The sequence below is a fragment of the Homo sapiens genome, chromosome 6 (genome assembly GCF_000001405.40).
Source record: "Homo sapiens chromosome 6, GRCh38.p14 Primary Assembly".
Classification (NCBI taxonomy): Eukaryota; Metazoa; Chordata; class Mammalia; order Primates; family Hominidae; genus Homo; species Homo sapiens.
Window position 1 is genome coordinate 142,720,646 of NC_000006.12, and position 243,793 is coordinate 142,964,438.

Genomic DNA, 243,793 nt, shown 5'->3' on the forward strand with positions numbered 1-243,793 from the left:
TATTTAATTTTAGAGCTTGCTTTTATCTCACCATTTTAGTTCAATTTTATTTCTTGAAAATGAGTAACCTTTACTTGATACAAAAATCATAGCCATCAGAGAACCCCTCTCCTATCCCAAACTCCTCTCCTGCATTCTGTGCACCTGTAGAGCAAACCATTGACATTACTCATTTATTTTCTCTGTAGAGTAAACCATCTACATTACTGATATATTTTCTCTGTGTGTTCTTTTAAATGAGCAAATTTGCATTTAGGAGTGTGTGTTTATGTATTTGTATTCTTATTCCTTATTTTTCCATATACAAAATATAACACATTATATATGCTACTTTTTTGTTTTGTTTTTTGCACATAACAATGGAAATGTACATATAAGATGTCTCTTATGCATCCAATTATAGATATCAAATAGGTAAACTGAGCATAGAAATATGGAGTTCAAGGGAAAGATGAGAGCCTTGAGATTTCTTCCTGGCAAGTTTCTCTACTAATTATTGAATAAGACTTCCTTATATTTTTACCCTGCCAATTATCAAAGCCTGCTTCACTTTGGTTTTGTTCAAGTTAACTCCTCTTGAAATTTTTTGTACACTACTTGAAAATAATAACCAAAAGTCTCTAAAGCACATTTTGAAAAGACAGACTTCTCTTTATACTGACGAGTTAGAATTCCATTATTCTCAATTCAATTGACCCCATTTTTAAAAACTCAATTCTCTTTATGTATGACCTTTGAGAACTTTCCGAGTTAACCACAGCTTGCTTAATTTGAGGAGGCCTATAAATGAAATTGTTTCAATTTGGTTTCAACTTCCTTATTTCTTCTAAACATTTCTCTAAAGATCTGGAACATTTTGAATTCTATATTTGCTCCATAAGCAGATTTCCACAAGAGCCAACCTGAAATTGTAGGAAAAGGAGGGTTTCTGTTGTTTCGTCAAATGAAATGATTTCAGTGTAAAATAGACATAAAAAGCAAACAAACAATAACTGTATTTACTGAAGAACTGACATTGAAAACCTGTTACTCGCATTACACAATAAGAGTAACTGATGTTAGTATATTGCACTGTTTTAGAGCAATTCATTGTCGTGGCCTTTCTATTCTTTCAACAGTGTAATACTACTAAGTAGAAAACCTAGATGAGGGGCTGAACAATTGCACATCTGAATAAATCAGAGCTCTTGCCTTCAAAGGGCTTTCTTACAGTTGAGGAGACAACTATATTCACAAGTATTGTTAAACTAAGAGGTATTGTATATCATCATGAAAAGAGCCTTAAATAAGAGGCAATGAGAGTTTAGTAACAGGTGCATTAATTCTGATGGAGGGATTTGATAAAATTCATACAGGACATAAGACTGAATCTGACCCTTTGAAGGCTGAGCAGGACTTTGACAGCAACAAGTGACAATTGGTTTTTTGTTTTTTTTTGTTTTGTTTTGTTTTTATTATTATTATACTTAAAGTTTTAGGGTACATGTGCACAACGTCTGTTGTAACACATGACACAGCAAATGATAGAAACTTTAACTGAGCCAGTTGCAGTGGGAGTGGAGAGGACAGGAAGGTCAAATGTCCAAAAATAGGAGGATTTAGTCAAATGTCATTCACAGTCCCACATTGCACTTTTTTTTTTTTTTTTTTCCCTGAGACAGAGTTTCACTTTTGTTGCCCAGGCTGGAGTGCAATGGTGCGATCTCAGCTCACTGCAACCTCCGCCTCCTGGGATCAAGGAATTCTCCTGCCTCAGCCTCCCTTGTAGCTGGGATTACAGGCACCCATCACCACGCCCAGCTAATTTTTTGTATTTTTAGTAGAGATGGGGTTTCACTCTGTTGGCCAGGCTGGTCTCGAACTCCTAACCTCAGGCGATCCACCCACCTCAGCCTCCCAAAATGCTGGGATTATGGGCATGAGCCTCAGCGCCTGGCTGCACATTTTTTTTTTTAATAACCTAAACCTTGGAGATGCTGAGAAAACAAAGTGAGTTTTGGGGGGATTTATTCTACCTTTCTTACAGAGTTTTCATGAATATCAACAAAAGTGAATGTGAAAAATAGTTTGTTTATTGTGTGGTGTTCCTGTTATTTCTATTAACAAAGGGAACAATAATAATATAGTTATTTAAAGGTGTTATTTTTTCCTTTGTGAAAACCTGGAAGTAAAATTGAAACCAAAGGCCGTAGTGAGTTTTGCTGTAGAAAATAATTCTACCACCAGTTTCAGAGTAAACTGTAGCTCCTGGGATTGAATACATTGGGTTCTACGACTGTACAAAAAGGGCCTCTGAACTCATATTTTAGCAGGAGAACTAGTTTTATTTCCCAGTGAGAAAGGAAACCATTGCAACACAAATAGTTCATTTTTCCCAGGGGTACAGAGTGGGTTCTGGTAATTCGGGGTTTTCAGGAATCTTTATTTTCCTCCTGTTCCTCAAAAAGACATGTGAAGACAAGTCATGGCCCAGAGTCCAATTCTATGACCAGTTTCATCTCTTCCACCCTGCACAGGCTGCACAACCTCCGAGGGACACATTCAGGCATACATTTCCCAAATAACATATTATCATCACCAGTATCATCTGCAAAGCATTTTGATAAATACCTGGTTTTACATGACTGCCCTTGTCAGGGCCTGCTGGTGTAGATAACCACGGACATAGACCTTACTAATTCAGCTCAATGGCTCAGGGCAATATAGGTTTCTGATAAGCAGGGAAAGCAATAATACCTAATATTTATCAAATGCATATTACATATCCGGACTCTCCTATAGCAGAGTCTCATTTTGTCTTATTTAATTTCGGCTTCAAACCACCATTTGAGTAAAGCCTTATTCTTAACCTTATTTTACTGATGAGAAAACTGAAGAAAAGAGTGATTAAATTTCTCATCCAGGCTGGGTGCAGTGGCTCACACCTGTAATCCCAGCACTTTGGGAGGCTGAGGCAGGCAGATCATCTGAGCTCAGGAGTTCGAGACCTGCCTGGCCAACATGATGAAACCCCGTCTCTACTAAAAATACCACAAATTAGCTGGGCATAGTGGCAGGTGCCTGTAATCCCAGCTACTCAGTAAGCTGAGACAGGAAAATCACTTGAACCTGGGAGGTGGAGGTTGCAGTCAGCCAAGACTGCACCATTGCACTCCAAACTGGGGAACAAGAGTGAAACTCCATCTCAAAAAAAAAAAAAAAAGTATCTCATCCAAATTACAGTACTGTGTGGTGGGGCCAGGGATTTTCACCCCAGCAGTGTAGCTTCAGAGTTTATATTTTTAACCACTGAAGTTAATTGCTGCCAACAACGTATTTCATGAATTAAGAATAGGAAGGACTTATAGCTGGTTGGAATCTAAGAAAAGAAACAGAGAATTCCATGTCTGGATATGGGTTAAAGAGATCCTGGCAGCCTCTCAAAGGAGAGAGGAGAGAGCAAAAAAGCCAGGCTTGGGTTTGAATGAAAGCTTTGCCACTTATTAAGATTGTGACTTTTGGGGGATACTTAGCCTCTGCATATCTCTGTTTCTTTATCTATAAAATGAGGATGAATGTAGCACATACAGCAAACAACTGAAGTGAGATTTATAGAACTAATACAAGTGAAGAGTCTATTAGTAGTAATTGGCACATAGACTATGTTTAAATTATTATTATTTTTAGAGAAAGGGTCTAGCTCTATGGCCCCAACTGGATTGCAGTGGCATGATCATAGCTCACTGCAACCTTGAAATCCTGGGCTCAACATATCCTCCTGCCTCAGCCTCCTAAGTAGCTTGGACTACAGACTCACACCACCATGCCTAGCTAATTTTTTCTCTTTTTTGTAGAGATGAGGACTCATTCTGTTGCCCAGATTGTTCTTGAACTCATGGGCTCAAGCAACCCTCCTGCTTTGGCCTCCTGAAGTGCTGAGATTACTGGCATGTGCCATCAAGACAGGCCAAAATTATTATTATTATTATCATTATTTTGAGACAGGGTGTTTTGTTGTCACTCAGGCTGGAGTGCATTGGCACAATCACAGCTCACTTCAGCCTCAGCCTCCTGGGCTCAAGTGATCCTCCTGTCTCAGCCTCCCAAGTAGCTGGGACTACAGGCATGCACCCCTATGCCCAGCTAATTTTTTAATTTGTATTTTTTTTTTAGAGATGGGATCTCACTAGGTTGCCCTGGCTGGTCTTGAACTCCTGGACTCAAGCAATTCTCCTGCCTCAGCCTCCCCGAGTGCTGGGATTATAGACGGAGCCACCACACAAATGAGAATTTGGCTACCAGGCAGCTCCTCTGAAGAACAGCACAGTTTATCCTCATACTATAATGTGTGTTCACAGGTAACAGAACATTCTCTCCTCAGACAGGGACATATTTGGACTGAGGAAGAATTGAGGAGAAGGAGCAGGCGTTTGAGGAATTGAAGGCCCACCCCAGCCAAGACTCCAGCTCTCCACCATAGGATCCTCAGCTATGACATTGAAGTGCCCTCTGAATTGGCTTCCTTCCTTACCCAGGGTTCTGGCTTGCATGGTAGATTCTCATGGTAGATTTAGGCTCCTCCTCAGTCACTTCCTCCTGCAGCAGCCACAGAGCAGTCCTGGGTACCTGCCTCTCACTGGAACACAGGGAGACGTTGTCTCGTCCCAGGCATGCCCTGCTTAGAAGAGAATCTCAGCCTCTTAGAAAATGAAAATAAAGCTGAAGGAAAGTAAGAGTATTAAGGCATCATGAGGGTTCATAACTCAGACCAGAAAATGTCTGAACAGATCTGATTTTAACTCCTTGCTTACCAGATGAGGAAACAAAGAACAAGGAAAATGATTTGCCAAAGATTACTTAAGCAGGGTGCAGCAGAAGAGGGCATTCCTGATGCACCAGATTCCTGGAGCAGCGATAATTGTTTTTCAATCTGTGCTCCTCAGAGCCCCAGGGCTTCTCTGATGTCCTTCTGAGACCTCCAAGAATGAAGGGAGCAGGAAGGCTCCCAGGCATTTCTTCAACCCATGCATCCCCACTTGGAGTGGTTCACATGTGGGGCTTCTGACTGAGACTGATTTTGAAGGAAGGGCTCCAGCACCCAGGGAATGTCTGAGAACCACTGTCTTAGACGTTGCTGCCTCACAGACACTCATCATTAAACAACTTGAAGAGAGTGAACTAGAACATTCTCCGACTTACAGAACCTTTTATTATTACACAGGCCAGGGAAGTCGGGCAATTATACTTCAGGTCATCAGATAAATGTTCAAGTAGACCCAAAGATAAAAGCATTCAAAAACTTCAGGATGTTTCTCTGCAGTTCACATGTTTTACGAATTTTACTATTGTTCAAATTAACGGTAAATAATTTGTCTGAACAGGACAGATATTAATAGAGCAATAAAGATAATATCTTCAACAAATATTTATCGAGTGCCTACTCTGAGTGTCTTGAGCTTTGCCTGTAGCCTGAATAAATGTCTCATTCAAATATGCTACATTTTTCCAATGCAGCCAGGTGATTTTACCACTGATAAAATCCAAATGTAAAATGTTGTTCAATTTTTCAGAACCTTCAGTTATAGTAACATTTTCTCAGCCAGCATTTATATTTTTAGTTGAAAAAGATACATTCTCACCTGTAAAAAAAAAAAAATTAGGGAACTCTGGTTAGACTGCAGGACAAGAATGAACATTAAGTAATACATTCTGCTACTCCATCAACCTAGACAGGGGAAATTATCTGAGTGTTTCTAGGTGATTTCAGGTCCTCAACTCTATTTTGTTTTTTGTGAGACTGGTCATAACTGTATTTCACGTGTTATCACTCAAATTCAACCAAGTCTTCTGTGCAGAAGGCCTCAGAGAATTGAGCTAGTTACATTATCTGGATATTAATTAAAATAGAAATCTTTTGAAGAGAGGTATGATATAATGTTTTTATTTCTCCCCACTACACAAGGACCCTGTGACTCTATGGGATGGCAAAGCCCTATACAGCAATGTGAGCACTTGCTTAACATAACAGAGATCATAAAAGATGAGCAAGCGCAACAGAGCAGATAACCTTGTCATTTGTCATAATTAACAAGAATGTGGAGGGGGTGGTGGGCAGTTTGATAAAACTGGATGGAAACGAAGCTGCCCATTCAGTGTTTACTTGGTGACTGGAGGAAATCACTGGCTGGGCTGGGCTGTAGGGATAGCCTAAGGTAACTAGGACATCACCACACTAACACCTCAGGAATATCAGGAATGTTGGAGAAGCAGTATCTTTTGTGTGGTGCTTCGTACTGCTGGTGATCTCCAACCCACAGTCTCTGCGGGGACCATGAGGCTAGCCGGAGCTTGGGGGAACATCCTCTTGGGAGTGAGAAGGCGGTCTAGAGTGAGAGCCAACATTGTGGCAGGGAAAGCAGTGCCCGTGAGCAAAGGGCAATGCAAGGAGAGGACCAGAGGATGTATAGCCAGGTCAGTGGCCTGGAGGTCATTGAACAGAAGGGAGAGCGTGAAACCCCAGATGACTTGGATGAGAATCCCTTTGTCCTGGGTCTCCCCTGCTGAAACATGGGCAGCTACAACTCTTAAAGGTGTCTCATGGGCTAAACTGCCCATGGAATGAGTCACAAATACAGCTTCTGCAGGAAAAGCTATCTCTTTCCAGTGGACTTTGAATAAATACCCTAGATGTCAGGAAAACTCCTAATACTTTCTCACCCAAGGGCAACAGTGTTCTACTGCTCTTAACCTTCTTGAAACTGTAGGAGAGTTACCTTCCCAGATGACAGGTCCTTCTTTTGTCAAGTTATTTGATCCAACCCTCAGTGAGGCTCCTTCCAGAATTCGTACAGTGTTACGGACTGGATTGCGTCCCCCCGTCCCCTGCAAATTCATATATTGAAGCCCTAACCTCCAATGGGATGGTATTTGAAGACAGAACCTTTGGGATATAATTAAGTTAGATGGGGTCATGAGAATGGGGCCCTCATGATGGAATTAGAGCCCTTATTAAAAAAGGAAGAGAGGCCTGGTGTGGGGGCTCACACTTGTAATCCCAGCACTCTGGGAGGTTGAGATGGATAGATTGCTTGAGCCCAGGACCTTGAGCCCAGCATGGACAACATGGCGAAACTCCATCTCTTCCAAAAAAAAATTACAAAAATTCGCTGGTCATGGTGCCACACACCTGTAGTTCCAGCTACTAGGAAGGCTGAAGTGGGAAGATCAATTGAACCCAGGAGGTCAAGGCTGCAATGAGCCGTGATCATGTCACTGCACTCCAGCCTGAGCAACACAGCAAGACCCTGTCTCCAAGAAAAAAAGAAAAAAAAAAAAGGAGGAAGAGAAATCAGGGAGCAGGTCTCCATCTGAGAACATAGTGAGAAGGTGGCTGGTTGGATGCAAGCCAGTAAGAGGGCCCTCACCACACAGTGAATCTGCCGGCACCTACATCTTAAACTTCCCAGCCTCCAGAACTGTGAGAAATAAATGTCTGTTATTTAGGCTACCCAGGCTACGATATTCTGCTATGTCAGCCCAAGCAAACTAATACATACAGTTACAGCAGTAGTACATACAGGTCAGGTAACTCTTGACAACATGTTGGTGTGCACTACCTTCCCTTTATCTTCTCAGATCCACTGAAAAGTATTTTGCGAATAGATGGAGACATGTGCAGGGCTTTTGAAAGATTCCCACAGCTCTTGGAAATCGATACTCTAAGCACTATTGGGATTTGAGCATGTAAGCTCACGTTAGCTCATTTTTCTGGTTCAACTCTTGCTAGCTAATTTTTCTGGTTCAGGGATTATATAAAAGGATCTTCAAGAACTGAGCAGAAAAGAATCATACCAAACTGGATTAACTGGGGCTCCTCAAGTGAGGGCAAGTCCAGAACACCTGCCAACCATTAAAAATTGTGACCTACTGTCATTGTAACAAATTGCATAAGACCAATTTGGCAGAATTCCAGGCAACACCTCACTTAGGACTGGGACCAGGAAATTGCTAACGACATGCCAAGAAAAAGTGGATCTGAGTTGCAAGGTATAGCCCCCTTCTCCCTGTGTCAGATCCTTATTTGTTTATTCCCATGTGTGTATGACATTTTGGATTTAGAGGTTCACATTTTAATCTGTTTATTAGCATTCCTTCAGAATAAATGTGAAAATCTCTTGCCTCATAAAGTTTTAAACATGTCATTTCCCAGGGTGGGGAGGTGGGGGGCTGGGGGAGTGGGAGAATGAGGAGAGCAGGCAGGGAGCAAAGTTGTAATGGGAAAATGAGTATGAAATCCCATTCCCACAGACTCTGCAGTTTGAAAACAATTGGCTTCAAGCTCTGCGTTGTTTCCTTTCCCTCGACTTCCTCTTCATATCAGTAAACCCCAATCAGGTTTCTCAAGTGATCGAAGGTCAACTTATCAGCATCTGTTCCATGTGGAAAGAATCCCTCTTTACATTTTTTGATGAGTGCATCATAAACCTTAATGTTTCAAAAGCAAAGGAGATCAACAGCCCTGCAGACCCCCTGGGGATTTGGTGATGCGCAACTCATAGCATGAAACATCTGAAATAAATCATATTCGCTGTGTTTCCTATTTATGTAATTCAGGAAGTGCTGTTTGCAAAGAACCCTGTGCTCTCAGAGATAAGGAAGGTTTTCTGCACTGTTCAGAGTTTTTAGATAGACCACTGGAATTTTGCACAAGATACAGAGCCTGCAGTCCTAGGCAGAACAGACAGGAAGCTGTTCTTAAGGTGTCATCAGCCACTGGAATTGTTTGTCAGGACCTGGGAAACTTAGATAGTCGAGATTGCTTTGTGCACCTGATAGAGGCTGCTGTGTGTATGTATAGATAAACTTACATGTAAGTACATACCTAGCCATTGCTGTGAGATTTCACTCATGGAAGCAATATACATAGTAAATGAAGCAGATCAAACTGTGTTTGGTAGGTCTGCATAAGAAAGCAGGGTCAGATTTGACAGCCCAGTGTCTGGTTAGAGGATCAAATGCATCAGTAGATAAATTATTAATCATTTTTCTTTATGTGACTTGAAACACATTCCCACCCTGAAGCAAGGTAGGATGTAAGCAATAAGGTAAAGCATGATGGTAAGAGTTGTGATGTCCGCATTCAGGATGCTTTTATTTTAGAGGACCATTGTGTGGGGATGTGGGAAGGTGTGGGTGTCCGGGGGTTGCCGGTTGGGGAGTGGTGTGGAGTGGAAATATCTACATTATGAAAAGATGACATGAGTAGTCCCAAACAGGGGACAGGCAGAAACATTAAAATGCTTCTGCTATGATGTTCAATGGAAACAAAAGCAGAAAACAGAAGTTAAACACATCAAAAAGCAGGCAACGATGACTTCAGTGCAGAAAGTGTGTTGCTATTAACATGGCTGGCAAAAACATAAATGAATGCAGTTATATTTTTGGTGGACGGTCAGTCTTCTCCCCTCTTATTATCATAGTTACGGTGCACAACTCTTCTAACAGTGGGCAGTGTAGTTCTTGCTTTCTTTGTAATTGCTTTGAAATGTACATCAGAGGTGTTCTGATGTTAGGGAATTATTTAAACCGAAAGAACACCTGGAAAGCAGACTGGTTTTCTTATTCCTAGAGCTTGTTCCTAATTGTAACATCCACATATTTTCTTTGGCCACACAACCTCCTCTTCATGATTTCTGTATCACAAACACTTTTTGTATTTTAATGTTTGACTTTAAAAAGTATTTTCTTAATGATAGACTTTGGGTTTGTGGGGACTTCACTGGTCATGGCAAACACGTGCTTGCTCCCACAGCCTATGGGATCCTACTGAAGAAAGTCATGTTTCTGTTCTTTAAAAAAATGAGATCACCTGCACTGAAAATTCTGCCTATTGAATCATAGCCATTGCTTGGATTGAATTTCTAAGTGTAATATGTGGTTTCTCTCCTTCTCTCACATGTGTCCTGTCCTTACAGTATAATCTATACCTTAAAAACAGAAGTGTAACCATTGCTTATGACTTCCACCTCTGTCAGCCTAGTCCAAGTTTCCATCATGTCTTCCCTGAACAGCTGAATGGCGCCTGATTGGGCTCCCAGCTTCCACGTTTGCACACCCTGGAGAACATTGTCTACAGGGTAGCCAGAAGGATCTTTTAACATCCTGTTATTACTTTGTGAAAGGCAAGAAAGAATCTTGAAATGATGGATTGGAATTGGAGGTACTGATGTGGATTCATGATTTGTAAAATGTGTGTTTGTGTATACATTTGTATCTACATGCATGTAAAATGTGAACACACGCACATTTCCTGGCTCTATCTGCTGAATGAAACTAGGAGACACGCACGGTGACAATGTGACCACACCTAGCACCCAGATCTTGATTTCTGACACCCTTCTCCACTAAAAAGAATTAGGGCTTCTCAATGAAATGATTGTTTCCAGGTCTGGGATACAGATAATACAATAAGATACTGAAAAATCTCTTTACCCGAAAAATTAAAGAAATATCTCCCCATCAAAAATGATAGGGACTTGTCAGAAGGGCACAGGGAACAACTTGAAGGAGCCCTCACTAGAAAATTTGAGAAATTAAATAATTAAGGGCAGTAATTACTAATAAATCATTAAAAAACCGGAATCCATAAGTCCATACCAATAATAGATAATGAAATAAAAAATGATGAGGTTTAGCTGGGCATGGTAGCTCACACCTGTAATCCCAGCATTTAGGGAGGTCGAGGTGAGTGAATCACCTGAGGTCAGGAGTTCGAGACCAGCCCGGCCAACATGGTGAAACCCCCATCTCTACTAAAAATACAGAATTAGCCCGGCATGGTGGCACATGCCTGTAATCCCAGCTACTCAGGAGGCTGGGGCAGTAGAATCACTTGAACCCAGGAGGCAGAGGTTGCAGTGAGCCGAGATCACACCACTACACTCCAGCATGGGCGACAGAATGAGACTCTGTCTCTAATAATAATAATAATAATGATAATGATAATAATAATAATGAGGCTGGGCACGGTGGCTCACGCCTGTAATCCCGCACTTTGGGAGGCCAAGCTGAGAGAATTGCTTGAGCCCAGGAGTCTAAGACAAGCCTGGGCAACATAATGAGTCCTTGTCTTCACAAAAAAGTTAAAAAAAATTTAGCCAGGCATGGTGGCACACGCCTATGATCCCAGCTACACAACAGGATGAACTGGAAGGGTTGCTTGAGTTCAGGAGATAAAGGTTGCAGTGAGCCATGATCATACCACTATACTCCAGCTTGGGCGACAGAGCAAAAATCTGCCTCAGAAAAAAAAAAAAAAAAAGATAATGAAAGGAAATCTCTGGCTATAAATGTGGCAGGAGTATGAATGAAAAATCATCATTTCACAAATGTCTCAGTAAAGACAAATTCAGGTAAGAATCAAGAAATGCTGAATCTAGGAAGTCAAGTGTACTAAGAATCAGGATATTTGTATGATTGCTTATTGGTTGCAAGGAGAAAATAGAGACAGTACTGTGGACAGACCATACAACACTTGAGTGGATGGTTTAAATCAATATCTCCAACGAGGGGAAGATGGACATCGTGTCCCTCCAGATAGGATACCCTGAGAAGGGCAAACGTCAGTTCTATGTTATTTCTTCCAATAACGCATAACCTAAATCTAATTATGAGGAAACATAATGAGGATCACCCTATTGGAAAGGGGTCAGGGAGTGGGTGGGGATAAGAGGGAGGATGCTACATGCTTTGAGACTGTCAATAGTCATAAAAGCATTTTTTAAAAAGCTGAGAAATTGTTCCAGATTAAAAGACATAAAAGATACATGAAAACTAAATGCAATGTATGATTATAGACTGGCTCCTGTACGGAAGAGAAAAAATGCTGTAAAAGGAGTTATTGACTCAACTGATAAAAGTGGAATATGGATGATAGTTTGGATATAAGTACTATATTAATGCTAAATTTTACTGAAGCTGATAACTATTCTGTAGTTATGTAAGGTATATCAGTTAGGATTCTCCAGAAAACTAGAACCAATAGAATGCATGCACATATACAAAGAGATTGATTATAAGGAATTGGCTCATGTGATGATGGAGACTGGCAAGACCCAAGATCTGCAGGGTGAATTAGCAAGCTGGAGACCCAGGAGAGCCAATGGTTTAGTTCTAATCCAACTATGAAGGCTTTAGAACCAGGAGAACTGACAGTGTTATTCCAGTCTGAAAGCCAGCAAGTGCAAGACACAGAAAGAACTGATGTTTTGGTTTGAGTCTGAATTAAAAAAAAAAAAAAAAAGGCTAGCATTTGAACTGACTTTGCCAGTTCAAAGGCCTTCAGGCAGGAAGAAGTCTCTCACATGGTAGAGTGCCAGGGCTTTTGTTCTGATTGGATGTGCCCTGCCCACTTTAGGGAAGGCAATTGCTTTACTCAGTCAACTGATTTAAATGTTAATATCATACAAAAGAATCTTCACAGAAACAGGAATAATGTTTGAAGAAATATCTGGGCACCCTATAACCCAGTCAAGTTGATATAAAATTAACCCTCATATGAGGAAATAGCCTTTTTATTAGGAAACACATATTGAAATGTTTAGAGATTAAGAGCCATGCTGTATGCAACTTGCTCTCAAATGGTGGAGACAAAAATGTTTTAGAGATAAAGATAGTAAATGGTGATGCAAATTGGGCAAAATGTTCACATAAGTGAATCTGAGTAAAGGGTATAGAGCTATTCTTTGTATTCTTCACCTAAGTTTTCTGTAAATGTAAAATTATTTCCAAATAAAAGTTTCTTAAAAAGCCTTTCATTGTCCTGTTAAAAGTACTCCAGCTGCTTCCCATTCACTAAGAATACACCTGACTTTCTTTATTCACCTGCAGCACTGTTGGGGGATCAGCCTCTGCTCACTCCTCATCTCAGCTGATCCTACTCACCTCCCCACATAGAACCTTACTCACCCTGCACACTCTCTGCTCCCAAGATATGCCAAGTTCAAACCTTTACACTTACACTCTCTGCCTCTATGCCTTTCCCCCAAGTCTCCACATGACTGCTCCTTCCCGTTGCTCAGATGTCCTGTCAAAAGTCATGTATTAGTCTGTTCTGTCACTGCTATAAAGAAATACCTGAAACTGGGTAATTTATAAAGACAAGAGGTTTAATTGGCTCCCAGTTCCATGGGCTGTACAGGAAGCATGGCTGGGGAGGCCTCAGGAAACTTTCCATTATGGTGGAAGGGGAAGCAGGCATGTCTTACAGAGGAAGAGAGAGAATGGGGAGGTGCCACACACGTTTAAACAACCAGATCTCATGAGAACTCACTCACTATCACGAGAACACCAAGGGGGGAATCTGCCCTTTTGATCCAATCAACTCCCATCAGGCCCTTCCTCCAACATTAGGGATTACAATTCGACATGATGTTTAGGCAGGGACACAAATCCAAACCATATCACGTCATTTTCCCAGAGAGGGCTCCTGACTACAGAAGCTCATCTTCAATCATGTTTCTCTGTTTCGCTTTCCTCTCTGGTTACCATGTTGGCTCACTCCTTTGCTTGTTTATTATAGTCACTGAGATATAAATTTCAGAAAGGCAGACATCTCATTCATCCTGTTTACTGCTATATCTGTAGTCTCTAAAACATTGGGTGGCATATGGTAAGTCCTGAAGAAATATTTTTAATAAGTGGATAAATGTTTAAGTGCCTAGACCCCTCAACCTTTTGAAACTGAAATATTTAATCCATTAGCTTTTTGCCCTTCTTTACATATAGGCTTTCCCAGTTTGCAGCAAGAATTTTAATGATAAATATTATGATGTTTCAGATAGCATCAAATATAGACTATTATAATAGAGGAGTTTAAAAAGTATTGGTTGAGGCCAGGTGCAGTGGCTCACTCACGCCTGTAATCCCAGCACTTTAGGAGGCCAAAGTGGGCAGATCCCCTGAGGTCAGGAATTTGAGACCAGCCTGGCCAACATGGCGAAACCCCGTCTCTACTAAAAAAACAAAACAAAAACAAAACAAAAATTAGCTGAGTGTGGTGGGATGCACCTGTAATCCCATCTACTTGGGAGGCTGAGGCAAGAGAATCAATTGAACCCGGAGTGACAGTGAGCTGAGATCCCGCCATTGCACTCCATTCCTGGGCAGCAAGAGTGAAACTCCATCTCAGAAAAAAAAAAAAAGTACTGGTTGATAATAATAAACTTTTTTTTTCTAAGTAATTCTGATAGTCTGAAAATTATAGATTGACCTAGTAAATGTGAAAAAGACAATAGACTTAGTAATAATAAGAAAATTCCTTGGGAACAGGTCCTTGCATTCCAAATATCTAGTACACTATCTGGAAAATAGTAAAGCAATCATAAATGTTTAACAAATGTAAGAAATAACCTATCAACAGCCAATAGCTCAGAAGCAAGTCACTCCAGAGAAAGTAAAATAAAGCAAGACGGCTAGTTTTGCACCTTCAAATATTAAAACAGATTCATTCTTTTTAATTAGAAGAAGAACTCATGAGAGTTAGAGGTAAAAATTCCCCAATAAGACAGGAACAACGATGGCAATAACAACAGAATCTGCCTTAGGATAGTTGCCACCTTCTTAACAATTCTTTTTGTTTGTTTGTTTTTTGGGTCGGGGGGGCGGGGGGTTGCACTGCTGGTTCAATTGATGAGTCATACTTCCCAACTAGCCATATGTTGCTACAGAAGGCATTCACTCTCTGCATTCACTAGGGATAAGAGCCAAGTAAATATAATAAATCACTTTTTACCCATCAAAAATAAGAATGAAATGCCATTTGCAGCAAGATTTAATCAGCAGGCGCTTAAGTAATTTTGATGTTGAAAGCTTGCACTCTCCTGTGATGTGATAGGCTCATTCACACCCGGGTACTCCATCATGACATTGCAGCAGTTACACCATGGAAAGGTGCTCTTGCCATTTTTTTTTACAAGCAAAAAAAAAAAATCTGTAATTTCTCAAGTTCAGTGCATTTAGGTAAAACTGCAGTCTCTGGAAGGTCCTTCTCGGATACCACTTCTCGCATGTTTGCCTTCCCTGTATCAGACCCTCTGGAATGCAATACTCTGCCTCCATGGCAAGGACAGTTATTGCTTAAGTATAACTGAGCTATTTTGCAATTAGTATTAAAACTTAAAGTTATCATTGGATCATAGGCTTGTAAATAAATATATAAATGTATCACTTTTGACCTCTTCATGAATCCAAAAACAATTTCACCACTAACATTTCCTAAGCTTAAGGGAAAAGGAATTATCAACCCAGTCTTTTTCTTTGTTTTTTGTTTTTGTTTTTGTTTGTTTTGCCACTCTGCCCAGGCTGGAGTGCTGTGGTGCAATCATGGCTCATTGCAGCCTCGACCTCCCAGACGCAGGTGATTCTCCCACTTCAGCTGCCCTAGTAGCTGGGACTGCAAGCACGTGCCATTATGCCTAGCTGATGTTTTGTTTTTCATTTGGTAGAGATGTGGTTTCACCATGTTACCCCAGGCTGGTCTCAAACTTCTGGGCTCAAGTGGTCCATCCACCTTGGCATCACAAAGTGCTAGGATTACAGGCATGAGCCACCAGGCCCAGCACTTGTTTTTCTTTAATTGCAGTACAATTTGTATAGAGTAAAATTCACCTTTTACATATACAACTCTATGAGTTTTGACAAATGCATAACCAGCACCATAATCAAAATATAGAACAAATTCACCACCCCTCAAAAATTCCCTTATGACCTTTTTTAGTTAAATTCTTCCTCTATCCCCAGCTCGTAACAACCTTTAATCAATCAAATCTTTGTATATGAATATGTTCATTATATTGCACTCTTTTTCCCTAGTAAGTAAGACTTTATTAGAAAGAATTCAGGGATCAAAATGAAATTTCATCTACAGAAAGGGAGAAAAGGCAAGTTAAGAATGATACTCTTACATTTGCTTTCATTATGTTTTGTTTTTAAGTATTTCTCTGTATTATGTTACTGTATTAGTCCATTTTCACACTGCTGATAAAGACATACCCGAGACTGGGCAATTTATAAAAGAAAGAGGCTTATGGACTCACGGTTCCACGTGTCTGGGGAGGCCTCACATTCATGGTGGAAGGCAAGGAGGAGCAAGTCAACATCTTATGTGGCAGGTAGGCAAAGAGAGCTTGTGCAGGGAAACTCCTGTTTTTAAAGCCATCAAATCTTGTAAGACCTATTCACTATCATGAGAACAGCCTGGGAAATATCGACCCTGATAATTCAATCATTTCCCACTGGGTCCCTCCCACAACACATGGAAATTAAGAAAGCTACAAGATGAGATTTGACTGGGGACACAGAGCCAAACCATATCATTTACCAATATGTAGAACTCTTATTTAATAAAAAATTTAAAAAGGATGATGGTATATGTCATAATAGATAGGAAAAAAGTCAGTTCAATTCCCCCCTGGTGAGGAAATGTCATTTCTATAACAGTATCTTAAATATTAATTAGCTTATATTAACCTTCTGAAGTGATTAATAGTTTAATCATTCTCCTAATCAGAGATGTGAAAATGTTCTCAATTTGAATCCTAGCTAATAGCTAGTAACTGCCTAGAGTCCTAGGTTACAAAGAATTCTGAAGCTTAACAGGAAATATTAATAATATGAAACACTGAAGTATTAGAAATGATTACATATTAAGTACATGTTCTTTTATTTTATTTTATTCTATCCTAACAAAAAGCCCAAGAAATTTTCCTAATGTTATCCCTATGCTATGAGAGGGGAAACTGACTTTTAGAGGGATGAAATAACTAACGCAAGTGCAAACAGGTGAGAAATGATGAAGCTGGGATTTGTATGCACAAAGCCAGGCCCAGCTGGATATTTATCAACTTTGCCACATTAAACTAAAGCAATTAGTGACACAGTATCGGGAGGGGGTGATGCAAGTTTTGAATCTGAGCTGAAATCTGAAGCATATGTTAAATACCAAAGGCACAGAGGTTGCAAAGCAAAGAGGAGCTTTTCAGGCAAAAGGCAAAGCAGGTGCAAGGACCCAACCGATAGAAGAACAAGGCACATTAGAGGAACCAAGGTGCCCCCAGAAGCTAAGGAAAAGCAGAACAAGCAGAGACAGGAGAGAGGCCTTTGATCTTTTTCTTAAGGGATTCAGGAAGCTCTTGCATAGCTTGAAGCTGGATAGTGACACAATCAGATATAGGTTTCCCAAAGGCCAGCTGCCTGTTTGGAGGAAGGCTTATTCACAAGGGTAAGTGAGTTGGAGGAAGAGCACTTAGGAAGCCATTGCAAGCAATCCAGCTGAGACATACTGGCTGTATTAGCCATGTCTTGTTCTATATAGCACTATTATATTTTGACATTTGGGGCCTAGCTGACCATAGGACTGCCTATCTCAGAGTTAGTTAATTCCTAGAGATAGCAAATCAAGGACTGAAAACATGTCTTTCACATGCAAACCAACCAATTCGGAGTCCAGGTCACCAGCTGCCTCCTTTATCAAGTTCCTACACTTCAGGCCACTGTCCTCCTGCATTAATCACCCCAGGACCAGACAGCTAGAGACAACCCCTCTGCCCCAGAGTCTGCTAAAACTATCCAAACTAATCAATCCTAAACCTGCTTACCCTGTCTTACCCACTCCTTCACAAAGAAACCGCAATCAAGACTCTTGCCCATACTTTCCGTCACTCCCTCTGCCTCCCAACCTACCCGGGTGCTTCTCTGCATGGGCCCCTGTAATGTGGTATGCCCCCTCCTCTCAGGATTGTCACCATAACAAACTGTTTTCAATGGTAGTCATCTCCTGATGGATTGGCCTCACCGTACCTGAATAATAATGAAACCTACATTTTAAACAGTGGCATACTGGAAGTGAGGGCATTTCTGAGGGATGTTAGGGGGATACAACTGATAGGATGTGGTGACTGGTTGAATATGGGAGAGTGAAGGGAAGTAGGTATCAAGAAGAGTATCTATTCCTAGCCTGTAAGTACAGAAAATAATAGTAAACACTTAGAGCACTCACAAATGTTCTAGGTTCTGTTCTAAGCACTTTATGTACATAACTCATTCAATCCTCCTTGAAATCCTACTTATTATTCCCATTTCACTTAGGTTGAAACAGACACAGGGAAGTTAAGTAGTCTACCAGAACGGAGACTAGCTAACTGTTCATCCATCCATCTTTTTCGCTTCCCAGGAAGGCAGCTGGGCTAATGTCCCAGCTGCCTTGAGGTTGGGTGTGGCCAAGAAACTGAGTTCTGGCTAGCAGAATATGGAAAAAAATGATGAGTGGCCCTTTGGGTCTGGCTCATAAAATCCTCCTATGTGCCATCCTGTGTACTCTGGATTACCATAACTCTGGAAGTCTCTGGTTGAAGATAGTGGAGCCTCTAGGTGGATGGAGTGTGGGTCCCCAAATTAAGGAATAGCAGACTATTTCTGTGAAAAAGTATCAGATAATATATATTGTAGGCTCCGAGGACCAAGAGGCAGAATTGAGGATGTTATGTAGATTCTTTTTTTTGAGACTGAGTCTCACTCTATTGCCCAGATTGCCCAGGCTGGAGTGCATTTGAAAAACATAAGAACATTTTAAGCTCATTAGTCCTACAAAAAACATGTAGCACGTAAAATCCAGCTCACAGGCCTTCATTGACACAGCACTGCCCTGTCATCACTTAAAGGAAAGTCACCTGCTGATCCGGAAAATGTTCCATGAGTGGGTCATAGACTGCTGTGTATCAAGCCGCTGAAGTGTTGGGGTTGTTTGCTCCAGCAGTGAGCATCCGTAACTGCCCCAAGACCACACAGCAAGGAAGTAGCAAAGCTCAGATCTGAATCCATGTAGTCTGGTTCCTGAGCCTCTTCTTGCTGACAATGCACGATGCTCCCTCTTGAGAAAAAAAGACCAACTGTGATTACTGATCTCTAACAAGGGGTTGGGAAGGGGCTGAGGAGGATCACATGCTTCATATTTCCATCCCCATTCTCATCTTGAGTTAAAAGAAAGTGCACAGAGACAAGTGCAAAAGTTCTACTTAAAATAAATGTCCCTTGAAAACTCACTAGATATCCAAATTTAGTAAAAAGGGACTTCATTCAATAGTGTCAAGGATGATGGCCTGGTACTCTTCTTTCAAGGAGTACAGACAACTAGAGGATGAATGTTTTGCATCTTATAAATAACCCCAGTGCCATTTCTTCCAACTCCAACTCTACCTGCCACCTTATCAGGTGTATCACCAAATGTAGAGACCAGTTGATATGGTTTGGCTGTGTCTCCCCCAAATCTCATCTTGAATTGTAGTGCCCATACTTCCCATGTGTCATGGGAGAGACCCAGTGATTGAATTGAATCATGGGGGCAGGTCATTTTTGTGCTATTCTTGTGATAGTGAATACTTTTGATGAGATCTGATGGTTCCCCTACACACACTCTCTTGCCTGCCGCCATATAAAACGTGACTTTGCTCCTCATTCGCCATCCACCATGATTGTGAGGCTCCCCCCAGCCATGCAGAACTGTAAGTCAATTAAACCTCTTTTCTTTATAAATTACTCAGTCTCAGGTATGTCTTTATTAGCAACATGAGAACAGACTAATACACCTGTAAATCTGGAAGCATGCAGCATTCGGAAGGAAGGAGGTAGAATGAAGAGAAGTGTAAGGCCTGGCTCTGGAGTCATCCCATACTTTCCAAGATCTCCATTCTTTAAATATTGATGACACCTTATTTAGAGTAACTAAGGAAACAGCAAAGGATTTGTTCTTGGAATTTTACAGAAACTGAAAGGGGGAGCTAGTACGGATTTTCTGGAGCACGTCCAAGTTCAAAATGTTGGATGGCATATAGTGTACCTAAAAAATGGGCAGGTCTTTCTCTCATAAATTTGGAATGAAAGAAAGTGGCATTCCAAAATACCATTCCTGCTCATTCTTGCCATCTTCCCCGACCCAGCAGCATTTGTTTTTATTGGTGTTTATAGTTACTGGTTGGCCTCAAAATAGATATTTTAATTCGGAGCTCTCACTCATGGTTAAAGAATGTGAAAAGAAGGTTTCTATGGTAATGTTTTCATTTTTAGATTAAGGTGCAGATGATTAATCTCTCCTATCCATCTCATGAAATAGAAGATGATTGATTAATGTGGAAACAGATGGTTAGGAGAGAAAACAGTAAGTATTCATTCTGGAATTTTCCTTACATATTTTGGCTTTTGTCTTTATTATTTTGTTCAGGAATTTAGGACAGAGAGGTTATTTTTATTTACCACATTCATTTATCCTGGACCCAAAGTTATAAAGAGAAACAAATGATATGTATCTCTCTAATTTATCCTATATGCGAATATACCATTATTAGCTGTTGTGGTTTGGAGATACCATCCTAAATTCTAGAAAAGTGATGCATAGGAAAAGTAGTCTTACATAATGCAATCAGAACTAATTGCAGATTAATTTTAAAATGACAATGGATCATACAAGTTGATACATAATACATTAAATATTTTAACTTAAAAAATTCTGAAATGTACATGCATCTTTGTCATCCTTTGGTGGAGAGTGGTGTACCATCTTCCGTTTCAGCTTTGGGCTGTGATTGGAGATCCAGTCAGGTAACATAAATACAATCTAACTATAATACATTGCCAAAATGATAATTTCACCTTGTTTAAAGTGGAATGAGTATTGGAAGACATTCAGTAACAAATTGGAGGCAGAGTCATTTTTAATTTTTAGTTTTTCTAATTGCCCACACATAATTCAATTGCCACTTTCTTAATGACCTTTCCTTATTCTTTCCAAAGCATTTAACTTAACAGCCATAGATAAAAGCACTCTTTTTTGCACTCATATTTTATAGATTCATGTGGAATTTAAATCAAGTAATTATAATAATCCACAAAACTTGCATACATTGGTATGGGATTGAATTCAACTGCACACAATTCAACTGGCAACAGGAAAAGTGCACAGTTGTATAGAGAGCAGTCTGGAGTGTTCAGCTTGGTTTATGAAGGGAATGAAGAAATGCAGTTACTCCTATGAATCTATTTGGTATAGGTCAATTTGAAAATCCTTAAATGTGTATGTCAAGTAATTTTTGCATGTTTGTGCATTTTTCAGATCCTCTATGTCACTACAATTAAATAAACGTGGTCATGGTGAGACTACATGGGCTACGGTAGCGTAGTAGAAATAGGAGTGATCCTGGTGTCTGAGTGACTTTGATTTGAATGCAATCATCTTAGTATTAGCAGCAACACAGTAGTAACAAAAGCAGTTTTGACATCATTATTTTTAAATTGACTTAAATAGTAATAGTCTTAACACATTATAGATATATTTATGTGTCAGCAACTATATTCAAAATGTGCTTATAGAAACTGTCAAATGCTTTGAAATAGTTTCTTAGACATAATACTCAAAATGTTTGATTCTATGATATTGAGGACAAGTTTTCTAGGATTAATAAATAATTCTGCCTAATGAATTTCGATTCATCTTTATTAACTTCTAGCTTCAAATAGATCAGCAGTTCTCAACCAGGGCAGTATCAATCACACACAAACACACCCCAGGGCATTTTGGAAATTCATGGAGGCTTTTGATTGGTGCTATGATGACAGGGTGCTGCCGGCATTTAGTGATTAAGATTCTCCAACACTGGAGTTCCACCAATGAGCAGAACCATTTTGTAAACTTGAATGTTACTCTAAATGGGACACGAAAGTGAAATACTCATTTGGATTTATGTGAGCCTAGAATCAAGCTCTGTTTCATTATAAAGCAAATCTGAAGTGGGGGTATAGATTTTCAAGTCATCTCTGCTACCAGAAGACAAGTGTGCTCCCAAAAATCATTGTACTATGCAAAATTGTGCAATAACAAGCCATAGGGCTTATGGGGAAAACAGGGTTAGGGACACAATACTCCAAAACTTCATCAGTGATATGTTAAAAAAAGATAGGGTGCCAGTAAAAATGGTAGCATAGTTTTACATGCATTAATGGTTAAGAAATACATAAGTACTCCAATAAATGCGGCGCTTAACTTGAAAAACATCTAATATTCGCTACTAGAAGTAGGTGACAGAAGAGCTGCAGTTTGTGACTTACTGTGAAGTGATGGAAGGAAGGTCATCTGAAATTGAACAGAAAGTCCAACTTCACTATGCTGTACACTATGTATATGGGTGGGGTCATAACACTCTTGGTGAAATGAGGTAGCTGGTAGACATTGGAATTGTGTTAGTGTTTATGTTTGTATATTCCTACATGGCTCCTTCAGCTAAGTGCTGTCTTCTGCATTCACCTAGTATTTCTCAATTAAAAAGTCAAGCATAAGCAAATGTGTTATGTTCAAATTGTTCCCTAGTATGTCAACTGTGTTGGAAAAATTTTAAAACAAACATTACAGCAGAATGGACTGGAGACTGAATTTTTTAAAAAATTTTTATAATTTTTTTTTTTTCTTTTTTTAAAATTTTATTATTATTATACTTTAAGTTTTAGGGCACATGTGCACAATGTGCAGGTTTGTTACATATTTCTGGGAGGGCAACCACATGTCAATTGAGAAAATTCACATTTTGTTATTTTTGGAACTTTCCGAGATTTTCTTTCTCATTTCAGAAAATCATGTTCTAATGACAATGCCACTTGTGGCATCTGAGTTCCCAGTATAATACACCGGCAGGTGAATATGTAGCTGTCATAATCACGGTGATCTGCATGGAGGTGCAAGCTCCTAACTTCTTCATTATACTTTCTACTGTAATCTTTAACTATAACACAGTACATTTACCTATTTAATAGATGAATAAAATTTTATTGTAAATTAAGTTTCTGTCATTTCTCCTTTATATATAGTTAGGGTATTATACTGAAATTTTTGAAATTATCCATATAATTTTGAAAATATTATATGGATATTATACATTATATGGATAATTTCAATTATCCATATAATAATTTCAAAATTATATGGATATTTTCCATATAATAGGATGAGTAAACTATACAAAAGAGGCACTATAAAATATGATAGTTGATAAAATTGTGAACCATTGATATAGAGCAATAAAAAAGGAAGGGAATGTAGCCATATTCTTATCAACAAATTCATGGAAGGATTAAATGAGATTATATCTGTCTGGCATATGATCCACTTTAAATAAATTACAGATAGATTTATTATTATTAAGATAGTATCAGAAGAACCACAGTTCCAATTGCTCCCTGGACCTCTCCTTTCAGATGTCCACAGGACCCCCAAAGTCAGGAAGTAAGGAAGAGCTACCAAATCCGTCAGGGCTCTCCCAAACCTCCCTGCCCCCTGCCCTTTAACCATGTTGTGAAAAGGCATCATCTTTAATCTGTTTGTGGCTAGCTAGGAATGGGACGTTAACCATGACGCCCCCTTCTTCTGAGAACCTTGTATCTAATAAACCACCATCTCATATGGTGCACCACCTTCTTGCAGTTCAAGTCTGTCTGCTTTCTTTCATCTTCACCACTGCCGCATTATTGCAGGCCACCATCATGGAAATAGCCGCCTAGCTGAACTCAGTGGCCCCTCCCAACCCCTCATCTATTCTCTCTTTCACCAGCACCATCCAATAGAAATGCAATGTGAGCCACGTATGCAATTGTGAAATTTCTGGTACCAACCTAAAAAAAGAAGCATAGGAAATTAATTTTAACATCATTTTAATTAACCTAATATTTGTAGTGTAGTATCATTTAAACATGTTCTCACTATGAACAATTATGAATAACATATTTGAAACCGTCCTTGTGCTATATCTTCAAAATTGGCATATATTTCACATTTGCAGTGCATATCAATTTGGAGTAACCACGTTCCAAGTGCTCTGTAGCCCCATGTTGCTATGACTCTTGGACAGTGTACCTTAAAGCCCTTTTAGCGGGTAAACCGCAAACCCTGTCCCATCAGTTTCCTACCTAGCACGCTCTAATTCCCAAATAACTGTTGCCCTAATGTCTAAACCTCTAAAAATGATTTCCAAGACCCTGCAGTATCTCATCATTGTTTATCCCGTCGGCTCCACCTCTTGCTATCCCTTTCCTGGCCCTGCACCTCAGAATCTTTACTCCCTCTGTAGAATTTGTTTTGTTCTCTCCAACATGTCCTGCTCTCTCTTGCTGTGGGATTTTTCCAGAGGGCCTCCCCTACCTGTAACACTTTTAATGTTCTGCACTAACCTGATAATCACCTTACGTTCCAGAACACCCTTACTTTTTGTTCAGATTAGGGTTCCCTCCTTATAGTTCAGATTCACTTACCTCAAATCTGGGTTTGCATTGCAGCAATCCCTCTCTCAAATTCCTTTCCATGCTGTCATTGAAATCTCTTGCTCACATGCGGTCTTGCTTACTAAACAGTGCAGCAGGAGCAGTCAGTCAATCAACATGTTTGAATGAATGAAAGAACAAATGATGAATTTCCTTTGAAAGCTTGCAGCTATGGCTGAATGACAATCAATGAAATAATGGAATGGATGATTCTGGAGTCAGACAGACCTGAGTTTGAAACTCAGTTATGTAATCTTGGGCAAGTTATAAAATTTATGTTTCTTTCTCTACAAATATTTGGTGATTTGCGAAATGGAAGTTATAATGCCCATATTACAGGAGCTAAAAGGAGTAAATGAAATAATGTATATATACATAAAATGACACATATTTATTTATCTAAACAGAATGCAGTAAATCTGGACATATCTCTTTTGACATAGGAATGTCTAGTTATACATACCCTAAGATTTAGATTTACATAGAAAGAAGGTGGCTTTACTTCAGAATGGAGATCAAGACACATTCTTGAATGCATCATTAACCTGAAGCATTTGCTGCATGTGATTGGCAGAGGGAGGAGGGATGATAAATAGGGAATATAACATTTTTTCCCATCTGGCTATGTTCCTTGTGTGGACCACTTTCCCTGAAAGAAATCCCATATTGCCGAGTGGTAGGTACACCAAGGTCCTGGCTGAAATGCCTAACACATTTGAATTGTAACCTTCCCTGGGAACGTAAGTTATGTTATTCTTGGGGTAAGGAATTAAAGGAAGCAAAACTGGGGACTTAAATTTATTTAGTATTTAATATAAAAGGAGGTTATCTTTTTGCAATTTAAGTTTATTCTGGAAAATATTAATGAGGCAGTGTTCACATTTGGGGCATTTTAATATTGCTGGCATGATACAATTTGGGGGGATTTGATGCTGTCCTGTGGTACTCAATGTATTATTTCTGTTAAACTAGATTTGACAATGTGACTAGGCATGATACGAGTTGGGAAATATACCACAGTCCATCCCTTGTCAAACAGGCTTCCATATGAATATTAAGTCCTAATGCCCTAAGACACCCATTGTGTGTAACAAATTAACTTTTTTCCTACACACAAGGATGGTGCTAGTTACGTAATCTCCTTAGAAGATTTGAGAAAAATAGTCACTCAAATCATTTTCTGATGGGCTTAATTCTCTCTGGGAAAGGCTGCTTGTTCTAATTTTTGAGCTAAGATGAAGTTGCTTTATTTAATCTCTTTGTCTAGTTTGTTTCAGTTGAATATCACGTGAATTATGATCTCACTGATTCCAAGGGGATAACAGAGAGTCATAGACTATGTTTTGGGGAAAACAGTAGATCCTTGGTGACAGTGGGTTTTCTCCAAAGAGGGCAACATTTGCAGTGTGGTTTTCCATGAGTCTGGCTACTTAGATGGATACGCGGCAGCAAGGAGCAGTTTTCTCCTCAGACCCCTTGCTTCACAGTCAGGATGGCCGCTGGGCTAGAGAAAGGAAACCCCTCTGTTTCTTTCCTTCCTCCACCCTTCACTGTGGGAGAAGAAATGTCAGACTCCTTCCTTCTGCCTTCCATTTACTTAATAACATGTGGTCAGTAGAAAAGCAAGGCAAGGCTTCCAGGAGCCAGGGCGCTCTCTTCATAGACTCCATGTCCTATGCAGAAGCAGTAGGGGAGTCAGGGCCCTTGGGGAGCCCAGCTGCATCTCTCTTTCCTTAGGCCACAAGGGGGCATATGCATTTATACCAAGGCAGAAGTGAGAGACCCCACATGAGTCCTGAGAATGGGATATATTCTCCATCCTTGCTTTTAACAGATTTCTGGCAGGAGGAGGAGGATGCTTGTTTACTTCTTCAAAAAAGCGTGCTTTGGCTGTTATTGCTTGAGTGAGTTCCAGGGTCCAAAACTCAATGGAAACAGAAGCAGTCAATAGGATTGTATCACCAAAATCCTTAACTAGATATTTAGTGATAAGCACTGAACCTAAGTTCTTTGATAGCAGATTTTTGGGTTTGGTGTGGTTTGGTGGTTGTTGTTCATTGGTATAGCTCCAGCACCAAGAAAAGAGCTAGCATGTGATAGAACCTCAATAGCTGTCAAATGATGAGTGCTTATAGAGGTGGGTGGTGCAGCCTGTGCACAGGGGAAGGGTCCAGCCTGCAGAGGTGGCCAGTCAATTCAGGAAGCACTAGACACATGTGAAGTTTAATTTAAATATAATTAAATAAAATTAAAAGTCCAGTTTCTCACTTGCACTGTCCGCATTCCCAGTGCTCCAGTCATGTATAGCTATAGGCTTTTGTATTGGAAGGTGTAGATATGGGACATTTTTCCCATTACAGAAAGTTCTACTGGATGGCACCGCTTTAGAGCCTAACTGCCTCTTCTATTTACTAGCTGGGAAAACTTAAGCAAATTATTTCACTCAGTTTTGTGACTATTAAATGAGGGAATAAATGAAAGCACTTAAAACAGGGCTTGTAGAGAATACTTATCATTATTAGCTACAAGAGATTTTGTATGGGGATGCTGTCCCCATAAATGGCCTGGATCCCTGGACCATGTACAATGTGTGTGTATGTAGTTTTTCCTACATGCTGCAACAATAACCTGTAGGAAATAATAGCCACCGTGCCCAGTGGCATTTTTTAATAGAAAGGTTTTCATTTAAAAATATTTTATTAATATGATTTTTAATAAATTAAGGAAATGTATGATCATTAATCATTTTATTTTAATTTTGCCAAAATAAGATTTTATTCACATCGAACTATATGGATTCTGCTTGTATTTCAACAATGTAACAACACTTGGAATCTACTTGAAGAATAAAACATGCCAGGGGCTGGGCGGGGTGCTCACGCCTGTAATCCCAGCACTTTGGGAGGCCAAGGCAGGCAGATCACTTGAGCCCAGGAGTTCTAGACCAGCCTGGCCAACATGGTGAGATCCCCATCTCTACAAAAGAAATACAAAAAATTAGCTGGGCGTGGTGGCGGGCACCTGTGGTCCCAGCTATTATGGAGGCTGAGGTGGGAGTGTCTCTTTGAGTCAGGGAGGCAGAGGTTGCAGATGGTGCCACTGCACTCCAGCCCAGGAAACAGAGCAAGATGCTGTCTCAAAAAAATAAAAATCCATGGCAGGGATCTACTGCAGAATCTGAAATACATTTATAGGCACTTAGTGAATGGAGAGAAAATCTGTTGATATGATTCATTTTGATAACCAACATGTATTTCTAGTCTTGAAATCCTGGCTTCAAGCAATCCTCCTAGATCAGCCTCCCAAGTAGCTGGAATTACAGGCACAAGTCAATACATCCTGTCAAATGTATATTTCTGAAGGTGGCCTTAGTTGTTGATAAGCAATGGATATGTATGCATAAAATGATCCATCTAGAGAATTCTAGAAAATAGAGTTTGTGTCTTCTTCTTGTTACTCTTTAGGTACTGTTCGGTGCCAAGTAGAATAATTTCCACCACTTTCCCTGTTCTTCAGTACTACTGCATAGCCAAGCTGGTTTATTGTTGCATATAAAGTCTGGGTAAGCATATGTTTCTCTACACTCGGAAATTAATGGGAGCTGATGCTCTGTATAATGTCAAATTGCCCCTGGGAAAAAAAACTGTACTGTGGCAAAGTCGATGCCACCATATTTAGTAATATATTTTAAACTAATAAAGACCATTTCCAGGGCAGAAATAAGCTTTGTTGTTTTTGTATGATTCTGAGCCCATTCAACCCAACAACTTTCACAGTACATTATTGTGATTGTAATCTTGATCTAAGTGAGAAGAGCATAAATAATGAGAAACTGTTCTTTAAGCAAACCTGGACAAAGAGGTGGGAGCTCATTTTTAGCCTTGATTCTGTAATGAACCACCTATTTCTCCTTGAAAACTTCACCTAACTTCTCTAGACTACAGGTTTTGGAAAAGATATTTGTAAATGACAGGTTAATTTAATAACCTCTAATTTATTATTTAATAATGAAGCTACTATTATGCTACTAAGGAAATAGTAACTAATAGTAAATAATTCCACAAATGCAGTTGATTTTTTCTCAGAAAATGATGTTCTAAAAGTTTTGTTTTCTAGAAATTATCTTGGGGAATATATTGAAAATCAAGTTCTCAAAAATATTAAACAATTTTGTATCATTAAGGCTCAGCAGATGAGATGTGCTGTCCTGTGAAGTATACCTTTGCTCGCCCCTATGTTCTTTGTCTACCTTTGGAAACCCTCAAACTTCCTCTTCTACCCCTTTATATACCCTGAGGAATTTCATCCAATTCAGTGCTCTCAGCTATGATGAAAAACAAGAACTGACAAACCAGTCTCCAGCTCTGGCCTCTCTTGTTTGAGGTTGAACTCCTTCAGAACTGCTAAGGAAAGCTCATCTCTTTACCAGCATTCTGTACAAATCCACTCTCTTTTGTGGCTGAATAATGCCACCCTCATTCTATTGTCCAGGTTAAAAACTCATCATCTTTAACTTCTCCATCTCTTTCATCCCAGCACCAAATCAGTCTAGCTATCAGCCATTCCTCTTCATTAAGCAAAACTGTCCCTTCTTTCTCCAGGTCTCCATCATTTGTTTGGATTGTTGCTGCTTTTATTTCCCTTATCTTCGCTGGTGCCACAGTATTTTATTTTTCCCAAAATAATGATAACGACAACAATTAGCAAGGCCACTTTATTGCTTCAATCCTTCCTTGGTTCTCCATTGCTTACAGGGCCAGACCTGTAGGCTGGATTAGGAAATTGGACTTTGATATGTGTTTCTAGCTTAACCATGTACTACCTTGCCACATACCTAGGGTGCCAGCTACATCTTGCTTTTTACACATTAATTGCTTTACACATCTCAGATCAGATCTAATATGCGTTTTCCCACTAATTTTTTATATTGCCCTCTCCTCTAGAATATAAACTCCATTAAGGCAAGGACTTTATCTGTTTTGTGCCATATTGGACACCTAGCACACACAAGAGTACTCCAATGTAGGTGATGAAAAGCTACGTTGAATGAATTAGTCAATTTATTGTTTCAAGGATCTGTTCTAAGGCTACCTCTGTGATGAAGCTTTTCTTCATTCTCAGCAGGATGATTGCTCTCTCCAGGATGATTTCTCTCTCCCTTTATGGTTATAAAACCAAATGTGCAACTATTTTAGCTCAAACATCATATTATCCACATTTACTTACATATATGTCTTTCCTATTTACTTGAGCTCCTTGGTGGCACGGATACTCTTTATTAATTCTAAATGCCCACCACCAGGCTGGGAGCATTAGGTTCACACCTGTAACCCCAGCACTTTGGGAGACTGAGGCAGGCAGATCACTTGAGGCCAGGTGTTTGAGACAAGCCTGGCCAACATGGTGAAACCCTGTCTCTACTAAAAATGCAAAAATTAGCCATGGTGGCATGCACGTGTAGACCCAGCTACTCAGGATGCTGAGATGGGAGAATCACTTGAACCTGGGAGGCGGAGGTTGCAGTGAGCTGAGATAGCACCACTGCACTCCAGCCTGGCCTGCAGTAAGACTCTCAAATAAATAAATAAATAAATAAATAAATAAATAAATAAAAATAAAAATAAATGCCCACTATCGTACCCAGTTCATAGTTGGCACTCAATAACTTTTATGAATGAATGAATGACTGAATAAATGAGTGATGAATTAGGTAGAGGAGGAAACAGAGTAATTTGATTTGGCCTGGGATCACCAACACACACACACACACACACACACACACACACACACGCACGCACACATCAATGAGGAATATGACACACAAATCACCCTACATAATCAAAAGATTCTTCTTGGTAAGAGACAGATATTAGAGTGTCTGTGTTGACCTTTAAATCACCTTTGTAAAACACAGTTTAAAAAGACAGTCTGGCTCATAAAAGCAAATAGGTACATTGTAAATCCACAAATTTGAGATTTTTATAGTGAAAATACTAATAGGTTTTGACTTTTAATGAGCTTCTGCTCTTATTATTAAAAAGATTCTACTCATTCTAATAAAAGAACTGTGATTTGTGGGTATCTTCTGATATATTTTAGTTGATTCTTAGCTTCAGCCACCTTAGCAAAAAGAAAGAAGAGGTTTCCCCAGTGGAATTTCAGATAAGTATGCATACTGCAAGAGAGGCAGAGGAAAAATGATAATTTGCTTTATTCATGAATCTGTTCAGATGCAACGTATGCTGCCCAGGCCCATGCTGAGGTTTGGATAAGTCTATTCCTAGGGCCCACACCTTGGTGACCACTATCTGTTCTAATCAGATAATCTATGGAAGCCAATGACTGTCTTCTCACTTGTTAAAAGCATTCACACTCAGGATGGGCAGAGCCTAGCAATTAAAAGCACAGATGGTATGTTGCTAGTATCAAAATTACTTTAGAAACAAAATTGGGAAATTAAAATGTAAAGCAACACATAAGAACTAGACACCTCAAGCATGTAATTGTATATTTATTTCTCTTTTTAAAGAACACTCCTTAATGTAATTCAATATACAAACTTGGTTTCACAGAATTATAATCCACTATATAGCACAAAGATAACCCAGATTGTATGTGTGCGTGCACACATGTGCGTGCCTGTGCACATGTTGCTGCACCCCTCCCTCTCTTTCACTCTTCTGGACCTACAAATGCTCTTCCCACCTTCAACACTAACCAAAAGCCATTGTGAGTATTACATACAACAGACATCCTCCCACGAGTTCTTTGCCCTTGAAAGATTCTTTTCCCCATTCCCCCTGAGATAGCCAGGAGTGTGACACTCTTCCCCTATGAAAAAGGGTAAGGTGACCTCCCCTAACACAGATGTTAACCCTGTTCCCATGTAAACCGGCTGACAGGAAGAGCTGGGGAGCAGGTCTCCATCTCCTTTTCCCCCTTCCACACCCAACCCTCAGAGTCCAAGTGCGACCCTCTGTGTAGCCTTAGTTCCAGTCACCATCCTGTGTAGCAAGAACTAAGGAGATTGCTAAGCCCAGGTCTTCTCCATGAGCAGCGCACAGCACTGCCTGCCAAGCCACCGGGCCGGCCGATAACCAAGCTCTACACAGTCCCATGTGCTTTGTCACCTTAATTTTTTAAAGACACCTAGCATAGGTCTGTGGCAACCTAGTGTCCAACTGAGTTACATAAAATTGTACCAGTGATGCACTTGTACATATTTACATGGGGTGGAATGTTTTCCCATATTTTTAGATGAGTATATAGATCAACATGTTCACATAAGACCAAATACTTTTAATATTATTTATAACTGATTTATAAAGCTTTGAAAAAACTCACAATAGCACATTGTTTACTTTAATGCTTTACGGTACTATCATTTTAAAATCACAATCAGCACTTAAGTTATAGTCAATCCAGCAAACAAGAGACAAAAAAATATACAAGAGTTAAGAACTGACTGATACATCCTTTATCTTTTTTTAACTAATGCATAAGTGCAGAATAAGATACTCTAGTTTAAATATCTTGTTTACAATGTACATTTTTGTTCTAGTTACGCAACAGTAAATCCCATGCTTCACATAGAAAAGCAATCCACAACATTAAGAAAAAATGTACAATTTATGAAACAAAGTAAATAAATATTAGTATTACAGAATCAGAGCTGTACATAAAAGCTGTTCAGTTTTAATCATATAAAAATATGTTTTAGTGCAACCTCACATATATATTGATGCTGTTTTGCTTTACATCATTTAGATCCAAGTGTCCAAAAAAGGAAAGAAATTACATTTATTACAAAGCAGATACACAAATTCTAAAATATGTACAAATTACTGCTAAAAAATGCTTATAAGAATATAAGCAAAGTAAAGAAAAGGCACAAACATCTGTACAATTTTAAAAGTACCAGACCCAATAGGTTAATTTCAAATTTTGTTTTGGTCAGGCTCATGATGACTTGTTAATTTACCTAATTCTTTTGATATAACAAAAGTATATATAATAGCAAACTACTGTAACTTAGGACAGGCATGCTATAAACTGGATTACCTCCATTTCTAGAAAAACAAAAACAAAAAAATGGGAAAATGTGGAAATGAAAGTCTCCATGCATCATAGATCAATGTAGCTGACTCTTTTCTGATGAAGGATCTTTGCTTTCCTCTGTGCTTGAAGATAATTCCTTGCTGCTGTGAAAGTCCAACTGCTTGTCATCCACACAACTCTTGCTGTAAAACGTGGAGTGAGCTAATGGAGTCTGTGATGTACCAAAATTGTCCTTTTCACCATCATGCAAGTCAGGGTGGGTGGCTGAGGTACAGGGCTGACCTGGCTCAGGTCTACTAAAGTGTCTAATGCTAACATGTGCACTTCCCAGGGGGTTCTGGTGGGGCTCCTGCACCCGCGCTGGCTGATCTGGCCCGAGCAGAGCTGCCTCTTCCGTGGCAATCCGGAGAGAGGCAATGGCTTTTGTACAAGTCTGTATATTTTCCTCCTGTTCCCGCTCTGTTGCGTTTAGGCTGTCTTCCGAAGTGCTCTGTTTCATCAACAGCCGAGGAGAGGAGGGAGTGCTAGGTGGACCAGATGACTGCAAAGCGTGAGGACCTCGCTTCTCATGCTGCTTAGAAAGCACATAGGGGTCCTTGGAGAAGGACTCCCCTGACGCGCCTTTCTTCTCCTCAAAGCCCTCCATTGGCAGGGGCAATGTGGGTGAAGGATGTAAACTGGAAAGGGCTGGCGGCATGGAGTGAACCATCTGGATCCCACCAACGGGCACCATGGGGATAGGGGCTCGCACTTGTTGCTGAGAGTGGAGTGGAAGATGACTGAAGACATAGTCATTAGGACCCTCAGGGAAAAGGCTGGAGCCTGGATGTTCATAAGCACCTTCTTGGTCTCCATAGAGACTGAAGTAAGGAACCTGAGGTAATCCTCTTCTTAAATTCTGCGCAGAGAAACAAAGAGAGCACAAAATTCAGAGCCTGCTACGCTTCATTCTTAGGTCAAGCTGTTGGATTCATTCACTCACCCATTCACACATTCACTACCTAGAGAGGCTTCAATACCTAATTCTTTGATCAAGTTTTCCTATTTCAAGACAAAAGAGATTTCTCTGTTCTCTTTTATAATCCTTGAATAAAGGTGTCGGCCTGTGAAAAGTTGCTTTTGTTTTTAAACAGCAAGGTGATAAAGCAGTCAGGGTGTTTTCCATTGGGTACAGAGACACATTTCAGCTCTGTTTTTTTCACAAGAGATAATGAAAAGAAATTAATGGATAATTGGCAAAAAAAAAAAGTTTACTGAGCAAAAAACACTAATAAACATTAATAATATTTTTTTTAATTCAAAAGGAAATAAAAAGATTACCATCTGTTGCTATACTGGACAGATTTTTAATATTTTTCTTAAGTGTTGATGAGTATATAATTGGAATGACAAGTCTGAAAATTGGCTTTTTTAAAAAGTTTTCCACAGAACAGATGACAAAACAGTGGTGAGGATCCACAAACTGGTTCCTCCAATGTGTAAGACATTGGTCTAAAGGAATGCATTCCTGCTAAGAGATACTCAATGCAGAAGGCCAGCTTCTCCATCCAATAACAAACCAAGTCCATTTAAGTCTTACATCAATAATAATTTTTTAAAGGAAACTATCCATCATAGAAGTAGTTAACATTATTTCAGACAGTTAACAACTTATATTCGACTCTATACTGTGAACCAAAGATGACTGCATCTTAATTCTTTTGTTCATATTATCATTTCCACCTCAATATCTTCTTGGCAATCAATGAATTAAGGATGCTTAAAATGTTCAGCCAGAATTTCAGATTTCATAGTCCTAGTCCTGAAAATGGAGAATTTATTTTCTATACTGTTTCTGTAGTGAAATACAACTTAGATTGTCAGATTATCAGGTTTTAATATTATCATATTTTAATTAATGTGATTCATTCTTTAATGGATTGTCATCTAAAAAGGACTTCATTTATTTTTCTATTTTTTGAGAACCAAAGATAGATAGATAGATATAAACCCATACAGTATGGTAGTAGTCCAGGATAGAGCCAAAGAAACTGTTCTATTTCAAGAGTTTCAGTTCTAAAACTCAAGGTATGCTCTGCAGCATTAAAGATTCATCCAGTTCTATCTAGATTATGATTTCTGCTACTCTCTAAGATGCTTAGCCCTTACCCTTCTCTGTGATATATCATATGCAAGCTGGAAACATGGATTCTCCTGAAAGTGTGAGTGAAACGGTGCAATCATTAACACTATCGTTACCACGACCTCATAAGCTGGGAAAGGTGGGAATTTTACGGTATGAGAATCATTTAAATTCTGCACATAGACAAAATCCCCCTTGTATTTAATCAGGTTTGGAAAAGGCACGTCTCCTTCATCAAACACCAGTTTGGGAGGAAGACCTGTAATGCCTACAGTAACGATCTTTGAAGATAATCAAGTACGTTTTCTTTTAATCACAGCAATCACAGATTCAAAGTTTAAAATAAAACCGAGCTTGGTTATTTTTCTGTTTTACTTCTGGCTGCTATTCCATGACCTCCATTGCATACAACCAGTCAGAATGTGGATCTGTGGGGAAACCAAGGAAGTGGAACAGAAGTCAGAGAGAGAGAGAGATGTCCTATTACGTAAACTGACTTGAGATCCCCAAATCCAGGCTGACAAATGGAGTCATGAATTGTCCTCTAAAACTACAATAATACTCAGCATGTTCTAAATCCAATAAAATCTTATTAGTGCTACTAATGAAAGTTTCAAATTCAGCCCTTCACTGATTTTAACCACAGAGCTACGTGTACAAGTAGAATTTCTACCATGTGGCCACTTCCACTGCTCCAAGCCCCACCAGGCATTTCTACACATCCTCTCTCCTCTCATTCACCCCTTCTTCATCCTCCAAAGAAACTCCCAATAAGTTTTCTCTACTTTGGTTTTTACTCCATTTGCAATCCTATTGTTTTGTAATTTGGGCCTTATAAATGTGGTGGACAAACTTCCATCTTACTTAAATCTCAGTAAGAAAATTTTGTCGTGGAAAAACAAATAGTGAATTCAAATGTAGATTATGTTAAGTGCATATGTATGTATAGACACATATACACATATGTACAAATGTACATACACAGATATCTATATACACATCTATACGCCATGTACCAGATCTATTACCCTACGCATCTCTTCAACAGTATGGCAGTAGGGACCTCTAGATGCAAATGATGAGAGGGAGGTAGAAGAGCAAGAGCCTCCTTGGGGGCAGCAGGGAGCAGAGAAGGAGAAGTGACCCATTTGTGCTCAGTCACTGGCTGGGGCTGCAGGGAGAGCATGGCTTTGGCTTCAAAACAGTCCTGTCCTGAAGGTGCTGACATGCCAGCAGGAGGCTTGTCTGCCCACTACATTCCTTACAGCTGAATGGCACGTTCTTTCAGGAACAAAAATCTGCATGGGCCACCTCCCTGGCTGCCAGAAACAAATTAAAAAACTGTGGTCAAGAGGTTAAGTGACTCGCCCAAGATCACACAGATAACAAGGGATAGGAATGAATGTTGACTGTTTCCCTAGACACAATCTTCATCTACACTACATACTGAGGGCCTGGACACACCTTTGTTTCTCTTCCTGCTACCTATCTACAAAAGCTTTAAAATGGAAAAGGAAATTTATTTATCAAAAAAAAAAAGATAAGGCCACAGCCATAATATTATTTCATCCTCAACCTCGAACCATGCGTAGTAGACCCTCAAAAATTCAGTAGATACTGAATAAATGGATAAAAGATACCTTATCTATCTATCTATCTATCTATCTATCTATCTATCTATCTATCCGTCCATCCATCTGTCTTAAAATTAAAACTAACAGGGGCACTGGAGCACTTCTACCTCCTTCTCATCATTTGTGTCTAGAGCTCCTTACTGCCACACTGTTGAAGAGATGAGTGGGGTAATAGAACTGGTATATAGATGTATATATAGATGTCTGTGTAGGTACATTTGTACATATGTGTATATGTGTGCATACATATATATGCACATACACTTAACACAATCTGCATTTGAATTCATTCATTTCTTCCCAACCTGTGTTGGCTATGATCACCATTACTCCAAACGCAGGCAGAATATGACTGGGCTGTAAGGTCCCTTCACACCACAGTCAGTGTCCTGTGGTGTGAGAAAGCATAAAGTGGGCAGTGCTTGGGACGAACTGTCCCTACATCAGGGAGGATTCCCAGATCTGTTCCCTCATACCATGTGAACAATGCAGCAGGCTATACATCCTCTAAAGAGAATTAAACTGGGTAACAGGCCAAAAGCATCATAAATGATAAAGTTTAATAACACTATGAAATATAACCATGATCAGCCAGGTGCGATGGCTCACACCTGTAATCCCAGCACTTTGGGAGGCCGAGGCAGGCGGATCATGAGGTCAAGAAATCGAGACCATCCTGGCCAACATGGTGAAACCATGTTTCTACTAAAAATACAAAAATTAGCTGGGTGTGGTGGCACGTGCCTATAGGCCCAGCTGCTTGGGAGGCTGAAGCAGAGAATTGCTTGAACCCAGGAGGTGGAGGTTGCAGTAAGCCAAGGTCGTGCCACTGCACTCCAGCCTGGCGACAGAGCGAGACTCCATCTCAAAATAATAATAATACCCATGATCAGATATTTAAAAAAAAATGAAACAAAACAAAAACACATCAAAAAAACTTGTACAAACTCAGTGACTACTAAAACTCATCTCTCTCTAACTTTCTGGGCATGTATCTAAAAATCAGATGAACTCCCTTAGTCCACTCTTCCAATTCCTTTGCCTAACTTGACTGTGGGTTGCTATAAATTTTTACAACCACAGCATGTTTGCGATAAAGGCTTACTTTTTCTGACTGAAGAATCGCATGTTTGCAGTTGACTGAACATGCACCACTGTTTCACAAATGCCACACTCTCAATCCACCTGGCCAATGCTAGAACACAAGCTGCAGGGATGGCAGGGAGAGGCTCATCTAACACACTCTGCCAGCATCACTGCGTGTATACCAGAGAAAGCATGTGTCATCCCAGACTTGGTATCCCATGATCCAGGAGATTTACAGTTCTCTATTCATGCTGCAATGGCATAAACTGCAGAAGATCCCTCTTTCCTACTTTTGCTAAGGCACCAAAACCTGTGGAAATGTATCTCTTTTTCTTATTAGCTTGCTAATTTGTTAGCTTGGTAAACAACATCCCAATTGCTATATATGTTTCTGCAGGAATTGCTTCATCAAGATGAAGTTGGTACCAGACTTGTGAAAAGATGGTGCTGGGGATGGGGACAGGAATGCAGCAGCTTTCCTAAAGTGAAAAAATGACAGGCTGAGCTCAGGATTCAGGGTGGTGGAAGGTGATGAGAGGGAGAAAATTGGCTGCCAGGGCAGTGATAAAACAGAGCTGGGAGCTGGCAGTGTCTCCTCTGGCTGTGAAGGATGGTGCTGATGCACTTGACACAGAGATCCGGAGCAAGGGAGTACAACAAAGAGTAGAAACCAGGAAATCAAAACACATTCAAGGCAGACAGATTCCAAAGGTATCATGCCTCTGTCTATGCTAAGTGCATGCTTTATTCATTTTTTAAAATCCTACACAAACTGAAAGAGACATCACAGTCTACTGAGCCGTGGAATTAGGCAGGACAGGTGCTTTTATATGAATTTGTATTAAACCTACTGCTTAAATGTAATCCATGGTGGTTACTGTTATCTTCACTTATAATGAAGGCATATCATAGAAATCTCTGCACATTCTCACTTAGCTCTCCTGATTTCCCGTTCTCCTTGGGCCCACGCTTCCACTGAGCAAGTGCACTTGATAGTAGTAATGGCAAGAAAAGCAGACAGGCTCATGTCTTTGATTTATAAACATGCCGAGTGTGTCATTCTCTCCTCTCCCTGGCCCTGACCAGTTTCACATGTCCCCTCATGATGGGCAAGGTAGAGTTTATTAAAAAAAGGAGTTTTTGAGGCCAGGCGCAGTGGCTCATGTCTGTAATCCTAGCACTTTGGGAGGCCGAGGCAGGCAGATCACTTGAGTTCAGGAGTTCGAGACCAGCCTGGCCAACATGGTGAAACCCTGCCTCTACCAATAAATACAAAAATTAGCCAGGTGTGGTGATACACGCCTGTAGTCCCAGCTTCTCGGGAGGCTGAGATGGGAGAATCGCTTCAACCTGGGAGGCGGAGGTTGTAGTGAGCCAAAGTCGTGCCACTGCACTCCAGCCTGGGTGAAAGAGTGAGACCCTGTCTCAAAAAAAATAAATAAAATAAAAATTTTAAAAATAAAAGTTTTGGAAAGTCAAGGTTAACAGCTGAATCAGAATCCTTACCTGGTGATGAGTTATATAAGTGATGCCTAAATGTCCCTGTGAGTGTATGTCCATGCAGTCATGGCATTCTAAAGGTTCATCTTTTTTACTTACAAAAAGGCTTCAGCTTACGTCTATCATTAGTTAAGTTTAGAAAGCCTTCAGAAAGGCCTCACCTGTTCCCACTGGGAATGCACTGCTGCTCTGATGCAATACTACACTTTAGGTAATGCCACAGCCATGTTACTGACAATAGCATATGACAAAAATGTCTCCCCGCTATTTTCATTAGCCAGATTCACTCCACCCATGACAGATACCCATGTTCTACTAAACTTCACACCAGTGCATTATCAGGAGGACCAATGTGCTTCCACTTATGTATTAGAAAGAAAAGTGGATTATACTTACAGGAGGCCCCAATACAATTGGCTCTGCTTGCAAATACTGTCCCATGGACAATGGTGGGTTATGGTATAAAGCCCTTCTGGGAGATGGCGCTCTTATTGTGGTCATGTATCTTCTCTCTCTTCTAGGAGAGAGGTCTCTTCTTGCTGTGATATCTTTCCCAGGAGACACTGGCCTCCTTGGAGACAAATGCCTTCTTGGTGAAACATCTCTTTGGGACATCTCTCTTCTCAATGCAGCTTCCTTTCTTGGTGAAAGATGTCTCATGGGTGACAGATCTCTCCTAGGTGATAAATGTCTCCTGGGAGATAAATCTCCTTTGGGTATCAGATACCTCTTTGGTGAATTATCTCGACAGGGTGAAGAATCATATCCTGGAGAGGAATGGTGGCTTGAGGGTGAGAAGTCCCTGGGAGAGGAGCTTGGCTCTGAAGGTAGCATGCACTCCTCATCCATACAACTAGGTATGTCCAATCTGTCTTTGTCTGGTTCTGAGTCCGTACTTTTGCTCTGGAATAGCCTCTGGTATTCTGTCATCTGGGTATCTTCACATGAATCACTGGGTGTCATAAGCTGAGTAACTCGAATACTTGGCAAAGTAACCAAATAGCTGATCAACGAAGAATGTCCCAGGGAACTATCTGAAGGAACCCCGTGGGGTACGGCGCCAACATTCACAGGCAAGGAGGAGAATCTAGGAGGCTGAGGACTGGTGCTTCTTGATCTTGTTTTTGGTGTTAAATCTCCCTGGTCGTCAAAGTCATCTTCATCTTCATCATCATCATCATTATCATCTCCATCCTCACCATCTGATTCCTCAGCATCGGAGAACTGATGATCAGTTGAAATGCTGGACATGCTATGCTTCTCTGCTGCTTTGTGCAAATCTTCCAAATTTTCTGAAACAATTAAACAAAGATAATGGAGATCAAGATCCAAATATCAAGGTTAGGATCTTATTTAAGCCTCATTTCTTTCTAAACGCTTTTCCCAATCCCTAGTGCCCACAGATAGTTATGTCTGAGAACTCCTATAAAATGAGGCACTTACCTGTGTGACCCTGCGTTCATTCTATCTTCTTGTATATCTATTTGTTTTCATCCCCAACTTACAAGAAAGATTCCATAGTAGGACTTTATATCTCAGACATCATCCCACTCACAGAAAACCCTCAACAAATGAGCATGGATAATGTTAATTATGATGCTAGAGGAGAAAGAAAGGCAACAACCTGTCTCTGCAAGCTCAGGTACAAACGTATGTCTAAGTGATGTAACTCAGGAGGTCTGGCCAACCTTAATGATGTTTGTTTGCTAGTTTATTTGTTTTCCTACTGGGTTTCTTCTTAACTTGAATAATAATACATTAAAATGCTTTTCAAATTCCCCAAAAAGCCTCATAAAATCTAATTTGCTATCACAAAGCAAGTGCAATTCTATTCCCTTCATAGAAGGCTCTAAATATAAGTATTTTCAAAGTAAGGCCTTTTTTGCCCTCGGAGTCAAAACTGAAATGCATTTCTTCTCAGTAGATTTCAAGCAATTCAATGTGTCAGTTTTATTTTCTATATTTAGTATTTAATAAAATGAAAAGTGATCACTTTTTAAAAATATCTAAACTTATTTTACTACCTCAGCCACAGAGCTCCACTGTGCATAATGAAGAGGTCTGTCAACTCATTTATGACATACACACCTGCTTCCTCAGTTTCTGTATCATCCACCGATGTCATTGAGACTCCCAATTCCAGGCATTTTTTCATGTGTGCTTTAGATTTCATATGCTTCGTTAGGTTTCCTTGAAAATGTAGCAAAAAAAAGAGAGAAATTAATTGGTTATCAAATTAATAACTGCTGATAGCTGCTCCAAATTCAATGTGAAATGAACTAATTTTATTAAATTCATCATGTAACACAGATTTGTTTCTACCCACTACCCCTTGTTTCAACCTTAAGAAGAATAATCTGGTCTTTGAAGATATCAATCCCTGAGAGCTTTGGCCCAATCTCAGATATTCTTTATTCTAGAAGATATGTGGAAGTCCAGGCTCACATCTTTTCAAGAGTAGGCTCAAAGCAAGACTAGAAATCCCAGGCTTTTCTGCCTGAGAAGGGACCTCATATCTACCCAAATACACCAGCCTCCTGGGACTCCACAGAAACAGGAAACGCAATCTGGCCACACACCTCAGAGATACTTCAGAATGAAATATTCTCAACACACCCACTGGGCCCCTGACCTTCTGTGACTGATCAGGTACAGAGTAACCTCCAAGGATCTTCACCATTCAGAAGAAAAATACATACAAACTAATGTGAGGGCCAACCTTGTCAGTGCTCTGAAAGATCCATACAAATAATTAGCTAACTACTCATAGGGAGCATTATTCCCAGTATTTAGCATCTATCTGTCTGGCATATGTTAGCAAAAGTTATGACAGCAATTCCTAAAATTCTGGAGCAGCAACATTCCCTCTTTACTTATCTTCAGGCTCCTATCACACTAACAAAAAAGAAAGGTTTCATGCTGAATATGTTATAATGATAATGGCATATACAATTATATGTGTATATACATGTGTGGATATAAATTATATATATAATTTGTATAACTGCTTTATGAAATGTGAGAAATTTTGAAAACATTGTTCCAATCCTCGTTGACCCAGGATCTACAGAAGAATGCACACACACACACACACACACACACACACACACACACACACATACATATAAATTATATGCCATATAACTTATCAAAAGAGATTCAGGAACTAATTCAGTTGTAAGGCGCCTTTACATCACTTCAGTGAAAATAGCCATAATGTTATCTGTGCCCTTGACAACGCTTTAGCAATGTACCAACAAATACTTTAAGAGAAGGCTCTGTGAAATCTCCGTGGAAACTCAGCCTGCTAGCACAGTTTATTCCTCTGGTAGGGGTGTTCAGCTTGCTGTTCATGTAATATATGAGCCACAGTTAAAACTGGGACACTGTTGTTTATTATTTTACTCATATTGCTTTATTATTTACTTATTGCTTATATACTTATAAATTTTACATGCTGTTTTGAATAATTCCAAACAGAAATATTTCCAGGCCCCCACTCCTCCTATTTATCAAAACTTATATCTACCATTTTTTAAAGAGCCCAAAAATGTTATAGACATATCAAGAATGCTTAAATCTAGAAAATTAATGAAATGTATCTACAAATTAATAAAAATCATCACTTGTGCCAGAGTGCAAGTACGCTATGGATGTGTATAGGTATAGATGCTAAGCATATCGGGATAGTTTATTTAGATTTTAGTATGTGTTTCTTTCTCCTACATTTTTCTCTCCATTCCAAGGATAGTCAGGCTTTAGACTCCCATCTTCAGAATAGGTCTGTAGCTAGAAATCTGGATCTGAAACAATTCTACCATGGCTTTAGTTTGTTAAAGTCATGAGCTGCAGAAGTAATGTATAAGGACAAGGAGAGGGAAGGAGAGTGGCGGGGGAGGCCCCTGAAGAAGTGGCACAGACAAGGAGAAGGGATTGGTCATGCAAGGGCGTTCCATCTGTGCTCAGACGACAATGTGGGTTTGGACAACAGGCATTTCAGTCGGAGGTGAAAACTGGCAGGGTTTCCCAGGATGTTTTGCTCATTTTAAGATTCTGAGACATTTGCACATTCCCAAAGGGTGACAAGGAAACTCCAATAATGACCAAGAATAAATTATTTCCTTCAGGAGATGATGATTCAGAGGCAGACTTAATTTGATTTTTAAAAATATCTAGAGATGTGTCATTTCTTCATCCAGTTTTTCACACAACTATACCTGCAGCAAACTCATATGCCCAGTGAAGATATGTATCATTCGTAATGACTATTGAATTGCAATATTCCCTGAAACCAAAGTTTTTATTTTCTTATCTCCTAGGGAATCTCTTAGTAAAGTTCTGTATAAAAGGCTTGATTGTGCAGAGGTGAGTGGTATTTAAAAGGCCATATGATTATTTTTTGAGACACAAATGAACACATACTTTTTTCAGCTTCAAATGAGGCAATTCTATTACATAGATCTTTTTAATAAAAGAGAAACAGATATGTTGAGAGGCTACCCATTTACACTTCTAGCAATTTAGGATTTTCAGCTATAAAAGAATATAGGTATACATTTCTCTACCAAAGATAATTTTACTTGGTATTTCTTTTTCTTGAATGAGCAGATTAATCAATATGAAAATTTAAAGTGTTGAGGGGGTGCCTATAGTATCCACTAAACCTAAGGTAAAACACACTTCTGCAAAAGTCGAACAACCTCTAATTCACTACTGTTTGTATTCTGAGACTACCAGACTTATGAACATTTTCATAATATTATAAAAAATAAAAATATAACCGAAGCAACTTCCTTGAGTAAAATATTTTTACATAAATCTACCTGTTAAAAACAGATTTTAAAAAAAAATTTTAAGGCAAGTCCTAGTTTTATAAGACTAACAGTTATGTACTGAGAATCAGAAATTGTCTCTGTGCTGATAAAAACAGGGAACACAAGCTATCAAATTTCTATGCATAATTAATGCAACTGTGGATGAAGGCACCCACCTGGGAGTGTGTGGGTCTCTACATTATTTATAATCTTGAAACTGACCAAGAGCACATGTTTTCTTCCCAGCTGCTGCCTTGCTTCTCTAATACCACTGCATGTGCAGGATTTCAATACTGGTGTAAATATTATCTAGACCACATAACATTTCCAACATGAAGTAATAGCTATCCAGACAATTTGTAGCCACTTCCTTTGGAGACAACTGGCCTGGACCTATGTCTACTGCTCTTAATTAAGTCATAAAAGGAGCCTCACAGTCTCACATACATCCTTTGATCACTTACTTGAGGGAGAAAATATATTTCGTGGAATCATATTTTCACAAACAAACTATCTTTATTGTTGATGAAGGTTAGTTATAAAATAGCACTCAGAAATCTAAGTAGCCATAGAGAAGTATTTTTCCTCTCAAAAAAATCAGACTTGTACCTTTCGTTTTGAAGGCAAAGTTACATAACTTGCATACATAAGGCCGAACATCAGTATGGGTACGGATGTGTTTTTTGAGCATGCTTGGCTTCTTACAGCGAATCCCACATTCTTCACAAATGTACTTTCCCCGGCCACGTCCTCTGACATATACATAATCTTCATTCGATTTGTACCTGTTTTAAAAAGAGGGAATCCAGTGTGTTTTCAAATATTCTTAGCATGCTATATATTAAAGCAAAAGCTAATTATTTGCACGGCAAAGTTTTATGAGGGTCTTTTGCAGACAATTATTCAACTTTACTTCTACGAAGCCTGTGAAATTTATGCAGTAAATGGCTGAAAGAACTAGATAATAGATTTGGCACTGTAAACAAAATGTAATGCTCCATGGAATTCAAAATGGAATTGGCTTCACTATTACATGTGAATTTATAGAGTTGGGAAGTAGATGTTCAAAATGACTTATGTAAACCTCAAAGAGCTGCAGACCTTTGGACTGGATTCTAGTATGGCCTCCAATCAAGGGACATACAAAAAGCATACCAACATGTTCATCATGTATCTTTTGTTAACATTACATCATCTAAGATGTACATGTACAAACATACAACCCTCTAAATTTGCTAAATTAAGTATAACTGATAATAGAATTCTTCATTGCAAGTTCCTACTCTATTTTTACAATCCTGGCACGAGAGTGCCTCAGAAATTTCTAGTTTACACAGGGTGAGCTCAGCTCACCAACTGTTGTCTACAGATTTGATCTGCTCTTCCCAAAGACCATGAATCTGTAATAATGTGGAGTCTAAATTTCAACTAGCTTCTTCAAGGTAGTTACATAATGAAAACTAGAGATTCTATTTTTAATCAAATTTGCATTTGTTTCCAGAAGGGTTTCATAGAGATGTTTGAAAGGATATCTGAGGTCATCTTGCTTAATCAAATCGGCTAGAAAAACAGTCTTAGGTATTTTCTTTGATAATCAAGGGAAGAAATCTACCCAATGCTCAACCATTCCATTTTAGAATACAATAAAACATAATTTGTCATAAGATATAGTAGTAGTATACGGACTAATTCAATGACTGTCATTATCTCTTAAGTCAAAGCTAGGCTAGAATTTTGGGTCTAATGTTATTTTTGGAAAGACGCTCCATTTGGGGAGTTCTTTTCATAACTTCCAAAGGTAAACTGACATGCAAAATGCCCTAATCCACTGTGGATTTAGTTAAAGGCACTAAATTTACAGTTTTTTTACATTCTAAGAGCATTGCAAACTTCCTCATTTTATCCTAGCTAATCCACAAACAGGAATAAAGGCAAGTTTAACTTCAGTCATCCAATCTATTGAAATAATTTTAAGAAAGGAAATCCATCCACATATTTAAACAGCAACTCTGTTACGGATTCACATCTAATCTTAACGTTATCTACTTTTTGGTCAGTACCAATCCAGATGAGAGTTAAGTAGAAACTATTCAAAACTATGAATAATCAATTTTGCATGTCTTCCGTTCCTTTAAATTTCCCCCCTTTTACCAGGAATTTTGACTTCCACTTGTTCTTCAAAATTATTTTGAATTTTATCTTTGTCTTTTGCAATAAAGTAGAAAAAACCCTAAAGATGCAAATGTCTTTCACCTTTAAATTTCACTATTCTCTGCCCCTAACTAGATGAAATTGCTTAAGACATATAGACTAAAACAAATACTTTTGTACAAAGCTAATTTTCTTCAAGGAAGGATACTTCAAGCTTACTATAGCCTGCCATCATAGTGATGGGAAATGCATTTTATCATCAAGCAGTATAATTTTATTTTCAATGTCTTAGCTGATTAACTTGCTTCCAGAATGAAAATACAGTAAAATTCTGTATAAAATATAATGATGTATTAGAGAAACTGGTATAAATAATATATCATACAACAGTTCTACAGGCCCATGAATCTACTTGATAAGGTAATTGATGGATTTTGAAAAACATTCAAAGCTGTGTTTAACTAAATTATTGAATTTATTATTAAACCTATCAGTTAGACAATATACACTTACAATTTTGGTCAGTAATACTTTTTATTTTTTTAGCTATCACTTTGCAATTGCCAAAATAAGAGGAGGTAACACAAGGTTTGGAAAAAACACTTGGTCACCACTGGGCAGAAATTGGGCCACAGATTAAGAAGTAATGGGACACAGCCCATAAAACGGGGCAATTAAAGGAGGAGGAAATGAAATATGGGCACAATCCTTTTGGATCACCAAAACACAGCAATAAAATGTTCACATACGCTTTTTCACTTGTGTCCTTCGTTAGTGGAGATGGGCTCCCCAAAGCATACAGTAATTGTGGAGTTCTCGCTAATCTATTGGTGCAAGTACACTGCTATGAAGGCTGCTGAATGTGAGAGGGTTGATTCAGTCACAGGGACCTCTCAGTCTCTGAGGAGAGATAAAATCTATATTTCTCTCGTTTGTGTTAAAAGATGGGGGATGTCAAAAAAATATCAAGACAAGCTTCATGACTACATACAATTGTGGTTTTAGTGGTGAAAATGCTAGATATCCAAAGAGGGCAAAACCTAAGGGACAACCAAATAGAATAATCCATCTCCAAACCGGTAATGCTAGGTGAGAAATGGATATTTCATCTCACTGAACATTCCACATTTTATAGTCAAACAAGTAACATTATTTCCTCCAAATATAATTGGAATAAAGTCATGCCCATGAAGATATGTAAATAATAGATTTGTTGTAGAGATAAGGCTAATTACATCATAATCTCCAAAATGTGGTTAGCACGCTTCAAAATTTTTAAATTTTAGAAGCATAAGTGTAGGCTTTTCCTTCTATGTGACTGGATGAAAGATACATTTCTATCAAAATCTAAAACAAGACATTACATATGTGTAATTTTTCTTAACTATACAAATAACAAAGTCTTTGAACCTTATTACTTGAGTTTCTATGACTCAGGACTCAAGATTTGAAAAGAAATTCCTAAATACAGAGAAAGTGTCATACACCAGAGAAGACTGAAAAGGCAAGACAACTGAGTGCAATGTGGTACCCTGACTTGGATCCTGGGACAGAAAAGGATATTGATGGAACTGGTGAAATCCCATTAAAGCCTCTAGTTTAGATAATAAGAAAAACAAACAAACAAATTAACTAGTTCTGAAGATTATACATGATTGTGCATGATCTGATTTTTGTAAGCATACAATAAAAATATGTCCGTCAATAAAACAAATACCTATAAAATGATCAAAGAATGAACAAACTTAGATGACATCAAGTGTCCACCAATTTAGTAGATTTCATAATAAATTAGAGGGGTGAAAATTTAAGGAAGAGGCTTGAATGATATCCATTAGGGACATTTTCTTGCAAAGCAAATCCCAAAGGCAAGGGCATGAACTTATGATCTATTACCAGCCAGAGTTCAGAACTGTGAATAGAAAAGGAATTTACTTTCAGCTTTCAACCAGATTAGACAGTACCTTTTCCATGCAGACATTCTGGACCATTTACTCTGACCTATAACTGCACATTTTACATTTGCACTTTGTTTCCTTACCCTCCTTCAAATATTTTAATTCGGATTGGCTCAGTTTGTTTGGATCCAATATCTTTATCTCCATGAATATCTCCTTTCCCTCTTTCCTTTAAGATATTTCCCACTAGTTTCCTTTCTAGTTTGCTGCCAAATAAAAAGGACGCATCAGGTTTCATCTGTAAGACAAGAAGAGAGAATCATTTCACATGCTTTCTCCAAGACACAGGAGCCCCTATGTCCCACTCTTCCATCATCTCTGAAAATGAGCCTAAATTCTGTACTAAAAGGCCAGGAACTAGTTATATAAAATAAGGACCACTAGGGATAAAATCAGATAAGAATGACAGTTTCCACTGAATAAATTCAACATTCTGTTACAGCTATATATAATAAGTACATATATTATATATAAAAATATATAGATACACATATACACTCAGCACTCTGTGCAATGCTAATACTTAAAAGACACATTCTATGTTTTGAAGTAGCAATGAAAACAATCTATATTAATTAAGGAAGTAGTCTCAAAAATTATTGAAGGGAAAATGGTAACTGATAAAAGTGAAAACATATTTTTAAATCCTCTATTTGCCTCCTTATTAATTTAGCAGAAATTTCAAAATTCCCCTTAATATTTTTATAATTTTACATGGAAGGCATTGATGGTTCTTGTAGGAATAAACCAGCCAGCAACTTGGAAAAATAAGTTTTGAAGGAGACAGATGTCTCGTCAATGAGAGTAAGCCCTGCAGCATTTGCAAAGCTCGGTCCTCCTTCTTCGTCTTTCCTTTCAGCCTCCATTCCCTGCTCTATGGCCCACTTCACAATTCCCTGAATTCCTCACATCCAGAGAAAATTAGACCTGCTAGGTCACTCACAAAGGTCAGAAGGAAAATAACCCATGGGAATTAATCCCAGTGGTAGGATTTCATGGCACCCAAATTTTTAAATTTTAAAAGCATAAATGTAGGCTTTTTCTTCTGAAAATGGACCATGCCTGAGACCTCAGAACCAAGTGCAGTCAGTGGCTTCTTCCACTCCTGAGTAAGGCCAGACTTTCTGAAAACGCCCCCACACTGACCTTCATTTTACTTGTATTTTTTTTTTAGGCCTTATATCCTTCACTATGTAGTCTGCTCAGCAATCAAATCCACAATACAAAGTTCTTCCTAAAACAGTATTTGTTACCTGAGTAAACTGCTTCCAAGCACTTGATGATGTAAGCTTGCCGGTTCCAGGCCTATGCATAGCAGCCAGAGTATAAATTTCTGCAGTGATTTTTTGCTTGGACCTCAGAAGAGCCAGCGTGGTCTTGGTGTTCAATCCTGATGGGTTTGGATTACAGGAACTAATGCACCATGAAGCATAAACCGAGGATTTGAAGGTGGCCTGTTGCACATAATTGGGTTTTGTATAATTCAAGAAGCACCAACTCACAGTAGTTGTTGTCCGCAGACTGGGGAACTGAAGAATCTGCTGGAAATCTGCCATGTCCGTGAGAAGAAGAGTTGAGTCTGCCACGTTCCCGCTGGGGGCAGAGGCCATGCGGACCAGCATGCCAACAGGCCGCTTGTGGCCCTTCCCTTCCTCTTCCAGCTGACCATCTCCTGCTGGTAATGAAGAACTCTGTGGGCTCATGCTCATGTCCGATGCCGTCTCATCGATATCTAATTCATCTGAAGATTCTTTGCTTTCAGAAGGCCCACTGGACTTCTGCCCCGGAAGTGGTGCCCGGGAACCGGAAAGCATCTCCTTGCTGGGCAGGAATGGCTCCCTGGAAGACGGGCTAACAGAAGGATAGTCTTGAGATGAGGAGGGCGACAGCGAGGAGAAGGAAGATGACCCTGACTGCAAGCCATCTTTTGGCTCAGAAGCACATCCTTGTCGAACCAGCTGGGGTTTCTGGGGGCGGGAGAGGTCCTTTTTGATGTCTGAGTTGGTCAGCTCCACAGCACTAAGCTCCTCCACAATCTGTCCGTACATCTTTTCTTCTTTGACCCTTTTCTGCTGCTTGGTTTCCATGAAGAGCTCCAAGCTACTGGCTGGAGAAAGCATTCGCTTGCTACCTCCCAGGGTGGCCACGCTGTCAGAGGTGGAAGGTAAACACAAGGGGATGGAGGATTCTAAGCCGAGGGGCAAAGTCTGAGGTGCTTTCCAAATGGGGTACTTCTCCAAGCCCGCATGCTGCCCCAGCACCTGGGCAATGTTGAATCCTATCCCTTGCATGGCTGCGTTGGTGACCAGTGTCCTTTGGGTCATATTCTCATCGACTTTGCATATGACAATGGCAGGGCTATTCTGCCCAAGTATCTGAGAAATGCTTGTGTACATGACACTTCCATAGGATGGTACGTGCGTCTGGATCCGAACAGGAACCACTGTTCCTGGGAGGGACTGCAAAGACCCAGCATTTGCCGAGGCAAAATCTTCTTGAAGAACCTGCTCAGAGGGCGTTTCAGTTGACTTACTGCTCTGGTCTGATGGAAACTTTGGAAGAAGGTTCTTTGGGTGTAGCCCTGATGCTCCTGAATAACATGGGTAGGTCTGCTCTTTCGTGTGTGCATACTCAGCAGGTTTCTTTCCAGTGTGCTCTGCCACATGCTCTAAGGGATAGCTCGAATGGATTTCTGTCTGAAAAGAGGGCTTGCCATAGCTCTTCTGAGGGTGCTGAGCAAAGGGATGTGGGAAATGTGCCTGCCACCAGGGAGGCTGCTGAGCTGGTAAATGAACCATACAAACTGTAGGATACTGAAACTGAAACAAGGCATTCTGGATTGGAGAAAATGGAATTGTCTCTTGATGTGGAAATAAGTGTGGCTGTTCAGGTAAGTGCTTGCTTGTCATATAGGATGTTGGTTGGATCAAGGGATTTCTCAAAGATTCCTGACTGTCCATGTGCATGATCTGTGGCTGGGCCAGGTGCAGTGGCCCCGAGCTCAGCGGGGGACAAGGACCCGCCACCTGCTTCCCTGGGTCCTCTTGCTGAAGAGGAGGCAGCACAGCAGGCGGGCCATGGTGCCACCCGGACCGGAGGCCAGCATGCAGGTGCTCCAGCTGCTCTTGCTTCACGCTCTGATCCATGCCAACCTCGCCCTGGGAGATTTCTGGGGAGCCACTGAAGGAAGCTTGCCGCACCAGAAAGCATTTCTTCCTCTCCCTGGACGGTGATACCGTGGAGGCTGCTGCTCCCGACACAGGAGCATGGGACAGATTCCCATAATCAAATGATTTGCTCCGAACTTCTGGGACTTCCGCTGGGTGAGGACAAGGCATCTGCTCTGATGAGCAGCGTCGCATCTCTTTCTGGTGGTGATGGCCTGGGACAGACAATGAGTATGAACCAGCAGGGACAGTCAGAAACTCTGAATGCTTCCCAAACTCATCCTGCTTAGGAAGTGCAGAAAGCTTACTGGTTTCTTCTCTTTCAAAAGACATGGAGAAACTGGAGCTGTGGGACAAGTTGCTTTCTTGGCTGGGGCTGCGGGAGAGGCCTGTGCCTGTGGATTCAAAGCTGGACTCCCCTGAGGAGTGCTCCATATCTGCAAGTCGCAGACGCTTCTTTTTGGGTGGCAACTTCTCCGCGGGGAGCTGGGAAAGGGTCTCACTTCTCTGGGGCCACTGAAATTCTTCCACAGGCTTCTCTGGCTCTTTGCTCTGGGCTTCCTTCTCCTTCTCAGGTTTATCAGGCTCCTCGGTCACTCGAATCTCAGGAACCTGGATGTTGTGTTGCCGAACTAGCCTGGGCTGTGTGTGATAGGACTGCTGCTGCACCTGCTGAGATGGAGAGGGTTTCCCCCCACTTTCTGCACCATCCCCAGGTGGAGCCCACTCAGGACTCACTGGGGCTTCTGAAATCTCACTGTCACAAGTCTCTGAAGGGGAAGGGGCTTTATCCTGTGTGCAAGCCACAAGTTCGGCTGACTCAGACCTTTCAAATGAATTGGGTCGGCTCAGTGAGTTGGTGTGCTGAATCACAGAAATCACATTTCCAGGAGGTTTCCTGCCCCCTAGGTCTGACATCTTGTCTGAATCAATGGCTGAAGGTGACTCCTCTGACACAAGAGATGGACTTCCAGGCTGCAGTTGGGGCCGACATGGGTCAAAGCGTTCCGTGTGACCATGAGAAAGGTTTTCGTGTCCAGCCATGGCAAATCCACTCCTGACTCCTTCCTGCATCTGCAGTTTGGGGTCATAATCGGAAGCCATGATGCCCACAGGAGTGCTTACAATGCTGCTGCAGATCATGGGCGTGTCCTCTTCATCCCCTACGCTCTTCTCTTTCCGGCGTTTCCTGTTTTCACAGGTAGTTCCAAACATGCTTGGTACTCCCTGCAATGGCACCACGGGATCCATGAAATATTCTCCACCATGCTTTAAAGAACTCAAGCAGGAAATGTCCCTGTAGTTTTGCTTTGGTGTTTCAGAGTCCTCCCACTTCTTATAGGGTTTCCGACAGACATCATAGTCATACCCAACCCTGTCCCCAGGAGACAATTTCTTTTCCTTCAGGGATGAACTGCTGATACCCTTCAACATCCTGCCATGGTGCTCGACTTCCACGTGGCCCTCCTGTACCGAAGGCAGCTCAAATGCCGCTTGTCTTCTTAGCATGCGCTGAGGGGGTATGCCCACGGTCCCTGGATAGAATACATCGTCGGAACCAGTCATCCTTTCATCAAATGAGTGACTTCCTCTCAAAGAAGGAGGAATAGTTAGATTAGTTGCTGAAGAAGTTGGCACTGAGTTGCTTCTAATAAGGGGTGAAGAGTCTACAGGAGCTTCTAAGAGAACCGGGTTGCTGCCTTGGAAGTTTGCTGGATAAAGTTTTCCTTCGTTCCTGATAGATGATGGAATAATCTGGGGTTGTCTGGACTCACTGTTGAACTTAGTGGATTTCAGCATGCTCGTTTGACTGGGGTCGACATCTCCCTTGCTTGGGATCAGCTGTGAAACAGGATCTTCAAACATCTTGACATCTAACCTGGTGTTAACGTGAGGTAATGGTTCCATTATGCCCTTCCTACCCATTGCGGCACGCTCCTGACTTGTGGTTGTAACACTGAGTGCATTTCTCGGACTAAGCCGACAGTATTTTCCAAAGATGATTTCTTCATAAGACTTTGCATTTGTGTTGGGAGGGCTTATTTGCTGCTCAGCACTTTCTGAGCGAGAAAAGTAACCAGAATCAGTGCTTCCTTTACTGTGCGGGCTCAGAAGGTTGAGCGATGGCTCAGAATCTTGTCCTTTTTTCTCTGACAGTCTTAGTGCAAGTTTCTGTTTGACTGTGTGCGAATCATCAGCCTTAGTATTTAAAGATGGATTTGGTAGCATATCAGGGCCAATATACTGAGAGCTTTCATTAGGGAGAGGAATCCCACTTTTAGGGATAATCAAAATCGGCACCTTCATTGGACCTCCCAATGATTCTTCCAATGACCCATGATAGCCGCCTCTGCTGGCAATGTCCAGTGGGATGGGTGGACCAGGACTCATTTTGTCAGAAGCCTCGGCAAATAAAGAACTCTCCTCATCTGTGTCTGTACTCTGTTCACCATCTGAATGTATTTCTGCTTCTACATCAATAAAACCAGCCTCTAGGTCCAATTTAGATACAGCTGACTCTGTGAAAGGTACTAATCCTGCCTTAATTGCATGGGCATGTGACTTCCTGTGCTTGTACAAATTGCTCTTTGTCTTGAAAGAGAAACCACAAGGTATACATGGATATGGCCGCTCCCCAGTATGGGACCTGATGTGTTTTTTCAGTACACTAGGTTTGGCACACGCTCTGCTGCAGTAAGGGCAAATGTACTTGCCAGGCTTTTTGGGTTTGTGCTCTTTCTTGTGAGCCTCTTCTGCCTGTTCAATACTTTTCTGGGAGTATTGGCTATAAGCAGGGTTCAGACTTGAAATCTTTTTTCTAGGATAACCACCACTGTGGCCATGTATAGGAAAAGGAAATAAGTCCTCAGAGGCAACGGATGGCAAAGGGCCAGGGAAAAGCCACGGAGGACCTTCGAGGCTCTGATGTGGCTTGGTGCTGTGCATGACCCCCTGTGGCAATGAGTGCTGAGGGAAAGAGAGTGAGTGTTGGCATGAGTAAGGACTCGGACGATGCGGTGGATATTGCTTCTCTGCGACTTGCTGCACCACTTCACTAGGGGAGGCCAGTTTCCCAGAACCAAACAGTTGTGCTGATGCTGTGTTTCCGATTTGCTCAGGCTCTATTTGTGGTTGCCGCTGTCCTTCATGACTGCCAAAAGTGCTCATCTTAATAACAGCTGATTGTTCCTGTCTCCATCTACCTGATGCTTTATCAGTTTCTCCAGACCTTGAGGTAGCTTTTTGTCCTAGAGCTGTGTCCCCAGTGTCCATTTTGTTACACAAGGTCTTAAGTGCTAGTTCCCCTGAAAGCAGTGCAGACTCATGGAGTGTCTCCAAAGCTGTGCTTCTTAAAGCTTGGTTGCTTCCATGTTCCAGGGTGTCTGCAAACTTGCTGATTGCTCCTTCTCTTTGGAACCTTCCACACGCACACCACAGTCGATGGGCATTAGCTAGTAATGTCCTTGGACCAGGGCTATAACACAGTTCTCTCCATTGTAGAAACGTCCATCCAAAAGCTAAGTGCAAATCTATAAAGATTTCTTATGGCATTTGAAAATTTTCAACTAGGATGAAATTGGGATGATGAATAGTCTAGGAGAAATTTTGCCCATCAACTAGAGCAAAGTTCAATTGCCAGTTTCACTAAGATAAAATGATCTGAAGAAAAAGAAAATACAAAGAGATTGTCATAACAGTTTCAAATAAGAAACCAAAAAAAAAAAAAACCTAACTAACCAACCAGAAATTAGATAAATTTGAAATGTTTTTTACTCCAAGGAATTATTTTTATTGAGATTACATTAATTCCACAATTAAAATATATTAATTTCAAACTCAGCATTAAGTCATGAACATAAGTCTCTTCCATGTTTGAATTTTGGTCACTCTTTTAAATACTTTTTAACTTTAGAAAACCATTTGAAGGAAAATCCTTGATGGATATTATCTACAAAAGTATAAGGTTTTAGAAAGCCCCATTAAAAAAAAATAGAGCTATTCCTAACCAAGTTTTATGACTTGTATGCCAAAGTGTATTACATATCTCTATATAGAGATATGTTTTATAGCTTAATACAAACAATATGTGGCCAGGCATGGTGGCTCACGCCTGTAAACCCAGCATTTGGGGAGGCTGAGGCAGGTGGATCACGAGGTCAAGAGACTGAAACCATCCTGGCCAAAATGGTGAAACCCCGTCTCTACTAAAAATACAAAAATTAGCTGGGTGTGGTGGCATGCACCTGTAGTCCCAGCTACTCGGGAGGCTAAGGGAGGGGAATTGCTTGAACCCGGGAGGCAGAGGTTGCAGTGAGCTGACATCATGTCACTGCACTGCAGCCTGGCGACAGAGCGAGACTCCATCTCAAAAAAAAACCATATATATAGTTACATATTAATATAAAATATAAATATAACATAGTATACATATAAGCATACATATATGATACATGTTTTATAAAATACATAATTCATAAAGTATTATATATTACTATAAAGTATAACTATATTTTACAGCTTAAAATCAGTGATTAATAAAATGACATCAAGGCTATAAGAATTAGATGTCACAGAACTTTGGAAAAGATAAAAGGGTGCATCTAAACAAAACAATTATAAAGTCTTCTTAATATAGAAAACAAAGCATATTTCTAGGACAGTTTAAAAACGAAATGATTACCTGAACAGTTTAGAGTTCTTATGGGCATGATTGTCCTGACGCTTCCTGGATACAAAATAAATGCAGTTAGGGAAAATTGTTCCATTAAACCTTACCATCGATATATACAAATACAAATTCCAATTTCCAGTTCATTATATAAAGGGTTCACAATGCTATGTACCCTAAAACGAAAGCAAGAAACTGCTTCAGAAAGCATTACACCAGAAGAGTAAACCTTACACTGACACTGTGACTCAAAAATAACTCAGAGAAAATATTATAAAAACATCATAGTAATATTTTCTAAGACATAAGATTATTATATATGAAACATCTTAGTTACTTAAATGTAATCAGCCTAGTTCTAATTCCCTAGATATTAAAAGTTGAGATACAGGCGTTTTTTGTTTTGTTTTTTTTGAGATAGAGTCTCACTCTGGTGCCCAGGCTGGAGTACAGTGGTGCAATCACTGCTCACTGCAGCCTCGACCTCCCTGAGCTCAGGCGATCCTCCCACCTCAGGCTCCCAAGTAACTGGGACTAAAGGCATGCACCACTACATCCATCTAATTTTTGTATTTTGTTGTAGAGATGAGCTCTTGCCATATTGCCCAGGCTGGTCTCAAACTCCTGGGCTCAAGCAATCTGCCCATCTTGGCCTCCCAAAGCGTTAGGATTATAGGTGTGAGCCACCTCGCCTGGATGAAAATAGTGGGTTTTTTTTTCTGATAGGTTTGAATGTTTATGTTTAAAAGAATAAATTTCCCTTTTAGGAAATTTACATCATAGCAAAGTGAAGGAGTCCTCTAGATGATGGCGTATGGCTCAGGAAGACTTGACAACTAAGTAATCGTTCAATTTTAAGTGAATACTCAACTTCCTTAGGGGAGTGTTCAATGAGGTACCCAGAGGATTCTGAGAACTTCAATGATAAACTGTATCCACTGTCATAGAACCTCAGATGTTTCCTTGATAGGCAATGTGTCCGTTTATCAAAATAAAAAAGATCATACACATTGACCTAGAAATTCCACTGCTGGAAATATATCCTTACAGGTGTACTTGCACAAGCGCACACCAATATATATGTACAAGAACCGCTTAAATAAATTATGGCTCAATGATAAAACTGAGGCATTTAAAATAAATAAAGTACAGCTATAAGTACCAATATAGAAACTTGTTCAGGGGATAGTAACATTAAATGCAAGAAAAGCTTATTGCACCCTAGTACGAAGACACATTGTTAATCCTATGGGTGAAAAAGAGGAACAGTTGATCAACAGAAAATTCCTGTGAGGATGCCAGGCAGCATTGGCACCAGCCTGACCAACATAGAGAAACCCTGTTTCTACTAAAAATATAAAAAATTAGCCAGGCGTGGTGGTGCATGCCTGTAATCCCAGCTACTTGGGAGGCTGAGGCAGGAGAATTGTTTGGACCCGGGAGGCAGAGGTTGCAGTGAGCCAAGATCGAGCCATTGCATTCCAGCCTGGGCAACAAGAGCAAAACTCCATCTCAAAAAAAAAAAAAAAAAAAAAAAAAAAAAAAAAAAAAAAAGTGGAACCTGGGATTCAGAGGAAGAGGAAAGAAAGGATTTTTACCTTCCATCTCATGACTTTCAGTAAGTTTAATTTTTGTTTATTTTTCTTAACATGAGCATGTTTATCTTTTTAAATAAAACACTAGTTAATAATTTTTTAAAATGCTACCATGCAGATGTACTGCAGATTCCTAAAGCGAAACTCAAATAGTAGTCTTACTTCCATGGGCAATTTTCTCCCTAACATCGAATTTGACTGTGATGATGATGATGACAGAAGTTGCACTTTGAGAGGGGAAAAGCACCCGGAAATTCCCACAGGAACGGTAAGTCTTTTGGGTGAGAAATCAGTAGCCCCCAGATATTTGTAGTAAGACATCTGTACTCAAAGATTCCTTCTGTTAATGGCCATGAAGCCTAAGAGATTTGTAAAGCAGCAGTCAAAATACTAAACAAAGATATTAATCTCAGTTTGCTAAAAAGTTTTGCTATTGGATTTAATTTTTTGCTGTGCAATAATTTTCTTTAGCATCCCTCTGCAGGAAATGAGGCAAAAACGAAACACAAATGATAGTCTCATAATATTCCAATGCAAATTTCCTTGTGTCAATTCCAGGAACCATGCTAACAAGAAGAAGACACAATGTTGAATCTAAATTGGCTGACTGTGTTTAATTAACTAAATATTTAAGGTTCATGTAGACACAACCTCTGCCAGACTTGTAGAGGTAAATAAATACCCTCTAAAATGGAAATATACTACATTTTCAATTCAAGACAAGCATGTATGAATCCTCAATTAGGACTCAGAGCTTGAAGTGAATAATTTCTAAGTTATTTTTCAGATTTAATATTTTATCATGGTATTGATCTATGTATGCAGTTTCATTGTTAATTATAACAATGATAATGACTGTCATTTACTATATATTTACCATGGGCTGATACATACTGTTAAAGAGTTTCATATACATTGTCTTATTTTATCTTCATTATACCTCTATGCTAAGGGTATTATTACACCTATTTTACAGTTGAGAATGATTCTTAGAGAGGTTGGGTTTCAGAATCAAAATTCAGATCTAAATTTGGTGACTTCTAAGTCTGGGAGGACTCACCACTACTCTCCATTAAGTTTTATTACAACTTAAAATAATACATCTTCAATAATATCTTCATCTAAATATTTCCACTTAACTTTAATATATGAAATGTCTCAACTTTTAATGGTTCTGAGAGAATATAAATGAGCTCTGCATGTTTGTAGTACAAAAAATGGCCCCAAAATGCCATTTCCTAGAAATAAAAAAATCCATAATTTAAATAATGTTCAAAATATGTATATTAAGTATTAATGAGAACAGCTTCTTGTAAGACCATAATAAAGTCTCATGCCAGACTGTTTTCTTTTGTTCTTTGAAAATCATTACTTTTATTTTTAGAGGAGGGGGGTCTCACTTTCTTGTCCAGGCTGGACTCAAACTCATGGGCTCAAGGGATCCTCTGGGCCCTGCTTCCCAAGTAGCTCCTAAGCCACTGTGCCCAGCTTGGAAATCATTAGTTTTAAGGAAAATAAGAACCTTACAAGTGAAAATCAGGTATGTATCATTTTCTATCTTTTGGTTGACACAGAATATATAATTTTGCTCAAAACATAAACTTCAGGGGCTGGGCATGGTGGCTCATGCCTGTAATCCTAGCACTTTGAGAGGTGGAGGCAGGTGGATCGCTTGAGCTTAGGAGTTCGAGACCAGCCCAGGCAACATGGCAAAACACCGTCTCTACAAAAAATACAAAAATTAGCTGGGTATGGTGGCGTGTACCTGTAGTCTCAGCTGCTCAGGAGGCTGAGGTGGGAGAATCACCTGAGCCCAGCAGGTCGAGGCTGCAGTGAGCTATGATTGCAGCACTGCACTCCAGCCTGGGGAAAAGAGTGAGACTATCTCAAAACAAACAAACAAACAAAACAAAAAACAGCATAAACTTCAAGTAATAAGTACATACAATTTTATAAAAAACAGGGTTGGAATAATTTATTTCATAAGTTATTCAATAAAATATAATGTTTTCACTTAGCAATGAGGTAATACCTTTATAAATCAGACATTTAATTTTTATGGTATAAAATAATAAAACCATTCTTATACACTAAGGGCATATCATATAGTAAATGCATCAAATAAAATTCAGAAATAATATTTTGCTACCAGAGAATACACCAGAAGTTGAAAAAAAGTGACTTACACAAAATTCAAAACCAGATACCTCATGGTCAGAACAAAACATGTCTAGACCATTAAGTTAATTGTTTAATTTTTAGGAGAAGGAGGATAATCAGAAAAAAAGTCTTATCTATCACTTTATTTTAAAAAATAATTTTGCTAAGTTTAACATAGGATCTTTCTATATTCCAACAGCATTTATTATCCAGAAAGTTTTTAAGATTCAAAACATTAACTCAATTATGCAAATAGCTTCTGTCAAGAAAATCTCTTCCTTTTAAATTTCTAAGACAAGCCTACCCGAGATGCCCCACCATTTTACCAGGAAGCTAGGTGATATCCCACGCCATGCTTTCTCTCCTGGGTTGTGCGGGAAGAGCTTCCATCTTTGTGCCTAAGCTGGAGGTCCCAGCACTACAGGGACCCCTCCTCTGATCCACAATGTCTAGTTTTTCACTTCAGTGAAAGGCTTATTAGGGAACTAGAAATCATGCTTATTTCACATGAACTTTCACATTTGATTTGAAACATGTTTGAGGATGTCTTTTTCTCTCCAACACTATCCTTGGGGAGCCTTTGACTAACTGCTATCCATAAAATCACGTCTCTTCTTGGAGTTTCTGAGACATATAAAGAAAGGTAGGTGGGAGAGAAAGTGAGCGATGGCTTCTTTTAGAATTTATTGATCATATTTATGAACCATTAAAAATATGGACTATTTGTATTTGTCACTTTTCTACAGCTGCTTTATCCTGGAAACTGAAAAGATTCTGCAATGGAAATTGTGTGCATCATAATCTATTACTGAACATGGCATGACTTTCTCTTTAAAAACAAGCAGGATTTGGGAGGGTTTGAAAGTTTCTCTGCTACTCCACTCATGTTATACTGAGGAAAATAAATTCACTTTAAAAACAATAGGGTTTTCAAGATTAGATAATGGCATTTGTCTTGTTTTGTTAGGTGACACTTTTACTAAGCAACTTAACTCTTCCAAATGGCATAAATTCTTGAGCTTACATTTTATTACTAAAATGTATAAAAATGCTTATAGATAACAAAACATTTTTAAAAGTATGTTAGATAAGGAAATCTACATTAAATGAATCATTAAGTCAGGAAAATACTTTCTTTGGACTTCATAACATTATTACAAGTCATTAAATGTACCATTGTATCTACCTGCAATTTTAGTTTAATTTCTGCAACAGAGATCCACTTAGAACTATAAAGATCTATAGTAATATGGTTAATTATAGCTACAGTATTTCTCTATGACTGTGTAGAGTCAATTCATTTTTCAGATTCTCTAATATTTCATTAAAATATATACCAGGTTTCCTAATCAATTGATATATCAAAAAATGCAGTATGAGAGTAATTCTCATATGAAAACAGCGAGTCGTCACTTTATTCACTGAGATTTCCTTTTATGGTAACCAAACCCACACAAAGTCATTTTTGGCACCCACTGCCAACAAAGGAGCGGAATTCCAAATACAGTTTTGCATTCACAGTTAAAATTTTCTCTAGTGGGTTTTAAGTGCTATGAAAGGAGTAAGATAATTTACTGGAGAATAAAACTCAGGGGATATGACTTTGGGTTTCCTGTGGATGCTGCTACAGCCCACAGGAGTCCTCTAGTCAGTAAAGACAGACATTGTCTGGCAGGCTCATCACACTTTTCAGAGGGGGATCATGTTAAAAAAGAGATTACCTCTGCATGGCTATTTCAGTGGTAATGGAACTAAAGGAACTGAAGCGAAAGAAAATGATATTACAGGGAAGAGCAGGCATTCTTCTAGAAGTGTGCCCTCTCCTTTGGCCACTCTTCAGAGTCCCACTCAAATAAGTTTGGCACCCAGTTAAATAATTTCCCCAGACAGGGTCCCAAAGGAAAGACACATAAACAGCCTCCTAGATGGACCTCCTCAGAGGTCTCTTCAGGATAACGGCTGGGTGGGATTGGCAGGAAGACAGGCTTACTCTGCAGAGGAATAAAGACCTACAGTACCCAGGGTTGTCAATCTGGGATCTTTTGCTTAGGAAAACATTATCTCAGAAAAAAACCTTACCTCAGGAAATTAATCATTACTTGAGTGGTGGCAAAAGTCAAGTGAGCATTAAATAATGACATCCTAAATAATGACGGTATACAATGACTGGCAGCAAACACGGCTTCTCCACTTCCAACATTTTAATAATAAAACATTTTTAAAAATGTAAATGGTCACTTGGTCTTTTCTTGAGGATTTGGTGGTATGACACTTCTAAACATTTCGTCTTTTGTTGAGGATTTGTGGTTTGACACTTGTAAACAAAATACGTGTCTTATGGTAATAATTAGTGAATGACATTTTAGAAGGGACATCATTGTATTTGTTATTAAAGTGCCACAGATCAGTTGTAAAATCTTTAAAAAATACATGAACATCTCGGGGCATTGTAGTTGTAACATTGATCCCACGAGTCACTTAGACACTCATTGCCCAACCACCGCTCAGAGCATATATGCTCAGAGAGTATGGGATGAGGGGAAAAAGGAACTACCAAGAAAGAAGGCGTGATGAGTGCCAGAGTCCAGCTGAATAAAGACTTATTTCCACAGGATGATTTTTAAAAAGGTGGCTTCCTGAGAGCCAAATTCATTATAAAGGCTTCTTTTAGTAAAAATTCCCATAACAACCTCAGTTCTCTCCAAAATGAGCAAGTTGTCTATATGGAGAAAACTCTATTATATACAATCCTGCCAAGCAATTCAGAAAACTTTTGGAGAAAAGTAAAAATACTGTGATGATCATCCTCTAATTTGATGTAATTAAAATCTAATTTGATATTTAAAGCCTAATGAGAAACAAACATATTTTTTCACATGGGCTGCAATGCAGGCATCATTGCATATATTTGTAGAGTTTGCCTATTTAGTCAAGATATTTATGACTTATTTTGGCTACAGCATGCTGCTTTTAATATTTTGTCATACCTTTTAAAATAATTTTTTAAATTGTGATTTCACTTTTCTACTGAGATGTTTTCTCATTATACAGCAAAAGTTATTAGGATTCACTAAGTAGAGTCTAACATGAAAATAAACTTTGTCAGAAATAAATTCTGTCGAATAATGCTATTTTAATTATAACAATGATAATTAATTATAATTAAGATTGGTGGGCTGGGTGCAGTGGCTCACGCCTGTAATCCCAGCACTTTGGGAGGCCGAGGTCAAGAGATCGAGACCATCCTGGCCAACATGGTGAAACCCTGTCTCTACTAAAAATACAAAAATTAGCCGGGCATGGTGGCAGGTGCCTGTAGTCCCAGCTACTTGGGAGGCTGAGGCAGAAGAATCACTTGAACTCGGGAGGCAGAGGTTGCAGTGAGCCAAGATTGTGCCACTGCACTCCAGCCTAGCGACAGAGCAAGACTCCGTCACAAAAAAAAAAAAAAAAAAAAAAAAAGACTAGTCTACTATGAAAAACAAAATACAACAAAACAACACTTTTCTCTCTAGATGGAAAATATATTGTTTCCTCCCTCCAGTTTATATATGAGTCCATAGTAGGCCAAAACAGCTTTTCAAGTTTAATGTAACAAGAGAGTAAGAATAAATAAATTTTAGTTATTAACCTGTTATCCTCATATCAAAAAACTGCATCACAACCGTCTTTGATTTCCAAGATGCCAACTCTCCTCACAGGAACTCATGCACAACTTCTGGGAATCTAAAAGATGAATAAGAAGATTTAAAAGATGATGACATCTGTAATGAATTTAATAAGCACGCTCATTCTTCTTCACTCACAGAACCTGCCTTCCTTTAGGAAAGAAAATTTGGAACTGGATCTCTCAAGAAGCTTTTTTTTTTTGCCCCCAGGAAAGAATTTCCTTTCTTTTAACATAGTTTAAATCTTTTGAATAAATACTTGTAATTAAAGGGAATTCCCTGTAACAGTGAAATGCTAGAGTTAAAACTTCAAGTACCAGCACTAGAAATTGTGTCATTGTAGTCCATGATACGGTTCTGCCACAAAGCTGAGATTTCTACAGAACTTCTTTGGGTGTATTAGCAACTAAACCTCGCAGGATGAAGTCTCAGATAACCTTGTTGTAAATTTGTTTCTATAGTTTATTTCAGCAATGTTATACTTTGTGCTAAAATTAAATTCTGAAATAGGAATCCAAACCCAACCAAAGCAAAATTCAGACTTTAAAAGTCTAGTAAGTAATGAAGAAAGGAACTTTTCATATATGGAATTAATATTTATTCAAGTATGATCCAAAGAAATGCATGGAAGATCAAACTACCTAATCTGAATAGATTAATCAACAATCTTAACAGAGTTTATCTCCCAGTATAAAAGACCTACTTAAAAATAATATTATAATACCCATAATCGTATATTTGTTATTTTTTTAAAAAAATCGCCCTTTTGTCCTGACAAGTTATTACAAAACTCCCATAAGAATAACTAAAGCATTAAAACATAACAGTTAAAGTGTGCTTTCCTGCAGTACCACTTCATGTGAACATTCAAAGTGCTTAAAGGAAGTAGTTTGCTTCAGTTTCCCCCTCCTTTCTGCACACCACTGCAGTAGCACTTCAGGACACCCTGTGCACTTGAGACATGAATCATTATAAGCAAGTAGGCCCACTCGGTTCCTCAAAAGACACAAAAGGTGCAAAAATAGCTTCTGCAATTGAAGCAAGAACCACGTCAGTAACCAGATGAATGTGGGTGGTCACATAAGATTCTGGTGCTGCAAAGGGCAAATTATTAAGCAAATGCTAGATTTATTTTCTTTTTTAAACTTTATTCTTCTTGCCTCAAATCAACCGTTTGCTGGCACTCAAAGTGACACCTGACAAGGTCTACTATTCTCAAAATTGAAACTTTCATCAATGCTAAAGAGCATGATTCATTAACATAGAAGGAATAGAGATGATATCCTAAAAAATATACATTTTCTATAAGATAATTAACTATATCTCTATCTATCTATCTATTTTTTTTGAGACGGAGTCTTGCTCAGTCACCCAGGCTGGAGTGCAGTGGCGCGATCTCGGCTCACTGCAAGCTCTGCCTCCCGGGTTCACGCCATTCTCCTGCCTCAGCCTCCCAAGTAGCTGGGACTACAGGCACCCACCACCACGCCCAGCTAATTTTTTTGCATTTTTAGTAGAGATGGGGGTTTCACCATGTTAGCCAGGATGGTCTCGATCTCCTGACCTCGTGATCCACCTGCCTTGGCCTCCCAAAGTGCCGGGATTACAGGCGTGAGCCACCGTGCCCGGCCAACTATATCTATATTTTTAACACACTAAATATCACATCTGTTTTAAAAAATCAAATAAAAGCACTTCAAAAAAAACCCACAAAAACTATAATCTAGGCTAAAGTAAAGCATGGCATTCCTCAAAAAAAAAAAAAAAAAAAAAAAAAAAAAAAAAAAAAGAAGAAGAAGAAATCACTGAGTTATTTTGTACTCCAAGCAAAATGCATCCAAGACATAAATGGGCCAAGGTTCTAAAGATGCAGATATTTATACGGAACCTTAACTTGCAGTAGTCAGTGACTACCTGTGACTGGTAATCTCACAGTCACCAAATTAAGAGGCAAGAAGGTAAAAGAAGAGCTTAATTTTCAGTAGGCCAGCACCAACCTCCCTTCCCTTCCAGAAATCATCATTCCTACCAGCAGTCTCCACAGGCAAAACAGAGCACGTGAGTGCCCCCCAACAAGCTCTGATGGGACAGCATTCCCAGTTCTGACTCCGTTTTTCCAGTCTTACTTTCTAAGATGATGGCTACTGGAAATGGTAAACACTCCTTTCATGACATGCACATGTATTTGAAATTGTAGATTACAGAAGAGCCCCCTTTTTACCCGGTAAGAGGATTCAAAAACTGGTTCTGTTGCATCACTCATGACCTTTTAAATGTTTGGGTTTCTCTTGAAGAAGAGAAAAGCAATGGTAATCATGTTATACTTATCCTTACCTTAAAGAAAGTTCCAGATGAGCATGATTTTAAAGCAAAGATGCAAATAATATTAGCATGAAAGATATGATATCAATTGCAGCGTTTTTGCACAAATCATTTTGTTATAAATTGAAATCAGTAATGGCCTCTACATGGGACTTGGTTATTGTTCTTATTGAAATGGAGATATGGAGATGCCATCTCAGAAATTTATTTTTTGCATTAATTTTAAGTGAGTTTTTGTGTCTTTATTTCTCCATCAAAATAAAAGAAAATCCTTTCATCAAACAGCTCTTGAGAATGTACTATGACAACTCATGCTCTTATTCTCAAGAAATCAACAGTTTACATAGTATGCTATTAAAGAAATGGACTAAAGGAGGAAAGATGATTATTTCTTTAACTTTGCTTTTAGGTTATTAGCTTCATAAGAACTTAACAGGCAATGAAACCTTAATATTTAATAAAACAAACAAGTTTTCAGAAATAGTGCTAATGAATCTTGATAAAAATCCAAAGGTCATTTAAAATTCCTTCCTAAATATGAGGTAAAAATTATATTTCACTTCACCACATACAAGATGGTTTTTCTGTCAACCTGCAGGTTAATGGAAGAGACCCTTGAAAATATTTTCCAATCCTCCATCTCCTATTTGTAATAAACACTTGGAAGATTTGAGTATTACTGTTTCTATCCCAGTGGTTTCTCAGCCTTCCCATTCTTAGAAGAAAAAAAATCCTTGGCATTAGTTACTTGTTGTTGGATGCTTATAGGTTATTACTATTAAGCTAAGCAAGAGTCAAGCTACTGATTCATAGATGACAGATAAGATAGACATTTTAAAAATACCCATTGTTAGTGGGGTTGTCTTTTTCCATTCTCTACTTTTCCAAATTGTTTCAAAACAAGTTACAGTTAATGCTTTAATATGACTCTTACATGAATCTAGCAAGAGGTGAAGGTTTCATTGGCAGAACTCTCAAGTACCTCCCATCACCCTTGTTTTTTCTGAGGTTAAATAAATACACACTATATCACAATTTTAGGAGAAGAGCTGATAAGGTAAACCAGTTACACTTTAGATGAGCATTGTCATAATTAAAAACAATAATTATTGGCTGGATGTAGTGGCTCACACCTGTAATCCCAGCACTTTGGGAGGATTGCTTAAGACCAGGAGGTTGAGACCAGTCTGGGCAACAAAGCAAGACCCTATCTCTATAAAAAAAAATTTAAGCAGGTGTGGTGGTGCACATCTGTAGTCCCAGCTGCTTGGGAGGCTGAGGTAAGAAGATCATTTGAACCCAGGAGTTTGGCGCTGCAGTGAGCTATAATTGCACCAGTCTGGGGGATAGAGTGAGACCCCGTCTCAAAAATAAATAAATAAATAAATAAAAACAACATCAATGAAAATAATTCTTATAAACTCAATGGAAAAATGGCAAATAGAAACTGGAAACAAGATATGATAGTTTTATTTCTCAGTAAAAAGAGTGTTTAAGTATTACATGTTTAAAAGAATGAACACTACTCTTCACTAGAGAAGAGACACTTTACTCTTATAGTAGGGAATAGAAAAGATTCAAAAGTAGTGACTAAAGATGGGAGAAGAGCACTGAAAGAGATATCAATGTTCAAGATATAATCCATCAATTTCACAAGCTTTTTGTAGAGGCATCTTTTCCTCTCTACAAAAAAAAAAAAAAAAAGACTCTAAATGGGCCCATTGTTCCACTCTGGAGTGCGTAAAGTGGCAAAGGAAGAAGAGGCTGCGAAGGACTAGAGAAGGCAGGTACAGGATAGACAACACACATACACACACACACATACATTGACAGGATGATGACTATAAGCTTAGATCTTCAGAAATATTTTTGATATAAAGGTAATGGATGAGGTTGGGGTTGAAATGTAAAAAAGAAAACATATTAAAGGGACATGACTAGGAAAAGAGAAACATAGTAGTTTTGGAACATGGGGCAATTCATTACTGGGACAACAATGTAGAAGGTTTTGAAAAGTCAAGAAGGTGCATGGAAGGAAGGATTCCCACAGAGTTTTCATAATAGGAGGCTGGGGCAAACTGAGTCCAAATTAGCCAGAAACTGCCCATAAAAATGACACCAAAGCTACATATGGTCTATTGCTGATTCTCAGCAGGTAGTGCAGGAGCACAGAAAAGATAGGAAACAAAGCATTGTGTAAATTAAAACTAGTGAAAACAAACAAAAAAAGCAGATACATGTGCATTAGAGATTGTAACTTAGGCCTCTTTAAATAGGATTTCTGATTATTCTATGATACTTTAAGACATTTACTTATACCTAATGTTAAATGACGAGTTAATGGGTGCAGCACACCAATATGGCACATGTATACATATGTAACAAACCTGCACATTGTGCACATGTACCCTAAAACTTAAAGTATAATAAAAAAAAATCCCCCCCTCAAAAAAAAGACATTTACTGAATGCCTACGATATGCCAGAAATGGGCTGTATTTACACAATACAGAAAAAGAAAAGACAAGCATTGCATTTAAGAGCACAGAGCTGGCTGGGTATGGTGGCTCACACCTGTAATCCCAGCACTTTGGGAGGCCCAGGCGGGCAGCTCACTTGAGGTCACGACTTCAAGACCAGCCTAGCCAACATGGTGAAACCCTGTTTCTACTAAAAATACAAAAATTAGCCGGGTGTGGTGGCTGGAACCTGTAATCCCAACTACTCAGGAGGCTGAGGCAGGAAAATCTCTTGAACCCGGGAAGCAGAGGTTGCAGTGAGCCAAGATCACACCACTGCACTCCAGTCTGGGTAACAGAGCAAGACTCCATCTCGAAAAACAACAACAACAAACAAACAAACAAAACAAACAAACAAACGAAGAGCTCAGAGCTTCAGCGGGGAGATATTTGTGAATTAGTTCAACAAATGACATAAATATAAACAGATTACAAAGGAGATTACAAGAGGGAATGGTCACTCCTTTCTGGAAAGTTAGAAAAGGCTTTCTAGATGTAACGACACTGAACTTAATATTTAAATAAAACTATATATGCTAATATACAGAAATGCACAGTTATCAATGTTAGATTTAGAGACAAATACATTTGTCAGATGAAATAAAAATACAAGACTCTACCATTCCGGTTTCTCTATGATTATATATACTTTATTTTGTGTGATGGAATGTTGGTTCATGAGGATGCTTGGGGAATAAGGTGTTCTAGTTAATACAATCTTATGGTTAGGTAAAGACCACAGAGAAAATCATTTTTTGTTAAACATCTGGTGGTAATTTATTTTCAAAAGTACACTAGCTTTTGCCTTGAGTTAATTACAGTCTACTAACCATAATTTAATCTTCCTTTGATGGTTCAGGATCATATAGTGTTCTCCAGTCATTCTGCATCTTGGCTGTGCTCATCTGGTATTGGCCATGCAAACTTCTCCCAACATGTGTCCTTAAAACACACGTCATGTTTTCTAAGATAAGAGCTATAACCTAGGTTTGTTTTCTTGACCCAATTTGACATCACGTAAGTCATATATCTGACTAACTTGATTTTAGGAGCAAATATATGACTACAAACTTCTATTACTATTTAAATGTTTAGCTTATTCTAAATCATATAGGCAGTGTTTAGGGCTATGGAATAATTTAGAAACCATTGAATTTAATCTATCAGGCAACTAACAAATGAAAAAGGTGAGAACCAGAGAAGTCAAAAGACTTGCTTAGGGACCCACAGCTCATTATGATAGTTCTGGTCTACAGCTTAGGTCTTTAAACTGTCAAGTCAATTATTTTCCATTATCCACACTACTTCCTCTTATTCAAAGTTTATTTATCTAACCCTATTTCAGAAATTGATTGAATGAGTAAAGAAGTAAAAAATGAAGAATTAATAATTTTGAAATTCAAATGAGCAAAGATATTTATAATCCATAATCAAAGAAACAGAAAATAACAGTAGTTAAGGATCAATGCTCCACTGAAATGTTTATCAATTTTTATACTAAATAAAAATAAATGCAACAAAAATTTTAATTTTTCCAAAATGAGTAAATGACAGAAAAATTAGAAGATAATCAATTTCCATAAGCAGTGCATTATTTAGTATCCAAAGCAAAAATAATTACTTAATTTACAACCAATTTTCAGTATAAGCTATTTTCTAAGATTTTTATGCTCTTATAACGAAAATTTTTCAGTAAATATTTTAAGTAGAGTTATGAGACCATCTTCCTAAAAGCAAAGATAGCTCTTTCATTGAAAGTCAATGGAGGCAAGCCCCTTGTTCATAATACCAAAATTTCACCTAGGAGACCTGTGAAGACATGGTAACACCAACTCCACAGGCACTACTTCTTCTGCTGCATTGGTTTTGCAAAAGGGCAGAGCCAAGTAGATGTTTTGTATAATTAAAAATCTTTTTTTGCTCTCTCTTTTGTGATACATTTTCCCATTTTTATTTTTTTCCTTCCCTTCCATTTCCTCTATCTTATCCCTTAATATGGTAGGTAAATAACTACTTCTAGCCAAGCCAGCTTAAACATTTACTCTTTAACTAAATATTTGGAGAGACAGGGATAAAAGCAAAAAAGGTGTATTTGACTACCATACTCTAGTGAGAAGTATATATGACACAACAAAGTCATAACTCCAATGTACTGTTTTCTCAAGTTTTATCTTTTACAATGCTTATGTTTACTATTCGGTTGCTGCAGATATACATAAATAAGGTCATGATTCTCCAATTTTCTTTTTACTCCTGGGTATGCCAAGACTAGCATAAAGAAAGGCCGCAGTTAACTTTGAATTAAGTAAACAAAGAGAACAGAGAAATCAAATCATAAAATATGCATTATATTCATAAGTATTCATATAACAGGCTGACCTTGCCTGAAGAAAATCCATCTTTGAGGGAAGATCCTCCTGCATCAGTGGAAATAATACCCAAAGCAATGAAAGCACAGCTGAAAATATGAATTGCATCCCACATTTCATGCTACAAACAATTCTCAGATGTGATGAAAAATAAAATTGTCTTCAGTCTCTCGTAGGTCTACACACAATAAAAATCTCTCAAAAAGAAATCAAGGCAAAGCCTATGACATATCATATAACCTAATCAGACAGACCCTATCTACTTCTAATAACTGAGCTGCTGAAAGAATCAATTCTATTTCCTCTCTTGACAATTTTCCTAGAGAGTGGGGAAATTGGTCTGTGTGCCTGTGTAGAGATATACAACCTCAGGAAACCAAAGAACAAATCTGGACTCACACTGTCCCAGGTTCTATAAGGTACATAGGGTAAGTGGATACTATCTCTCAAGACTTCAGAAATTGACATGAGGTTAGCACACAGCAAATAACCTGAACATCAGTTGTTCTCAGAGATTAGGAACCATATGATCAAAAATGGCTTGAACAACCAGGAAAGACTAGACAGAGGGAAGGGGCTCAAGTGGAAGCCATGATTTGCACAAATGAATTAACTAGATAAAGATTTATTATTAACCTGTGCTACATGGTTATTCAGGTACCTCCTTGACATTTTGACAAACTGTGAATGGCATTCATACTTTTGGTCTCATCTCAGAATATATCATTGCCTACAAAGTTTAAGGCTAAAAAAATTCAAGTTTCAAGCAGGCATTTATAAGATCCTATTGGGCAAATTCTGTCAGGCAATTCCAGAATTCCATCTGCAGGCTCATTCATTCAGTCAAATTACATTTTTTCCAAAGCTCATATATACTAATGTGATGAAATAAAACATTACTAAAATGCAAACTTCATATTTCTTTGAGTTTGAATCCAGATATTACTGCCTCATTTACCAAAAAATCCCCAAATACATATAAATTTAAATCAATTTCAATGACACCAAGTAAGAATTAAAAATAGTGTGCATGTGTAGGATCAAGACAAATGAGAGAACATTCTGCTTTCAAAGAGCTTACTGTCTAATGAGTAAGGAAAACATATGAACAACGAGCTATAAAAGCAATAGAGGCATGAAATGGTGTTGTGAGTATATGAAGACAGGAGATTGCTTAGAAATGCTGCATTTAAGGAACTCTATCTTAGATTTTGAAAGAAGGCTCAGATTTGCAGGCAGAGATGCATTTAATGTGAGGTTATTATCGTGACATAGACAAGAGAAGGGGTATTGGAGAAACAGTCTGTCTGCCTAGAACATTAGGCACACTGAGGTGATGGTGGTGGCAGAAGGTAAAGAACTTTAGTTGGCAGACACAGAGAGACATCAGTGGTTCTGAGAAGACAACTGCCACAGTCACAGAGACACTTTAGAAAGCTATTATATCCCATTTCTTTCCATCCCTTTCGGGCAAACTCTGCAAATGTATAGCCTGAAAAAGAATAAAGATTAAGAAGAAGTTTGTTTTAAGGCAAGGAGACTTGGAGCAAAGGAGGAAAAGATACAAGTAATAAGATAATGGAATAAACTCTTTAAAAAGTGGGATACTATGCAGCCATAAAAAAGAATGAGTTCATGTCCTTTGCAAGGACATGGATGAAGCTGGAAGCCATCATTCTCAGCAAACTAACAGGGGAACAGAAAAACACGGCATGTTCTCACTCATAAGTGGGAGCTGAACAATGAGAACACACGGACACAGGAAGGGGAACATCACACACCGGGGCCTGTCGGGTGGTGGAGGACAAGGGGAGGGAGAGCATTAGGACAAATACCTAAGCATGCGGGGCTTAAAACCTAGATGGCAGGTTGATAGGCGCAGCAAACAACCATGGCACATGCATACCTATGTAACAAACCTGAACATTCTGCACATGTATCCCAGAATTTAAAATAAAATAAAATAAAACTAATAAATAAATAAATGAATATTTCATTAAAGAATGAATAAAAGAAAGTGGGAACCAAAAAGGAACTCAAAAGCATAAATAAGGAATCTGTCAGAAGAAAGCATGAAAATTTTTCTGTTTTAGAATGGAGGGAAGGAAGATATAATGAAGCAAGATAACTTTTCAGATAGAAAAGAAACTGAGGAGTCCCTTCTTAATATCTCAGAAAAGTAGAAGGTGAGGTCTGCTGATGGGAGCAGGGAACTAGCTGTGCTAGAGGGGCTTGATGAGTGGGGAACAGTCAATTTGCCTTAAGTATTAGTACTTGCAGCAGTCTTAGGAAAAACACTACTTCTTATTAGGCCATTTAAAAAGAGTATTTTCCAAACTTTTTTCTGAGTCAATAACCATATCCAAATAATTTAATAATATATCCAAAAGTTTATCTTTTATTCTAAAATAAAACTCTTAAGATGATTAACTATAAGCTATTATGTATGAACAGTAGATTTAAGACTGTTATATTTTTTAAAAACTGTATATATCTCTCATAATTCTACATAACTACCTAGAGTAGAAAATTGTGATACTCATGCTGTGCTTCATTGTATAGAAATTTAGGGAATATTTACTGATGACTTGAATATTTACTTTTTAGCATCATTAGTGACTGAGGTGATTCTTTTCAGTGAATTAACCAATAATTTAACAAAGGAAATTGATGACGATATTCTATGCCACATTTCTTTTCCGATACCATGATTACCAAAATATGTATTGCTTGATACTATGGGCAGAGTAAGGTGTCAATTCTAGTATATTTAGCAATTAAAAAGGAACTCCATGTTTTATAATTTATTAATTTCTTTCTTTCTACCTCCCCCCTCCCACCTCCCATCCTTCCTTCTCTTTCTTTCTTTCTTTCTTTCTTTCTTTCTTTCTTTTTTCTTTCTTTCTTTCTCTCTCTCTCTCTCTCTCTCTCTGTCTGTCTTTCTTTCCTTCTTTCTTTCAGACAGGGTCCAGCTCTGTCACACCCAGGCTAAAGTGCCTCCCTCTGCCTTCTGCCTCAGCCTTTCAAGTAGCTGGGACTATAGGTGCCCACCACCATATCTGGCAAATTTTTGCATTTTTTGTAGCGACAGGGTTTTGCCATGTTGCCCAAGCTGGTCTCAAACTCCCGGGCTTAAGCGATCTGCCTGCCTTGGTCTCCCAAAGTGTTGGGATTACAGGTGTGAGCCACTGTGACTAGCCCTCATGGTTTATAATTTCTAACTGTCTACTTAAAATGAAGTGATATGGGAGAAATTTATCTGGACTCAAAATCAGGAAGAATTTTATTTTTATTTAAAATTAGCTTTATAGACACTACATTTTAAGCCTATTCTATTCCCTCTTTGGGCTGACTGATAGAAAGCTAAGATCTAAATCTGTGGCCATCTTATAGGAAGGATCTAGACATTCTAGGCATGTGTTTTGGTCACTAACATCACTTCTAGCTTCAAGTACTATTTCTACTTTTCTTTCCCATTGTCTCATACTGATAATTAACAATATGTACACAAACAAACACACAGATCTCAATAATGGGGACTATTAAATAAGGCAATAAATGTAACTAGGAACTGTTTCCAAAGTTGAATCTATTTGTATATTTCAATAGTTTGAGCAACACAACTGTGAAGACTAATTAGTTCCAGCTCTGTGAAAAATGACAGAAGCTCTCTGAATATGTGCCTTTTCCTTAGCCTTCAACTGTATTGATTCCAAGAGAAGAAGAGCTTTCGTAAATATAACAGAAAAGGTACATATAACATAACTGGATAGGAGCACTAATTATTTTTGCTTCTCTAAGGAACTGCTTAAGAATAATATGGAAATAATATGGTCAAATTATATTATCTTTGAGCTATGGTCAAATTTCCAGCTACTGTCAAAGCTCAGCAGCAGACAAGGCAAATGCATCTGACATATTCTTGGACATGGATAACTTACACCGGCAGATCCTACACACAAATCCTGTGCAGTGTACTGAAGCGGGTGGATGAAGGTTTTGTCTCTGTTGAACACCCATGGGGTTATAAATTCAGATTTAGAAACATGTACTTTAATAAGTTTTGAAGCCATTTGATCAGAAAGCATTACAAGTCTCAAATTGACCTCTACTTTTAAGGTAAAGCTTCAACTATCCTAAGTGTTACTCCAATTTTAAACAATGAATTAAAGAGCCTGAAAATCATTTTCAGTGTCATTTTGATTAACCAATTATATGTGATCTAATTTGATCTTTCTCCTCAAATAAATGTAAACACTAAAGAGTGTGTGTTTGGAACTCTTAATTTGGGTTTCAGTCAGCATTGAGCAATATCTAATATAAACATATTGGCTTAATTTTTATATTCCTCACACATATAAATAATTTGAAGAATGCAATTTAAACAAGGCAACCAGAAGTTATTTGCCCTGAAAAATTATAATAAATTAAAAAATTGTTTTTAGTTTTGAAAGCAGTTTGCCAAAATCTGCAGGCCTGTGAATGGTCTGAATTCATACAATATTCAGTGACTTCTCATTTATTGATGTTATTTGGAATCTCACTTTCATTCTTTCTCACATATCACTGAAGGGAAAAAATTTGCTTAAGAAAAAAACAACCCACCTAATCAAGAATTCTTCATTAGCACAGATTTTCATCAAAACAAACAAAAGTAGAGAAAAATAAGAAAAAACAAATAATCAAATAAAAACAAAGAAAATTGCAACATAAAGTATTTTAATCATTTTGTCCAATTTCTATCAGACTTGCTCTGGTTTCACTGAGGGCCTTAGATAAGGTGCCAGAACTAATTTTATTGCAGCTTCTGCTCTCTGATTTTAACATAGATGTAAATTATTTGAATAAATATTTATAGATTATAGTGAGTCTTTCAACAGGTAACTAGCAATACAATATAGAGAAGAAAATGTTTTAGTAATGTCTTGTCTATGTATATTATTTTTCAAAACTTATTTCAGTCTCACAATAGCCTTGTAATGGAAGAAGAGCATGAGAAAACGGATGCTCAGAAAGGTTAAGCAATTGTCAAAGAAATTCCTCAAAGATCACACAGCAGTGGGTCACTCCTTGGCCTCCTGCTTCTCAGTGCAAGGCTGTTTCCATTGGCGGTACATGGACATAGGTTTAAGATCCCATCTGCCATGGACAAACCGTGGGTGAATCCCTGTTGGAGCTTGAGTTTCCTCATACATAAGAAGGGGATAATAAAGGTGCTGGCCCATTTCTCCACCACTCTATGGGGGAGCCCACGTGGAGAGGACACATGAAAGTGACCTGTCAATTTTAAATTGCCAAGTAGTAGATATATTGCTGTTGTCATTGATACTAATGAACAAAGCAGTTTTATTGCTGAATAAGGAAACCCAAGCTGAAGAAATGTTAATGTCTAGGCCCTAACTAAAACTTCCTGCTTCACTGAGGGCTCTGAGTACGTCCTATCAGCATAGTAAACAGTCAGAAAGCTTTTATACAGTGACTAAAGTTGACTCTTGAATGCCGCAGGGGTTAGGATGTTGATCTTACCCCTACCCTGGACCGAGCAGTTGAAAATCTGCATATGATTTTTGACTCCTCCAAAACCTAACTACTAATAAACTACTGTTGAACAGAAGCCTTACCGATAACCTAAGCAGTGGATGAACACATATTTTGTATGTTGTCTGTATTATATACTGTATTCCTACAATAATAAGCTAGAAAAAATGTTATTAAGAAAATCATAAGGAAGTGAAAATAAATTTACTGTACTGTACTGTATTTATTGATCCCATTAAGTTTTCATCATCTGTTTACAGGATGAATTATCTGCCTGAAATGGTGGCAACTGCAGCTGTAGACCTCAAACTGCAGTACACATTAAGCAATCCAGCTTTTTCTAATGTCATGACTTTCCTCTGCTTCTGGGGAGCACTTCTAGCATTAGTAATGGCACTTCCTGTGGGTCCCATGGTGTTATTCAAGGTTTAAACTATTGCATTAAACATGATGAAAAATGTGCAAGAACCAGGAGAGATCACTTTTTATTGCGTCTGCACTTTGCTGGCCGACAAACCTCTCACACGGAGATGATTGGCATCACATGGCGTTTTAAGTGGATGCTTGCAACACTTGAGCTCACTGCAGTAGCAACAGGAGGGAACTACAGAATTATTACGGTAGTACAGCAGGTACAACAGTTAGTTTTATGCAGATTTAATACTGCATCTTTACCTGTGTTTACATGTCTCTCATCATGAATGGTGCCATGTATGGTCTATGTGTGTGCAAAAGTTTTGGCAAATTTTAACTTTTTATAATAGATGTATGTATATTTCATGGTAGTAAATGACAAAATAGTGTCTACATATATTTTATACACTCCTAACACACCTAACTTTTTCTTTTTTTGATGTTTCTAGATTTTTTGATATTTCTGATATTTTATTCATTAAATAGAAACCACCTTAACATCAACACAATGCTTACAAGTTCTGGATGAAAAATTAAAAAAAAATTTTTTAGAATTCATTAAACTTCATCTATCCAAGTCACTCCAAATTTATGTGAAATATTTAGTTCTAAATGATTTCACAATACTTTCCTACATGGAACAAATAGTTGTAACTCATCAAAAGTAACAAGTCTGAAATACTTTAGTCAGGGAGACAGTAATTAGGATTTTAAGCTAATAAGGGCATAAATATTTTAGATAGAGAATAGAGACAATATCACCCAAAACTGTAAACAAAGTGCTATTCTTCTTGAATAACAGTTTTCCATTGCATACATATGTGCTTGGGGCGCCCAGATAGTATGGACAAAATACCCCCTTATTCCCAATTTTGCTTTCTGCAGTTTCAGTTACCCTCAGTCAACCATGGTGGGAAAATAGGTGAGAACAGTACAATAACATATTTTGAGAATGAGAGAGAGACCACACTCACACAACTTGTATTACAATATATTGTTATAATTGTCCTTTTTAATTATTAGTTATTGTTGTGGATCTCTTACTGTGTCTAAGTTATAAATTAAACTTTATCATAGGTATGTATGCACAGAAGAAATCATAGTATACATAGGATTCAGTACCCTCTATGGTTTCAGGCATTCAATTGGGGGTCTTGGAATATATCCCCCTTGGATAAGGGAGACCACTGTACACACAGGTCTGGAAAAATCCTCTTTTTTGCCAGAAACTTAGTGATTTTATGTCAAGGAGGAATATTATAAATAATTCTGACTTGGGCTTCTAGGTAACAGTAGCTGGTGCCTGTCAAACATTAAAAGGGATTTTCATCCTGAGAAGCCATAAGGAATTCTCTCTTATGGTGGTGAGGAGAGAAAGTCAGGGATTTCTTTGGTCATTGCTACTACCATGAGTGGAGACAGCCTGATGGCACATCTGATACACAGAGGAGACAGTCAGACACCCCAACAAAAGAAACTAGCTCCTCTTGCAGTGAGCTGAGATCGCGCCACTGCACTCCAGCCTGGGCAACAGAGTGAGACTTCGTCTCAAAAAAAAAAGAAAAGAAAAGAAAAGAAAAGAAACCGGCTCCTCAAGGCTTCACAGATCTCTGGAGCAAGCTTTGGCTGAAAGCACACCACCACTGTATTGTTGCAATTCATGAATCAATAATGTTTCCATTTTTGCTTTAGATAGTTCCTGTCAAGTTCCCTGTTCCTTGCTGTCAATAGTGTCATACAAATGCTATAATTAAAACGCCTTGGTTGAAACAGGTTTGGTTGGCTGGTGCTTCCCCCTTTCTAGATCCACCTGCATGCCCATGAAGATGGCATGAAACCAAGAAATAGCAAGGTTGTACAGTGTTTCGCCTGGGTTGCAGTTTTCTGCCTAACCTACCCTCTCAAAATGAGAAGAGATTATGCTCCTAACTGCTTAGGGACAAGGATGACCTCATGCAGATGGGGTTGATTGATGAAGTACATAGTCTTTCGAGTGAAGACAGAACTGAGTCCCAATTCTAATGCACAATTCACCAGCTATGAGATCTTGGTTATATAACTAATTCTCCTAACATGTTTCTTTATTATGAAATGGGATACTAATAGTTATTATGCCAGCAGGTTGTGAGTATTAAATGAGATAGCACATGCAAATCATTCAGGACAATACCTAGCACTTGTAAAATGTCATAAAATATTGGCATTCTTATTTATATATTAGCAGAGTTAAGTTTCCAGAAGCTATAAATACAGGCAAACATTGCATTTACAAAAGTAGGTACTTGACTTTTATTATTTGAGCTATAGGGGTAACAAGTGACCATAAGTTGAAAATGGTTATTTGATTTTGCATGCATGCAAGCACATGTGAAATATGTGTTTATATCTGTAGATTTTGTCTTAGCACAGGTGAAATACTGAAAACATGAAATATTACTTAAAGCATGAAATGCTGAAAAGGCAAACTGTTCTTAATGTATTTCATAAACAAAACATTACTACATAGAATATAAATGCCAAAATTCCTGCTTTGGAGTTTGTTCTTGTATTATGTCATAATGACTAGCCATTAAATGTAACTCATTTTTTTGGCTTGTCAGTGGGAAACAACATTCTCGTCCTAAGTGCAGCCCGGGAGGAGACAGCGCTATCTATGGTAACACCTAGGCATCCTTAAAAGACAGATAGGAATATGAATCTTGTCCATTTCAGGGACAGCCATTTCTTGCTGAGGGGCTAAACCACTAAGAAAAGAGGAGACAGAGCATCAGGCATTATCTCTTCTTGGAAGAAATGAATATTCATATTACTATTCATTGTCACTAGTCACTATTGAAGTGACTAAAAATTAGTAAATTTCTGGTCATCAGTGGACAGCTGCAACATCAACAAATTATTTGAAAAATCAACACCTGCTGAAAGCATGTTTTCCCCAAAACCTTATTGAAGTCCCAAACATCAGAGTTGTCAACTAACTTCTATAATGCTATCTGAAACTGCAATTAAAGTTCAAGGTGGTAGAATAGCAAACTAGTGACATCAAACAGCAGGGGAGCCTCTGGGCTAAGATGCAGTTAGTCCACAAACATAGTCCCTTTGCAGTCTAGCAGGGAATGATACATCAGCACCAGGTCCATGACAGGAACCCAGCATCGCTGATTAGTTTGAAATTTTCCTTGCTCATTTGTGCATGAAAAGCCATATATCACTTAATGCCAATGACCAAGAGTCTTCTCAAACCAGGGTCAAATTGCTAAAGGCTATTTTTTTCCTAGCATATTGAAAAACCTCATTTTTTCCCAAGAACTTTCCCAGAAATTAGACTAAGCAGCAAATATTTTCCCTTTACTTCAGATTTATTGTCTGGGCTACCACACACCCAGGTGGCAGCAAAAAACACTGAAAATGTCTGCATTTGGCTGGTGTGGAATAAATGGTCTTAATAGCTCACAAATATCTGAGGAATTAAACCTAGGAAGACAGCATCACCACATTGAGCTGCTGAAGTGCATGTCTACTACTTCAATTTTTAGATGACAATATTCAATTAACAACCATGGTATCATATTAGTCATTATTAACACTTACTAAGCACCTCTGCCTCTAGTATGCAAAGTGCAGAATTCAAGTTTAATATGGTGGGACTCTAACTGTCAGATGGCATCTTCACTGGATTTATGCTTCTCTATGAAACAATGGGTTCCTTTCCAAGCTAATCATCTTAAGTTTCTAAGTATTTGGCCTTCATTTTTATATATGCCTAATATGCTCAGAAACAAGAAATGCATGACTAATCACAAGTAAATTTATAAAAGAATACATTTTCTGCTTAGAGTGATAAGTATCTTTTTGATGAGAATGATTTAGTTTTATTGAGAGAGATTAAAATTTAAAACCAGCAACTAAAATCTTAGAAATGCTTCCCTTTAATATTCTCAGGGATGATAAACAGAAAATAAAAAAAGGAGAATTTGAGAGGCTTAGGAGGAGGAATCCCTCAAAATGCATAGAAGATATTTAGATCTATGAAAATAATTCAAAGAACTGGCTCTATTATATAAAACTGGAAAGATCCTTCTGTTCTGATGTTGAGTGTCTCTCCCTAGGCTAATCCAAACGGCTCAGAAAGGTCATGTGCTATAACAGACAATAGCTTTAGAAGATCATAATTTTATCTTTTGTTGCTTTTTGATGTTAATGAGTAAATAATGGCATTTCTTGACAAAGACTAGTTACATAGTGATAACTGGCAGAAACCTCTACATTTTGACCAGAGTGAATACTGTAGGAGTCACCTCACTATATAGTGTGGGGAACATAATGGACTGAGCCTGCACAAGGAAAAGAGGCCAGGGTAGCCCATGTGATGGCTCGGCTTGCCCTGTCTATTCAGTTCTGATGTTCTCTGCAGGTCAGAAGAGAGGACCTTTCCCAGGGACTCACCAGGTATGAGGTCAAGCAGTGGCCAGTGTCAAAAAAAAAAAAAAAAAAAACGAGGGAATACACACAATACCTTCAGTTAAGAGGTACTATGATAGCATGAAAAGAACACTAGATTAAGGCAAATGTCAGCAGACTATAAAATACATTCTCACCAGAAGAATTGCTTGAACCCAGGAGGCGGAGGTTGCAGTGAGCTGAGATGAGATTGTGCCACTGCAGTCCAGCCTGGGAGACAGAGTGAGACTCTGTCTCAAAAAAAAAAAAAAAAAAAAATTCTCACTTGAGAAAGTTAGATAACATTCTCACTTGCAAAAGCTAAATAAGGCCAACGATCACTGAGATAGTGATTGCCAGTAATTACAAGAATCTAAGCGAATTCTCTTTTACTCCAGATCTAGTATTTCCACATCACCTCTCAGTTAGCAGACCAATTCAGCTCTCCTGATTATGTACCCTTGTATAAGTCACTTCCACTTAGTGGGACTTGGTTTCCCATCTATAAAATGGACACAATAATTCCTGCCCTGCTATCTTCCTGGGTTACTGTAAGAACTAAGTGAATCTCCATATGTGAAAACAATATGAAAATGAAAATCACTAGATCATTGTAAGATATGAATTTTAAATCCATGGCCCTTCTCAATCACAGTTTTATAGATGTCCCATCACAGGCCTTCTGTGTCATGACTTAAGTTCCAACATAGTTCATTTGTATTCATCTTTAAATGTAAGTATATCCTTCTCCTTAAAGTTCTCCACAAGTCCTTTTCTGTGAAAACACAAGATAGACATCTACTAATTATTCCATCTCACTGTGCCATATTAATCTGTAGACTGGAGTATGAGGCCCCAGGAGGTTGGGATTCTGTCTGTATTTGTTAATATACTACCAGCTGCTGTAACAAACAAAATCCAAAATGCATAGGGGCTCATTCTCAATAGCAATCTAAAATGTGTGTTCTGATAGATGGGTGGCTCCATACTGGGAGGAATTAAAAAGCCCAAACTCCTTCAAACTTATGGCTTCACCATCTGCAACAAGGATTCAATCTTCTGCCATGATTATGACAAAAGCACAGAAGCATAGAGGGTAAACCAGGAGAGGGTTTGATGAGTCAGGTGATGAAGTTGCACACAGGGACTTCCCCCCACATTCCATTCACTAGAACTCAGCCACATGGCTCATCTCTCTGTAGCAAGGCCTGGGAAATGCAGTCTAACTGTGAGTCCAGTAAGAACAGGACACAGGTTTGGTAAACAGCCAGCCAGTCTCTGCCACCCTCATACTCGAAATTTAAAGGATGCTTTCTAATGTATGAATGAACTGACTAGTACATCTGAGTCTTGGCCATGAAGTAATAAAGGAAAAAAAAAAAGAAAACTACTATACGTAAATCATGTTCACAGCTCTAATTCACTTAATTTCACAAATCACTGTTTGCCCTTCTATTCCTAATATATGCAAACCCAATTTTAAGGATGAAAAATGACATTGCTAAAAGAAAAAAGAAAAGCATCATAAACAAAGCTTAAAGTTTCTAAAAAAGAATCACTCCCTAATAAGGGAATATCATGGAGAGAAGAGAATCATGAACAGATAGAATTTTCCAGCAATACACAAAGAAAAGATAAAAATAATGTGATAGCTTCTACTTGCTGTGCAATTTACTTTGGAATTTTACATTTTTATACTAAGAGGTAAAGTCCTGCCATGTTTCTGTAGCTAAGCTAGACTTTACAACATAAAATTCTGATTTTGATGGTTTAATATCTAAGTTGTTTTAAAATAAATTGAGTTTAAAGACTGACCAAATGTATGAATTAAAAAAAAGATCTTTGGCATTTTTAAGTAAAGTCACTAAGTACAGCAAGAATGAATGCAGGGTCTTTTAAAGGCATCATATAAAACTCTGTAGTATATACTTTTAAATGTCTGCATTTGACCAGGTCAAGATTGCTAGTGTATTTAATTCTTACTAAAAGAAATCTATGAAGTATAAGTTTAAACTTCATTTGGTAACTAAGTGCATATGCCAGCATTTCATCATAACCTAGAAGTTTCAGGTGATGAAATGCTACAGTGAATGCTCCAACCAGGAGGATCTCTTTACTTTAGTGGAATTTGCTTCACCACACAAGCTTTCAAAATAGATTTATTTCTGCTATTTTTTCTGACTATATTTTAAAAGAGAAATGACATAGGTTTCACAGATGCTGGTGAAATAATTACAGTTGCAAAGGCAAGGCATATAATTAGTTGAAGAACAGGGTTAAAAAAAGATTTCACCTACACTACGTGGGTACAAAGACTTAGGGTTAACTGTGAAGCAACTGCTGTCTGCATCTTTCATAGCTATAACCAACACTGAGGCAAAAAATACCCCAACTATATATATATATAGCATACACACACACACACACACACACACACACACAAAACTCAGGACACAAAGAGAAGATATCCTTCCTAAACTCAAAAGCGCACAGATGCTTACACTGAAAATAAAGTCAGTAGTTGCCTTCACTGCATAGGCGTCAGCAAAAATCAGGACAGAGCAAGGACAGGAGAGAGAACAATGAAGAATGATTCCTCCTTTCCTATAATCAAGGGCCACAATTCACTCCCTGAGACACAGAGAGATGACTTCTCTTCTTTGGCACCCAGTGTATGGGAACATCACTCCTTCACACACCCCTGACTCCTGAGGAGTGGGAGGCTGAAAGTACCAGGAAAGGAACCAAATCATCTCATTTTCATATGAACCTGTTGAACTCCTAAGCATTTCAACTTCTAAGCTGAAAGAGCTCTTAAGCATGAATTATCAAAAGCTGTTTATCACCTGTTTTCACAATCTCCTAATTCTAAGAAGTTTCCAAGCAAGTCTACAATGACACAGTGCATCAAACTCTAGTACAAACTTTAATTGCATATGGAAGCACAATGCCAGTGTATTTTATTCAATATGTATAAATTTTAATTGGAAAAATTTTCTCACAGCTTAAACAATCACACCTTAGTGATGAAGAGCTCAAAGGACTTGTGAATAATTATAAATGAATACTATACGTAGTTGTGGCCTGGAGAACTCCACTCAATTTCAGAAAATGTTACACCAGTACTAAAGTAGATTGATTGAGTGTCCCACAAAGACAGCAGGTAAGAGGTGGTTTGGAAGGCAGGTACAATAATAGGGTCACACTCTCCTGATCTGGCTTGACACCATGATAATTTTTAGAACATCAGGATTCATAACTCTAGTCCTTTCAGAGGAAGGCAGGTAATGAAGATGTGTAAAGTGGCTTGCTGAAGACAAGAAAGAGAATTATTAGTGCCCAAAAGCCAACTGAAGACTTAATGGCCTGCCTTTATGTGAATCAAATTGAAAAAAAAATACACATTTGGAGGTCCTGAGTTATGACCCCTGCTTGGAAAAACAAATGCCAGCATACTTCTGTCAACTAACCTAACTAACCTTTGCATAAGGTATTAAGCAACAGTAAAAAGTTAAAAATTGTTCTCTGACACATGTTGGGGTGTAGATACTCTAGCTTATTAGTCAAATAAGGACTCTATAGTCATAATAGATGGTCTGTGGGAGAAGGGCAAAGCTGACATCCTTTTAACAAAATAAGGCAGCCTAATAATGTGCTTGAGATTATAAGGCCATTCCACCTCACCTTGGAGAAAGGCTTAAAAAAAATCCCACAGGAAAAGTGCTAGATAATTATTGTGAATAGACTTTTTAAAGATGAATGGAGAATAGTCATCCTTTCAATTGGATTCCACAGGCCATGGCCACAAATTTTAGCCTTTGCTCCCCAAAATAAACAAACAAACAACAAAAAACACATAATCAACAAGTTCCCTTAACAGTGTGCTGAGTGCCACCCTACATAACGCCAGATTGTGAGGTATATACCCTTCAAGATGAACTAGATGCAAAACATACACCAGGTATAATAAAAGAAGGAGAAGATGGGCTGTAAACAGGGGAGTAATTACATGGGCTGGCAAGGCTAGCAGATGTCTTTAGGGAACTAGAGAGCCAAAGGAGCCAGGAGGGCCTGGTATGTGACCCTGGCCACTTGTACCAGCCAGCCTGTGCACAAGAGGGAACAGCTTGTGCTCCCCATGGAGGGACAGGGAAGCAATTAACTCCAACATTCCCTTCTCAAGGAACCCCCCAGCTCCTCTCTACCCCCTGAAATCCCAGCCAGCCTCAGAGAGTATCATGGTAATAAGCCAGATCCCAACACTGCCCCCCAACAACTGCCCCCTATCCCAACTTGGGAACCTTTTACTTAGAGCTTGCTCTTTCTGTTGGTGGAAGAGGACACAGAGAGACAAAGGAATCCTGCCTTCCTTTGCTCATCTTCAGGGCTTTCCAAGTAGGGCAGAGTTTTACAGAAAAAAAAAAAAATCTACTTTTCTTCAAGGCGAGGACCTTATACAGAAAATAGCATATGGGAACAGTTTCAGGGAAGGTCTGAGAAGACTGCGTGTCTCCTGACCTAGCTCTACCATCTCATCAACTTGCTGAGCTCATATTTAAGCATACAAGAGCTCTTCAGACTGCACATAGATTTTATAATGCCACCTACCAAGGGCCTAATTTGGAGGGCTCTGGTAGAGGCTTATGAAACACCAATATGTAGGGTGCTAAAAGCCTTACCTTTCATTAATTTAACAAATATTTAATGAGCATATACCAAGTGTCAGATGTTTTGCCTGGTGCCAGGTCTACAATGGGGAATCAGACATCATCTCCGTCTGCCCTGCAGAAATTGTGCCTAGAGGACAGCCCTCTCAACACAGGTTAGAACTACTGTTCTCAACCTGGATAGATCTCAATACATCTACACATTAACTAACATCTTCGTCTAAAAAGCAGTATTTTAAAAAATTTCATCATCAATACCAATACCTGTACTGAGTATTACTGTACCTACTGGGTTACTGCCCTGTAGATCTGCCTTAGTCTTATTCACTGTCAGTACTCCCAATATACTCACATTTTGGAGAAATAGGATACAAAATGGCTTATGTTCTCAAGTAGCTTACAATCTCCTTTGAGAAACAAAATATTTACATGAAACCATAAATGATAGAGTGGAAAAGATACTATGGAAAATTCATGCAAATATTCAATAAACAGGCTGCATAAAATTTGGTATCCAGGCTGCTCTGCCTATGGAGTAGCCATTCTTTATTCCTTTACTTCTTAATAAACTTGCTTTCACTTTACTCTAAAAAACCATGTGTTATCCAAATCATAACACTTCTCAGAGCAAAGGGGAGAACTATTAATACTTAATATTGGGAATGTCTCTGGCAATTCAAAACCTAAGATCACTATTTTCACAAATCCCTTTTTTTGGGAGGTGAATTCTCTAATTCAAAAACCATATTCAGTTCCTCATCAAAGAAATATTTATGGAAAATTTACCATATTCAAGGTATAATGGCAGGCTTTTCTAGAGGTAGGCTTTGAGCAGGAGCTCACAGAGATAAATAAGACATAATTCTTATTTATCTATTTATTCTTATCTGTCTGTCTATCTAAGACATTAAAATACCATAAACGCATACCATGTGATGTTCTTATGCTCAGCTTTTTGCATATACATTATCTCATTTAGTCATCAAAACAACCCTAGGAGATAAACAGTATTACTACTATTTTATAGATGAGGCTTCTAGTGGTTAAGTAACTGTCCAGGATCCACGGTCCCTCTGGCTGTAAGGAGCTGGCATTGGAACTAGGTACATCTCATTGCAATACCCAGCTCCTACTCTGTGACAGGTACTGCATGGATTATTCTGAGGAGGAAAACATGTATTTCTTGTTAGAGTAATCAAGGATGACTCAACAGGGGATAAGTGATGTTACATATAGATCTTGAAGGACTGAGTTAGAAGGATTTTAAAAGGCAAAGAGTAGAGGGGATGGCAACCCAGGGAGGTGGAACAATGGACCAATAGCCTGGAGCTGGAAAGACTAAGCATTGAGCAAGGAGGAGTCAACTTGGCCAGTACTTCATAGTTCTGAGTAGAGGACCTAGGAACTGTAAGACTGGAAGACAGGTAAGCTGAAGTCACCTTTCCCTTTGTGTTTAATTTAAGCAAATAGGAAACTCAGTTTGCATGCCCTGAGTACACTCCATAGTGAATTTGCATTGACGCCAACCAGTTCATCCAGGTCAAGATGTCTGGGAGGTAGAGGGCTTCATACAGCTGGCCTGAAGGGGGCATTCTATCATCCAAAGGCATGACAGTGCCAACTCATGGCTGGATGTAGTTCTGGCAAAACTGAAATGATGTAAATCAATCTAATTTTTTTCCATAGAAATAATGTTATAATGAGTGTGATATTTCATATAAATGGCTGGATACCCACGTTCTCATAAAAAGCACCCCAAACGCCTTAAACAGTAGTCCCATAACTTGTATCTGCTGAAGAATAATATCTTCAGTGTGTACATGTAAATTAAATTGGCTGGTGTCATAGTCATAATTTTAATAAGTCGAAACTATCCCAGGAGACAAAACCTTTGCAATATTGGGAGGGACTCTAGGACAAGTCAAAGTGACTCCAAAGAGAGAGGCTATGCACAAGGCCAGGAGGCCACCAGCTGGCAGAAAGCTGCCATAAAGAACAGAAGGACTGGCCAGTGACCCAAAACCTGTGGGGTCAAGTCGTAGGCAAAAGGATTACAAGATCAAGGCCAGCTGTAGAGCATGTCCCTACCTCCAGGCTCTTCCTCATCCACATAAAGTCTCCTAAAGCAATATTTCTAGTCTTACTGCTCTCCTGCTCAAAGCCTTTCAGTGACTCCCCATTTCCTACCCAGTTCCAAACTCCATGTCTATCACTTAGGGCCCTCCAGAATCTGGTTTACTGTCCATCCAGCCTAATCTTCCACTACATCTACTCCAACAAGCTAGGCTGTAGAAAGATGGCTTAGTCATTATTCTCAAGCATAAGAGGCATCTTTATGCCTTTGCTCAGGCCATGAGCTTGGCTTGGCAGACTTTCCTTATGATCTGTATCATGATCTATTAAAACTTACCTAGACATAAGACCCAACTCATATGCCAGCTGTTTCATGAAACTTGATACACAAGAAATGCTCTGTAAATATGTCTGTGGGTGAATGGATGGAAGGAAGGAGGGAGGGAGGGATGAAGGAAGGGACGGATGGAAGAGATAGAGGCAGGGATGGATGGAAGGAGAGATGGAGGGATAGATGGGTGGACAGAGGCAAGGAGGGAGGGAGAGATGAAGAAAGGGATGGAGGGAAGAGAGAGATGTGGGAGGGATGGATGGATGGATAGATGGAGGGATGAATAGACAGAGGGAAGGAGGGAGGGAGGGATGAAGAAAGGGATGGATGGAAGAGAGAGATGGGGGAGGGATGGACGGATGGATAGATGGAGGGATGGACAGATAGAGGGAAGTAGGGAGGGAGGGATAGAGGGATGGAGAGAAGAAAGGAGGGCTAGATGGATAGAAGGATGGATGAATAGAAGGATGGATGGAGGGATGGAGGAAAGGATGGGGGAGGGATGAATGGATGGGGGATAGAGGCAGGGAGGGAGGAAAGTATGGAAGGATGAATGGATGGAGGGAGGAAGGGAATGCTGGATGAAGGGATAAATGGATGGATGGTGGAGGACCTCATAACGAATCTCTCAGCTGGTATAATCATTCTCCTGTCAGTATGCCATAGTACATATTTGTTCCTATTTTAAAACGTTGCATGCTCTCTTCTTCCATTAACATTTGAATACAGCTCTTCTCTTCCTTATTAAATGAAAGGCTCCTGAAGGCTGAATTATATTCATCTTTGTATCCCACACAAATCCGAGTACAAGGTCTTTCACAGAATACGTGCTTAAGATATCACAGTATCAGTAGTATGGTATGCCCAGCAGCAGGCAGAAAACATGCATAATGGAAAGCATAATCCATGTAAGGGATGAATACTAGATATGAATGGCTGTAAATGGACCTACGTCAGCTTTAACTATTCCAGACAAAAGTCAGGTCTCTAATCTGAAGTTACCTTTAGGCAGAGACAGACAAGGTCATCACCTCTTACTCCTCCTTCAGGCCTCAATTCTGGCACCATCTTTTCCCTGAAGCCTGAGAACACTCGCCCTGCCTCACCCATCCTGAGATTCTAAGCCCTCCCTCTCCTCACTCTTGGCACTGGGCACACACCCCTTTAAGATACAGGCTGAGTGTGCTCCTATGTAACTACTGCCCCCGTGTCTCTCTTCAGAGCAGAAGAGTTGGCTTTGCTCATCTCTGTGACCCATTATTCCAGAACAGTATTTGGCACACACTTGGCTCTTAATAAAGACTTCTTTGTAAGTACTTCATTTTAGAAGTACTTAGCTAATATTCTGGGTTTTCTGTTTGTTTGTTTGTTTGTTTGTTTGTTTTGAGATGGGGTCTCACTCTGTCAGCCAGGCTGGAGTGCAGTGGCACGATCTCAGCTCACTGTAACCTCTGCCTCCCTAGTTCAAGTGATTCTCCTGCCTCAGCCTCCCAAGTATCTGGGATTACAGGTGCCCACCACCATGTCCTGCTAATTTTTTGTATTTTTAGTAGAGACGGGGTTTCACCATGTTGGCAGGCTGGTCTTGAACTCCTGACCTCAAGTGATCCACCTGCCACAGCCTCCCAGAGTGCTGAGATTACAGGCATGAGCCACTGTGCCCGGCCCAATATTCTAATTTTTAAACATCTACCAGGTACAATCATCATTGTTAACAAACCCAGGATATGTTGCTAAATCTCTTAGGGTCATAGGACATAGGCTAGGCTTTACAGTCAGGCAGCCCCAGCTGGGAATATCAGCTCTGCTTCTTCTAGGTTTGTTCTCTTGAATAAGTCACTTACCCTCTCTAGGCTGATTTCCTCACATCACATCGTCCATAGGGATAACAACACCTACCCTGCAGAATGTTGTCAGGGCCACAGGTTATGTAAATAAGCACCTAACAGAGCTCCCAGCCATTGGTTGTTGCTCAATAATGATAGCAATTATAATGACTAGACTAAGAGGATAGGTAAAAGTAAATGTTGATATATTTTTTTCAATGACTATACGTATATATTGTTTTTAATTATAGTGTATTTTTACAAAATCAATCTTAAGAATTTAATTCAGTAACCCCATACATAGTCCACATCTTTGGGGCTATAAATTATTTGTCATGCTTTCAGTAAGAAACTCAATCCAACAGGCAAAGGAAACATAATGGAATACATAGATGTCTTGAGTTTATAGAAAAACATGCAAAATATTAGGCTAGGTTCAGTGGCTCATGCCTGTAATCCCAGCACTTTGGGAGGCCAGGGGGGCAAATCACTTGAGGACAGGAGTTTGTGGTCAGTATAGCCAAGATGGTGAAACCCCGTCTCTATTAAAAATACAAAAATTAGCCGGGCATGGTGGTGCATACTTGTAATCCCAGCTACTCATGAGGCTGAGGCAGGAGAATTGCTTGAACCCGGAAGGTGGAGGTTGCAGTGAGCTAAGATCGCGCCACTGCACTACCGCCTGGGCAACAGAGTAAGACTCTGTCTCAAAAAAAAAAAAAAAAAACAAAAAAAGAAAGAAAGAAACAGAAAATGCAATATATGGCACAGGAGGTAAGGCTATAGGATCTGTCTTCAAACTGATTTCTGCTTCATGGTTTTCCAAGGAGAATTGAAAAAAATAATCAGTGGATAGGAAAGAGGATGTTTCCTCAACATTAAATATTCAAAGCAGGTCAATAAGAGCACTACACATCAGGAATTCTTCATCAGTCTCTGTGCCTCCCAAACATTAACTATGTAAGCGGTACATGTGTACACCATATTGAGAAAAACCGATGTGTTTTGGACAGAGTCTCCGAAGAACAAAAATGAGTGTCTAGCTTCCTGTGTAAACCAATGTCATTACATTCAAAGAACAGTACATCAGGAAATTCCCTAGAAAATGTCTGTTTTCATGAGGCACGTGCATGTGTGTGTGTGTGTGTGAGAGAGACAGAGAGAGAGAGAGACAGAGAGAAAGCGCAAACAAGCTGATGGCATTCCACCATGGAATGACCTCAGAGCACTGTAAAGCAAATCATTAAAAATGCAACACATGCAAACTCTTCCACTGCAGATGCAGAGGGATTAGTGAAAGCAGAGTGGTCACTTAAGATCAGTTTAAGAAACCTGGCTGCTTACAAATGGGAGTAAGTAGGTGGATTTTTCCAAACCACCCTATTTACATCTTCTAAACCCTATCATTTTGTGCAATGGCTAAAATTTCATGCATGTCACGAGTGTTTCCCCTCCCCCTACACACAATGTAGCTGCTTTGAAGAATGTCAGATTAGAAACAAGGAGAAAAAAGAGCCATTCTTTTAAAGTCTCAAAAATTCACAACTAAATTTAAATTACACAACTTTCAGTTGAAGTAAGAAAGGCAGAGCCAACAGTCCTTACATCATGGTATGAGAATACTTCCTAACACATTCTCTCCACACGGATTTCACAGACCTCACCCCCCATGTTAAGTGTGTACACTAAGTTAAATCCTTTATGTAGCAATTATCCTAACAGTGCCTTTAATTCTTCAAACTAACGGATATCATATCAATGAGTAAATAAATCCAAAAGAGGTTCTGATTCAACCTCAGATGAACATGGAGTAGCTGAAGCCAGATTTACCCTCCTGCCTGAAAACAGCGATAGAAGTAGACAACATGCATGAAACAATAGCTCTCAAGATGCTGGGAGCCACCTGGCAGGAAGGGACAGTGGTCCCTGAAAGAAGGGAAGCAAATGAGGTGAACTCTACAATTGCCCCAGCAGCTGGCCTGGAGAGAGTGTTCAGGCCATGGCCTAGGAAAGGGTGACCTAGGCAGAGATCAGCAGTCCCCGAGTGGAGGACTTGGAGATGGAAGTCCAGGGAGCCGAAGATGGTTAAAGGTCACAGGGTGAAATACCAGGGAGGACAGCACTACACCGAGCGAAATCCAAAGAGCTGTGAATATTCAGTTGAGTACTGATTGATCAGCACGTGAGGAAACTACCTGCAGCCAGGGAAAAACCACCTGAAAGTATTAGAGGGAACAGTGCCTAGTATTCACAAAGGGCCGCCAGCTCTGTTCCCAACAGCCGGAGGGGAAAATCCCATAATTTATGGGGCATTGGTTAGAGTACTAAGAAAGGTCTTGCCTTGATAGTGGAGAAAAATCCACTCTAGACTAAATGCTGCCCTGGTCCTACCTAACAAAGCTTTTTAAAAAGCAAGACATAAAAAGATCATACTGTTTCTAAGTATCCTATACCATGCCCCATAACAAACCTCCGTAAAATTTTTAGGAATTCAGAAGTTTCTAGTAGCCAATAAGGTAAAATTCTGGCATCTAATCCGAAATTATGAAGTAGAAAGTGGAAAAGTGTGACCTATAAAGAGGAGAAAAATTAACTGATCAGAACCGACCCAGATGATAGAATTAGTAGAAAAGGACAATAAGACAGTTTTTTAAAAACTGCATTCCATATGTTCCAGAAACTAAAGAATGGCTGTGTTAAGTGGAAACAATATGGAAAAGATTAAAAAGACCAAAATTAAACCCCTAGAGAGGAAAAGTTCAAAATTTGATATATATAATACAGTGGATGGCAGATTAGACATTAAGGCAGATAATACATTATTGAAGAAAAGATTAGTGAACTTGAAGACACAGCAATAAAAATGATTCAAAGTGAAACAGACAAAATACTTGGCCCTACTTGAAGTCCACAATTCTGAAATTGTGTCTGAAAGTTAAATGCTACCACTTATTCTGAGGCTCAGACAAAATTCATTGCATCATTCAAGATCAACTGAACACTGTAAAAAAAGTGTTTATTTTTGTTAATAAAATTATGACTTTATAATATTTAATATAATTATTTCACTTTATAATCTTTCTATTGATGGATATATACACTGTTTATAAGATCTGTCACTGCTATGTATACAGCCAAATATACATCAATAATGAAAACCCATAGGCAGGTTATTATTTTTCAGTTACTATAGTCAGAATTATATTAATGCAATCAAAATTGTTATGAGGGCTAATTTCACTTAAAGGGTTATATTCTTTGTTTTTCTGATCTAGTTTCTGACTATCTTTTGTTTCACCTATGTCTCTCTGTTATCTGTGGTTGAATCTTCTGGATTCTGAAAATCATTCACACTTATGATTTTATTAACATATATACATGGATGACATACATATTTAATTGATTTTCCTTAAATTTGCCCCTTCATTGTAGTAAGAGATAGTATATTATTAAATCATTTAAATTCAATCATGTATAAGATATAAGACATTATGTCTGGATGCTCCATCATCAGTTCAGAGTTTTTTTTTTTTTTTTTTTGAGACATGATCTTGCTCTGTCACCCAGGCTAGAGTACAGTGGCACAATTATGGCTCATTGCAGCCTCAACTTTCAAGGACTCAAGCAATCTTCCCACCTCAGCCTCCTGAGTAGCTGGGACTATAGGTACATGCCCCAGAATTTTTTATTTTTTTGTAGAGACAAGGTCTCACTGTATTGCCCGGGCTGGTCTCGACTCCTGGACTCAAAGGATCCTTCTGCCTCAGCCTCCCAAAGTGCTGGGATTACAGGCATGAGCCACCATGCCTGGCCTCAGATGTTTTTTAATATATTTGGCTTCTCTTTACAATCTTTCCTCTATCATTTTATTGACTTTCTAGCAGATCCATGCTGGTCACTGCAAATATAATGATGAATAAGACATAGCCCTCAGAGTCTATGGTCTAGAGCTAGACAGGTGAAAAATAATTTTACACCAGATCTATGGTCAAATATGGACAAAGCACTAGCAAGCAGAAGCAAGGAGATGACTAAGTGTGCTGGTGAGAGGGATATGGGAACACAGTAAGAAAAACTTCATACTGGAGATGATCTTTTATGTCTTGAAACATGTGCAGAAGTTCATCTAATAGAGAAATTGAAATGTGACATCAGAGGCAGAGGAAATAGCAACTGTAAATGCACCAAAGCATAAAGAAACCAGGTATATTCTGGGAATAAATAAATGTTGGTATTACTAATGTATACCCTAAAGCACTGGGAAGTCATCAAAAATTTCTAAGTTTGGGAATGACATGATTAGATTTGTCTTTTAGAGAAACAACTTTGGAACCAGTGTGGAGAATGGTGGGGAGTTGAGTGGAGACTTCGGGCAAGGACATCAGTCAAGAGTTGACTGCAATAGTTCAGGGAGATATGATGAAGAACTGAATTGGGCAGAGGTGGTGGGTTGGAGGAGGCTGATTACAGAGATATTTAAGAAGAAGAATTGACAGAATTTGGGAATCGGTTATATGTGTCAGTGTGATGAGAAGGTGAGAAAGGAGTGAAGGGTGAGTCCAAGGTTCTAGCTTGGATGTCTATAGTGATAGTGGGGCTTTGCATGGAAAGAAGGTAGGACAAACAAGTCTTGAGGGAAAAGTATGATTGTAAACATGTCTAATTTGAAGTTTCTTTGGGCTATTTATGCAGAGATATCTAGTATATAGTGTATAGAAGTAGGAAACTAGAGCTTCTACTACAGAATAGTAGTCAAAGAAATCAAAGTAGATAAAACACTCAGTCTTTGCAAAGTATATGGAGTAACAAGGGAAATGAGAAAGTCTTGCTTAGTTCATTTTGTTCTACTATAACAGAATACCACAGACTGGGTAATTTATAACAAGCAGAAATTTTTTGCTCATGGTTCTGGAAACTAGGAAGTCTAAGATCAAGCCATGGCCTTCTTGCTGCAACAGCCCATGGTGGAAGGGCAAAGACAGACAAGAGACCGCACAAGAGAGGGACAAAGGGGGCTAACTAATCCTTTTATAAGGAGCTCACTCCCAAGATAACAAACCCACTTTCTCAATAACAGCATTAATCCATTCATGAAGGCGTGGCCTAATCACCTCTCCTTAGGTCTCAACACTGTTGCACTGGGGATTAAGTTTCCAATACTTGCTCTTTGGGGGGGACACATTCAAACTACAGCAAAGCCCTCTGACAGAACACCGCACTGCAACATTTAATAAGGCTGATTGGGGGACAGAATCAATGATGGAGACTGAGGAGTAATCGGGCAAGTAGCAGAGAAACCAGGGGCAATTGGAGTCAAGAAATCCAAGGGAGTAGAATATTTCAAGGAGGAGAAAGTTCAAACACAATAGAAAAGTCACATTAAATGAGAAAATTTTAAATGTCTACTGAAATTGCCAATTGATAGATCATTGAGGCCTTTTACATGAATAATTCCAGGGAGACTGAGATGTTAAAACCAGATTCCATTAAAACAAAAGGTAAAGAACTTGACATTTCTAACATAGATTAATCTTTATGAATTTCAAGCTGGGCATGGTGGCTCAGGAAGCCTAGTCAACTTATTACATTAATATTAATAATGATAACTGTGATCCTCTTAAGTGATTATGGAGTACTCATTATCTGTCAGGCATTGTGCTAAGCGTTTCACATGCATGGTCTTGTTTAATTCTAGATAATTTAGATGACTCCACAAGAGTCTTTCTTGAATCACAAATTGCTAGTCTTCTGCACAAAATATCCAACTTGATTATCTGTACTTTAAGAATAAGAACTGCGTCTTATAATTCCCTTCTTTTGTGCCATCTGGTAAAGTTTTGGGGACATAATAGAAACTCAATATCCTTTAAAACTCTTGATAACATACCAAGTTCTTGCTATACACATAACTTTGTATTGGACAATAGAGAGGATTTTTTTTTACACTACCCAATTCTATACAAATTTGGAACCTTATTGGAGACACAAAGCATGCAGGTGAAAATTTAAATTATAGCTCTAAACATCAATTAAGTGCTACTACATTTATAATAGTAGTACATGAGTGCAGTAAAAAAGAGATTGCTATGAGCTAATGTCATGAAACAAATATTTATGCAGCTGGTAGAAGTTAAATTAGGGCTTGAATATTCTGACAGGCAAAGACAAGGCTTTCCAGGAGGTGGAAATGCCTGAGCAAGGGAATGGTCATGCATCTCACGAGAGCCAAGAGTTCACAGCCAATGATTTATTTAGCAAAATCTTCAACCCTACTGTTCTTTGCCCCCAGTTCAGCCCATTTCCAGAATATATTTTTTCCTTCCTTATATTTCCTTAATTCATCTCTTTGTCTACTTCTCATGGTCACGAGCTCTGTTATCCTATCCTATTTCAACTACGACCACCTCCTCATCACTCAACTCACACTATTAGCACCGCTAAGAATCCACAGTTCTACTTCTGAAGTCGCTTTGGATTTCCTAGCACTCTGCACAACAGGACACATAGACTACCAGATACCATCCCCTGCGTCTGGCATTTCTCGTTCTTCACTCTAACTCACTGCTGTTTTCCCCACACAAATGTGCTCCAAGACCTCCTAAAGCAAACTATACATTGTCCTCTTCCAAGCCTCCCCTGGCTCAAAGTCAATCTTAATGCACAAGGCTCTAAATCATAATTTACAGCTTGGAAACCATTAATCCTGTACAGAAGGAACTGAGTTTACTGCCAATGAGTTGTTCAAATACTAAGATAGATTCTGGTTCTATATGAATTTTTATTTAAGTTCCCTATAAAAATGTTTGTAATAGCACCAGAGGGTGTGTGTGTGTGTGTGTGTGTGTGTACATATACATATACACACAAACACGCTATCTCTCTCTCTCAAAGTGGGGAGGAGTGGGTGTTGAAGAATGACAGCTCCTTGAGGACAGGACACACTTTTGTTCAACTCGACTTGAACTGTATTAGCAAGGGCATGAGAGGACTTAAGAAACAATACAAAATAAGGCAGATAGGTATGTTCTTCAAGCTATCCTTTGATCCTGGATTCTAAAGACTAAAATACAAACTAAGGTTGGAGGGCCCAAATTTTCTTCTCTGAGTCTCAGAGATTAGGTCTATATATTTTAGAAATGTAATAGTACCTTCTTAAAAAATTACTTGGTAATTAACCTGACTGAAAGCTCTGGCTAAAATACTGTGGCTCCAGCTTAGAATACTCTATGGTTGTAGCCAATGCTAGAAAAAACACACTTTCAGTTCTAGGCTCTGTTCTCTCACTAAATTTCACTTTGGCTGTATGCTGATCATTTGATCTCATTTGGAGACGACCAGCAGTCACATATACACCATGAAGTGACAATCACAATGCCAAATCTAAGTTATTTCATTTCAAATAAGCATTGGACTATTATTACTAATTTAATAAGCAGGAAATGCCCATGTGTCTTATGTACTATGCTGGACACAACTTGCATGGAGATAAATATAACATTACTAATAAGTACAAGATCCTCAAAGTTCACACTCTGAGATGTAAATAATGAATGACAGCACAATTTTTAAGAGTAAAGAAATTGACAAGGCAACGGAAGAACACCAAGTAGGAAGTGAAGATAAGAATCTGCCTTGAAGAATTGTAAAATGATGCGCAAGAAAGTGACACTTAAAGTAGATCTTGGCTGGGTAGGATGGCTCACACCTGCAATTCCCAACGCTTTGGGAGGCTGAAGCAGGGGGATAGCCTGAGGTCAGGAGTTCAAGACCAGCCTGGCCAACATCTCTACTAAAAATACAAAAATTAGCTGGGCCTGGTGGCACATGCCTGTAATCCCAGCTACCCGGGAGGCTGAGGCAGGAGAATCACTTGAACCTGGGAGGCGGAGGTTGCAGTGAGCCAAGATCACGCCACTGCACTCCAGCCTGGTCAACAGAGTGAGACTCTGTCTCAAAAAAAAAAAAAACAAGTAAAATAAAAATAAACTAAATCTCAAAGGAGGAAGGAAGGGATGTGTATGAAGCATGTATTATTTGCCAGACACAGGTGACAAATTACCTCATTGTTGCCACCATTTTAGACATGGTGAATCTGAGGCAGGACAACTAAAGTCACCTGCTAGAATGCCACACAGCCAGCTTCAAACACAGCTTTGTATGTTTTGTCCAATGTACAAGCTCCCTTCTAAAGGCAAGGAAGCCTTCTTTAGGTGGAAAAGTGAAATAATCTTTATTGCACTTAAAGTTTCCTAAAAATTACCTCTTACGAAATATTTACTTATAATGATTAACAGTTTATGGTTGTAGCTGTAAGTTTCTATCTGCCCATACAACGCTTTTAAAGCCGGGCACGGTGGCTCACGCCTGTAATCCCAGCACTTTGGGAGGCCAAAGCGGGTGGATCACTTGAGGTCAGGAGTTCAAGACTAGCCTGGGCAACATTATGAAGCTTCGTCTCCACAAAAAATTAGCCAGGCGTGGTGGCATATGCCTGTAATCCCAGCTACTTGGGTGGGTGAGGCCTGGGAATCTCTTGAACCCAGGAGGTGGAGGATGCAGTGAGTCAAGATTGCACAACTGCATTCTAGCCTGGGGGACAGAGTAAAACTCTGTCAAAAAAAAAAAGAAAGAGAGAGAGACAAGAAAGAAAGAAAGAAAGAAAGAAAGAAAAGAAAGAAAGAAAAGAAAGAAAGAAAGAAAGAAAGAAAGAAAGAAAGAAAGAAAGAAAGAAAGAAAGAAAAAGAAAAGAAAAAGAAAAGAAAAAAAAAGCTTTTAAAACCCAGTCCATTAAAAAATGCCCAGGAACCAGGCAAGGTGGGTCAAGCCTGTAATCCCAACACTTTGGGCAGCCGAGACAGGAGGACTGCTTAAAGCCAGGAGTTCAAGATCAGCCAGGGAAATATAGCAAGAACCTGTCAGGAAGGAAGGACAGAAGAAAGGAAAGGAGGGAGGGAGGGAGGGAAAGAAGGGAGGCAGGGAAGAAGGGAGAGAGGGAGGGAGGGCGGGAAGGAGGGAAGGAAGGAAGGAAAAAATTAGCTGGGCATGGTGGTGTGCACCTGTAGTCCCAGCCACTTGGGAGGCTGAGGCAGGAGGGTTGCTTGAGCCCAGGATGCAATGAGCTATGATCACTCCACTGCTCTTCAGGCTGGGCAACAGAGTGAGACCCTGTCTCAAATTTTAAAAAAAGAAAAAAGGGGAAAAAAAGAAAAATGCTTGGGGTTCAAGGTCTATGTAAGAGATATGCAAAACTTCAAAAATGTTGCAAAATGTTGTGTCTATGTGCATTTTCCTGGGGAAAAGAGTCAGGAGCTTTTATGAATCTTAAAGGGGTTTATAAACCTCTACCCCAGAAAAGGCTATGAAGCAAGAATCTACAAACTTCTGCTAAGCTTTTTAATGTTTTCCAAAAGGAAAAATACTTTTGTAAATTTAAGTTTCACATACAAGGAAATCCATTTCATATATAACAGGGAAGAAGATTCATATATTCTACTATAAGGTAACAACTTGATAAGGAGACACCGAAGTGACCCTTTCCCATGTTTCTAATAACTATTCAGGATGTTAACAGTGAAAGGACCATTTAGAAAGCTAATTTCCTTTTCATCATGCTTGTTAAGTGTTTACTTTAATTCACATCCTGTGTGACCCTATGGGAAAATTTTTAACTAATACTGGGGAAAATCCCATAGGGTTACACAGGATGTGAACAGGGCCTGTACTGAACTACCTTCAGCTTGAAAAATAAAATTAGATAGGTGAGTTTCACTTTCTGTTTGTCATAAGTTCCACTTTCTGGCTCCCAAAGCTTAGATCCACAGTACATCCATGTCCGTGCAATAAAATCCCAAGATTCTCACTCTCTGTTAAAGGAAGGATTTCGGCGTGTTGTATAGCAAAATCCTTTCAGCAGAAAAATGCAAATCTGTGGTGCTAATCAAGGAGAGGCGGCTGGAGCACTCCCAAATGCTCCTCCATACCTGGGCTCACACACAGTTCAGCTGCCGTTTTCCATTTCCTGTGGGGAACATACATCATACCACTTCCCCTATAGAAAAAAGAAAGCAGCCCGATTTAATTGCTGATGGAAACATTGTCATACTTTCCACTGGCCAAGCTTGAAACTATTACTGATCTAACCTTCATTAATTTTTCCACAACAATTTGCAGAAATGTCAGGAAGCAGCTGTACGAAGACTGATTAATTGTCCTTATCACCACTACTTTACCAGGCTCGCTCTCTCTTCTCTCTCTCTCTCTCTCTCTCTCTGTATCCTCACCACCTCCCCTCCCTCTCTTCCAGTTTAAAAATATAATTGGGATTTTTCTGTTTTGGTTGGTATTGGTGGTGGTATATCATACTCTGAAATATCCAGATCTATTTTTGATGTCTTTCAATGGCCCAAACATTTTCAGATCTGGAGGAGACCCCATGAAGTTTGGGACAGCATCCACGAAGGAAAAGGTTGCTTCCTGCTGATTACTCAGTTATAGCTGTTTAAACAGACGTTCATGAATTCAAGTCTTACAGCAACACTGCATTTATTAGTCAATCACAGACGCTAAAATTCACTTCCGAAATGTGAATTAGAAAATCAAATGCCCTTTTTCTATTTTTTTTTCACTTTCTTTTCTCCCTCATCATTTTCATTTGAGCTATACCATCTGTCCCAGCCTATCAAATAATGTACTGTGCATGCCTGGCAAAAACAAGTGGAACAGTACACCTCATAACCCCATGTAGGCAACCACTGAGCATCTATAAAAGTGGTACATAACAGAATCTGGCCATCTGGGGATAACTAGTTATAGCAAGCTTAGCTTCTCAGCCAGCACTCAGATTTGCAGACTTTTAACTAGTTGGCAAAGCATCAACCAGTGTTCAAGAAGAGAAACACTAACAAACATTTTTTTTTTCAAAACACAAGAATTCAGATATAAATTTTCAAAGGTGTACTTGCCAATGTTGCTGACAAGAAGGCTTCAAAAGCAAAGATCAAGGCACTGTCATGTCCTTGAAATGGAGCCAGAGTCAATCCAAATCTAGCATTTTGCAGCATTACTAAACTTTTTGGGTATGAACATATTTTTCCTTCCCCATATTGCCTGAATATATACAAGCAAGGGATTAAAGCCGAACAGACTTTGAACCAAATGACATAGTACCTTTCAGAGACAGCTCCAGCAGACTGGGAAGAGTTCCTCCTAGGACTACATTTAAAAAAAAAAAAAATCCAAAGGCTCTTCATCCCAGATACACTCATTCGTAGTCTAACCCCGAACCAAAGAAAGACAGATTGGACAACTATGGCTTAAAGCATTAAAGTAATAACTGGACATGTAGCATAGTGGCCCAGATCATGGACCATGGAGCCAGAATACTTGCTTTCAGTCCCATCTCTGCCACTTGCCAGACATACAAATATTCAGGCAAGTTACCTAACCTCTCCGTGCCTCAGTCTTTTCATCCAGAAAATGGGGATACAAATAATATTGTTAACAGAATTATACAGCATTTAAAAATGGCACGAGGAAGTGAACTCTAAATGCTAGCTGTTAACTGTATATTTTTCTGTTGATATTTCAGGTATCTATTAGCCTAATAGTGAGGAGGAAATAATGTGACACGAGTTCCTAAATTAATTTAACAAAGCCCACTGGGTTGGCTGAAAGATTTCCCCTGATAATACTCACATTGCTTGAAACACCACCACCAAAACTAGGTCAAGCAATCAAGGCTAAATATTCTATTGTTTCTGTTGACTATCCCCTAGCTGTCACAGGACAGCATGCCTTGTGATGCCATGGGACATAGAGGCAGGCATGGCTGGAGATGACCACACCTCACCACCACCTCCAGGCCTGGAAAGCAGGGGTGGGGAGAAAGCCACCACAGACCAGCAAAGTGCAAACAAAGACAGAAGCTGGCTTGGACTTCGTCATAATCAAAGTACTCATCAAAGAAGCCAAAGGCACTCATTCCCTTGGCACTAAGACCAGGGTTGAGGTGCCAGGAGGCCACACAGTGCAGGAAAGACGCTACTTTTAATTCCGGCTCCACCATATGACCTTAAGTAACTCTCACACTCTAAAGCCTTAATCTGCAGTAAAACACAGGATTTCGTCTACATCAGACCTTTTGAGTCTTTTGGCTGCCATGACCTCCTTGGCAGTCTGATGAAGCCTGTGGGCTCATTCTTAGCAGAATGTTTTAAACTACACTGGATTACAAAGGAAACCAATTACCATGAATATAGGTATCTCAAAATAACTTTCAAAGCAAACTTGTTGATAGTAATATACATAATTCTTTATTAATAATTAAAAACAAGATATAGTGCAGGTCTAATATTCACCATAATTCGGAGTAGTCATAATCATAAAGACACTTTGAGATATGAATCACAATGGTAATGTGATATGAAACTGTCTGTGATTTCTATTGGTGACAACATCACTGACACTGCTGAAACTACTGTCATTTGTTGCTTACATGAATAATGAAGGAAGTGCTAAACTTCAGTTAGAGATTAATGAAACAGTTTTTTTCTCAACCAAATTTTCTGAATTCTGTCCATTTGTGGTTAAGAGCCCCAGCCTAGGTAAATAATAAATCCCTTTATAATTCCATTATCTCAGATCAATGATTGCATTGTGTCCCTGGCTCCCTCCACAGAGAAGATTCACAAAGAGAAATAAAGCAATTCCTATTCTTTCCAACTGTGTGGAGAAAAACAGATTTACAGGATAGAAGTGTCTTTCCTCATCCCTCTCCAAGTGAGGGAAGGAACACTTATTGACTTGGAAATGAGTTACCCAAACACTATCAAGCCCTACCAGCCTACAGGCAAATACATAAGAAGTGACATTAACACCAATTAACCACAGCTCCTGTTCCAGCCCCACCTGCTCACACAGGACCTCCAGTCCCCTTAAAAAGTCCCAACTAAGTATATCTAGGATTCCAGCAAGGGAGACTTACAAGAGCCCACAGGCAGTCTGACAGCCAGTCACAACACCATCTGCCATGGCTTCTTTCCTGCACCAGCTCCCCCTAGCGTCCTCAGGAAGGAACCCCTCTGCCGCCTCTGCAGATGGCGCCCTCAGTAAGAATCCTAATGCCCAGTTGCCCCCACAGACAGCAGAGTCCATACTTCCAGGAAAGAGGGGTCCTTGTCATGGGTCCCACACTTTAGAAAGCCTGCATATCACAAACAAGCACAAATAAATTCACTGAAAAATCCACAGCACCTTTATCATAGGCATCCAGATGTCCTGTAACCCTAAACCCCGCGACAACGGTTTAAGCCCCGAGGGAAATGCTTCTCTTGCCCAATCTCTTTGCACCAGTCAAAGAGTGACTGAGTTGGAATGCCCTGAAGGTTCGTGGATTGTGACATTGCAGTGTGGAGTTAGACATCATTTCCAAAGCAGAGAAGATTCAAGCAGCATTAATGCTTAGGTAAAAGAAAAGACTTAAGAGTCATTTCTCTCAGATGGTGTGGACGCAACAGATTCTCGCATAACAAGTGTAACCATGCCAAGCATCCCTTTCCTGGTTTCTCTTCGTGCTCTGATCAGTGGTTCTAGAATCGTTAATAATTAGAGCAGCATTTGGAACAATTGCACATGGCACTTGAAGAGTGTTTCGCAATTAAACAATTCTTATTCTTAAATTTGTAAAGATGTAACCTGTATGAAGCATGATGCCAATTCTTTACATTAGCAACTAAAATGGACACTAAAAACAAACTTGTGAATAGTTTTGCTTCTGTAAAAACAGCTGAGGATTTAATTCAATTTCAAAAAAATATTAAAAAGCTTCAGCAGCATTTAAATAATTTTGAATTTTAAATGTTTTATTCATTCATTTTAATATAGATTTATTTACCTTTCAGTTTTAACATGTGATTTTGGATATTTTGTAAGAAAAATCCTTTTTTTAAATAGCTTAATTTAAAACATTTTTATACTTATTCTAATTTACATATATGATGAAAATATACTAATATTTTGTATATGTTGAATACAATTACATTACATGCTTAAATCCTTTAGGTCCCGAGAATTAGTACATGTTGACACCTTAGTATATATAATTGCTTTTTTGGAGTTCAAAAACTTAAAAAGCAGAGATTTTTAAGAAGCAGTAGAAAATCTGAAAAGAGTCAGTCTGTTTAAATTTTAAAGCTGCAAATAATGAAAGTAAGCAGACTTGTCAAGCATGACCCATATAAAATTCACTAACAGGACATTAGAAATTATTTATTTAATAAAGATTTAATTACTGTTCAAAACAATAAAAATGAGCCAGAAAATTATTCTAGTCAAATCCACAACGTGAACTGGTCAGATGAAATCCCTGCAACTTCATGTTCTGTGCAAATAAAGATTTTATCACTGACCAAATGAAGAATCTTTGTGGGCCTCCATTTGAACTCTTGCCCCAGAGGCCCCATAAATACTGGCAGCAATGACCCTCCCCAGCTGTGTGTTCGTAAGGTCCAAATCAAGCTTGGCTTATAACCAATTCTCCTTCAAGACTGTCACCAAAGCAGTTCCATCAGGTTTTTTGCTTCCACTCTTCTTCAGAATCTCACAAAGTTTATGCCTAATACCTCGTAGCCGTGTAACACAATGGCTCAGATCCAGTCCCAGAGGCTAGGGAGGCAACAGTTACACCCTTAATTGACCAACTTGGAAATCTTCTGCCCCATCTCAGCCAGCTACAAAACCATAGCTGAATACCAGTGAGTGATAACACATCTTAGGGGTGAGGGAGGGGTGGTTCTGCAATTTGAAACCAATAAAGTCCATACATTTATAGTTCACACCTCTGGAGCTGGTAGAAGGCATTTCCCTACCCGACACTAAAATTCAGGTCAAGTAGGAGGAAGAATGGCCACAGAGGCCAGAGAGAATGAAGGAAGATTCAGAAAGTGCCTTTTCACATTTTTGCTCATGATCCATTTCTTAAACTTATTGGACAAATCTTGTAGCAAGTTTTTTTCTTCCTAACAATTTACATGAGCACAATGAACATTTTCCATGGAGCCTGCCCTTCACACTTAGAAGCTTAGAGGAAGGATATTTCCTAGACATCTGGATTAAGGGACTGACTCCCACAGTAATCCATATCAGTATTTGTTTAAAGATCTCTATGGGGTCTTGATTTTCATGTTTTAAATAGAGAAATAATTTTAGAGGTTTTGCAGACACATACTAAAGTCCAATTACACACACACACACACACACACACACATCACATACCCCCAAAAGCACGAGGCTGAGTGGTGAAACAGTGAAGGGTTGAGTTGCTTGCCCAAGCTCTGCAAGCTATTCTATGAAATTCAGAGCAAGAACCTCAGTTTCCTGATGTTTCAACCAATGACCTTTCCAGTTAATCACTGAGCCCTCCCACCACAGCTAACCACTCACATTGTTGCCATGATATTGATATTATTCAATTTAGAAATCTCTTATTAAGGTTTTGATAATATTAGAAAATAAAACTTAGAAATCATTAAGCTATCAAGAATCATTCTTATATTTTATACATTATTATAAAAATGTGTAAGGTCAAACATATCTGATTTTAATAGACATTACAGAAATTGTACAGAACATTTCCAAACTTAATTCTCTAAGGCATCTCAGAGAGTGTGACTAAAAATGCTATCGTGAGTTAAAAAGATTTAAAAATGTGTTCTCCAGAAAATGTTAACTAATTGCATCTGTTCTAAAGAATAATTAAAGTGCCAATAATGAATTTAATTAATTAATTTAAGGTGCCAACCTTAAAATAAAATTGTTTTAATTTTTTCAGCAGACTTTCAACATGCTTCAAACATATGCACATAAAAAGGGCATATGTAAAATAAAAATAATAAATGATTATAATTTAATAAATTTAAAATAAAGCAATAAATATCTTCAAATAAATGAATTAATTATCTTCATCCACTAGTTTGCTTCTATATTCTAAGTAAAATCCTAAGTGAACAGATCTTCCACGCTAAACAGACCAATCATGTTTCTTCAGAAAACACAAATATCATATATCTGATTTAGAAATTTATTTTCAATATCTGAAAAGTATCTAAGCTCGTTAAAATAAAATATATCTTATTACATAATTCTTGGTTTAGGAGAAATTTCCGCTATGTGTATGTTTAAATAGCTTAAGAATAAAAACTTACATCAAGACTCTTAAACCAAGCTTGTCCTTTAATAAAGGATAAATTATTACCTGGGAAGGGACATATCACTACACTCAGGTTTACTGTGACCTAAGAGATTGGCTTAGGTCTCCCCAGTCTCAATGGTCCCTCACAATTCCGACCATGATCACTGGTTGAAATATCTTGCTAGTGCTTCCAAAGGTGGAAGATGTCCCCATATTTTGGGGAATTCCCTGAGGATATTTACATGTACAGATGAACAAACATACTAACCCTATCTATCCCAGGTCTTCCCATAGAAAAGGAGAAAATCAGTCTAATAAAACATTTTACCACTTCAATTCTCAAGGAAAAGGAATCCCAATGTTGTAATAGGTAAAGCCTGATAAGAATGCATGGCAATTTTTTCAGAAGCTCTGAGAATTTCTACTACCATGAACCTGACAGCTAGATTGTTGTATTCTAGCAGGCTGAGCACATTTTAGGGTTCTAAATGGCAGGGAATAGCTTTGTGGGGTAGAAACATTAGTATATAATACTCACCTCATAAATGTAATTTCAAACAAGCTGTCTACTCATAAAACAGGAGAGCTGACTTATATTGGCTAGTTTCCTATAAGAAGGATGTATTTTATCTAAAATTTTGCCTGTTTTCTCTGCTCAGCTATATCTGTCAGCTGCCGGCCTGGGATAAAACAGGAATTCAGCAAACGTTTGTGGATTGAGTGATCAAGTGAATGGATGAATGAGTGAATGAATGATTGTAAACACGCTCACTCTCCATACTCATGTACTTTTGTGCCTTTGTGGGGTTTAGGAGCAATTGCTTCTTCTTCCATTCTACTACTCCTGTTAATTTCTCTCTTGTTATTCCTGTTAAATTATAGGATGGTTTGATACAATTTAAAATACCCCTTTGTAATAATATGGGTACCTCTGTGAAAGTTCTTTTATCAAGCCCGGTTGGCTATATAATTGCTTGAAAAAACAAAAACCAACTAAACATAACCATGATATAAATTTCACCCCTTTACATTTTATAATAATAGGCTGTTCATCTTAACAAAGCAATTTCTGAATTTTTCTTTAACAAGCTCTATTATTATTCCTAAAGTTTCAATTATTAATAGTATCCCTATCACCTCCTGCTAGCATATTGCACCCCTGCCCTGTGTTTCCTCAGGCTGGGTGTGACAAAGTACGCCTGCATATGACTGTGTGTTTTGTCTATGTACTGGCACATAAATATCCTTGAGGACAGGAAAAGAACTGGTGTATGTGTCTGTGTGCGCGCACGCACGTGCACGCACTTCCCTGGATTGTTCTCCATGGAAATCTCCCTCCAGATGGGAAAAGAGCCAAGGAGAGCCCGAGGACTTCCCTGACCCTAAGCCAAGGGTGTGGCAAGTGTGCTCACCATTATCAGCTGGTGCCCAAAGGGAAGGAGTGGGAAGGAGGAAGGAGGTAGCAGGGAGGAGGAGGAAAGCTGGTAGTAAGTGTGGAGATCTTTTAATTGCAAGAAAATAATCTGGGAGCCTAACATTTTTGCAGTATTTTAAAGTGTGCAAAGACTTCACAGGACTAGCACATTCTCAAATGACACCTCTAAGACCAACCCAAGCATAAAGATCTTCTGAGGCTTATATAAACTTTGCCCATTAAGGAGAAGTCACAGAAACAGTGCAGGCTTTTCCTCACTGGTGTACTTATGTACTCAAGATAAGTAATAACCTTTAGAATGTTTTCATCCTGTGTTTGCTGTGTTTTCAGCTATATTTCTATACTGAAACCTCTTCAAATTCACACAGCATTCTTAAATTGCCAAATCCATTGGTCCTTTCTTAGATCACAACATTGGTGATGACTTTGCGGCATGATACGCTGAACACTCCCTTAAATATAAAGCTCTAAGCTCAAGATCTGACATACCCTAGGCACTCAATAAGTAAGAGCTACTCTTGTCAGCGAGCTCCTCCTCCCTTAGCTTCCTTGAGACTTGCCTCTGTTAGTTTTCCAGCTACATTTCTGACAGTTAAAGTACTTTGGAATCTTTTATCTGATCTTCAAAGCCCAGACAAAGTGTTTTCCCCCAATAAACTTCCCCACTTTTGCAGTGTCAGAATTAATGCCACTCTCTCGTGTTCTCATAATCTTTGCTCAACTCTCATTATCTCACTAATCATGGCCTGCTTTGGATTTTAGTTGAGCTAATTTTTTTTTTTCAAGACAGAGTCTTGCTCTCGCTTAGGCTGGAGTGCAGTAGAGCGATCTCAGCTCACTACAACCTCCACCTTCTGGGTTCAAGCCATTCTCCTGCCTCAGCCTCCCCAGTAGCTGGGATTTCAGCCATATGCCACCATGCTTGGCTAATTTTTGTATTTAGAGATGGGGTTTCACCATGTTGGTCAGGCTGGTCTCGAACTCCTGACCTCGTGATCCACCCGCCTCGGCCTCCCAAAGTGCTGGGATGACAGGTGTGAGCCACTGCACCTGGCCTGAGAACATATTTTATATCCCCAACTAAATTTTCAGCTACTTGAGAACAGGACCATTCTTATTTCTCTCAATACTGAGCACAATGTCTTGCACATGGCTGGCTTTCCATAAATGTTGGTTGATTTAAAAGTTGACAACAGATATTAAATTGAATCTTTAACTGCTTCCTGTTTCCCACCTTTCATAGCCAATCCCAAGCCAAAGCCTATAGAATATTCATCTACAGTATCTCTCCCAAACCCTCTTTATATTCCTATTATGGTCATCCTAGTTCAGAACTTTACTACCTCTTATGGAGACTATCCCAATAGCTTCCTAATTTGCCTCCCTCCAGGTTTTCCAGTTCTTCTTGGTGATGCCATCTGTGGTGAGCAGATTAATCTTTCAAACTATAACCCAATCATGTGATTCCTTAGCTCAAAAGTGGGTAAAGTTTTTCTAATGCCTACCAAACTGATGTGCTAATTACATTCCAGACGTTCTATACTCTCTAGGTCTCTCGGTTCCTCCCTTCCTCTTCTTTCATGTCTCCTCTTCGCTTACCAATGTTATGTTCCAAACATACCATATGACTTTTCCTTCCATAATCACCCCAACTTTATCCATCCCAACACTTTACGTAGGTGAATATCATTCTCGCCACCTATCAAAACCTTGCACATCCTTAAAGCTGTCCTCAGGAAATACTTCCTGCTCCCCAAGCCCTCTACCCAAGCAAACCCATAAGAAAATTGATACGATTTCTTTCTCTTCACAAAACATTTTATTTATACATCTCTGAGGACCCTAGTACAAGTTTTCTTATATCCAAGTCAGGTATGTACTAGTCCGATTTCTATTTTAGGTAGGGTTTATAAGCAACTTGAAGGCTGAAATGCAGACTTACTCATCATTGTATTCCTCCACAGCACCAAAACACTACATTGCATATGGCAGAAATGCCATAAATATTCATTGAGTTTAAATGAACTAAAGCTTTTAAAAATAGCCAAAAAAGCTCAGGTTCCATGTAAGAAGAATGGGGCTCAAGCCAACTGAGTGTTGGCATCTGTGATGATTGGTGTCCTCAAAATTTCCACTTAAGGATGATGACAGAATCAAGCTCTGCTACAGCCAATGAATAATTTATTTGTGCACAAAACATTCTGTTAATGGAAATCTTTTTATGGCTCAAGATCTAAAATGTATTTACTGCCCTATAGTTATTAAATGTTTGCTTTAATCATTAGGTACACAAGGTAATGACAAATGATAATTACAGTATCATTATATACTCTTAAACTGATTTAATCAAGAGTATCTCTTCTGAAATTCAAAAACTCCTCAGTGGATGGGGATGGGAAAGATTACACTGGAACCAATCAACTCACTGCTACCATCAAATTTAAGAAACTAAGGTTTTCTGTTGTTAGAAATACCACCAATTGAAAAAGTAACTTTAGATACAAATGCCTAGTACTTTTTTTTTAAAGCTCAATTAAAAATCCCCCTGCCTCCCCGAACTAGACTGCCTCAATCAATGAAACACATCAGAGAAAAAGAGAAGTGCATGTGTTTGCGCGTTCCCTAGATGTTCCAGCCTGCCAAAAAATGTTTCTTTGCTGTGCTATTTCAGCAAGTCGTGAGATGGCAATGATCACCCTCCTCAAAAGAAAAAGATAGCTATTTTTCCTGTATGTTTTTATTTTAAGAGGCTGGGAGGCACACTTCTGGCTGCTGAGAGTACTCTGACACATACACATGTTCCTGAGGAGGTGAATTTGTGGGGGAATTTTGGCAGGGTGAAGGTTAAGAAAACCTAAAATCATCCTAAACTCTTGGGAAATATTTAAGGAGCTGAAAAAAAACAGCAAAAAGAGGAAGATGATGAAGTCTTCCAGTGAATTCCTGTTTCCAACTATAAACCCTCATGAAAAACGAAAAGTAAAGTACTATAAAATACATGCTTTTTATCTATATTTATATCAGACTCAACTGGTACACAATCAAATTCATCACACTACTAGACAAACCAGCTTCTCTCTTTACCTCATGTTTTCTATTAAAAGTGATATTCAAACTCCAAAGCTCAAAGCCTGGGGTCATCACTGACCGCTTCCTCCTGCTACCCACCCCCAGAATGCATGCACATCCACACAAGCTCACCCTAGACCCAATCAGGCAGCCCCTATGCTGGTGTCCTGCATACTTTCCTTCATACAGCCAGTGCCTGTCAATCCTTATCACTACCCTCCAACCAGACTCTCACACCGGTCTGATCTCCCACCACACAAAGTAGGCAGGAGACCAGCAAGTACTCTGGGTACAAATGGCAAAGTGCCAAAGGCCAGATCCAGGCCTGATGCCCTTGCGTGCCTGGGATCCAGGGACAATTCTCAGAGGCAGTGAACCGTGGAAGGGTCGAGGGTCCTAAGAAAAACAATTTGAGTGGAACGCAGCCACAAGGGCACCATGATGCAAAACCTGAGAAGTAAGGAGCTGAGGGGGATATGGGAGGAAATCAGAAAGAACTTCCTCAGCCTGGGATTCGAGTCTCCACTGAGGTCTGCGATGCAGTGCCTTCATCTGTGATGTAAGCGTGGGAGGACATACAGGGCACAACATGAGATGACAGCTCTTGTTTGAATTCATGGAAGTGCCTCCTAAGTGGCTTCTATGCTTGCAGTGACTGCTGCCCCCCACCCCACCTCACCCGCCATCCAACAGGGCCCAGCCCGACCCATCTCCCTGAAGCGCAGCTCTGAGTGCAGTGCTCTCCTGCTCAAAGGTTTTCATGGGCTTCCCACGCCCCTTTGTCCTGCAGTCAATGTCAGCTGTGCTTTGCCTTCACACTACACAGGAATCCCTCATAGTCAGAGGCCACATGTAATTTATCTCATTAAATTTTTTCAGAGGTCAATTATTTTTGTTGCCATAGTCAAAACAAGGAGAATGAGACCTCCTGGTCAGGGACTGTAGGGGTTTTTAGGTTTGTTCTGCTGTGTGGGGAAGGGGTTTGTTACTCTTTTACTTTAAGAGCAATTTTTGCACTACAAAATTCATAAATTTGTATTCATGACCTGGCTCTGGATATTTAATAGGTATCAGACTTGCAGATTCATCTCACAAATATAATTAAAATTAAACCTGTGTCCAGGTATCGATTTTCAGTCCCCAAAGTGAATTTTAAAACAGAAACTTGGCCAGGTGCAGTGGCTCACACCTATAATCACAGCATTTTGGGAGGCCAAGGTGGGTGGATCACCTGAGGTCAGGAGTTCAAGACCAGACTGGCCAACATAGTGAAACTCCATCTCTACTAAAAATGCAAAAAATCAGCTGGGCATGGTGGTGGGTGCCTGTATACCAGCTACTAGGGAGGCTGAGGCAGGAGAATCGCTTGAACCCAGGAGGCACAGGTTGCAGTGAGCCGAGATTGTGCCACTGCACTCCATCCTGGGCAACAAGAGTGAAATTCTGTCTCAAAAAAAAAAAAAACAGAAAACAAAAAACAAAAACAAACAAAAAAAACCTCACAAGCAATTATTTTTATTAAACCCAACAAATATTTATTAAATGTCTACTATTTTTTCAATCACCATTTTTAAGAATAAAGAAGACACAAGCAATTTACAGTGCAGGCATATGACAGGAAAACTTCACATAAATTACTTTATTATAAAGTGCAAGTACAAAAATGCATACAAAAAGTGGCATGAGAGAAGTATAAATTGTTAAGGGGTGATGCGGGCAAAGGAGCTCAAACATGAAGAGAAGTAATACTACAATAAAATTATTAACCAGACTCCGACGTCAGTAAAGTGCATTAACCCAAAATGCAAATAATAGATGAGGTAGAAAATGCGATTAAGAAAGCGAATTTTTCTCTTGGCAATTCATGGGTGAGACATCAATGTGATATCAGATTCAAACATAAAATAAAGATCTCTATGTGGGGGATTTTGTCCAATATCCAATTAAAGGATTTATAGTGAAAACTGTAACTGCCAAGGGAACCGGAACTCCAGAGGCCATTCTTGATCCACAAGGGATATTGCTTGGAAATCATGAGATTCTCAGATCAGGGAAGTGATTGGGTAAACTTAACAATTGGTATCATCAGGTTTCAGTTTCCAGAAGGTGATAACTGACAGAGGTCTGGAAAATTTACAGTCCACATCTTTCTACAGCATTTTATTCCTTGGACTACCTCAAGATTCCCTAAAAGTATAAGATTTGACTCTGCCCCCAGATTTTGATACGGCTGGCTTCTATTTCTTTATGTCAGTCATAATAAAAAGAACATAGTGGCCACATCCACAACGCTCCAACATTTGAACACTGCCAGTTAACTAGACTGGTGACTTGGTAGTGACTGACATGTTAGCCAAAAATGGGAGAAACAGAGTTGGATTCTGGTTCTATGACTCACTAGTGCTGTGACTTTAAGCAAATTACTCAACTAAAACCAACCCCCCCACCATGAAGCCTCCGGTCCCTTATACACAAAATAAAGTGTGAGTAATAACTACATAATAGCTATTGCCTCAAATGAGATAATGTACATGGAAGCCATTTGCAGACAGAGAGTAAGTCATTACACAAATATTAATTCATGCCATCATAGAAACAAGGCATATGATCAGTCACTAAGATTCACTGTGTAGGTTTTGCATGGAGAGTGAAAAATGAGAGGCTCCTTCACACAGCCATCCTATACTGCAAACTGAAGGAGACAGGAAGGATAGACAGAAGGAAATACTATGAAATGATATGAAAGAAGCCTTCAGTCAGGGTTTCAGATGGCTGCAGCATGCTTGTGGAACAAAATGGGATTTGCTCATACTACTGGTTTAGTTAATACTTACTGATGGAATGATGAATATGTGAATGAAAACTTATTAAATGCATGAACGAATGAAGGTATAACCAGGTAAAATACTTGAAAAACAAAGCAGGAAGAGTCAAATTGTGAATAAGAAAAAATAAGAAAATAATTTTGGAAAAATGAAGCCATGTAGCTCAAATAAGCTAACAGTACTGGGCTCCACTCACCTAAGCTAGAATAGCAAAACAAAGGGCAGTCTTTGTAAGGAGGCCAGAAGAAATGTAGAGCATACATAAGAGTCCACATTTTCACATCAGTTTGTAAATATTAATACTCAAACATAAATACTGATAGCCTCTTCTGTTATCTCAAAATACAAGGAACCAAACAGAAGACTTGTATGCATCTGAAGAGCTATAAAAATATAAAAGGAAGTCCTGTATAATAGGAAACATTTTGAAGGCCACAATATACTGAAACTTAAAGGTCTACTCTGAATGATCTGTGATAGCAGAAGTTATAGTACACCCGGAGATAACAGATAGCAAATCTAATTTGCAACCTTATCAAATCGTTATAAGACCAGCTAAAAGGTATCCAAATAGAATGAATTAAAAGGGTTTTCTTCCTTTTCATTTTCCTAATTGGTATAAGTAATAATAAGAAAAAACATATAAAGGCATATCAAAGAGAAAGGAGAGATAAACAGATGAAGAAAAGGTTTGGGGAAATCACAAAATATAGCAATTTCCACAGAACACAGAATTATGTATTTTGGACTTCCTAATTTAAAGTAAGACTTCAGTGATGTCTGACTCCAGAAATTACTAACAGTAATAATTGTATAATTATCAGCAAATTAATTACTGCTCTTTAACCCAATATTTTCAAGTTTATGAGAGTCTTAATAATTTTCACCTTCTTTTTTTAGGAAGGAATATCACTTACATAATTCCTAAATAAATATATCCAATGTAGTGACAGCATATAAATCTGATCACCCATGTGTTTAAAAGCCCAGACTCCAGCTAATATCACTTTAAAATGAATAATGTCAAGACCAGTCAAAAACATTCACTGCTTGAAGGAAAATGCCAGGACATGCAAAGCAATATTATTATAAAAAATAATAATAATTTGTATGTACTAACTTTTCAAAAAGTACCATAAAAGGAAGAATATTGTGTGGATGAGAATGTTCCTTTCTTACTTTGCAAACTGTTTTCTATTTACTACCAATTTGTGGTGGGAGGAGTTGGGCACATTTTTAAAATTTATTATTTGTAAAAAAAGTTACATTGAAAAAAAAACCCTCATTTGGGCTAATGCACAGGGCCAGGTTCACTGATAAAGTCACTAAGAGGTTGCTGATTATGTATTCCATATGCATCACGAAAATGCTTACCGATTCCATATGAAGTCCTTCCTTACCAAAAGAAGTATTTGATTTAATTGAGAAAATATACCTAGCTCTTTGAGTAAAGACCATGTTGACAGGCTAAAGAATCAGTCACGTGATAGATGAAATATAATTCTGGTTACATTTAACCAGTGACTGCAATGACTATTACCCCTATTAATCACCATCATCATAACCACTACTGTGAACTCCTAGTACCTGCCAGGTATTTAATCCTCATAGAGCCTTATGAACTAAGCAGCATCCTTATTTAATGCAAAACAATTGTTACAAAGCACAGTGACCCCAATGAGCTGACTCAACCAGAGGAGTCCAGAACTCACAGTGCAATACACAAGGAGGCCATCTGCACTCAATGTCCAGGCCATGTCCATTCTCAGGAGGCACTGATAAAACAGTCGCTTGAACATAATTTAAATTAGGTACCACCAATTTAAATGTCACTTAACACTTAGGATACTTTGGAAATAACTGTAAAAGCCAAACTTGGGAGTAGATGGAAAATTAAATGTTGCAAATAAAGACATTTAAGTTAGTGGTTCAGATTATTAATTTCATCTTCTAACATTTATTATAGCTATTGAAAAAATTAAGGCTTTGCTTTTCACACTTTTAAATATATGTCTTCCTAATGGGTTTTTCATCTAACTGCCTCATATCCCTTTAATTATCCAAAACTTTTTCCAAACAGCACCATGTGCCCATAACAATGAAAATTATTGGTGGCAAATGAAGACTGAACCATGAACCTTACGGGCCAAATGAAAAGGGGTCTCTGGAATGTCCACACTTGATATTTCTACACTCACTGGATGCTCAAAAGCTACACTAGCATATCAAGTTCTTAGGCAGTGGAGATTATTTTAGACAAAGGGAGATTATTTTAGACAAAGCTTAGGGCAGTTGTTGGCACTACATAAACTACAACGCTATCGCTAAAAAACCACCTGACATCATCTTGTCTTAAGATGTTCACAGGTAAAGCAGACACTATTAGTGGGTTTAGTTTAGAAGCTGTCTTCCCAGATGATTAGACACTTTCCTCTCTTGTTCGTTATCAGTCATCAGGTTTTAAAATAGCTCCAGTTTATTTGGAGGAAAATTAAGTAACAAGCTGTACAATTTTAGAATCATGAATAACATTTAGAATTTCAGAAATTCAAATCTTGTGACCTAAATTAGGAATACAATTTTTTTTTCCAATTTTTCTTTACTGTGTAAAGGGTTAATTAAAGTATGAGTTTGCTTGGATTTTTTAAAAAAATTACCAAGCCCTAAAATCAGTATCATATAAATTTCTGATGCCAAAAATCTGTTTGACAGAGCAGGCTTTACTATACTGACATTTTAACAGTAGCCAAAGTCCTGTTCCCACTAAATTCTGTCTTGGCAGCACCAATAATTTGCTAAAAGCCTAAACTCCTCCTGGTAACTAATGTGTTCTCAACCTCAGGAGCTTTCCACAGCAGCACAGTGCAACAAGGAAGCTGAATCCATCAAGTCCTTCCTTAAGATTTCTATTCTTATTACAGAAATCATGATTTCTATAAAATGAGAATGGTTTAAAATACAGAAAGATGCTAATTTACTTCAAATGTTCATTACATCTTAGATGTGAATCTGACAAAATGCAATAAAACTACATATAAAAACCTTATTCAAAGTAAAATCTGATATTTTTACATTACTTCAAGATTATAATAAGCAAATCATCATTAATACATCAAATAAAATAATCTGGTTTCGAACTATAAATGACAACATTTTCTAATCTTCAGCTAAAATCAGACATTTCCAGAAATGCAATAAAGTATGAATATTTTCATTTAGATAATATCCAAAACATCTATCACAGGTTTCAAGAGCCTCAAATAATTACTGTCAAAATTTCACATAAAGCTCATTTAATATTGTGCTTGAGGAATCTTTCCAATAACTTTGAAATCAAACCATATAGAAAGCACTTGGCTTGACTTACCTAGTGGCTGTATGTTAAAGCATCGGTAAAAGAGCATTCCAACCAAATCAATTCACTTAATTTTTCAAGTAGATCTGATTACTATGGTCTTTTAAAAAATTCAAAGGCTCCACCTAATGAGAAAAAAACAAAGAACTACATTTAAACCGGAGCGTGATTATAGGAGCTATACATTAATAACACAAAAATCAAATCCAGAGTATTATGATATTATACTATCTTTTCCTACGTTACTGTGCTACTTAAAGCTATCAAACAACAAAAGCGTCTAGGAATTAAGTTAAATTTTCCAGTTTGGGGTAAAATGAATGTTCAAGCATAGAGAAAACAATAAAAGAATACAACAAAGTGTGAGAACAGAAGAGTTTGTTATTGGCAGGTGGAAATAATGGTTATACAATGTCAGTTAAGACATTAAAATTAGAGATGGGGGAAAATGCAATTTATTGCTTTGGAATTATACTCATTGATTCTTCTAATTTACTTATGCAATGAAAATTTGTAGGTGACAGTTCCTGAAAGCCATTAAGCCCTAGCTACATGCAATCTCTGTTGAGAAATAGAAACTAATATCTAGACAGATCATTTAAACATAAAAATGGTCAAGAAGTCTTGGAGATAATTCACTGGCATGGATTTCCAAATCATTCTGAGAATGTTACACCTTGTCTCCACAGAAAGTGTTTACTCTCCTAAGGACTCACAAATAGCTTAATTATTATTTATAAATAATATTGGTTTATTCCATTCACTTTGCCAGTAGAACCACTTTTCCTGAATTTCAAACATTAAATTACTATCTCAGCTCTAAGAGAAAGTTTGAGAGAAAGCAAGCATTAACTTAACTAGAGAGAGAGCCTAAAATGAATGCTAGAGGGTTGAGCAGAAGAGTGAAATAGAAAATTGGACAGTTTCTAGCTACTCCCAAATTAGGTCTTCCCAAGGTAGACTTAGTATGTTCAAACATACTAATATTTCAAAAAGTCTCTGAACATCAAACACAATCATATTCAAGTGAAAGTTCAAAAACTTATTCCAAAGCCATAAGCACAAGATTTTTTAATTGTGCAATTTGAAATTGGCCATGCACTGCCACTCCCCCAAACCCACTAACCACATTAACAAAATTAATTGATAATCTCAGTATTAAAAAATAAAGGTTGAAACAGATGTTATCCACTAGTATTAGAAGGTAGTTGCTCCAGAAAAGAACAAAACAAAAGATGTTGCTAACAATAGAGAAGACAAATAGCAGTAACTATACATACTAACTAGAAATCCATGTAGTCATGGGAAATATGTTTTCACTTTCAAGAAAACCTGTGTCTAGATTCTAGTCTTACTGCTATTCAAGAAACAATTATTTAGGAAACTCATTTGGACATGGTCTCAAAAGACTTCTTCATTAACAGAGATAAATAATCTTTATTCCAGGGTTCTTGCCATAAACATGACAAGACAAATGTCAAATGGTTTGGTTATTTAAAATTACACTGAATCAACAAACACAATCACCTGAACAATGAACTGCAAAATGATTCAACACACACATTTTTCGCATTTGAATATCTAGAGCGGCGAAAATATTTCTGTACTTTTCCTAACATTTTATGCAAAAGTTACAAAGCCTCTCTCAAATAATATTTGGTAGCTAGCTTCATAATACCACTTCTCAATACTTCCCAGGATGGTTTCGTGCAGAAGCTAGCATAACTTTTCTTTCTGTTAGTCACTTTCCAAGAAAGAGGTAGGGCACTCCCTTCAAGATGCAGGACAAACTTCAAGATTCTTAAAAATCCTTTCTCATTGATTTCTCGATGTACAATGTAAAACTGACTTACGCAAAAGTCTTTTTCAGTCCCTCTTCATTTCTTAGGTAGGGTATTGTTTTCTAAAATTATGTAATTCTTGCCTCGTAAGAGGTCTTCCATTTCCTAAGACAACCAGTCATTAAGCAATATGTTAAAAGGTTTTTCACCTGTATTGCAGCAACTATGCTCTCATTTCTAACTGGTTGTCTAAGTGGTCAGTGACTTCAATCTACTTAGGAATTTTTCAGTGTTCCCATAGAGTACCTAAAAGTGGTAGTAATGGACACCTCATATCAAAGTTCAAAAGCACTAAGTACAAAATATATTAGTCACCCATATGGATGATTCAGCTAAATGACTGTACTGATTAGCCCAGAAGAAGCAGATCTGTTGCCTGTGCAACAGGTAAGCCTCGCGTACAAACCACAATATAATATTTATTTAGAAATGTTCACTTCCTTAAAAATAACCACATATAATGAAAGGAAAATAAACACACGATGGTAAATGGCCTACAATCGCTACACCATACAGCAGTGCAACACCTCAAATAATTTTATAACCTGATGAAAGTCACTGACTCTAAACTTCCTTACTTTTAATTTGTTTGTATTGCCTGCCTTACCAACCTGGGCAGGGGTTGGGGGTTGGGGGAGGGACTCTTAGTGTTTTTTGGCTCTATCAGAAAATCTAAGGACATCTGACCTTTGTATTTCAGTTATATGTTACATGGTCTAAACAATGGAGCAATTTATCATTAGCTAATATTTGATCATGCTTGTCACCAATTGGTTTGTTTCAGTTATTCGCATGTAATAAATCAGATGTACACACAATGCTGGGCTTGAGTGACTTTCTCTAGCTGAGTGGTCTACCGGGAGTAGTACACAGGAACCATGCTCCCTGAGTTCACCAGGACACTCCCTGGGAGCAGTTGAATTGATCATACTGTTGCAATACTGATCACAGTAAATGAGCTTTTTGAGGAGCCCTCTAGAGTAGCAACCACACTCTCGAGTAAGCCTGTGTATCATAATGTCTCTATAGACCTAAATAACTCTTTTAATAGTCATCAAACACTCTCCTTTCATTGACAATGAAACTGAAGCCCAGAAGGTCACTTGCAAAAGGTCATGCAACTAGAAGCAGTTTTCCTGAATACTATTCTACTGTTTTCCCCTTTGCATCGTAGAGCCACTGTGCCTCTCATAGGCAAAAATTCAATCATGGCTAGCAAGAGTTTACTGAACAGCAACTATGTTAAACTTGCTTATCAGCTTAGGATGGGAAGGAAAAGGGGAGAGTAATGAGTTCAGAGTGAGAGAGAACAGACCTCAAATACCACGGTCTCCAGAGTACCCCCTTCATCATGGTTACAATCAACTCGTCTCTTCACAAACCCAGTGGAGAAGTGGCCAATTAAAATAGGGAAATCAAGAATACCTTGACAAGTTATACGCCCAAGACATCTTAACTATTTTGTAGGGTTTCAAAGTGACTCTTGAAAAGCCCTCCCCTTGTGGCTAATTAGTACAGCTATCCTTATTTATTTTTTTTTTTTTAATATTTTTTTATTTATTTTAATATTAAATATTTTAATATTTAATATTTTATTAAAATATTATTATTTTAATATTTTTAATATTATTTTTCCTTATAAACACTTAAAACATTGATGACATTTTTAACCAGAAAAACACCATTTATCCCATTACCCAAACACAATCTTTTCATTTTTAAAAATTTTAATCTATTATTTGTCCCCATGTAAGCATATTTTCACTGAGATGTCCTCATAATGCACATATAATTGTGTATTCTGATTTTTTAATTTAACATTTCGTAAGTATGTTATTTCCATGAAATTCAGTTTTCATTTTTACTAGCCATATGATATTCCATAAAGCTAACATAAAGTCATTTCCTTCATCATTCCTATATGTGGCAACATTTCAAATGTTCTCACTAATTTTCAGTACCACCAATACTGTTTTTTCTTAGAATATTCTCAAAAATAGGATTATCAAATTGAAAGGCAAAAATATGTTTATAATGGACTTCATATTTATGGCCATATTGATTTCAAGAGATTGAAATTATCTACAAAGCCACCAGCAGTAGATGTGCATTCTACTTTCACCAAACTTCCTCACCATTGCATGTAATTAAAATTTCTTTTCAGAGGCTTATTTAATGTAATATGATATTTAAGGGTGTCATTTTTATTTTAATGGTGACCATAATTATTCTCTTATTTAAAAATTATTTTATTGTCTTTCACCTCTAATATAAAATGTATCTACTCACATAATTTGACTACCTTTAGGTCATAGTTCTTCTTATGAACTTAAATGACCCTTTATGTAATATATATTAATTTTTTATACATTTTTTCCTGTAAATTTGTTTTAACCATTTAATATATCAGGCATATATTTAGATCCATAGCATAAGGTATGTATTCAGATAGTTCTGACCAATTCCAAATTATCCATAATACTATTTACTAAGTTTTCCTTCCTCACACATCTTTCTATAAGCTTGCTTTATTATGTTGTATTATAATTTGTCTATTTCTGGGCTCACCCTTTAGTTACATCAATCCACATATTTAAAATGGAACTTTTGTTCAGACTGCCAGTATGATGTGACTGGCATTGTGTTAGGTCGTTTTCATGTGCATAATCACATGAACTTTGTGTGTGTGTGTGTTAGTTTTAATTACTGTTGTTTCGTAGTATGTTCAAATCCATGGTAGAGCTAGAAACTACTCTTCATTTTCTTTTTTCAAATGTTCATCGATATTTTCTTTTCTGCATGAGTATATGTGGGAAATTTTCACCCATTTTTTCAGATTATATTATTTAATTAAGTGTACTGTTTGCCCTCCATATTCAGTCATACTCAGAATATTCCCATTAGCAGTCTGATTAAAATTGAGTTGAATTATATACATATGCATCTTTTCAACATTTTGTTGTCCCATGTTTAAAAAAATTGCATATTATTATGAATCTCTACATATACGACATTTTAACATTTATATTCAATAGACATTTATATTCTGCAAGTCTCCTGATTCTCTGTCTTTCCTCATTTCCATTTCACTTGCTTGGAAATACTTCATTCTTCATGTCCAGCAATTAAATTGTGTGAATTCCTCACAAGGTTCCCTAAATCACTTCCTTTACATGCCGGAAAATGCTGATTAAATAGAAGACAAGTACTTAAAATCCTATCTTAAATAAAATATCTTCATTTCCTTGACCAAAATGAAATTAAAACTGCATGTAAACAATATCACCACCACAAAATAATATCTCATGTAACCATTCTATTCCTTAGAATATTTACATGACAAAGCCCTGAGTTCCTTTAAAACACAGCTGAATGGCTTCAGCTAGCTAGAGCCCTCCTCCTTCCCTTCCACCCACCATTGTCTCTTATTTCTGCTATCTGTGAAACAGTTCTGAGTTCAAAGATAGAGAAAAAGTGCAGAAATACAAATCACTTAAAATTATAAATAAAATATGTTAAACCTAAGTTTGACTGAAAATAGTCTAAATTTTGTTGTGCATGTTAACTAAATCCACGTGTTATCTTCCTTGATTTCACAAAGCTAGGTACTCTCAAGGAATCTTATGGTTTACATAACCGATATGGTACATGAAGAATTCTAGACTCTGTACTGAAAGGGAAGAGAAGGACAAAAAGAAAAAATGGGAAGAAAAAAAAGACCTGAACGTCTGTGTGTAGATAGGCAAATAAGAACTGAAACTGTTTGCCATCCGCACTTTGAAAGTCACACTATGTGTCAAGTTTGTCAAGTCGAGTGAAAGAAGGAGTGATGTGCTTCTCCACTTTCCTGAAGAACCACGTAGAAAATGTGGCAAATATTTAATTTAAGCCTTGTTTCCTGAAAGACTGCAAGATGCCCACAAATTTTCTTTCCCAGAGTTCAAAATAGCAAGCTGAGTGGGTGTAAGCACTTTAAGTGAAAAAAAAAAAGTAACTAAGGAAAAGGAAATCGTACTTTCTGCTTCTTAGTATAAGATTTTTTTTTAAAGGCCATTTAAAGAGATATTAGTGATTAGGATCTGGTGGTTGTCTTGAATCAGAATACAAATACAGTCCTGGTGACCTCAGACAGAGCCCCCTGGCCACATTTAAACATGATTCATTCTGTGTAAAGATGAAACTGACAACATCGTAGTTACAGTAAGAGCAAGCTGTTGTCTGCTACGATCAGATACCTAAATCACAACAGGAAAACACTTGCACGAAGGGAAAGCTGAATGTCTATAGGGCCTCTACCCTTTCCCAAGAGAGGGACCTTCCTCAGCAGTGCTTTATAATATTTTCACATGTAGATGAGTCACCAGGGGAGCTTGTTAAAAATATGGGTTCTGATTCCGAAAGTCTACGTGGAACCCCAAAGTTCCCAGGTGATAAGTTCGCTGGTCTACACTTTGAGAAGCAAGACTGTAGTCTGTAACAATAGTTTCCTAATAGCCAGACACCAGAAATCACAATCAACCAATTAAGAACACTTACTAGTTACCTGTGCCAGTTGTTATAATAAAGTACATAACAGGTGACTGAGCTAATACAGAAAAAAAGTATGTTTTAAAAAAATAAAAGCTAAATGTGTGAAAAAGACTCTAAGGATAATAGGAGTTGAGAACAGGAAGAGTTCTGTGGGGACTAGAGTGGTCGCAAATGGCTTCATAGAGCAAGCTGGACGTGTGCAGCCCCAAGTTAAGGGAAGGGGTGGATGTAGAGAAAGAAAGAGCAGGCCACCACTAAGGGCAATTCTAGAAGGGAGAGCCTAGAGTTCCCACAAGAGAAAGCTACGGTGAGCCTGCTTTGTGGTTATAGATATTATCATTGGAAGCTTTTAATCAGAATTCACTTTGAACCAGGTGAAAGGAAACTCTGGCCTTGTTTAAAATTTGTCGGTTTGGAAATTATAATTCTATTCCAGGACAGGAAAGAATGGGTAGTTTTGCCTTAGTCTTATGCAAATTTTCTCCATTGGCAGCAGCAATAGTGTTATGAATGACATTTTAGGTTTGAGCCTGGGAGCACAAAATTACCATTTTTGTACATATATTTATGCATATGTATGCCTTTGGTTAACATATGTCTTTAATGATTAAGACTTTCAGAGCATTAGAATCATAACTTTTCACTACAATAGATTTAATAATCTTCTGTTACTTCGAGTACTTGAATTTTACTTTTATTATAAAAAGAATTTTTTTCTCCTGTAACATACTTTCGGATGGCACATACCCACACAACACCCTCAACTCCAGCAATATTCTTCCATTCTTCTCTTTCCTCCCACACTGGCTGACAATGGGAAGAAAACATATCCAGAAACAGAATGAAATTATTAATGAATTATACCTTATGTGTTTTTTTTAATCTTAAAAGAGTTTTTCCTACCAACCCACAATACGTTGGGTATTGCACAATGGATTCAACAGAAAAGCAACTGAGGATTCCACAGGTCAATACAAACATAAACATTCAATCTCTAAACTTTTTTTTTTTAATGAAGAGAATTGCAGAGGGATGAGCATACTTGCAAGCTGCAAGAAGGAAGTATTTGAAAGAGAAACCTAATATTTTAGCTCTCCTAAGTCAGGTCAGTAATCTCACTGAGTTCTATTTCCATCTTTTCATCTTGGGAACTATGAAATTCGTCATCTTATTGTAAGCATTAAGAAATGGTACTTGGAAGACTTACAAATCTTATGTTTCACATTAATGTTAAATGCCATGACTATGGTTTAGCCACAGTTACTGTCCGAGGTATGTTTCTCTCCTACCAAACTTCACTATGCTTCCTGTTCTTAGTAAGGAAGTCAGAATTTAGGCAATGAATTACGGCAAAACTGCTATTTCAAAGCATCAAGGCTTGAATGTTAACAAGATACCTGTAACACTGCGATTGGGCCGAACAAGATCCTAGTATTCAGGATGTACCAACAGAGTCACCTTCCCTCCCGTCAATCCAATGCACACACACATGCAAACACTCACTAGTGACAAGAAAAAAAATATTAATATGAGAATGCTAAATTACTGCTACTTATGAATGGTTACAAAAACAATAAACACATATGAATGGTTGCAAAAACAATAAACAAAATGCAAACAGGCACACCCTAGTGAGACCACGAAGTGTGTCTTCTACAAATCTCTTCCCCTTTCTATCCTGGTCCTGTTCAGGTGACCTGGCCTAACCTGGACATGGGGTCTTTGCAGGCTGCACGCTGCATCTACTGCAGAAAAGAGCTGGTAAGATTTTTCATGCTAGGTTGTCAAAAATGTAACGTGTTCTCATTATGAAAACATTTACATTAAGAAAACAGCAAAAACAAACAAAAATCTTGGGACATCATGAAACTTAATACAAACAAATAACTGTTGGTGAAGAGACAGATTTGGGGGAGGGGTTTTGCAAGAATAGAAGCAAGACTTCCTCCTCTGTGGGAAATATTAGTAATCCTATTAAGGCACAGTGCAAGGTGTGTCATAGACACTAGAAGCAGATATGGTTTACTTTCAGTTCTCTGAGGTGATTCTTATTGGAATTGAAGTGGCTCTTCTGAAAACAATTAATCAACAATAAGTTCTCTCTCCCTCCCTCTCTCTCTTTCTCTCTTCAAAGTGTGTGTGTGTATATATACGTATGTCTTTTGACTAATTATTAGGCGTAGTCCCATTTTTTTCTCCTTGGTACCTATCACTATAATCATCTGTGTTTCTGTGTCACCTGCTTTTAGAATTACACATGGATATTACCAGAAGTTACAGAGTTAAATTTGCAACAGCACAGACTTCTAACTACAAGCCTGGGACCATGGTGGAAACAAAGGTTCAGTTAAGGAAGATTTCCCGAGCCAGAATTGATGTCCTCACTAACCAGGCTGCCAGGCTTAAATCAAATGAAGGTCGATGCAATGTCCCCAGAGGAAGCTGTTCAACTCGCCGGGTCGGTTCCCCAGAGCCCTGCCAAGGAGGCTCCTCAGATTGACAGCGCCCTGGCAGAGCTGCTGTCTTCCCCAGGCAGAGAGGCCCTCCCCCGGACAACAAGCTGGGTGCAAACTCGTCTTCCGCAGACACCAAAAGAGAGCACAGCAAAGCTAAGCGACTGGGGACAGCCACTTGTGGCTGAGACAAAGGCAGGCTCCCCCTGCCGCAGGACGATCACTAGGACTGTCAGGCTGTCGAAATGTATATTGCAGACAGGACATCCCTCCTGGCATCCAGTGTGAGCGAAGTCCAGGCCACGGCAACAACAGCCTGGCCTGAGGACAGCCTGCACCACACATCAAAGCCAGAGGCCCTGGGAGGCTGGCCAGCCGCCAAAGACGCCTGAGAGCGGCAGGGGAGTGTGTTGCCTTAGGACAATAGCAAACTGGGACGTGGTAGAGTCTGTAAATTCCAAGCACTGGGGAGGTCTTCTCAGAGATTTTACCCTCTCCTGTCAGGGCTGTGATTTAATTTCCTTTGAAGAAAAAAAAAAAGAAAAAAGAAAAGAATATACATTCCCAAATCTTCTGTCTGCAAAGGCAGACACCACAACGCAAGCTTAATGCACTCTGGTCCTTCCCGGCCAGCGGCCACTGTCTAACACAATACAGCTAAGTGAGATGTGACATTCTCCCGGTCCCCTTAATAGGGCATTAAGTCTAAGGAGTACTTAAGATCATTTAAATGCAAACATCATTGTTCCATTGCTACTAGACTCCCAGATATTTCCCATCAATTCTGTTTAATTAGAGTAGCACCACACGTTAATTATAACCTGACAGTTTTATTGATTTCACAGGGCACATCATACAGTCCCATTTTAGGTACCAAGGACTTAAGGTGAAGCATGAACCTCTCAGTCACAAAGATGACTCAGCCTCTTGGGCTGATGAGGTTCTGATTCTTCTACCAGGAGAGGTTTACCCACTTGCTCAACAGAAATAGTTCAGTAATCATCTTATGTCCTCACTTATTTCACAGCGTTTTGCAAAACAACACATCAAAAACAAACTAAGGAAAAAAAAACCTGTAAGAGTGTAAAAGAAATATCCATCTCCCTCTGTTCTGTGGTCTTAATCTGCAATTCTTAAGGACCAGGATGAGGTGCTGTGAAGGCTACGCAGGTAAAGCTGGCACCAAACAGAAATATGGTGCACTTCTGCCCCTGAAGCGACTGGCCCCACTTTGAGAAGCCATGCTGTAAACATGCTCATTAGAACAGAGAGGACTGGTCAGTTTTCCTTTCAGAGGAAATGAATATGAGTTGAGATCACTCAACTCTAATCCACCCTGTACCTCAGGGTTATACTCCCAGCAGCACATGCTCCACTAAGCCAGCAGTTTGTCATAGCCCAGCGTGTCATCCATAATGGCATGTTGGGGGTGGAATCACTTCCAATTCCTCACTAATCTGGTGCGGGGAATGCCAAGGTACAGAGTTTTACTTGATTGCATAAAACATAGAGCTATTTTCAGCTTCCAAATCATCGTTCTGGCTCTTTCACCAGTCCTAAAGCCATATTACAACCCTTTAAAAACATCTTTTCTATTCGGTTTTCCCTTATTTTAATATAAGCAAACACTTAAAGTAATCCCACTAAGTCTCTGAAATATGAAGCCATGAAATGTTAGAAAAAAAAAAGACGAAAAAGAGTTTAAGAGTTTTACACATATTTGCGATTTAAAATGGTCACTGCTGCTATGGTAGTGGGACTTGAGTTATCTCCAAACTCCTTATAAAAACCCTGGGCAATTAACACTTAGCAGGACTTCGGTGCCTGATGACAAAATCAATTCTGTTATAGTCACACTTCGAAAAATGACTTTGAAGAGTAACAATAAATAATGAAAATTAAACAACTGCTAACTGATATAGGAAGAACTTCAGCTATTTCTGTAATAATTCCACTGGGATTTGTGCTGAACATTATAAAAACAGGATGTTTTGTTTGTTGTTCTTCATAAAAGACTACTGAACCAGTATAAGACTCCAAAATATATGAAGACTACAAATCTACATGAAGTCTACTAATATTAAAAAAAAGCTAAGTGGAATTTTTATTCATGTATTTAACATTTTTGCTCAATGTAAGATGACCTCAGGAAACATGTTTCTTATTTTTATGAAAGCCAAAAGGAAACACAGTTATATAACATAATTCTGCAATGGTTCAGCATCACAGTGCAGAGAACTTAATCCTAAATATAGGACTGTCACAAATCAGTCTTCACTGCTAAGACTTCTTATATTTAACATTAACAACGGATTATCCCATGGTAACCAGATACCTGTTCCATTTAGTTAGAGGCTAATCCTAACAACATAAGGATTCCAATAGCAAACTTTTTTCTAATGTTACCATCAATGAACTGTGATGAAGCTACTGCACCAAGAATGAACTTAATATTAGTGGATTTAGAGATAACTTAAAGTGGTATGATTAGCACACAAATACAGTCTTATCTATGGATGTGGGATGGGGGAAGGTATCACTTCTGTAAATGAAACCATTATTTTTTACTGCTTAAGTAAATGAAAACATTCATATCCTCTTTTCCTGACACACACAGCTGTATTTGGAAGTGTAGAAGAAATAGGGAGGAAGTATGTTTAGGAAAGAATTGCACCTGAATATTTTCCTAAAGGCTGGGCATGGTAGCTCACATCTGTAATCTCAGCACTTTGGGAAGCCAAGGTGGGAAGATTGTCTGAGCCCAGGAGTTCAAGACCAGCCTGAGCAACATAGTGAGACTCTGTCTCTAAAAATAAAAATTAAAAAAAAATTCAACTGGAGCATGGTGCACCTGCAGTCCCAGATACTCAGGTGGCTGAGGTGGGAGGATTGCTTGCATCTGGGAAGTTAAGATTGCAGTGAGCTGTGATTGTGCCACTGCACTCCAGCCTGGGCAACAGATCCAAACACTGTCTCAAAAAAAAAAAAATCTGAAACAAATAGTTGGGCTCTGCTCTGTCCATTCTGATGCTTTTGAAATAGCTGGAAAAGTCACCCAAATAACTGCTGCTGCCATTCCATGAACTGATCTCTATTTAAATCAAGTGAAAGCACCAGTTCAACCCCAAGTCTATGAAAGGAACTAGAGGCTTCTCTTCACTTCTGAGGTCCCAGAGGCTACATCTAATCACTAAGCCTGATTGTTTTATTTTCTGTAACACTCTAAAAAGTATCTTTTTAATATCTAACCACTTATACACTTTTCTACCTGGTGAAATCTATTTTTTCCTATTTCAATATCTATAATTTGCTATTTATGTCATCTGTTAACCTATTCAACAATCATTTACCATGCACCTATCACACACCAGGCACTGGGCTGTATGCAAAGGTACACAAATGTGTTTTATGATCTTAGAGAATACCGGGCTTGGAGGAAGTATGAAAAGTGCTGTAGTACAAATTACCACAGAGTCCATAGGAAAGAGAGGAGGAGTTATTAAGGAAGCTCTGACAGTGGAGACACTTGCAGTGGATCTTCAGTAATCAGTAGACATTTGTGAGGCGGAAAAGAGGAAAACCAAGCTGAAAGGAAATATATTCGGTTTTAGAGCAAACTAAGTTTGAGGTGCCTTAGAAACAACTGGGTAGAAATGTCCAAGTAGACATTTGGATACATAGATGTAGAATCCATGGGAATATGTGAACTGAAAAACTAGTATTGAAGACTATTAGCATCATTAGCAGCTAGAGTGATTCTTTATTTATTTATTTTTTTTTTTTTTTGAGACAAGGTCTTGCTCTATCACCCAGGCTGCAGTGCAGTGGCACGATCAAGGCTCATTGCAGCCTTGACCTCCCAGGCTTAAGCCATCCTCCCACCTCAGCCTCCTGAGCAGCTGGGACCACAGGTGTGTGCTGCCACACCTGGCTAATGTTTTTTGTATTTTTTTGTAGAGACAGGGTTTCACTATGTTGCCCAGGCTGGTCTCAAACTCCTGGGCTCAAGTGATCTGATTGCCTTGGCCTCCCTAAGTGCTGGGACTACAGGTATGAGCCACCACGCCTGGCCTAGAGTGGGTTTCTGTAAAACAGTCTGAAAAGCTACAGAGAGTGGCTTAAGGGTTGAACTTTGGGAAAAGCCTCAAAGACTAGGAAGTGTGCAAAGGGGCTGAGAACAGAGACAGGCCTACTAAGCCACAGCATCACAGAACCAAGTGGCGAAAAAATTAAATGATAAACAGAGTCAGACACAAATCAGGTCAAATAAGTCAAAGACCCAAAAGATGTCACTGAATTTCAAAATTAAGAGGTTATAAATGTTCCTCGTGAAAGCAGGTGGTCGAAACTGTGAAGCAGTTGGGACAGGTAAAGTAGTAGCTAGAAAAGCCATCAGGATTATTGGTTTTATTGTTTGCTTGTTTTCAAGATGGAAGGGATTGGAGCATATTTAAATTTTTCTAGTTGAGAGACCTTTAACAGCTATGGCCCTGAAAAAAAATACAATGTCCTAACAATATTTTACTGGATTAAATTTTGGCCACAGTGGAGAGATAATTATGACTTGATTGTGTTAATATAAAAGTTCAAATTCTCAGCAATTGACTACTAATGATGATATAATGATTTGGGGAGTCTTTAATTGAAGGAATATGCTGCTGTTCTGTCGAATAAATCAATAAGGAATCGCATAACACTGTGGGGAAATCTTGAAAATGAAACTACTAAAAGATAAACTTTGACCATATAATTTTCAAGCTGAACAAAGCTTTAGAGATCATCCACTTAAATCTCTTATTGTGAAACAGATTTAAAATCAATGCAATAATAACAACTTCCACTGAAAAATATCAAAACTAAGTTTAAATTGTGCAAGAAAGAAAATGATTATGACAAAGAGGCTGCCCAAACTACTCTGAGAAACTTTTAAACATTTTATTCAGACATCTAGATGGGAGGGAATTCCTAAGCCTGACAATTATAAGTTATCAGTAAGTCCACCTAGACAATTTCTGAAGAAGCACCCTGAAAGAATTCACTGACTGCTCACGCTCCTAGCACATAATGACTAATTCATCCTGCTCCATCTGGGGTCATACCTCACCGTGGTTCTCACCCTGAACACTGTCGCAGGACAAGAAAACAGTCACTTTGAAAATAGTAAGCAAGAAACCCAACTGAAAAATGTTAGTTTTACAGTCTGGTGGTTTGTGTTGTATGATCATAATGGAAAACCCAGTTTTATTCATGTGATGAAAAATTCAGGAAAAAAAGTGTTTCTTTATAACTTAGGAAATGACTTCTAGATGGTTAGTTTCTGGGAAATATACAAATAATAGAAGCACTTTCATATTCTTTCATAAGTTGAATTTAGAGTTTTCCAACTCCCTTAAGAGGTGAGAAGGAAAAGCAACAACAAGAGGAAGCAACTGTAGCCAGCCTGGAATCAATAAGGCCTAGTAATAGGATTTGGCTCATAGCCAAGAGTGGGGTCCACCTGCTTTCACTGTGGTAAGACTCAGGGTTGAGGCTCTTTTATATACAGACACACAGGTACACCCCAAGCATGATTTAATTTCTCTATAAGATGTAGCAAATAGTTTTGGCAAACTAGACTCTTTAGGCTGCTATGATTTCCACAAAGAGGAATGTTAAAAGTTTGGGCTGACTACTGAAAACCTTAAGGAAATGAAAGATCTAGAAACGGTAATGGAGTTTGAAACAATCATCACAGAGAAAAATAAAAGAAAGCAACATTTACTGAGTATTTTCCCATTTAATCTTTTATGAGGCAGGTACAATTATTACCCTAGCTTACAAAGGACTTGAGGCCCCGAAAGGCTCAGGAACTTGTCTACAGCCTCACTGTAAGTGCTGGAGAGAGTTTTTTAATCCTTTAAGCCTGAGTCTGAACCATCCCTCTTGAAAATAGACATAGTGGCAATGTAAAAAGATACATGGGTTGAAGAAATCTAAATATCCTGCCATGACTGGCACTCAATTTTCAGTTCTAGTCATAATGATTCTGACCTGACAAAAGGATCACCATGCCAAAAGAATGTTTAATGTATTGAACCATTCCTGATTACTCACTATTTGAGCTGGTATGACAGAACCTCACGGTGGAAGAGTTTCAGTGGGGTTCACTCATGTCTTTATACAACAATGATATGCTGCTTTCACACTTAGAACGAAGGTCATTGCTTTAAATTTGGCAAGAAAATCAAAGTCTTTCTTATCCAGCTCAAGAGCATTATTTTACCCAGATCATTGTCCTAATTTACTTTGGCAATAAAAAGTGTTTATTACTATAAAGTAAGGCTAAAATTGATGGGTTTGGGAGACTTTACACACCATGTTCCACTAGGTTAATTTTGGAGGGCATGCCATGCTTTCTATCTTTAAAAAGTATAGTCTATTTCTTCCTTCTTAAAGCCACAGATTTCCCACCAAACTTAAAACTTCAGTCCATTATATTATTTTAAATTTTGTTTTAACTTTATTATTGGGAAATGACTTTATTTAATCTTTCTATCAAGAAGTAGCATTTCGCTTTTTTTAATAAAATGCTCACAATAAACTCTTTTTTTCTCTCATTTATTCAATTATTTATTCAACAAACAATTGTGCATTCCCATAAGCCATGATTCTTGTCTTCATGGAGCTCAGGGGCTAGTGAAGGTCAGACACTGAAAATAGATTGTTACTGTGTGGACCCCATAACAAAAGGCATGCTGAATAATCAATTACATAACAATATTTGAGAAAGGCAGCACTCTTCTAAATTCTTTAAAACTTGGGAGCTAAGTATCCCTCCTATCATGACCTGAAATATAGAGTAATTCTTAAATCCACCACAGATATACTTTATTTCAACAACTCCCAGATGTCTCAGGACACCCTGAACCCAGTTTCAAAACTCATCAGCATAGATGTTTTAGAGATTTCTCCAAAGAAGTCACTGGCCCATCACTATCACATTCTAGTTTAGGTAGACTTAACACTCAATCTAATGAATCAATTTGTGCAGTTTGACAAATTTAGAGTAACAGGGGAAAAATACATAAGATACTCAGAACTGGAAAACCCTCTGAGTATTAGAGTCTTCTGTGTTGTATCTTTCCTAGTCTAAAATGATAAACATTCCTATCTTTGAAAAATTTGATATAAATATTTGTCATTTGATGTAGAAAGTGAGGTATTTTTGTGCTTATCTTTTAATTACTCCAAACTTCTCTTAGTTTAATTGCATACTTGTACAACATATACCTCTTTTCTTACTTTTTCTAGAACCTGCTAAGATTCCAGTTATTTTCTTATTGACTTCCTTCAGTTGGTAGCTAGATCCATAGATTAAGGTATTTTTCTTTTCCTCTCTTGGCAGATTAAGTTCATTTGGCACAGATTTGTACACAAGATCATGTCCAAAAGGAATCCAAGGAAATTACCAGATATCTATTTTTTTTTCCACATCAGAGAAGCAAACCCTAGCTAATCCAGCTTGTCTGCCCTCTGAGCCTGGGGCTTAGTGTGAGAAGTTACACTCCCAGTAGAGAAGGGACTCTAAGCTGGCTACCCAAAGGGTCTCCCTGTGGTTTCGATAAGAATTCACTTGTAACAGGTGCTAGCACCTGTTCTTCCGGCTCCCAGAATAGTTCCTACTTAAAATGAATCATACTCTAACAGTTCACTTTTAAGCTTACTATTTGAAATTTGGAATGTGTTTCCCTCTAAAACCAGTGTCATAAATACTGGTTGGCATGCAAGGCCACCCTTCAAAAGCCTGTATAACCTGATTTAGAATTCGCCTAAGGCAATGTAATAAGAGCAACATAGAACCTACCCACCTTAGATGGCATAGCTTCTTGTCAAATAGTCACACTGAGAAATTGAGTCAATAGGATATGAAACTGCCTTTTCCTACAAGGACCGTAAAAGTCTAGGTGAAACTCTAAGAGGTAAATAACAAAGTAAGAATAGCAAGACACAGATGGGCCAGGGGCATCAGTAGGAAGAATCTCAGTGGCTCTTGTCTTTTGTCAGGGCAGCAGTGGTGGTCCAGGCATTGGTAGCAGCAGAGATGGCAGAAGAATGGAAAAGAAAAGAGGGCAGGGAAAATAAGTGAATCAGAAGCTAGAGCAGCCTTTGAAAAGGGAGTGTCCTAGAATTGAGGGCAAGAGAATTGAGGAAGAGAAGGGAATTCCTACCACAAGGCAACCGGGGAATTCCCTGGTTGGGGTTGCCATTCACTCTGTCACTGACTGGGAATATTCACTGTTTAGTCACATAATGTTCTCAGTCTTTGTTTCTTACTCTGGTTTCTTAAATTCAAGCTCTGTGTTGTTCATAAAAACCCGGTTCAGGCTGGTGGCTGTGCCATCCCCCTCAGATTTATTGTTAGCCTGTGGTAGTTCTCAATTAGGGTGATTCTGCCCCCTTAAGAGACACTAGGCAATGTCTGGGAGTTCTTTCTGGTTGCCAAGACTGGGAGTGGGAAGGGGTATGCTATTGTACCCTGGTGGGTAGAGGCCAGGGATGCTGGTAAGTATTCTACAATGCACAGGATAGTCGCCCACAACAAAGACTTATCTGGCTCCAAATGCCTAACCATGCTGGAGCTAAGAAAACCGGTAACATTGTAACTCTGCTGCAATAACTTTTTGGTACATGTCACTAGGCTCCTGATGTTTAAGCAAGTGATTATAACAAAAATCCTTTAGACTAATTGTATTACTCAAACTTCATCCTAAAGATCGTGCTCAACCAAGAGAAATTCTACAAAAAAACCCATAGTATTCTTCAGAATTACAAAGTGTGACATTTGTTTTTTAATTGAAGATGTCCAATCAAGACAGCCGAACTTTAGGAGGCTGGCAGAAAGGGCACGGGATGAACTTGGTATCACCTGAATGTAACTGAAATTTTCCAGGGAAGGCACTGCACAAACTCCTCTGTGAATGTGAACCCTGCCACCAATGCCACATCCTGCTTCTTAAGCTTTTCCATAAACAGCAGCTGTATTCCTCCCCAAGCATCAAATGACAACCCAGGAACATGCACACGTTCCTGAAATGCTCGCAGCCACCCAGTATTAAAGCAATAATCTCCCCCAGGGAAAAGTCCTACTGGGCCGGATGTAGGAAAAAGAATGAAAGCAGGCACAGCTTTCAGGTCCACTCCACCACAAATGACTCCATGACCCGGGCAAGGAACGTTAAGTAACTTCTTTCTGGTCCTTTTTTTCCTCAACTAAAAGCAGAAAAAGTTTGGCTTAGTCATCTGCAACTTCACTTTCAGTTCTCACCACCATGCTGGTTTTCTTCCCAAAAGGTAAAGAGAAGGGAATTGGCTCCAAAGAAAGTAGGTAAGAGGGAGCTTATGAAACCCGCTTCATTAAGGGTCCCAGTCACATGGAGTGTCTGTGGGCTACAATAGATGAACCACCCACGTGGTAAGTTCACCCACAAGAGCAACTTTTTTGAACACAGGCAAAAGCTGACCCCAAGCTTGATAGGCGAAGTCTCCACTGAGCTCCAGGCCACATGAGAAATGCTGACTGTGAGGATGAAGGACCAATCTTTGTGTGTGCACAGCAGGGAAAGGACTAATCATTCCACACTGGCCTCTTCCGCTACAACCTTCTGTACAAGTAACCGTCATCCCCAGAGCACCATCTTATCATTAGGAAGGACAGAAGAAGAAGAGTACAGTGTGTTTTAAACTGTCTTTGTGTTATAATAAAAATCACAAACAAAAACAAAATGGGCACAAACAGTATGAATTTGAGGAGCCTTTAATTTTAATGGGCAAATACTTAATGTATTAATAACCACGTGGTAGAAACCAAAATTAGTTCTGGGGAACCTCTCAACTATACTGAATTATCTGCTGAGATAGGTTTTGTTCATGGATCTACAATAAGAAAGGAATCTGTTTTCCTGAGTCTCCCCACTGAGTTTTTTATGCAGTGCTTCTGTTCATATGCTTAAGTGAGCCATTTAAAAGGAAGAGTGTCAACGTTGGACTCAGGCTTTACTGGTATGAAAGTGTAAAATTATATTTGTATCCACAGATTTCCAAAATCTCAGTATGCAAACTTATTAAAAATACACTATGGTGGAGGCATATATAAGAAGTGAAAGTATTCTTTCACTTATTTCTTATTACTGCCAGTTCAACATTATCACAAGCTCACAGGGCTATGTTTTCCCAACTGAAACACCAGGATGTTAATGTGTCTGAAATTTGAGACCTTCTGATAAATTATGCTTGTTTGCTGGTTTTGTTGTTTTTTGGTGTGTTTGTTTTCAGTAAAAGCTGGCACTTTATAAAATATCTGTCTTCAGTATTTGACAACGCTTGACAACCATTCTCTCGTTACTTTTTACCACATCCTGGTAAGGGGGAAATGGCAGGTAACTGCATCGCTTTTCACTAAAAAACAGACAGCAAGGGGTTAAAAAAAAAAAGAAAAGGAGAATTTATGTCTCCCAGTTCCACCTACTGCACCACTTTAATATCCAGGATTCTCCCCAAGCCATTCCCAGAGAAAAAAGTGAAAAGAATCTCCTTTGACTTGCTTGGGTCACTGCCCCCAAGACACTGAAGACTCAAAGATACTGAAGACTTCAATGTACAATACATTGGTGGTGAAACTAAAAGTCATATGCAAGGAGTTGACTCCCCTCTCACTGCAAATAATTCTAACATGACCGATGTGCTACAGAAATCAATAGCAGTAATGACTACCTTTTTTGGAACTGCCTCAGCAGTCAGCTGGAGAGGGGGCCTTGCTAAGCCCAGGCACACTGCCTGGATCAAGCACTGAAATCAAGCTTCACAAAAGAGAAGCGTGAGTAATTTACTTATTAAAGAGATAACTGTAAAGTCTGATACAAACAGACAAGCGTAAAGCCTTCAATGCACAAACCAAATGCTTGGCTTGGAGACCATAAAATGCAATCAGCAATGAAATCTAGGTTATATCACTCAACTTTCAAAAGTCTAATGCCCCTTTTTATCCTTAGAAAGATGACACAAAGAAATGACCTGTGAGGGAGACTTCTGGTTAGCAGGGGCTCCCCAAAGACACTGAGCCCACAGCAGGAAGTGGAGGGGAAACCTCAGTGACTGGTCCGAGACCAACCTGGACTTCCGTGTAAGGTACAATGCAGATAAAGGGGATTACTGTACTTCAAGTGGGTTCTGAAGCATTCTACATTATTCAAAAGGACAAAAATCTAGTCAGGTGTTGCCCAAATGGTCTCCTCTGTGATCATTTTTCTCATGTTGTTCAGAAACGTAGTGGTGATAGTGCATTTGTGAGACTCTGTGGCCAGGAAACAACATCTCTGTAACCCCAATTTTAAAATCATGACTTCACTGTCACCAACCAGCGAATGCCAAAAATAAAAAGGTAGAAACATCTAAAACGCTGTTAGAAAGTGAAGCTTGAGTTCATGAGCAAATTAGAAAAAAAAAAAAAGTCATTTGCCATCAGATGTTGTCTGTCAACTTAAAAAAAAATCCAAATAAAAAGAGAATTCAAACAGTTCTTCTACAATAAGCTATTGTATAGCCCCTAGATCTAAGTCATTCACAACTCCCGGAAATAACTGCATATTCGCCAAATGCTCTTATTTTGTATGTTCTCACGGGGTTTCAGGACTTGTGCAAATTGTTTTCCAAGCACCATCCGGCCATAATGACCAGGTTAGAACTGATAATTATGCCTGCCTGTCTATAGGTTTGTCAGCTAAAGAAATCCACAGACGGCTGCATCATGAGCAGAATTCTACTTCGGGTGCAGCTGCGCTGACCACACTGCATTAGAAAAACAACCCTCTTTGCAATAACCAGTTTTGGGCATCACTGGTTAAAAAAGACTAGTTTCCTGTTTTTCTCCAAAACTTCAGAGTGTGGGTATTGCTATTTTTTACCCCACCCACACATTTTTCTTTTTAATTGTTGAAGATTAGGTGCTGTAAACACCTAATCATGAGCATTTCTTTATATTAAAACTCCAGGTTTAATTTTAGGTCGGATTTGTTCTTTCCACACGGGGACTCCCCTTTGTTAAGACTTGTGTGGCTTCTCCTGCGGGCGGGGGGAAGCCACGGGGCTGCGGGCTGCTGTCTAGGAGGGGCTGGGGTCGGGTCTTGGGTCTGGGAACTTATCTATGGCCCAGTGTTGCCCCAGGCAGCTGTCCCCCACCATTGGCTTCCTGATGGCCCAGCTATGCATGGTCCCCGGCAGGGATGCTGCAGCTGACCTAGGGCGACAGGTGGTTGGGGGAAGAGAGGCTGTTCCCCCTAGAAGAGTATCTCAACCCAGGCTTGGGAAACAGCCCTTACTGATGAAGGCTGGGGGACTAACAGTGACATAAAGCATCAAGATCCCAGACATATCATCTTATTTCTGTTTATACTATGCCGTTTCTCTTCCTCACTTTGACATGTTATTTCCTTTCTTTCAAGAGGAGTTTGAAGTATATGAAGGCAGTGCACACTGTAGCAGGGCTGCTCCTGGTGCCTGACCCCCTCACTTCACTCTGGCCCCTCTGCAAATGTCACCTCCTTGCAGATCCCCCCTCTCCCCTACCTAATTAACACACAGGCATGAGTGCTGGGCAGGATGATAAATATCTGTCTCCCACACTGAATAGAAGCTCTCAAAGGAGGCAGCACTGCTCTGTTCACTCCTATAGCCCCAGTATCCTAAACAGTGCCTGGAAAATAACAAGTGTTTGATTAATATTTCTTGAGAATAAATGCCCCCCTCCCTTATCTGCTTCATCTTTTATCACACCTCCTCTCACCTGCCCTCTTATTTTTTTATTTTTTAATTAAATAAATTTTTTTTTGAGATGGAGTTTCACTCTCGTTGCCCAGGCTGGAGTGCAATGACACGATCTCGGCTCACTGCAACCTCTGCTTCCCAGGTTCAAGCAATTCTCCTGCCTCAGCCTCCCAAGTAGCTGGGATTACAGGTGCCCACCGCTACGCCTGGCTGATTTTTTTGTATTTTTAGTAGACACGGGGTTTCACCATGTTGGCCAGGCTGGTCTCAAACTCCTGACCTCCAGTGATCCACCCACTTTGACCTCCCAAAGTGCTGGGATTACAGGTGTGAGCCACCCTGCCCAGCCCTCTCACCTGATCTCTTGGGCCCACCTCTCTGGAAACCCTCATTTACTATACTGCAGTTTGTTTACATATGCCTTTTTTATAAACCATAAACTCGTGGAGCTTGAGGACTGGGCTCAGCACACCTGGCACATAACAAGTGCTCAATAAACATTTGATGGGTGTTGTTAAATGAATCATTTGAGATTAGCCACTTTGAAGGCAGGAACTATGTAGATACTGTAGAAACACATTCTGTCTCTATTTTTTTTAACCAATACTATAACTTTTGATCCCTACAAGAAAAGTCTGAGGCATTTCCTCAGCCAACAGTATATGCTTAAAGGCATAGCAATAAGACTTACTCTGGGAGGATCACTTGAGCCCAGGAGTTCGAGACCAGCCTGGGCAACAAAGGGAGACTCCGTCTCTACAAAAAATTAAAAAATGTGTGATGGCACATGCCTGTAGTCCTTGCTATTTGGGAGGCTGAGATGGGAGGATCACTTCAGCCCAGGAGGTCGGGGCTGCAGTGAGCTATGATCCTGCCATTGCACTCCAGCCTGGGCAACAGAGCAAGACCCAGTCTCAAAAAAAAAAAAAGAAAGAAAGAAAGAAAAGAATCCACATAAGCTTGTCGAAACAAAGACTAGAGAAATAAAAACTTAAAACGATAAATGAGGCAGGACGCGGTGGCTCATGTCAGTAATCCCAGCACTTTGGGAGGCCAAGGTGGGTGGATCATCTGAGGTCAGGAGCTCAAGACCAGTCTGGCTAACATGGCGAAACACTGTCTCTACTAAAAGTAAAAAAATTAGCCGGGCATGGTGGTGCACACCTGTAATCCTAGCTACTTGGGAGGCTGAGGCAAGAGAATCACTTGAACCTGGGAGGCAGATGTTGCAGTGAGTCAAGATCACACCATTGCACTCCAGTCTGGGCAATAAGAGTGAAACTCCGTCTCAAAAAAAAAAAAAAAAAAAAGGAAAGAAAGAAAGAAAAAGAAAAAAAAGAAAAGAAAATGATAAAAGAAGTGTTTATCACTGTACTGCTATGCAAGAAGTTGAGGTAATATCCTTTGAAAGTTCCTGAAAAGAAAGAATTCTAAGCAAAATCAAAATCTTCATTTTTGTTAAAGTTCACAGTAGGGAAAGTGTTAAATCTTTTTTTCTCCTGTAAGTTCTCCTCTTAAAGGAAAGACAGAAATTCAGCAAAGATCTCTATCCCCTCGGACCTCCAACATTTTTCTGAACTGTAAAAAAGATAAGAAAAAAACTGAGCCACAATCACCCTTGTATGTTATGTACATGTATTGACTTCATATTGCTCCCATTCATGTTAAGAAGAACCCAGGTGATAAAAACTTAAATGAACTCCTGATGAAAGGAAAATATATGTATATTTTATCATTTGTTTCAAGAATTTAAATAAATTATTAATATGTACATTCATACTATAAAGCTCTACAACAGTGGTCCCCAACCTTTTGGGCACCAGGGACTGGTTTCGTGGAAGACAATTTTTCCATGGACTGGCGGCAGGCAGGGGGTTGGGAAGACTGAAGTGCACTGCATGTATTGTACACTTTATTTCTATTATTAGTACACTGTAATAATGAAATAATTTTACAACTCACCATAATATAGAATCTGTGGGAGCCCTGAGCTTGTTTTCCTGCAGGAAAACTAGATGGTCCTATCTGGGGGTGATGGGAGACAGTGACAGATCATCATGCATTAGATTCTCTTTGGGCAAGAGACCTAGATCCCTGGCATGCGCAGTTCACAATAGGGTTCACGCTTCTGTGAGAATCTCATGCCACTGCTGATATGACAGGAGGCGGAGCTCAAGTGGTAATGCTCGCTCACCTCCACTTACCTCCTGCTGTGCAGCAGTTCCTAACAGCCAACAGACCACTAGTGATCCGTAGCCCAGGTACTGGGACCCCTGCTTTACAGGCTATCCATTGCTGCACAAATTTTGTAGTAGCTTTATTCCGCACAAATTCTGCAACTTGTCTAAGCAATAGACTTTTTAAAATGAGAGGAAGCTTCTTTAATTCCCATGTGCCTTATTTAATGTTGGAAAAACTAAAAAAGAAAGAGAAGTTAAGTCAACTATCATTTCACAGAAGACACAGATCTATTTTCAAGGAAGTTAAAATCTACTCAGACAGTATACGAACATGCATACATCAGATAGCAGAAACATCACAACAGAACGACATGCCAGCAAGTAACACCTGAAGACAATACTCTCAGCATATTCAAATGCTGAGGCTCATTCACAAAGGAAAATGCAGGCTAGAATAATAGACCTCTTTGGTTCTGTACGTTTCTAAATAACATAATCATTGTCTTATATATTATTACCAAGTAGCAGTCTTTCCCCATTCATTGACAAATCAATTGGAATGGCCTTCCCCTGTATGATTCATACATAAAATGAAATTTACTAATAATGAGAAGTTTTGACATAGGTACTAATGGCTTGAGATGAATAAACCAGATTTTTATATATGAAAAACATATTGTCTCCTCCCATGGAAACCAGAGCTGTGAGGCAATAACATTGGAGGAACTATAAGCAAAATGCCAGAGCAAAGAAGTAATTCTATTACTTGAAGGTATCCTTGGATACAGTAGAATAGCACCATATACTAACAGAATTTATTTTAAACCCACATACACATTTTTCCCATCCGACTGTTGGTAAAAGGTAATGAGTATGAAACAGTAATATCCCAAATTTAACACTCCAAAAGAATCTGTTTGGGCTTTCTTTCCAAATCATCAAGTAAATGCCCTTAAAATTTGCCCTCTCCCTCCAAACAATTTAATGTCATCTAAGTTCAAAGTTGTCAGTCCCACACTTTCAAATTATAAATAGATAAAACTCAGTGTATGGAACTTCTGTTTAGAAAAGGATTCCATTTCAAAGCGGGCTCCTAAGAAAGAAATGGTAGGTAAGCACACCAGTCCGGGTGGAAGCCTTACTAGAGATTAGAATTTGGCCCACCTGCAAGAACAGATGGCTATTCTGGACAGCTGCAGGAAGATGGGGGAAATAGCTTGAGGGCTACTGATTGCTGTAATAATTAAAACCAACAACAATGACAAAGTGGCACTTGAAGTTTTATACCGTTACTTAAATTTTTTTTCAGGGAAATTTAGGCTTATAAAGTTAGAGTGGCACATCAGCCCAGCAGTTTGTTAAGACTCTATTATCAATCTTTTATACTGGAATCTGTTAGCAGCCCTGCATTCTCTTTTTACACTGTAGAGAATAAACATTAATACCCAAAACGTGTGTTTGACTAACATATTTACAAGAATAAAGCAATGTATTGTACTAGATTCCAGATGTGAAAGATAAGTGTCACTCCTTCAGACAATTTCTCCCAATTTCTCCTAACTTGACAGTTTCATATTGCATTTGCTACATTAGCAAATCTATTATATATTATGTAATACATCTATTATATATGTAATATGTAATACATATAATCGATTACATGTATTACATATTTTATAATACATATAATCGATTACATGTATCATATATTTTATAATACATATAATCGATTATATGTATCATATATTTTATAATACATATAATCGATTATATGTATCATATATTTTATAATACATATAATCGATTATGTGTATCATATATTTTATAATACACATAATCGATTATGTGTATCATATATTTTATAATACATATAATCGATTCATAATCGATTATATGTATTATATATTTTATGAAATGTAATATATATTGCATATATTATATATTGTGTACTATATCTATTACATTTAATTATATATGTAACTATATATTATACATTACATATATTATGTAATTATATATTATACATTACATATATTATGTAATATATTATATGTAATTATATTACATATAATATATTTAGATATCATATATATTTTTATATAATATATAAATTATATATATTTATTTATATATAATATATAAATATCTATTATATGTATATATTGCATATAATAGATTATATGTATTATATAAAATGTAATATATTGTACTTTACATATAATATAATATATATTGTGTACTATATTATATGTAATATATAATATGATATATAATTACATATATTATATATTACATACAATATGTAATATATATTACATAATATATTATATATTATGTAATATATGTAATTATATGTAATATATAATTACATATAATAAATATATTACATAATATATAATAGATTTGCTAATGTAGCAAATGCAATATATAAAAAAGGCAAGAACAGGTTCTGTTGCATTTTTTTTAATAAATTCCCTGTTCACAGCTCCAGAGTACACCACAAAATTTAATATAAAACCTCTTATAACAAAACTATATGTTAAAATAAACTACCAGTTATAGTAGTTTGTGTTACTTTAATGTAAATCCTAGATACAAACCAAATCTTTTGTATCTGCCTTGTCCAATGTTCTTGACATTAACACATTAAGACTGTTTTTATTTCAAAATCTCAGATTCTTTTGGAAATTACAAATTAACTTCTTTAAATTACTAATGACTATTAACAATTACTATACAAAAAATAGCTTTTCTAAGATATTGCTTTCTGAAGAATCAAGGCATATCTGATAAAATATTACAAAATATTTCTAAAGACAGGACACGCAAATATCAAGTTATGAATTTTTTAAGAGATTTAATTGAGTTCTCAGAAAGAAAGAGGAAATAAAATAAGTTTAGAGAAGAGGTCAAATTCAATAGTAAATGTCATGCCAGGTTTAAAGTAAATGAAAAATACCAAAATCTTCACAATACCTCACATCTACATTCATCTAACTACGCTTTTGCATATTGCACATTTTGAGGTCCCTGCTCTGTATGAATCTCTCGGACAGAGATTAGGATCCCCCAAGGAGTAAGACACACTTCTTTCTGTGGGAAAGCTCACATTCCAGTGAGCACTGATTCAAGGAATATTTGTAGTCCACAGGTCCCAAAAACACACTTATAAGCAAAATCTTTATTTAAATCTCATGCTTATTATTTTATGTAGCTTTGGTTCCATGTGGAGAAATGTTTATACTGCTGTAAACAAAGATCGTGTTAAGAGGATATGTGTGTGTTAGCAATTTTCTAATTAAATGTGCATGATTTACCTTTGCCCCTACCATTGGAAAGACCACCCAGTAAGCAGCCAAGCCAGCAAGAGGGCTGTAGGGGGTGTCCTTTCTTTCCTCTCTGCTACCCTTGTTGAGTATTTTACTCTTTTGTCTATCTCTCCCCCTCAGCCCAGCAGCCTTGAACTAAAACCTGCCTTGGCTCACTCTCTGTATTTCACCTCCTGCTCAACTCCCAGTCCCATCACCAGCAGCCTACAGGAGTGTCACCTGGAGCCTGGAGGTCCCTTTAACCAAGAATTCTAGGAACAGCCTAGAAACGGAGGGTAAAGTGCTGCTCTCACAATAGCAGAAAGAGCTGTGTTCCTCAACATCACAGCTTATCACTCAGAATGAAGTTTTCCAAAGAAACTGACATCCACATTTTAACTTCTTAACTATTACTAATACTTCAAGTACACTACAGGTCAACTCAGCTTTTGTGACTTAGCGAAAAATAATAAATATTAATATGAAAACTGTTTATACGTTTAGGATATTGTACATGCACATAGAGGAACAAAGAAAACTGGAGTCTACACAAGACACTTGTTCACCCAATAATTTTTTGAGCACCTAATAACTTGAAGCTATATACATTTGCTATTACATAACAGTTAAATGCCTTTATTGCCTTTCTTTTTAAGGATTGCTTCTGAGAATTAGAGCCTTTCATTCTACTCATCCTCCAAAATAATAAACACAGGGTAGGAAAAATTCACTGCACAAATCTTTCACTCACATGGATGACACTAAATCATATCCCTCAGAATTCTCCTTTCCTTGAAGGTCCTAACCCTGTAAGAATTCATATAGCCAACCAATTCCATTACAAACTGCAAAGACCTCCCAAGGGGCTGAAACACCTATCCAAGTCATCAATTCTCACATAACAAAAGTTAACTATGTCTATATCTGTGTCTATCTACCTATATGTGCTAGCACTTAGAATTCAAAAACAGCTTTTCAAAAATAGTTTCCTCCAGCAAGAGATTTATTACAGCCTATTTTACTTGGCCATGTGAATTTTGTTTTTGTTTTTGTTGTGGTTGCTTTTTTGTTCTTTAATAAGAAAATAAGTCTCTTGATAGCTACTATTGCTCCAGGAAAACCAAATCTCTTCTGAATGATTCCAGATATCCAATATGCTGCCATTTTTATACTCCAAAAGAGAATTTGGATAGCTATGTATAACCCATGAATTCAAATTTTGTTTTCTATTGTGCTTCTAATTGCTTATTCAGTTAGGATGTGGGATGATGCACATTAATGCTGTCAGGAGCATTTTAAGAAAATGCTGAGTGAAAGACATAAAAATCCTAATTTCATTAAAAATTAGCCAAAAGACACATTAGGGTTATGCTACCAACTAGTGAAGGTCTGAAACTGAGAAGAAAAAAAAAAAGGAAACACTTTAAGGAATAATGTTACCAGTACCTTTTTCTTTTACTTGGTTCAAAATCCCTGCATAATTAATACAGTAATACTTCATAAATGCCTACGAACGTACCACCTCTTCTCTCTTGTAGTTTAATTAGGTGATTGACTTCAGGCATACTATAAATTATAATGACATTTTAATTACTTTTTTAATGTGCACACTTAAAAGATTTATAAACAGGAATAGAACAGCCCAGTACATTGAAAAGAGGCACACCAAATGAAATGAAGCACACGACCTAGGATGATGGCAGGCAGACGATTTCTAGAAGATAGAGGTGAACCAGAAAGCGTTTCGCATGCTTCAGTAAACATCAGCTCTACTGCCTTGGGACGAGTTATGAACAACCTATACAAGCTTTTTAATAATCTTAACTTACAAGGAAGGAGCTGGATCCCTCTGTCAGTTACACTTCTAGGCCATCCCAAGACAGCCTCTTCTTACAGTGAAAAAGCACAGACTTTTGAGGATCAGACCTTGGTTCGAATCCTTCCTTTACCACTGGCCAGCTGGATGACCTTGACAAAATTAACCTCTCTAGGCTTTGAGTTCCTCATTTGTAAAATTTGTAAATGGAAGAAAATACCTGTTTTGGAGGGCTGTGGTGGAAATTAAATTAGGTAAGCAGCATGCTGCAACTGGTGAAGAGGCAAGCTCTAAATCAGACTTTCTGAATTCTAATCCTGGCTCTGCCTCTAATGCCCTCTAGAACCTTGGGCAAGTTATTTAGTTTCCTGCCTCCTTTCCCTCAACTGTAAAATGAGGATAATATCAGCAACAGCCTTGAAAACTTGTTGAGAACCTAAATAAGTTAATACACAGAAAGCATTCCTACCTGGCACACAGTAAGTGCTCAATAGATGTTAGCTACTAATAAATCACTGAGCATAATCATTGATGCTCAATAATACTTGGCCATACTTAATTTTTCTTCCTTTTCTACAACCCTTATTTCCCATTAGTAGACAGTTCCTGAAATTCCACATCTGCTGTGAAATTTTCTTGTAGCGTTAGGTCAGTGCTAACTCCTAACTCCTTTATTACCTCTTTCTCCCATGTATGTAGATCCATGTCAAAGTGCCTACCTTTAATTTTAAGTTTCTATACCATGAGCATTTAGTCTGGGAGATTCTCTTTATAAGGCAGAATAGTAATTCCAAAAGAAATAGGTACTTTGATGCTAAGGACAACGAGGAGAATTACTGGGAAAAGGATAAATATATAAAGCTGTGGAAAGGGCTTTCTCTTTATCTTTGAGGTCGGTCTCTCCCTTAGTTGATCTGACCACATCAGGATTTCATTTTACTCTAATGGGGTGAAAGTGCAATGAGCCTCAGGCCAATGTGGCTACTTACCCCTTTCTAACTGCTAAAATACAATTTCCCTTTGCCATTAACTATCTTTATAAAAAGCGAAAAAGAAAATAAAAATTAAGCTATAATCTTCCAGTGGGAATTTTCAGTCCTCCCTGTGGTAAACTGGTGAACAGGAGAAGTTGACAAAGGGTAAGGATCCAGAGGGTTATAAGAAATCTTAGGTAGAGAGGTACTGACTCCAGTATTTCCAACCTGCTCTGGGTAAGTATGGTGGTAGAATTCTTGTAATAAATAATTGGACGTGTGTGTTAGTGTGAATATTTCTTTTAATCCAAATACACTTATTAGGAAGCATCACTGTCTATATCAGAAAACAAGGATTTTACTCTTTTGCTATTAGGTATTTCATAGTCTTTTTTTTTCTTTGCATGCTATTAAGTATCAAGTTTTGTGTTAATAACTTTACAGGAAGGCTGTGGCCAAACCTGGTGAAGACTACACATCAGTGGTCTTTCTTATTATACAAGCCAGGCAATCATATATATACTCAACCAGATTGTATTAACTATCAGTGGTATTTATCATCATGGCATCTAATCTACTATACATTTGGTCAAAGATAAAAAAGTATCTGGCTTGAAGTGCCTTCTACAAGCCAGTTGTTATCGTTACAGATTGATTGCAACAGATATGCTTTTGGTACACAGAATCTGAACACATTATCTCTGACTCTTCCTCCACCCACTTCAGTGACAGCTTTGGTCAGCAACAGCTGCAGCTGATATATTACTCTACTTGTTTAAGAAAGTGACATAAATACAGAGACGAGATGACATAAAGCTGTGAATGTTGGACATGGCTCTTATAAAGTTTTCCTGAGCCAATCAAAAAAACAGGATATGTGCTAAAAGAATTTGTGTATGCTGCCAGTTACTTAGAAAACATGTGGACAAATATATGCTTTCAGTAACTAACGCATTAATAAAGGTGGATTCGCATGCAAGACTTGGTTGCTATCCTAGTGGTTTTAAGGCAATAACAATTCCAATAGGATCCCATATGAATTTCTTGAAACGTTGTGCTAGAATAGGTCATTTATTTTTGCACAGGTTCCTATTCTTGCAAATAAAAATAAATTTCCAACAGTCTCACGGTCATCCATTGAATAACATGACTTCAAGTCCTATATACTGTCATTTTATACCTCTAATCTGGCATAGATTAGAAACAGAAAGGAAAATTATGCATATAATCTTAAAACTAGAAAGATCACATTGCAAGTCAGCTGTGTCAGTAATTTCCGCTTTCAGGAGTTACACAATGCTTAAACAATAGTTATCCTACCGGGCTACAGTTCACTTAACCTCACAGTCCAGCTGATGATTGATGAAGGGTCAAGAGGGTAGCAGACTTTGGGTGCACAACACTTCAATCCTTTATCAAAAATGGCAAGAGGCCACATACTACAATAACGGAACAAATACTTCCTTTTACCGTACAGTAAATTCCTTCCTCTGATTGGCTAAAGCTTCAGTGCATGGTTCACAAGAACAAAAATACATTCTATCATGAGCAAAACACATTTTAAAGAGCAATCACTTAAATCTCGGGCCAAGTGAAATGTCTATATCCCTATAATAATTAATAACCAAGTATGTCTATTTGTCTCCTTATGCTAAAATGTCCATGAAAGAGTTGATAAGTGGACTTCTGAAATCTAACTCTTCAGCTCATGTTGCACAAATCCTTATTCATCAAGACACACACCCAACTATAAAGGCAATTAAACTTTTCAGTATGTGCATGAGGAATACCCAGAATGATCTAATTCAATATAGGGCAAACTACAATACTACTTCCATCTTTGAAAGTTTTTAAAAAGCCCTATCCAGATCATTATTATAAATTAATTCAGAATCAGGGGATATATCTATTTTGAAAGAAAATAAGGGGATAAAACATTATTTCAAATGTGTGAAATTCTGGTTAATTGGATTATATTATGGTAAATAAGGGTTAATCAGAAAACACTTATCCTAACCCATGTTGTTGAAAAATCTTATTTTTCATAATTGATAAGTATTGCCTCTGTAAGTATAGCATTTTCTCCTTTTTAGTGTAAGTCTGAACATCGATTCAAATTTGTAGAATAATGTAGATTTAGGTTAGGTAGAAGATTTAAATATAATGTTGAAAATCCTAGATCAGTGGTTCTCGGCCAAGGGTGATTTTGCCCCCTAGGGGATATTTGGCAATGTCTGGAGACATTTTTTATTGTCACAACTGGGGAGAAGGAAAACTACTGGTATCTATTGGGTAGCTGGCCAGGAATGCTGCTAAACATTCTACATTGCACATGACAGCCCCTCCACAACAAAGAATTATCTGGAACCAAATGTCAACAATGCCAAGGTTGAGAAATCCTGGCCTAGATGTTGCTTTAAAAAATAAATTACTGATAGTATGTCATGCTTTCTTCTAGCTACCTACCTCTTCCCTGAAAAATGAAGTGCATGTAGCCAAAAAAAAGTATATTATAGCTAATCAAAATTTTATTCCATAAAAACAAATTCATTTGATAAATATATATAGTATCAACTATGTACAAATTTCTGACTCAGAATAAAAAAATTATTTCATAAAAATAATGTGTTCAAATGTAATACCCAAATCAATGCAGTCTTTACACATTAATGTGTGTGAAATAACTAATTTTAAAATTTGTTTTCAGTATTTTAAAAATTCTGAAGTACTATACTGAATTTTCTCTGATCACTTTCCCACGTCTTAACTCACTTGATTTTTAGCATGACAAATAGGGCACTCCAACTTTTAAAGCTATTTATAATCTCAGAACCCAAAGAAATAAATGTAAAAGTGTATCGCCACTTTTAAAATTTAAAATGTATTAAAAATGTATACTGAATCACAGATTAACCAGTTAAATCAAACTAAGAGTTACGTTATATATACATTAATTATTTTACTCTACTCTCCAACTTCATTTTATTAACACAGTGACCCAAAAAGGCTTGGGTTGAAAGGGTATTAATACTATTAATCTTGTAAAACACACACATGTTCAACCATTAGATAGGTGTTCATTACCTTCCTTCTTAGCAAAAAGAGAAGACTGACCCTTAATTTCTCCCACAGAACACTGATCCAAAGTGGCCCTTCACAGAGATTGAAATGCAAGCCTCACTCAGAGGCCACAAAGAGACAGGGGACTCTTAAAACCATCTGGCAGCCGTGACCACTGAAGGGCTGCGCATTCATGTTCTACATATCACAGACAGAAGGTCCTGGATCCCCACCAAGACCCACCTGGGTCTGCAGCAGCCCACACCCTGCCAATCCTTTGGGGTTCAGCACCAAAGGTTATTATTGACTTGAACATTTTTATACAGCAGAGAAGGACCCATGGGTTGGAATGAAGAAATATGTCCAGAATCCAGGAGGTCTGCTTCCTCACCGCACTCTCACTGACCACATGCCTGTGAGCCAGTCCTTGAGTGTCTCTGAGGCTCAGTATACATATCTGTAAAACAGGTGTTGTTGGGAGGATTAAATGAAATCAATGTACATGAAAGAACTTTATAAACTGCCAGGCCCCATAAAGCGCATGAATTTGTTTTTTGCGGAATGTACAATAGGGCCTCTCCTTCTTCTTTCTCTGACGTCCCATGAGCATCCTCCTGCCCCCTTTTATTTACTCTCAAGAGACAGGTCATCAAACTGAACCAAATCCCATCAGATAGAATCCACAACAGTCTGAGAGATGCGAATGATACATTCCATCACTTTAACATGGAACTCTATTTCTTCCTGTAATCTGTATTGAGTGGCAAGTGCTCTGGGTGCATTACTTCAGTTAGGCTTCACAACAACCCTACCATATAATAATCATCCCTGTTCTACCAGCAGAAAAGTGAAGCACAAAAAGATTTAAAACTCACCTGATTTTCACAAAGCTAGAATTGAGGGAACCAGGACAGGAGGCAAGCCCATTTAATTCCAGAGCCCACACTCTTAACCCCTACCACAAACAACCTCCCATTTTAAAAATAGAGTTGTTTCTAAAACCAAATACCAATTTTTGTAAAGTGAGCCTCACAGTGTGCTGAGAGCCAAGCAATGTACAATTACCATACCATATAGATATACTGAATCTTTTCACTTTGTACACCTACTCTTCCCAACTTTCTCTTGGTCAGGACACTGAAAGCGGGACCAGTGAAACCGACATTTTGCCTAAAACATGGTTCTACCAGTGATTTTCTTAAGTTCAAGAAGAAAGTCGCTTCTCCACTGAGATATTTACAATCATCTCTGACATTGCAGAAGTGAATTACTGGTATGTTTGATGAGATGATGCAATCAATGAATATGTGAAAATAATGGTGATAATAATACATGCTTATTCATAACACTTCCAGGTTACAGAATGCTTCCATTATACATTATCTCACAAGACTGGATCATCCAGCCATGAGGGGAAGAAAAGATGTGCAAATATTGGAAGGAAAAAGGTAAGCCAAGCGTCAGAGTAACCAAGGAGAGAACTAGTGCCCAGGGTTCTTGCTTATTCATTCTACAATGAAAACTGAAATTTTGGAACTTCTGAAGGACTAGAAAAGAACACATATCTTGTGATTCCAAAATAATTTTGAAATATTTTCCTTTTATGCAAGACCATAAAACAAAACAAAACAAAAACTTTATTAAAATAATTCTATCTGCATTTTTATATTATAAATATAATCCTAGAAATACAAAATTTACCTTATGGAGTACATTGTGTGAATAGATCAGAAGTAAAAAAAAAAAATCACAAAAATACATAAGTAGAAAAGTACAATGTTTGCATTAATACCCTATTTGGCCCCCATCCATTTTTATCTCTCCTCTCCCTAATTACTACTAGCCACTGCAGGCAGTTATAATGACTTAGTTTGCCTATCCCCTCCAGGCTTAATACAGGACTTTATAAGGGACTCAACTAAGGCATGAAATGGTTAATTGATGGAAATTAGGTACTATAAAATAAATGGCACACAGACAAGCCACCCTAAATTCAGCTGAAATGCAACTTTGAGCAAAAGCAAACCACAAATTTAATAGCACTACAACAAAAAATGTTCCTTTTGAACTTGACAGTTCCCAGTCATTCAGCCCAGAGTAACACACAGGGAACAGTCCTCAGAAAGTTCTGTGGTGTCTTCTGAATCACTGCCATTACCCGAGAAAACCCCAGGAAGTGGTTTGACTGAGTAGCTGGACCAGTGCGTAGGTATCAGCTGATGTCTCTCACACATACAAGTCAGTAACAATGGGGACACTGTGAAACCAGGAATAACCTTCCTTATCTTTAGTAGTTGGGGAAATCATTTCTAACTCAGTGAGTATATAACTTGGGAACAGGTCAAATGGTTAATTATTCACTGAGAGCTTAGTAATTAATCTGCGTTAGATCAAATATCATCAGACCTGAATAACATAAGGATGTCCGATGTCTGGAACAATGAGTCTTTGGAATCGCTTCCATAAAGCAGCAATCTTTCCTAAACAGTTATGTCCAACAAAGAACAAAGCCTAAATGCAGGCAGCTGTTGGCAAAAACTAATCAAAATGGACCGTGATTTCATAAAACCTTTCAAAGTCAGTTTATTTTAAAATATAAGTTGATGCCATCTTTTTCTGCTCCAGCAAATGGTTGGAGCAAACCATACTATTAGGTGAAACTCCAGCTGCTGATAAATCTGGGCGGTGGCAAGCCAGTGAGCTCACCCGGAAGAAAACCATGCAGTCACAGAGTCCATCCTCACATGTCTTTATCTAACAACCAAAGGAAACCAAAGGAAAAGGTCCAAGACATCCTGCCAAACCAAAACTAAGAGAGATACTGTGATTTATCTAAACCCAGAGATATGAACTAACTAGCTACCTCTTTTCTGTAACAGAAGTTAGCCCTTTAATGGCCACGATTGAGGGTCATAAAAGGAAGTTATGATTTCATGCAGTATTGGGTTTTTTACAATTCATAAATTTCCCACTGGATGCTTTTCAGTGTATTATCCCAATGGTTAGCACCTTTTTGACTGATTTGACTATTGTTTTTCTACATTCCCAGCATCTACAATCCCAACTTCTGGAAGTTTTAATTATCCAAAGGATCTAACAAGGTCACAAGGGCAACCATAAGACACAACTTTTACCCATAACAGCAATATTCCCCTCACAAGAAGAATCTGCAATTCCAATTCTAAAGCATTACACAGCAACCCTTTTTTACAGACACCACACAGCTTTGACCCCAGCAAGAGCCCACTGCACAGAAACATAGAACAGACTCACCTGCCTTCAACACTCAGCAGTATATGTACCAAGAGCTCTCCAGCTCTCCTGTGCGAAGCCACAGCCACCTTTTGGGAAATCCTTTATATCTACTCACTAGAAAAAAAATGGCTGTGTGCCCCCAATCCAAACAAGACATTTAAAGAAGCAGACTTTTTTCTTATCTCTACTTTCCCAAAAGAAGTGGATACCTTAAAAACAAGCTGTATATTCAAAACAGCAAATTCTGGGATGGACTGAGAATTAATCCAATCACCACCATTATTTTGAACACCAATACTATTGACTAGTAAATGAGGTACACCATGATTTACCACAGGCTTACATATACGAAGTGTCTTTTATGTTATTAAAACTTAAAAAATCATTGTAAGTATAATTGACTACATTATTTGAAAACAATTAATCCATGAATGGAATATATGATTATTCTCAATTTTGAGCACACATTTTCCAGCCACTCTGGATTGAGAGAAATACACCATTTGCGTATACTGAATCTGGCATGATCATATAGCGCTAGGTTCATATATTGCATGAAAAAACAAGCCTTCTCCCCATTACCTCTTCCTATCCTGGCCCATGGGAATTTTAAGAACAGCCTCCAACAGAATAATAAATTAACATATTCATAAAAAGAATAGATGAGGTGTTCCCTAGCTCCTGAATTTTTTTAAGTTGACCAATAATTTTTCAAATTATCTAAGGAATGAGCAACATCCTTCTAAAATACTGAGTTTTCTGGGATCTGACCAACATCAAAAGAAACACACAGTTGCACCAATCCCTGAGCAGTTAGCATGACTTCGGTCTGAAATGGGAGGACACACCATACTTAAATTGACCCACTGCAAATGGTTCCCCTCCACTCAGCCATTTGCTATTAAAAGAACCAAGCTGTTCTGAAGATAAGCAGGAAGAGGATATTCAAAACGTGTAGGCGGGATATTTTCACAGAGCTTCTCTAAATTCCAAATACCTGAACAAACTGAACCAAATTAAAAACTCAAGTTTTTAACCTGAGTTAATAAAAAACAATGTTCACTTCCTTTTTCAACTACTCATGAATATATAAAAACTTAAATGAAATAAAAATCTATAACAAAACTTTTGGTAAGGTTGCTTACAAATGTTTTCAAAACACCATGATACCAGAAGTTTAAATTTCCATTTTTAGATTTTTTTTTCTCCAGCTCAGGCTTAACAAAGATATACCTGTTTAGTTGCTTTTTTAAAAAATCTATTTTTATCCCATATAAATTAGTAAGCAGACCAAGCATGATTATTGTTTTGAAATCAGTGTTTTCGGTAGACAGCACACCCTTATTGAATTATAAGGCATGTACTGAGTATATCCTATATGCTATCACCAAGGAGGTTCAAAAGAGTTATGACTATAAACCATAGCCCTATGCCTAAGGACTAACAACTAGGACAGGAAAGACATGTATATATAAAACAATTATACTCTTCTATGAGGGGTAGAGTCAAAAGAGAAGAAGGAAAATTATTGACAAATGCAGCCAGCAAGGACCAAAAAGAAGGACACTCAGGAGGGAAGAGAATGAGCAAAGGCCTGAAGATCTGAATAAACATGGTCCATTTATAGGACCTTAAGGAGGTCAACTGGACTGGATCAGAGGGCTTAGAGACACGATAAGAATTAAAACTGGCTAGGTAGGGCAGGGTCAGAGGTCCCCTGTCCTGACACCTTTGGTTTACAGATAAGGAAGCTAGGCTCAAAGTGGTGAATGAGTCAACAAATTCTTTAAGTGCTTCCTATACACCATCTTCTCTACTAGGCACTGAGATGCAGAGGTGAATAATAAAATGTCAGTGACCTCAGGGAGTCCACACTGGGGACAGACAGACAAAAAATACATCAACTATTAAGTTGATCATTTCAGATTCTGATCATTTCTATGAAGTAAAAAATGCAATAAAAACTGAACTAGGGATGGATTAAGGAAACTGCTCAAACTTGGGTCACAGGTGGCCTGTCCAAAGAAGGGACATTTGAGTTGAGACTTGAACAATGACAAGGAGCCATGCAGGGGATATGCAGGTAAAAAGCACTGCCAGCAGGAAAAGCAGTAAGTGCAAAGACAGGGACAAAAACAAGCTCAGCAAGTTTAAGGAACAGAATGAAGGCCATTATGACTGGAACCTATCTGGGAATGGGGTGTGTAGAGGAAAATGAGCCCAGAGAAGCAGAGCCCTATGGGACATGGTGAATAGCTTGGATTTTATTCTAAAGGTTAGGAGAATGCATCTATTAGATAATTTTTAGCAAGGGAGGGTATTATATAATTTATATTTAATAGGCTACTCTGGGGAGTGTGGAGGCAGGGAAGCCTAGTAAGAGCTTTTGCAGCCTACAAGGACAGATGCTGGTGGCTTGGACTGAAACTATAGCAGAGCAGAGAGTAAGAAGACATAACATTCAGCACTTATTTTGGAGAGAGAGCCAGAAGTACTTACTGGATTAAATGTGAGTCTGGGAGGAAGGAGAGGAATCCAGGATGAATTCTGGAATTATGGCCTGAGCAACAAACATGGTTGATTTAGTGAAACATGGTTCTGTTTGGTGAAATGGAAAGGTTTGGTGGAGGAGCACAGCTGTAGGCAGGGGGACACTGATAGTTCTCTTTTGCCTATTTCAACTTTGATATGTCCATTGGACAGCCAAGTGCATGGATTTAGGAGGAATACAAGTTGAAAATTCATGATAGATCCATTAATGAAAATAAAACTTTGAAAATTATTTAGCATATTGATGATATTCTAAACCATGCTGGGATATCTGCTAGAAAGAGAATTTAGATAAAGAAGATAGGAGGATTTAGATAGAACCCTAAGGGAGTCCAACACTTAGGGGCAGCCTAGCAAATAAGACTGACAGGGAAAGATGGGAGAAAGTGTAGTGTCATGGAAGCTGGGAGGATCAAGCATTTCATTAAACAAGACAGAGTGGTCAACTGTTCAAAACGTTGTAAAGAGTTGAGAAGATGACGACGAAGAATGATCACTGGCTTTGGTAAGATATATGAGAGGTGAGGAACTTAAGACAGTTAGTAAAGATAAATTTGAGGAGTTTTGGTGAACAGTAATGTTTCCAGGGTCACAAAGCAAGTTAAAGCCAAGCAATTTAAAACAGGTCTCTGGATTCCACTTCCTGTGCTATTTTTGTGGCTCTAAGCTACCTGTCATCCTATGGATAATAAAGACCCTCTGAAGAACTTTGAGCAGGAAAGAGGGGTGCTAAAAGAGAGTTATTGTAAAATTAATCTGATAGCAGCGTATGAGATCAATTCAAGACAGAAGCTTCCATAGTAGACAGGTGCAGTGATGAGAGCCTGCATTAGTAGACAGCAAAAATGGAGAGGAATAGGCCATAGGGACAGCTCCAAAGAATGCACAAGGCCAGGGAAAGTTAGAATGATTCCCATTGAGTGCCACTAATCCCAAGAATCATTCAACAAGATAGGAGAAAATAAAGTGATGAAATGCAAAAGGGCTAAGTACTTTTGAAAAATTCTATTATAGGATATGTCACACAATGCCTGTATTTAAAAATAAGACATAGGTCAGGAGTGGTGGCTCACATCTGTAATCCCAGCACTTTGGGAGGCCGAGGGAGGTGGGTTGCTTGAGCCCAAGAGTTTAAGGCCAGCCTGGGCAACGTGGCCAAATCCCATCTTCACACACACACACACACACACACACAAACACAAAATGCAAACATTAGTTGAGCGTGGTGGCATGGGCCTATAGTCGCAGCTACTCAGGAGGCTGAAGTGAGAGGATCACTTGAGCCCAGGGGGTTGAGATTGCAGTAAGCTGAGATCGCACCACTGCACTCCAGGGGGTGCAACAGAGTGACACCCTGTCTCAAATAAAAACATTAAAGTAAATAAAGGTAAAAATAAGGCATAACAGTTTCTACAAAAGTATCAACTTTGTATATTTTTGCCCTTTTCTTTATTATCATATATTATCACTTTTACCATTGTTAATGCTTTGAACAACATATAAACTAGTCTTATTGGCCATCTTCACCATGTAGTCCAACCTGTGCACTAACAAGCTCATGAAGTACACATATATCTAGTTAGTTTTAATCAAGAATGCCCTCTTTAATTATTCAAGTTTTATTAGGTGACTGCTAAGTAACTAAGGCCAAGTGAAGAAAATATGGCCACAATATAAGAAAATATGGCCACAATATAAATCAGTATTTCCAATGAATACCACAATACAAATTTTTATTTAATTCCCCAGAAAGTAAATAATGTAATATCACAGTTCAGAACTGAAATTCCTTTTCCAGAACATTTCCATTCAACACTATTTAGGATTTACACATCTTGTTCCCGCCCTAAAATGGTTTACTACCAAAGTCCAAATTGTATCTCATTCCAATGTATTGTGCATCATTCTACACCTTTGGTTAAATTAGAGAAAGTAAAGAGAAAAAAAAAATCCAAAGTTTGGCAGTTGAGCCCTTCATACTCCTAAACTATATCTTTACTGACCTTTTAATTCCAACATGTGAAAGGCACTAGAAAAATTAGGAGACTTCCTGAGATCACAGCCTCCTGAGAAACTATGCTATTGTCCCCAAAAGAAATACACTGGTACAAGGGAGTGAGGTACCATGAGGTACAATGAGGATTATAACATGGGCTTGTAAAAGGTATTTCAACTATTCTTTAGCTTTTGTGATTAGAAAGATGTATTGCTTGATCGTGGAAATGCAAGTGAAAGAATGCAAAGGCAAAATTTCCAAACAAGTGCTGGGATTGTGTGTTTCTGTGTGTGTGTATGTGTGTGTGTGTCTTAACATGGAGCCCAAAAGGTGATGCAGCACTCTTCCAATATATTATTTAACTAATCCTCATGAACATATTTCCATCACTGATTTTTATAGGAGTGGAGGCAATCTTGATATTCTCGGCAATTGTCAGGCATATTTCTGATATCATTTAAACTTCTGATGCAGTAAATTGTCTCCAAAAAACTCTGTCAAAATCCACATGACATTGGCTTCAGCACAATGAGAAAATGATGGAAACAGAGTGTACTCTAAAATCACGTTAACACAGACTCATTAATCACTGCATAGCTAACAAATGTTCCCAATTTCAACATGTATTTCAAAGCACAGCTCTACACCCTTCTGTATACATAATTTTCCAAACGATTCACAGCTAAATGGCAACGAATTTATACATCCATTAAGATAACAACTGAGAATACATTTTGAAACAAGTATTCAGACCTAGAGTTTCTGTGGGTGTGAATTCATGAATTCAAAGCCTATTTCTCGCCTTACTGGTGACAGCAACTGAAGCAGGAAGGGATGGTGCCGGCAGTGGTCAAAAGCTGTCCATAACCCCATGTGAAGTCAGTGGCAACCGTCTCCAAGTTCCATATGAGACAAGCAGGCACTGAGGATGACATCAGGGAAGTACAGAGTGTTTTCTGTGCCTCCCCAGATGTCCTGGCAGGAGACAGGCTTTTCCCAATCTAAGGGAAAACCAGCCAGGAAATGTGTCTCAGTTGACAGCCCCAGATCACAACTTCTGAGTGGTGATAAAAAGTGACTGTAGGGACACTGAGAGGCCTCTCTGCAATCCTGCTGGGACTGAAGGCACCTCGCCTCATCATCCTAATTACAGAAATCCTAAGGTTAGAATGGAGATGGGGCTCCAAGGTGAGGACATGGTATGGGGCAAAGGACCTTGGACTTGAACTCAGAAGACTTGATATCTATCTCTGGCTCTGCCACTCATGAACTGTGTGGCCCTGGATATGTCATCTAACATGTCTGATCCTCTATTATGTTATTTATAAACTTAGAAAAAGAGAAATATATATCCTCACTATCATACGGCTTTTGTAAGAATTCAATGAGATTATGTGTGTAAGAGTCATTGGTAAATTACGAAAGCCGGCAAAAATGGCGATTTCTCACTTTATGGAGGGGCACATCCTTTATACTGTAGGCAATGGGTACTCAGTGAAGCTTTTAGATCTTCACAGTAACCTATTAAACGTGATGTTTTAAGAAGATGAGCCTTGTAGTGGAATAAGGAACTGACCACAAACAGAGTAATTTGAGTCAGGAGCACCAGCTAAGAGGCTGTAGTAGACCAGGCATGATGAAGTAGAATCTTTCTATGGTAGTGGCACTTACACTATCCAGCAGGGAGCTTTTGAGGAAGAACATGGATGTTGAATGTTGAGCACAGCGTCAATAATAAATTAGAGATGATTATTCTCTGAGCTCCCGTTATAATAAACTCCATCCTCCAACCTCTTGAGCCCTCCACTAGCACTGCAAATTCAACCCCATTATCCTCTTGACCTGCTCCTTCTCCTCTATCTCAAACTCAGATCCCCACTTGCTAATGCAAGACCCCCTTCTCTCCTTGGTTTTCACTTCTTCACAGCTGCTGGAGTGGCTCTTTGCTCTCATGTTGACTTTGGGTCCCTGATTCTCAACCATCCCAGGCCATCTGACTTCAGCTGTCTGAGCAGCTGCAGATCACACAGTCAGATACTTCATTAACACCCTCCCCAGGCTTCCACAGTCTCTTCTCCAGGCAGCCTTCCAGCCTCCTTCTGACCCTCCCATGCCCGTCTCCAAACATGGCTCACCCACAGGCTGCGTTCTGTTTCCCTGGTTTAAACTGCAATCCCAGCAAAAGTCACTCAATAGTGCCACATGGGCCATGATCTCTGACTTCCAATGAATTCTTTGAGGACCAAGACTATGTCTTGTTCATATTGTATCTACAGGGACTAGCATAGAACCTGGCATATAGAATACCCTCAATTGAACACCAATTTCAGTGAATGAAATTGATAATTTGGAAACTCTATAATTCATCTCTCCTATAATGGTGCTTTTCTTGGCGTCCACCTACCCCCTCACTACTCCTCTTAGTCATCTTTATTAGATTCTATTATTCATTCGTCCCCAAAGCAGGAATATTTCCCAGGATTCTAAACTCAGCTCTCATATTCTCTCTTTGCTCTCTCTCCAGCAGAGAACAGTTCCCACCAGCAAACACAGTAGAATGTCAAGACATTTCAGATATTCACCCTCACTAGGACCCAAATTCAATGCTCCTGCCAACAACCCCATAACTTGCACCCTCCCCCAGATGGTGAAGCCACACCAAAAAAATTGACTCCAATGAGAAGGAACAAAGGTCAGAGAGGAATTGGACCCTCCCAGTGGAGACAGCTGAGCCTCAAGTGGGACTGACAGGCAAGCCTTTGCCACCAGACACAGTCACCAGCGTGTCCTACATTGATGACAAAGAAGCCTCTCTTCTCAGGGATCATTACTTGCCTTTAAAAGTCCAGATTCTCTGAGGCCTGGGAGCTTTATACCTTTAAAGGCATTCGGTGTCCTCTCTTTGAGACAGTCTTCCATATCCAAGAGAAAGGTTTGCTTCAGCACTTCATTACAAACGGGGAAAGCTGCCCTACACCTCTGAGATCCTAGTCCAAACCTGTCCATTTGGCCTGCGTGGCTCAGACTCTCTTTGATCAAGTCCCCAGGCAAAGTTCGGCCTACAACTGGGCTCTTCCTAGATTCCCTCCATCCATCAATGCCTTGGCACAATTTGAGGCCACAATCACAACTGCAGGTTCCTCACACCCTCATCTCGACAGAACAGTTATATAAAATAAAATGTGTCTTCTCCCCAGCAGTTCTGGTCTCAGTTACTGGCATTTCCATTCCTTGAACCACTGGGGTTCAGACGTAAGGCATCTTTAACATCTCTAGTACTCAGTTTGGATCAAGCATGAAATGTCATTTTTTTTCCCCATACTAGACTCAAGTTTCTTGAGGAAATAAGTTTTTATCTTATGCTTTATGGTTAAAATGCATAGATCCTCTTTCATGGTTTTACTGTATGTTTCTGAACCTTCTTAAGCTTGTTCCCTCAGGAGGGAAATAAATTCTTTATTGGACTATGCCATGTGGCCTTATGAATACCTCTCCACTCATATAAAACTAACCTAAATAACAGAAGGAAACAATTTTGGATATGGCCTTATCCAGTTCACACGAGTCAGGCTGTGATTTTATGGAAAATTAGGCACTTGTGGGCAATTAGTTGTTTAAATATCTATAAATCATCATGTCAATAATTTTTAAATGTCCAGTTAAAAATTTAAAAGTTTGGAAAGAGAATTTTTTAAGACTAATTCTGTAGCAAGTGAATTAATTCCAAGAAAATGAATGTAGACAACTAGAGCAACCAGATTTGAGACACAGTAAGAATGGCCCTACACATGTTATTAGAGTACATTCCTGTGCATCCTTTAGTTCTGAGGCAATCAGATAGTGTCATCTAACTTTAGTGAAGTTAGAAGAATGCCTTTAATAAAAAGTCTTGGACCTGAGTTCTGTCATCTGTATTCGAAAATATGGTCTCTGAGGTCCTGCTTTCAGCTATCAGGATAGTTAGACCTCACAGATCTCCTTCTCTCTTAGAAAATGTATATTCTTCCAAGTAAAAAGAGTAGAATAAAATATTTCCACTAAAATGCACTTATCTCTACATACTATGCCTCCTCAGAGATCTGTGTCTCTCGCTGAGTTCCCAGTCTCATGCTCTATGAAAGTCCTTCCTAAAAGCCACCATTCAACATGAGCTTCTAGTCCTGCTGACTCAAATGATGACATCTTGTTATAGAAATCTGAGTGCCTCACAGTGGATCTACACATCAGTTACTGATGGCCACTGCCAACCTCTGTCACAGGAAGATTAAGATAACACAGTTAAAGCTGTAAACACTGCCCTAATTATCAGAGTTTGCTACCATTATCAGGGCTGCAGGAGGACTCTACCCAGAGTCATCACGCTCTCTCCTGACATCATATATACGAGGTCAGAGCCTTTCAGCTCCTAAGCCCCAGCAGACAAGCTCCAGTGAGCAGAGCTTATCCTTAAGCCACTGTCAATACAATGTGTAATTTTGAGTATAAAGCCCATCCATTTATTAGGCCTTATATTCTTCATCTATAAGGTGACTACAGTGAAGTATGAAACATTTTAAAACTTGGATAATCACTAAGAAGAATTCCTAAAGCTAAAGAGTCCTTCAATACCGATAACTCACTGATTACATAGAAAAGAAGTAGAAGAGGCAGAGGGCAGTAGCTCATGCCTGTAATCCCAGCATGCTGGGAGGCCAAGGTGAGAGGATCACTTGAGGCCAGGAGTTTGAGATCAGCCTGGCCAACACAGTGAGATCCTGTTTCCACAAAAAATAAATAAATAAATAGCCGGGAGTGGTAGTGAGCACCTGTAGTCCTAGCTACTTAGGAGGCTGAGGCAGGAGGATCATTTGAGCTCAGGAAGTCAAGGCTACAATGAGTTATGATCATGCCACTGCACTCCAGCCTGGGTGACAAAGCAAGACTCTGTCTATAAAAAACAGAAAGGGGGGGAGGGGAGGGGAGGGAAAAGAAAGAAAGAATCATATATTCCCTCTCAGAATGAGCTTTAGCAATGGGTCATTCCATTGTTCTGACAGTGTCAATTAGGAATCTTCCTAATTTTGAGGGTTTCTCTTTATCGTTTACATAACGCTGGCGTAATGTACCTTTAAGAAGGTAAAATTCAGTGTCACATTACCTCAATGTTTTAGGTTGGTTTTTGGTGTTAGCTTCACTCTCCTAAACCCTGCAACACAATAGGAAGCTTAGTGAAAGGACCACATATTAACCAGGAAACTCCATCACCTGCACTGACCAAAGCTGATAAACTAACCACCCATACTACATTCAAATAGTCTGATCATCTATAAGTAATAAAAGTGTCTCCATAGAAACCAAGTATACAGGGAAATCTGCTTACAGTACAGGATCTGCTTGAACAAAAAGACTTCACTTCAAGCCAAGATTTTGCTCTAACTTAGGTTTACACATCATCATACACGGATAGCATTCGATATCACACCTTTGGAATTTCACAGTCCTGAAGATTACAAAAAGCTCTGCACATGGAGAGAGAAAGGGGGGAAAAGCTTTGGGAGAAAAGATTTGCATATGTAGTTACAAAAATACCAAAGCAGATTCCATGCTAAGCTCTGCCAAAAAGAGAACAATTACTGTTGCCCATCAGCACGCAGCCTTGAAATTATATTCTCTTCTCCAAGCAGAAGCAGTCATCAGATTATCAAAATGAGGTTATCCTGACTCAATTCAAATAGTTCTTATATGGAATAAGCACAGTGCAATCAACAGACAAGCAGCTATTTCCTTCCCACACAAACTATAATCTTTTGTGAAATATATTTTTAATGAAGAATACATAACCCTCCTACATGTTTACTTCTGCCCTCACACTCCTACACATAAAAGTGCAAATACATTTTAAAGAAAGGGAGAAGAATTTTATAGCTTCTAATAACATCCCTTACAACGTAGGGCAAAGAACAGTAGCATCTGAACTAACCCTCAAATGAAACTTTTTCATATAGTGTGATGCTTATGAAAGTAAAGCTAGTCTCCAGCAGCTCCTCAGGAAAAGTACAATGAAATCGACATAAACAATGGATCTCACCAATATTTTAATAATTTCTTTCTAATTAGATGCATTGTGAAGGCTTAATTCATTCAACTACTAATAACTCAAAACTCACAGAGCTCTGAGCTTTATCTTTTGCAAATTTCAAATTATAAATTTCTTGTCATGAGTCATTCTGCTACTCAAGAAGCAAGTTTTCAAAAGGAAGGTTTTTCTTTTTTGTAGGTAACATTTATAGTGACAGTCATTTTTCTTTCTCCTTTAATCCCTTGAATTTTAAATGTCTAAAATTGAAATAATATGACTTGATGGGTGAAACATTTTTACCATTAGGTTAGCTGATTTGAAATGAGGCTATAAAAATAATTATGAATGTTCATGCCCACTTAACAGAATTGTAAAACAGATAAAAGTTTTAAAATCTCTTTTTCCACTAGGGCTTTTTTATCCTACACACAATATCTGTTTGAGGGTACTGGATCTTGGAATGCATCTCATAATTTGGTTCCTAGGAGGGAAACCATTAAGAAATTAATTACAGTGACAAGCAGCCTTGGTGATCTCTTACATTAAGGGAATATGCCTTTGTTCTGGAAAAAAAAAAGGAATAAAACTTGGTAAGCCAAATCAATAAGTGTCTTTAAAAAAATAGCCTTAGAAGATCAGAAAATCAATTTTGCCTAAATGTGTGAATGATGTAATCCTATTACACTAAAAGGAGTGTTTTAATTTTGCCTAATTGTCATTTAAAAAAAAAAGAACAAAATAATCGCTGAAAAGGTAGACTAAACAAACATCGACAAACCAGTGTCGTTTCATTCACACCTAGAATGATGTCGTTTCATTCACATCAGAAGAGAACCTTGTCTCCTTAACTCAGCAAAAGCTCAAGAATTACTTTTGCAAACAAAGTAGCATAGGGTAAGGATAGAGACAGGAAGAGAAAGAAGAGGAAGAGAAAGAAAAGGAGGAGTTAGGAAGACAGACTAGCAAAAAAGTTTGGGAGATGGACACCGTTATCCAAAAGCAAATGTAGCTGCTGATGCTAGTGACTAAATCTCACTACATCCAGTTCAGGAACCTTATTCACACGTGTGTAAGAAAGAGGTGGGGAAAAAGCAAGACAATGAGAAAACATTTTTGTGCATTCAGTTATAATGCATTTTCACACACATACACAAATGCACTGCTCTGCTCCTCAAAGCATGCTGATAAGAGGTGCACGTTAACTTTCAAAATCACCTCCAGATAGATACCCAAGCATATAGAGATTAAAAACGACACTAAATTCCTACATAGCACTAGGAATGCTGGCACACCTTTAAATTCAAAATCTCTGTTTTTATACAGGATTGTAATAGTCCAGTTGCTCATGGACCAATCTAACTGATTTGGAAAACAAAATCTTAACTAATTGAAGAAAACTCAGTGCCTTCTCCAGTCAACCCCATGGAGTTACTCTGCGCAGCCCATGGCAAGGTTCTGACTGCCAGCTTCTTTAGGTCCAGGAAATGCACCTTTCCCCACACACAGCCATGGAGGAGGGCTAAGAAACAAACTGAGCCAGAATTGCTGCTGTTCACAAAAGGAATTCCCCCTCCCTTCCCCTCCTTCTCCCTCCCCTTTCTTCTCTCGTCCCTCCCCCATCATCGCTGGAGAATAATATCACTCTGCTACCTGCCTTGAGCAACACCGTGAGCCCCTGTCTTCAAGCATTCAGGGAATTTAACAGCCTGGAAATTCCTGTTGTCCATTCGCTGAGGTCACAGATAAAGCTAAACAACAAGCCGTGGTTCCCATCAATCATAAGTCACTCACTGATAGAATGTATGGTAGGAGACCTGATGGAAGCGAGTCACCAGAGAAAATACCCACTGATGACGCATATCCAGGCATAAAAATAGTTACAGGGCCCTCAAAGGGATTATTCAACAGCCTACATTTAGACTTTCTTACAAGAGACCTGAAGTCAACGTGCTGCAGTTAAGTGGCTGGAGAGTTGAAGTTTAAGCTTCCTCAACAGACATAACCACAGAAAGCTGTTTTAAATAAGCTCCCACAATAACAAGCTGTTTAGTAAATTTTAACACAACTTTATAAGCCGTAAACAGTACCACCAACTATCTTATAAAATGCCGCCTAATCTTCTATTTTATTCACTTTCTCCTTCAAATAATGATTTCTCTTCTTTAACTCGTAGTCCCCAAGCAGTAATATTTAATCAGTCCAAAGAAATACAGCCTTACTTGCTTTCCAAATAAACTTTAGGAAAACAACACAAATTGCTTTCTGCATCTATATCTTTATAAAACATGCTTTTAAGTAAAGCTTAATTACAAATTTCACCAAAAATCCTGACATTTTGCCCACTGTATTTGCAGTTATCTTTTTCATGAATTGGTTTGATCCTTTACAGAAATAATTACCACATGTATTACATATACCTACTAAATATGGTATCTTATACAAAGTAGGCATTATTATTGTTTGACAAATGAGTGAGTGAATGGATGAATCAATGAAATGTTATGTGCAAGTATTTTAATTGAGCAAATGACAAGTAAGATGTTAACTAAGACAAATTCTGGTTTTTTTAAATTTTATGAGGAGGGAAATAACTTTTTATATGTATAACCATTTTAATAGTTTTCAAATCATCTGTTCTCTTTTCCTCCCACTCAAACATATGCATAGCTACCCTGCAAGCAGGTCGTTCACAGAACTTTCATATCAGAAAATGCTGGATTTTCGCACATTTTTATATTTAAATATCTAAAAATGTTCCCTTTCCAGTTTGCCTTAAGCAAATGTGCTGACACAATGAACAATGAAGGCAACTGGCTATGACAGAACCCAAAATTCTGCCTCAGAACTTGAACACTTCCGACTTGCAACACCCTATTTGTTAGTCTTATTACAAATCCTTTCCTAATTGTGGACAGGTTTCCATTGTTACCCAGTTAATTATTAGCCATAGAAATTTATCTATGATAGAATTTATCTCAGTGCTTAATGTTATTAACTATCTTGCCCACACAAATGGCAAAAAACCTGTTAACAACACTGTTCTAACTTTTGACAAAACATGTTTAGGGCTTTACTCTGGAGGGCAGCTCTCCAGTGAACAAGTAGTTAACAAAATGACATTTCTCTTCCTGTCCTGGTAGGTTCTACATCACTTTCCTCAAGAATGATAACACTGCTACAAATACAGGTGCAACATATTTTTAGTACTAAGATTTCACAAAGCATTCACGTTTCTCTCCTGTGCATATGTGTCAACAGTATGTGGCCTAGTTTAAAGAACCTAAATGGAAATGTTCACTGGTGCCCTCTAGTTGATCATTGCTAAAGCAATTTTGAGGAAGTACACGTGTACCTCCATCATCCCACTCATAAATATTGTAAAGTTCCCAATCAACATTCAGCCATTAATTCCTGACATAAAATGTGAAATAAAAAATGAAATTTAGAAACTGCTTTATTTCATAAGGTTTCATTATGCATTTTTTTGGAAAATGAACAATAAAGAAAAACTTTGAGAAACAGAAAAAAAAACCTAAAAGATAAGATGAGACATATTCCTATTTGCCAAAGAAGAAAGAATGTATTAATACTTAATATTAACTCAGAAACCAAAAATGTTTCACTAATTTTACAAAAGGATAGTTCAAAATCAGCCAAGGCACCCTGAAATGATCATGTTTCACCCTGCTACATACATTTGACAGCTTTCAGTCATGGTGGTCTATGCTGGTCAAGTCTGAACTGAGGATCCTCAGATAATTTTAAAACAATACCAATATCCAAAGGAGACACTATTCCAAATTGCACTGACATATTAACTATCAATTCAGAGATCACCGATTGAATCCCATAAAAGGTTATTTCCATCAGCACTCTTAGTTTTAGTAATTCCAGGCCTGTTAAATTTACTATCAACAGAACAATTGTTTTTTGTTAAGAGAAAATGAAACTTCCTTACCCTAGATTAGAAACTATGCTATCATTACAGTTATTTAAATCTGTGAGATCATTTCCTGCATTGTCTCCTCCAATGAAGAAGTTAAACAAATCACCGTTTAAAATTTAAAAATGCAAAAATACATTTCAGAGAGTATGTGCGTTTATCTTTCTGAAATATCAAACAATGTAATCACCTGGTCACTAAATTTAGGACCAGATTATTTAATTATCTGGAAAGAACTGGGGGGAAGGGGAGGATATAGCAAAGGGCGATGCAGCAAAAAAAAAAAAAAATTGCTTTTTCAAATTAATCTTTCTAGAAACAATATTTAAATTCATTCCCCTATGTCACTAGTAAAATACCATGACAATAAATCATTTTACATGTTTTAACTATATTCAAAAAATGGGAAAATACATCCCTAGTTCACTATCCTACGCCCAGTCAAGGACAGATAACTCACATTTAGACTATAAAGTTAGTTTTCTCCTTTAGTCTCAGTATTATGATGGGATTCTGTTTTGTTTTGTTTTGTTGTATTGTTCTTTTTGAGACGCTCACTGTGTTGCCCAGGCTGCAGTGCAATGGTGTGACCACAACTCACTGGGACCACAGGTGCATGCCATGTAAAGATGGGGTCTCACCACATTGCCAGGGCTGATTTCAAACTCCTGGACTCAAGCAATCCTCCCACCTTGGCCTCTGAAAATGCTGGGTTTATCAATATCAGCCACAGTGTCCAGCCACAGATTCTGCTTTATTTTTAATTAAAAAAAATTACATCCTTACATCTCCTCATTGTTTAATAGTGACATTTTTTCATTTAGTAAATAAGATTGCTTCCAAAATATTTCATGGGCTTATGCTCATTGAAGTCATTATCTTCATTGTTTTCCCACCCTGCAATGCACCTGCAAGAGTGCATGCACACACATACATATTCAACCTTTCCCTCATGCCTGATCTCCTTTGATGAGGTCAAACATTCAAAGAACCCAAGGTATATTCAAGAGAGTCATCCTTAACTCCTCCTTAAACCTCAGCTCCCATGTCTAATCACCAAGCCATGACAATTTTACCAAGTTACCTCTCTTCCTTGTCTGTCTTCTCTCTAATTCCACTGTCGTGACCTTAGTTTTACCCTTTAACCCAGTGCTTCTTTCAGGGAAATAAAATAACTATCCTCAGTTCTCCCTCTTCTCCCAAACTATGCTCTACATGACCAAAAATGAGTTGTAGAAAACATAACTCTGACTATACTGCTCATTCCATCAAAACCCTTCAATGGCTCCTAGTTGTATCATACAAAGTCTTGTATCAGAGATTACACTATCATAATTTTTCATTTATGTGTTCGAACTTTCTATTTGATTTTGAGCTCCTTAAGGTCAGAGACTATGTTATACTTATTACTGCATCTCCAGCTCTCAGCAGAGTACCTGGCACTTTTGTTGAACTAAAGTGGACTGAATGACAGGACACTGCATTGACATTTTAAACTCCTGATGTGGCCATGCATGGTGGCTCACATCTGTAATTCCAGCATTTTGAGAGACTGGCAGGAGGATCTCTTGAGTCCAGGAGATGGAGACCAGCCTGGGCAACAAAGCAAGACCCTGTCTCTACAAAATATTAGCTGGGTGTGGTGGCATGCACCTGTAGCCCTAGCTACTTGGGAAGCAGAGGCGGTAAGATCACTTAAGGAATTTGAGATTATAGTGAGCTGTGATGATGCCACTGCACCCCAGCCGGAGCAACAGAGCAAGTCCCTGTCTCAAAATAAACAAACAAAGAAACAAATAAACAAAACTCCTGATGTGGTCTAACTAGACTAGATAAAAAGAAGGTATGGCAGAGCAATTCTCTCTGAAATCAAAGAAAACTGAATTCAACAATAGTCTTATCAAATCTTAGGCAATTACATAACCTCTCTGAACCTTAGGTTCCCAAGATACAAAATGGTGTTATGGCAAATGGAATAACATACACTGTGTGCCTCCTACAATAGCTGGCACCTATTGAGAAGGTGCTCAATAAATGGCAGCTATTATTATGTTTAGTGATTTCTGCTGTGCAATTATACATACATTTATCAGACATCAAAATGACCTATTTTGGTGCTGTCCACTAGACAGGTATCTATATATCTATACTGTCTAACACTGTAGCCGCTGGCCATAAATGGCTCTTGACACTTGAAATGTGGCTAGTATAACTGAGAAACTGATTTTTCAATTTTAATTAATTTAAATTTAGATAACCTCATGAGTCTGGGTGGCTACAGCACTGGACAGCACAGACCAAATTAGCCCTGACATCAATGGAGCACCCTTTAAGTGTCTATCATTTCCCCTTTCCCCAAAATCAGTCTTGTTTACAAGGATTCAAGTGCCAGTGTTAATTAGGGTCTATCTATGTCTTCATTTTTGTTAATTCAACATTGCCTGCTCTGTTAAAGAAATCAGACCTAAATGCCTATATTTTTCACTCCCTTTGCAAATTAGCTCTAACACTAGTAGAAGGGGCTCTACATCAGTAAAACAATCCATTCTATTTAAGAAATTTATCCATGAAAGTGTGAGAAGATCAGATAACAGAGTTCCATAGAGAATCTTCCTCAAATAAGCTCCTCCAAAACTTTGTATCTTTACAAAGTTAACGCAATTCAGCTTTTATTGCGTGTACTTCTTCACATATTCGTGCACTTGCTCTGCATTCCTTCTAACACTCTAAATTCATTGAAGGTAGAAACGATCTTGCTTCATTTCCCTGTACACATTTTGAAAGAATTACTGCCAAAGAAATGAATGAAGAATACAGTCCACAGAATGGAATCCCCAGCACAACACAGAGAGATGGATCAGAGTGGCAAGTGCACAGGATCTGGACCAAAAGAGCTTGCTTCAAATCTCAGCTCTGCCATTAACATTCTATGAGGTTTGGAAAAATCACCTGACCTCCTATCTGTCAAATAATGATAATACTAACTGCAACTCCTAAATATCCTATTAATATAATAATCTAATGAGATAAATCAGACATATAAATATTAGTGCAAATAGTGTAACTGAGAAAGTAATACAAAAAACACTTAAATCTCTATCTTGTATATTACTACAGAAAATAATGTCCCATAAATATGAAAAACACCAGGTATCTGTCTTGACAATCTGTATAAATGTCTAGAGGGAAAGATCAATTTTAAAATAATTATAAGGATGATTACACTTCCATTTGTAAACTGTAATATTAGTCATTACCGGTGGTGTAGTTTTTATCTGACATCAAGGTCATAGAATGCTGAAATATGCTTTTGTATATATGGCCTGTTCTCCTTAATTATACCTGTGCTGTAAAGATAGGGTCTGCAGTTTTCAAAAGTATTTGGTAAAAATAGTTCACTTTTGTTGTTTGCTTTTCAGTTCACAAAGCACTTTCACTTACATGCTTAAAGTTCTCTTCGGGACAACTCCAAGATAGGTTGAGGATTTTAGTATTTCCACTTTGCAGAAAAGTAAACTAATAACAACATCAGTAAGTAAAACCATCAGATTAATAACTCGAAGTCTAGAACTCCTGTTCTTGTACTCAAGGAATTTCCTACTGTTTCTCATTTCCAAAGGAGAACCCAGATTGTGTTCATGTATTCCCACATCAAGAATTTTAGCAAAATACTAGGTATTACACTGTACATCTATCTCATCATACATATGTATGTTTATATATAATTTAATATTAATATTAATATATAATTTAATAATTTTAAAAAGTGTTCTCACCCACACTCACTTAGCAGATCCTTACAGATAGGGTATGCCAGGTAGGACAATCACCATTTATAGATAAGGAAACTGGGTTTTGGAAAGATCTCAACTCTTGACTGTGTCTTTGCAGGGTTATGGAGATGAATGATCTGTGCACCTGGGCTATGGATCGAGATCTACTATCACCCAGTTGAGTAACTTCAAATAAGTCACCCAACCTCCCTGGGCCTTGCCCTCCTGTGTAAAATGAGAGACTTTGAGTCACTCACAGATACCACCTAGCTTTTAAAACTCTTATTCTGCAATTCAGCTAATTCGGCAACATCGCTGAGACACGGCCCCCGATGGTCTAAGTCCTTGCTGGTTCTTTGTCCTCTCTCAAACACTGTAATCCCTCTTAACAATATCTGTTTCTCCACAATCGAAAAACTGGACTTCATTAAGGAGTTCATTCTGTTTGTTTGTTTATCTTTATAGAGCCTTAGGCCCTGTTTATGTCCCATTTATTCTTTGATCTTTTAGCTATGTCCAGCCAGTAAAAACATTCCCTAGAAGAAAGGCTAGCTGACACATGCAGGCACAGGGGTCCCAGGGAAAGGGGTGTGCCCTCACCTGGCCTGGCCTCACTGCGCTGCCTACTGCACTTTCACTTTGGGGATAGGAGATGCTTGTCTGTGTTGATGGGTTTTGATATCTTTTACATTTTTATTTTTTAAAGAAATAGTACAAAACCCAAGGGTGATAGGAAAGACAGGCTCTTGCACCCAGGTCCAGGAACAGGGTCACAACAGATTTTAAACAATTTAAGTGGCCCAACTAAGAACATTTCCACCATAAAGAAGGGGCAAGTCCAAAAGAAGTCATGTCTAAGGGCACCTGGCTAAAAGTAGGGACTCATGTGCACAAATCCACACATACCCTCTGCTGGCATGGATAAAGCTCTTCCTACATCCCGGCGGAGGTGCCAGAGAAATAAGCAACCTGACCCCCCAAGAGTCTTTGGAGCCTGGCAGTAACCTGAGCTGCTCTAGGTTATTTTTGCTGATGGCTAGTGGTTCTTAAAGGGACTGTGTTCTAAGTACACATGTCCAGACACAGGATGCAAATTAATGATAAGACAGAAGTGATTGGTCTATCTTCATTAAACAAAGTCTATAAATGCTTATAATAGATAAACGAGAAGACATGTGAGCAAATATTTTAATGACCTTTCAAAGGGATCAATCATATATCCTGTGATATAACATCAATGGCTTAATACAAGGCAATACTGAATAACACACAATTCTGTTGGTGTAAAATGTGAAGACAGCAGGCATTCCCCCAAGGCTCTGTCCTTAGTGCAAGCCTCCTACGTAAGGGAATGGGGAGTCAAGATTACAGATGGAAATGACTTCCAGGACTGAGCTCTACAGTTATCATCCCACTTAAATGCTCGCTACAACTCTCAGAAGTATAATCATTCCATCGTACCAAAAAGGAAAGTGGAGCTCGGCGAGGCTTCGTAACATAGAGCAAAAGTTACATGACGGATGGGTGCAAGCCCCTTCCAATAATGTCTATGGGAAAGGTGAAGATTCCGAAAGCAAATATCCCACTCAATAAATCATTCTCATGAAACAATTAGTCCTTTCATTCTCTATCCCACATCCCTATATTGGCCAGGCAGGAACTGGAAAGTGGGACCTGGAGTCACAAACACCCAGGTTTGTAAACCTTTTCCACCACAAACTTGCTGGGTGACGTTGGGCAAGGTGGATACACTCCCTGAGCCTCAGTGGGAATAACAGTAGTATCTACATGATCAGGTTGTTTAGAGAGTAAATGAGGTCATCATATGTGTAATATATTTGGAATGGTGCCTAGCACGAAGAAACCCCACAGTAAAACAATTGCTCTTATCAGTTGCATTAGTATTCCTAATGCGGCAAGTGTGCAATTCAATTTCCCTTGAAAAATTTGATAATCTATAATCATAAGAAAAATCACGTAACAGCTAATTATCAAGCAGGTACTGTACAGATACTATCTCTGGTGATCACAATTTTGCCAGGCAAGTGATCTGACTCCCCTTTGCAGATGAGGGAACTGAAATTTACAAAGGTTTAGTATCTTGCCCAAATTACAACTAGCAAGTGACAGGACAGCGACTTTAATTTAGGTCTGACTTCAAAGCCCATACTCCTTTCTCTCAATCAAGAAATAGCCAGAGAAATGGCATGAAGAGCAGTGGGAACAACCCTCTATTCTATCCAGTTCTATTCTACAACTTGTTAACTCTGCCCTAAAGTCAGTGTGTAACCTCTTAACCTGTTTCACCTGCATTTTTCGGGGGGAGGGAAGCCTAATCTCTGCAGCATGTTATCCATCCATTATTGGTTTATAGGTAATTCTACAGAGAATGATAAAGTTCTCTGTAAACCTATTTAAAATATATTATTCTAAGGGTTCATTTCTGAGCCATGGCTCTTCAGAAATCCACAAGCCCCATATTACATAATCATGATAAAGCCACACAAATGCGTAAAAGCTTATAGTTCATAAAGCATCTTCACAAACATTCGCTCACTTAATCATCCTAACAACTGAGCAAGGTAGCTATGTGCCTGTTTCTCAGATGCTGAAACTGAGGCACAAGTTAAGTCTATTGCTTATAGTTATATAATCAATAAATAGTAGAGTTGCCATTTTAATAGCTGGGTTTTATGATGTCATATCTGTGTTCCATCCATTGTATTAAGTCCAGCTCAGGAAAAATATCAGCATCTTTCTAGTGTGATCTGCTACAATCTATAATATATCAAGGGACGATATATTATTAGCCTCTCCTTCTGTCTTTCAGGTACTATCTTTTACTTGTGTTGTAAAATATAGTTTTAATTAATTTCAACATTATTTCCTAACATAGCATAATACCTACTCAAGAAAACCATGTCAACAGGTTAACTTCCCAAAGTTTGACTGTTCAAGAGCACAGGGGCCATATCTTACTCATCATTTTATAGCCTGGAGTACCTTATGGCACTTAAAAGTAGATGATCCATAAATTAAACTGAATAAAGCTCAAGACAACTGTAACTTTATAAAATTATATGTCCCTATTTTACATAATAATTTTTAAAAACTTTAAGGTACTTTTAACAGTGAACTTGACAACAGAAGTTATGTTTCAAGATCACATTTATTGAGTGTCCAGCGTGTCTTGCAGTGCTCCAAGTGCTTTACATTTACTACTTTATTCCTGGAAAACAATTCTATGGGTAGGCACTAATTTTTTTTTATTTTACAGATGAGGAAACTAAATCAAGTTAACTTGGACAAGGGCATAGAGCTAGTTAGTGGTAGAGCAGTCATTTGAACGCAGGGTCTCCGGCATCCACAGCATGTGTTCAGAACCACTCCACTACACTGTCCCCACTGATAATATGCCAGACACTGTCCTCAGACCTTAATTCATCTTCACAACAACGCTGGGACCAGTAGAAAATCATCTTGGAAATTGAAAGTCGCCTTGATAATTCACTGGCACGAATTGGTATTCAGGAGAAAAATTAAGTAAACCAATTTAATTGTTTATAACAGTCCTGCTCCATGACCAAAAATATCACAAGTAGCACATCCATCACATTACAATTTTAAAAGTTGTTGGGAAAATAAAACTTAGAGCTACATTTTAACTTTAACACTTGAACTTTAAATTTATAGCCAGTTACCTCTTCTTGAACAGTATCTTGATATGTTTTCTGTGCAGTCTTGTACACTTCACATTGTTTTCTGTTTTGTCTTACAGTTGTGATTCTATCTAGCATCCACTGAAATTTTGGTTTTTTTTAAACAATAAAAATCTGGTAGAAATGTTTTTTTCAGGACTTAAATTTTTGTCTCTTTTCTTGCCTTCATCTTATTTTCTCATCTTTTTTTCCTTCCTGGTCAAATGATGTAGGATGGTATGTATAGCAATCTTCCAAAACTAGATGCTTAAGAGTAGGTTCCTCAAAGTTGAGTCTATGGGCAATCCACATCATTATCTCCAGGGCTGGGGCTCCAAATCTACATTTTTTCAGCAAGTTGCCAAGGTGAATTCTCTACATACTGGGATAAATCATAAGATTTTCAGTCTGCTGATTCCTGTAAGTGGTTCTTCCATTGAAGCCTTTTTCATTTAGCAGTGTGTATGTGCTAGTTTTATAAAAACATAAACTTCACTCTCTAGACTTCAGCTGAGAGTGTCACACAATATGGGGCATTTTATGTGCTAAATTTAAACCAAAGATTTTAACACACTGTATTATTTATTTCAATGTGTAGCAGCCAGGAAACACAACTAGAGAATAGAGAGTGGATCAAACCAGGCCTCCAAAGATAATGAATGGCTTAGGAAATGCACCCAACCTGTTTCATTTGAGTTTACCGAAGCAATAGATTTTTATTTTTGGTGTTTCATTTTCATATAAAACCTGACCATTTGCATCCCTCAATTAACCTTCATTATTAAAAACTACCTTATTGAACCAATTAATGGCCGATGTTAGAGAAAAACATTCAAATAAAACTTCATCAGAAGTTTTCATTTAATAGAAATTATTTAATTACTAACAATGCAAGAGATAAGCTAAAACTTAGAATGTGACCTTTTTTGAGATGTCACTTGCTGAAATGTTTGATTATTGTCCATAAAACCTGACAGGAAGTTCAGATTACTATATGTGGGTCTCTAAGAGAGGCTAATATAGTCAATTGTGTCACATCACCTACCTTCCTAATCTTCACACTTAGTGTTTGTTCTTCAACCTTATGGAGACACCCAGTTCCTCAATTCCAGCAGTTCACCATCTTCCTCCTCCTCCTGCTCTGGGTTTCTTTCACTATTGTCTCTGAATTCCACTGTGAACCACTTTGCCCTTTGTCTTGCCAGCATCCCAACTCATCTGATACCTTGTCCTTCATACCCATCCTAAAAAACACTCAATTTGGTTCACTGGTTTTTCGGTCCCTATGTAATCTAGAGGGGCTGAGAAAAAGCACCAATTTCACAGGCTGGGCTACTTCTGTGGAGCCCTCTGAATGTCGGCCTCTCATTCCAGGATGCTCTGCTCAGCACTCTCTGCCATTTCCTTCAGAGACAATTCCAAGTGTTCCCCATTTTTGTCAATATTATCCAGTTTTTCCAGATAAATAAATTTGCCTTTCACTTCACAAAAAAGAAAAAACAATAAAATAATGAATTTTTCAAAGAAAATTATGTTTAATGCACAGTTTCTACCCATAAACTTAGTAGTATACCTCCTTCTGCCCCAATCAGTCCTTTCTGGTGCTCAAAGCACTCTAGCTGCTCCAGGATTCTGCTCAATTATCATCTTTCCTCTATATCATCTACATTTCCCTCTCCAATGGCTCTACTTGGTCAGCACATATAAACAGGTTCACAATGATGCAGAAATGCTTTCTGGGTCTTACCTCTTATTCTATCATCTCACTCCTCCTACACACAGCCAAGCTTTCTTGAGGTACAGAGTATGACTATATTGTTCTCTTCTCTACCTCCACAAACATAGTTCCAGATAGGCCCTCAATAATAATTCTCATTGTTTCAATATTGATGCTGAAAATAGAGAAAGCCCAATAGAAAGGTGGAAACATAGTTCAGCAGCCACTTTATAAAAAGAGAATATACAACAGCCAAAAAAAATAGGAAAAGGGGCTCAACTTTGTTAACCACCAGAGAAATAAAAATTAAAACTATAAGGTACACCACTACATAGCCATCAGAATGGCCAAAATGCAAAAGATGAAAATACTACAGCAGGTTGAGGACAGTTAGGACCCTCATGCATGTTAGAAGGGGCACAAATTGGCATACCTGCTTTAAAAAGGCACGCGGTAATAACTACTAAAGTGGAATTCATGCAAGCCCCATGATGTAGCGACTCCACCCCTAGGGCTGCATCTGCAGAGATGTACCATAATATTCATAGAAGCACTATTTGTAAGAGCCAAAGCCAAAAGTAATCCAAATTCATCAATGGTAGAACGAAGAGATTATAGCACATTCATAGGATGGAATTCAATACAGTAATGAGAATGGATGATTGTTACACATGAACAAATCTCACTGACATACCATGGAGTGAAATAAGTCAGACACACACACATGACGCAGAGCATATGATTCCATATACATAAAGGACAAAAGCAGGCAAAAGTAATAGATATGGTGTTAACAGTTACAGCAGTTACCCTTGGGTTCTAACATAACTGGAAAAGGGCAAGAGATGTGCTCTCAGAATGCTGATAATGTTCAAATGGTGAAAATCCATCAAACTGTCTACATCCTTTTCTGTATATATATTATATTACACAATTTTAAAATCTGGATATACTGATTCATCCTTGAGCCACCTCTTATTCAAAACACTCTTGACCTCCTTCTCTGTCTCACTCTATAGATGCTAAGATCCTGAGGCCAGGGACTAATCCTTGTCTATCTCGGCTTCCCTACTTCCTATACAGAGCTTAGTACACACCTGCTCTCAACAAATGATTCTGGATGAGTGAACGAGCATGGCACCTCAGCCCCACTGATTTTGGTCTCTTTTATGCTCTTGATGCTGAAGTCTGCATTTTCAGCCTCTTCCCTGGGCTCCAGGTCTTGATCTCTGCCTATAGACACTGCAGTGATAACAACCTACCCTTTATTTGGAACTGGCTTTGAGTCTGGAGCTTTACCTATCACAAACAGCCTGCATGTTACTAATTATTACCCTCACTTTACAGACCAGGAAATCAAGGATCCCAGAGGTTTACCTAAGAATGCACAGGTGATAAACTGGAGAAGTAAAATTGAAACTCAGGTCTTTCTTATCCCAAAGCCAAGGATCTTTCCACAGACCACACATGACCACAGATACAATAAATCTAAAATGTAGGTCACACAGGCCGCGCGCAGTGGCTCACACCTGTAATCCCAACATTTTGGGAGGCCGAGGCGGGCAAATCACCTGAGGTCAGGAGTTCAAGACCAGCCTGGCCAACATGGCAAAACCCCATCTCTACTAAAAATAAAAAAATTAGCCAGGTGTGGTGGTGCACGCCTGTCATCCCAGCTACTCAGGAGGCTGAGGCAGGAGAATCACTTGATCTCAGGAGGTGGAGGTTGCAGTGAGGTCACACTACTGCACTCCAGCCTGGGCGACAGAGTGAAACTCCATCTCAATAAATAAATGAATTAAAATTAAAATTAAAAAATGAAATGTAGGTCACTACTTTTCTCAAAGGCCTGCTCATCTTCCTTATCCTGAGCAATATCATCACTACCCACTTTGTCACCCAAGCTGCAGTCCTGGGAATTGCCTTCAATTTCCCTCACCCTTCACACTGACTCAGCCACTAAGTACTGTGTGCTAAGTTTGACAGTCCATCCTGTGCTCACTATTCTAAATATCGCAGCATTAATTCAGGCTTTCATTGTTTTTTCGCTTGAATATTACTGTAATTGTCTGCACACCATGTCTCCCAAATCCGGGCTTGGCTTCCTCTGTATCATTCTTGTGAGGCTGCCTGAGAGATATTTGTAAAATGCTAATCGGAATATGTCCCCTGTCTTGCCTGCAGGACAGAGTTCAAACATAGCAGCATGGCATACCCTCCTTGACCTGGTCGTGGCCAAGCTCTCCAGATCCTTCCTTTGTGACTCTACTCCTCCTCCCACTTTGTAATCCTGCCATGTGAAGATTTACTGCTCACAAATGCATCTCTCTATTTCCAGGTCTCTGGATCCTTTTTTGCTAAGGCTTTATCTTCCTGGAATGCCCTTTCCCATGCTGTCAACCAGGCAAATTCCCACCCATCCTGCAAGAGGCAGCTCAAGCACTTAGTCCTCTGTCAAGCCTCTCAAGTAAAGCTGCTGCATTGCTTTCATGTCACAGCTAAGCTTTGTGCATCCTTCTCTTACAGCCCTTTCATAATGTATTGCAGTTTTTTTACAGACTGCAGCCTTCACTTCTAGACCATTAGCTCCTTGGGGACACATGCCTGCTCTTTATTGCATGCTCAGGCCCACACGCAATAGTCAACAATACTTGAACAAGTGAATTAGTAAATGAAACCAATTGTATGTGTACACATAATCTTAGTTGCAAATAATTTATTTTAAAAGCAAATCCCAAGAGAATGAACCAGGCAGAAACAATGAGGCAAGAATAGATCATTTATCTTTGTAAACTCTACGAGAGTGCAGCTCAAAGTGTAAGGCTGAAAACAACATTTAGCTGTTGTGTAAGTGTCTGCAGGAACATAGCATCCTCCTCTCCCAGGCCTCTCATCAATAATCTTCTCCTACCACCACCGCAGCCATCTCTGATCCTGGGCAGGGGTTAAGTACAGAGGTGAAAGGAAAAGGGTGAAGATCTGTATTTAATAGCCTATTTCCTGGATCCCTAGTCTCTGAACCTAGTGGAGAGAATCACTGATACTCAACCTCAAGTTTTTGGTGAAATAAAAATGGTCTAAACCTTAATAGAGATGATTCTTAGTGGAGAGAAATCTATTAAGGTCTAAACCTTAATAAACCTTAATATAAGGTCTAAACCTTAATATAATGTTAACAATAAATCTTAATAAAAGGTCTAAACCTTAATAGAGATGATTCTCAGGATAGAGCAGAATATTCCATGTATCTCCTGGATTGGCTAAAGTGGAACAGAGCAAAAATAAACGTTTTTCAGATTGTGCTCTCATTTCTAAGATGCAGGACAGGAACGTGGGCAAATCAATAGTCAAGTGGTGATGCTGTCACTTTTGAATGAAGAAACTAAACAAAGGACTGGGGAAATTGACAAAGATGAGTATGGCTGCAAAGCACAGTGAGAGAAGAAACTTGACGTCTGAGAGTTGAGTGAGGGGCTGAGAAACTGTAGGCAGGAATACCCACTTCACCAATCACTCCACGCCACCTCACCACCCTGGGCCACACGGTATTTAAGTACAAGGCAGGACATCAGATGACCTACCGAAAGTACTCCTTGCACAGAGAAGAAAGCTGACTACGGCTCTTGCCAGCGCCTACTCTACATGAAGGCTGCAATTAAACAGCTCTCCCTGGAATAAGACTGTGGAAAGAAGCAGCCAAGTGCCCCCCTGAGACACACAGAAAAGCAATAACTATGTTGACATTCCAAGAAGAGAGAGGGAGAAGAGCATTTTTCTTGCAGTCTCATTCTTTAATTGCCTCTTCTGGCTTCCTTTCTGGAGAGAGAAGGGAGGTGGGTGATGGCGGCTGGATCATGTAAAAGACCAGAGTGCAGCTGATGTGAACTTCTATCAGGCCTCCTTGCACAAAGACCTTATTATAATACACACATAAAAATGCGTGGGCAAGTCTTGGAGGGTTGAGGTTTTTCCCCCCAAACTCACTCCCAGCCCCGTGCTTTGAATGCAGTTGTGTATACACACCCTCTGACAGAATAGGTTCTTCGTGTTGCCATGGAGCTGAAACCTCTGTAGTTTAGATGGAAGGATCACAGTGCTTTTATACTTCTAACAGCAGAGGTAAGAATCACTGCATAATATTAACTCCACTTTTATTTCAGATTTTCCGTTGCTCATCTTCGTATTCTGCGTGAACTCTATTTATATTTTTTTACTCCTTATAAAATTACCTCATAGAAGCTGCTAGCAAACTGATTCTTTTCTTTGTAAATCAATATGTCAAAACTTGAGTGCATACATGATGTGTGAGTTTTCCCCACTCCTGCCCTTTTTAACAGAGAAAATTTGTGACCTTATCACATCTAGGGGAGTTTATGAGAAATGCAAAGTACAAATCAATTCATAGCTAATAAATATGCTGTGAAACACATAAAACGTCGCATAACCAGTAAGTATTTTCTCTGATATGATAAACCTAAAGATTATTTATATTCTGATTACTATTTTTCAAATAGGTTTCAAGAATCAAAATCATATCTAGAACGCTTTTGCAAACATAGATATGCTTCTGCAAGTTCCTCTCAGATCTTGTTTCAAAACTTAGCTACTACCCTATTGTTTGGAAATCAAATAAAATAATCAAATGAAAGAAAAACAAAGTAATTTCCTAGCACAACCTCAATGTCTATGCTGCCCCTCCTTTTCAGATTTTGTACCTCCTAAGAAATCAGTGATTTGACTTCTGCAAAATCAAATGCAAAGGAGTTAAATAAAACAATTTTGATTTCCTACCTGGAAATATGCTTTTGGTCCTATCACACATTCTCATAATCTTGAGCCTCAATGTCTCAGGTAAATTCGCCAATCTGCCGACAAGAAGTTTTGTATTATGACTTCTCCTCCCACAGTGCATGCATTACAACTTGACTACGAAAATGACCTTCGTCTTAACCAGAACAGCAAAACTGAATCTATCGGTTTGAAAAAATGAGAGTGCAAACATGCGGAGGAGGAAGAGGCAAAACAGGTGGATAAAATGTTGCACTAAGCTACACACAATATTAGTGCTAGAGTGCTCTGCAAAATGAAATCTTAAGAATTAGAAAATAGTTTATGAGGAATAAAATAGTGATGGCACTAGATGATAACCCAAATAATAAAATAAATATCCATGAGTCCACACCAAAGTCAATCAATCAATCAATAAAATATGTAGATATTTCCTCCCTTCAAAGATAAAGCTTAATTCTTCTCCCCTTAGGTGTGGGCTGACTTCCAAAGAATAGAATACAGAGAGAGAAAAAGCAGTAACTTTACAATGGAAAAACCTGGCAGAGTCTACCATAACCAAGTGATCAAAGTTAATATTACCAGTGATAAGGCATGTTGATGTGACACAATTCCTAACATAATGTGATGAGATGGGAACCTCGCCTGGTGGTATTCTGCCCCCAAAACCCATAAGCCCAGACTACAAAATTCCTGGCCCATACTCTTCCAAAATGTCAATTCCATCTGAAACAAGTAGACTGTGCCATGGTACTATCATATTGTATCTTGTGTCATATTAAATATTTTTAAAGTGAGTAGCTAATTAATACCAAATAAACTTCTCAGGCAAACCAAACCATTCTTTAAAACAGTTAACAACCACTCAAATAGAATAGCCTTTTTAAGATAGTAATATTGTTTAGATAGGAATTTTTCTTCTTCTCTTTTGATGCTTTCAGAACACCTCAGTATGACATCTTCAAATGGTGTACACTTCAGTTTTTTCTTTGCTAAAGACAGTGTGTATATTTCCACTATGACTAGCAACAATGGTGCTTGTATTGATTGTTCTGGCAGCTATTTAAATAGGCTTGTTCTCTCCCTATCTCAATGGCCTCACAATGCTGATACTACAATGCTCAGGAACTTCTGAGCACCCTAGCCAGATGCCCCTTACTGCTTGTGGACAGGCATTCCCCAGCCTCTTGGCTGGGTGACAGCAACCACAGCAGCCCACAAGACGGGTGGAGAACCAATGAGTAAAATGATAAACATTTGTGATGAAACAGGATGTTGGAGACAGGGGGGTGAGGAGACAAAATATCTCAACGCTGAACTACTAACGCTACTTTGGAACTCCTAACAGTGTTCCCTTGTTGTAAAACTAGGAGCAGTAAACCGATATTTTTCTCTGGTGTTTTCTCCTTTATTATAATTAATTTCAGAATTACTGCTAAACAACACACCATTACCCAGGCACAGAACTTAAGACTGAGCTAACTGAACCACAAGCACTATACCCCCATAAATATTGTAAATGTTCATTGGAGACACTTAAACAATTATGTGAAAATAAAATGTTTTCTGGACACAGAACACAACATTTTCAATAGTTCAGCCCTTGCTGTTGATTGAATGTACACTTTAAACCACCATTTCCCTTCTTATCTATGCCAGTTAGTAAGCATAAATTTAAGAAACTCTGAAATAAACATAGTACTTCACTTATACAGTGTCCTGGACTTGGACTTCACTTTGATGGACTCTCAGTATGTAAGTAAATATCTCTTAAGTTGAAATTCTATTGAAACTATTCCCTGATTTCTGTACTTGGAGTACAATCATTTTGTTTTAATTGCTATGTATTGAAGAATCCACAAAATATTAATGTTATAACTATGTTATAATACTAATGCATTATGCATTCCTGCTCGACCCCATAAATTAATGTACCAGTACCATATATGCATATATACCAGTACAAAATTGCAGAAAAAAAATGACTCCGGTGGTTCCCATTAATTCACACACTAATTCTGATATCAAGGTTAACAAAACAAAACAAAAAGGTGAAATCACCACTATGGTGGTGCTCTCTTGGACTCCTTTTTAAAGAGTGTTATCAACAAGGATGTCTTCTTAGAGTCTACGATACTCATTTCTCTCATCCATTTCATTCTTGCTTTATTGCTAATGATTGCACCAAAACAAAGCAAATGATTGCACCAAAGCAAAAAAAAAAAAATTCCATCTTAGTAGCAATTTGATACTTTAAATAAATCTCTGAAAACCTTTTCCACCAGAAGTGTCCTAACAGTGACAGATCATTTTGCACTATATACACAGAGATGGAACACAGCTATGCACTGAGGAATATGGAGGGGGCAGGAAGTGACTGAGATGCAGCAAGCTCACTTACCTCAGACTAAACACAAAACTTCATAGCAATATTAAACCCAAATTTCCAGTCATTTTTAGACTTAAAAACCCAATTCAGCCTGTCTGAATTTCAACTCGTATTTGGCAAGTACCTCCAAATGAAAAAGTGGGAAATTACAAAGATGAATTTGAGGACACACATTCTACTTTTGTTCCCCACTTGTCACACTTATCCTCCCCAAATATTATTTACCCATCTGTTTTATACATTTACCTTTAAAAATCATTTCCGGAAAAATTAGTAATTAACATTTTGAAAACAATGCTAGAGTAAAAAGGTTACAGTGTCACATATACTTTCCTTTAACAATGTAAATTACATAGTTCCTTGTAAAGCTGTTGTTCATGTTGAACAACAGGACCTCAAACTTGAAAAGGCAAAATTAAGCCTATGAGAAAACACAGTAGGTGCAGTATCAGAGGTGAATGTGACATTTCATTCCAAGCACTATTGCACACACACAACTGATAAATTTCCTACCAGTACACTCAAGTCTAAATCATAATTCAATATGGATATTAGTCCATACTCTTTCTGAATGAAAATAAGGCAACCCAATGAAACTGATGACATGATCAAAAAAAGATAAACAGCCCTTTTTACCCTTTAAAAGAACAAAGGAACATAAGAATATTTCTATTAATACTGATATTTTAAAGCATAACACCATAACCTATATTACTCAGCAAGATCAGTTTATTATCCATTTGTTTTCATTTATCCCGAAGATCATTCTTAGTCTTTCTACTTGTATCAGTTCAATTTGTTATCCTCACACTATTATTATCAGTTAAGTAACCCTGGGTAAACTGTGGTTTTCATATCTATTGACCTGGGATAACACAGGCTGATATGTCATTAGCATAAGCTTGTCCTAACAAGTATGACTCCTCTCCTTTTAAGATTTGTTAAAACCGACTTAATTATATTTTCTTAACTATCTTGATGATTTGGGTTGCCCACTTACTTTATAATATTTTGGATATTACAATTTATCTTTTTAAACTAAGGGAAAACAACCTTTCATTCACTTTTTAAATCCTTCCTCCATTGTATGAAATATTGGAAGACATATTGAATTCCCATCTCTAAATAAGAGTTAAGAAAGATACTGCTCAACCATCTACCAATAAACTATTACCAGATAACTTAGGTTATTTTAAAATAATTATAAGATCAATTAAACCAATATAAAGAAAATCTTGAAATGCACTATAAATTCCAAAAGTGCATCCTGTTTACACAATAAGATCTGAGCCTCAGAAAAAGAAAACCAACAAGGCATGATTTAGGTAATCAATACGGGGGCCCACTAAAATGATTTCTGCAAACGACCGGTGAGTTGAGCTCACATTTAAAAATGTACTATTACTTACATTTTAAAAGCAAGACACTGGAAAGTAGTGTTACAAATGCTCAAAAGCTCATGGAAAAAAATAATTTCCAAACATGGAGTGTTTTTCAAGTGTTTAATAAATATAAGTATTTTTGTTTTTAAAACCTGAGGTTAAATACAATTCTTAATTTACTAGCCAGATTCACTGTACTCAGAAATTCCTGCATATAGTTTTCATTTACTGTCTAATTTATCAATCTATAAATCTACATTTAATCTGAAAAAATTATATGACATAATAGACCCTTTAACTATTAATGGTTCAAACTGTTAATTCCCCCCACCATGGTCATGGTTTTAGAATATACAAGTCCGTAAGAATCCAAGCCACTTGACAGTAGACCAAGAAGCAACATAAAAAATGATAATCAGTCCGGGCGTGGTGGCTCACGCCTATAATCCTAGCCCTTTGGGAGGCCGAGGCGGGGGCGGACCACTGGAAGTCAGGAGTTCGAGACCAACCTGGCCAACGTGGCAAAACCCCATCTCTACTAAAAACACAAAAATTAGCTGGGCGTGGTGGCACATGCCTGTAATCCCAGCTACTTGGGAGGCTGAGGCAGGAGAACTGCTTTAACCCGGGAGGTGGAGGTTGCAGTAAGCTGAGATGGCACCATTGCACTCCAGCCTAGTTGACAGAGTGAGACTCTGTCTCAAAAAAAAATTAATAATAACAATAATCAGAGAACAACACTATCTTTATCACTGTAATTTTTAAATAACTTTGAAGGCATTCATGAAAAACTAACCAGAAACAGATAATCTAGATTAGGTAAAGCTAATATCATTTAAATGTGCAAAATAACAAAACGAGAATTAAATCACATTGAGAAATAGTAGAACCAAGTAGATATAAGGTAACAAGAATTAATATTTAAAATATATAAAAAGCTCATAGAAACTTACTTTTCAAAAAATAACTAAGAAATAAATTAGAAAAGATATGCCAAGTCAATCCAGACAAAGAAATGTAACAAATAAAGAAACCTCTTTAATTATTATTAAAATGCAAACCAAAACAACAATGCAGTCAAAATTTTTACTTTGGCACAATCATGATAAAAATGGGAAGCAATTTGAAAATGAGGACCATGTATGATAAAAAATATTCATTCCCTTTGAAAAACAACCCCAAAAGAAAAAAAAATGAATATTCAGCAATAAGGGGATTTTTAGAAAATTGTCACCATTAAATTAGATCAAAAATATGCAGCCATTAAAATCAGAATATGGTAATATGCAAAATGAAAGTGTTTATAAAAATGATTTTGAAAGTAAGGATTGTATCAATATCATGATTATAACTATTTCAAGTGTATGAATGTGGGCAAAGATCAAAGAATATACAAGGAAAAATTCTAAAAATCAAGTTGATACATTATAAAAGCCTATAAGATAGTTATGCATCTTTTCTTTATTGGTGATATAATATTGCTTTTGTGATAAATTAAAAACTTGACAAAAACAAATAAATTACAGCAAGCTAGTCAGCTCCAAAATTAAATCTCCCAAATGCATCAACCAGTACCTACCATAAAACAATGACTGTTCCACAGGAGAGTTCACCAATGGCCAGATCTCTGTAACCAAAGCAAGACCTACATCTTACATGAAATGAAACTGTGAATGGTCCGTAGCATATTCATACTCTTTAAGCTATTAATCCATGCCCAAGTGCTTAAAAAGTTTACTATCTAGCATATGATGTTGGAGATTGTTCATTTCTATCCTTGTGATTGTACTACATCCATTATTTCTATGGGAGTTCAGTATACACTACCAAATCACATTGTTTGAATACAGGCAATTCTCAACTTACAACCACCTGACGAAAACCAAAAATAAAACCAGCTGCTGCTTTCCCCGGGTTGTCGCCTTCTAGCACTACCAGTAGTCTTACTGTTACCCCTAGAGAGTCTCAGCTGTTGTGAAGAAATCTAAAACTTTTTAGAGAATTTGGGGGAAGAAAGGGTCAAAGCAATAAAACAGTACCAGATAGTGAATATACACAAAGCACACAAAGCCATTGCTTACCCTGAGTCGTACTCAGTAAAGGTTTGATGAATGAATGAATAAATTTCCTTTTCACCTCTGTAATTTGAGCCCCACTACTTTGCCTCTACCCTACTCCAGCAGCCTGTTAACAAGCCTCCTTTTGGGGCTCTCGATTCATGGAGCTGGAGCTCAAGAAGGGAGTGAAACCCCATAAACAAACAGCTGTGATCAACAGGCTGTCCACTGGGCAATTCAACAGAGAGGACCTGCGCTCAGGACCAATCCAAAAACGTCTGTTCTTGTGACCTCCCCTAGAGCATCGGTATGATGTATACTCCAATTGTACTTTGATGGCCTTAAAGGAGCAGAACCACTTTAAACATATCTAAAGTCTAATAACTTTTCGATTTATTTCACCCCATGTATTTCTAACTAATCTTTCATCTTCTGAAATTTCAAGCCACTCCATTACTCAAAAATCTTCCTCAGCTCTCTCTTACCAACTGAATTACAGAAAATCAAAGAAACTCAAAGTTTGAGAGGTCTGAAAGGACTTTTAGCACAACAACCTAAAGAACAGGGCAAAACAACTTCACTCTTTCATTCAAGTTCCATCACAACATGGTCCAGGCCTTCCTACTTATGATTCTCAGATCCTAACCTTGTATATTTCCCATCTCCTGACTTTCACTCATGCCACCATTTATATCATACTCTATTTGAATGGTGCCCTCACGATTTTACAAAATCCAACTCTTGGGCAGCCATATGTGGTGTTCCTACTTTCACTTGTAACATATGTCCATCTTCCAACCCATCGCTGCTTCTAAAGATGTTAACCAATCCTCAAGGTCCACATTTTCCAGAAAAACCTTTCCTGGTTCATGCAATTGGTCTTTTTCTCTGAACTTTCATTTCATCTGGTTTATGCCTGTTTTTTGCATATTCTGTCTTTTCCAGTAAAATGAGTTAGTCATGCTTGCCATTAACAATATTAGATTGCATTCTCTCTGAGAACATGATGTAGGGTTCACATTTATTTCTATATAGTTTCTAGCCCATTGCCAAAATCAGAACAGGTACTCAAATAATTGTTGGCTGGGACCTTTGATTGGTAAGAAAATACAGATGACTTTGGAACTAGAAAAATTTAAAGGAGTGATTTAGACTGGAATGGACTATAGCAATCAAAGACCAAGAACTAAATTTGGATAACTTGGTGCCTTCAGGTTGACTGGGTTGAGAAGGGTGCTAAGTGGTAGGATGTCACTGTCAAAAACATACTTTTCCCTATTTCAAAATTTTGCCTTAGACCAAATATGTACCTATGGAAAAAGACTTCCTCTCATCTTTTCCTCCACTCTGTAAGATACCACCTCTCAAAAAAAAAAAAAAAAAAAAAAATTCTGAATTCTACACAACGAATTAAAAACACAGTTTTGAAACAAAGTACAAAGGAACCAAGCATAATTTAACCTGTTTTGTAGAATATCAAAAATAACTTTCCTTTTTTAATTAACAATAGTCTATTAAAGGGCAGATTTTAGGGATACAAATCTGAAACACTTGAAGAGCAGGTGTATCATTTTAGAGGTATCTAAACGTTATTGTCTCTACTATATGGAGCCTGTGTGTCTGCCTAACACATAACATGCATTTTCTTAATTAGAATGCATGCTGAAATACCTATTTTAATAAATATATCATGACCCAAGGAAATCATTATGATCTATTAAAGAACAATTAACTATAAAAGCATTAGCTATACAGAAAGAGATAGCTTCAAATTGGTATACACAGATTTCTACTATCTATAGACAAAAATCTATCTGAACATTTTTCAAGACCTTAAAAGATGCTGTGTTTACATAGCAATGGTATAGTATACATTGGCAGATGATTCAAAATATTTTAGTATATATCTACATATATGAGTATTTATAATCTGAAAATTAAATCCCATGATTTTAAGACAATTTAAATATAAACTAGGCAGGGGAGAGTGCAGCAGTGTTAGAGAGGAGGTCACTGAGGAATGAATGAATATATATTAAGCATGTTTAATAAGGCTTTATACACCAACATTTTTTGAGATTACATATATCTAAAATGCAAAAAAACCAACTGCCTCTGTTTTTAATCAGAAATATCTCAGGGTCATTATCATAAACATAGATCACCATAGCAAACCTACTCATTTATTTATTTCCATTTACTAGGAAAATACTTAGGGAGCCTCTTCTATGAGTCAAGTACAACATTAAGTCCTGGAGATAACAGTATCATATGGGGCAGGCATGGTCTCAGCCCTAGTAGAACTTAGATTCTGAGTAGAAAGATCAAAAAATAGCTACTGTAAATTGGGGGAAACACAGTAACAGCTTCTGAAGCTACTGAGATGCTTACATTTGCTTACCCCTGCACTCTTGTTTCCTCCAGTGGCCTATATTTTGATCTTTAAGATCTTGCTTCTGATTTTTATAGTTTATCTATTTCCTTCTTCACTTTCAGGCTGTCAGTGATTACATTTGCAGTCAACATGCCATCCTTTACCAGTGACAATGTTTGACTTCCATATACTGCTCCTAATCTCTAGCCAATCAGATCATCAAGCCTATTAAAACTAAGCCTAAAATAAGGACAAACAAGCTCTGAGTGAAGGCTGAATAGGTATTTTCTACCATTGCAGTTTGATAAAATCATTTCATGCATTATCCGTTTCTTTCTGATGAGATATTTCTATTACCCAACTGACCATGCCACCCATTTAAGAAGATAATTTAAAGAAATGTTTTACCAACAAAATTTCCCACTCTTCTCTCATTCTCTTCTAAAATAAACAAAACAGGCCAGGCATGGTGGCTTGCGCCTGTAATCCCAGCACTTTGGGAGGCTGAGGCAGGCAGATCACGAGGTCAAGAGATTGAGACCATCCTGGCCAACATGGTGAAACCCCATCTCTACTAAAAAACACAAAAATTAGCTGGGTGTGGTGGCGCATGCCTGTAGTCCCAGCTATATGAGAGGCTGAGGCAGGAGAATTGTTTGAACCCGGCAGGCAGAGGTTGCAGTGAGCCAAGATTGTGCCACTGCAATCCAGCCTGGTGACACAGCGAGACTACGTCTCAAAAAATAAAAATAAAGATAAACAAAACAAAACAACAACAACAACAACAAACCTACACTTCTGCTTAGAAGCAAGATCCCTACTGCCAGAAAAGTCTTCTTTAAGTACAGTCCATAGAAATGGTATCTTAATATATAAACCACTGTTTCTCAAAGAGTAGTTCTCAGATCACCGGCAGCAGAATTACCTAATTTACCTCTTAACATTAAGGTTCCCTGTGCCTCACCTCAGACCTAGTGAATCACATGCGTAGAGCATGGGGGCCTGAATTTTTTAACGCTCCTTGAAAGACCATCGTGCATGATACAGCTTGAATCCACTGATCTAAATAACCAAAGAGTACACATTGAAAATGTCAGTCTGAGCCCTAAAGACTCAAGTCCTCTATTTTACTACCAGTCTGCAAAATTTAATGAATGCCACCCTCTGCAATGCACTGGATAAAATTAAGTTTAAAAAGTTCAAGACAATAAAGTTTAAAGGTCACCTCTACCCAGAGAGTTTCCACTTTAATATGGAAGACAAAGCACAAACACATTAAAAAAAAAAAAAAAAAAAAACTTAAAAATAAGCACAAACAACATTTCAGGGGAGCCCAGTGAATAGAGGACAAACGTGCTGAGAGGGGCAGAGCCTAGGACTGAACAGAATACAGTTGGGATTCAGAAAGGAAGAATTCTAAAACAAGTTTGGGGCAGAATTTAAACATAGCAATTTTCAAGTGGGTCTCTAAAAAGGTGTGATGATTGCCATAGGGCATTTAAGATCAAGGAGAAAATATGTATAATCATATCTCTTGGTACCATAGTCAACACAGAAAGAGAAGTGTCCTGCAGGCTTATTAAAAAGATGAGATATTGGTTTGGGAAAACCTCCCTGAAAAGAAGGTTTTATAAACATATATTATCTTTTGAGGCAGACAGAGGAGGTATTGTTATCCCCAGATTTACAGACGAGGAGACTAAGAATCATCTGAGACCCTTTTTTGCAGGGTTCTTATTATAGGACAAAGCTGGTCCTTTCCTTCCATCAGGGACTCTTTGCTCAGCCTGACACTGCTCCCAGGAGAAGGATCATTAATTCACTGTCTCAGAAATGAGACAACAAGCCATTCAAAAACATATTTCTCCCTCTGTCCAGTTCAAGAAACAATCAGGGGAAATGTGTGTGAGTGTTTGTGTGTCTGTGATGCGTATGTGTGCATGATATGTGTGCATGCATGTAGATCTATGCATGAGTGTGTGTGTCGAGGGTATCACTGACTAATTTAACTGACCGCTCATCATTTCATAATTAATGAGTTACTGTATTTTAGTGTCTAATGGATGTTTCAGTGCTAGTACTTATGGCTAATGATACTGAAAAGCAAAAGCCAATCAAAGTCTCTGACTTTGTGATTTGATTTGTGATCAAGATAATTATCTGAAATCTCCATACTGGGTTAGTGACAGCAGGTTTCCTCTGGCTGTGCTATCCAGTATGGTAGGCACTAGCCATATGTGGCTGCTTAGGTTTAAATATAAAATTAGCATTAAATAAAATTTAAAAATTAGTTCCTCAGCTGCACGGCCACATTTCAAGTACCCCAAAGCCACTTGTGTTTAGTGGCTACCATATTGGCCAATGCAGTTCAATTGGAGAGCACTGCTCCAGAGTGTCAGTCTTTCTGAAAAGACAACTTCAGGCCTCAGTGTATACAACCATTGTTATTTACATCTAGTTCCAAACACATGCTAATAACAGTGATCGAACTTTTGTCCCTCCCACTAAGGCTTCTCAAGCCCCTCTAGTAGAATTCATATATTTCTCCTCAGAAATCCCTTCCCCCTTCTCCTCATCACACCTCTCTTCTCGTGGCTGTTTTCATCCTGGCTTGATAGCTACGTGCACATCCATCTCCTCTACAGTCAGCTTCTCAAGGCCAGTGGGTCATGTTCAGTTACCAGTAATGGTCCATGGCCTTTTAGGAACCGCGTCGCACAGCACCAGGTGAGTGGTGGGCAAGCGAGCATTACTGCCTGAGCTCCACCTCCTATCAGAGCAGCGGTAGCATTAGATTCTCATAGGAGCGTGAAACCGACTGTGAACCGCGCATGCGAGGGATCTAGGTTGCATGCTCCTTATGACAATCTAATGTCTGATGATCTGAGGTGGAACTGTTTCATCCGGAAACCATCCACCATCCCCACACCATGGAAAAATTCTCCTCCATGAAACTGGTTCCTGGTGCCAAAAAGGTTGGAGACTGTGAGTTTAAAGAATGGTAAGGTTTTGTGATCATTCCTACGAGGTAGATGCTTAGGTGGAATTATTGCTTGTGCTGCACATTTATAAGGAGAAGAAAAAATCAAATGATTTTAGAAGTGGGTATGAAAATGTACTTAGCAGACATAAATCAGAAAAGCACTGGGCTGTATTGGAGGTATTGTTATCCCCAATTTACAGACGAGGAGACTAAGACTGTCATCAGCCAGCACACAGAGGATGGCCCCTTACCACAGCAGGGAGACAAAACCAGGACTCATGGTGACCTATGGGAACCGAACTGCTTAGCTTAGGATGAGCTTGTCAAAAAGTTGTATCAATTCATTTCTTACTCATGCTGTTACAACATCTTCAAAAACTCAAGCCTTGGGATGCTAATGAGAACTTCTACTTTCACTCTGACGACTTCTGAAACACGAAAAACGTACATTTCCTTCATGCTATCATTTGGATAGTTTCAAAGTACCTGAAGTATGAACAATATCTGATTTTTTCAATAAACCAGTTTGAGGGGGAAAACCCATGGATCAGGGCACACTGGCTGTCCCCATGAAGACAGAAAATACTAAAAAGGATTGAAGAGTTATCACACTGGTACTTCACTGCTCACTGCTTTCTTTTGCCAGCTTCAATGCCATACTTAACTAAGTATCTAATTGCCATACTTAACTAAGTTTCTAGGCACTTTCCCACAAGCCTTGGAAGAAAGAGGTGTCTACAGGGCCACCATAGACCAGAGGAAAGGTAAAACACGGGAAATGAAACCAAGTAACGTGGTGAGAGCACAACTGATGACAATCACAGAGAGCACAGTCGACTGCAGGGGGTGCTGAATGTGGCCTTCAGAGGAAGTGAAACTTAGAACAGGGCCAAAGATGCATCACTTTCCACAAGAAAAGTCACCCACTCTTGCCCCATCCTCACCTCCACGCCATCTCGTGGCTCACCATTGTGGCATTTCTTCATCGTCAACATTCCAGATTGATAAAAAGTAGTAAATTAAAGACTGGCCCAGCAAAGTCCCTGATCAGCCGGATCACCAGCAGCAAGTTGCACGTTTGCACGTGTCTCTCCCACCACAGTGTACCGCAAAACTCAGTCAGGTTAGAGCCCTGAAATATTATCAGGCTCTCAGTATATGAAAAAAAAAAAAGTGCCTGAGATGTGCTTGGAGATTGCAGTCATAGTACTGGGGATGGGCTCTGGCAGCAGCCCCTTGAAGCAGAACCTGAGCTAACACTGCGTATCCGTAGGTAACCGTGGGCAAGCAACTGACCCTTCTTGGTGCCCCCATTTTCTCACATGTCAGCCACAGTTATCATGTGCCATCAAATTTAAGTGGTCTACCAATTCTAAGACATAAGCTTTTTTTTCATATTTTAACATTTTTGAAATCAGAATGTGTCTTACTATGGATGGCATCTTTCAAAAAAAATTGGAATCTTTGTTTTCCTTTCTTAGAGGTACATCAAATGCCATCTTACAACCGATGATACCTTAGAGTCTATGAAATTTGGAGCCTACTTTATAAAGTATCGATAAAGATTAAATTAGTTAATTTAGGTCAAGTATTTAGAATAGCGGTTGGTCTTGAGTAAGCTGCTCAGTAATTATTAGTCACTATTAAATTTATGACTCTGAAAATGGGCAGAGTCATAACAGACAATCAACACATTTTTACTCATAAACTGTGTGTTAAAATGATGGCTGATGCAGAAGTGTTGCAGGGAGAGGTTAAATGACTATTCAAAACCTGATGTATCCCCAGCCCTTGGTGCATAGTAGTTGGTACATAATAAATAATTGTTAACTAAATCAATTGAATGCACAACCCAGCCTTACTCATGCCAAAAGTCTCTTCATCAAACATAAATATCTAATATTCTTTCCATACAAAGGGAAACCAGCAAGAACATGGTTCTTTTATGCTAAGTGACAAAGAGCAGATTCCTACTTTTTGAAGGCTTTGAATATTTTTCCAGATGAAGACTTCATGCAGGTTTTCTTCTCCGGTAATGCCCTTTCTACCTCAACTTTCCACAAATTTAAATCCTGAGCCCCTTCTTTTAAGGCCCAATTCAAATTTCATCTCCTCTAAGAACTGTTTTTCCCCACTATTTCTCCCCCATTTAATCTTCTTTCTATTCCTACTCCTTACATTTACCTCAGCTACCATTAAACACTTAATTTGAACCTCACTGGACACAATAATATTAAAATATTGTGTAAGAATGGGAACTGGGTCATGATTGTCACTGCTTCCCCTGGAGAGCCTTACGCAAGAGGGAAATCTGCTTGAATCCTCTTGTTATGTGTGGAATTGTGGCCCCCCAAAAAGAAACATTGAAGTTCTAACTTCCATACCTCAGAATGCAGCCTTGTTTGGAAATAAGGTCCTTGCAGATGTAATTAGTTAGGATGACATCACACTGTAGTAGGGTGGGCCCCTTATCCAACATGACAGAAATGGCGAACACTACATGAAGACTGAGGCAGAGACTACAGTAATGAGGAGCCCAGGAACAACTAGGATTGCAAACCATGGCCAGAGGCTGGGAGAGAGGCACAGAACAGATTTCCCCTCACAGCCCTCAGAAGAGCTAACCCTGCTGACACCTTGGCTTCACACTTGCAGCCTCCAGAACTGTGAGACAATAGATGTCTTTTGTTTTCAGCCACCCAGCATGTGGGACTTTATCACAGCAGCCCTGGCAAAATCTCTATTGCACCTCTCCTCACATAGATGCTATGACACTGGACTCTCTTTTATTATGGACCTCTAGCCAGCCTTTCTTAATCTTGGTGGCATCACTCCCTTGAATCAGGCCTGTAAAAGTTAGGGTTTCTCCAGAGTTAGCCCCACACTCTCTTTTCGTCTCTGTTCTCTTTACACCCTCTCATCCACTACAACTCAGACACCATCTATACATTAAGGACACCCACTTCCATCTCCAGACCACCCCTTCCTCCAGACTCCTATGATCAACTGACTACTTGGCATCTCCATTTAGATAATTCAAAGCCGCTTTAAACTCAACAAATCCAAAAACAAAAGTCACCACTTTCTTAAACCTGGCTTTCCCCTTAGTGAGCCCCATCCCAATAAATTGTGCCTCTGCCCATTCAGGCATGCAGACCACACACTTAGGACTCATTCTAGGCTACGTCCTCTCCTTCACTCTCTACAGGTACTATCAAGCCCTATCTATTTCTCCTCCTGGAAATCTCTCAAATCTCACCAATCTTTCTCTGGTCTCCACCTCTACCTCTTTAATTCACTGTAGTGGATTAGTCTAGTGTAGTCATCTACTCCCTGGTTTACTGCAGTAATCTCTTGACTAGTTCTAGATCCAATCTTGCCACCCTCCAATTTGTTCACCATGCAAAGCTCAACTACATAGTCCAAGTAAATTTCAAAATGCAAATCTAATCCTTTCATCCCCATGTCTGAACAACTTCTATGGGTTTCCATTCAAGTTGGGATGAAGACCAAAATCCTAAACTGAGTTTATAAGACCCTGTGTGGACCAAGCCCTGTGCAGCTCCCTTGTTCTTGGTGCTCCAGCCACAGCAGTGTTCCTTTACGCCTTTGATTAGAACCATGATCCCACTGATCACAGGTCCTGTGCCCTAGCTGTTCCCTCCACCTGGAGAATCCACCAACCCCTTCACTTATTTAATGCTCCCCATTAGTCAATTTGGGCTCAAGACATCCGTTTCTCAGAAAAATCTTTCCCTGACTTCATCAAAGAGATGAAGCTCTCCTGTTCTCCTCTCTCCTGGCACCTTAAAAGCATAATTTATAATTATAAGAGTAGGAAAGAAGTTATCAACTAATTTATAATTCTACAGCTGTATGATTGTCAGATTAATATGGATTAGGGTCCTCCAATGAGGACTGAAACTCTTTGTTCCTGCTGTATCCCCAGCTCTCAGATCAGCATCCAGCACCTAACAGCTACTCAATAAGTATTTGTTAAATAATCAACAGTAAGCAAATATCCTTTACATATTGAAAGAAACTACTGTTTTAATTGTATACCATATTATGATGGAAATTATTTCTCTAGAAAGATACATACAGTATTTAATTTTCCTAAGGCTTCTACTGTAGCATAATGGACATACTATAAATGTGACAGGCTGGTTTACTGTATGTTAACTATATTTTAAATGCACTTCTTCTAATATTGTACTGTTAATAATTATGCTGCCATAAGCAATTATTAACTTATGTCACTCATCCAAAATTTCAAAGGTGATTAGTTGATAACTTCTTTGCTACTCTTATTCCAATAGTCCAAAAACAAGTAAATAAAATTTTACTAACAGTTTCGTATGTGATGTACTGTTGGTTTTATCACTAATTCTCTCTTCTCCAGGATCATCAACCTACTTGATATGAAAAACAGAATACATGAATAATGAAAACAAAGGTTATATCACTCCAACCCTATTAAACAATTTTCCTCAAAATTTTCTGAGTGCAGATCTTGGTACAGCTCTGCATAGGGACAGTGACAGCCACCGCAGCAGAAGCAACAGGTATGAATGACATCCACGTGACACTACATGCGCTGCAAGTGGCAACAATTCTGAGTGCATGTGGATTCCAAATAACAAATTTTATTCTCATTAACAGTGATGATAAAAAATATAACACATATTTCTAAATGATGGGAAAACATTAGTATTTCCTAACTTATTTCATTAAATAAGAATCTTATAAACAACTTCCAATCACACATGTACTCAACTACCACCAACCTTGATACAGAGGAGTCCAAAGTAAAGACAGCAAAGCTAATCCATATCCCAAATAATCATATCTGAGTATTAGACACAGAAATTCTGCTCTTATCAGATAAAGAAAGTAGCTTCACACACCTTCTCAAAATCATAATATGCTTCTGTAATTTTTTTTTTTTGAGATAGAGTCTTGCTCTGTTGCCCAGGCTACAGCGCAGTGGAGCAACCTTGGCTCACTGCAAGCTCCGCCTCCTGGGTTCAAGCAGTTCTCCTGCTTCAGCCTCTCGAGTAGCTGGGATTACAGGCATGCACCACCACGCCTGGCTGATTTTTGCATTTTTAGTAGACAGGTTTTGCCATGTTGGCCAGGCTGGTTTCAAACTTCTGACCTCAAGCAATCCACCCACCTTGGCCTCCCAAAGTGCTGGGATTATAGACGTGAGCCATCATGCCCGGAGCGTCTGTAATTTTAACAAGAACAATGTGAGCCATGAAATGAAACTACAACAGTCTCTCTACTTCAGTCTCAATACCTTTTTCCTTAAACCCTTTCCTCTTTGCCTCCCTATTTATTTTTCCCTATTTATTTTATTTACTTTTATTTATTTATCAATAGAGACCGGGTTTCGCCATTTTGGCCAGGCTGGTCTCAAAGTCCTGACCTCAGGTGATCCGCCTGCCTCGGCCTCCCAAAGTGCTGAGATTAAAGGCCTGAGCCATCGCTCACAGCCCTATTTATTTTTTTCTATTAAACGAACTCAAGAGTTAAAATTACAACAGCACCCAGAGAGTTGCCACGAATGTGGATGCGGCATTCTTCTAGCTGCATCCTCCTGGGTCTTCCACCCTAAAGCTTTAACAGACCGCGTGCCTCCTAACGACAGCATCTGGATGTTCTGCCCTGGCTTTGCGACGCTGCAGGCCTGTGGCTGTTTCAGAATTGTCTCCCCAAGATTCATGCCCATGAGATCATGCCAAGCTGACCTCTTCAGAACGTGATACCCTGAAGCACAGCTGTAAAAATAGAGCACTCCATAACAACTTCTTATTCACCAATAAAAAACATAATGTTCTTTCACTTTTAGGGAATTAACATGTTCATGTAATTTTTTGAAGACAAGGTGAAATAAATGAAGAAAAGAGCCTTAAGTTATATAAATGTATTTTCTCATGACAAAACAATGTAAAAACAAACACAGGTTCCAGTAATTTAGAAAAAGTGATGTCATAAAAGCCATGTAACCAAGTCTGAAGTCTCAAATCATTCCCACTATAATTTTTTAAATATTAACACCTGTAGTTAACACATTCATGTTTCTTTATAATACATAATTCCCTACCTATTATTTTACTTTTAAGTCATGCAATTTAGATTGTTTTATTCTTAAAATACATTCCTCTGCTTTGATTTTTATGTCTTTATTAACTTCAAGTTACCCATCTGTCCATTTCTCTACCAAATTTAATGACATTTTCATTTACTCACACTGGCTTTCTTAATTCCAGTATATTTTCAGTGTGTTCTTATTTTACAGTTACAAAAACACAAGCAGAAAGAAGCCTCAAAAATTATACAGACCTTTGAGGCAAGTCACCTCAACTTTCTTTTTTAATGAAACAGATTGAAATGAAAGTAAAATTAGAAAACAATACTGTTAAATGCCCTTTATGTGAAATATACAAAATATTCTCTGCTCTCTTCCTGATAGTTGTTTTCTTCGCCAGTTTCAGAGCTTTATAGTTTAATATTGACTCATAATTGTGCTTTAAAAATTAAAAAGCAAATCCTATTATATTCTTATTGGATAGGTAAGGAATGTATTTTACCAGCTGCAGCTCACATCAGGAACCGTCTATAAATGTCTTCTATGCAAATCTAGATCCACAGTAACAGGCTCAAATGCAAGCCATTTTTTTCAGAATCACATTTCTTTTAAGGAAACACATGTCACAATGCAGTTTATAATATGGGTAAGTTTATCATTATTCTACTCAAAGACCCACTTTTATAATTATTCTCTTACTTGCCTTCTACAAATAAAGTCCATGTTCAAACCTATTAAGCTTTGGGAAATAAGATGTAATATACATTATCTATGCAAAAATAATAAAATGGCATTTTAAAATACTGATAAGTTTATTGAGTTAAAAATTGATACCCTGACATGGATCTTACTCTGTTCCTTTCACATTTAGTGTGCTATTCTCTAGTAATGTTAATAAGTTGTAAATAAATGTAAGCAAACTCTACATTGGTCACTGATGTGAAAGAGCAAAGAATTAGTCCTCAAAGGAGGCAGAAATGTTAACCTATTCAAAGGATGTAACAACAGAAGTTGAAAAACACTTTGTTCTGTATAAAAACAGAGCTTCCTAAGTATATTTTTATGTCATTAGACATAAACTCTTTAAAAGTATTTCTACAGTAGGAAAGTTGGTTCTATCAAATTTAATTATTCTGTTCACTGTAAAGACACAATAGTTGGATCTTTCTATAAGCCTAACAAACATTTCCTCTACCACTCATTTTATCTCCAAAGGTAAGAATTACAGTCCCATTTTGTGTAACTGCTACATGAGGTCACAGAGTTATAGCTAAAAAGAAAGTCACAAATGTAAGGATAATATCCCTTCTATCATATTCTGCTACTTATTTGTCACTCAATTATCTTTGTATCTCCGAAGTCCTGGCTTCCAAAGGTTCGGCATGCAGAGCTGACCTTGGTCTAGTCCTCCGTCACATGTGAGTGGCTCACGGCTTCACTTTGAGCCCTACCCATGGTGTCCACTCTTGTACTATCCAGATCACAGGTATGTATTAAAGACCTCCTCTCTGACAACCAAGACCCCATGATTCTTATTGGATAGCAGGAGGGAGAACTCATTTGGAAATTCCCTAATTTCCAGGAAATCAATTCCTGAATACATCCTGTGCTTCAAGAATTTAGAAACTGGGTTATCACATAGGTAACAGAAGAATAAACTTCTCTGAAGAAAATAAAAGGGATGAGGTACCTACCACCAACAAGGAGATAAAAAATTTTATACTCAGATTGACTAGTCTGGATTAAAAATTTATTAATCCAGCTGGGCATGGTAGCTCACGCCTGTAATCCTAGCACTTTGGGAAGCTGAGGCAGGAGGATCACTTGAGCCCAGGAGTTCCAGATCAGCCTAAGCAACATAGGGAGAACCCATTTCTACAAAAAATTTAAAAAATTAGCTGGGAATCGGAGCACATGCCTGTAGTCCCAGCTACTTGGGAGACTGAGGTAGGAGGATCCTGTGAGCCCAGGAGGTAGAGGCTGTAGTGAGCTATTATCATGCCACTGCAATCCACAGTGAGTGACAGAGGGAGATCCTGTCTCAATATACATATATAAATCCATCTCTTTTCCCCAATTTATTCATTCATTCACCCATTCATTCAGCAAAAGTATACAGAGCTACAGTAAGGAAGCAGGTCATGAAAAAGGAAAGTCTGGGATTTGAATTAGGACTGCCGGAGCTTAAATGCAAGCTCCAAAACATACTAGCAGTGTGACAAGATATTTAACTTCTCTGCCCTTCCAATGTTTTCATCTATAAAATAAGAAGACAAACAGCCCTGCCTCAAAAAAATAAAAAGTTTAAAATATGAGGATAGGCTGCGCAAGGTGGCTCATGCCTGCAATCCCAGCACTTTGGGAGGCAGGCAGATTGCTTGAGGCCAGGAGTTCGAGACCAGCCTGGCCAACATGGCGAAACCTGTCTCTATTAAATATACAAAAATTAGCCAGGCGTGGTGGCACACGCCCGTAATCCCAGCTACTGGGGAGGCTGAGGCACGAGAATCGCTTGAACCCAGGAGGCAGAGGTTGCAGTGAGCCGAGATTGTGCCACTGCACTCCAGCCTTGGTCATACAATGAGACTCTTCCTCAAAAGAAAAGAGGATAACACATGTAAAAGGCCTAGAAAAGTGTCTGATGTTCAGTTTTTTTTAATTATCATTATGAACTAAAAATCCCATCAGATTCTGAAGTTACAGTGATAAAATAAGGCTCTATTGCCCTATCCCTACTGAGGATTACAATCTAAGTCAGGCCATGTATTAATCTCAAACCAGTAGTTAATCCTAATCTGAAATAACTAGGGAGAAAAAGGATTGTCAAACTTCTTTTGGAAATCTAGGACTTAATCCTCCTTTAGTCAGAAACTTTGGGATCTAATTTAAATGCCTTCTCCACACTTCCAAAAAATCAAAGCTTAAATAGTCAATCACCCTAAATAGCAAATGACAGATCAAACTACATGCTGGCAATTTCCTAATTATTAATCACTTTTCAGTTCTTATCTTACTTTAACTCTCCATAGCATATGGTATTGATGCTTAAAGTCTCTTTGGGGAAACTCAACTTCGTTGGCGTCTAAGACGTGACCCTTTCTTCATTTCCCTCCTCTCTGTCTAGTCCACATCCTCAGGATCTGGCCTCATCTTACATCTCTATCCCATTTTTCACAATCTCCCACTTGTCCTTTAAACTTCAGCCATACTAAGCTCTTTAAAATTCCCCAAACTCGCTATGCATTCTCAAACTCTCACCAAGCTGCTCTCAGTGTCTATTGATCCTTCCAAAGGCAGCTGAGGGAATGTTCCATTTCACCTCTTCTGCAAGGAGGGTTTAGGGCTCCCTCCAGGCCCTTCTTTTCACCCTCTGCTTCCCCCTACTTTTGCCCTTATTCCAATATCCTAATTCTTGAATTGCAAGTCAGTTCCTTCACTTGACTATGATGTCTTTGGGGATAGCAACACAAGCTCTCAATTCGCATTTAATAAATATAAATAACCACATAAGTATACTTCTAAAATTTTAAAATAGTAAGATCCAGAGTGGCCTGAACTTCATTTATTGAGTGCTTACTACAGGCCAGGTTCTTTACATATATTAGTACACTTAAGCCTCATAAGGTCTGTTTTAAGAGGTATCCTGGTTTTACAGGTGAGCAAACTGGAGGCTAAGGGGATAAACGTAACTTGCCAAAAGTCATACAACTAGAAAGTAACTGAGACAGTACTCAAACCCAGGCAGGCCAGCTCTGAAACCCACAGTTCTGGTCCCACTCTATACTGACTGCCTCTTTTCCAGTCGTAAGTCTGATTAAGCAACAGAACTGGCTCTCAATAAGAATTATGACATGTACATCCCTAGAGAGCCTCAAAAACAGATTTTTTTAAAAGACTGTCTTGTCCCCTCCTATTATTTTGCAGGTATGAGCATGTAAATACATAGTATTTATATGAACATGTATTCATGTAAACACATAGTACTCTCCAGAAAACAAACATGTTTTAATATAAATCCTGCCCAACATCTAACAAACTATTATCAATAAATCAGTAATTAGTAAATAATTATACCACTAATAAGAGATAAATATTTCATAGTTAAATATTTAGGCCAGGCGCGGTGGCTCATGCCTGGTAATCCCAGCACTTTGGGAGGCCAAGGCGGGTGGATCACGAGGTCAGGAGTTCAAGACCAGCCTGGCCAAGATGGTGAAACTCTGTCTCTACTAAAAATACAAAAATTAGCCAGGCATGGTGTGGGAGCCTGTAATCCCAGCTACTCGGGAGGCTGAGGTAGGGAATTGCTTGAATCCGGGAGGCGGAGGTTGCAGTGAGCTGAGATCGTGCCACTGTACTCCAGCCTGGGCAACAGAGCAAGACTCCGTCTCAAAAAAAAAAAAATCATAGTTAAATATTTAATAGTGAACAATAAGATAAGCATGAACCAAAATATAACAGATGACATTTAAAAATAAGATAGTTAATGCTACCTATTACATTTCCCATGATGTTAGCTACAGTCTCCTATGTTCCAACCAAGAGGATATATTGAACACTTTGGAGAAGATTTTCTTTTTCAAAACCATTCATATTTGATTCCAAATAATATTCCAATTCAGCTGATATATTGGATGGATCCCAAACACACCATCTGTTTTTTATTCAGTTGTACCTTAGCAAGGCAGAGAAATGAAGACCCCTTGCTCAAAAATTAATTTCAAGACAGTGACAGCAGATCATTTAACCAAACTCAGGGCCCTTCTGAGCTTGGAGCCCTGTACAAATGCACAGGTCACATGCCCACAAAGCCAGCCCTGTGGAGCCCCTAGATTCTATGTCAGGCACAGTACCAGGCAGGAGGTACAGCAACGGCTTTTAATCCATAATCCCGATGTCCAGAAAGGCTCAAATGTAGCATCAAAGATCCTGTTAGGCAATAAATAATCAAATATGAAATAGGTTTAAGAACTCAAAGAATCTTTGGATCTCAAACCGCTAGGTAAAGGCCGAGGGTTAAGTGCTAGTTAAAATGATTCAAATTCAAGTGGGCCTCTCTTCAGCTTTGCTAAATGTCTTCTTTTATAAATCAATAGGTCAATGAGCTTTTTAAAAAATGACTCTCATTAGATGCAAAAGGAGGACTGCAGATGATTAGAATAGTAAATAAAGCACCAGGATTGCAGTATCATGTTTCTTTCAGTGGTTTTTTAATTTAATAAATGTTTATTGTGCATCTGCTATATGTTTACATTTCATTAAAAATCAAATAATATCTCACTTTTTTAAACCTCTTACCAAAAAGAGAATTCTAAAATTATGACCGAAGACTACAAAATAGCATCTGAAATATGAGAGATAGCAGTATCATCTTTATTTCCTCATTCAGCACCCGTGCTCTGAGCAACTACTCCGGGTCAGGCACCGTTCTAGGCATTAGGCATTCAGAGAGGAAAAGACAAACTCTGCCTTTATTTATGTAGTTCATTGGAAAAGGCATACAGTAGACAACCAATTCTTTCAAAAAATACTGTTTAAGATATTTCAAATTGTAATTCCAAGATACAATGGAAGATTGCATTTATTCTAGGATTTTCCTCCAAGAAACATAAACTTCTCAGTTAAGAGGAAAAACATCTTCTCCTACTGACCCTAAACAGAACTATAGTTTTGGTCACTGCAAAGGCACAAAATTTTTCTGCAGTACAAAAGGTGGAATATATGCCCAAAAGTAGATATATTTGTAATTCATGTGTTAATCAAATCACATATGCTTAGACTATAATTACAGACAAGGTACTGGGTTTGGATTAATGTTATAAAAATTCAGAATCTATGCAGTCCATAAGGACTTTTCACACTCCATTTTTCATAAAATAGTATGTTAATCTCCTGGTGATTATGAGATTCAACTAATAAGTCTAAGGATCCTACTTAGCACCTCCAACATGATGCTGCATCAAAACTGGGGATTATTGTTCATACAAATCTGGAGTAACTGGTCCCTATAATACTACTACTAAATACTTTCATAGTACCTTTGCGGCCACATCTTTTGAGGCCACATAGTTGGGTCCTCTGCCTTCTGTCTATTTACTCTCTCTGTTTTAAATCTTATAGAGAGTAAACAGATAGAATGCAGGAGACCCAATATGTGGCCTCAAAGGATGAAACTAACATGCACTTTAGAAGTTCTCCTTGTTCTACCACACAAACGTTCCATACAATTTTATTGTGAAGGAAAAAAGGGAATGAGAATCAATATTTTTAGAAAGTAATCTTGCATTAACATAGTGCTTTCTAGTTTTATGAAACTTTGTCACTCACATAACCTTGTTTGTCCCCAAATTGTTTAACTGTAAGAGTGTACTATAATGGATTCTGCTCTCCTAACATAATACCAAGGAGCCACAACCTTCCCTCTATTCTTAATCTCCAATTTTATTTTCTTAAGTGGGCCACTAAGTATATCTGTACCAACATTTTTGTGCATTTCATAACCCATAACTTTGCCACCATAACAACTTGAACTAAGCTCAGATAGGAAATAGGATCGTTGTGTTATATTTTGTCAAGGAAAAAGGGAAAAGCTACCCCAAAAAGACAAATTTCAAAAATCTAAAGCTATTATTCCAGATGTACTCAAATAACCTTAAATTTCCTTATTGCATAAGTAAGCTGAAAGTTTCCCAAGAAAAATGACATCGTACTATATGCACATCTCATAATCCTATGGGGACTTCTTTTAAATGAGAACATTTAGGCAACACTACTGAAAGCATACATAAGTCAGCGGTTAGCTTCATGACTCAGTTTAACTTAAACATGTAAACATAGTGTATGTTCCAATTTGGAATGATTTTTGAGGTTTACTAGAAACTACTAAATAATATTTTCATTTAGTAAGTCCTTTCTCTGTCAACTCTTTGATGTAAGAAACCTTAGCAGACCTCCCAGTGAACTTTAGCATTTTGGCTGTGTGTCCAAAAGAACAATCTACCATTACAAAGCCTATTCATGAGTCAACCAGGGACGTAATCACAATCACGACTGCTCAGCTGATACGACTCTTCTTTATCATACCTGCAAGTATGGAAGACACGTAAGATTCAAGTTACTAAATTATAGATTATTAGTACTAAACATCGATTCTTAAATATAGTTCTAAAGATGATTCATGCAAATTTAAACTTTTTTTAAATTTAACAGCTTGGGTTAACTTGCTTGTGTTCAACTTTTTACGTCTACCTCTAGCAAAATAATATTATTATAAAAACAGTAAAAGTCCATCTAATAATTTCAGTATAATAAATCCAGGGCTTTGACACTGTCTTCAAATTCACAAGATCATTAGTATTCTTTTAAACCAAATTAATCATATTCCCTAAATAACAACAGCTAAAATCATGAACACTGAGATCATTTTCTTGTAATGATTCTGTCTGGAAGTGTATTAACGGCATGATGTTTGTGCTTTGCACTAAACATTCATATCTTTGTTTCCACAACAAAGTAAAAAGGTGGCAGTTAGAGGGAGAGTTAAACAAGGTTTCCTGTGAGGGCTTTGTGAAAAGAAAGAGCGTATATTCTATCCGGGCAATGACAAACGGACTCAGGCCTCCTGAGGTCAGCGCTCCTGGGCACCATCAGGCCCCACTTCGGGAGCCCCCGGTGCTCCGGGCCCACCTGACTGGGCGTCCTCTGAGTCAGGGAGGTGCCAGTGCTGTGGTCCCCGCGAGCCCAACTGTCCCCTGACCCCCGGGCTTTTCCGCACCGTGGAGTCCCCCGACACGCTGGGGCCAGTGAACCCGGGCCGGGGCGCGCGTTCTCCCTCCCGGACCAGCTCCCGGCGCTGGGCCCGCGGCCGAGAAACTAGGTCTGGGCCGGCCCTGCGGCGGCCGCCGGGCGCGGCGAGCCCCACTTTCTCCCGGCAGGAAGGGGGGAGGCCGAGAGCATTTCCTGTTGTGCAGCTGAGCCCTGCGGAGACGTCATTGCATTCATGCTCCCTCGGGTGTCAGCGGACGGGGGGCCAAAGTTCAAGCCGCGTCCAGGGCAGGCAGCGCGCGGCGGCGCGGCGGCGCGGGGCGGGCGGCCAGGGCTCCCCTCTCCCGCTGGCGCTCCCGGCGCCTCCGTCCCCGGCCGGCCCAGCGCTGCTACCGGAGGCCAGCCCTGGGGCTCCGCGGGGAAGAGCTGCTCTTCCTCCCGGAGGAAACCGAGCTCGCAAGCCCAGCGCTCCCAGCCGCAGACTGCAGGCTGCCCTCCTCCACCGCCTGGATTTCCCACGGGGAGGAAAAGGCGTGCGTTTCCAGGTGTTTGGAGGACGCACTGGCCGGGCGCACTTTCCTCAGCGTAATTTTGAACGCAGTTTCCCTAAAGATGACTCTTTTTTCCACTAGGATTATTTCCAAGTCATCAAAAGTGAAAAATCACGTAAGTGTTGTTGCAGTTGTTTTCCCCTCGTTTTCTATCTCCTTTCCAATTGTGAATTCCGTAAATAACTGTCAGACATAAAACAGGAAAAGGAACATTTCTTCACTGCAGAGCTCCAGTAAGGTGAAAGTAGGCAAGAAGGCCCCCTGAGACGTTTCTAAAAGCATATTCTATATGTTTTCATTATGAAAACACCCACTGCACTCCTTTTATTTATTAGGACCTTAAGTTATCCTATCTCAACTAATACTTTTAACAATCAGAATCTCTTAAGAATCTTTCAATCTTATACTTATCCACTTTAATAGCCAACAAAACCTTTAGCCAGAGTGTTTTAAAATGGAAATTACCTGTTCATGTTTCTTAAAGATTTTTAAAGTCTCCTTCTAAATTTCCAGCCTTCCATTTAGTTTCAAGCCATAAACCAGATTATAACAATGTGTAATTGTAGAGAAGCTGTGGCTTACGGTTAATAACGATTAAAAATAAGGCCATAAGGTATTTTATGATCATTTTGAAATAAAAAATTGAAATAGTTTAATTTCAGCTTGTGCAGTTTGAGACAGATCGTCAACTACAAAACAAATTGTAGATTCTGTTCTCATGGTGAACAAACATTACAGATGTTTTACTGTGTCAACATCTCTAACATTTGAACTAAGCAATGTTTCACATCAGGACATGAATTAAAACAATGTAAACTATGGACCTGGGGTGACCATGATGTGTCGATGTAGGTTCTTGGATTATAACAAATGTACCACTCTAGCGCAAGACTTCGATAGTGGAGGAGGCTGTGTGTATGTGGGGACAGGAAGTACATGGGAAATCTCTGTACCTTCCGCTGGATTTTGCTGAGAAGCTAAAACTACCCTAAAAATATAAACTCTATTTTTAAACATATGTTTAGGGTTTTATGAGTATCCTGATACTTAAAATGTGCATTGCATTGTAACCTATGAATTGACAAGAAATTAATCTTAAGAATTGGCACAGAAATCATCTCGATGTTTTCATGAAGTTCATCCTCGGTTCTACTGCTTCTTGATAAACAAGTTTCATGTTTAGAAGGTTACTGAAATTTTTTTATATGGTAAAGGCACATCAAAGACTTTACCATTTAATATATATTAGTTGTCCTATCCAGTCATGTACTATTTAAGGCAATATTAAAGGTAACTTAGATTTCCCCACTTACAGTGATGCAAAGCCCTTCAATAATATTCTGTTGTCTTATTTCCTAAACATCTGAATAATACAACTTTATCACATGATATCTTAAATTTGCATAGTATATTAGAGTTTGCTATTTGCTTCACATATATATATTTCTATCCCGATTTTTTCAAGAAATAGGCTCAGAGAACTGAAATCTCCACTCAGTTCAGGACTAGCATAGCTAGTCTTTCAATCTTGCTGAAAAGCAATCGCAAACTCTTCTCATTTTCAAACTCCTTATTCCTAACTGCAACCACTTCTTTACTTCCCAGTGGCCAGTGCCCCTGAGTGTGAGTGCTGAGAGGGGCCTGCAAAAAATCTAATCACATCCAACTGCTTTATTTACTTGGCTTCCCAAACTGTATCAAATGATTCTTGACTGTAAATGTGATTCCACTGTATCCAATCCTAGGAAATACTGTAGTGGATATCTGTTTCCTGAATGATCTTACACCAACTTTTTTTGGGGTGTCTTTTCTCCTTCATATCAATTGTTCTTTTATCCATTAAATCTCTGCAGCAATTCTTGTGTTTTTGATTTGAACATACTTATACTTGTTCCTTCAAATCATCTGCCAATGGTATACAATTAGCACTCCCCAAGCTGCATGTGACTCCCCAAATACTGCCTAAGCTCAGTGAAGATTTTATTCAAAATTCATGCTCTCTGGTCTATACCTAGTTGCTGATGATGGCACTTGGAAAGGACAAAGAGGGAAGACTTAAAAATGTTTTATTTTATAATCCTGATTACAGGCTAAATAAAATCAGTATTACCATAAATTTAGTATAGACTGAGGATATAAAGATCAGTATGAGAACGGTAAGATAAATTAACTTATGAATAAATACACAATTGAAAATATAAACCAGAACAAAAAAAAAGGAGTTCTTCAGGTTCCTGGTGCTATTTTCAAATGCACCTCTTTTACACCATGAAAGAGAAGAAATAACTGTGAGGATAAAAGGAAGTTTTGCAGGATAATGTATTTTACACTTTCTCTTTAGAAAAAAATTAAAGTGCTCCACTTTTGTTACTTAAAGTACATCATGAAGTGCGCAATTCCAACCTAAGAAGATATATTATTTCATACAATGAAAAGGATTAAGACTTGAAGTTTCCCAAACTAACCATTTTAAAACTCATTGTTTCATTCAGGATTGGTTTCATTTAAATGTGTAGTTAGAATATGAGAGAAACAGTAAGTTGTTACCATAATGTTTGGCTCTCCATGCTTCTGAGATCCAAGTTCTCTAACTCAAGAGTCTCCACATTTTCATAGACTTTGAAAAGTCTTTGATATGGCCAGACTGTATCTGACAGGCTGACTTGTTTCACAAACTGGCCTCCTCTCTAAAAATATTCAGAAGGGCATACTAAATTTTCACTCTTCTCTAACAATAATCAAATTGAGTAATATCCTTCTCAAATGAGCTTTCACCAGTCATTTGTTGTTTTTCCAGAAAACTGACTCCCAAGATATGTGATGACAAAATCAAGACTCTCTTCTTTCTGAGGTCCACATCCTATTTCCATGACACACTAAACGACTGTGTTGTTCCTCTACAGCCAGTACTTTCCCAAATCAAAGCCCAGCTCAAATTAAATAGCTGAAATGAAAGGAAGGGAGCTCACTGAGTGAACAGATATATATAGGAATGAAGAGAGAAGTGAATCATGCACACATACTCATGAACATATAAGAATGAATGAACCATTCATGAAAAACCTACCTACCTACTTGCTTGCTTCACAATCTTTGGTTCCTATAGAACCCTTTTCTACTGTGGTATCTCCAAGCTCAGTGGCTTTATTTTTCTTACAAACTACCCATAAAACTATAACCTTCTCTTTATTAAGTGGCCTTCAGCACAAATTACTAATGCCTCAATCCCTTCAAGGCTAGCTAACTAAACAAAGTACAGCCCCTGTAACTGAGACAGTCCCAAGACCTGCAGGTGGTTCCAGGACTATTCATTCACTTCTCTGGACAATAACAAGATGTATCATCACCTCGTACCTTTCGGGCTGTAGGTAAAAGTCAATATATTCTCAGATGGAAATATATTTACATAGTACTCAAGTGTTTGAGAGCACATCTCCTTGTTCAGCCTCCATCTATATTAAATACTTCAGAATAGGCCCTCAATGAAATCTAAGTAATAGTTAAGTACTCAGATGGCCTATAATCAAGCATGTTATTGAAACAGCAGTGTCCCCACATGAATTCAAGTAAAACAAAATTATTTTTTATTACAATATAGTATTTTCCTATTCTCTCCTAGTCACTCACAAAGTCCTCTGTACTTCTCCAGAACCAAAAGTGTGACTAGAGCTAAATCTAAAATGTATTTATTTCCATAATGATTAAAAGAAAAGTTCCAAAATCAAAGTACCCACTCAGGAAACAATAACTTCTATTTTGGCAACAGATAATTATTAAATCTCAACTCTCTTCTAATATATCACTTCTGCATATAGGTCTACTTGTTCTATCAAATATGTGACCATTTAAATATTCCTTCTTTACTATTCATTATGTGGAATAAGTCATCTGTGCAGGAAAATTAAGAGAGTTTTCTCATAGGCACTAAAGGCAGTCTAGAGCTCAAGTAGGAATTTTTTTAATTGTTATTAAGATGCAACAAAACTTTATTGTATGCGTTTAAACTACTTGTAAGACTGCTATCTATATAGTGCCTTACAGTATGCTATATAGATAGCAGTCTTACAAGTAGTTTAAATGCATACAAGTACTTCCAAATATTCTGTATCCCCATTTTTAATCAACAGAAAAATATAAATTGACGAAAAGGTTAATTTATACTAAAATGACAATCATTTGAGCTCAGCCTAGTATCAGTATGGCATGTCATTTATATTGCCAAAAAGTAGGAGGTAGAAAAGGTATGTGTAACTGGCACAGGTGTGAATATAACAATACATCCATCAGCAATACACTTACTTTAGCTTCATGATTAAAGTCACTATCCTTGAGATTGCTGGCTTTCTAGGACACAGACAGTATATAAAAATAATATGCCAATTCAAAGCAAACATGTCTTCTATGCAAAATACATATACTCCTTGCTACTTATAAATGCAGTTGAATTTTCTGCATAGAAATTTTCACATACTTATCTTTTATCTGTTCGTTTCATTTCATTAAATTGTGTATGTAGTTACAGAACTGTTCAATTCAGGGACCAAATTCTCAATGGGGTAAATTACATCTACCATTATCTATCGTTTTAAGTCCAAACCCCTTAAGCTGGAATATGAGTCCTTAGACCATATATCCCTATCTTCCTAACTTTCTCACCAACATTTACTTAATACATATTTTATGCTTCCCTCAAATGAAATGCTTCTCTGAAAATACTCTTGACACTTTCCCATATTGGTGTGTGTGCCCAGGTAAAGCATTTCCTTTTGCTATCTCCTGAGTCCTCGGCCAGGGTTGATGTTGCGCCTTCTCAGTACTTCACGTGTGCCTCTCTCATGGTACTTAACCTGCTTCTTTTAATTACCGCTTCACTTACATCATTCTTTTCCTCAGTATGGTAGATTATAAAGTCCTGATGATGAGAATAGTGACTCTTCTTTATATTTTATGTTCTACTTACATTTATATTCTATCTATATTTATACTCTACTTCATATTCCCATATATCTTGCACATACCAGAATCTCAAGAATTATATTTGTTAAAATCAATTTGCATTACATTATTATACATTCCAACTCTGTTCTAGTTATACTACATAAAAAGTCTCAGCAAGCATGGCTAGTCCTTTTCTGTAAAACGTTTCTAAGCCAGTTGGTAAGAGGCTGTCTTCTGGAAAGTAAATGGTAATAAGCAATTTATTTTTGAGGAGTTATTAAAAAAAACTCAGCCTGGAGTAAATTTCAGACATGAACAATCTGATCCCTGGGAAATTAATAAAATAAAAATGAAAACAACATCCTATGAGGTCTAGTTGAAAGAACTGGGAATATTTAGCCTGGAGAAAAGAATACTTAAGGTGAACAAGATTGCTATCTTTAAATAATTGTAGGATTGTCATGCAAGACAATGAGTAAACTTGTTCTAGATAGCTGGAGAGGGCTCAACTGCTGGTAACTAGAAATGTCCAAGAACGGAATAGGCCTCCCTAAGAAATAAAAAGGTGTTTAAGTAGAATCTGAATGCAAGCAGTCCTTGGTAATTTGTCCTAAGTGATTTCTTGCTCAGTTAGAGATTAAATGATGCCTCCAATAGTTTTATCTAATCCTGAAATTCTGTAAGAAACTTTACATTGCAGAGTGTCCTGTCACCAGTTGACAAACCAAAACTGAAACATCAGATCCTACACCTAAGAAAATTAATCAGCATATTTAAACTAGACACTTTAAGAGATGCCCTAAATAAGGCATCATTGCAGTAACACAAATTGTATCACAATGAAAGGAAGAAGTAAAATTTCTCACAAAAAGCTCAACTGGGACCGATGATGCAGCCTGCTCAAAACCAAAAGCTGACCTATCAGAAAGAAAGCAATGGGAACAGGTTGCACTAAATAAGGAAGCAGTCATTTGCATGTTCCAAAAGAACCTCAGAATTTCATTTCTTCATGCCTGCCCCACTCACTGCCTCGTTTATTTAGAAATACTTACATGTCAAATACAAATAAGAATAGTAGCCTGATGTATACAACTGTGTGGCATACTGTAAAACTTTGAAATGAAATTTAAACCAAATTGGTTTGGCTCAAAGGAAATTAAAAATGTTAGATATACTGTTTGGCATTGTTTGATTTTTAAAGCTATAAGAAGGCTTAGTATAATAATAGCAGGCTTCAAAGCAATGGGAATTTTGTGATTAATTTCAAAATGTCTTCTGTTTGCTTCATACTGCTCTCATCCTACAGCCGACAAGAATATAGGAAAAGAAGGACTATCAGGATAATATCTTCACAATATAAATTATTGGGATTATTTGTGAAGATGTAAAATTTTTCCAGATGGCTATTAATACCCATCAGGACCATTTTCAGACATCATTAGGTTTCACATTAGCAAACTCCCACCAAACATAGCCAAAAACCAACTGATGACTGAAAAGACTTGGACTTTGTCCATTAGAAAATTTAATTTCCACACTCAGTGTCTAATTATTTGTTATATTCTATACTGTCAGATTATTATTTTAAAAGGTCATTTAGAATATTCTCAGCCACTTGACCCATTTTAAAATTTACACTTGATTGAAGTTGGGCACCAAGTTTATCATGAATAGTACTAAGGTCATTTGAAAAAGTAAACAGATTACAAATCCAAAAACAAATGTCTTTAGAGCCCTTTCCTTTTGTTTGAATGTGGGTATAACTCTCTGAATACTTTGTGACACAAGTGCATTAGTGACCTACACAAAATTTAAATCCATCAGGAGATATTATAACAAGCTGTGGAACTGCTGACCATTATCTTTCTGAAAACAATTACATAGGCCTGTAATAAATTGCATCAATATCAGTCAATTATCTCAACAACACTTTACTAACCCTTGTCACCAATGTATTGCTGTATATCAGATTTTTTTCAACAATTGAATTATTCTCAAAACTTAGTGTTGCTTCACACACTAAAAATAGCCACTCTAATTCTCTTGTGTTACCCTGCTGTATTCCCAGGAGGTAGGGGAGTGCTATAAACAATGCTTCATTTTTACAGATGAAGAAATAATGAAATATAACAGAGGTACAGCCTCTTGGCCTGAATCCTTTTGAAAATCAATAATAAGGCAAGCAATCAACTAGTGGGGTCAGAGTTTCAAGTCATCCATTCTGGTGTTCTCTAGAGCTCCAGTGTAGGCTCTAATGAGCACAGCCTCACAAGAGCAGAAAAGATATCTGAAATCCTCATTTTACCCAAAAAGGCTACATCTCTATATCTCTCCCAACATAAACTTTGACACATGACTACTGACAAGAAAATAAATTGAATGTTTATAACCCTGGATTTTTCCCTTGCTTAGAGAAAGCGAATTTATTAAAATGTAAGCATCAGCAGAAGAAAGAAAAATAAGTTTGATAACTATTCCATGGATAATTAGAAGCTGAACTTCCCATGATCTATCCATAAAGTACTGGACCAGCCATCAAGACCATCCCAAGGGACATTGCTGAGTTGCAAAAACAGAGGCTTTCACCACTTGCTTTGCATGAAAGGAAACCGTTTCACCCCAGCCTTTCCTCCTCCATTTGTCTTGGCCTACATGGGGCAAGGGTGTGTAGTGGTGGAAAGGAATACACTCCCTCTTTCACACCTAATTGATCCAAACAGGCACACCAAGAAACAATGCTTCCTCAAACTCCACAATCATGAGCAACAGCCACCTTCACACAGCGTCCTTCTTAGAGCACCCTGAACAGAATATGGTCAAAGAAAGCTGTCCTAGATGGAAGAATCACAGTTCAGCTATAAGCTCCCCTATCCAACTGTAGGGAGAAACATAATTCAAAAAGGCCCTATCTGTTCACTCGCTGCAAAAACAAATGGGAAGTTTAGAGCCTGGGAAGCCCGCAACTATGGGTTTAAGAGATGTTTGGGATTGCTGGATGGACACATGGAGGCACTTGTTTCCTGGGGAACATTAAAATCAAATGTGCCAAGAAGCACTTAAGAGTGCACAGACAGGCTGGGTGCAGTGGCTCATGCCTGTAATCCCCGCACTTTGGGAGGCTAAGGCGGGGTGGATGACTTGAGCCTAGGAGTTGGAGATCAGCCTGGGCAACATGGCAAAACCCTGTCTCCACAAAAAGTGCAAAAATTAGCTCAGTATGGTGGCAGGTGCCTGTAGTCCCAGCTACTTGGGAGGCTGAGGTGGGAGGATCGTTTGAGCCCGGTAGTCGGAGGTTGCAGTGGAGGCCCAGATCGCACCACTGCACTCCAGTGGGGGCAACAGAGTGAGACCCTGTCTCAAAATAATAATAAAGTAAAGGTGCACAGACTGATGAACTCTGGCTATTGGCACAAAGACTAGACAGGACTTGAGCTCCTGGAGGATCTCCTTCATCTGGTTCTCATGGCCCCCATCTTATAGTGTGGCAGGTGTTTTTCCTTACCATTTGGACCGTAAGCTTCTTGAGAATTATGACTTTAAACATCCACCAAATATCAACTGTATGCCCAGCACATGTCATACACTGTATTGAGCACACTTTTGTGAAAGTGAAACCATCCTAATCCACTAGAAATTTTATAGCAAAAATTATCAGTTAAAAGATGAATAATTCACTTAAACAAGATTAAAAATATAAACTCTGAATATAATTTAACTACTTCACTTTGGCAAGCTTATAAATGCATTTAACAATAGGATGTGTCACAAAAATTAGCCGCGCATGGTGGTGCCAGCCTGCAGTCCCAGCTACTCAGGGGACTGAGGCGGGAGATCATTTGAGCCCAGGAGGTCGAGGTTGCAGTGAACCGTGATCGCGCCACTGCACTCCAGCCTGGGTGACAGACCGAGAACTTGTCTCAAGAAGAAAAAAAAAGGATGTGTCATTTGTAAACCATTTTTTTCTTGCCCATAATAAAACAGCCAGCACTTAATTCTCTCTCTCTCTCTCTTTTTTTTTGAGATGGAGTCTCACTCTGTCAGACAGGCTGGAGTGCGGTGGGGCGATCTCGGCTCACTGCAACCTCTACGTCCCGGGTTCAGGCGATTCTCCTGTCTCTGCCTCCCAAGTAGCTGGGACTACAGGCACGTGCCACCACACCAGGCTAATTTTTGAATTTTAGTAGAGATGGGGTTTCATCATATTGGCCATGCTGATCTCGAACTCCTGACCTTGTGATCCACCCACCTCAGCGTCCCAAAATGCTGGGATTACAGCCGTGAGCCACCGCCCGACCACCAGCACCTAATTCTACTAATTCTACAGGTATGAAGGGCCATAATGCTGAACCATAAAAATGAATTTTTAAAAAATCTAGTGCTATAATATTTAGGTGTCAAAAACTACCTTACTATGAAATATATGTACATACACACATACACATATATATAAAATAAATGGGGTATTTCATTAGTGATTTAATAAGTCTTACGATGTTTCTTTGTTATTTGGGTTAAGAGAGACCACTATAAAAGCAGAGATCCTGTAAACACTGAAAAGTAATGCAGTGACTGAATTAGCCATAAAAAGTTTCTAAATTAGTCTACTAGAATGTAAACTCCATGAAGGCAAGGAATTTTTTTTTTTTTTTTTACTATTTTTGTCTATTGATGGATCTCCAGTGTCTAGAACAGCCCTTTCCCAGAGCAGGTGCTTAATAAATCTCTGTTGAATTAATAAATTTTTTTAGAATTAAAGTCAACAGTCCTGTGAACACCCAAGTTGAGTCTCTTAAGTAGGCCCAAGGCCCCACGAGTAATCACTGGTCCTCTGGCTCTTGCACAGAAGTTCGAGTGGGGTAAGGGGTAATTCAGGCCCCAAAAGCTATTTTTAGAGCAAAAACTTCAGAATGATTTTCCACAAAGAACCAGAGAATTTAGTTCACTTCATTGGCATAGCACTGGCTGAGCTCAGTGAGAAACACCCCAGATTTTAATTGATATTTCCATTTGTTAACTGTTAAATGTGAAACCATGTCATTCTAACATTGTTTCTTAAACCATTTCAGTCAAGAGTTTAATGGACCATTTGAAAATATTTAATATTTTACTGTCACAACAATTTGAATTGTCCTATGTTTTTCTTATAGTCTAATACCTTGTTAATAATAACCCATAGCTACCAGGTATTAAACGTTTACTATGTGCTCATTGAGATGGGTACAAACATTCTCATAAAAATTTCCCAATGACTCTTGAATGGGTATTATCCTCATTTTGTAACCTCAGGGAGGTTAAGTAACATACCCAAATTCCCCCAGGTGGTGGTGGAGCTGGAATTTGCCCTATTCTGTCTGACTTCAAATCGAGGTTCTTAATCCCGTGGGCTACCTGTTTATCCATATACTACTAAGGGGAAACATTGTGCTAAGTGATAAATATGGTTGGCCTTTTTTAAATATTTGAAATAATTTTGATGTGTAAACAATTGCTTATACTGCGTGAAATGGTAAAAAGACAAAGCATTTTCGGAGCCAAAGAACCCTGAGTTGGAATCCTGCTTCACCAATGACTAGCAAAGCATCCCCACAAAAACCTTTCCGAATGGAAGTTTCTTTAAGTATACACATCAAGATAAAAAACTAAATCTTCTCAGGTTGGTTGTGAGGGCTAAGTGACGTAATGTGGAGAGAGAGCCTGGGATGGAGCCTGGCACAGGTGAGTGCTCTTTAAGCCTAAATTGCCTTCCTTCTAACGGATTTGCTAAATTGGCACTGTGCTGATTTTTTTAAGTGTTTAGTTCATCCTTGTAATACCATAATTACAGAATATAATGACATTGCATTCTCTACAACTACAAAGTAGAATTTATAAACTGATAGAATATGAGCTGGAAGAAGCTTTAGGAGCCATCTGTTCCAATCTCTTCCATTTCCAAATGAGGTCCAAAGAGCTTCGATGACTTGTTTCCAAGTTTTCACAGAAAGTTAATTGCAAAGACAGGACTAGATCTTGCGTCCCTCCCACCCCCACTCCTGCTATACCCTTCGCTTTTGCTTCACATTACACAGGCATGGCAACGCATGTAATTTTCTAACAATTAAGCAGTATAAAATAACCTCAATTTAATTGCATCCAATTAACAAGCCAAATTAGCGTTTCATATGTACACTATTAAACTAGTTGTCTGCCTTCCAAAAGAAATAAAACACTGTTTCAAATAAATCTAGCGTTTTGGTGAACAAAGCTACTTACAGTTTAAATCACCTTTCCTATAATCTTCTTTATATGGAATTAGACATTAATCTCCATTTTAAAAGAAATATTTTCTGCAACTATCAGGATGAGAATTCACGCTGTATTTAAGTAGCAAAATTTTCTCTCTCACAGAACACCTATGGTTTTCTATGATTTGTATATGTGTGTATGCACACGTGCAAACCTGTACACATATGCACGCTGTCAGATCCCTAATCAAATACAAACGAAGGTGTGTCCACATTTACCTACTGCCCTAGTTTCAAAAGTCCCACCTTTTCCCTAGGCTTCTGAACTCAAGTGAATCTGCCACAGTGCAAATAATAAGAGCTTCGATGATCTGCTTTTTTTCTTCTTGCAGAGAAAATGAAACCATTAAATAAATCTTTGCCAAACAAAGCACTGCATTTCAAATACACTGCACTACACTATCTGTCCAGTATTGTAATGATTTAGATACAGCTGGGTATCAATTAAAAAGCAGTATTCCAGTTAACCACGAAATGAATCAGTGGCCCATTCCTTATACATGTATCCCTAAAAATATAATTACCTTGTAATTTTAACTATAAACATGTCTGCAAGTTGGTGTTTGATGGTCAACTTTCACTACTAATATTTATAAATATATTCCGTAGTAAAAAAAATTTTATATTAGGTTAAAATAATAATGCACTACTTAAAATGTTCAAATTGACAACCTGTCATACACATTTGGCAATGTTTAACAAAATATTTTAATCACTTTTGTTACTTACTTTTAGGGTACTTTTAAACACATCAATTAACAGAGTAAAAGAATTCATATTATCATTCAGTAGGGGCAACTTTCATTACTTCTCTTTAGGATATTTTGGCAATCTAACTGTCTCCTTGCCACCGAGATATTCATCCCATATACCCTCATAAGCTTTCTGAAACACACACTTTATAGCATCACCTCTCTGCTCAAAAACCTTCAGTGATGTCCAGCTTTCTCTGCAGGTCTTTGAGGCACCACAAGATCTGGAGCTACGTACCTTTCCAGGCTCCCAACTCTTCCTCTGCCCTGGTACTATCCCTGTCCCCTCCCATCCCAGGTCAGAGTATGAGGAGCTCCTGACTCCCTTCTTTACTCAGTGAAATTCTACTTAACATTCAAGATCCTCAGTAAAAAAAAGAATCACCTCCTCTCATAAGAACCCTCTAATCTTTCCAGTTGGAAAAAATCCTGCTTCCATTTATACTCTACTCCCAATTGTAAGTTTTAATAAAGTTTACTATAAGCCATGTCTCTTCTAGATTGTAAAATGTTTGAAGTTGGAAATCATCATCCTTTTATCTCTGTTGCTCATTCTGACTCTTGATCTGACTGCAGAGCCCAAGCTTGGAACTACTACATAAAATAGACTCTTTTTGTCACCTAAATTGAATCTCCTACATTATATAAATTATAAAACAGAAAAAAAAGTAATCAAATGATGCAGTGGAAAAAATAAAGGAAAGTGATTTTCACTAACCTCTGTTTCTACTCTTTTGCTTCATATTTTCATATCACACAGACCCCTAATCACATGGAAAGTAAGAAATCAGAACTAAATTTCTCCAAAGATCCTGATACTTGCAATCATGAGGAGAAATTATTGGGATACTTGAATGTCTCAGCCCTTTGCTAGTTGTTTGAAAATATATAGATCTAGCTCATGCAGGGCTCCAAAGATTAATTGGTTACTTCACACAGCGACCTTGTAAAGACTTCTGAATTGGTAGTTATTTATTAATTGAATCAATGATGCTGGCTATTTTTGTTAACTGGAGCACCAAATAAGTATTTTTAGAACTTAAATTATTTGTTATTAAAAAAATCTGCAAATAATAATAGTTAATTTACAGGTAAGTCCTTCAAACTGAAGTCATTACATATAGAGTCATTAAAAATTCCAGGTGCTCCAAAACAATTGATGTGGAAGCACTGAGAAGAGACAGGCGTTATGCACAAGGTTCTTCCAATTTCAAGGTCCTACCCCTCAAAATTGCCTCTCCAAGGATCAACCTGTAACATGATCATTTGGAGGGTCATGATGTGTCCTGATTTGCCAAAGGCAGTCCTCACATATGTCAGGTTGGATAATCATTCCTGTGGTCAACCTTCCTTCAAGGCCCTGCATTACCTTTCTCTTATCAGCCCCACTGGCTTGTTTTTAACTCCTGGAAGGAGCTCCTTTAGTGGTTCGGGTCATTATTTATACCCTGCGTGTCTAGCACAAGGCCTAATCTACAGGAAATACTTGTTGAATGACTGAGAGAGTGAATTGCATTGACCAGCAATAACAGGGCACCAGTCGTAGTACTCTGAATAGAGGATTAAGATTATATGTGAGTGACAAGTCAAAAAGGTTGGCCCTGGGTACTTCCTGAACTTACTTCCATCACTCTGTGACCCAGAAGTAGCAGGTGAGACCCCCTCTGCTTTCTGCCGAGAATCACCCTCAGGCACATAAACATCATGTTCATCTCTTCCTCTCTCCAAAGCACTTTCTCAAATAGATGTAAACAATTAGATCCCAAATTTTAAGGAGGTTGGAAATCTAAAGTTATAGACACTTGTAGAAAAATCACGTCATAGAAAATACCTCAAATGATGAGTAATGGGAGTGTATGTTAAGATAGCACAAATTCGGCCTAGAACAATAGTGACCCAAATATCAGGCAGTTCTGATTCTATTCTAAATGCAGTCACGAAGCCAGTTTAGGCCTGTGTCTATCTAATGTCGATATTCACGGTCCATCTCAGAGAAGCCAAAGATTGCACAGACTAAGAAACCTGTGTTATCCTCTTTCCCACGACGATTTTGGAGTTGTGACACAATAATAAAATGCTAAAATGTTTTCCCAAATTAGTTAGTGGCATCTCATAGCTACAAATACTGGCTTACTCAACCTCTTTTTCATAAGCATTGCCATAAATATCATACAGAAAGCAATGCTTTTGATTGTGACCAAATACCAGGAACAAAGAGAAAATACTACTTCTCATACAATTACTTTAAAATAAACATGATCTTATTTTCATAAAGTTTTCCTATTTCCCTTTAATCCTCTGTGTTCATCCCAAACACTGTAAATCCTACAGGTTTCACAGTACAGCCCTCACTTGAATATTCACTAAAGTTTAGCTCCATACTAATAAAGGATCTGCCTGTATGGTTAAAGCAAATCCATACACTCTGGATGGGTTTGAAGTTCCTTATGAAACCTTAATTTCATTAAGTTGAGTTAGCAAACTTCCTCTGCTCCTTTTTATAATATCACTTTAAAAGTTGTAACAGTTAAATACCAAGTTTTAGCCAAAAATATGAATTCATGATGAATTCACATATAAATCCATGAACTGGAAGCATATCATTGAAATTTTCAGGTAGATATTTAAACTGTGAACCGTTTCTCCACCTACAGAACTAATGTATAGACCAACAGAGAGTTCCGCTGATGCTGATCACATACCAAAATATGAAAACGGTGTTTATTTTTAACAAATAGGAGATGAGCAGCCTGTCTGATCCACAGCCATATATCCGATTGACCTTAGCCACTTTTCCCTTCTGATAATAATTACATGTCAGTTATTAAATTACTTTACATCCTCATGGATTATAGTTTCACTCATGCCAACTAACATTTTCTATCATTCTTTAAAATTACTTTTCCTATGTGAAGCTTTCAAATTGACTTTAGCTAATTACTGATAATAATTTAAAAACTGAAACCCAACCCAAATAGTGTACTTGTTATAATTCAAAAGCTGAAACCCAATACAGTGTACAACACAGAGTTATTTGTTATTGCTGCTGTTAAAATGAGCCCTGCTTTGAAAAAAAAAAATGGCAAATTCTGGAATAAGATTTTTCATTTTAAATTAAATCAGCATAAAAGAGTCAAACAGATCTTCTGAATAGTGACAAAGTGCCAAAAGTTCAAGCAGACACATGCACCATTACTCCACAAGGAACGTCTCCCTATATACTGTCCTCTGTTTTGTTTTCATGGTAACAAGAACATTCACAAACACATCTCATGCAAAGGAGCCTGATCAATCAAAATATTCTGCTGCTTAATCTTTCAATGTAATCAAAGAGAATTATTTTCCTATGTGATAATATACACATAGTAAATTTTTCACATTCCATGTTAAATAGGAATATAGAAATGTTTTATGTACTTTAGTGGTATTTTACCAAACACCTCTACAAGGATCTAACCAGTTAAAAATCAGTTAGATCTTACATTTGTAAGATCATTAATATACCACCATTCCCAAAATTGTCCCCGAATCAGTCACACATCAATTTACTCTTGAATACCCTTGTATAAATATAAGCCATCTCTAATAAAGTTAGCCACATAAAATACAGTCACTGTAACAAAAATACAGATGCAAATAAGCAAATTTTGTTTTATACCCGACCTATGCTCGACGCAAGAAATTGTCTCAATGTTCAAAAGATTCATCATTGTAATACATTTCTGTATATAAGAAATATACTGCATATTTCAAACCTAGTGGTCAAAGGGATTATGACACTTGAAACAAACACACTATCATTAAGTAAATACTGGTAAATCCCTTTCAGCTCACAATGCAAATGTACAGTTGTCATTTGGTACTATGACTCCTTAGGGTTCCACAGGGAATTTTCTCTTAATAATGAAAATGATACCCACTTTAGTCACAGAAAGGACATTTCTGTTCTGATAAACCATTTGGCCTATATCCTAAAAATCAAACCCAATCTACTCATTCCACAGTCTACTTCGTTAAAATTCTGCTTCTGGCACTCTTATAAGGTGAAAAAGCAATGAGACATTTGCTACATATGTAGCAAACATATGGGATCTATATGTGCAAATATTTAAAATAACTTGGTTTGCTCAAGGGCAAATATCACCAAATATTACTATATCACTGGAGGAAACGTTTCTAATAAAGTTAAATGGCCTTTTTCTAGGAGGACAGATCATTGCAAATTTAATTAAAATGGATCTTATTAATATTTCAAGTAATGTCTGGGCTTGATTATGCACTACAAAAGAAACAACTGTATTGAGGAGAAAAATCAATAGCCCTTGACTAGGGCTCTGGGTATGCTAGAAAAACACAGATCTCTTGTGAATTATTGAGGTCCAGCTTTAGGGTTGGGGGCGAGTACCAATATTCATTTGGAGGTAAATTGAGTTATTTTTAAAATGGCAGAAAAGGAAGGAGAAAAATCAGCTCAAATTTTCCATTATAATGAAAGTACAGGAAACAAGCCTTTCTATATTCATTTTAGGCCTAAATAACTCTGCAGAGAATAAGGGTTTTGCAATGTCAGTTGCACACACAACTTCCTGTGTGAATGCTAAGCCATTACAGGTGTCCTAAGGCCTCCAGTGAAACCTATTATCAAGAGATTCCTCTGGTCTCCTCGAAGTCATCCCCAGCGCCCCCCATCCGCCGCCCACACATTATTGCTTCTCTCCTCCAAGTGTCTTGATTAAGGACCCTCTCTCTTCTCCGCACTCCCGAGGTTAAAGTGCCCCCGTTCCCTTGGTGTAGCTAGTTACAAGCTTTCCCGTTAGGGAAGACTAGTGCCTGCAGTCCTTTTTAGTTAGATGCTTTTAAGTCAGAGATGAGAGGAGCCACTTGAAGAAACCCTCCTTCCCTTCTTCCTTTCCCCCACTGGGAACCAAGTCCCTGAAGGACAACACCCAGGGACGCTTCCTGACCTTCTATCCCCTCACCCAATTTGGGCTTGGAGGGTTGGGGTCGCATTTTCTCATGTCCTCTGCTGCACTGGATGTGTTATGTAAGAGGGACAGAACGCGGGAGGCACATGCGTATAAAGCGCACCGATCTGTGATAACAGCTGGGGTAGCAGAGCGGATCTGGAGTCCACCCCCCCCCCCCACCAAATACGACAGACCCCACACATGCACATCAGCACCCCCTCCCCCACACACCCACACACACACACACACACGCACACACCCAGAGCAATGTTTTCCTGTCTCACCCCTACCAGTACCAGAGGCACAGAATGGAAAGGCGGGGGGTGGGGGTGAAAGGAGGTGAAAGAGGAGGAGGAGCAGCAGCAGCACATCTGCTTTGATAGCAGCCGGCAGTGCCGCCGCGGCAGAGAGCCCCTCGTTAACCCCCTTCCTGTGGCTGCACCACGTCATGGAACATTCCCGGAACGGGCCAACGTTCCACCCACTTCAGGGAACAGACATAAAGGCGCAGACCCAGTTCCCCACAGTGCACAGCCCAAACACACATGTCCCTTCCCGATCCCCCGCCAGACGGACAGACAAACACGCATGCAAACCGCCCCCACCCGTCTCCACGCGCCCGGGTCCAGCCGGCAGCGGCCAGAGCCGCTCTGCAGCCGGTGCACCCGCAAGGCGAGGGCGCCTCCGCCTGAACCTTCCATCGAGACAGTCCCCTCCTTCCTCGCTTCCTTCCTTCGCTCCTTCCTTCCTTCCTTCCTTGCCCGGGAGGTAAAGGGAGTCACTGAAATGCCCAGAGCCAGCGCCTTCGCTGCGCTCGCTCGGCCGCAGGCCGGCGGCCCGGGCCTCGCGCCGCCAGCCCGCCCGGCCGCCTGCGCCGCGCGCCGCGGCCCCCTCCCCCGCTACCTGACAACGGGCCGCCGCCGGCCGCCGCAGCCGCAGCGGTGGCCGGGCCGTGCGCGCCGGTGCACGTCGCTCATTAGTAAGCAGGCACATTCCTGCCTCCAGCGCTCCCGCGCGGCCCCCTCCCCCCAGGACATTACGCAAAGCAGCCTCCCCTCATCTGCATAGATCCGCGGCCAGGGTATTCCCCGCATTTCCCCACGCGCCCGACACCCCTCCCGCGGTCTCCCCCATCCCCGCCCCCTCCGACCCTCACCCTCGGGCCACCGGGAAGGGGCTGGGGGCACACGCCGGGGAGCGGGGGACGGAGTTCGGCGGCGGCGATTCCAATATAAAGTGAAACAAGCTCCCAGCGCCGAAGGAGGCAGGAAAAACCCAGCGTCCAGGCCACTTACCGAGCCGAGGAGGGACCTAGATTCCCGCCGCTCCGCTCTCGCGGTGGCCGGTCCGCCCTCCGCGCACCCCGAGGCTGCACCCAGCACCCCAGACGCGAGACGTGGAGGAACGCTGTGAACGAGCCGGGAGACCCTCCAAGTTGCTCTGGGCTCCGTGGAGCGTCAAGGTCCAAGACACAACTTGGCAAAGACTTGTGCCACAGTCACCGAAGATGTTTGTGCGGAGACCCTCCTGCGGGGAACGACGGCGCTCGGCGGCGCCCCGCTCTCCTCCTCTCCACCCCCTCACCTCCAGCCCGCCTCCCGCCGGCCGCCCGCCTCCGGGCCGCGAGCCCCTCGGGCGGCTGTCAGCTCCCGGCCGCCGCCGGGTGACAGGGGCGGGAGGAGGGCGCGACGCGGCGGCCCGAGCCCCAGCGGGCGAGGGGGATCCTCGCAGCCGCGGCGGCCGCTCACCTGGAAAGTCACCGCTGAGGAGGAGGAGAAGGAGGACGGGGAGGAGGAGGGAGAGGAGGAGGGGGAGGAAACCCCCCTGGTGCCCTTGTTCTCGCTGCCGCGGCGGCCGCTCCTCGCCAAGGCTGAGCGTGTCTGGTGGGGGGTGTCTGGTAGCATTTCCTTAAGGACAGAGGGAGGGCGGGCGCGGAGGGAGGGAAAAGATCCCGACCGCCAGCCCAGGCTCCTCTTGCCTTTATTTATTTTTCTGACACTGTACGGAGATGGGCCCGGGGCAGGGGCCGCCGGGCTCAGGCGGGAGCCGCGAGGCCCGGGCCGCAGCTGTCTGCGTGCGGGAGCCGCAGCGGCCGCCTCCCCTCCCGGGCTGTGGACGCACCGGGTTATTCCTGGCAGCGCCTCCCCGAACAGAAGTTACTAGGAGGAGTGCGCGGCGAGGGCGGACGGGGGGAGAGGCGGAGGGAGGGAGGGAGGAAGAGGGAGAGACTCAGCCAACGACGTCATCGGATCCCCCAGCGCGTCCCAGGGAGGGAGGCTGAACCAGAAAAACCAGTCTGGAGCCAGTGAGCGAGAGAGGGATGTGCGGCGCGCGGGGCGACGGGGGAGGGAGGCGGTCGGGAGGGCAGGGCCGGGCCCCACGGCTGCCGCTGCGGGCGGGGAGATCGCGGCCGCGCACTCGCTCGGTCGGAGCGGGGAACTCCCCGGAGAGCTGGTCTCTACTTGTCATGCAAAAAAACTTGGGCATCTCTAGGAGCCTGAGAATTTCCTTTAAGGATGTGGAAACGTCCTCCGTCCCCACCCCTTCCCCATTTCCCAGAGAATCGTTGTCTGCCTTCCTGACGAACGGAATTGTATAATTAGTAGTGCCCTTAGATTTGGAACCAGTACTCCGGATCCCTGGCCTCTCCTCGCCCCCTGCCTCTACTCACAATTATGTTATCGGTCAAGAAAAGCAAAATCAGACTGTGGCTCCCGGCTGGGTTTCTGGAGCTTTGTAGGGTTTTACTAGCACTTTCCGTGCCCCTGCGGGCGCGCGAACTATTCACGTGCTCGAAACGCCCGGATTACCTTCCCTGAGGTCACTCACCAGGGTGCCCCCGGCACCCCCAGTTCGGGGACCGCGGCCCGCCCTCGCCAGGGGATTCAAATAGGTGTGGGCAGCGGCGCGAAGAGCAGCTGCCGGTTTCCTGGTGGGCCGCGCTGGAACCTCGGGGCGAGCTGCCACCTTCAGCCTGTGCGCTTCCCTCTCCACGGAAGGGACCGGAGTTGAAATCACAACCAACCCTGGGAGAGCGGGGCCGGGAGGCGGGGGAATCCCAGGCGAGTGGGAGCCGAAGCTCTGGGCTTCCTCCCCGGCCGGGCGACACCCGGGGGACACCGGGGCTCTCTCGGGCCGTTACCCTGCCTATGTGGACTGGTGTGCACCCTCGGGGGAGGTTCCTAGGGTGCCACGGTGCCCGAGCGCGACGAGTGACTGCTGGGGAGGGGGGCCGGGTCCCGGAGCGCCTCCTCCGGGTGGTCTCCCCCCCAGCGGGGACCGCGCGCAGCACCTCGCGGGCGCCCCAGCCCCCGCACCCTGCGGAGCAGAGCCGAGCGCCCAGGACGCCGCGGGCCCCAGCGGTCCTCCCCACCCCCTGGCCGCGCCGCCGCCCTGCCCGGGGCGGAGTAAACAAGAGACGCGCAAGATTTGACCTGGCGCGACCCGGCTTTCTGGCCGGGGTTCCCCCTGAGCAGGTGACTCCGTGGGAGGGGTGGAAATGAGTCTCTGGAATTCCGGGCCAAAGACAATAACTGTGGTTCTGCTTTTAAAGCAGGTATTTCACCAGCAACTGCGGAATGTTTTGTGTCTCCAGTTTCAAATTTCGCGGAAAGGGACCAAATGTGAGGACATATAAAATATCCCCTTCTCTTTTCATTAAAAATGAGTGCATTACAAAGGAAGGGCAGCCCCTTAATGCCTGCGAGAATAGCGCTGCTGGTTTCGTTTTTGTTTTGTTTTGTTTTGTTTTTCATTCTGACCCACAATCAGTGTATTTTTGAGGTCCCTATGCAATGGCGACGGTGCCGTGAAGGGCAACTCAGCAAAATAAAGCGGTGATACATTTTTTAACCGATTTTTTTCTCAGAGGAGAAAAATCTGAACAATTTGGCCTAAGTTTCACTTTGTCCTTCTCTTAGGTTGATCTCATTTAAATTCAGGGCCTACTTCCACTTAAGCAACTTCTTCTTTCATTGTATAGGTTCTTTAATATCCAACCTTTTTAAACTTAACTTGAAGCCTTTAATTTAAAAAACTGTCCCAATCATCATTTTCTTTTCAATGTATGCAGTTGCATTTTAAACATCCATTTAACACACAAAATGTGATTTTTGAAATTTTTTTCACTTTCAAACCCACCTGCTACATACTCCCAGAGAGCGTTTTATTTAATTGCTTAATAGAGAAGATTAAGCAGTTTCTTTAAGAATCCAATTTCCCTTCAACAAGCACAACAGCAGCTGCCCAAGCTCCCAGAAACTAAGCAAAGGCAAGTAGCAGGCAGCGTTTTGCTTCACTAGAATGAATGTTAGTTGAAACCTTAAATACCTCTTTAAAAGACTAGATTAAAGAGAATAATGGGAATATTAAGATACTCCGGTAGTTAGTTAAAATATTTTTTAAGGAAAACCAGGCAGATATACATCTATTTTGATGATTTGATCCCACCTTCAAAGAGGATCCCTGAAAAGAGTTTTAGTCACAATTTGACAAATTTTAAATAATTACTTTGTTTCAGAGTCATGAGGATGGAAAGAAGATAGCCTGCGTTGAGTTGAAGTAAAGTAAAAATATTATGAATATGTGTAACTAGGTGACATCCTCTCTGCTGGGAAGAATCCTTTTTTTTTTTTTTTTTTTTTTTCTGGTGACAGGTTCTTGCTCCATCACCCAGGCTGGAGTGCAGTGGCATGATCTTGGCTCACTGCAGCCTCTCCCTTTCAGGCTCAAGCAATCCTCCCACCTCAGCCTCCCGAGTGGAGGGGGAGCCACTGCAGATCTGGAGCAAATCAGCACCAGCCACTCCAGAGCCTGACCTACATAGGACTCAGAAAGCATTGTCTATTGTGATTGATTATTCCTGTGTTCAGTCCCAATGGCCTATTGATTGGGGGTTTCTCTCCAAAAGGCTGCATGGCTTTTCTTCTCTAAGTGAATCTCCTTTATAACCCATATTTTATGTCTATATACCAAACATGCTATCCATATTTAGTCAATGTCCAGTTGCTTGCATGTAAGGGCAATAGAGTAATCAGAAAACTCTTCCCAGAAAGCCCCCGAAGACAAAACTAGTACTGGTAGAAAACTGGGCATGCAGCTCTAAGAAACTCTATGGGAAGTGAGGCTGGGTGGGGCACAGCTGCCCCAGCCTGGCACCCATATGGAGCATCAGCAAGGAAGTAGGAACTTTCTTTTCATCATGCATCCTTCTTATCACTTCTCAGTTTCAAAGGGAAAGAAAATTTGGTAATCTGCATTTTGAGACATTAAGAAAATAAAATAATTAATGGCTTCATGGTTATATGGCATTTTTCAGAGTATTGTCAGAAAATCATTTCGAACTGAAATTTTCATTCAAAAATATTTATTGAATGCCGGCTATGTGCTGAAGATTCTTAAGATACATCAGTGAACAAATCAAAGTTCCCTGCTTTCTTGGAGCTTGCATTCCAGCGGGAGGAGAGGATTTGGAGGAAGAATGGGATAGACAATAAATGTAAGTAATAAATTATATAGGACTTTGAAAGGTAAAATGTTTGGGGGAAAAACATAAAATAGGGTAAAGGATATAGGTGGGGTGAGGGTTGTCCTGATGCTGTATTAAATAGGAACATCAGAGTAAGACTTGTTGAAAAGGGAGATTTCTGCCATGGTTTGAAGGAAATACCTGGAGATATCTGGAGGACAGAGCTTTTCACATGGAGGGAACAGCCAAGATACAGCTCCAATACCTGGAATTTTTATAGACATCAATGGGAATGGTGTGGCTAGAATAAAATGAGACAGCCAGTGAACAGAAGGCCTCTCAGGTCACCGTAAGAATTCCAGAAAAGCTTCATAAAAGGCAAATTTTGGGCCTTTATCACTCAGCCCCATGGAATCTGAATCTTTGTGGGCCCAGGACTCTGCATTTTTAACATGTAAAGCAATTGTTACTTATGTATTCTAAAGCACAAGACCTCCTGCCACAGAGCATGGGACCTGATATATCCAGGCAGGAGAACTGGGTACCAGGAGACACTGTACATGAAGTTTCCAGAACCAGCCATGTCCATCTTACTAATCAAGACTCTCTCTGTTAAATCTGCAACTCAAATGACTTTAAGGAAAAATGGATTTCATTGATTCACATAACCATCACTCAAGGACTAACTTTCAACATAGTGAGATCCTGAGGCTCAAATATTATTACCCGGTAAGGCCTTCTCCATCTCTGTTCTTATCTCTCTGCTTCACTTTGCCCTTCAGGCAAACATTCTGCAGGTTGGTGGCAGCATTCCCAGATTATCTTCTTCCTAGATAAGCAACACAGCAGGAAAAGACCTTCTTTCCAGATAGCTCAGGCAGCCTTAGTCATGTCATTGCACCTGAACCACTTGCAGGTCTTGGGTGGAGTGATCTGATTTGGTCATGACTAGACCTGAAGAGGAGAAGGTCCTCATGGGGAAAAAAAAAAAAAAAAAAGCTGTTCCCAAAAGAAAGGAGTCTTGCAGACCAGGGGGCGGAAAGTATCCACTATATCCCTTAAGTCTTTTGGCTTAGGTTTCCCTATTTTTTATAACTAGGGATTTAGTCAAGATGATGTGCCTAATTTCCTATAAATTCTATATAAATCATTGTAATAAAGTCCCCCCATAAAATTGTGCAAAATGAATTAACTGGCATGCCACTCTCTCAGATAAATTTATGGTACTATAAATAAGACATTAAAGGGGTTACCTGCTATGGGATTCTGATGAATAAATAGAATATAGCCTTAGGTCTTAATAAAGAGTAATGACTTAGAACTGCCTTTCTGATGGATCTCTTGCTTCCTACTTATCTGCTTTAATTAGTATATGGAGGAAAATTAAGCAGTGTCATGATTCATGTGATGTTAAGAATACATAGGTCCCCAAAAATTAGTTGAAGAAAAGAATTTGGAGGGAAAATCTGCATGTCTGTTGAATCGTCAATAGGATACAAATCCAATCATTCTAATGTAGACAAGTCTTTTGATCCCACTATACATCCTTTGGCTCAGGAGTGGAGGGTGATAGTGGTAATGAAGGACCGATCAGCCAGAGCCATACTGTGATTCAAGATGACATCTGTTAGGATTGAAGGATAAAGTGCTTACCCTCATGGGTTTTACAAGGCACACAGAGCATGCAGACATCCAACTAACCAAATGTCACCCTGTATTCCAGAGTTGCTCGGAATATATTCCAAAGACCACTTGTAGCAATATCTCTTGCAATGCTCAATTAAAAGCCTGGGCTACCCCCTAGATTTATAAAATCAAAATCCTCAAAATTAGGGCCTGGGAAACTCCATGTGAATAAGATCCCCGATGACTTCTATTCTCATTAAAGTCTGAGAAGCATCCCTTTACATACAATTTCTAGCTCACTTTGTCCCTCAGATTGAATGGGGGCTGGCTGGCTGAGAACTCCCTTCTTCCCTGTTTGTCACATTCTTCAAATTTCACGTGATCCTTTATGACAAGTTGGTCTCTTTTTCTCCTTTAAAGATATTCATGTGGCTCTTATTTTAACCAGATTTCTTCTGTACAAAAAATATGTCAGGAAAGAAATGATCCCATGAATGATCCAGCCCTGGGGATGAGAAGGGTGCAGGGGAAGGAGGGAATGGTGGGCACGGAATATACGAATGCATAGAGGGCGCGAGGGGAGGGAGAGGTCAGCTGTGGGGATGAGCAAGATGCAAGCAAACTTTGATGGTTTTCTAGCTTAGCTTAGGACCAACCCTGCCCATAGTTTATGGAAGGATACTGCATGTTTCTTCAGTCCAATCTGCTGTGAAATGCTTGTTATATTCTAGAGAATGCTCAAGGAATGCCCAGTCAGGCCTTTATTCTGAGGAAGCTCACTGATGTCTCACAGATAACCTTCTTAAAGATGAACAAATATCAGATACAGGAGCAGCCAGTAAGACTGTCCAGGATTACCAATGCCTGAACTGCCACCTTAGATACAGGGAAATGTAGGCTTATGATACAATGTTAGCAATTTAAGAGCACCACATTAACATCATCCCCCATCCTACTTTCTTCCATCACCCTCCCCCAACTCCAAAATTGGTTAGAACTGAAATTCCTCCACTTAACAGTCACTGCTTGGGGTTAAGGCTCTGCCTCTGTAGAAATCTTCCCGTACAAGCTAACTACAAGTGGTAGGCTCTTCTTATCCTAAGCTCTTAATCAGTCATTAACTTCTTATGAAAGATTAATTTATTAGATTGCCTTACAGAGTGACAGCTAGCTTAGTGATCAAACTGATTTATCTTGACAAAGCATAGAATGGAGATAATATAGGAAGGTCTGGAGGGGGAGTGAGACAGAGAGATCCAAAGCTTGGACCAGACTGACATGGGCACACTAGGGCAACTAGGAATAGGATACAAATTGAAGGGGAAAGGTGTGAAACGATGAAGGGAAAGGCAAACGCAAAAGCCACTGTCTTTGGACACAGAGGATGCCTGTGCTCAGGGCCTGTGGAGTGGGGCATGATGATCCAGGCTTTTTAGGCAGAAGCTGGGTGGCTCTGTCAGCCCAGAGTGCAGGTGCTAGTCCTGACTCTGAGCTAGCGGGAGACCTGGGTCCCCTCTCTTAGCCTCCACTTCCTCATTCAAGCAACTAGGGGATTCCCTTTCAATCATAAGATTCTGAAATAGAAACTCCTAACAATCTAGCAGGGACAGAGAAGGGGAAAAGAAGAGAGGGAGGCATGAAAAAGAAAAATAGCAGAGAGAGCTTATCAAAGTCCAAATTCCTCCCAAGCTCTTGCAGTGGTTTCTTAGGGTAAAACATAAATTTCCAATGTTAAAGAAATGAGAGTACATGGGCAAGGTATAGTAGGGGGTTTCAGAGAATAGTGATTTTGGTTTAAACATAGGCTATATAAATTTGGCATACTATATGGTCCGAAAGGAGAAGCGTTGTTTCTCATTGTCAGCCATAAAACACTTTGGGAAAAATGTATTTTTCTTGATTAGTACCTAAGTCCTTGAACTTTTAGAATTCCTGAGAACAGTGACTTGACCCACTCCCAATTTATCTATTGATGTGATATCTGGTAGATCTGACCCTCTTTTATATAGGTTTGAACCTTGAGTTTAGGGTAGTAAAACAAAAAAAGTAAAATAGTTGTCACTAAGTTTGTGCAGTGATTCAGGCCCTGACCTAGAAATTATATGTAAAATAAGGTAGCAAGTTGGAAGCATCGAAGAGAAAATGAGCAAGTAGAGGATATTATTTCTGATCCAGAGGAGGCTGCTCTCAGCAAACAAGAAGATAACAAAATTATGCAGATGCGAAGCAGGGTGGGTTTACTTAGCTGTTACTGGGGTAACAACAGAGTCATCGCTGAAATAATCCCACTCAGTCATCCATGTGCTTCATAAACCCAAACAACAGAGAGACTAGTGTGTCATAGCAATACACCTTGTGTAAGAGGAAGAAGAAATCCATGATCTGTTTAGAAAGATTTGCACAGGAGAAAATTAAACTCATTTTAAAATACTTTGTACTCAAAATATTCAGCCACTTGAAAAGTCCCCTTATATAGATGAGTCTGCTCCCAGTGATTCTGGTGAGTATAATGTATTAGGAAGTTAATTATTTGTTTTGTATCTTTTTTAAAAAGATTTTTTATAAAGGAACTACTTACTCAGTATGTCATTTCCCATTGACATTCTTGTATATGTAGATGAATATGTCAATACCTTCTGTTCTGGCAAACTGATATGCTCCAGGTCCCTCTAGTGCCCTATAATTTTATCTATCATTGTTTTATAATCATTTCTCCTGCACTCTACTGTGGGATCCTCAACTAGCAGAGGCTGTGCCAATGATGTATTGTGTTGAATAAATATTCTGAGTTTTTAAGTTAATATTTTACTCCTGCCTTCTTATCTTTTCCTGGGCTCTGTGTGTAGGCCACGACACTGCCACTGAAATGTGTGAGACTCCCTTTGCTAAATAACATCTTAAATAATGACACGGGTGGGGGCATATTTCAAAACAGACCTGTGTTTAAAAAAAAATGTAGCCTTGGGGAGGCAACCTGTTCTGTTGTTATTACATCTGTCCTTCAAGGCAATGATTATTTTCCAACAATCAGATTTTTGCCAGGCGCTTAAGGATGCCTGACCCAAGCACCACTGGTACAAAGCTCACCAAACGTCATGTGTGTAAATCAGCCCTTGATGAATTGACAAAAAGGCATTTTTAAAAATGTAGGTACCCAATATAAACAAATCATAAGTGTACAATTATGTTAATTTTGGCATATATTTGTGTGAGTGTAACCATTACTCTGAAAAAGATGGAGAATATTTTTAAGATTACAGAAGGCTCCCTTGTACCCCTTCCCACAGGGTACCCCTGAGATAATCTGTGTTCTAACTTCTAAGTTAGTTAGAAGGTTGGTTTTTGAGCAAAGATATGTTTGTATATATGCATGCATGCATGTATGTATGTATTGATTTTTAAAATAATGTTTCAAGTAACCATATGCTAGACCAAGTTTGATGACTAGAGATATAGGAGTGATCAAGGCAGATGAGGCCTTTAGGTTCTATGGGCCTCACATTCTGGTTGGGAAACTGATAGAAAACAAATTTACCAAGAAGACAGTTTCAAATCATGAAAAATGGCAAGAATAAAACAAGGTAATTGTTAGGCAATAAATAGGTAGGTAGGGTAATATTGGATGAGGGTAGAGGTATCTGCAGGGTTGACATTTGGGCTGAGAACTGACTGAGGAAAAGCAGGGAAAAAGAGCCCCAGAAAGAGAGAACTGAAAGTGCAAAAGCCCTAAGCCAAGGAGAAGCTCTGTGCCATGAGGAACTGAAAGGCCAGTGTGGCTGGACATGGAAGGTGGGGACTGCGGAGGAGAAAGTCCTAAGAGATAATGTAAGAAAGGCAATCAGAATGAACCAGAGGAAGATGCCTTTGTGGGCTAGATGAGTTTTGAGGAAGGGGTAGACATTGGGGATTTAAAGATACGTATATCTTATGTGTTCTATTAATTAATTGAAAAAACTTTTCTCAGAAACAACCTTCAGTACATAAGTAATGGCTGCTGGATGTAACTTGCAATTGGGTGGCAGGTCGGCAAGGAAAGAATTCCAAACAGAGGACTTTCTGAAAGCCTAATTATACATATTGAATGTAACAAAAGGAAAATAGTTTTTAAGGTAGCAAATCCTAAAGAGAATTTAGATAATTTGGGTGCTATTCCTCACATTTTTCTATGGTTAATTAGAGAGAGCTGGGAAACACACAATGCTGCCCACAGCTCTGCCAACCCATTATGGGCACTTCTAATTTCAGATAAATGAAGCCCTTGGTTACCACCCCCAGCTTGTCTTAGAACATCCATTGTATTATCAGAGTAGATGAGTAAAAATAATAGCCTTCTGAATATCTATAAAGGGTACCTTTCTCTTATTAGTGGATAGTTACAAGTTTAAATCACGTCTCCATGTTAATGAAGCAACTCCCAAATTTACTTTGCTCTTGAAAATCTAGTTTTTCAAATTTTCTGTTTTACACAGAAAATGTGATATTTAGCTGAGTGGCTTAGTTAGAGCATCAAGTGCTAGATGTATGTAACTTTAAAAATTAGTAATTATGTGAAATCTTAAGGTGTATATACAGATACATATACATATCTTCTCTCTAGTAAATATCATGTGCACTTGTCATTTTAAAAGACATTTCTAGCAGTATAATATATTGATCCAAGTATATATAAACTTAAAGATATGCTAAAAACAAATAACCAATTGGCATCTTTAAAATTCACCCTTCGTTAAATGAAACCATGATGCTATTTTTAAAAAACGATAATATACGTATAATGAGAAATATTAAATGTCATGGCCTGGGCAAAATTTGAAGAAGAAAAAACATCAAGACAATTGCATTTAAGTTTCCAACAAGAGATTACATCACTAGGTTTATTGTATTTATACAAATATAGTAGCAATGTTTGCAAAATGCCCCTAAAATTCCTGAGTGAAAGCAGAAATGAAGAACATTTGCATGATTATAAATATCAGGATATCTGAAAGCATAAAGGTATTTGGTTGAGTTTTTCCATTGTCATCCAGATTTGATTACATAGAACAAATTGAAGGCCTCTTATTGTTTTGGTGTTTCAGAACTTAGCAAAGGGGCTGCCACTCATTTCGGCTTTTTTCTTAATTATTCCAGGGTTCCATGAACTGCTTCCTCTGACATGAGATCTAACAAGGCTAAAGACTAAAATGCAGCTGTTTACAGCGTAAGTAGGAGGCCGTCCCGTGCAGTGCAAAATCAACAGAGAGGAGACAGTCCTATGCCTTCGAGAGACAGTCTGCTGATACTGTCATGATGTCTAGTGACAGGCCAGAGATCAAAACCCAACACCCTCATTTACCTGACAGTGATTTGGCCAATCCCTTAACATCTCTAAGAGCTTCATTTTTCTACAAAATTGAGACAATAGTATTTGTTTCATAGTGTTACTGTCAGGGTTAAATGTTATACATTAAGCATTTAATATATGCTGCTTGTTTATCTAAATATTCATGGTCAGGCACTAACTTCTTATGTGACTCTGAGCAATGCATTCATCTCTGTACCTGTTTCCTCATCCATAAATTGGGAGTTGAACAAGGTGAGCCCTAAGTTTCGTTCCAACTTCAATATTCTATAATTCTTGCAACTTATATGGCCTCAGTTTTCTTATCTTTATAATGGGCATAAGAGTACCTACCTCACAGAATTTTTGAGAGGATAAAATGAATTAAGACAGGTAGAAAATTCTTAGAACAGTGCCTGCCACATTGGAAGTGCTTAATATGTATTAGCTGTGATGATGCTGCTAATGATGAAGATGATAATGACCCTATTTGCAGATAGTATGGCAGCCATAAAACATTCAGTATCAGATTGATTACATTCTCTTATTTTCTGAGTCAATGCCAGAGCTACCAAGATTTTATTCTTTAAAGGTTCTTCAAGACTAAATTCTTTTTACATGATATGATTATTACACATTGTATGTCCGTATCAGACCAGCCTGGCCAACAAGGTGAAACCCCATCTCTAAAAATACAAAAATTAGCAGGGCATGGTGGCACGCACCTGTAGTCCCAGCTACTCGGGAGGCTGAGGCAGGAGAATCACTTGAACCCGGGAGGCAGAGATTGCAGTGAGCTGAGATCGTGCCACTGCACTCCAGCCTGGCAGAGTGAGACTCCATCTTAAAAAATAAATAAATAAATAAATAAATAAATCTCATGTACTCCATAGATATGGGGTACCTACTATGTACTCACAAAAATTAATTTTTTTTTAGAAAAGCCTAAGCTCATTTGCTTCTTAGTAAGAATTATGTTAAGATTTCCCAGTGTAGATACCCTAGGCTGCTAATTTTTTTTCTTTTGTTATCAGTATCTTAAGAAATTAATTGGCCCGGGAGTGGTGGCTCATGCCTGTAATCCCTGCAGTTTGGAAGGCCAAGATGGGAGGATTGTTTGAGGCCAAGAGTTCAAAACCAGCCTGGGCAACATAGTGAGATACTATCTGTATATAAAATAAAAAAATTAGTGAGGCATGGTGTCATAAGCCTGTGGTCCCAGCTACTTGGGAGGCTGAGGTGAGAGGATTGCTTGAGCCCAGGAGGTCAAGGCTGCAGTGAGCTGTGATGGTGACACTGCACTCCAGCCTGGGCTATAGAGCAAGACCCTGTCACCCTCCTCAAAAAAAAAAAAAAAAAGCAATTAATTGATTTATTTATGGCCATTCTCTCTTTTTGTGAGCTGGATATGTGTTCACTTTCATTCTAAAAACGTACAGCCCCCAAAGCCCACACATGTTGTCAAAGCTCACTACATTTACCTAGAGAGTTTCCTGTAGTCTCCTCTTTCAAGTATTTTAAATAATGCGTAATTTCTTCATGTAACTGAAACATGTTAATGTTGAGTTGGCACAGGAAGAAAAGTTTTGATTTACTCAGAACTGGGATTTGTGTGGGTCATTTCCTAGTCCTCCTAAGTATTTAACAAATGTAAAATGTAACACACAATTAAATAAGCTACCCAAGCCAAATGAACTGGTGAGTGCATTATAAATAGCAACCAAAATTATTCTTCAGTTGTTAACTGGTATGTCCTGATTTAATAATGAATTACATCATTTGACAAATGAGATAAGACTTCCACCTTTAGCTTTCTGATCCAAACTTCTAATAGTTGAAATGTATTATTACCATCTGGTGTCTGGCCTCTGAAATGCCCTGGCGATATCTGCCTCATTTCAAGTAGTTGGGGCTTGCATATGCCAGCAAAGCACTCTCCGAAGTGTCTTGATTGGCAGGCCCAGAGAGAAGGCTAAGAACCGAATGAACCATGGAGATATAGCTCCAGCTCTGTAGAAGTTTCCTCTGGTTCAAGGCAGACTCATTTTCTTAGTTTGTGCAGCAAAAAAATTGTCATGATCGAAGTTGTTTTTATTTTGGATCTCAATCCTGAAGGATGCAATTCCTATACTTACCAAGAATGTTTCCATCTGTTTTAAATTATTTCACTCCTTTTACAAACTGGCAATAATTTTAACACCTTTTATTTTCAGTGAAAATAATTCGAGAATGAAGCTGAGAATGATACATAAGCCTAGAGTTTTAACTCAGTGAAGTAATATGATTCTGACAGTTCTTTATTTTTTCCACATTGTGTTAGATTCCTAGTAAAAAGGGAAGATGAATCTTATTGCTTTCAAAAACCTGACAATATGGTATGTAGGACAGAATGAACATACATAGAACAATATCCAATAACACAGATGAAGGTGTCAAAGCCATTGCCAGACAGAGTGGTGCAGATTGTGAGATCAGTTTTCTTGGTAAGTGTTATGGACTGAATGTTGGTATTCTCTAACATTCATAGATTATAATCTAATCCCCAATGTGATGGTAGCACTATCTGGGGGTGAGACCTTTGGGAAGTAAAGGTCTTTTTCTCTCCACACCTGACCAAAAGTAGGAGCTCAACAAATGTATGTGCACTGAAATGGAATGGGGGCAAACAGCCTGGTGGTATAGTACAAAGCAAAATTTGGTTATGGTAGGAGCAGTACAGATACATCTGGATCACAATCTAAATTCTCTCCAGGGACCAAATACATAGATTTACCCCTTGGGTTATTGGTCTGGTAGACTCTTAATTTTTAATAGGGTTTATATAATCTAGACTTCTTATAACCTCTGCCCCACTGGATATAGGTATTACTCAGTTGAAGTTAAAAATTGAATATAGGATTATATGCAATGCTTTATCTATAACTTTCTTGTAAGGATAAACTCAGTACATCTCTGGTTTTCTAATATTTTGGAGGAAATGTTACAAATAGGTAAGGAAAGTTTGAGCCTCATTTACGCATGAGGGTGGACCCCTCCTGAATGAGATTAATGTCCTTATAAGAAAAGGCCAGAGAGCTAGCTCACTCTCTTTCAGCATGTGAGGACACAAGAAGCCCAGAGTCTGCAACCTGAAAGAGGGCCCTCACTAGAACCCAATCATGCTGACGCTGTGATCTTGGACTTTCAGGCTCCAGAACTGTGAGAAATAAATTTCTGTTGTTTATAAGCCATCCATTTCATGACAATTTGTTATAGTGGCCTGAACAAAGACAATAGGTATAAAAGAGAATTGATAAAGATGAAATTTAGGAATACAATTAGAAGTGAAATGCAAATAACAAGAGGGTGACCCCGGAGTAGAAAAGTGTCTGTGTCTGGTAGATTTGAATAGTTTACAAATGCCAAGCCTGTGCAAAATAGGAGTTACCAATATTAATGGCTGCATCATTACAAGGTGTATCCAAAAGACACTTAAGATTAAGTCTGTGTTTGTCAGTGGGGAGGTGAGAGTAGGAAATGTTAAATAACCTGCCCTTTGTCACTCAGCCAACAAGTAAGAGAGCAGGGAATCAAGTTCAGATCTAAGTCCTCTAAAGTTATTCCCCAAACTCCTCACAGCTTCACTTAATAACCATTTCCTGCTTTGGTTGACTTTACAAAGATGACCATACATTTGAGAGCAAAAGGGGAAGCTATGAATCATTACATCTGGACAAATGGCATGAATCAAGATCATCCACTGCCAACTAGAGTGTATGTTCATCTTCTGTCTATATATCTTCATTCCCAGACATCTACCAGACATCCAGTGACTTATCTGAGAAGTACACTTGGAGGTCAGTTTCTTGGAGTAAATTGATCAAAGTGTTAAAATTCTGGAAAGTTATTGTATTTTAAAATAGTTCACACAAAAAAATAGTACAATGAAATGAATCACTATTAGTGGAATTTCAGGCCCTCAGGTACCTGATAATAAGAACTCTTTCAAAACAACATAACTTTCCTGGTACCTGTCAAATCACAATTTCTATATGAGATATGGCCAGCTGGGTATTCAAGGATAATTGGTCAGCTACTGTGATGATTAATATGGAGTGTCAACTTGTTTGCATTGAAGGATGCAAAGTATTGTTCCTGGGTTTGTCTGTGAGGGTTGTATTAGTCTGTTTTCATGACACTGATAAAGACATATCTGAGACTGGGCAATTTACAAAAGAAAGAGGTTTATTGGACTTTCAGTTCCACATGGCTGGGGAGGCCTCACAATCATGGTGGAAGGTGAAAAGCACATCTCACATGGCGGCAGACAAAAGCAGAGAGCTTGTGCAGGGAAACTCTCATTTTGAAAACCATCATATCTCATGACACTTATTCACTATCATGAGAACATCATGGGAAAGACCTGCTCCCATGATTCAATTACCTCCCACTGGGTCACTCCTACAACACGTGGGAATTCAAGATAACATTTGGGTGAGGATACAGCCAAATCATATCAAGGGTGCTGCCAAAGGAGATTAACATTTGAGTCAGTAGACTGGAAGAGGCAGACCCACCCTCAATCTGAGTGGTTACCATCTAAGCATCTGCCAATGCAGCTAGAATAAAGCAAGCAGAAGAAAGTGGAATGAGAAGACTTGCTGAGTCTTCTGGTCATCATCTTTTCCCCATGCTGGATGCTTCTTGCCCTTGAACATCAGACTCCAAGTTCTTCAGCTTTCAGACTCTTGGACTTAGAGCAGTGGTTTGCTAGGGGCCCTCAGGCCTTCAGCCACAGACTGAAGCCTGCACTGTCGACTTCCCTACTTTTGAGGTTTTGGTACTTGGATTGGCTTCCTTGCTCCTCAGCTTACAGCTGGCCTATTATGGGACTTCACCCTGTGATCGTGAGTCAATTATCCTAATAAACTCCCCTTCATATATACATATATATTATTAGTTCTTACCTCTAGCGAACCCTGACTAATACAGATTTCTAGATGTACAGATGGATTGAGAGGCAAACACTCTAAATTAACAAGGCAGAAATGAAAGAGCTGTTCTGCCCAAGATCTTCAGCACTGCTCAGACCTCTATAAGAATTTCTTATCCAGTTCAAAACTTATCAACTTAAGAAAAATATAGAAAATTTGTAAAGCATTCAGAAGAAACTAAAGACTAAAGCAAAATGATATGTTCAAATACTTAACACTGCCAAAATGTAATGCATTTCAATAAAGTGATATATGTCCTTAACTCACACAAATTAATAAATGTCTAATAGACATACATATGGGAAGTGAATATCAAATGCCTGTGTACTATTTGTATAAAATCTAAGTTAAAACTCATTTCCATCCCAAAGATGTGTGATATGTAAAATAATATTCTACGTATTTTGTTTAATTTTGGGGGGTCATTTAAGATTTTTTTATTTGCAGAAAAAAGATGCTACAAACAAAATTAATGGGAAAAAACAAAAATTAGTACCAAAAGAGGAAACGAGGACAAGGAAAAACACGAGCACATAGAAAAATGTAAAAATACTCAAGCCAGGCTCAGAGAACCAGCATCCCTGACAGCAAGTGTTGTTAAACATCCACGTGGGTTGCTAAGGAAGGTTAGGGAATCTCCCTTTCCCAGAAGTCTTTAAAAATAGGATAACATCTGTTTGGATGGGATAATGGTGGTACTGCTTGACTTGGCAGCTTCTTAAGCAAACCTATGGTTTGGTAATTCTACCATTTCTATTTCTGATTTGAAAAGTAACAAATAACTTCAGTTCACCTAGAAAATTGGGCCTTATAATGACTTGTAATATTGTCTTATAAAACTATTTTCATTGTCATTAATAGTGCAAAGGTAGATAATTGAGGTTTTCAGAGTATACTTGAATTTGCAGCCAAGGCTCAAACTTTCCTTATCTATTTGTAACATTTCCTCCAAAATATTAGAAAACCAGAGATGTACTGAGTTTATCCTTACAAGAAAGTTATAGATAAAGCATTGCACATAATCCTATATTCAATTTTTAACTTCAACTGAGTAATGCCTGTATTCAGTGGGGCAGAGCTTATAAGAAGTCTAGATTATATAAACCCTATTAAAAATTGGAGTCTGCCAGACCAATAACCCAAGGGGTAAAACATATATATTTGGTCCCTGGAGAGAATTTAGACTGTGATCCAGATGTATCTGTACTCCTCTTACCATAACCAAATTTTGCTTTCTACTATACTACCAGACTGTTTGCCCCCATTCCTTTTCACTGCACATATATTTGTTGAGCTCCTACTTTTGGTCAGGTGTGGAGAGAAAAAGCCCACAGTCCCTGCCCTTGAGGAACACATAATCCAAAAAAAAATGCATGGGTGGCTCCAGGTGTTGTAGGGTCTTAGGCAAGTATAATTTTGGACATGCATTTTAAGAAAAAGAATACAAAATTACAAATGCAGAATTACTAATAAAAGTGAATATTTATTGTATAGAGAAAATTAATCACAACAAATTACAAGTTTTAGCATTCTCACAAATGCCAGAAATACCACAAAATCTCAGAAAAAAACCTATATTTTGTATTAATTAGCTGACTGATCACATGTATAATTCTACGTGTTCTACTTTTGGTTGCATATTGTTGACCACATGAGAAAAATTTCTTTATTTACTTATTCAGATGGAGTTTCGCTCTGTCGCCCAGGCTGGAGTGCAGTGGCGCTATCTCATCTCACTGCAACCACTGCCTCCCAGGTTCAAGCGATTCTCCTGCCTCAGCCTCCCGAGTAGCTGGGACTACAGGGGCATGCCACCAGGCCCAGCTAATTTTTGTATTTTTAGTAGAGACGGGGTTTCACCATGTTGGCCAGGATGGTCTCAATCTCTTGACCGCATGATCCACCCGCCTCGGCCTACAAAAGTGCTGGGATTACAGGCGAGAGCCACCACGCCAGGCCAAGAATTGTTTATATTATTTTCTATACAGAGAAAACAGTGATAATTTATTCAGTCATTCCTTTGGCATGATTGAAATTTGTTTTCTTTCTGGCTCACAACTCTTTAATAATTATAAGTAAGTTTTCAGGATTGTTGTCAAGTACAGGAAAACTTCAGTCAAATTTCTTTCATATATGAACTGCAAGAGCTATAAGATTTCAGGGCATTGATAATTTTCTTGCATGTAAGTAATTTTAAATACTCTTTCAATTGATGTTACTCATTAACCAGCTTGTCACTGGTGTCCTTGTTGTAATGGTGTAGTGTGAGTTCAATTTTATCTCTGTCAATGTCAGGATTGTGTATCAAATTTGAAAGAAATTTAAGTATTTTCTCAAAGAGTTCATGTGATTCAGTCCTCTGGGTTAAATGTGTTATCAAAAACTAAAAAGCCCATTCAGTACTTCCCTCTTCCTGTTAATGAATTATTGCTCTTTGTATTATCTAAAAATATTTCTGTTACAATTTACTTCTTGATGTCAAAGTGATTTCTATTTGACTTTATCTCTCAATTGTTTTTTCATATCCTATCAAATTTCATCTGCATTTTCTCCCAGTTTCTTATTACATTAATTCATAGATGACAAAAGAGTTACTCTTCATATATGCCCATATTAGGAGTCATTGATTTCTGTGGGTTTTTAATTGAAAAGATCCAAAACATCTATGCAAATTCCAGTTAAAATGAAGTATTTATGTCTTATTAATTTTTTGAATAATCTGTTCACTTCTTGTTTTTGTTACTCTTCCATGACTTTAAAAATATATTTCAGGGTCATTAAATTGCACTGTACAATGTTTTAAGACTTGAGAAGCTTTAGTGTGGGCAAACCAAACCATGTTGTTACCTTTAGACTC

At 38.8% G+C, this 243,793-nt stretch overlaps 1 protein-coding gene and 1 long non-coding RNA gene across 15 annotated transcripts, besides 24 other annotated features; one reads left to right on the forward strand and one right to left on the reverse strand.

Annotated features, from left to right (window-relative positions):
• Window positions 8,413–8,613: a silencer, noted in NCBI's record as "peak6174 fragment used in MPRA reporter construct". NCBI's record gives its function as "represses an SCP1 promoter by STARR-seq MPRAs in K562 erythroleukemia cells {active_cell/tissue: K562}" and the evidence as "EXISTENCE:reporter gene assay evidence [ECO:0000049][PMID:32103011]".
• Window positions 16,827–17,121: an enhancer, noted in NCBI's record as "tiled region #15083; K562 Activating non-DNase unmatched - State 24:Quies". NCBI's record gives its function as "activates a minimal TATA promoter and a strong SV40 promoter by Sharpr-MPRA in K562 cells {active_cell/tissue: K562}" and the evidence as "EXISTENCE:reporter gene assay evidence [ECO:0000049][PMID:27701403]".
• Window positions 30,824–225,088, reverse strand: HIVEP2 (HIVEP zinc finger 2). 14 transcript variants are annotated; one of them, XM_047418714.1, is made up of 13 exons: window positions 203,148–223,944; window positions 196,551–196,615; window positions 186,366–186,413; window positions 181,019–181,092; window positions 116,290–116,402; window positions 62,876–62,970; window positions 55,502–55,546; window positions 48,907–54,480; window positions 47,737–47,891; window positions 44,154–44,329; window positions 40,819–40,920; window positions 39,127–40,022; window positions 30,824–33,286 (listed from the first exon to the last, which is right to left on the reverse strand). In XM_047418714.1, the coding sequence occupies exons 8-13, from the start codon at window positions 54,091–54,093 to the stop codon at window positions 32,462–32,464; spliced, it is 7,341 nt and encodes a 2,446-aa protein (XP_047274670.1). In that variant the 5' UTR covers window positions 54,094–54,480; window positions 55,502–55,546; window positions 62,876–62,970; window positions 116,290–116,402; window positions 181,019–181,092; window positions 186,366–186,413; window positions 196,551–196,615; window positions 203,148–223,944; the 3' UTR covers window positions 30,824–32,461. The 14 variants fall into 14 exon arrangements, with proteins under 14 accessions (XP_047274670.1, NP_001425379.1, NP_001425380.1 ...); NM_001438450.1 differs by lacking the exons at window positions 186,366–186,413; window positions 196,551–196,615; window positions 203,148–223,944 and adding an exon at window positions 224,846–225,088; NM_001438451.1 differs by lacking the exons at window positions 181,019–181,092; window positions 186,366–186,413; window positions 196,551–196,615; window positions 203,148–223,944 and adding exons at window positions 99,388–99,455; window positions 224,454–224,531.
• Window positions 41,200–41,249: an enhancer, noted in NCBI's record as "active region_25179". NCBI's record gives its function as "activates an Ori minimal core promoter by ATAC-STARR-seq in GM12878 lymphoblastoid cells {active_cell/tissue: GM12878}" and the evidence as "EXISTENCE:reporter gene assay evidence [ECO:0000049][PMID:35858748]".
• Window positions 99,061–99,530: an enhancer, noted in NCBI's record as "active region_25180". NCBI's record gives its function as "activates an Ori minimal core promoter by ATAC-STARR-seq in GM12878 lymphoblastoid cells {active_cell/tissue: GM12878}" and the evidence as "EXISTENCE:reporter gene assay evidence [ECO:0000049][PMID:35858748]".
• Window positions 122,561–122,850: an enhancer, noted in NCBI's record as "active region_25181". NCBI's record gives its function as "activates an Ori minimal core promoter by ATAC-STARR-seq in GM12878 lymphoblastoid cells {active_cell/tissue: GM12878}" and the evidence as "EXISTENCE:reporter gene assay evidence [ECO:0000049][PMID:35858748]".
• Window positions 125,344–126,037: an enhancer, noted in NCBI's record as "NANOG-H3K27ac-H3K4me1 hESC enhancer chr6:143167126-143167819 (GRCh37/hg19 assembly coordinates)". NCBI's record gives its function as "activates a minimal SCP1, AML or CMV promoter by ChIP-STARR-seq in primed H9 embryonic stem cells {active_cell/tissue: H9 hESC(primed)}" and the evidence as "EXISTENCE:reporter gene assay evidence [ECO:0000049][PMID:30033119]".
• Window positions 126,094–126,143: an enhancer, noted in NCBI's record as "active region_25182". NCBI's record gives its function as "activates an Ori minimal core promoter by ATAC-STARR-seq in GM12878 lymphoblastoid cells {active_cell/tissue: GM12878}" and the evidence as "EXISTENCE:reporter gene assay evidence [ECO:0000049][PMID:35858748]".
• Window positions 127,490–127,559: an enhancer, noted in NCBI's record as "active region_25183". NCBI's record gives its function as "activates an Ori minimal core promoter by ATAC-STARR-seq in GM12878 lymphoblastoid cells {active_cell/tissue: GM12878}" and the evidence as "EXISTENCE:reporter gene assay evidence [ECO:0000049][PMID:35858748]".
• Window positions 128,130–128,229: an enhancer, noted in NCBI's record as "active region_25184". NCBI's record gives its function as "activates an Ori minimal core promoter by ATAC-STARR-seq in GM12878 lymphoblastoid cells {active_cell/tissue: GM12878}" and the evidence as "EXISTENCE:reporter gene assay evidence [ECO:0000049][PMID:35858748]".
• Window positions 164,308–165,507: an enhancer, noted in NCBI's record as "P300/CBP strongly-dependent group 1 enhancer chr6:143206090-143207289 (GRCh37/hg19 assembly coordinates)". NCBI's record gives its function as "activates an origin of replication core promoter dependent on BRD2, BRD4, P300/CBP, MED14 and CDK7 cofactors, with strong dependence on P300/CBP, by STARR-seq in HCT116 cells {active_cell/tissue: HCT116}" and the evidence as "EXISTENCE:reporter gene assay evidence [ECO:0000049][PMID:35650434]".
• Window positions 186,692–186,981: an enhancer, noted in NCBI's record as "active region_25185". NCBI's record gives its function as "activates an Ori minimal core promoter by ATAC-STARR-seq in GM12878 lymphoblastoid cells {active_cell/tissue: GM12878}" and the evidence as "EXISTENCE:reporter gene assay evidence [ECO:0000049][PMID:35858748]".
• Window positions 191,379–192,235: an enhancer, noted in NCBI's record as "OCT4-NANOG hESC enhancer chr6:143233161-143234017 (GRCh37/hg19 assembly coordinates)". NCBI's record gives its function as "activates a minimal SCP1, AML or CMV promoter by ChIP-STARR-seq in primed H9 embryonic stem cells {active_cell/tissue: H9 hESC(primed)}" and the evidence as "EXISTENCE:reporter gene assay evidence [ECO:0000049][PMID:30033119]".
• Window positions 192,868–192,937: an enhancer, noted in NCBI's record as "active region_25186". NCBI's record gives its function as "activates an Ori minimal core promoter by ATAC-STARR-seq in GM12878 lymphoblastoid cells {active_cell/tissue: GM12878}" and the evidence as "EXISTENCE:reporter gene assay evidence [ECO:0000049][PMID:35858748]".
• Window positions 193,168–193,247: an enhancer, noted in NCBI's record as "active region_25187". NCBI's record gives its function as "activates an Ori minimal core promoter by ATAC-STARR-seq in GM12878 lymphoblastoid cells {active_cell/tissue: GM12878}" and the evidence as "EXISTENCE:reporter gene assay evidence [ECO:0000049][PMID:35858748]".
• Window positions 193,268–193,357: an enhancer, noted in NCBI's record as "active region_25188". NCBI's record gives its function as "activates an Ori minimal core promoter by ATAC-STARR-seq in GM12878 lymphoblastoid cells {active_cell/tissue: GM12878}" and the evidence as "EXISTENCE:reporter gene assay evidence [ECO:0000049][PMID:35858748]".
• Window positions 206,029–206,598: a silencer, noted in NCBI's record as "silent region_17615". NCBI's record gives its function as "represses an Ori minimal core promoter by ATAC-STARR-seq in GM12878 lymphoblastoid cells {active_cell/tissue: GM12878}" and the evidence as "EXISTENCE:reporter gene assay evidence [ECO:0000049][PMID:35858748]".
• Window positions 207,500–207,589: a silencer, noted in NCBI's record as "silent region_17616". NCBI's record gives its function as "represses an Ori minimal core promoter by ATAC-STARR-seq in GM12878 lymphoblastoid cells {active_cell/tissue: GM12878}" and the evidence as "EXISTENCE:reporter gene assay evidence [ECO:0000049][PMID:35858748]".
• Window positions 224,161–224,230: a silencer, noted in NCBI's record as "silent region_17617". NCBI's record gives its function as "represses an Ori minimal core promoter by ATAC-STARR-seq in GM12878 lymphoblastoid cells {active_cell/tissue: GM12878}" and the evidence as "EXISTENCE:reporter gene assay evidence [ECO:0000049][PMID:35858748]".
• Window positions 224,371–224,470: a silencer, noted in NCBI's record as "silent region_17618". NCBI's record gives its function as "represses an Ori minimal core promoter by ATAC-STARR-seq in GM12878 lymphoblastoid cells {active_cell/tissue: GM12878}" and the evidence as "EXISTENCE:reporter gene assay evidence [ECO:0000049][PMID:35858748]".
• Window positions 224,671–224,900: a silencer, noted in NCBI's record as "silent region_17619". NCBI's record gives its function as "represses an Ori minimal core promoter by ATAC-STARR-seq in GM12878 lymphoblastoid cells {active_cell/tissue: GM12878}" and the evidence as "EXISTENCE:reporter gene assay evidence [ECO:0000049][PMID:35858748]".
• Window positions 225,131–225,760: a silencer, noted in NCBI's record as "silent region_17620". NCBI's record gives its function as "represses an Ori minimal core promoter by ATAC-STARR-seq in GM12878 lymphoblastoid cells {active_cell/tissue: GM12878}" and the evidence as "EXISTENCE:reporter gene assay evidence [ECO:0000049][PMID:35858748]".
• Window positions 225,811–226,030: a silencer, noted in NCBI's record as "silent region_17621". NCBI's record gives its function as "represses an Ori minimal core promoter by ATAC-STARR-seq in GM12878 lymphoblastoid cells {active_cell/tissue: GM12878}" and the evidence as "EXISTENCE:reporter gene assay evidence [ECO:0000049][PMID:35858748]".
• HIVEP2-DT (HIVEP2 divergent transcript) lies at window positions 225,844–242,634 on the forward strand. The gene is made up of 3 exons (XR_001744397.3): window positions 225,844–229,047; window positions 229,503–229,746; window positions 235,774–242,634. It is a non-coding gene; the product is annotated as an HIVEP2 divergent transcript (long non-coding RNA).
• Window positions 226,611–227,020: a silencer, noted in NCBI's record as "silent region_17622". NCBI's record gives its function as "represses an Ori minimal core promoter by ATAC-STARR-seq in GM12878 lymphoblastoid cells {active_cell/tissue: GM12878}" and the evidence as "EXISTENCE:reporter gene assay evidence [ECO:0000049][PMID:35858748]".
• Window positions 227,061–227,110: an enhancer, noted in NCBI's record as "active region_25189". NCBI's record gives its function as "activates an Ori minimal core promoter by ATAC-STARR-seq in GM12878 lymphoblastoid cells {active_cell/tissue: GM12878}" and the evidence as "EXISTENCE:reporter gene assay evidence [ECO:0000049][PMID:35858748]".
• Window positions 242,635–243,793: the final 1,159 nt, after the last annotated feature.

What these genes read in the sequence shown, in the direction of transcription:
- HIVEP2 (NM_001438449.1), bottom strand. Translation starts at nt 54,093, where the DNA reads ATGGACACTGGGGACACAGCTCTAGGACAAAAAGCTACCTCAAGGTCT. An exon ending in CTTTGCCTTCAAAACGAAAG is followed by an intron (nt 40,921 to 44,153) that starts GTACAAGTCTGA and finishes TACATTTTCAAG; the next exon opens with GAAACCTAACGAAGCATATG. An exon ending in TACAGAAACTGAGGAAGCAG is followed by an intron (nt 40,023 to 40,818) that starts GTGTGTATGTCA and finishes TAATTGTTTCAG; the next exon opens with AAAATTTGGAAGATTTGCAC.